At 47.1% G+C, this 284,509-nt stretch overlaps 10 protein-coding genes and 3 long non-coding RNA genes across 23 annotated transcripts; 7 read left to right on the top strand and 6 right to left on the bottom strand.

Moving 5' to 3' along the window:
- Positions 1-3,647: 3,647 nt before the first annotated feature.
- Positions 3,648-4,074, top strand: LOC107402285 (small nuclear ribonucleoprotein G). Its single transcript, XM_016003920.3, has one exon. The coding sequence runs from the start codon at positions 3,736-3,738 to the stop codon at positions 3,964-3,966; it is 231 nt and encodes a 76-aa protein (XP_015859406.1). The 5' UTR covers positions 3,648-3,735; the 3' UTR covers positions 3,967-4,074.
- A 16,579-nt stretch (positions 4,075-20,653) lies between these two features.
- On the top strand, positions 20,654-25,498 carry Defb129 (defensin beta 129). Its single transcript, XM_006985497.3, has 2 exons — positions 20,654-20,803; positions 24,922-25,498. Exons 1-2 carry the CDS (start codon positions 20,746-20,748, stop codon positions 25,359-25,361), a joined length of 498 nt encoding a protein of 165 aa, XP_006985559.1. The 5' UTR covers positions 20,654-20,745; the 3' UTR covers positions 25,362-25,498.
- Positions 25,499-39,822: 14,324 nt separating this feature from the next.
- On the bottom strand, positions 39,823-54,873 carry C4H20orf96 (chromosome 4 C20orf96 homolog). 2 transcript variants are annotated; one of them, XM_006985498.4, is made up of 11 exons: positions 54,198-54,873; positions 53,979-54,027; positions 53,356-53,443; positions 50,036-50,148; positions 46,175-46,333; positions 44,078-44,177; positions 42,887-43,044; positions 42,706-42,807; positions 42,495-42,581; positions 41,794-41,912; positions 39,823-40,066 (listed from the first exon to the last, which is right to left on the bottom strand). In XM_006985498.4, the coding sequence occupies exons 1-11, from the start codon at positions 54,206-54,208 to the stop codon at positions 40,006-40,008; spliced, it is 1,047 nt and encodes a 348-aa protein (XP_006985560.1). In that variant the 5' UTR covers positions 54,209-54,873; the 3' UTR covers positions 39,823-40,005. The 2 variants fall into 2 exon arrangements, with proteins under 2 accessions (XP_006985560.1, XP_076426970.1); XM_076570855.1 differs by lacking the exon at positions 53,979-54,027 and having other exon boundaries at positions 54,348-54,440.
- An 11,753-nt stretch (positions 54,874-66,626) lies between these two features.
- Zcchc3 (zinc finger CCHC-type containing 3) lies at positions 66,627-69,505 on the top strand. Its single transcript, XM_042276486.2, has one exon. The coding sequence runs from the start codon at positions 66,686-66,688 to the stop codon at positions 67,925-67,927; it is 1,242 nt and encodes a 413-aa protein (XP_042132420.2). The 5' UTR covers positions 66,627-66,685; the 3' UTR covers positions 67,928-69,505.
- Positions 69,506-71,891: 2,386 nt separating this feature from the next.
- On the bottom strand, positions 71,892-74,023 carry LOC107402290 (uncharacterized). Its single transcript, XR_001579369.3, has 3 exons — positions 73,521-74,023; positions 72,774-72,849; positions 71,892-72,486 (listed from the first exon to the last, which is right to left on the bottom strand). It is a non-coding gene; the product is annotated as an uncharacterized LOC107402290 (long non-coding RNA).
- Positions 74,024-86,081: 12,058 nt separating this feature from the next.
- Sox12 (SRY-box transcription factor 12) lies at positions 86,082-90,653 on the top strand. The gene has a single exon (XM_076570854.1). It carries the CDS (start codon positions 86,560-86,562, stop codon positions 87,505-87,507), a length of 948 nt encoding a protein of 315 aa, XP_076426969.1. The 5' UTR covers positions 86,082-86,559; the 3' UTR covers positions 87,508-90,653.
- A 13,690-nt stretch (positions 90,654-104,343) lies between these two features.
- Positions 104,344-112,121, top strand: Nrsn2 (neurensin 2). 2 transcript variants are annotated; one of them, XM_006985499.4, is made up of 3 exons: positions 104,344-104,586; positions 106,876-107,067; positions 110,957-112,121. In XM_006985499.4, the coding sequence occupies exons 2-3, from the start codon at positions 106,882-106,884 to the stop codon at positions 111,377-111,379; spliced, it is 609 nt and encodes a 202-aa protein (XP_006985561.2). In that variant the 5' UTR covers positions 104,344-104,586; positions 106,876-106,881; the 3' UTR covers positions 111,380-112,121. The 2 variants fall into 2 exon arrangements, with proteins under 2 accessions (XP_006985561.2, XP_076426968.1); XM_076570853.1 differs by lacking the exon at positions 104,344-104,586 and adding an exon at positions 105,130-105,153.
- LOC121828898 (uncharacterized) lies at positions 109,434-121,765 on the bottom strand. Of its 2 annotated transcripts, none has more exons than XR_013050867.1 (3): positions 121,546-121,765; positions 120,562-120,708; positions 109,434-109,962 (listed from the first exon to the last, which is right to left on the bottom strand). It is a non-coding gene; the product is annotated as an uncharacterized LOC121828898 (long non-coding RNA). The 2 variants fall into 2 exon arrangements; XR_013050866.1 differs by lacking the exon at positions 109,434-109,962 and adding an exon at positions 115,702-116,665.
- Positions 121,766-137,150: 15,385 nt separating this feature from the next.
- Positions 137,151-144,902, top strand: Trib3 (tribbles pseudokinase 3). Of its 3 annotated transcripts, none has more exons than XM_006985500.4 (4): positions 137,151-137,354; positions 138,175-138,468; positions 141,647-141,939; positions 143,639-144,902. In XM_006985500.4, the coding sequence occupies exons 2-4, from the start codon at positions 138,175-138,177 to the stop codon at positions 144,117-144,119; spliced, it is 1,068 nt and encodes a 355-aa protein (XP_006985562.1). In that variant the 5' UTR covers positions 137,151-137,354; the 3' UTR covers positions 144,120-144,902. The 3 variants fall into 3 exon arrangements, with proteins under 3 accessions (XP_006985562.1, XP_015859435.1, XP_076426967.1); XM_016003949.3 differs by lacking the exon at positions 137,151-137,354 and adding an exon at positions 137,532-137,729; XM_076570852.1 differs by lacking the exon at positions 137,151-137,354 and adding an exon at positions 137,749-137,975.
- A 10,370-nt stretch (positions 144,903-155,272) lies between these two features.
- On the top strand, positions 155,273-171,981 carry Rbck1 (RANBP2-type and C3HC4-type zinc finger containing 1). 4 transcript variants are annotated; one of them, XM_016003954.3, is made up of 13 exons: positions 155,273-155,408; positions 155,812-155,900; positions 156,852-156,996; positions 160,894-160,987; positions 161,821-162,019; positions 163,563-163,681; positions 163,756-163,929; positions 164,807-164,967; positions 165,918-166,029; positions 168,928-169,107; positions 169,423-169,521; positions 169,795-169,938; positions 171,401-171,981. In XM_016003954.3, the coding sequence occupies exons 2-13, from the start codon at positions 155,879-155,881 to the stop codon at positions 171,479-171,481; spliced, it is 1,530 nt and encodes a 509-aa protein (XP_015859440.1). In that variant the 5' UTR covers positions 155,273-155,408; positions 155,812-155,878; the 3' UTR covers positions 171,482-171,981. The 4 variants fall into 4 exon arrangements, with proteins under 4 accessions (XP_015859440.1, XP_076426966.1, XP_006985563.1 ...); XM_076570851.1 differs by lacking the exon at positions 164,807-164,967 and having other exon boundaries at positions 155,285-155,408; XM_006985501.4 differs by lacking the exon at positions 155,273-155,408 and having other exon boundaries at positions 155,541-155,900.
- Positions 171,982-174,075: 2,094 nt separating this feature from the next.
- Tbc1d20 (TBC1 domain family member 20) lies at positions 174,076-193,844 on the bottom strand. 3 transcript variants are annotated; one of them, XM_006985502.4, is made up of 8 exons: positions 193,614-193,844; positions 186,436-186,621; positions 183,461-183,541; positions 180,664-180,850; positions 180,426-180,527; positions 177,480-177,621; positions 176,557-176,744; positions 174,076-176,291 (listed from the first exon to the last, which is right to left on the bottom strand). In XM_006985502.4, the coding sequence occupies exons 1-8, from the start codon at positions 193,678-193,680 to the stop codon at positions 176,036-176,038; spliced, it is 1,209 nt and encodes a 402-aa protein (XP_006985564.1). In that variant the 5' UTR covers positions 193,681-193,844; the 3' UTR covers positions 174,076-176,035. The 3 variants fall into 3 exon arrangements, with proteins under 3 accessions (XP_006985564.1, XP_042132419.1, XP_042132418.1); XM_042276485.2 differs by having other exon boundaries at positions 177,550-177,621; positions 193,614-193,797; XM_042276484.2 differs by having other exon boundaries at positions 176,557-176,669; positions 193,614-193,796.
- A 12,352-nt stretch (positions 193,845-206,196) lies between these two features.
- Positions 206,197-207,856, bottom strand: LOC143273026 (uncharacterized). The gene is made up of 2 exons (XR_013050863.1): positions 207,718-207,856; positions 206,197-206,869 (listed from the first exon to the last, which is right to left on the bottom strand). It is a non-coding gene; the product is annotated as an uncharacterized LOC143273026 (long non-coding RNA).
- Positions 207,857-215,191: 7,335 nt separating this feature from the next.
- On the bottom strand, positions 215,192-257,139 carry Csnk2a1 (casein kinase 2 alpha 1). The gene is given in 14 exon segments (XM_006985503.4): positions 215,192-215,443; positions 215,445-215,515; positions 217,044-217,130; positions 218,064-218,212; positions 218,933-219,033; positions 221,256-221,357; positions 223,717-223,827; positions 226,742-226,825; positions 228,766-228,825; positions 230,175-230,225; positions 230,719-230,820; positions 233,101-233,212; positions 237,496-237,705; positions 257,001-257,139. Coding segments are annotated over 13 exon segments (1,203 nt in total). The 5' UTR covers positions 237,597-237,705; positions 257,001-257,139; the 3' UTR covers positions 215,192-215,371.
- Between the last annotated feature and the right edge of the window lie 27,370 nt (positions 257,140-284,509).

Genomic DNA, 284,509 nt, shown 5'->3' with positions numbered 1-284,509 from the left:
AAAATGTTGCATTATATGAAAGATTCAGTGCTGTGAATAGACCAGAAGATGCTAATTAGAAGATCATAAAGGGATTATCCTGCCTTATCCTGGAGGTCCAGTGTGGTACTAGGATCCTCTAAACATGGTAGGGAAGATTGGAGAGTCAGTGTCAGAGAGAGATCTGATGGTGCTACACAGTTGACTTTCACGATGAATGAAGGGACAATCAGCCAAAGAGTTCATTTCCCAGAAAACCAAGGAGTTCTCCATTAGAGCCTGCAGAAAGAACACAGCCTTCCTAACACCCTGTTTTTAGCCAAATGAGACCCGTTTTGGACTTGAGAGCTATGGATCTAAATCATCTACAGAACCTAACATGGTAAATTTGTGTTACTCTATGTCGTTAAACATATAGACATATGACAGTGACACAAAACCAGAGCAGTATTGATCATACACAAAAAGTGATCTAGAATGTGACCAGAGCATGCCATTTGAGTCAAGCTTCAAGTTTGCACTGAGACTTTATTCATAAAGCACACTTGATAAACTTTAAGCCTAGAAACTCAAACTCTGTGATAGTTTAGTTGTATACACACATGTATGCAGAGAGAGAGAGACAGAGACGGAGACAGAGAGACAGGGAGAGACAGAGCAACAGAGAGAGATAGAGACAGAGAAGATGAGTGTCAGAGGCTATTGCAGTGTCAACTTCTTGAGACAGGGTCTTTCACTGAATGTGGAGCTCACTGATTAGCGAGGCTGGCTGGCCAGAGAGCCCCAGGGAGCCTCCTGTCTCCACCCACCCAGAGCTAGGGTCACAGGCATGTGCTGCCAAGCCCAGCTTCTTACACGGTACTGGAGATCCACACTCGGGTCCTCATGCTTCCACAGCAGGCACTTTCCTGGCTGAACCATCTCCCCAGCCCCAAACTGCAGAGAATTTTCTCTGAGATATGTCCAAAAAATTAATTCTGAGCCCAATACATCTATTCCTTGGGTAGGCTGCCACAGAGAGATCAGAGGTATGTCTAAACCAATTTACAGCCAGTGTCCAAATGATGAAAACTTAGCTCTTTGATGAAGGACTCTGAGTGCCCTTTCAAACATTCAGAAAAATAAATATATTTTTTCTTCCAAAATATCCTCAGTTTTACTTGATAAGTTATTTTGAGAAGACATTTATGTGCTTAAGCAAAAACTCAGCAAAACACCTACCCATGCTAGGTGTGGTAGCACACACCTTCAATCCCAGCATCAGGAGGCATACAAAGGTGGACGTCTGTGAGTTTGAGGCTAGCCTGGTTACAAAGTGAATTCTTGAGTTCCAGGCCAGCCGGGGCTACATAATGAGACCCTGTCTGTGAGAGAGAGAGAGAGAGAGAGAGAGAGAGAGAGAGAGAGAGGGAGGGAGGGAGGGAGGGAGGGAGGGAGGGAGGGAGGGAGGGAGGGAGGGAGGGAGGGAGGGGAGGGAGGGGAGGGAGGGGAGGGAGGAAGGAAAAAGAAAGGAAAGGAAAAGGAAAAAGAAAGGAAAGAAAGAAAGAGAGAAAGGAAGGAAGGAAGGAAGGAAGGAAGGAAGGAAGGAAGGAAGGAAGGAAGGAAGGAAGGAAAAACTTCCCCCACTGAGGAGCACTCCTCATTGTTTTAGACATAAAATATTAGCTACAAATAACTGTTCAAATGTCTTAGAAGAGTGGTTCTCAACATGTGGGTCATGACCCCTTTGAGGGGTGAATGACCTTTTCCACAGGGTCACCCAAGACCATCAGAAAACACAGATATTTACATTATGATTTGTAACAGTAGCAAAACTACAGTTACAAAGTAGCAAAGAAAATAATTTTATGGTTGGTGTCACTACAACATGAAGAACTGTATTAAAGGGTCTCAGCATTAGGAAAGTTGAAAACCACTGTCTTAGAGGAATACATTTTCATAGTTCAGAAAGCATAGATTTAAAAATTAGCCAAAATTATATTCCTTTTCTATTATCAGACCAAGAAGTAGCAAACGATATTTTTCCCCGTTGAAACTCTCTCCCCAGTTATTCTTCAGTCCTCATAAGGCTCTCTTTCTGGAACGTGGAACCTTTGAAGGGCCAATCCAGCTTTCATTATCTTCCAATCAAATGTCAAAGTTTGGATCTCAAGTACCACCTAGTGGCCAATTCCTTTTCCTAGCTGCCCAAGCATCCAAGCTTTCAAGATTGTGGAACTCCACAGAAAGGATATAAATCAGTTGCTCTGCATGCTCAACAGCCTATCCTAGCCTCAACAGGAGAAGGCAGAGAAAGGATCCCAGGGCTCACTGACCAGGCAGTCTAGCTAATTAGTGAGTTCCATATTCGGTGACATGCTAGATGTGGTAGCTCATGACTTTAATCCCAACACTCAGGAGGCAGAGGCTGGTTCAAGGCCAGCATGGTCTACAGTAGTAGTTTGAATGTAATTGGCCCCATAAGCTCATAGGAAGGGGCGTTATTAGGAGGTGTGGCTTTGCTGGAATAGGAATGGCCTTGTTGGAGGAAATGTGTCACTGTGGAGGCAGGATTTGAGATCTCATATATGTTCAAGCCATGCCCAGCATCTCAGATCACTTCCTATTGCCTGCTGATTAAAATGTAGCTCCTTTCTCTGCCTCCGCCTGTTGAGGCTAGGATAGGCTGTTGAATTCCTGGAAACTAGAGTTACAGGTGGCTGTGAGCAAACTTATGTTTGCTGGGTCCTCTGTAAGAACAGTAAGTGCTCTTAACTGCGGAACCATTTTTCCAGCCCCCATTCGAACATTCTTTGAGGTTGAGGTCTCTAGATGTGTACAGAGCATGCAGAGCAACTGCATGTCTCCCCACCCCTGCTGGCCACATTAGGCTTTTTACATGAGTGCTGGGATTTGAACTCAGATCCTGATGCTTGCACGGCAAGCACCCTTACCCACTAAGTCTTCTTCCAGCTCCTGAACATCGTCTTGTCCCTTGAGAAATGTCTCCTTTCACTTATGGCTTGTTTTTCCCATTTGCTAACTGCCATAATTAATGTTCTTAATTTTTTATTAATACCTATTTTTTATTTTCTTAACTAAAATAAAATTACATTTCCTTCTTTTCTTTCCTCTCTCCCATCCATTTCATGTTTCTCTCAGAGAGAAAGACACAGAGAGAGCTGCATAGATATATAAATACAGCCTGCTGAGTCCATTTAGTGTTGCTTGTGTGTGTACATGATTTCAGGGATGACCACTTGGGATTGAACAGCCAGTTAAGAGGCTCCTCCCTAGTGATGACTCATCCTCCCTCTCCCAGCTTTCCTGGGTGACCAGTGTGGTTCTTTGTTTAGGAGTGAGGCCCATGAGACTTCCCCATTCCTCAAGAGCGGGACTCTCTGTGTTGTCCCGTTCAGGTCCTGTTTCGGCAGGTGTATTGTTAAGGTGTCGTGGGTGGAGCTAGATGTGAGCATAGAACCTGGAGAAACCACAGACACCAGGAAGGGAAAAGGACACTGTGGGGGGAGCGCTAGAGAAGGGAATGGCAGAATCCATGTGGGGATACACGAAGGAGGAGATGGAGAAATGGGAGGAGGCTTTAGGGAAGAGGGAGGGAGGTCAATACAGAAGGAGAGGGAGAGGGAAAATAACATTGAAGATGTTTGGAAAAGCCTTTATCTTAGTGACGTCAGACATCGGCGCCCGGCCTGCTGCACGTGCATTTGTGAGGCCGCCCGCTCTTTTCCATCGTCCCGAGCCCGCTGAAAAGTCGCCATGAGCAAGGCCCACCCTCCCGAGCTGAAGAAATTTATGGACAAGAAGTTATCATTGAAGTTAAATGGTGGCCGACATGTACAAGGAATACTACGGGGCTTTGATCCCTTTGTGAATCTTGTGATTAATGAGTGTGTGGAGATGGCAACTAGTGGGCAACAGAATAACATCGGCATGGTGGTCATACGAGGAAACAGCATCATCATGTTAGAAGCCTTGGAAAGAGTCTAAACAATGGCGGGTCAGCAGAGGAGTCCACATCCTTCCCCTAAGGACTGTTTGATTGGGGTGTAGAATTGGGTCATGTACATTTTCATATGAAACTTTTTGCTAAATAAACTCTGTAATACTCAAAAAAAAAAAAAAAAAAGCCTTTGTCTTTCCACCGAATTGACTTGGGCTCTCTATAGCAAAAGTCCCGCCAGTGAAGCGGCCAGTGCCTCACCAAAGTCAAAGCAGCCACGCACATTTGTAACCAGAGGTTGGGCTCCACACCACCAAGCAAGCGCCAGGCTTTGAAATATAACATTTTCATTTAATGATGTCTGTGATAATAGCCAGGTATGGTGGTACATGCCTTCAACCCCAGCACTAGGGAGGCAGAGAGGTGTGTGTGTGTGTGTGTGTGTGTGTGTGTGTGTGTGTGTGTGCACCTGTGTACATGTGCATGTGAAGATCTGAGGGTCAACCTCAGAGGCCATCCACCTGGTTTTTTTGAGACTGGTATATGGGGCATGGAAGTCTTTCACTCATGGACATGCTCAGAGTAACCTAGAATGTTAAGCACACAGGGGTGTTCCTTCAAGGGAAGGCATACAAGACCTGCTTTCTGCCCACCTGGCTGGAACAGATGTGTTTCTAGCCTGGTGACATTTGTGCAGTCTGTGTGGCTGAAGACTTTCCAGCACTGGCCCCTCCTCTAGACCCTTCTTGTAAACTTGCTTTTCTCAGTCTATAGAACTAATTTTGGTGTTGTTGTTGTTTGTTTTTTGTTTTTCAAGACAGGGTTTTTCGTGTAGCCCTGTATGTCCTGAAACTTGCTCTGTAGACCAGGCTGACCTCAAACTCAGAACTCAGAGATCTGCCTGCCCCTGCCTCCCAAGTGCTATGATTAAAGGCACCATATCTTTATGGAATATTAAAGGCATCTATCTTTATGGAAGGTGCCACATGTACCTAACAAAGAGTTTTGATGTATTCACATCGGATCTGTATTTAGCTTACTTTGTTCCTCGAAGAAATGTAGGTATGCTTTGTTGTGCATGTGGGATTGAATTAATCATCACAAGAAGAGTTTTCACCAGACTGTGCTGTGCTTAAGCCTAAAATAAACCACTAGGGGTCAGACTCTCCAAGTTTGAACCAACACTTGTAAGCCCCTCAAGGCCCACAGTGGCCAGGCCCCACCCAGAGGACCTCAACCCCCAGGTTCTACCCACAGAACACTCCGGCCACAACAGCAGCCTTACAGCCCTTCCAGACACAGGTGGCCAAGGTCCGCCCTATAGGGTAAAAAGCCCAGGATCAGGCCGCCAATCCCTGAGCTCACCCCCAAATTAGGCCACTAAATACCACCAATCTCAAGGCCACCCCAGAAAACTCCACCGCCAAGAAACCCTATATAAAGCCTGCCGCCCCTCAGTTCTCTGCTGTACCTCACCTGAACAGAGGCAAACACCCTCGTGTGTTTTCCCCAATAAATCTCTTGTGTGAGGTTTCTTGTGCCATGTGACTCTGTGGCATTCCTTGGGTCCCAACTGCCAGGATGCCTTTCCCCTTAGAGCTGTAAAGCTTACACCACTGGATACTCTGTTCTGTAGAGCTGAACTGCATTCTTGCCTCACGCTGCTCTTCACTCTGTTGCTGGTGCGGAGACACCCCACAACTGGTGCCCAGCTTGGGGCTCAGCCCTCCAAGAAGATAAGAAGTTCTTTTCTTTAAATAGAAGCAGAGGGTAGGAATTCAGTCCTTCACCCAAGGGGTCACAACTGTAAGTGAGAGAGTGAAATAACATGAATTCTGCTCAGTCCTTTGAGGCAAAACATCTTATACAACTATTGAGATGTCTGTTAAGATCCAGGAGAACAAAATATTCAGAGCAATAGCTGTGACTTTGTACAAGTGACCGTAAAATCCAATCCAACAAGGAACCGTTGATGTTGACAATTGGAAATGCATAGGAGCTAATATAAAAAGAGCCCATGAAAAGGGGGGGTAAAATCCCTGTCAATTATTTTCAGTTTGGACTGCAGTAATGAATTACTTGAACCCTCTTCGAGAAGACTGCAGTAAAGAGGAACCCTCTAAAAAGGATACCCCAAGGACATCTTAGCAGGGGACCACTGCCCCTATATTAGGGGAGACTGATTTAGACATTTACCTCCCCATTCGAGTGCACCAAATCTATACTCATGTACAATAAATATTCATTCTCGCCAATCAATCTATACTGCCTCACTTTCAGAGACTTCTCATAGAAGATGAGGGATGGGATTGGAGAGATGGCTCAGGCGTTAAGAGCACTGGCTGTTCTCCCAGAGGACCTGAGTTCAACCACATGGTGGCTCACAACCATCTAGAATGAGATCCAGTGCCCTCTTCTGGCCTGCAGACATACATACAGGCAGAACACTGTATACATAATAAATAAGTAAATAATAATAATAATAATAATAATAATAATAATAATGAAGAAGAAGAAGAAGAAGAAGAAGAAGAAGAAGAAGAAGAAGAAGAAGAAGAAGAAGAAGAAGAAGAAGAAGAAGAAGGACATAATCAACAATGATTGGACAGAATCCCTTTTCACGCCAGCTCTTATGATGCCTATGATTTTTAAATCCTCAAAACCCAAATGTGCATCAACATCACCCATTTACTTTTGAGTTCTTAAAGGATTTCAGAAAACCCATTGCTGCCAATGGCATGCATGCTCCATTTATTGATACAGTATGGGGCAATTTAAGCAGGGATATTATTATTCCTTGGGACCATAAGCAAGTATGTAAAGCTTCTTTTCGCCCCAGGACAATATTTTATGTGGACAGCAAAGCATATGACAAAAATGATGAATGGGCAGACAGAAACTGTGACAACAATGTCCCTGCTAATTCAGACATGCTTCGGGCAGTGTGAAAATAAAGTGACACTCTAGGACAGATGAATGGTTTGGCCCAGTGTTTTGACCAAGTGTGACTCTGTGCACTGCAAGCCTGGAGAACTACAAATCAGGGAGAAACTGGATTCTCTGGCCACTTTAAAACAGGTCAATGAGCCGTGGCCTGAGTTTCTTGCTCTCGTTAAGGGAGCAGTGCCACAGAAAGTAGTTCATGGGGAAGCTGCAGATATCCTGACCAGACAGCTCGAGTTTGGGGAGACCACCGGAGCGTGGAGCTACTGTGGTGTCCGTGAACCACGGTGATCTCTCTAACTGGGTAACCGCCACTCAACGTCTTGACGGTTCATCTCATGTTGCAGCAGCCACTGCAGCAGTTATTCAAAAAAAACTCCTCGAAAAGGACTTTGCTTTGAATGTGGGAATAAAGGACACTGGAAAAATTAGTGCAAAAAATCTAATAATCTGGCCCCTCGCCTTTGCCCGTGATGTAAAAATGGAAAATATTGGGCTAAGGAATATTGATCCACATTTGACAAGGAATAGTAAGTCTTTAAAACCCCTAGGGCCAACACCCAGCCACAACATAAAAAGGGAAATCGACCCAGACAACCAAAAAAAAAAAAAATGAACCAGGTTCAAACGCAGTATCCAGTCATTCAGGGGAAGCAAGAGCTGGTGCAATGGGATTAGATCTCCTAGCTTTGTGAACAAGACCCTTATCAGAGGATAGACATCCTATGTTGACCTTACACATTAAGAACTATCCTTTTAGAATCCATCTAGAAACTAGGGCAGATCATTCAGTTACTAGTCAAAGTGATACCCACCCCCCACCCCACCCCACCCCCCTCCGCCGCCACGGCCGCCGCCGCCGCCGCCGGCCTATGTCTGTCTGGAGGCCCACATTTACAAGGTGTTGCAGACCAACAGAGTTCTTTTGAAAGTGCTAATGTCTTAAAGCAGATTGACAAAGATTGTCCTTTTGGCACAGCCAAGCCTTATATTGTCTCAGGACTTTCATATAATCCGTGGGGAAGAGATATATTACAGCAGATACATGCAGTACCACTGCAAACAATGAATCATCTGATAATTATAAGAAAGTATAACCTCCCTTATTCGGGCCATTGATCAAAAGCCAGCCATACAGTTTTAAAAACTACAATAGGTCTCTGATGACCCAGTATGGATTGATCAGTGGCCCCTTCATGAGGAAAAATTAAAACAGGCCCAACTTCTAGTACAGGAATAATTGTAACTAGGATATACAGTAAGCCCTTGGAATTCCCCATTTTTGTAATTCATAAAAAGGCAAATAATAGATTTTGACTGCCACATGATATCGGGGCACAAATGCACACTGCTCCTGCTATGATTCCTCAAGAACATCACAATATTATATTTGACTTAAAATACTGCTTTTTTTTTTTTTTTTTTTTTTTGCAGAACCAGCCTTCTGCAGGTCAAGGAGACTGGGAACGAAATGCAGAGTCAGTGATTAAAAAAAAAAAAAAAAAACAGACTTCTTTTTATTATTCTCTGTTGTTTGTTCTATCTATTCTTTTTCTGTTCTGTTCTTCTACCCTGATGTTTCCCTTCTGTATCTTCTGATGACTTCCTTCTCACTACTTCCCAATGACTTCCTTCTCACTACCTCCCGATGACTTCCTTCTCACTACCTCCTGACATCTTTCTTATCTGTGACTTTATTTTTTTCCCTTATGGCTTATATACCCCAGCAAAATCTTTCAAGCAATGTAAAAATTACAATGTGATTGCATTCTATTTTTTAAGTGAATGATTACAATGAATACAAGTAAAAAGTGATGTGTTTCCCATTTCCATTACATGATTAAACATTTTACATATTACAGGTGAAAAACAAATTATCCCCAAGAACCCACATACAGTTAAACATTTGTCTTTTAGACTTTTCTTAGATCGGGAGCCTTTCAGCCATAACTATTTACATAAACAGTAGTTTTTATAATTACCAGAAAAATGGGTTACTAGTTTCACTTTTCATATTTTAGAATCCTATCCAATTATCTTAACTAACCATGCAAATTTTTATTTTTTTAGTTGCATGAAGTCATTATTGAAAGCTTTGTTTTAGCTATGATGCACACCAAAACCTATGAACACATTTCCCAATATCAAAAAGAACTTGAGCTAACTCCTGGGACTCCATTGTTTTTCTTAATCATTAGCCTAAGCCATAGTCTACAGGGCTCCTCAAGAGACACTATCCTATCTGTGTGACACTTCCTTCTTCCAATTTTCTACCCTCTGCAGCCCCTGCTTTATCAGGCATGGAGGCAGTACTATATGCTATCTTTACCTGTGTTGATTTTCCCATGAACTAACCTCTATCATAATTTCTTACTATATTTGTTAGAAACCCTTAATCATCAACATTCTAGTTAAACTAACACTATTATTGTATAAAATCATTCCTTCAATTAAACAGTTCAGCTTAAGAGGAAATCATCTTATAATAATCCACAGGTAAAAATGCTCAGTAGGACAGGATCTTTCCATGAGACAGTCACACCGTATTAAAGGCAGTAGGGATCCCCCTACACCCATTCACACCATGCCAGATACCAGAGAAAAATGGCAGCGGCAAACACGTAAAGGCACAGCAGGGCCTTGCCTATCTAAGATTCACCCATCATGCTTTGCTTCCTAGTGGGCCAAACTCCTGAATTCCAGGGCCACCTGCTGCTCCTTTGATGTGGCTACTGGCGCTTTTTCTCTATTCCTTTACATCCTGATGATAAGAATTGTTTTGCAATCTCTGTTCCTACTTTAAACAATCCACAGCAAATGACCCAATGTCAATGGAGACTTTTACCACAAGGGATGATAAATAGCCTCCACTACATGTCAATATTATGTACATAAAGCACTTGAGTCGGTGCTCATTAAATTTCCCAAGGTATTGGTCATTCATTATATGAGTGACATTCTTCTTGGCTACTTGTCTAATTGCAACAACAGCTAATTGATAGTTTAAAAAGTGCTTAACTTCTGTGGTAAATAAACTAAAATAGCAAAACTTAAACATACCTCTGGATGAAATACAAAGCAATCACCTTATAATTACTTATATTATTACACAACAACAAATTCGCCTTCATTCTCTCTGCTTAGACCTTCCCAAACAATGTACCTTCAATTATTTAAAAAAAAAAAAAGGGTTATATCAGTTGGGTACATCCTTATCGGCCTGTTACTACTAAAGATGCTCTTTAATTAACTTTCTGGAGACTCTCAAACTGTATAAAAAACATAACACCTGAAGCGGAGCAAGTTATTAGTTTCCCAAAGAATGCTGCTGCGAAAGCCGTAGCTCATAGAATCAATCCTATTTACTTCCTTATCAACTACTTATCCTTCCGTCCCCTAATCACCTACTGGAATTATATATCAACAAGATGATGGTATTTTAGAAACCTATGCGTGTCATAATTCTCCACAACCTGTAACTCCTTATCTACAAGCAATTACAGACTTGACCATGATAGGAAGGACACATCTTAAAGAACTTAATTAAATCATAGTAAGCTGTAGTAACTACAGAAATCATAGTACCATTAAAGAAAAAGCAGGTTGATGATTTGTTCCACACTGATAACTGGCAGTTAGTTATCATGTTATTTGGGTTCTATAGATAATTATTATCCTAAATATCCCCTCCTAAGATTATTTAAAGATACCATGTGGGTATTACTTTAAATTACATCTAAAAATCCTATAGAGGTTGCTTTTAATGTTTTCAAAGATGGCTCTTTAAGAGGACAAGGAGCTTAGGTCTTATACACAAATTCTACACCCTCCACAAAAAAGATTGTTCCCACCCCAGGTTGTACAGCTCAACAGTCTGGACTCGCCATAATCAATCAGCTCTTATTAGATGTTTCTTAGCCACTGAATATTTTAGCTGACTCTGCATACTGTGCTCAAACTGTTTCTTTTTTTTTTTTTAAGATTTATTTATTTATTATGCATACAATGTTCTGCCTGCATGTATGTCTGCAGGCCAGAAGAGGGCACCAGATCTCATTACAGATGGTTGTGAGCTACCATGCAGTTGCTGGGAATTGAACTCGGGACCTCCGGAAGAGCAGTCAGTGCTCTTAACCTCTGAGCCATCTCTCCAGCCCTCAAACTGTTTCTTTAAGAAACTGCAAGACTGGGGGGCTGGAGAGATGGCTCAGAGGTTAAGAGCACTGGCTGTTCTTCCAGAGGTCCTGAGTTCAATTCCCAGCAACCACATGGTGGCTCACAACCATCTGTAATGAGATCTGGCTCCCTCTTCTGGCCTGCAGGGATATATGCAAGCAGAACACTGTATACATAATAAATAAATAAATTTAAAAAAAAAAAAAAAAAAAAAAGAAACTGCAAGACTTAAATCCAAGCCCACTACTAGTATCATTTCACAATGATTTCTCTCCCTTCAGACATCTATATGACAACAAGCTCAACCTTTTCTCATAACTCATATTCATGATCATTCTATTTTGCCAGGTCTGTTAGCATCTGCAGTGCTCAAGCCAATGTGCTGGCCTCCTCTTCATTCCTAATACTTTTTTTTTCAGGCCACTCAAAAATCTCATGGACTTCTTCACCAAAATGAAATCTTACATCATGAACAGGTAGGACAAATCATTAGGCCCATCCTTGGTTTTTTTGTTTGTTTGTTTGTTTGTTTGTTTTACCCCACTGCCCTCTGCTGGCAGAAATAATAGAGGGTTAAAATAGAACACCATTTGGCAGACAGATATGTTGATGTAACCAACCATCTTATTAAATAAGAAACACAGAACCAATGTAAAAGAGAAAGCCAAGAGATCAGAGCTCAGAGCTAAAATCTCACCCTTCCTCCTGCGGTGTCCTAGCTTCCCGAAAGAGAGCTATTTCCTGTGTGTCTGTCTTTTCATAGCATTTTGTTCTGCCTTCTCATTGGTTGTAAACCCAAACACGTGACTGCCTCATCACTGTCTGTATGTACAGCCCTCTAGGTCTTAAAGGCGTATGTCTCCAATGCTGGCTGTATCCCTGAACACACAGAGATCTATGGGATTAAAGGCATGCGCCGCCGCCGCCGCCGCTGCCACCGCCACCGCTGCCTATAGCTCTGACCCCCCGGGCAACTTTATTTATTAACATACAATTAAAATCACATTTCAGTACAATTAGAATACCACCACTCAGATATTATTCATATCTCAGAACTTAGAAACTTAAAATACATTCATGAAGCAGTTGATACTTTTCCCAATATGATTATTGCTTCTTCCCACAAGGGCAAAACCACCTCAGATGCCATTAATCATTTACTATACATTTTCTCCATTCTAGGACTCCCATTACAACCAAAAACTCATAATAGTCCTGCTTATACTAGCAAACACTTTAAGGTGTTTTGCAATCTATGGAATATTAATCATGTTACTAGAATCCCTTACAATTCATAGTGTCAAACTATTGTGGAATGACGCCATCAAATACTTAAACAAAATTTTTTTATATAAAAGGTGGTATATACACCCACTTAAATCCCACATACTACATTTAGCCATGCTTACTTTAAATTTTTTCACTCTAAAGGATAATGCTTCTTCTGCTGTCCAAAAACACTTTTCCCTAAAGGTGACACAGCCTAAAGTGTATGTTAAATGGGAAGATCTAGAAATTAATTGGAAAGGGCCAAATGTTCTTCTAACATCAGGGAGAAGTTATGCGTGTCTTTCTAGAAAATAAATGAAGTCCCAGATGACTCTTACTCCAATGATTCCAACCAGTACAACATCCCTGATACTACCAGACAAACAAAGTGTCTGTAGCTATATAACCAACCCATCAAGAGATGTCCCAAGAGAAAGAATAAGCCAATGACTTAGGGAGACATCAAAACTTTAACTCGTCAAGCTGAGACCTGGAGGAGACAATAAGGACACAATACTACTGTCTTAGTCACTGGTCTATTGCTGTGAAGAGATACTATAACCCAGGCAACTATTATAAGAGTATGCATTTAACTGGGGGGCTTGCTTACAGTTTCAGAGGTTTACTCCATTACCATCACGGTGGGGAGCATGGCAGCAGGCAGGCAGGTGCTGAGCAGTAGTGGAGAGCTACGTCCTGATCCATAGGCAATGAGAGAGAGAATCTGGGGCTGCTGTGGGCTTTTGTAACCACAAAGCCCACTTCCCAGTGACACATTTCCTCCAACAAAGCCACACCTCTTTATCCTTCTAATCCTTTCAAATAGTGCCACTCCTTGGTACCTAAACATTCAAATATATGAGCATATGGGGGCCATTCTTATTCAAAGCACCACACAACTACTGACCCCAAAATGATGCTGTTATGTTTACTGACTATATTACATGTTAGTTCTCAGCTTGTTAATGAAGAATCCAAATGCTTTTTATCAGGGGTAATAAAAGGCATGACTGTAGTGCTATTTTGCCATGCTAAAGATTGGTTTTATCCTTTGGAACCAGTTGTTTGAACAAAAGATAGTAGACAAATATTTAGTCATATGAATGGAGAATATTTTTGTTAAACTAATCTAACTGATCCAAATACTATAATATAGAGTATATATTATAATATATTATATATTATATATAATAGTTATATAATATATTATAGATTTTGGCATAATTAAGTACTCTTAGAAAGCTCTGATGGTGGAAGATATAGCTGTATGAGGATGAAGAAAGGACTATCTAATGTACTGCTTACTAAAGTTGATAGTATTGTACCTAAACTAGCACTGTTTGTTGTCAATCATTTATAAAATAACCTCTGGCTTCATTTGGCACATGGCAGTCAGTAAGAACAACTTATTTGAATCAGAGGAGATCCATCTGTTCCTGGGCTCTTAAAAAGAAATTCATATGGTACAGGAGTTACTCATATAAATTTTATACAAATAACTGGACGAAGTAGGGTTCACTCACACCCATATTCATAGGGCTTACCCTGTCAATGGTACTTTTTTATGACATTGTTTATGCTTCAAATGTACTTCTCTCCCTCCATATTGTAATTCCATTTCTAATTATGTCCTTCCCTCTGGTAAACAACTGCCTCTGGATGGACTTTGTGTGTGTGAAAATGCTCCTTATACTGCCCTTCCTGCAGGTTATAAAGGCTTGTGTGCAATAGGAGGTATTACACCGATTTTTCTCAGTAAATCTTGGCAACTGATCATTACAATTAAGAGAGTTCTCCCTGAAAATTGTGATGATTCTGGGCATCTACTGGATCCTGTAATGGTTAGCACCACAATGGCTTTTTTATTACCTGCCCCAGGAGTGATTAACAGCATGTAAAAAGATTTCAAATATGGACTGTAAGATTGGCAAAATTGTTAATGTTGCAGCAAAAATATTAAAAGTTAATCAAGAGATGGATGAATTGAGAACCACAGTTTTACAAAATAAGGTAAATGATTGGATGCTCAAGCATAATCTTGGTTGTCACAGTTTTCTGGCTTGTGTTGCTTTAATGTGTCAGGGTTCTCCCATACAATGGATTGTCAAACTGATCATCTGCATAAAGAGAAAAACAAAATTTCTCTAGGTGACCTTGGAATAGACATCATGGCTAAAATGGCTTTCCCTTTTCATTGGTCCTCTTCTAGCTATTCTTACAATTCTCTTTTGCTTGCCTATATTAGTAGACTAGCCATGCAAACAACACGTTCAACTTTGACTTCTATTATAGCCACCATTTCCCTTTGTGCAACCGGTGTGATTGGGGATTTTCTGGCGCCAGACCCTCCTCCAGACCTGCCTCATAAACCTACTGTTCTATAAACCAGTCAACCTATAGAACCTATCTTGATGGAAGGTGCCACATGTACTATACAAAGAGTCACATCTAAAGAGATTTAGGTAAGCTTTGTTGTGCATGTGGTGTCTTAGTTAAGGTTTCTATTGCTGTGGAGAGACACCATGACCACAGCAACTCTTATAAAGGAAAAACATTTAATTGGGGTGGCTTACATTTTCAGAGGTTCCGTCCATTATCATCATGTTAGGGAGTATGGCAGCCTGCAGGCAAACAGCTGCAGCTGTAGCTAAGAATCCTGCATCTTGCAGACAACAACAGGAAGTGGTTTAAAACGCTGAGCGGTATCTGGAGCATAGATGAGACCTCAAAGCCCGCCTCCACAGGGACACACTTCCTCCATCAAGACCGCACCTACTCCAACAAGGTGACACTCCCTAATAGTGCCACTCCCTTTGGGGGCCATTTTCTTTCAAACCACTACTTGTGGGATTGAACCAGACTGTCCTGCGCTTAAGTAAGCCTAAAATAAACCAGTAGGGGTCAGACTCTCAAAGTCTGAACCAACACTAGCCACTGAGTCTTGCACTGGACCACATTCCTGCTGAAGTCCGGGCTTGCCAATTAGAGTAGGCTGACTGGCCAATGGGAGCCAGGATCTCCCCGCCCCCCCCCGCCCCCCCCCCCCCCGTGCTGGGATTACAAGCACATGTGACCCACGTTCAGCTCTCTCATGATGCTGGATAGCAAACTCAGGTCTCCACATTTGCACAGGAAGCACCTTGCTGACTGAGCGATCTCCCCAGCCCAAACTGCCCATATTTTATGAAACAGCCATTTCATTGAAAAATCACTGACTGGTTTTCCCAGACTTGTATACTTAGCAGAAATTTTCTCAAAAATTAGCAAAGCAGATTTGTCATTTCAGAAAGAAAAAAAAAGTAGTTGGGAGTATTTGTTACCAGTGCTTTTACACTACAGTGTGTAGTTGACATTACGCCCTGAAGAAATAGTATCGAGTGGCTGGAAAGATGGCACAGTGGTTAAGAGCACCGGCTGTTCTTCCAGAGGACCCGGGTTTAATTCCCAGCACCCACATAGCAGCTCACAATCCACAATAACTCCAGTTCCAGAGGGTCCGGTGCCGCCTTCTGTCCTCCATGGGCACTGCATGGATGTGGTGCACAGAGACACACGCAGGCAAAACACCCCCACCCAAAATAAATACAAAAAAGAATGGTATCGGGGCTGGGGGCTGGGTTAGTGGGTAAGAAAGAGCACTTGATGTGCAAGCTTGAGAACCTGAGTTCAGATCCCCAGAACCACATCAAAAAATAAAGTTCCAGGCTGGGCAGTGGTGGTGCATGCCTTTAATCCCAGCACTTGGGAGGCAGAGCCAGGTGGATCTCTGTGAGTTCGAGGCCAGTCTGGTCTACAGAGCGAGATCCAAGAAAGGCACAAAGCTACACAGAGAAATCCTGTCTCGAAAAACAAACAAACAAATAAAGTTCCAGAACAGCCAGAACTACATAGTGAGACCCTGTTTCAAAAAACAAAAATAAATCAACACAAAACAGATTTGTCCATGTGGTGGTGCACGCCTTGGATCCCAGCACTTAGGAGGCAGAGGCAGGTGGATCTCTGTGAGTTTGAGGCTAGCCTAATCTGCATAGTGAGTTCCTGAACAGCCAGGGCTATGTAAATTTGTGTCAAGGGGCTGAAAAGTTAGTTCAGTGGTTAAGAGCAGTAGCTGTTCTTCTAAAGGTCTCTGGTTCAATTCCCAGAACCTACATTGCAGCTCGAAACCATGTGTAACTCCAGTTCTGGGGGATCTGACACTCTCTTCTAGCCTCTGCAGGCACCAGGGATACATGTGGTACACAATATAGGTTCAGGCAAAACACCCATATACATAAAATAAAAAATAGAAAGAAGTGATACCAATACAATTTGAAAACAAAAGAGGATGTGAAGTTGGGAGGGAGATGAGGTGGGGGAACCAAGGGGAGCTAGAGGAGGTAGTGGTGGGTGGACACGATTAATATGCACTGTATAAATAAACTTTCAAAGAATAAAAATACTATTTTTAAAAATAACAAAGAAGATGGGGGAAAGTGATGTCGATGTTCCTTCTCCTTGAACCTTGATCTTTGTAACCACGGTGACCAATGCAGTAAAGAAACCTGAATGATTCTGTGGCAGTGGTTCTTCTGACTGGCCTCCTGTCTCTATCCACCATGTTAGGAGGACTCTTGAGTGTAAAAGTGGCTGATGGAGACGGAATGGCCTCTAGCTCATAGCCTGTATCACAGCTAGAATCGAAGTGAGTGGGTTTCCAGGAGACGCCAGGCTTCAGTGAGTCTTCCCTGCCTATGCCACAGACGTGATCACAGAGTCAACACCCCTGCTCAGTTCTGCCTATACTGCCAACAGGTAAAAATCATGAAGAAAATAAGAAATGATAAAAAGATAATAAATGATAATAATGGTTGCTTGAAGTCACTGTGTTGTGGAGACACGTCTCCTGTAGCATTGACACTGTGGTGGTGTTTTTCAAGGGTGTACATGTCTCCTCATCGTTTCTTTCCTAAGCACCCATCAGTGATGCCTGGTTCCCGGGCTCTGAGGCCCAGGAGGAATGTTGAAGCGCAGTGAAGCCACAGGATTGGTTTCAGCACATCCCATGAGTAACCCCTACCAGGTGCTCATTGACCATGCCACTCATAGGTCAATGGGGACAAGAAAGAGCTCTTTCGGGGATTAGAGAGATAGCTCAATTGATGTAATATTTACCTTGAGAGCATGAGGATCCGAATTTAATGCCCAGAGCCCACATTTTTAAAAAGCCAAGCAAAATGCTAGACTGCACTTTAATTTGGGGGAGGCAGAAATAGTGGATGTCTGGAGCTCTCTGGACAGCCAGCCTACTCGGTGAGTTCCAGGTCAGTGTGAAACCCCTACCCAGTACCTATAGCCTCCATCCACATGCACACACATCTGCACACACACACACACACACACACACACTTACTCACACACACTCACACACTCTCACACACACGAAGAATCACATACACAGAAAGAAAGGAAGGAAGGGAGGGAGGGAGGGAGGGAGGGAGGGAGGGAGGGAGGGAGGGAGGGAAGGAGGGAGGAAGGGAGGGAGAGGAGGGAGGAAGGAAGGGAGAGGAGGGAGGAAAGGAGGGAGGGAGGGAGGGAGGGAGGGAGGGAGGGAGGGAGGGAGGGAGGGAAGGGAGAAAAGGGGGGAGGAAGGGAGGGAGAGAGGGAAGAAGAGTTCCCATGCACAGCTGCTCTTGTGTTAAGAAGTCCATGAGACTTTGACCAACCCAACACAGAAGGCTAAGATCTCCAGTGCATCATGGGAAGGCTAAGATCTCCAGTGCAGAATAAAGTCCCAGGCTGAGGCTGGGGCTGTTCCAAGGAGAATCCAAGAGGTTGGGTATACATTGTGGACAGCCCAAGCAAGCCTGGGTGAGAGCCAACAGCTGTCCTAAAATCCTAACCTGCTTACCATCCTGATGGAGCTGTTGCCCCAAGATCAACAAGCCCTCCATCACTGTGTCCTTGTCCTTACCTCTGTTCCTGGCTATGACACAGTCCCTGTTTCACGGAATTGCATTTAGCTGTTTCCAGACAGGTACCCTCAGCCTGGGTTGTACTTTGACTGGGTTTTGTCTTTATTTTCATCTGTTCTTTTCTGTTTAGAGTCTTGCTATGCAGCTCAGACGTCCCTCCAATTCACTGCCCTACTGCTTTGGCCTACCAAGCTCTGGGATTTCAGATGTGCTTGCAAGCATGCATCAGTTCATGATGTCATGCTGTCTTCAGCCCCTGAACAATGCAGACAACTAAGGATCTGTTACAGGCACAGGTAGAGTCAGGAGCATCACCATGATAACTGAGAGAAAGGAGAACCTGGTCAGCTCATCACAGAGAACAAATATCAACCAAGGACACCGAGCACAGGTGTGACCCAGGGTGAGCGTGAGCTGGAGTTTATTCCTACAAGCGTCAGGCCTCAATGAAAACTATCTTTACCTCCATTTCCACATCTGTAACATGGAGACCATTGTAGCAGGCTTTCTAGCTACCTTCCTTTTTCTGGGTTTTATAAAAACTAGAAAAAAGCTGGGCAGTAGTGGCACATTATAGGTGGAAGTTTCTTTTCCACCAGTAGCTCCCAAATAAACACACTGAGGCTTATATTAATTATAAATGCTGGGTCAATAGCCCAAGCTTGTTACTGGCTAGCTCTTACATTTATGTTAACCCATATTTCTTATCTACACTCTGCCGTGAGGCTCATGGCTTGTTAACTCATTTTCTACACATTCTGCTTCCTCTGAGTCTGCTGGCATCTCTGCTGACTTCACTCTTCTTCCCATCATCTCAGTTTGGGTTTCCTGCCTGACTTTACCCTGTTCAGCTATTGGCCAGTCAGCTTCTTTATTAAACCAATCACAATGATAAATCTTCACAGTGTATAAAAGGATTATTCCTCATGCCTTTAATCCCAACACTCAGGAGGCAGAGGCAGGTGGATCTCTGTGAGTTCGAGGTCAATCTGGTCTACAAAGCAAGTTCTGAGACAGCCGGGGCTACACAGAGAAATTGTGTCTTGGAAAACAAACAAGCAAACAAAAATAAATACATAAATGCCAGAAAAAAATTAATCACATGATTGTTTTTAAGATTTATGTGTATGGTGTTTTGCCTCCATGTATATCTGTATGTCAGATATATGCCTGGTGCCCACAGAGGCCAGAAGAAGGTGTTAGATGCCCTGGAACTGGAGTTACAGACAGTCGTGAGTTGCCATGTGGATGCTGGGAATTGAACCTGGGTCCTCTGGAAGAGCAGCACTCATTTTTAACCTCTGAGCCATTTCTCTAACCCTAATCACATACTTTTTGTAGAAGAAACAAACTTTGTGGTAAATATTTTGAAGCAGAAGAAACTGAGTTATGAGATTGAGAATGGGGAAACTGAGTCTTGCCAAAAGCCATACAGGGCTCCTTTTAAACATGGAGGGTGCAGTCAAGTCTATAAAGTCAATAATTCACATTTATTACCATCTATACCATGCTCAGACAATGTATAATGCATAATATTAATCATACCGATCATCTAATAGTCAACTCCTAGGGAATGTGTGGCCTTCCCACAAAGAGGAGCTGTGTCCTTCTGCATTTGTGTGCAGGCCGCCTCGAGCCCCATGAGCAGTCCTGATGCTCATTTCAAGTCAAACAGTCTTTCACGTAGAAAGTCGAACAGTCTGCAGGCCTAGACTTGGGAACGCAGAGCTCGCTGCTGTACCTACTCCGTGGGTCCATCTCCTCTCTAGCCTGCTTCCTTTGGCTGGAGCTCCAGAGAAAGTTACACTCACTCTGCTCCAGTGTTAATAACAGGAAGTGTGGGGCTGGAGAGATGGCTCAGTGGTTAAGAGCTCATTCTATGTTTTAGAGAACCAGAGATCTGTTCCCAGCACCCAAGACTAACACTCACTTTAAACTCCAGCTCCAGAGGATCCAATATCCTCTTCTGGCCTTTGAGGGCAGTGTGCTCACACACACGTACCTGCACACAGACACATATATACATCTGCTTAAAACAAAAAACAAAATCTTGCCGGACGTGGTGGCGCACGCCTTTAATCCCAGCACTCGGGAGGCAGAGGCAGGCGGATCTTTGTGAGTTCGAAGCCAACCTGGGCTACCAAGTGAGCTCCAGGAAAGGCGCAAAGCTACACAGAGAAACCCTGTCTCGAAAAAACCAAAAAAAAAAAAAATCTTTTTAATAAAAGAACAAGAAGTATAAAGATCATCCTTTCTTTCTTGTCTTGGATAAATTGTGTTCCTCTCAAGACAAAGAGTAGCAACACATAGAAATGTACTGACAAACTTATCAAAAAGAATCAGAGAAAACTCAGCTCCCCTGAGCAACACACAGGCCTGTTTTAGCTGCACTTCAGTGCTCATGGCCCAAGGCCATGAAGAGGCCAATAAAGGCCAGAGCTCAAAAACACCTACCCAGACCCAAGGCTTCTGTTCTGTCCCTCGGCCATGAAGCTCCTCTTTCCTCTCGTCACCAGCCTCATGCTGCACTATCAGGTGAAATCAGGTAATGTGGGCTCCTGGGTTAAGGGGGGGGTTGATGTGAGGAAGCAAGACTGGGCTACCCATGGTGCCAGGACTCCTAGGAGATACTGAAAGATTCCCAACCAAAACGATGGCTGGAGAGCTGCCCCAACCCCTAGACTGTGTCTGATGGAGATGTGAAGGAGATACAAGGAGAGTTGGGTAGTGCCTGTGTATTCAAAAACTGACATAGTACATAGCCTTCCTGCTCTGTATATGTGTGTGTGTGTATGTGTGTGTGTGTGTGTGTGTGTGTGTGTGTGTGTGTGTGTGTGTGTCTGAGCTTGCAACTCAGCCCAGACCATGCTCATGTGAGCTCTATTTCTGACATAACCATCTTGCATATTTTTAAAATCTGAATGTATGAGAGAGAGAGAGAGAAAGAGAGAGAGAGAGAATACAGTGTGATGTGTGTGAGAGAGAACATATAGGCACATATATGTAGAGATCGGAGGAAACATCAGCTGTCAGTCCCTTCCTTCCATCTTGTTTGAGGCAGTATCTTTTGCTGTTTGTCATGTGTACACCAGGCTAGCTGGCCCATGGGCTTCTGGGAATTCTCCTGTCTCCACCTCCTGTTACACTGTAGGAACACTGGGATTACAGATGCCCGCACTACTGCATCTGGCTTGACATGGACTTGGGGGATCAGAGCTCGGGGCCTCATCTTACACAGCAAGTGCTCTCTCCCCAGACCCCATTACAATCATCTCTTAGTGCAAAGGTTCAATCAGCATGTACCCCTGGGAACCAAGGATGAAATCCTTGCCTCTGTGTTCAAAAAACCTTTTTGGGATTTAGTAAGCAGGTCTACATCTCCATGTCAGCTTTTCTAGGAGAGTCTTATAATTTCTCTTACTCTCTGTCTTCCTGGAAGCCCTCCAACTACCATAAAGGGGTCTTGGGACACATTATAGCACATGATAGGGCAGAGGACTAGGCACTGTCCTTGAAAAAGAAGGAAAAAGACTGAGTCTTGTTTCTGCAAACAAAACTACCCAGCTACTTGGAATAATCATAATGAATCAGACAAAGAAAATAAAGAGTTTGTAATGTTTCTATGTTGGAAACTTAGACAGGTAAGTCTGTGTCCCCCTAGGTAAAGTCACTTAAACATGTCAAGCTTCAAAACTGACACAGCGTAATGGATAAAGGTGACTGTTTCTAGTGCTTTTAGATTTTCGAGACAGGTTTTCTCTGTGTAGCTTTGGTGCCTGTCCTGAATCTCGCTCTGTAGCCCAGGCTGGCCTCCAACTCACTGGGATCCACCTGCCTCTGCCTCCTGAGTGCTGGGATTAAAGGCGTGTGCCGCCGCCGCCGCCGCCGCCGCCGCCGCCGCCGCCGCCGCCGCCACCGCCCGGCGACTATTTCTAGTTCTAAAATGTTTCTGTTTTATACTCCTTATGAGAACAATGTGAAGATGTATCAGAATAACAACATGGATACATATGTGAAAATATTCTTTGAAATTATTTACGTTTTATTAACATACATCAATTACATGTAATAATTGGATTCCATTATGGTATCTGCATATATACGGAATGTATCTTATCACAATAAGTCCTCACCTTCTCCTGCTCACTCCTCTCTGCTCTCTACTCCCTTTCTATCTTCATGTCTTTTTATTTTTTGGTGGCCCAGTGAGTTTTATTAGTTTTGTTTTCAGAAGCATGGGCAATGCTTGGGCTATCTACAGGAACATGGGCAACTTATCAGTAGCCACACCACTGAAGAAAATCTCTTTCCCCAGCCATCCTTAGCTACCTAAAGATTCTCAGGGAGGGGTGGGGCCTCTTGGACCTCTTTCTCTTCCACAGCAGGATGCTGACAGACCCAATCTGTCATGGGCACTGTAACCTTCAGAAATTGTCTGATGCTAAATAAATCACTTCTAATTTACATAAAATTGATAAGATGGGTAATAGAGAAAGAAAAGACTTCTTGAGGGAAAACAGTGAGACACTGAAATGGGACATTCAACAGATAAAGATAAATTACTAAGATCGGTGGGGCGGGCAATGGTGGCGCACGCCTTTAAATCCCAGCACTCAGGAGGCAGAGCCAGGCGGATCTTTGTGAGTTTGAGGACAGCCTGGTCTACTGAGCGAGACCCAGGAAAGGCGCAAAGCAACACTGAGAAACCCTGTCTCGGAAAAAACAAAACAAAAACGAAAAAAAGGCTGTGTCCTTTCATTTGCCGGGCGGTGGTGGCGCACGCCTTTAATCCCAGCACTTGGTAGGCAGAGGCAGGCAGATCTCTGTGAGTTCGAGGCCAGCCTGGGCTAAGCTAGAGATAATAAATAATCTGAACGCGATCCTGACAGAGACAAGTGGAAACTAGAGTAACAAATAAGATCTCTGATGGGCAGAGTGCCTGGGTGGTGGAAGTGACGGAGTGCCATGTCCCAGGAACTGTAGGTCTAGTGACTGACAGGGAGGTCAAAGGCCATGGACTTCAAAGAAGACAACACTTCTGAAAATCCTATTAATTCTGTTTTAAAATTCTTCCTTGGTTTATTTCACTTAATAAACTATTCCACTTTTTTCTTGCAAATTATCATTTTATTCTCTCACATAGAAAGGAGAGTACTCCATGTTGTCTCATATGGAAGTTAAAAGAAATAGTCAACCTGAATATGCCAGTGACTACCTGAGCTTAAACAAAGAAAGCCTTGCTTTGATCAACACACACTGAATGCATGTGCTGAGATCTCACAATGAATTCATTAATGTACACAGCTAGCTTATGTTAAAATAATAATCATGACTCTTTCTTGGATTCATTGTATGGCGGGTTTTGCTGACACTGGTGTTTTATAGGATTATAGAAGGGGAGGGGAGGCTCTGCTGGTATGGATGAGGCAAAACTGGAGGTCAAAAATGCTGGCTTAGGGCTGGAGATGAACTCAGAGGAGAGTGACTGCCCACAGCTCTGGGTTCAAAGCCCAGTACTACCAGACAGAAAGAAAGGAAGGGAGGGAGGGAAGAATGGAGGGAAGGAGGAGGAAAGGAGGGAAGGAGGAGGGAGAGAGGAAGGGAGGGAGGGAGGGAGGGAGGGAGGGGGGAGGGAGGGAGGGAGGGAGGGAGGGGGGAGGGAGAGAGGGAGGGGGGAGGGAGGAACATTCTGAAATCAAGGAACTGGGCTTTATATCTTTCCTTCCTCTTTATACCCTTGGTGTGTGTGTGTGTGTGTGTGTGTGTGTGTGTGTGTGTGTGTGTGTGTGTGTGTGTGTGTGTGTGCGTGAGACAACCTCAGGTGTCTTTCCTCAGGTACCATTCACCTTGTTTTTGTTGGTTTGTGTTGTTCCTGAGTCAGGATTTCTCTGTGTAGTCCTAGCTGGTCTGGAACTCTCTATGCAGACCAGGCTAGCCTCAAACTCACAGAGCTCCGCCTGCCTCTGCTTCCCAAACTCTAGAGTAAAGGCAAGCAGCACCACAGCCTGACTCATTCATCTTGTTTTTTGAGACAGGGTTTCTCACTGGCCTGAGGCTCACTAATCAGGTTAGGCCAGCTGGCCAGTGAACCCCAGAGACCTGTCTCTCAATGCGTTCCCACACACACCACCACCCCTGCCTTTGGTACAGAGTCCTGGCACTGAGCTCACCTCCTCACACTAGCAGGGCAAACACTTTACAGTGAGCTGTTCCCCCCAGCCCATTCTTGGATGTTTTTACATCTGAAGCAGGGTTTCACCATGGAGCCCTGGCTAATCTGGAACTCACTCTGTAGCCCAGGCTGGCCTCAAACTCACAGAGATCTGCCTGTCTCTGCTTCCCAAGTGCTGGGACTAACGGTGTGTGCCACCAAGCCCCTCTACTCTCTGATTTTTTAAAGCTACTCAAGGAAAGGAGACGACACAAGAGTTTTACTCTCGGCTCACAGTGTACAGTGACTTTCCAGGTCTGCCCCAGGGCACCACCATCATCAAATGCTGTCCCTGAAGGTTGACAGACCCCTCCCAGTCTAATGCTCTCCCACCAACAGTCTGAAGAGCTCAAATGATTAACTTTGACCCAGCTCTCTCTCTCTCTCTCTCTCTCTCTCTCTCTCTCTTTCTCTCTCTCTCTCTCTCTCTCTCTCCCCCCCCCTCCATGTAGAACTTTTGACTGTGAAAAAATGTTTAATGGGCTTTGGGAAATGCAGAGACAGCTGCCTCGTTGGGGAAACCGAGATACAGAAATGCAAATCCAAAAAATGCTGCGTTGGCCCCAACGTGATTGAACTGATTAAAAGCTACCTCCGACACGAAATACCCCACATATCTGACAACAACACAGTGGAGATGCTGAAGAGTGAAAAGAAACCCAGAGAAGAGATGCAAAGAAAACACACCGTGGCCCCACTCTCCCAAGTCCGAGATGCCAGCCCTTTGCTCAATATCAACTCTGCCGTTGTCCCAAATGCCTCCCTTCTGAAGTCTGTCACCTCCAGGACCGGGAGACATGGCTTGGGCGGTACTGTTCCTACCAAGGGGCACACAAAACAAATCAGGGATTCTGCCAAGGCTGCCCCTTGGCCCCAACCTGGACCACCATAGACATGGCCAGCACCCTCCATAACAGCAGGGAAGCGAGTCTTCCTCCTAGAGTGTCAAGCTCATCTCTACCCCCATAGGCATTAAAATAAGACATAACTGTTCTGCCAACAGACAGATAATAAACACTGTTAAGTGTTTCCAGTTTGTGTAATGTTATCATTCTCGCAGGAGTCCCCAAGAGGACAGTGCTAGAGAGGGATGGAGTTTTAAGTTTAGATGCCAGGAGAGAGCAAGCCTCAGCTCAGCAAGTGTTGAGCATCAGGCTTCCTTGAGGGACCCTCACTTGATGGACTTTTCCTGTGACAATGGGAAGGAAAAACTATGAGGTATTTTCTCTTGTCGTGGATCTTGTGGGGAGGACCCCTGTGCAGCCAGAACCCAGACAAAATAGAAGCTAGTGAAATTCATCTGAAGGACATTTTTCTTAGTGTAACAGCCTGAAACAATATCCTATCCATACATGACCAGTGCGAAAATTACTCTGACATTTTTCAGTTGTTTGGCCTAAAACAAATTATATATACATTACCATCAATTTATTCGTCAGTTAGTGGAGATGCCAACATTTCAGTACACACCAGAATTCAGCAATCCCAGACTACACCGCCTCTCTTTGTCCATGTGGTAATGGCATGCCCCTCGATCCCAGTCTTTGAAAAGCTATTTTGCAGTATCATTGATACAAAACACCCACATGAGTGTCACCTGTACTACTAGGTAAGTTGGGCACACACAAGCCCCAGCGAGGTTGTTATCAGAGGTGGAGGAGGCTACTCATTGCCTCCACCAAAAACTAAAAACAAAAAAACAAAATCAGAAGACAGAAATTAGCAGGAGTCCTTGTTCCGTTCTGTTGTTTTAATAAAGTACCTAACAAAAAGCCACTTAAAGGAGAAGGGGGCTTGAGGACTTCCAATTTCAGATACAGTCCGTATTCACGGGAAAGTCAAGGCAGGAACTTGAAGCAGGCCACCAGAAAGGATGGGTGCATGCACGCTATTGCACCCAATGCCTCTGCTCTTCCATCCTGCAGGTCCCAACCCCAGGGAATGCTGCTGCCCATGGTTAGGCTGGGTCTTCCCACATCGGCTGCCATAATCAAGACAGTCTCCCAGAGACAGGACCACAGGCCAACCTGCTCGAGACAATTTCTCATTGCGACAGTTTTCTGAGGTGATTTACATGCGTCAAGTGGGCCATTAAAACTGACCATCAAAGTGGAGGAGACAGGTTTATTCAAGACTGGGACTTGAGGAAGGGTAGTAGAGGCACCTCTCAGAGGTCCAGTGTCTGAAAGGGAAAGCCTGGGTGGGGGTTGTTGCTGTTGTTGTTGTTGTTGTTATTTATTTATTTATTCTTTGAGGATTTTGTACATTATATTTTTATCATATTCTTTCCCCAAGTCTTCCCAGCTTTCTCTCCTCTCCTCCCCTACCCTCAACTCTCTCTCTCTCTCTCTCTCTCTCTCACACACACACACACACACACACACACACACACACACACACACACACACATACACACACACACACACACACAATCTCTCTCTCTGTTTGTTTTTTTTGTTTGTTTGTTTGATTTTGGGGTTTTTGTTGTTATTGTTGTTGTTGTTGAGATGGAGTTTCTCTGTGTAGCCCTGGCTGTCCTGAAACTAGCTCTGTAGACCAGGCTAACCTTGAACTCACAGGGATGTGCCTGCCTCTGCCTCTGCCTCTGCCTCTGCCTCTGCCTCTGCCTCTGGTTAAAGGCATGCACCACCACTGTCTGGCTTTCTTTCTTAGAAACAAACAAAGATTTTCTGGAAAGATATGTAGGAAGTCCTCACTCATTCTGGTGCTGGGTGAGCTTCTTTCTCCTGGTGGTGGTGTTAGAGTAGAACATTTCTCTGGCTTTTTCATTGGAATTCAGGTTCCAGGGCTTCTCTGTTACCTATCAATACATACTAACTCTGTGAGTGAGCTACTAATCCACGGGAGTGGGAACTCTGTCTTTGATACCTGACTTCAAAATTTAGAACACAAGTGAAAAGGATGAATTGCCACAGACCGGGAGAGAGGTGGGCTCTGTTACACTGCACATGTAAGTCCGTCACAGAGGAGCTATGCCAGAGTCCTCCTGGTAAGGCACTATTTGGTCAGCTTCGGAAGCTGGAGATGCAGCTCAGTGGACAACACTTGCCTCACAAACATACAAGGCCCTGGGTTCGATCCCTGGTACAGAGGGGAACAAAAAAACAATATGCAATAGATGAAGGCTTTATTTCTCACATAGCCTCCATCAGAGAAACATCATCAGCTCAGATTTCCAACAGCTGTGCTACAGAAAAGATGATGAAGATAGATGGTAACACTATAGAGTTATACGTTCATCTGCTTTGTTACAGAGAGAGAAGGGGGGGGGGGGGTTGCATCTGAGGACCTGAGGCTAGAAAGAGGAAAAAGGTACTCCAAACTAACAGAAACAGAAAGCAAGAAAGTATAGAATTCTGATTCCTAACTCAATAGACTTCAACCCAAAATTCAGAAAGAAGGTCACTACATATTGATAAAAGGAATATTCTGTCCGTAAGGTATTATAGTTCTAGGGGCTAGAGAGACAGCTCAGTGGTTAAGAGCATGTATTGCTCTTACAGAGGGCCAGGGTTTGGTTCCCAGCACCCATGTCAGGTGGCTCACAACCTCCCTTCAATTCAGCTCTGGGGGATTTGCTGTCCTCTTCTGGCCTCCAAGGGCACCTGCATGAATGTGGTGTACATACTCAAACACAGATACACACATGCACACATGATTAAAAATAATATAACCTTATAAAAATATTACAGTTCTCAGCATACAGATATCAAAAATTGGTGTACTAAATTTCATAAAATAGACACTACCAGATAAAAGGGCATAAACTGATCTCAACACAATTACTGAGTGACTTTAACATTCAGACAGCTGGTGAGATAGGGAACTGTTTGGGGGCTGTCTTAGGGTTTTTATTGCTGTGAAGAGACACCATGATCAGGGCAACACTTATAAGGAAAACATTTAATTGGGGTGGATCACTTACAGTTTCAGAGGTTCAGTCCATTATCATCATGACAAGGAACATAGTGGCCTGTAGGCAGACATGGTGCTGGAGCAGCTAAAAATCCTACATCACGAAGGTAACAGGAAGTGAGCTGAGACACTGGGTGGTATCCTGAGCACAGGAAACCCCAAAGCCTGTCCCCACAGTGACACACATCCTCTAACAAGGCCACACCCACTCCAACAAAGCCACACCTTCTAATAGTGCCACTCCCTATGAGATTATGTGGGCCAATTACATTCAAACTACTACAGGGACATATTTTGAAAACCTATAGTCTAACAAATTAGAAAATCTAAAAGAAATGCATAATGTTCTGGACACATGTGACCTACCAAAATTAAACCAAGAAGATAGAGTGTGAATGGGATGATAACAAACAATGGAGTTGAACTGAAGTAGCAATAAAAAAACATCTCAAGCAAACAAATCCTGGGCCCTGAAGGATGTGCAGCTGAATCCTACCAGAGCTTTAAACAGCAATACCCTCACACTGCTCCACGAAACAGAAAGGGGAAGAACCCGCCAACTTCATTTTATGAAGCCAGTATTACACTCACACCCAAACTAAAGCAGCACACAGCAAAGAGAATGGCGCGCGCGCGCGCGCGCACACACACACACACACACACACACACACACACACACTCACGGTGAACGTGCACGGCAGTGTTCCCATCTCTCTCTGCTTCCTGGATCTCCCATGGCATGACCTGCCCAGCTCTGCTGTTCTTTCCCCGTGATGGAATTCTGCTTATGGAGTCCTCCAGAACCTCCTTTGTGTCTAGTATACAGCAAGCCCTGCTCCCTTTCCGTTTCCATTAGTAAGGAATATTCTTTGCATCCCTTCCCTTTCAATGTTTAAATACCGGTGAAGTGAGTCTCCAACAGGAAACACAGAGCTGAAACTAGGTCTTTTTTTTTTCTTTTTTCTTTTGCAATTCCATGCAGTCACTCTGTCTCTTTTTAAAATGTTGCTAATTATTATTGTGTGTACATGTGCATGGTGTGGTGGTGCTGGTGCATGTCCCAAGGCGCATGAACAGAGGTAAGAGGACAACTTTGTGGAGTCAGTTCTCCCCAGCTGTCACAGAGGTTCCACTCCTGAAACCCAGTCTCCAGTCTTTGCAGTGAGCGCCTGCACCCAACTGAGCCATCTCGCCTCTCCCTCTCTGTTGCTTTGTTTTATTTTTTCAAGACAGGATCTTTCTGTGTAGCCCTGGCTGGCTGTCCTAGAAGTCATTCTGTAGACGGGGCTGGCCTTGAACTCAGAGATCTGCCTTTCTCTGTCTCCCCCGCGCTGGGATTGAAGGTGTGTGCTGCCGCTGCCCAGCATTATTTAACTTAATATCACAATTTGCATCTTTTCCAAGACCCTTTCTCCAACAATGGGGATCTGGCAAGATGGCTCAGAGGGTAAGGCAATGGTCCCTCAAACCTCACAGCCCGAGTTCGGTCCCCTGAACCCACAGTAGAGAGAAGCAGCTCCCAAAAGTTGTCTTCTGACCTCACACACACTGTTATGCACACAGTCAGAAACACATATTAATAATAAATACATTGACCTTAAAGGGAAAATGTTTTAAAAGTAGGAGAGATGGAATTGGAAGCCAGGCATAGTGGTGCATGCCTGTAATCCCAAAACTAGGGAGACTGAGGCAGGAGGATTGCCACAAGTCCAAGGCCAGCTCAGACTGCACAGCAGGATGTGGACGAGAGCAGGAGTAGAGACAGAGACTGGAGAGAAGGTTCAGAGGATGCGTGCTCTCTGTTCTTCTAGAGGACCTGAGGTTTGTTCCCAGCATCCATGTCAGGCAGCTCAGAAGAAACAGTCCCTCTGGTTCCAGGGGATGAACGCCCTCTTCTGGCATCTGTGGGGCATTTGCACACAGCTGATACACACACACACACACACACACACACACACACACACACACACACACACACGTGGGTGTGTTATACATATATGTCTGTGTGTTATATATACATGAATAAGTGAATACATTTCATAGGTGACAGACTCAGTGCTGTCACCTGCTGAGTCTCTCACAGTAGGCAATGGGAAGGAGGGTCTGCAGCCCTGAAAAGAGTTCCCTCCGTTTTAGCGTGGCTCTTGAGTAGAGAAATGTCTGCTCACTTCAGATAGGGAAGGCGTTGTCAGACCAAAGGAAGGTTCCATCCCAGTCCAGCTTGGTGAAACAGTGAGCTTACTGGAGCCGTTTACAGGAGCATGGCCCACTCACGGGCAGCCACATCAAAGAGGAGTGCCACCCTAGACAACCATTTGCCTCTGACATAATGGCATGTGGGCCCTTGCTTAAGTCAGGGATTCACCTGGATATCCATGACAGAGCCGGGGTGCAGCTCAGAGGGAAAGCACCTGTCTAGCATGTGAAAACCTGAACTTAATCCCAGCTCTGCACAGATTTGCTTAAGGGCCAGGCTTCTAACTACTCTGTGAGTGCTCAGTCAGCGTGTGGCCATGGCTAACTATTCTGTCCAAATTGACTGGCCCTGATAAGAAAAGAAGCTCCTGCTTCATCCTGGTTAATCTCACTTGAAATTCAGGAAAGATGGGTGCTTTAGGCAGTAACTTGGTGGCTCTGTCCCCTCTGCCCCACTGCTTCTGCCCATTGGCATGTCCCCATCCCTCGGGCGTGATGTTCTTGCCTCTGGCTTTTGTTTCTCCCGTTCCTATCTCGGTGACCTTGAGTAACCCAGAATCTCCAGTTACTGAGAATAGAGTGACAGAGAGAAGCCGTGAGAGACACATGCTTCAAGGGGCCAGCCAAAGACAATTTTTTTGTTTTATGTTTGAACAGGTAAAATATATGTCACCTGTCTTGTAGTTTTTTAGGTTTATTCCTTTATGTCTATAGCCAGGATTTTCAGGGGGTCTCCTCTGACCAAACCTGATCCTCTTTAACTTTGAACAAATCCATAGCCTTTCGTTTTCTGTGGAAACAAAAGCATTAACCTCTTCCCCCAAAGGAATACGTTTTTGACTTCCATTTTAAAGTTAAGACATTTCTAAAGTATCTAGGCTGGTTTAATTCAGCAGTTTCCATAATCCAATGTCTCTCAGCAGCTATTGCTCGCTTATCAGCAATCAAAAATTTAAAGTCAACAAGACACCATATAGGATCCAGACTCTCTGTGTATTTTCCATCTTTATGTGGCTTATCTTTTTTATATTATTTTATTCTCTCTTTAAAGACTTTAACTTATTTATAAACTATTTTTTCTATGATTGTCTATACTCATTTTCTCTTCTGTTTTAAGCCTACACATATTTTTAAACATGCTGTACCTGTTTAAAGGTTTTTTGGGTTTTTTTTTCTATCTGGATCTGACTTTACTGAGCATCTGCAGCTTTCTCTGACTTCATGAGACAAATCTTAAACCACCATGTGGCTCAGCTTAGCACATGTGCTGGTGGCTGGCGCTGGCAGCTGGCTCCAGCCTGCAGGCAGCAGACGGTAGCTGTGCCTCTGTATGCCACTGAGCACCAGCCCGCCTGAGACTCTGCAGGATTGGGAAGCTACATGCGGCTCCTGTCCAGAAATTTTCTTAGCTTTCTCAGGCCCTATGTTTGGATATTTGAACCGCCATGTTGGATGCCATATGTAGACTGGTTTTTCTTTGGGCCACCAGCTCACACAAAAAAAAAAATATGTGGAGACTCATTATTAATTATGAAAGCTCAGCCTATAGCTTAGGCTTGTCCCACTAGCTACTATAACTTAAATTAACCCATTTCTTTTCATCTGCATTCTTTTATGTGGCTCAGTTACCTTTACTCTGTACTGCCCATCCTCTCCATCTGGCTAGCGACTCCACCTTTCTTCTTCCCAGAGCTCACTCTGTTCAGAAGTCCCTGCTATAACTCCTGCCTAGTGCGATCTCACATGTAAGGAAGTCAGGTGTCTTCCTCCATCAGCGTCACCTTGTTTTTGTGACAGGGTCTCTCATTGAACCTGGGCCTCACCAACTGGCTTGTCTATCTGAACAGCAGGTCCTGAGATCCTCCTATCTCCCAATCCCCGGCACTGAAATTAAAGGCATGTGCCTTTAAATTCACCTAGGTCTTTACCAATTGAGATGACCAGGTCACACAAGTCCATCACCAACTCAACCATCTCCCCAAATTCTCATCCCATCCTCTTTGATGAAGTGTTTTCTTTCGTGTGTTTGTTGTTGATACAGCATCTTTCTATGTAGACCAGGCTAGGCCTCAACTCTTTAAAACTCCCGCCTCAGTCTCCCAAGCTTACCCAACCCAGGGTGTTTCTTCTTGTTAGACTAAGTGATGCTCTGTCACACAGCAGTTTAATCACTTCTAAAGACACCGAAGATGTTTCCTGATGTGGCCCACTACACATGGAGCTGTTATGAGTATTGTAGACAGGCTTCTGTGAGAACATCAGCTTTTGTTCCTCTGGGACGTGAGCCCAGGTGTTTGGCAGCTGGGACATATGATATGAGTGTGTTCAACTCTGTAAGATACTACAAGGGGATTCACAGAACAGCAGGACCATTCAGTCCCACCAGCCACGTGTAAGAGCTGACTTTCTCCACATGGAAGAGTTTGGTAGAATGTATATTTTTGTTTGCTTGCTTTAGCCATTTATCAAGTGCACAACAGAATGTCGTTGTTTTAACTGTTGTTTCCTAAAGAGCAATGATGCCATTGGGTCTCTCTGCTCAGAGGCTCAGCCGTTGTCTGCATGGCTCCCTTGACCAGGTACTTGATGGGAGTTTGGTTTGGGTGAGTGTGTTTATCAGAATCAAGTGAAGTTACCCCTGGATTCCTGCATTTCATTCGTTCACATCAAAAGTTAAAAGACTGGGCTGGAGAGATGGCTCAGCAGTTAAGAGCACTGGTTGCTCTTCCAGAGGACCCAGGTTCAGTTCCCAGCACCCACATGGCAGCTCACAACTGTCTGTAACTCCAGTTCCAGTGGTTCCGACTCCCTCACAATGATATGCAGGTCAAACACCAATGCATATAGAAATTTTTTAAAAATTTAAATTAAATGTAAAAAAATGGTCTAATTAAGAAAAAAAAAGTTAGAGACTATAGGCCTCCAGATGGCTTCGTGGGGAAAGGCGCTTGCCACCAAGCCTGATGATGTGAGTTCAAGCCCCAGGACCAGATTCCCACAAGTTGTCGAATACCATGGCATGTGCATGTACCCACTCACAAAAATAAATTAAATAAGCAGTAATGTAAAGATAAAGACCATAAAAATACTAAATACCCAACAACTTGCTTAAGAATTTAGCAAAGGCGTGTGGATACTACAATTTAATGTGAAGTACACATTAAAACGAGAAATGGCTGGAGCTGGGTTCCATGCCACATGCCTGTGAGGAAGAGGAGGCTGCAGGATCAGGAGCTGAAGGTCAGTCTGGGCTGCAAAGCAAGAGTCTGTCTGGAAAAAAACAAAAGGGAAAGTTGGGAAGGAAGAGGATAACGGTGTGGACAGACGGAAAGGCATGTGTTTAAGACAACACACTCCTCCTGGACTGAAAGCAGAAGGCTAGTTGGGGGAAGGAAGGAGACCCTCAGGAGGAGAGGGGGCAAGGAATGAGGGAGGGTACTGGGCAGGAAGAGAAGCAAAAACAGTGTGGGGCTCCGGGTGTCACTCAATTGGTGAGTGAAAAGTTTTTGCACCCTGATAAGCCTCTCTGCCGAGGATGCAGCAGTCCAAATCATACCAAACCAGTCCGAATTACAAAAAGCTCCAATTTAAACGTTAAAGCGTTCCCGGGTGATCAAGAAAGGAGACAGGGACTAGAGACCAAAAAAAACCCATGTCTGTTTTCTGGGGTGCAGTTTAAATGCCCTTTGGGGGTGGTCTTAAACATTTTCTGAGGGAGGAGCTGTGTTTGGCCGGACTTTCTGAGGGCCAGGGTTTGAGCAGAGAGGTGGGTCTTCCACCAGAACTGTGAGTGCTTGCCTGGTGTATGGAAAGCCTGGAGTTCAGTTCCCTGGACTGCAAAAAATAAAACAGTTTGCAAATCTGGTAATGAAACCCATTGCCTGTATACTAATTTCTTATTTTAGCTTGAAGTCCTCAAGAACGGGGTTTGAAGCAGAGGACCAGCTAAGTCATAGACCGTGCTTGGATGGAGGGAAGAAGGCAAGTCCCAGAGATCAGAACCGAGGCTAGCTCACAAGCAGGGACCATGCAAGAGCAGTAACAGTCACTTCATACCCAAGTGGCATTTCCGTAGTGACACGCGCCATAAAGCCTCCTCCATTCAACTCCTCTGTAAACCCGGTCCTGATTGATTTTGATCGGACTTTATCGCCACCTGCCGGCGGAACCTGGTATCACCGCAGCATGGAGACGGGCTTAGTGGCTAAGGCTTTTGGAAATGGCTGCTAAGGCATTCAAAAAGTGCTCCCAGTTCCTCCGTGTCCCAGACACATGAGGTTCAGATGGAGGGCCACACTTTATTTCACAAGGTCCACAGAGACAAGCGTCGTAAGTAGGAGTTCTGGGTCGGGCAGTGGTGGCGCACGCCTTCAATCCCAACATTCGGGAGACAGAGGCAGACGGAGCCCACTACACGGAGCGAGTTCCAGGGCAGCCAGGACTGTTAACACGGAGAAAGACTGTCTCAGGGAAACACACACACACACACACACACACAGAGAGGAGGAGGGGGGAGGAGGAGGAGAAGAAGAAGAAGAGGAAAGAGGAAGAGGAAGAGGAAGAGGAAGAGGAAGAAGGGAAAGAAGGAAGAAGAGAAAGAAATTCTGTCCAGTTAGCCCGACTCACCGACTCACCGACCCCGGAGAGGCTTTTCAAATCTTCCTGCTAAAAGTAAATAATACCTGGTGTTCTCAATGGGGAAGGGGGAGGGGGGAGACTGGGTGAGAAGAGAAGAGGAGCTGTAGGGGGAGAAGGAGGGGAGGGAAAGAAGAGGAAGGAGAAGGAGAAAGCAGAGTCGGAGAGGCCCCACCAGGTGTGGTAACACGTCGGCAAGGCTGAGGCAGGAGAATCACTAGTTCCAAGGCAGCCTGGTCCTGGGAAAAAGAAACAAAGTCATATGGAAACCTACTGCTTTGTACAAATACTATAAACTAATTTGTTGTTTGGGGATAGGGTCTCTCTATGCAGCCCTTAGAGAGGGCTGTCTTAGAACTCCATGTATAGACCAGGAAGATCAAACGCATATCATCCACCTGGCTCTGCCTCCAGAGTGCTGGGATTAAAGGTGTGCGCTGCCATGCTTGGACCTACGCTAATTTCGTAATGGACTGTATAGAGACGCATGGCTATCGCTTCACCATAAAGGTGAATGAGATCACACATATGAAGAGAAACAGAGCGGGGAGGGTCCTTGTATGAAATGAAACGAGCCAGGTTCAGAAAGGCGGCAACTGAACGTGTCACCCTCGTAGCTGGAATCCTAAGCGGAGAAGTGACTTGGACATGCTAGAGGGAGGGCAGGGAGGGTAACAGACATGGATACGACGCGCATGTGTGAAGTGTCCCGGGGACACTTTGCTCTGGATAACGTGCGCTAATTCTAAAAAGAACAAAACCTTAATGCCTAGACATCCAGTGCGTAAGGTGTGCCTCGCCACAATCCTCCTCGTGCTCAACTCTGGGAGTGTGTGGTGTGCACACGTGTTCCAGTGTTGGTGCCGGAGAGGAGAGGCTGTCCAGTGTCCCCTCTATCACACTCTGCTTTATTCCTTGCAGGCAGAGTTTCTCCCTGAACCTGGAGCTCCAAACCCTTCCAGCTAGACTGGTAGCCAGTAAGCCCCGGTGACACTCCTGACTCCACTCCTAACAGCACTGGGGTGACAGATGTGCAAGACTATACCCAGCTTGTCACATGAACGCTGCTATCCAATCTCGGGTCCTCATGGTTAAACAGCGAACACTCTTTTTTGTATAATTATTTATTTTTATTTTATGTGCATTGGTACTTTACCTGCATGTCAAATCTTGGAGTTACAGAGACTTGTGAGCTGCCATGTTGGGTGCTGGGAATTGAACCTGGGTCCTGTGCAAGAGTAGTCACTGCTCTTAACTGCTGAGCCATCTCTCCACTCTCAACCACTGAACTAAGAGCCCCTCTGTGTCTTCTCAAATACCCTGGAGATACCAGGGTTGCCTGTTCCTGTCATTAAAGGCCAAACTGATTTTCTGGGTCCTACACACACGTTTTTCCTCACTCCAGGTGTACCCCAATAAAGAAAGGCAGATGGGCTGGGGACAGATAACAAGGTAGGGTCCCTTTACCCTAGTGGCCCTGTGATGGTTAATGCTAATTGCCAACTCAATAGGATATTAAAACACCCAAGAGACAAGCCCCTGGGCATGCTTGTATGGGATTATCTTGATTAGATTGAGGTAAGAAGACCCACCCTGTTGTTTTTATCTAAATTTATATTTGATGGTTTTACCAATAAAGATTCGGAAGTCAGAGGCTGGGGTGAAAATCTACTAGCTCAGGGAGGTTGAGGAACAACCAGCTGACCTTCCTCCTTAGCAGCGTCTCAAGTTTGAATGTAATTGGCCCCCATAATATCATAGGGAGTGGTACTATTAGGAGGTATGACCTTGTTGGAGGAAGTTGTCATCGTGGGGTCAGGCTTTGAGGTTTCCTTTGCTCAGGATACTGCCCAGGGTCTCAGTCAACTTCCTGTTGCCTGCAAAATGTAGGACTCTCAGCTACTACTCCAGCAACTTATCTTCCTGCATGCCGCCATGTTCCCCGTCATGATGATAACAGACTGAACCTCTGAACTGTAAGCAGGCCACTGCAATTACATGTTTTACTTTATAGGAGTTGCCATGGTCATGGTGCCTTTTTGCAGCAATAAAAATCCAAACTAAGAGAGCATCCTTCTGCTGTGCCAAACTAAAAGTGACCACCACACTAAAAATCCCTCCCTACTACTTCCTGTGCATTTCTCTGTCTTCCTGACTCCCTCTTTACCCTCTATGGCTACTTCCTGCCAACTAGCCACTGTCTCTGCCTCCTGGTCTCAGGTTTATTTTTAATTAACTCTATCTTAGGGTTCACAGTGTGATCAAATATCCTGTAACACCATCCTAAAAGTGGGCGGCACCATTCCCTAGGCTGAGATCTTGGACCGCAGAAAATAGAAAGTGAGCAGAGCACAAACGTGCACCATTCTATTTCCCAAATGCGGACTGATGTGGCCAGATGCCTCAGGCTCCTGCCACTGTGATCCCTGCCATGGTGACCTGTCCCCTGGAACTGTGAGCACAAATAAACACATCCTCCCTTAGGCAGTTTTTGATGGGGTGTTCCATCACAGCCGCTGGGAAAGTAACGAAGACGGGGCCGGGAAATGGTGACGGCTTGATGACTGGAACTGCCTGAACCTCAGGAGCCTTGCAGGAACTCCACAGGACTTCCACCACACAGCTGAGAACAAGGAACTTCCCCAAAAGGTGAAAGTGAATGTATCCAGCCCAGCAGTAAGATGGAGTCGGTGGTGAACAGGAGAAACATCCTCAAACACTACAGCCCCAGCCCCTCCCACAGAGGAGTAACAGCCCAGATTACACTCCTGAGCCAACGGTATCTTCCAGTCCCCTTGTCCCCTTCTCTGTACCCAACAGTAATGAACAAAGGAGGGATTCCACCACAGTGGCTAAGACCACGGCAATGTCATCGCGTGGCCTGTTTCCCATGACTGGCTTTATTAGCATGCTTGTAAGAACATGAGATACTCCCCATCCAAACCCCAAGGCTGTGGGGGTCATCTTCACCCTGGGTCAGCAAAGTGCAGAGCCAGCTCCATCACTGGGATCCTGCCACCCCACTAGTAAGTCTATACATCTCTCAGAAATCTTGAATACAGCACAGAAATTCCCCCAAAAGGGATGCTCACCCATATGCTCAACAAACATGTTTGTGTCCATGAGGCTCTCTCTCTATCCAAGATCTATGCCTCAAGACTATCCAGAAAGCCAATCCCTGTCCTGTACCCCACCGAACACTATTGACTCAGACTGAGGACCTGCAGCCTCACACCTGTGATGACGTCACCTACTTACTACCCGTTGGCCTTCACCAAAGATAACACTGCCCCTCTAAAGCTGCACGAGACAGCAGCTCTTGGGGCCCTCTAAGAAACCCTGACCTTCGGGCGGGCGCCTCCTGCAAGCCCTCCTCCCTCATAGGATCTTCGGCCTGGTGACTTTCTCCCCGGGAGCCACTCGGGGACAACAGCAGCTATCAGATTACTCAGCAGTGAGTATCAGATCGTCTGGGTTTGCCCCACTGCTTACAATGGCCAACAGGTACAGTCGGCCAAAAGGAGGAGCGTGTGGGTGGGACTGTCCTGCGGCCCCACCGCCTCACAGAAACAGAGACACGGGTGGGTTAGGCCACTGCCTATTTGTCCAAACTGTGGCTTCTGCACTTAGCTAGTGCCTAGGTGCCCAGCGTCCACCAAAGGTGCTTCCCTTCAGACCCCCCCCCCCATCTCGTGCAGCTGGAAAACAGTGTCCATACGAGAGTCTCATGGACACAAAGGAAACAAAGCGGCCACCCTGACTCCCCTTTGGAGGCCTTTACCTATTCGGGGCTGGGGTTGCAATGCGGTGATAGATGACTGGGTTAGCATGAGCTTGGTCCCCATCAACCAAAAAGAAAAAAAAAAAAAAAAGCTGTGGCTATAGCTCAGGATTGCACGCTTGTTTCATATGCGTGGCACCTGAGTCCCGGCCCGAGCGCTAGGCAAACCAAGGCAGCGCAGCCCTGTCTGCCTAAGAGGCAGGGGAGTGTCCAGGAGCATCCGGCAGATGAGCCCCACCTGACAAGACTGTCTGTCTCTACAGGCTTCATCTGGGACAAATTTCCCTCTCTGCTGTGTGTGGTGGTGGTGCAGGGATGCGGGGTTATGGGGAGCTGCGGGCTGCTGCAGATCCAGAGAAGGAAACGGAACAGCCCTTTGGAGTAGTTGCAAGCTGAGCCCAGAAGCGTGCAGCTTTGACATTTGTGTGGTCACTTGGAGCCGGAGGAGGCCTCCTGGGAGGGATTGGTTCTCAACAGCCGAGGGCCTGTGGTGTACTGCTGTGCAGCTCTGTACCAAGCCTGAGTCTGGGCTACAGTCCGATGGATTTTGGGGAGGAGCAGGGCTAGGCCAGAAGAGCGGTGGCCATCAACCCTGGGGACCCAGGAAGCTCCCAAGTGAATGAATTTCAAGGAGTCTCTCTTCTGCCTTGGCACTGGCCTCAACCGCTCCGGGCCCCAACTGTAACTGGACCAGGAGGGAACCATGGAGACAGAGGAGGCAGCACTCCAACACTCCTCCCAGATGCCAGCAGCACAGCAGCCTAACCCTGATCCCTAGGAGGGGCCCCACACAACAGCACCAAGCAAACACAAGCCCAGCTTTATTGGCAGCAAAGACTGGGAAGTCCTGCCTGGTCCGAGCAGCAGGGGAGCGGGGTGGAGGAGGGGCTGTGGCTCAGACTCACAATGGAGACAGCATCTTGCAAGTAAACCAGCCCAAACCCCTGGGATGGAAGAGAGCGGGGAGGAGAGGTGCCAGGCACGCCATCTAGAAGGGGAGCGGCTCCTGCACAGGAATGTTGAGCTCCACGGGCATGTCTGGGGTACACCTGGCAGGAAGCAGAAATGACTGTGAGAGGTCAACGGGGGCACCAGGATTAGGGGCAGAGGGGACGCACCTCCAGTTTCATTATAACCCCAGTGGCTACCGGGGAGACATCATCCCAAAACTCAATCTGCACAAAACTCAATCTGCAGCCACCTGCACACGCACCATGTGTGTGGGGAGGGGGAGGGCGCGCACGCACGCACGCACGCACGCACGCACGCACACACACACACACCCACACACAGGTCAAAAGTGGGAAGAAAAGTTGTCAAGGACTAATGTACCCCTAAAAAGGACCAAGATCAGAAGGGAGCCGGAACCCACGTCAATGTCACATCCTCAGGGAGTCCTTCCTTGAGTGCCCCAACTCACTGTCCTGGGACAAGCGCTCCCAGGCTCATGGAGCTAGCTCTCAGCAGCTCCATGCTCAGAGCTCAGTGTCTCCTAACGTCTTGTGCCCTTCTCGGCTCTGTGGTTCCTCAAGGGTCACTCTCATTCAAAGGCTCCCTGGCATTTCAGAAACAACAGAAACTCAAAAGAAAAAGAGGAGGGGAAGGAGGAGGAGGGGAGATGGAAAGCGGGGGACAGGGAAAGTCAACCAGCAAGGACAGCGAGCCATGGTGTGGGACGGAGGACTGTCCTCTGAGCCAAGGTCAACCAGCAAGGACAGCGAGCCATGGTGTGGGACGGAGGACTGTCCTCTGAGCCAAGGTGCTACCATCCTCATACATTTGGCTGTGCCCGATGGCAAGAACATCATCCCAGCTCTATCTGTTGACTGACGGCATTCCCTCACAGAAGAAGGCCCCCGGGAGGGTGGGAGGGTCGTGGAACCCTCAGCTGAGCATCTAACCACGCCTCCCAACCAGACATGTGGCCTCAGGGTCTCAGGGAGAGGCTAGAGTTTATAGACTGAGAAAGAAAAGTCTAAGAGGACTCCACTCACACAGCCAGGGGGAGCCATCACCCATTCTGGAAGCAGGCTTTCCAGGGAGCTGCTCTGAGCTCACACATACTCCTGTGACCCCGTGACCTAGGCTCTGGGAGGAAGCCGATAAACTCATTGGTTTCCCAGGAGGAATTCTGATAGAATCAAACTTTGGTTTGTTGTTGGAACCTTAGGGGGCAGATGTTGCTTAACACCCTCTCCCGGAAGAAAATTCTCTAAAAGCATGGTAACCCCAGCATTGGGAAGGCTTAAGCAGGAGAATCATATTTGCAGCCAGCCTAAGCTACAAAGCGAGACTCGGTCTCAAAATACAAAGTCTCAAAATAGGACACAAGGAAAGGCCTGGGAGGGAACAGGGAGACAAAGGGGGAAATTATATAATTTGCGAATGCTAGGCTCTGCCACCACACAAGGTCCTGTGGTGGCATCACGAAGAGGTCTGGCCTGTCCCACTCTACCATCTGGGCCTACAGTAGCATCGAACCCTGGGGAAAGCAGGCCAAAGGTTAATTTTGGAAGGGAAGACATTCTCCTCTTGGGGCACAGGAGCCTGCCAAGCAGAAAAGATGTCCCTCCACCTCTGTCCCGGTGTCTTTCCTGGAACTAACCATCGGGCTCAGCTACACCAGAGATGGGCAGGGAAAGCTGTGTCTAGGCTAGTGGCCGAGCGGAGGCACACCCAGGCTCCTCCCTCCGTGCCTAGGCTCTTACCACCTACCCAGATTGCCTTCCCTAGGAACCCGCCTGCTCAGCCCAGCACAGCAGCCGAGACTACATACTTGGGTCTATGAAGCAGAACATCCTTAAAAACGACCTCTCGGGGGTCCCAGACTCCTGCATACATTTGCTCCACCTCCGAAATTAATACAGGTATTTCTTCCTTCAGCTGCTCGATGAGCTGAGGGGAGAGACAGGGGAAGGAAGTGTGGAGTCCAAACCTGGGGACAAGGGACAATACCACGGAAGGAGGGCGCCTGGGGAGATGGTACGGACTGTCACTAAGATGTGCTGGATTCCAGAGAGGAACAGGCATGGGCCTTTCCAGTGAGGTGACAGAGCAGTGAAGAACAGAGGCGGGGGACAGAGGGGTGGGACGCACAGTGTGGGAAAGAGGGACTGGTGGAGGCAGGGCCCTGGAGTTGAAAGTGGATGATGGTGCCAAGATGCTGAAGACTCACTCCAGAGAGGGTGGGGTCTCGCTCCCCGACTCTGATCATGAGCCAAAGGGTGAAGGGAAGTGGTCAGTGTGGAGCAGGTGGCACGTGGCGAGACTGCCGGGTCATGGCCTACATGACGTGGTGGCCAGTGAGGCAAGGTCAAGGTCCGGGCAAGCATGAGTCCTCTTTGAGATGATGAGTCACAATGGTACAGTCAAGGAAGAAGGCGGGCACCAGAACCGGGCCCCTCCTGAGGCCCAGGTCTGTGTAAGCCAAGGCCCACCCCTCACAGAGGCCTCACAGGGCCTTCCTGGTGCCCTCACCTGTCTGAACCAGATCATGCACCTCTGCAGGCGCTGGCTGTCCAGGGTCTTCAACACAAGTACCTCCTCATAGGGTTTCTGGGTTTTCTGTGGACAAAGGAGAAGCCTGTCTCTGGATACCCTCGGCAAGAGCACACACAGGTGACCGACGGGGACACCAGAGGCAGAGGCACAGGGAAGCTAGGACCCACCACGGCACCTAGCTACTCACCACCATCAGAGACTTCAGGATTTTCTTCTTCTTCTTCTCAATCATGTTGGAAAAACACCCCAGGATCATTTCACGCATCTCTCTAAGGCTGTCCAGCTCATCCTGGGGGTTGGCAGAGAGGGTTTGCCCACCACTCCTGCGTTCCATGTAGTCCAGGTATGGGGGCCAGGGGCTCCTTTACCTGCTGGCTGTCCTTTGCCTGCTGCACCTGGCGTATATAATTGGCGATCTGGACCGACCTGACGGGATACTCGTGATCCATGTAGGTGCTCAGAAAATTCACCTCCTCGTGGATCTTCAGGATTTCAGCATTTAGCTGATCCACCTCCTGCTTCAAGCCTGGGGGTGCGGGGGGCGGGGGGGACAGCATGGGGAAGGGAGGGGCAGTTAAAGAAATGGGCAGATGTCTGGGTCTTCCCAGGAGACCCCGGGCACCCAGCTGTCCTTGGCCAGTGCACTGGGGTCTGGGCTGAGATGTGCCCACACCAGGTAGGAGGTGGTGGAAGCTGCTAAGGTCTCAGGCCCCAGAAAAGAGAAATGAAAAGGTGAAAGATCCCTAGACCAGTCCAGCACTGCTGACTGCCAAGCGGCCCTCCCGGAGGAGACTATCCCTAACTGGATATCAGCATCCTCAGATGCATGCCCCCAAGGAAGCACGGCCAGAGAGACAGGGTGACAATGGTGCCTAAGACGTGATCCTTGGCCGGATGAAGACAAAGTCTAGCAGTGATGACTCACACCTGTAACCCCAGCACCAGAGGGGCTAAGGTGGGACTGCTGAGAATCCAAGGCCAGCCTGGGCTACAAAGCGAGTTCCAAGCCAGCCTGAGCTACAGAGTGAGACCCTGCCTCAAAAAACAGAAATGAATGGAAGGTAGTGTCTATCCTGCCTTCCTCCATGGAGGGGATTCCCAGTGTCTCTCACTGCCTGACATACATCTCCTGGGCATCTAGCTTCTGAGGGGGTGGGGGGGAATCACAGATCCAGACCAGTGGTCCCAGTCACTGCCTCCCAGAGGGACCTTGACAGGAAGCTTAGCCAGGCTAGGCCTGGATCCCAACTCCTAGCCACATGGCCTGCAGCAGGCCCTTCCTGTCCCTCAGCTTCAGTCTCCTCCTCGGCAGGTAAAGGATGAGACAAGTCCCTGCATCCTAGGAGGTCACAGTGAGTGTGCAGCCGCAGCCTGGGCGCTCCTCCTCCTTTGTAAGCCATGGGCTCCAGATCTCAGCAGTGCGCTCTCCCTAGAAGGCAGCAGAGGAGCCGCCCTCCCCCAGGAGCTCCCGGATGAGGCGGGAGGGGGTGGGGCGCGCAGCGAGGGTGGGGGGGGCTGGGGGGTCTGCAGCGAGGGTGGGGGTGGGGGTCGCCCCTTACTGTTTGTTTTGCTTTCTTCCTTCTCCTTCCACTCCTGGAGCTCAGACCTCAGCTGCTCCACCCGCTTCTTGTTTGAGTACTCCAAGATGTCGATGACATTCTACACAAGGGGTGAGTGAGCTCAGCTGACCACGACAAGCCTCTGCTGGCTCTCCAGCTCACAGGGGGCCGCAGTCACAGGGCACTTCCACAACCCCACTCCCAGGCCCGGAAGACAGAGCTGTTACCTCCCACTCCACTTCTCGATGGGCTCCTTGCCATGGCTGAAAAGACCCTCCGTGATCTGGGCAAACTCGTCTTTCCCCGGACCCCTCACTCACACCTTGCTGTCCATAGCGCCTGTCGCTCCTCATGCTCCCCTTTGCAGCCTCTCACCCCATGTCTGTGGGCATCTGTTTCCTCTGCCTGCAACACTCCTCCATCCAGTCTCTACCAGTTCACACCTCAGGAAACTTCAGCTCAAGTACGGCTTTCCCCAGGAAGTCTTCCTGATGCTCCACTGTCTGAGTCAGAGGTCCCCTTGGGGCTCCCCAAGTGTCCTCACCTCCAGTACAGCACATACCCAGTGCTAACTGCAACTGCCTGGGGACCCCGGTAGAGGGAAGGCTTCGTGTGGGCAAGGTGTCTCGTGATGGCTGTTCCCAAGGGCCCGAAGGTGGGGACCCAGGATGGTCCAAGGGGCCAGAGGGATGGCCCAGTCGGCTTCGATCCCCAGTACCCACAGTGAAAAGCCAGGTGTGATGTTGTGGGTTTATAATCCTGGTACAGGGGTGCAGAGACAGGCAGATCCCTGAGGTATGCCAGCCAGCCTAGCCTAATATGAAACCTCAGGTTCCAGGGACAGACCCTGTCTCAATAAAGAAGATGGACAGCTCCTGAGGAACACGCCCCCCCCCCAATGGTCTTCACATGCAAGGTGTTGGGCGTGGGGCGGTGCAAGAAGTTTGCTTGGGCTGAAGAACTAACTGCGTGGCTTTGGTCTCTGTTGAAATGGGACTGTGTCCACCAAAGCCTCTTGGGTGTAACTGCTTTTGGAGACAGGACCCTCAGGGAAGTAAATAAGAGTGACTGCGGTCACAAGGACAGGCCCTCATCAGAGAGGACCGGTGTGTCCCCCACAAGACAGCCGCGCGCTCTCCACACAGAGAGAAAAGGCACATGAGGACATGGTAAGAAGATGGCCATCTGCAACAGAAGCCAGCCCTGCTGACCCCTTGACCTTGACCTTGCAGTCTCCACTACTCTAGAAGCACTGCACCCCAGCACCTTCCTACAGCAGCCTACGGGACTAGTTCACCCCCAGAGTCTGACCCTTGTTCTGCATCTCACAGACTCCAGGTCGGCTCTGGGCCAACCACAGTCACAGAGAAAGCACTCATCCACCCTCTGACTCTTCTCTAGCCCAGACTCTGGGTTTCTGGGACCTTCCTGGCCCTCTCACCCCAGCACCAGAAGGCTTTTCCAGCTCCCCACAAGTCGCTCTCCACCCACAGACCCCACATGCCACCACTGAGTTTCCTAACAGCAGGGTGGGCTCCAGACAGTACTGTAGTTACTTCCCCAGCAAGGTGTCAGTGGACTCAATCAACTGGACTCCCTAAAAACAATGATAGAGGGGGCAAGGAAGGCACAGATCCTGGGGTAAGACTGCCTGGGTTCAAATCCTGGCTCTGACTCTTGCTATCTGGATGACCTGGAGCAGGTCTAATCCCCTAGTCTTGTGTTTTCTGTTTCTTTATCTGTAAAATGAGGACAAGAATAACGCCCACCCTGTTGGGCTGTGGTGAGGTATGTATGAGTGCACAAAGAGCATTTGGTGTCTCACTGGGGACGCCCGGCCAGTCGGCAGTGGTGGTAGTGGCTGCACCACATACTTTTCTACTGCACAAATGCCAGGTGTGACAGCCACGACCTCCCTTTTGAGGTGGGTGTTATTGTGATCTACTCCACCAAGCTCCAAGACACAAGGTTAGCCTCCCAGCTGGTAAGTGGGGGTCGACGGGAGGCACTGCATTTTCTCAGATGGGGGTCAGGAGTAACCAGCAGAGGGCGCGCCTGCACGGGAAGGAAGCTAGCCGCGGGGAGGAGGCGGCTCACCCCGAGAATGCCCTGCTGCTGCAGCATTGTGCGCACGTTCACGGCCATGTTCTCCTCCATGTCCTGGATGGCCTGGATCAGCTCCTGGTTGAGCTTGCTGAGGAAGCCCTCGTGGTTGTAGAGCTCCTGGAGTGAGGTCCGCTGGTTTCGAAGCATCGACTGTGGATGTAGGGCAGGGGCGGGGAGCACTGTACACGTGGACTAACTTGCAAGCGGGACTGGGGAAGGGGGCGGGGAGGACCACGGGGGGGGGGGGGCGAGGGGGGGTGCTGAGGACCCTCCCGCCCCAAGGCCTCCTGTAGTAAATGCTGCCAGGTGGTGCCCCATCCCCTGCATCTCCTGGAAATGGAGACACTGTTACCCTTTCACCCACTAAGCGGGACACACACATACACCATTGTCACATCTCTGAAATTAGAATTCATCCTACAGTTGGTGGCTCATCATCATCTAATTAACAAACATCTGTCCATAAGGCTACACCCTATTACTAAAGACCTCTTCGGATCTATAAAAACTAGAAAGAATGGACACGATGGTGGCCCGGTCAGGTAAGAAGGCAGCAGAGATGACAGGCTAGGTTTGGACAGAAGCAGGGAAGGGTGGAGGAGAGGACACCCACGGTTTCTTATCACACAATGCCCCTGTAGAAAGTGGGTGTGAAGGGGCAAGTGATTTGCCCAAGGTTACATCCAGTGGTACAGAAGATCGATAATATTAGTAGTTAATAACAATATTAATAACAACAGCTGGCCTGCTGGACATTGGGCCAGCCAAGTGCTGTGACCTGCTTTACAGATGACACAAGAATCAGTTCATCCTCCAGCTCACAGGTGGAGGCTCGGACACTGTCACCTGGCCCGGGACTGACGGTGCCGAGACTGGGAAGCCAGACTCTGGCGTCTCACAGTCTGTCTGTCTTCCCACCATCCGGCCTCGAGAACCCAGTGCGATCTGTGCTGCAAGGAGCCCAGTGTATGTATGGTGGCACAGGCTGGTCACACCAGCACAGGCTGAAGCAGGACAACTTCCTGCTAATCAGGCCAGTGTGAGGAACGTAGAAACACCCTGTCTCAAAAAGAAAAGAAGGCCAGGGGGTGGTGGTACAAGCCTTTAATCCCAGCACTCCGGAGGCAGAGGCAGATGGATCTCCGTGAGTTCAAGGCCAGCCTGGGCTACAGAGTGAGATCCAGGACAGCCAGGACTACACAAAGAAACCCTTTCTTGAAAAAACAAAATAAATTTTAAAAAAAGGAAAGAAAGAAAGGAAAAGAAGTAGCTCGGAGAGGCTGGCCCACATGTGAGTTGGACTGGGACATCCCGGATCTGCCAGCTGCCATCTGGGGGAACTTGGACAAGTTAATTAACCTCAAATAACTCATTGGTAGTCATTCTAAGCAGCTAATAACTAATTGCTGCTTCAGAGAACTGCCATTTAGAAGTGAGATACAAATCTCCAACACAGCCACTAGGCAATTCGGGCAAGCTCCGTGTGTGCACAGCAAACAGCAGCGGGAACGGGTTTCTTCGGCTCCAGTGCCCCGCACTGCGTCTCCATCCCATCTGCGAACTCTCTTGTCTGTTCCTTACGGTCACCCTCATTTCCCCATCTGCCCTGGCCCTCGGCTCCTGCATTCGGGACCAGAGAACAGCACCATTGCCAGTGCATTGTGGCCGCTGTGTGCTGGCGCTGTGTGCTGCACTCACATTACCTCATAGCAAGCCTAGGAGACATGAACTAATACTGATTAGTCTCACTTTACAGAAGTCCAGATTCCATCGTACCCAAAGTCACACACAGCAGAGCTACTGTCAATGGCGGCTAGCCATTGCTAGCCACTGTTTGCTCCCACATCCCCAGACCCCAAAAGTCAGAAATGCCTTGTCGTGTGTGTGTGTGTGTGTGTGTGTGTGTGTGTGTGTGTGTGTGTGTGTGTGTGTGTGTGTGTGTGTGTGTTTTAAAAAAGTCACTTTCAAGTCCCCGGAACAGAACTCAAATTGCTGGTGAAAGGAAAAGCTGGGAACACACACTGATACACACACACACCGTGACTATGAGAAATGGGGTTTTATGACCTCTGCTCTAGAAATGTGTCTGTCTAACCACAGAGCTAATGTGGGATGGTGTTGTCTCCTGCATGACCTTGACCTCAATACGCAATCCTGCGATTCCAATGTGTGGCTGTGTCTCCATTCCCAGGCTTCTAGGACTCCCACCCCACCCCAGGGCCTTCCTTATCATCTTGCTGGGCTCCTTCCAGCAGCAGCAGGTCACACAGGAGGGCAGGCTGTGTCTGTGTACCCACAGTGCTATCACCAGTTCAAGGACAATGTCTGGAGCTCTGCAAGAGACACTGGAGCAATTACGAGGTGTCTCTTTTTTGGCGGGGTGGGGGTGGGGGTGTTTAAGTCATTATTCTGTTTCTCAAGTGAAGTTCAGGGCCTGCATTTGTACCCTGCACCCAGTGAATCTGCAATGCCTAAACCGTGCTCTCCGCCAGGCCCTCTCCAACAGGCTGTAAACATCCCTCCCCCAGATGGCTGCCACGGCTTCTTCACTCACTGACCCACCTGTCTAAGATGGCCTCAGACACACACTTTCTCCTGGGCCCCTTCAGCTCCAACCTCAGTCTTGTTTCCCTCGCACTGTATTATCGCTGCACTGGTTACTGCCGTTTTCTGTCTTTATCTTTTGAGACACGTTCTCATTCTGTAGTCCAGGCAGACCTCGAACTCACGAGGCAGCCTGGGCAGTCCTCCTGCCTCAGCTTCCCAAGTGCTGGGATTTACAGGCGTGAGCTACCATATTCTCTGGCTTATCACTTCACGTTTTATATGTGTGTTTATAATCAATCACTCGTCTCCGCAAGGCCAGAGCCTGGCCCTGGTGAATCTCCAAGCTCAGAACAGGGCCCAGTACACAGCAGGTGTTCAGGCAGGACCTGCTGACTGACTGAAGGGATAAACGCTTACAAAAGACAGCACCAAGAACTGCTGAGGGGCACATTTACTGCAACAGTGTCCGTGTCCACAGTGTGTACCAAACAAAGACACACAGCCTCCCCCATAGGCCGGACAGAGAGAACATCAGAAACAGACCTTCCTACAAATGATCGACCCACTGAAACCATCTGTCCAAATGAGGGCTGAAGGGAAAAACACATATTTTTACTTTTATTTTTAAGACGGCTCTCACAGTTTAACCCTTACTGGCCTGGAACTCACTATGTTCGAGGTCACCCTCTACTACATGGTGAGTGAAGGCAAGCTAGGCTACATGAGACCAGTCTTTAAAAAATAAAAAATAAAAAACTTTAAAAGGTGGTCCAAGTGATTACAGAAACCGTAAAACAATGTATAACAAGGGTGGACATGGGACATGGTAGAGCACACCTATATTCGAGCACTCTAGAGGCCGAGTGTGAGTTCAAGACCAGTCTGGGTTACCCAGAGAGACCTGACCTGGGGGGTGGGTACGGAATGAGTTAGCTACAGTGGTGTGAGCTGATGTGAAGGCTTTAGAAGAAGCCTTACAAGCACCACTCCCAAATGGGCAGAGCTCCGTGTACTGCCAGCCCTAAGACGGGCGGGCCACTGATTACATTTCTAATACGGAGAACTAGAAATTAGTCTAATGCTTTCCGTCTAAGCACAACAACCCAATCTTAACTGTGTTTGGCCCCCAGGACACTGTTTTCTGGATGTGTGACCTGGTACAAGCCATTTCTTTCCCCATCTGCAAAATAAGACTAGTTAAGTGTGCCCATGGGCTTGCTGTGTGTGTGTGGGGGGGGGGGGACTGGCCGGCGCTGCCTCGGTCTGTGAAGCCGCACATTGTCGCCTGCTCCCGGCCTCTCTTACCCGCATCAGCCGGACCTTGGCCTGCATCTTCCCATGGTGCATTCCTTCCCTTCTTCGAGGTCCTCGTGCATTCTTTGATAAGCTCACCACGTCTATAGAGGACTGGGACTTCACTGCCGAGGACAGAGGGGGAAGGGTAGAGAGAGGATGAGGGGCCCAGGTCCCAGAGAGTGCCATCATCCAGGCCCCAGGCCCCCTCATTTACAGATTTAGCGTGTGACACAAACAAAGGATGAAGCTCCTGGCCCTGCCCTGGGCCTTGTTATAGGGAGGGACAAGCCCAAGAGAATGCAGTGACATGGAGATGACAGAGGATGGCCAGCAAGAGCTGAGATGGCCAGGGTCGGGACCCTCCCCGACGGGACCCCTCCCCGACGGGACCCCTCCCCCACGGGACCCCTCCCCAGAGGTTATAAGCTTCAGCCTCCCTTCAAGGTTCAACCTATTCTCTGGAAGGTGAACTTCACGGAAACACTGAGGTAAACCAGGCCAACCCCACTGTCAACCAGAATGAAAGTCAAGACCACCACCATCATCCCCACCACAACCAGGCATGGTGGCGCATGCCTTTAACACTTGGGAGGCAAAGACAGGGGGGATCTCTTGTGAGTTAGAGGCCAGCCGGGACTACAGAGAGAGACCCTGTCTCAGAAAAACCAATAAAATAAAATAAGAACCTACCCCCTCTGTGTTCTTCCAGCCTGACTCAGAAAGGGGCAGCAAGTGGGGGACAGCATGTCCCACAAACCCAAACCCCGGCTCTCCCCACCTGGCTGGTAGAAAGTGGGGGCTTTCTAGCAGCTCCGTCACCTGGAAGACCACATGGTTGCCTGTCCCTCGGTCCTCCTATCAGATGGGAACAGCCGTGCCTGCCTCATAGGTGGGTCGTGAAGGTGGGAAGAGAGGTGGCTGTGCCCTAAGTTGTGTGACACAGTACCTGCCGCATCTACAGAGCTGGACTCTTGCTTCTCGTTACTCTTACGTCTAGTGACCAGAGCAGCCATGCTGAACTCCAACCAGCCCTCTCTGTAACCCTGTGAGCAGCGGCCGGATGGAGCAAAGGTTCTTAGAGGGCAGATGCTTAGGACCCCTGCTGGGGACAGAGCTCCGTTGGTGCAGTGCTGGCCCAGCGCACAAAGCCCTGAATGGAACCCTCCGTACTACACTGACTGAGCATGGCTGTTCCAGCCTCAGGAGGTGGAGGCAGGAGGATGACAGCTTGAGCTGCAGGGGAAGGGAAGGAGGGAGGAGGCATGGGGTAGGGGAAGAAACCCTGCTTTCTATCAGACACTTCTGTACCAACATGGAACCACCACTCGGCTGCTTGTCTCCAGCCACAGTCACCCTACTCCATGTGCAACTGGTCACTTGAGAACCATACTAAGTATTTACCAGATCAAGATCCTTCATTCTGGAAAATGTTAATACTGAATGCTAAGATGATAAGTTACTCTTATTACATATATACTAACTACAGATTTATTTATTTATTTATTTATTTATTTATTTATTTATTTATTTTTTTAGGTTTTTAAGACAGGGTCCCATGTAGCCCAGCCTGGTCCTGGACTAGATATATACCCATCGATAGCTTTCTCCTAATCCTCCTGCCTCTGCCTCTCAAGTGCTGGGATCACAGGCATGTGAGTAAAGTGTTTGCTGTGCCAGCGTGAGGACCTGAGTTCAGATCACCAGCCCTCGTGGGAAGATGGGCGTGGCCGCAGAGGTCTATAACCACTGAGCTACACCCCAAACCATCTCTTTGATTTTTTCAAAAATTATTTTAAATTATTTTTTTAAAAATTTATGTGCATTGGTGTTTTGCAAGTGATGTATAGAAACACATGCATGCAAAACAATAATACACATAAAATAAAAATAATTTCTAAGGGGGATGGAGAGATGGCTCATCAGTTAAGAGCACTGGCTATTCCTCCAGAGGACCTGGGTTCAATTCCCCGCACCCACATGGCAGATCACAACTATATGTAGCTCCAGTTCCAGGGTATCCAACGCCCTCACACAGATATACATAGCCCTACTGAAGCCAGCGTTTCCTGGGGTTACTTGAAGGAGTATGAGTTAAGGATGGCTTACCGGGGCACGGATGGCATAAATGGCTCACAGGCAGCTGCAGCCCCCAAAGTCCACCCAAGCATGGGTGAAAACTCATGAAAACTGCGTTCCTGGAGTTCCCTGCGTGTAAGCAGCTCTGCCATAGCTCTCTCTGGGTAGCTGGAACTATTCATAAATCCTAGAGGAGGGGCCTTGCAACTCTTGTTTAAGGAAGTTCCTGAGTCCTGTAACTTTCCTTTACTTCCTGAGCCCTGTAACTTTCCTTTACTTCCTGAGCCCTGTAACTTTCCTTTACTTCCTGAGCCCTGTAACTTTCCTTTACTTCCTGAGCCCTGTAACATTACTTCTCCCTCCATGGATGGGATGGAGGTGGGGGTGGGGGTATTTCTATTAGGAGGAAACAGCTACACAACACAAAGGCTGCTCTTTTTTAGCTTTGGCACCTGTCCTGGAATTCTCTCTGTAGCCCAGACTGGCCTTGAACTCTCAGAGATCCACCTGGCTCTGCCTCCCAAGTACTGGGATTAAAGGTGCGTGCTACCACCACCCTGCAAGGGCTGCTCTTGATAGTTCAGGCTACCCTTGAACTCATAATCTACTGCCTCAGCCTCCTGAATGCTGGAGGGATTATCTGTGTGCACCACTATGCCTAGCCCACACAATCCTTTTTCGTGGTTGAAATGACTAAGGCTCAGAAAGATGAAAGACTCTTCCAAGTGAGTAAATGGCATTGCCAAGATACAAACCCACATTTTCCTGTGCCAAGATCTCAGAATTTCCCTGGGAAGGTTAACAGTGGTGTAGTGGAGTCTATTAATTTCCCAAACTGTTTGTTCCCCTCCTGAACATACAGCCAGATTTTTCCCAGCTTCCCAAGCAGCCAGACATGGTCGTGTGATGAGAGTTACAGCTCATGGAAGGAGTACAAATGGTATGTGTCACTTCAGGTCTGGGTCCCCTTGTTCTTGCTCTCTCTTGCCTCTCTGGCAGCAGAGGTCCTCGAGGGCATGCCAAACATTAGATCTATGAGGCTACAGGAGGCTAGATTCCTGAATCACTGTATGGAACAGACCAGCTCCTCCCCACACATCTACAAATACATTCCTAAGAAATGAACTTCCATATCAATACCTAAAGGCTATTTGTCACATTAGCCTACGTAATATGAACAGTGTCAAGGGCCAATAGCAGCCACCCTAGCTTGTCCCCAACCCCCACACTAGCTCCCAAGCATCCCTGCCCACCTGGCGGAGTCTTCATCTTGCTTTTGCTGTGGCCTTTGGCTTGTTGGAGGGGAGGCAGAGTATTCGACTTCAGGTTCTTCTCTGACCACTGTTAGGGAACATAATGTACCACACATAACGCAGTCAGTTCCAGGGTCGGTGAGTTCAATTCCAGCTTGCCCTTTTCAGGTTACCTAAATCCTAGAGCAAGTGACCTGAGCTCTAAGCCTCGATTTTCCCATCTGTAAAGTGAACCTACTAACACAGCCTAAGTCCTTGAGTTGTGAGTTGTGAGAAGTGTTCAAACGCAGTGGTTCTGTGAGTATTAACCATTGCTTTTGTTGTAGCAGGTAGCCAGAACTCAACAAAGACATGAGGTGCTAAGAACCTGAGGAAACAGAAATCATAGAAAACACCCAAAGACCCACCCTCTGGCAACTGGAGCAGCCGATGAGATCAGTGAGTGAGCAGCTTGATTCACCCCTACGTTCTGATCAGGTGATGAGTGGCATTAAGTGAGGTCCAGAGGCTGCTGGGCTGGACGTTCAGGCCCAGAGTCTATCATGCTCGAGAGTTGAGGGCAGGTGGAACACAAGGTCAGAGACCTCCACCCACACCGTCCGCCCTACCCTTCCCGGACTCACCAGTACTTGCAACTTGTGCCCTGGGAAGTGAGTCCTAGAGTGGGTGCGTCTGGAAAGAGTCGGGGGTGGGTAGGAAAACTTCCATCATCCCCGGCCCAAGGAGGGATCCTGCAGCCCTGCTTTACCAAGCACACCAGCGACTGGGAGCCTGGGGGGCAAGGGCTGCGGGATGAAACCCACACATGCGTCCTCGGCCACCCCGCCATGCTCTCTGCTCACTTTAGTGCCATTGGGGAAAAGAGAAGAATCCTGATCCTCCAGGCACAGACCGTCTCCAGAAGCCCGTGAAGCTTGCCACCTCTTGTTAGCGCTTTCGCTAACGTCTGGTCTCCAAGGAAACGCAACTATGGTGAGCGGAGGGAGACTAACCTCGCCAGGAAAAACTGCCCCGGCCGGCCGCGCTTTCCAACCTGGTTTCAAACGTCTTTCCCTCCACCGTCATCAAACTTTCATGTTTCCTCGTCCTCATCCCTGACTTGGCTTTCCTAGTTCATCAAGAATAGCGTGGAGACTAGGAAATACGACGTGTTCGGGTCATTGACGCCCCTCCTCCCGACACACACACACACACACACACACACACACACACACACACACACACACGTCTTCTGCATCCATGGATTAATCGCCACCCGGGACCAGTTCCTACACTTCCGCTCCAAATCCCGTATGTCCCCATTTTCTCAGAGATATTGGACCAGCACGAAATCAAGCCCGTCCACTTTCCAGCGTGGATGGGGAGGAGCTCACGATTCCCCAGCCCCTAGCAGAGGAGTTATTGACAGTTGATGGCTGCTAGGGGAGTCAGAGTCTGTTTTCTTTAGGGGTACGGTCCCTGGTAGGCCACCCATGCTCCAGAAGATGGCCTCAACCCACGCGTATGCTGTCTGCACGCACTGAACAGTGGGTTGTAAAGGAAGAAAGAGGAGGAGGGGGACATGAAGTTGGGAGGGGGGGTGGGAGGGTGGACGTGGAGGAGTTGGAGGGGAGGCTTTTTTTTTTTTTTTTTGAAGGGGGAGGGTTTTCGTTTTTTCAAGATAGGGTTTTTCTGTGTAGCTTTGGCTGGTCTGGAACTAACAGAGATCCTCCTGCCTCTGCCTCCCAAGTATTGGATTAAAGGCAAGTGCCACAGTGCCCAGCTGACCTAGGCTCTCTCTGTACGTCTCAGTGCCCTCCTGGTTTTCGCCCATATTTCTCCCCTCTCCTTTGAAGCACTCTCACTAGCATAGCCCACAGATCTTCGTTTCTTCTGTGCAAAAAGTGACCACTTCCCCGCTGTCCACGCCCCCGGTTTGGTCCAAGAGGTCTGCCTGCAGTTCCCCCCCCCTGCTTGCCCCCACTTCAGGAAGGCTTTCACTCTACCTCACCCCTCAGACTGCTCTTATCAACCTCACCCCCGACCTCCCCTTTACTAAATCCCTCAGTCGCTTCTCAGCCCTCACCTTACGGGGCCTTTTTCCAGCACTGGACACAGCAAATCATCTCCCGCCTTGAAGCATTTACTTAAGTCAAAGTCCAGGGAGCTACTCTTTGAAAGAGCTGCCTGCTTCCTCTTCAGCCTTCCTTGTGGGCTCTTCCTCTTCTGCCTTCCATTATTAGTGTGTCCCAAGGTTCTGGTCAGCCCTCACCTTCTCCTGTCCACTCTCTCTCTCTAACTTGCCTTCCTGCAGCATTGTGGGGCAGCAGGTCCTGCAGCAGGACCGGAAGAGATGATGCCAATTCCTCCGCTGGCTTTTTCCTTTTTGTTCAGCCCAGGGCCCCCCCAGCCCATGGAACGGTGTCACCTACAGTTAGGGTTGTCTTCCCATTTCAATTAACCTAATGCAGGAAATCCCTCACAGAAGGCTGTTTCCATGGTAATTCTAAATCCCATCAAGCTTACAGTCAAGGTTAACCTTCAGTCTCATGGCCTTCTCTCCAGCCCAGCCCTCCCCACTGAATTCCAGCTGCATGCATCCAAGTGCAGAGCGGCAGCATCTGAATTACAAAGAATCGGCAGGTAGGCCTCATTGCTGCTGGCTGAACAGCAAGCGAGCCCAGAGCTTAAAGTTTTGCTGTCTGTTTGCTTAATTTTGGTTCAAATGTTTTTTATTTTTCCCTCAGAGTGGGAATAATTCAATATTTAGGATCCCTTCATGGGAAATGTTTTTCTGTTTTTCCCTTATGGTGGGAATAACTCGTTATTAGGTAGTCCCTTCATGGGAGTAGGAAGTTTAAACGTGAGTTTGTGTGTGCGGGCACGTGCCCAGTGGCAGTGGCAGACAAAGGTGTGCACAAGATAGCCCGAAGCAGCAGGCAGACAGGTACGCACCAGTGGGAGGCAGAGCTGTGATGGGGTGCAGCCCAGGTAGGCGCTGGCGATAGAGCCTGAGCCCTGGGCAGAGCCAGCGAGCTGAGGCCGGGAAGGGACTAGCACTAAAAGTTTAAACCGGGCCTAACTTCTGGTGAAAAATGGTTTCGGTCAGGACATTGAATGCTAAGTCAATGCTGTGTGAATAAAGGATGCTCTGTTCTTTTGGTTGTCTTGATAAATGTTTGGATTTTCATGGTAGATAAACTAAAGGAACAGGATTCATAATTTTGAACTATATATTAGCTATGCTCTTGTCTGTTGATCATTACTGAAAATTTGGCTCTGCAATTTAAGTTGCTTTCTAGAAATTCTTGGTTTAATTCTATAAAAATGTAACACCTGAAATGAATTGGGTTATTAGCTTATTAAATAATGTTGCTAAGATAAACCCATAAATGATAATCTCTTCCTGATAAAGAGGTTACAAAATTAACTTTCCAGTAAATAACATACAGGTAAATTGTTTGGTCCACATTGTTAATAATTGGCTATTTGTGTTAATGTGTTACTTGAAATCTATAAAACAGAATCCTCTTTTTAAGATTTTATAAAAATACTCAAGAGTATTACCTAAAGTTTACCTTTTCAAATCCTATAGAGATTGTATTTAATGCTTTTATAATTGGCATATGTAATAAGGACCATGGAAACAGAAGCTGGTGATAGAATTTCTCAATTATTATTGCTTTCATATTTTAAATTCAAAATGGCGCCGATATATAGAACTGGAGGCTTTGGAAATACAGGGAAAAAGGTGTTTTAACAAACAGTTATCAATGATAAACAGCCTAAATTAAAAATAAAATTATATGGGATTGAGATTGGAAGATTATTGGATTCTGGTGCTGGATATATCTATAATTTCACAAGAATCCTGAGATCCCAATTGGCCCCTTAAAAATTCTACCTCTAACCTACAAGGTATCGGCACAGCTCAGACGCCATTACAGAGCAAGCTACTTTTAAATTGGAAGGATGAGGAAGGTCATGCAGGAACTTTTCAACCCTTTGTGCTACCTGACATTCCAGTGAACTTGTGGGGACGGGATGTGTTAGATGGTATGGGAGCTGTACTTACTACACAGCCTGTACAACAGATGCTGAAGAGTCAGGGCTACTGCCCGGACAGAGGCTTAGGGAAAATGTTGCAAGGAGACCCGCTCCCTGCGGCACACAAAAGCTGTGTCACTAGGGGTCCTGGCGATACTAGAGGATTAGGGTCTTTTCCATAGGGGCACTGCACAGCAGCCTTCAATAATACAACCGATAAAAATCACTTGGAAAAGTGATGACCCTGTATGGGTGGAGCAGTGGCCCCTTACTAAGGAAGAATTGGAGGCTGTGTATGCATTGGTTAAGGAGCAGTTAGATGCTGGACATATCATTCCTTCCACTTCACCTTGGAACTCACCTATATTTGTTATTAAAAAAAAATCAGGAAAATGGAGGCTATTACAGGATCTTAGAGCTGTAAATAAAACCATGCTTCTCTTGGGAGCAACACAGCCTGGCTTGCCTGCCCCTGTGGCAATTCCTAAACATTGGCATTTAATTGTGGTTGACTTATATTTTATGGCTGCTAACGATAAAAAACTTGTTTTTGATGCCTTTTCTAATTTACAAGAGGTTCTTAGCCTGGCTAATTTACAGATAGCCCCAGAAAAGGTGCAGGTATCTTTTCCCTATCATTATTTAGGTCATGAATATTTTGTTTTTCTCTTTCACCTACTGGAGTGTTTTGGCAAACAGGTCCTATTTCTTGGGTACATTCCCCAGCTTCTCCAGCAAAAATCATCACTCCTTATCCACAGGCTGTTGCTCAGATTATATTTAAGGGAATCAAGATCAGTGTTCAAACTTTTGGTAAGGAGCCAGATATTGTGGTAACCCCATACACCCAGTCTCAACTAGCATGGTTGCAAACTAATGATAATGATTGGACCATATTGATATGCTCCATGCAGGGTCAGTTTGATACTCACTACCCCTCCAATGATGTGTGTCAATTTTTTAAATTGCATCCTGTTATATTTCCCAAGATAGTACAAATGACTCCTATTCCTCAGGCCCGCGTAGTATTTACTGATGGCACTTCACGTGGTTTTGCTGTGGTGGTTTCTGGTAACATAATAAAGAGAATAAAAGTCCAGGGCACTGCTGCCCAGGTGGCAGAGGTACAGGCGCTGTTGCTTGCTTTACAGATGTTTTCTGATGAGAGTGTAAATATTTATACCAATAGTCAATATGTGGCACATGCCATTATGTCTACATACCATCCATTTCTTCCATTCACGAATATTTATTGCAAGTGCAAGGACTTATATGGTCCTGCTCACATAACCTTTATGTGGGCCATATTAGAGCTCATACTCAATTGCCTGGACCTCTAAGTGAAGGTATTCAGAGGGCTGACACCATTACTCGTATGGCTGTCACATTAGTCTGTTCTGCCTTTGATAAGGCTACTCAGTTGCATCAACGTTATCATCTTAATGCTGGATCTCTCCGTTATCATACAGGCATAACCCAGGAACAAGCCATCCAGATAGTTAAATCATGCCCTATTTGTGTGGAATTTTTACCTGTTCCTCATTTGGGAGTTAATCCTCGAGGACTTTTACCTAATCATGTGTGGCAGATGGACGTCACACACGTGCCTTCCTTTGGAAAATTACAATATGTCCATGTGTCTATTGATACATATTCTTCTCTAATTTTTGCTTCTGTCCATTCAGGGGAAAAGGTTAAGGATGTAAAGAATCATTGTCTTCATGCTTTTGCTTACATGGGAGTGCCAAAATGCATAAAGACTGATAATGATCCCGCCTACAGTAGTACGGGATTTTCAAAATTCTGCCAAGATTTTTCTATTGTTAATAAGACTGGTATTCCTTATAATCCTCAAGGGCAGGCTATAGTAGAACACTGCCATCGTACCTTAAAAACTTATATTGCTAAAAAAAAAAAAAAAAAAAAAAAAAAACAACTTATATTGCTAAAGTAAAAAGGGGGGAGCTAGGGGCTCATCTCTCCTCTCTACATTCTATTCTTTCCCTTGTTTTATATATTTTAAATTTTTTATCGGTGGATTCTGCTGGAGTATCCGCTGCAGATAAGCACTGGAGGGCTCCTGTTGCAAATCATCCTCTGGTGTGATGAAAAGATCTTTCTACTGGCACTTGGAGGGGACCCGATCCGGTGTTGGTGTGGGCCCGGGGATCTGTTTGTATCTTTCTGCAGGACAATGAAATTCCTCTTTGGGTTCCTGAACACTGTGTGCGCCCTGTGGCTGCTGCTGAATCCAACATGGCAGAGACCTATTGGGCCTTCGTAAAACACTCTCCCCTTCTGATGCCAATGGGGATTGAGAGCCCAATACAGCCAGCCTTGGCAAACATTATTGTAAGCCTAGGAACTGTAGCCATGTGGCTGGATTCTTCAGAAGGTAATGTATGGTAATTTTTTCTTCAAAAATGTTGAGAATGTGCCACACCTTGAAGATTAAGGATAACTCTGAAGGTCAATGCACTTCATTTGCTAATAGTAGCATGCCAGCTAAGCCTTTTTCGCATTTTGCAACCCCCCTCAAGCTGGTGTAGTACCTACTTTTCAGGAATGGCTCTGTGCAACATTTATTGGCCTCCTGAAATTCATCTAGCCTTTTTGAAGATACCTTAAAATTTGTGAGCCTGAATGTAGCCATTATTGAGACCATTAGTTCTGCTCCTTGTTTGCTGTTTTTGTTCTTTGTTTTCTTTATGTTTCTCAGTTGTTCTCTTGCAGACCTGCCAGCCTAAGTAGTGCTGGGATCAAGAAAAATGGGCCTTGGTGGTTCGTGTTCCTGGAGCCGTGTCCATGCCAGTGGACCGTGGCAGCTAGACACAGATGATGCTCACATGCTCCAGAAGAGACTCTGACATCACTGTTGCCATTGTTGCTGTTATAGCGGTGGTGGCCACTGCTGCTATTGTTTCTGGGATTGCTATTTCATAATTGGTTACTACAGCTAGCACAATGGAGACCCTGGCAGCAAAAGTAGCTACCACAGTTAGTTAATCTTTCTTCTTATTGGGCATGATAAATTTAATTCCACTATTATACATTAAAATTGGCTTTCAAAGTTGTAAAAAAAATTTAAAACTCAAGTTCCATTTGCTTATGGGATACCACTTTACAAGGACTCCAATTTGCAATAAGGCTCATTTAAGAAGGGAATAGTTCAATTGCCTTTAGCCTCCTGGCTATGGGTGGGTTAGGACTTCTGTTGGTCTTTTCTGTGTCTCACAGATTGCAAGCCCAGCGCCACTTTGAGATCTTTGGCAGCAGTCACTCTACAGCTCACATGGTTGAGTCTGTATGATAATGAGTATTCAGAGACGGGTAATGCTTGGGGGGCGGCCATCAACCTAAGACAGAGCACTTGTGTGGCCTGGGCAGGTGTCTCTATGACGGGTAAGGTGGTCTGCTGATGTCCCACACAACCTAAATCAGAAGCTCATTATTTTAATAAAAAGGGGGGAACCTGTGGGCCCCGTGGGCCCTGGCCCCCGACTGTGAGTGGCTGCCGCCTTGCTTGCTGACCTTGACCAGATGTCCTCCCTATTCAGATTCCCTGCCGGTCTCCTTCTCACCTAAGGATCACCGGAAGGCTCACCGGAGATTCTTAGTTCGTGTATCCTGTATTTGGTGTAAACAACTTAGATGCAAGAATGTAGAACATCGGGTCTAGAATGTAGACCATTGGTATCGAACTTCTGCCCTCCGGGGATCCTCCATTTGTGTTGTAAGCTTGTATTTAAGGTTTCTTCCCTCTTTCAATAAACGGCATTTGGCATTTGGCATTCAGTCGTGGCGAATGACTCGCTGTCTCTTGTTTCTATTTTTAATCCACAGCCCTTCGCTCGGACATGGTGAACGGGTATCGGTAATGCGGGCGTTACCGCTACAGGTGGAGTTAGGGATTAGCTGATCAGAATCAACCATAGAGTTTTTGGTGGACCCAGATTAGGATAAAGAGACACAGGAAGGAATAGGGAGGGACTTAGAAAGATTCAAGGACCTTTTTGATCTGGGAAGCATGGAGAGGCAGGGTCGGCTGATCATTTCTCCATCACTCTGTGGATCTATCAGATTTTTACCCCAAAATCTGACTCCCAAGTTTTATTTAATAGTAGAACAGTAAAAGTAATCAACTTCACTTATCCCACAGCAGACCCACCAGCAAAACCCAGAATGGTGGCCCACATCTGTAATCTCAACACACAGGATGAAAAGGCAGGAGAATTCATGGTTCAAGGACATCTTTGCCTACATAGAATTTGAAGCCAGGCTGAAATTAACTACATGACACCCTGTATCAAAGACGGGGGAGGGGGAAGGGGGGGTTCAAGAAATCCTGTCTTTGGTACCTTCAAAAGACATCTAAAACTGGATCGTTTTAACACTCCAACCATACACTTACATCCGTACGCACTCACGACCCTAAACTACAGTACCATCTTCCACCTTCGCCCTACTTCAGTTCTCTCTACACACACTTAAGAGAACTGTATTAGGGTTCTCTAGAGTAGCAGAACTTATAGAATATATAATATGGGAACTTATTAGAATGATTGACAGGCTATGGTCCAACTAATCCAACAATGCAATAATGGCTGGCTATGAACGGAAAGTCTAAGAACCCAGAAGTTGCTGAGTGCATGGAGCTGGATGTCTCAGCTGGTCTTCAGTAGACACTGGAATCCCAACAAAGCAGGCTCTACTGTCAATGAAGGAATGGATTTGCTAGCAAGTTGATCGCAAGCAGGCAAAGAGCAAAAGCTTCCTTCTGGGGCTGGAGAGATGGCTCAGCGGTTAAGAGCACTGACTGCTCTTCCAGAAGTCCTGAGTTCAATTCCCAGCAACCACATGGTGGCTCACAACCATCTGTAATGAGATCTGGCGTCCTCTTCTGGCTTGCAGGCAAAGCATGCTGTATACATAATAAATAAATAAATCTTTAAAAAAAAAAAAAAAAAAGCTTCCTTCTTCCATGTCCTTATATAGGTTGTCAGTAGAACATGCAGCCCAGATTAGGGGCTGGGATCCTCCTACTTCAAATTAAGCAAAAAAAAAAAAAAAATCTCTCACTGGTGTGCCCTCCATTTTTGAATTTTAGTTAATTACAGATGTAGTCAAGTTGACAACCAAGAATGGCCATCATAAGAACATTACCATTTAAAAACAACTGAGAAAGCAAATGACTTTGAAAGCTCCCAAACTTCAATAGAAGGATATTACTGTAGAATAGCAGGTAGGGCAAAGCTCCTAACTCTTTCCACCCTCTAAAAATCATAGGTGCTAGCAGGGCATGGTGGCACTCACCTGTAACCCCAGCAGGAGGATCAAGGAATTTAAGATCATCATCTACAGAGCTAGGGTACATGACCACATAAGACTCTATCTCTAAAAAAGCAAACAAAAAAAATAACCAATAAAAAAGAAAAGAAAGCTGAGGCAGGGAACTAGAGAGATGGCTCCATGCCTCTTGGAGAGGACCTGGGTTTGAGTCCCATCATCCACATAGTGGCTAACAACCATCTGGAACCCCAGAGGACCCTCTTCTGACCTCTACAAGTACTAGGCATGCACATGGTACACATATACCTATATACATAAAAAATGAATCTTGAAAAAAGAAAGAAAGCTGAGGCAAGAGAATGGAGTTTCAGGCCAGCCTCAAAAACAAACAAACAAACAAACAAAACAAAACATCCAGGCAGTGGTGGCGCATGCCTTTAATCCCAGCACTCGGGAGGCAGAGGCAAGTGGATCTCTGTGAGTTCAAAGCCAGCCTGCTCTACAGATCACGTTCTAGGAGAGCCAAGACTACAGAGAGAAACCCTATCTTTGGGGGAGGGGGAACAAAATAAATAACCAGGCATGGTGAATATGCCCAAAGTCCCAGAACATGGAAAGCAGACGAAGTTAAAGATCACCCTTAACTCTATAGTGAATTTGAGGCCACCCTGGCTTACATGAATTCTGTAGCAGAAAAAGCCCAAATGCAATTAATACATTTTAAAAACCACAGGCCCAGGTTTCAACCTCTAGTATCACAGAAATGAAAAAACAAAGACTAGAGAACATTTCTTTCTTTCTTTTTTTTTTTTTTAAAGATTTATTTATTTATTATGTATACAGAAGAGGGCACCAGATCTCATTACAGATGGTTGTGAGCCACCATGTGGGTGCTGGGAATTGAACTCAGGACCTCTGGAAGAACAGCCAGTGTTCTTAACCTCTGAGCTATCTCTCCAGCCCCCAGAACATTTCTGTGTTGTGGGGAGCAGAGAAAGTCCCAAGTGAGTATATGTTGACATGAGCACAGCCATATCAAGGACACGCCTCAGACCCATGCTGACAAAGCCTTCCCTGGTAAGGCTTGGGGGAGGGGCAAGCCCTCTTGTTGGCCTCCGTCCTCCAGGATATTTACAGCCTGAGGCCACCCCCAACAGAGACCCCCTCTGAGACTAGCCTCCTCCTCCCCTTGCTCTGCGTAGTTAACACACTGAGTTTCCCCCTTGGCAGTAGGTACCTTCCATCTGAGCAAGTACCACCTGATCCCAGCTTTTCTTAAGTTTTAGTTTTTTTTTTTTTTTTGGGACAGGGCTTCTCTGTGTAGCTCTGACTATCCTTGAACTCAATCTGTAGACCAGGCTGGCCTCTAACTCACAGAGATCGGCCTGGCTCTGCCTCCTGAGTGCTGGGATCAATATCATGTGTCACCACACCACCTGGGGATCCCAGTTTTTCAATGGGTGTGTGGTTAATTTCAATTGTCCATTTAATGAGCTCTAGAATGACTGAGACTACCCTCTGGACATGTCTGTAGGGAATTATGTTGATTGGGTAAACTGAGGAAGGCCCACGAAATGTGAGTGGCACCATTCCCTGGCTGGGTCCTGAACTGTTATAAAGGAGAAAGTGAGCTGAGCATAAGCCTGAACCCTAACTTCTGTCTGAAGGTGGATGCAATGTGATCAGATGCTCCAAGGTCCTGCTACTTTGACTTCTCCACTATAATGGGCTGTGTCTTGACCTATAAAAACCCTCCCTGGAATACAGTCCTGGAGCTGGAGAGATACTCAGTGGTTAAGAGCACTGGTTGCTCTTGCAGAGAACTGGGTTCTATTCTCAGCACCACAGTGGCTCACAACCATCTGTAACTCCAGTTCCAGGGAATCCAATGCCCTCATCTGGCCTCTGTGACACCAGAAATGTGGTGCACATACATTCATGCCACCATAAGGCTTATACACATAAATAAAGATGATCTTTGTTTTGGGTTGGAGAGATGGCTCAGCGATTAAGAGCACTGGCTGCTCTTCCAAAGGTCCTGAGTGCAATTCTCAGCAACCACATGGTGGCTCACAACCATCTGTAATGAGATCTAGCCTGCAGGCATACATGCAGGCAGAACACTATATACATAATTAATAAATCTTTAAAAAAAAAAAAAAAAAAAAAAAACACTGGCTGCTCTTCCAGAGGACTTGGGTTTGAGTCCCAGCATCCATATGGTGGCTCACAACCATCTATACTATATAACTACAGTTCCAGGGGCATGACCTGCATACATGTAATGCACATACATACACTCAGGCACCTACACATAAAATAATTTTTAAAACTTTTAGCTGGGCAGTTGTGGTGCACGCCTTTAATCCCAGCACTCAGGAGACAACAGCAGGCGGATCTCTGAGTTTGAGGCCAGCCTGGTGTACAAAGTGAGTTCCAGGATGGCCAGGGCTACACAGAGAAGCCCTGTCTCAGAAAAACAGACAAACAAACATTAAAGAAAATAAACTACACCAGAGGCTGCCTGTTGACTGCCAAGCCTTTTGAACTCCTGTCTCTGTGTCTAGAAAGTTGGTACAGTTACAGTATTGGTTTTATAGAGTTTATGATTCTGTGTGATAAAGCCTGGAGTGTGCTTATTATACTATGGGGCACTTAAAAACGTTTAATATATGGTTATTGGCTGCATGAGCAGGGTTTGTGTTATGTTTTTTATTTTTTTATTATTGTGCATGTGTACGTGTGGACTCAAGAGACATACCAGGTCAAGAGACAATTTGTATTCTTTCTTTCCCTTCAAGTAGGTTCCAAGGATCCAGTTCGGATCGCCAGGCTTGTGCTGCAAGTGTCCCACTGACATGTCTTGTGTCCTTTCCGTTTTTAGTGTGTGTTTGTGTGTGCTTGTCATAAGACCCCTGTGGAAGTGAGGCAACTTCAGGAGAGTCAATGTTTTCCTTCCACCATCTAGGTCCCACGGATGGAACCCAGGGCAGGCATGGCAGCCAGGGCCTTTAGCCACCCGCCAAGGCATCTCATTCTCCTGCTTTGTGTCAAGGTCTTGCTGTGTTTCCCTAGCTGGTCTGGCCCAGCCCTCACTGGGTAGATCTAGCAGAACTTGCCTCTACCTCCTAATACAGGCATGCACCCTCGTGCCTAGCCCATGCAAGTTCTGAAAAATACAAGTGAAGTACAGTACTTGTAAATGGACCAGAATAAAATAAACACCAGCGAATGGATACTGGTGTTGTAGAAATTAAGTATGCTTACACACACACACACTTTTTTTAAGAGCAGGATAACGTAGCTCTGGGAGCCTGGAACTCACAGATTTGCCTGACTCTACCTTTTAAATGCTGGGATTAAAGGCGTGTGCTACAATACCAACATATTTTTATTTGTAATTACGTGTATATATGTGTGTGTTTGTGCGTGGATCCCGTAGAAGCTAGAGTCAGTTGTAAGCCTGAGTCCTCTCTCGCTCGGGTCTTTAAAAAAGAAATGCCAAAAAGTTAATGGTAAAGTCTTCCCTAAAATACTACCATTCCTCCGTGCATTTGAAAGTGTTCCTAACCTCAAACTGGTGGAAAAATTACTGTGGTGGGCTCCGGGGGCCGCCATTTCTTTGGCGTCTTGCACATCAAAGACGCCCCGAAGATGAGCGAGATGCTGGTGACCTAACGCTGCACGCTCTCCGGACGGGAAGCCCTGCTCCTGGAACGCCACCGAGGCCCGCTCGCCAAACGCCGAAACCTCGAGAGCGAGGCCGCGCGCGGGCCCAGCCTCCAGCGCAGGGAGGGCGCGGCCCTCGGAGGCTGCCGGGGGCCAGGGCCGGCCGTGGCCGGCACGAGCTCCGGGCGCGCACGGCTTCCAGGAGGGCGGAAGCCGGAGGCGTCGGATTTCAGAGCGGGGCGGGGAGACGCCCCGCGCGGCCCACGGCCCATCTCCCGGGCAGGCGCGCGCGCCATGGGCCTCCCGGGCCGCGGGAGCGAGTGGAGGATGCTGGGAAAGAGGTAACATGGCCTCCGGCGGCGGCAGCGATGGCGCCGAGGAGGGTCTACAGCGGGACCGGCCGCAGCTCCCGCTCCCCGCGCAGCCCACGGCCCGCGCCGAGGAAGCCGAGGGCGCCCGCGAGAAGATGGGCTGGGCGCAGGTGGTGAAGAACCTGGCGGAGAAGAAGGGCGACTTCCGCGAGCCGCGGCGGCGCGACGAATCGGGCAGCGGGGAGAGTGGCGGCCGCGGCAGCCCCGCGGGCCCGGCCGCGCCGAACCCCGACGACTTCCCGCCGGCCGCCCGCGGGGACCCCAAGGGCCGCCGTAGAGAGCCTGCGGGCGAGGCGGCCGACGCCGGCAGCAGGAAGGGAGCGGGAGACGCGAGTCGAAGGAAGAAGGCCGAGGTGGCGGCGGCGGAGGAGGAGAAGGAGGAGGAGGGGGAGGCAGCGGCCATGGCGACCCCCGCCAAGCCCGGCACGACCGAAGACGCAGCTGCAGAGAGACCACTCCAGGACGAGCCCCCGGCCGCCGGGCCGGGCAAGGGCCGCTTCCTCGTGCGCATCTGTTTCCAGGGAGACGAGAGCGCCTGCCCGACCCGGGATTTCGTGGTGGGCGCGCTCATCCTGCGCTCCATCGGCATGGACCCTGACGACATCTACGCGGTCATCCAGATCCCCGGCAGCCGTGAGTTCGACGTGAGCTTCCGATCCGCCGACAAGCTAGCCCTGTTTCTCCGCGTCTACGAGGAAAAGCGGGAGCTGGAGGACTGCTGGGAGAACTTCGTGGTGCTGGGGCGGAGCAGGTCCAGCTTGAAGACCCTCTTCATCCTCTTCCGGAACGAGACCGTGGATGTGGAGGACATCGTGACCTGGCTCAAGCGCCACTGCGACGTGCTGGCCGTGCCCGTGAAAGTGACCGACAGGTTTGGGATCTGGACCGGGGAGTACAAGTGCGAGATCGAGCTGCGCCAGGGGGAGGGCGGCGTGAGGCACCTGCCCGGGGCCTTCTTCTTGGGAGCCGAGAGGGGCTACAGTTGGTACAAGGGGCAGCCCAAGACGTGCTTCAAATGTGGGTCTCAGACCCACATGAGCGGCACCTGCACGCAGGACAGGTGTTTCAGGTGCGGGGAAGAGGGGCACCTGAGCCCTTATTGCCGGAAGGTCATCGTGTGCAACCTCTGTGGCAAGAGAGGACACGCCTTTGCCCAGTGTCCCAAAGCAGTTCACAATAACGTGGCTGCTCAGCTCAACGGCGTGGCGGGGCACTGAACGCGCGTCTGCCTGCCGGGGTGAACACACAGCCAGCCTACCCTTAAGTGCCAGGACTTTTTTTTTATTTCTAAAAGACCATGTTTATCTTTTTGGAAGGAGATATTTCTAAAACCTAACAGACATTCTCTCTGTGCCTTTTTAAAACCACGTGTGCCCCTTTTCAGCCTGTTTGAAAAGGACTATTCAGAACTGTAGCGTGCAGACATGTCGCCTGTCCGTCCGTGTCCCGTCCCCCCTTTTTTTCCCTCCCGTTTTGCATTTGTTTTGGTCCTTTCGTCGACACCCTGCCCCCCTCTGTACTTTTTACTACCTCTCTCCTCATCCATGTCTCATTGGAAGATTTTTGCCCTTCGGGCCGCCTTGCTCATTTTTATGCCTCAGTCCCGGGTACAGGGCCCAACACGGGACAGGCGTTGGACCAAGTGTTCATTGAATTGAAAATGTCGACTACCCTGTCAAGAGTGCCTGCCGACCTTGTGCAGCTCTCTGCCGGGCTCTTCTCGTTTGCTGCTTCTGTGTGATAGGAAACTTGGTGAAAACAGTGTTGCTGGAAGTGTGTAATCCGAATAAGCTCTGAAAGGTGGCCAGGGGCCTCTCGTGGCACAAAAACCTATCTCCTTTGTGAGAGCTCCTTGTGACTCAGAAGCCATATTTCTGTAGGAGCGTGGAGCCTAGACAGTTCTTCTGGGAAGACCCAAGAGGTGGTTTTTGTTGGATTTTCTTTGGGGGAGCTTGCTTTTTTTGTGTTTTGATTTGAGACAGGGTCTCACTGTGTAGCCCTGACTGGTTTGGTACTGGCAGTATTCCTGGATCAGGCTGGCCTCAAACTTACAGTGATCCTCTCACCTCTGCCTCCCTGAAGGGTGTTTTAAATTAACCCCTTGGTTTTCCAGCAGATGAAATGACCCGGAAGTTAAATGACTGGGCCAAAGTAAACAGCCCTGTGGTGCCTCGGACTGTCCACAGTAGAATCCGCTGCCCCCATGCCTGGTGCTCATCCACTACCTCTCACACTTCACAACAGCCTCCTCGACACTGGTGGGCCAAGGAAGTCTCTCTCCAGGGGGATGGTCCCCTGAGAGAGCAGAAAGAGCAGCCTGTCTTGCCACTTCATAGTAAGGGACCTAGGGGAAGGCCCGGTGAACACACTGCAGGCTGCATGCGTGCATCAGGCCTTGGAGTGAGTGCCACATCTTCAGTGTTCCGCTGCCACTGTCAGCAGTGAGAAATGGTTCCCCTCAGGAAAGAAACCTGCCAGACGTTTACATTTGCACCTCTGCCTCATCTACTAGGAACCCCAGAGAAGCCAGAGAGAAAGAGCTCATCCGAAACCTTCGACTCTGACCCTCAGGAGAAAGGTGCTTTTAACCCAGAATCATGAGTGAGCTGTGAACTCGAAAATGTTCTTGGGGAAACAGGCCAAGACAGAGGGTCAGCTGTTACCAAGCTAAAGTGAAGACAGTCAGCTGCTTTTCTCAGTGTGTGTCTTCTCTTTGCTGTTTTGCTATTTTCTTGTGGCTTAGAATGTAAAACCGGTTGTTCAGATTTGTTCTGAATAAATATTTATCTTTGGTATTACTGTGTCTTTTTTTCGGAAGTGTTAGCAGAAGGTGCATGCCCTCCCAACTGGCTGTCCCTGCAGGACATGGCAGCCTGGCCTTATGCAGTTACCTAAGCCCAGTGCACTGCTCAGCTCACTGCAGAAACTATTTTGTGTGGGCTTTTCCGGTTTGTAGAGTTTTGATTGTGGGTTTTTTCATTTTTTTGAGGCAGGGTTTCTCTGTGTGGCACTGGCTGGCCTTGAACTCAGATCTATCTGCCTCTGCCTCCTGAGTGCTGGGATTAAGGATGTAGTCCACCATGCCTGGCCAGTTTTATTTTCTAAGACAGCCTTACAGCCGGCCTGTAACTCTCAGTCCTGACTGGATCTCCGCAGCGCGCTGAGATTACAGGGGACAGATTGTGTGTATGGGGGGGGGGGGGGGGCGGCTTGCAAGATCCACTGGAAGTACATGAGGGTGAGGCCTGTGGGCTAAGTAGAGGCCAGTCTTTGGACCTGCATCCGGTACTCTGCTGCTGCTAACCCAGTGAAGGGCTTTCAGCTTTGAAGTATTCTGAAGATCTGATGGTAACAAAATAAAGTTCCCAGGGTACAGAGTCTCAGAGTTGATTTTGTGCAACTGATCTGGGGCTGGGACCTAAGAGGCTCTTGGGAATTCGCCTTAAGCAGCTCAGCCCCTCCAGAGTGGCTCCCTCCCCTTCCTCTTCCCCCATCTTCTCTCCCTTTGACAGGGCTTGTAGCCTCTTAGAGAAAGCGGGCTTTCAGCATGCTCCCCACCCCCTTCCTCCCAGCAGGCTGTGTGCCTAGGAGCCGGTGTTTGAAGGAGGCTTCGCTCGGCGCCCCTCCCCCACCCGCTGGAACCCCGGGGAAGAAACAGCTTCCCTGCCCATCCCCCTCAGGATGCGCGCCCGGGCCTTCTGCAGGCGGTGCAGGCCGCAGCTGCAGCACACAAACCTCCCCCAGCTTCCTCTCCCCGTCGGAATCGCAGCCCCCGAGCTGCAATTCCTCAGGGAGGCCGCCAGACCCAGTGCCTGTGTGTGCACGGCTTTTCAGAACCTGTCCCTGCTGCAGACAGGCCCAGCGTGGCACTCGGCAGAGCCACCACCCGCCGGCTCACAAGTCACATCCACCGTCTTCAGATACTTGCAAACAAAACAAAGGCATCTATGGAGAACTGTCTGAAGCAAATAAATGTCTTCCCTAGATGAAGCAAGCTCTTGCCTGAGACCCACACTGCGGAGGGAGACAGGCCAGGGGCCTTGGGAAGAGAAACCCAATAGCAGACTCCGCCTGAGCAGAAAGCACACGGGCTGGGAGACAGCTCAGGGGCAGTGTTTGCCTACCATGCATGCCTGAGGTACAGGCAGAATTCGGGCCAACTAAGGGTCGCAGATGTGGCCAGCGACAAGGCCTGGAGATGACAGGGTTAGAAGGTGGGATCTAAGAACAGTGTTTTTTGTTTCAGGGCTTCCGGTCAAGTCCATTCTGTCCACTTAAACGTTCATAAAGGCCTTTTGGGGAGTACCAGGAACTCAGCAGTGATCTAGTCATACAAGCAGGCAGATACACACAGGGTGAAGCCCCTGTTGAACACGAAAGCCGGATTAGACTGGGTCGGAGAGAACTCCCTACAGAAAATAGCTCAAGTGGGCCGTGTGTAGTGGCCCACGCCTTTAATCCCAGCACTTGGGGAAGGAGAGGCTAGCCTGGTCAACACATAGTTCCAGGACAGCCAGAGCTACATAGTGAGAGCCTATCTTCAAAACAAAAAGGCCTTAAGTGATATGGGGAGGGCAAGAAAGTGTAGGGAGGTGAAGAGGGAGGGCAGAGTGCTGACCTAGGCAAAAACAGCAATTAAAATAAGTACTGGGGAGATTCCAGAAACAGTGAAACCCAGTGCACCGTCCTAGCTGTGTGCACACACCATTGTAGGTATTAAAAATGACGGGCCTGAGCTGGGGGAGCAGTGGCGTCTAGATCCCCACAGAGCTGAGCTGTCAGGAGGGCTGCCAGTTCCCAGAAGACAGGAGGCACCACCTCAAGTTGGAGGCACACTGCTGAAGCTAGCACCCAAGGACAGGCTGCTGGAAGGGAGCACACACTGCTAACTCCACTGGTATGACAGCCAGAAGTCCCATCCCTGCCACGGGTGAGGGGCAGAGCCTGGGCCCTGGTGGCCAGAACCAGCCAATCATCCTGCATAGGACAGCGTAATAAACAGTAGTGTCCAAACTGTGGTGGCACACACCTTTGGTCTCAGCACTTGAGAGGCAGAGGCAGGCGGATCTCTGTGAGTTCGAGGCCAGCCTAGACTACCAAGTGAGTTCCAGGAAAGGCGCAAAGCTACACAGAGAAACCCTGTCTCGAAAAACCAAAAAGAAAAAAGAAAAAAGAAAGAAAGAAAAGCAGAGAAAAGAGATTTATTCAATGTAGCCACTTTGGGAAGAGGGACACAGAGGTCCAGGTCCATCTTGGGGGTCCTAAGGTAAGTTTCGGGTTAAATAGGGGTCAGCATAACTGAGCAGTCCTGGCCATGCTGTGGCGGTGCTCTGAGCGCCAGTGGATCTCACAAGATAGTCTGGCAAGTTGTCAGGACTGTGAGATCTCTGTCCTGAAGACAAGCTCCCATCTGGCTGTCACCACTGGTCAGTCGTTTTCTTTTCCCAGGATAAAACTCGTGAGGAAATGTTCTTGGATTTCACTTTGTTGATAACCTCAGAACCGAAGAAAGGTCGGGAGTATCTCTTTAGAGTATCTTCATTCCTGCCAGGTTGGTCCCAAGGTGATGCACACCTACAGTCCTAGCACTGACACTCGGGAGGCTGAGCCAGGAGGATCAAAACCAGAGACCAGCCTCAAAGTTTTATCTATAATGAGATCAAGACCAGCCTGACAACCTCAACACCAAGGTGGTTCACGCCTAACATTCCCACACTCCAGGGGCTGATGCAGGAGGATGGCAAGTTTGAAGCTGGCCTCTGCTACAAATCAAGATCTGAGAAAGAGAAAGAACCAATTTAAGACTAAAAATGATGAGACAGTGAAGAATTTTAAAGCAAGGAAGTAATATGGGGCACATTCTTGTTTGGGTTTGGGATGTTTTTATTATTTATTCATAGTAGTGAGGCTTGAACACACAGGTTAAGCAAGCCCTCTACCACTGAGCTACAACTTCAAGCCCAGGGATGAGTTAAGTATCCAGTGAAGAGAAAAAGAAAAAGAAAACAAAAATCAAGCCAAAACAAAAACCCTGAAAAGCACTAGAAGCTGAGGTCGGTTTACCTGGTGGGAAATAATGTCTGGAACCTGGAAGGTGGAGATGGACAGAAGAGCAGCAAGATTCAGAGAAACTCGGGGGCTGGGAAGAGAGTTCAGAGTCATTAACATGCTGTACAGACGTGAAGACCTGAATTCAATCAGCAAAGCCCATGTGAAAAAAAGACCAAAGCCAGGTGTGGTGCCAGCATTGGGGAGGTGGCTCAGAGGCAGCCAGCTCAATCACACAAACAAGACCCTCACAAACTGTTCGCACCTAGGAACAACACCCAATGTTATGTTCCGGCTTATGCACATGTACACCCACATCCACATTCAGGAGAGATTTAGGAACCTGGATAAGAGTGTCTCATGTTTGTAATCTCAACAGTTTGGAGTCTGAGGCATGACGACTACCAAAAGCTTGAGGCTCGTCTAGACTAAGAATGGGACTGTCTCAAATCCAAAGGAAGCCATCATAGGAATTCTTCCTCAGCTTCCTGGCCACTGCTGCATAGGCTGCTTTCTCTACCCTGCCCTCCCCACCATGATGGATGGAAACGGTGAGCTAAAATAAATCCGTTCCTTCCGTTCACGGCAGGAATGCTGTCACGGAATGGACAGACGTCTAAGGGGAGGTGTGAGGTGGGGCAGATGCCTTCAACCTCCCAGAAGAGTTCTGAGCCTGAGAAATACAACAGGAGCCACACAGCATTGGCTTTCAGACTTCCGCACACCCACAGAAGTCGCCCGTTCCTCATGGCTCCACCACACCTAAGCATGTGTATTGTCCAAGGCTGTCATGACCCTGGCTCTAGGACTCCACAAGGGCAGGAACCGGCCTCACTGTCTTGTCAATCCATCTTTTTTCTCAAATGGAGTACTGGGGGCTAGCCTGTGCCAGGCTCTGTGTTCAAAATGCTGCCAACCGAGAAGGTCAGGAGGAGGTGGAATTACGGGTAAGTTTTCTTTGAGAGTGGCTCGTCCAGGTTCCTTCCTGGTGGCGGTGCGTATCCCTTCATCCCCCTGCGCCGGGCCCGGGCCTGGGTGCTCTCCTCCAGCCCGCCCTGCCCCCTGCGCAAAGAGCTGGGGGCGGTGTCCATATGAGTTGCTTTTCGAAGCCTTGGTTGCCATGGGGACGGCGGCGCGGGCCTCTGTGGTCCGTAACTCACGCTCCAGGGACCCGACCAATGGACAACAAGCTCCATAACGCAGCTCACCAATCGGCAGGCTCTCTCGACGGAGCGCCCGGCCCTCTGCCCAGGGATGCCACCAATTTATGGCTTCTGTGAAACGGGACTTTTTTTTTTTTTTTTTTTTTTTTTTTAAGGAATTCTTCAAATTAGAAGGAACTGGAGCAAGGCCTCTCTGCCAGTTGCAGCCTGCGTGCTCTTCGGTTTCATTCTGTATTAGAAGATCAAACAATACATGCTGATCTCTACTAAGTAGTTTGAGGCAGTGAACATGTGGGCCACCGGCTTTACGTACCCTGGCTACGCCAGTTTCATAAATGATCGAGAAATCAGTCATCTTTCTTTATTCTTGTTTATTTATTTAGGCATGTCGAGACGGGATTTCACTGGTCATGAATTTAGAGCCATGCTCTTTAGCCTGGCCTCTCAAGAGCTGGGTTCCAGGTCGGATCACTTGGTCTGTCTTTCTTGCTATTTTAAATACAAATTGTAAGCTGGGCACGGTGGTGACAGACTAATGTGAGCTCTTGGGAGGCGAGGGCAGGAAGGCAGGAGATCAAGGGTCTCTCTCTAGGCTGGCCTTCACTAACATGTGACAAGGTGCTGTTCATCAGCCACCTCACCGACCCATGATTGGATTTTTTTCAGCAGTTTCATGAGATGTTGGCCTAATTAGTAGATGGCCTTTATTGAATCCAGCCTAACTCCTGGATCCCAAATATACTAAAACTGAAGAACAACTCTCTTAATCCATGGAAGAAACAAAAGTCTGCTTTGGTTTGCTTTTGAGACAGAATCTGTATAGCCCAGGGCAGCCTTACTCAGAGCAACCGTCCTGCCTCAGTCTCCCAGCACTGGAATTACAGGCATGATTCCTGGCACCTAACTCAGGAAATTTAGATTTTTTTTTCTTACTTTTAATTTCTTCTTTGCTTTTTCTTTCAGGTCTTGTTGCCTTTTGAGTCAGGGTCTCGCTTTAGCCGTGGCTGAGCCCAGACTGGCCTCAAAAGCTTACTACCATCCTGCAGCCTCAGCTTCCCAAGTGCTGGGGTGACAGGCAGGCGCCCCCCAGCCCAGCGAGTCATTCTCATTTTCAAATGAGCCACATAACTGTTTTGACACTCCAAGGCAGTGGTTCTCAGCCTTCCTAAGGCTGTGATTCTTTAATGCAGTTCCTCATGTTATATCGCTACTTCCTAACTGTAATTTTGCTACTGTTATGAACCGTAATGTAAATATCTGATATGCAGGATAGCTGATATTCAACCCCTATGGAGTCTTGACCCACAGGTTGAAAACCACTGCTCTAAAGTCTAAATGAACCTAATGTTTTTAAAAAATCTTTTGCTTATTTGGGGATGTCACTCTGCAAGTAGAAGGCCGACCTAGCATGCACCAAGCTGATTCAGTCCCCAGCACTAAAACAACCGGGTGTTTGCCACTGGGTACACCTCTAATCCCAGCATGCAGGTGGAAGAGGAAGATCAGGAACTCAAGGTCATCTTCAGTTACATATCCAGTTTGAAGATGACTTGAGATGTGTAAAATCTGTTCCCCAAAACAAACAAAACACCTTGTGTCATTTATTAAAAAATTTCTCTCTCTCTCTCTCTCTCTCTCTCTCTCTCTCTCTCTCTCTCTCTCTCTCTCTCTGTGTGTGTGTGTGTGTGTGTGTGTGTGTGTGTGTGTCCAAGTACATGCACATGGGGAAGTCAGAGGACAACTTGTGGGAGTCTGGTCTCTCCTTCCATCATGTGGGTCTCAGGAATTGAACACATCTTCAGGCTTGGTGGCGAGCACCTTGCCAGTCTCTTAAAAAATTTAGCTGGGTGTGGTGCTCTATGTCTTTAATCCCAGAACTCTGGAGGCAGAGGCAGATGGATTGCTGTGAGTTCGAGGCCAGCCTGGTCTACACAGAGAGACCTTGTCTCAAAAAGGAAAAAATAAGTAAAAAAAAAAAAAAAGGGTGAGCAGAGACAGATGCAGAGAACAGGAAGTCCCCAGACTGAATTCATATTGTAGACAAGAGCATGGCCATGCTGAAGATGCTAAGGCCTCAGAACCATGAGGAATCCGCAAAGCTGTTACCATATGGGCCAGGCTCAAGAGAACTAGCAACCTTGCTCGGAATTTGAGTGTTTGCGGATGACTGATCGGTCTCTACAATGACTATCAAGTGCAGCTCCCTCCTCCTGAATAGCTTACAGCTTCAGCTGCTCATCTCCACAACCCTCCTGCCCCTGTGTGTTACCTAATAACACTGGGGGTCCAGGTTCGGGTGCTTAGCAAGCACTCACCTGACCCTGGCTTTACTGTACAAGTGTCTGTGTGTCTTACTTCATTCCCTCACCACTCCAGTCAGGGTTCCAGAACCCAAACCACAAGCATCTCGGCAGGAGGCTCAGTAGTTAAGAATACCCGTGGCTCTGACAGAGGACCCTGGTGGGTCATGGCAGCTCATACACACTGTAACTCCAGTTCCAGCGATCTGGCACCCTCTTTTGCCTCTGCAAGCACCAGGCATGCACGTAGTGGGCATGCATCCATGCAGGCAAAACACTCACATACATAAAAATAAAATAAACCTTAAAAAAAAATTTTTGGAGGAGTTTTAGAGTAATAAGGAAATTGTGCATACAAAGTTTCCACCGTCATAGCATCATGTATGTTGGTTTCAGTCAGTTAGCCAATACTTACAGGAGGGAGCAGTCCTGGGTACTGAATCAGGACTGACACATACTGGGCAAGCAAGCCCTCTACAGCTGGGCTGCACTGCCAGCCCTTCTCCTCTTTAAGAGGCAGCTACCCTGGCTGGCTGTGAATTCTCTCTGTACCTTTGAACCTGTGATCTTCCTGCCTCAGCCTGAGGAACTGGCACATACCACCAAGCCTAGTCAAAACTGTTCTTTTCCTATTCCCTGAGCATGCCATGTTGCCTCAGGTTATCTCCTTAGGCTGCTCCTGGCCATGGCATTTTCTCAGACACTCATGTCAACGTTAACGCTCTGTTAATGCTGAATTGGATGGATCACCTCGTTGAAATGGTTCCTGCCAGGTTTCCCCAACATAAAATGACCCTTCCCCTACCTCCTTTCAGGCTGGGAAGACGGCTCAGAGGGGAAGAGCACTTACTGTGCAAGCAGGAGGATCCAAGTCCAGATCTCCAGAATTTACCTAATAGCCTCACACACAGCTCTTGTCCCGGGTGGTGTTGAGCCAATGATCACTGGGGTTTGCTGGCTGCTAGCATATACCAGACTATCTCTGGGGGCAGTGAGAAACTTTTAAAGGAAATAAGCAGGACACTGATATCCTTCTGTGGCCTCTGCTCATGTATGGACTCACACACACATCACACATATCACATGCACACACAAAATGAGACCCAATGTGTAGCTCCTTTTCATTGTGTACTCTGGCAGGAAGTTGTAGCTGGAGTTTTCCTGGTCCTGCCTGGCCCACGGTCAGGACAAATCTCTCTCACTCGCCAGTCCCCCAGTCGCTCAGACCCAAAGGATTAAACACACAGAGACTTATATTGCTTACAGACTGTATGGCCACAGCAGGCTTCTTGTTATCTAGTTCTTATATCCTCAATTAACCCATTTCTATTCATCTATAAGTTGCCACATGGCTCATGGCTTACCGGTATCTTAACATCTTCTCATGGCAACAGCTGGCACCTTTAATCCTGATCACATGACAGGCAGATCTCTGAGTGTTCAAGGATACAGCCAGCATGGAGACACACGTCCTCCATCTCAATACCAACCATAAAAGACCTGGAGGTCTGTAAAGACAGGCAGTGACAAGGAGGTCATGTGGTTGGGTTTACAACCAATGAGAAGGCAGAACAGAAAGTCAATAAAAAGACAGACACACAGGAAGTAGGTCTCTTCCTGAGGGGAATGACGGCATCGACAGTGAAGGGTAAGAAAGGGTTTTTAGTATCAGCTCTTAGCTTACTTACTCTGACCTCTTGGGCTTTTAACTCTGCATTTGGCTCTGTGTTTCTTATTTAATAAGACTTACATCTACATTAAGTCACTATTCTCAGCCTACAATGCACAACAGTGGGGAGCTGGGCTCCATCTCCACTGAGAGTGGACTCTACATCATTGGTTTTTGTTTGTTTGGTTTTGTTTTTCAAGAAAGGGTTTCTCTGTGTAGTTTTGGTTCCTGTCCTGGACCTCAAACCCACAGAGATCCACCTGGCTCTTCCTCCCAAGTGCTGGGATTAAAGGCGTGCGCCACCACTGCTCGGCTCTACATCATTAAGCTTTGTCTTTGCTCAAGATGAGTCTCTTTTTTCTCATAGTCACTTATCAAGTATAACTCACAGGTCCTTATTAACACCTCATGACACAGCCCAACACCAAGCTCTGTTTCCACCACACCCGACTTGATTTTTCAATCTTGCTAATAGCAAAATTATTAACTATTTTTCTTTAATTTTCAACACTTTTATTAATTCCTTGAGAATTTCATACAGTATATTTTGATCATTTTCACTCCCACTCCCCCTTGTGACCCCTTCTAGACCCACTCTGGCTCCCCGCCTCAAGACTCACTCTTTGTTATAAGGTTGAATTCTAATTAACGCAGAGCTGTGTAACCACAATTACAGCCTACGGAAGTTTCACTGCCCTAAAAGAAATTCCATCATCCATTTGTTCAAACCTCTTACCCCGACACATCTTTTTCACTTCCTGCCATGTTTGCATTTTTTTTTTTTTTCGTTTTGTTGCATTCTGATTTGGATTGGGTTTTTTGAGAAAGTGTCTTGTGTAACTAACTCAGGCTGGCTTTGAACTCCATGTGTAGTAGACTTGGCCTTGAATTCCTGATTGTCCCTCCACTACCCAAGTAAGTGCTGGTCTGCATCACTATGTCAATCTTGGTGCTTTTTGGTTTTGTTTTAAAGAAGTAAATAGATACGAAGAGTAGACATACAGTAGAGTATGTTTGTCATTGCTGCTGTGGTAGCTGGCACTTACTGAACCCTCGACAAATCCCGGGACTTGTTTTTTATGTGCCCTTCCTGTTCAGATGAGGGGACAGAATCAAACACACTGAGAAACTCCCTAGAGACTTATGACACTGAACAAAGTTCACCAAGTTCAACTTAAAGGCCTAGACACTTGGTTTTTTCTTTTTATGTGTGTGCACATCTGTATGTGAACCCAAGGTTGCTATCAAGAATCTTCCACCTTATTCTTTGAAGCAGGGCCTCTCAATCAAACCCAGAGCAAGCCAATATGCTGGTCTCTTTGGCCAGCTTGCTCCATGGATCCCTGGCTGCCTACAGGTCGCCATGGCACTCTGTATTTATGTGGGCTCTGGAGACCTAAAATATGGTCTTCTTGTTTGTACAGCAAGCGTCCCTTTAACCACCAAGCAATCTCTCCAGCCTCTGTCATTAAAAAAATGTATTTAGTGTCTATGTGTGCGAATAAGGACATGCGTCTACCACACTGCAGTGTTTGTCCAGAGGTCATAGGACAGCTTGGTGGAGTCACTTCCCACCTTCCCAAGGCTTCTGCGGATTGAACTCAGGTTGCCAAGTACCGGGCCCCATCACTTTAAACAGCATCTTACTCTGTAGCACAGGCTAGCCTCGTATCTGAGGCTATCCTCCTTCCTAAGTCTCCCAAGTGCTGAGATTATCATATCATGCCATTAGGGTTTTTAACACTTTCACATTTCACGAAGTTGTTTTTTGTTTGTTTGTTTTTAATTTATACACACACCCTAAAAGTCCCCACCTTTTAAAATCTGAGGACATCAGACGATATCAGCATTTTATTTTTCCAAATAAAGACAAGGAAAACCTCCATTCTCTGTGTCAGCACTGCCCACAGAAACACACAGCAGGCCACAGTGTGGTTTCCAAGTCTCCAGTGACCACATCAAAAGAGGTGAAGAAGAACCTGGCAGTTCCCTCCGTACTTACAATCCTAACACTGAGGAGGCAAAATGAGACGAGCTAAAGTGAGTGAGACCTTGTTTCAAAGAAGCAGGACCCACATGGCTGTTCACAACTGTCTGTAACTTCAGTTCTTTTAGCCTCTTTGGGTGCCAGGCACATACATTGTGTGCAGACAGACCGGCAGGCAAAACACTCATACACATAAAAATCAATCTAAAAAAAAAAAAAAAAAATGAACTGCAGTCTGCTTTTTATCAAGACTGCAATCTCAGCCCTTGAACCACGCCAGAGATGATCTCTCTCTTACAAGATCAAGCTGATGGTCAAGCTTGAGTTTTAACAGCGTGCTCCTAAGCTCTAAGTTGCTTATAGACTGTCATAGGTAACATTCTACAGGCCAATTAATTCAAAGCACTCCAGTCATCCTACTCTCCAGAAGCCAGAGGCAGCAGCCTGCATTAGTTCTGAGGAAAATTCCTCCCTGCACACATTCGATTCCTGTACAGGCATGTCTCCCTTTGTTATGATCTGAGTCTGCGCTTCCACAGCAGGTTCAGGAGAAACAACGATAACCCGTCGGCTCTGAGACGCAGGAATCTGGTCTTGAGATAGTTCCATCCCGTAATTCCATGTGGCCATTGGAGGCAGTGGTACTTCATTTTTAAAAACAGGTTTTTAATTACATTTATTTATTTTGGAGGAGGAAAGAAGGTATGTGCTGCTGAGCACTGGTAGCACTCCAGAGGCAGAGTCAGGCAGATCTCTGTGAGTTCGAGGCCAGCTTGGTCTACAGAGTGAGTTCCAGGACAGCCAGGGCTACACAGAGAAACCCTGTCTCCAAAAACAAAACAAAATAACAGGAAAAAAATTTAAACATCAAAGAAGCAAATGAAGTGCCAAGTGTAACTATACAACTTATAATTTAGTAAAATTCGGGCTGGAGAGATGGCTCGGTGGTTACGAGAACTGACGGCTCTTCCAGAGGACCTGGGTTCAATTCCCAGCAACCACGTGGTGGCTCCCAACCATCTAAACTCCACTTCCAGGGGAGCCAACACTTTCTGACTTGCATGGGCGTGTGGTACATATATAAACATGCAGGCAAAACATTCATACACATAAAATAAATCTGTTTTTAAAAATTAGCAAAATTCTATTTCTATCGTTTAGTAAAATGTCATTTTACCCAATTTGAATAATTAATACTGAAATTGGCTTTTGTATATTATTTGAATTTATTTGAGGTTTTGTTTATTTCGGCAGTGCTGGGGATGGAAGCCCGGGCTGAGACTTGCACATGCTGGACAAGCTCCTGAACGACAGAGCCACAGCCCCACATGGCTCTCAGTTCTCTTTTAAGATTTATTTAAATTCTATATTTTATGTATATGAGTGCTCTGTCTTCATGCACACCAGAAGAGGGAATCTGATCCTATTACAGTGGTGTGAGCCACCATGTAAGGTTGCTAGGAATTGAACTCAGGACCTCTGGAAGAGCAGTTAAGTGCTCTTAACCACTGAGCCATCTCTGCAGCCCTCTATTTTATTTTTTAAGACAGGGTCTCAATACCTAGCCCTGACTGGCCTGAAACTCAATATGGAGACAAGGCTGGCCTTGAACTCCACCTTTTTTTTTTTTCCTAATGTGTATGTGAATTTTGCCTGCATGTATGCGTGTGCACTACTGGTGTGCCCGGTGTCTGAAGAGGCCAGATGAGAGTGTTGGATTCCCTACATCTGCAGTTACAGATGTTATAAGCCACCATGTCGGTGCTGGGAATTGAACCTGGGTCCTTTAGAAGAGCATCAAGTGCTCTTAACCACTGAGCCATCCTCCAGCCCTTTGTTCCGCTTCTTGTGCTTGGATGTAGTGTTTGCCTTGACTGAGATAAGGATGGATACAAAGCACAAAGATACTGTCACTACCTGTATTTCTTTCTGGCCACCTTTGTTATTAGTATCACTCATTTTATTTTATGACTGCTACTTGAAAATACCATTTAAACACAGTAAGTATTTAAAAGCTGTCTGCCCCAGGTGTCAATGAGTTGAGGTCACTAAAGGTGGCTGGTGAGATGACCCAGCAGGTTAAGATCCTGTTGCCACACCTAATGCTCAGAGTTTAATCCCTGGGAACCACATTCTGGAAGGAGAGAGGCTGTCCTCTGACCTTTTGTATGCCATGGAATACATGCATGTATACACACATATACATAAATAAATAAAGTATAATAGTGAATGAATAAATAAAAGCAAGCCAGAACCCAAGGTCGTATGCTTATGGAACATATAACTGTATCTTCTGTTATTTTGGTTTGGGCCTGGGATTAAACCCAGAGCCTCATATATGTAAGCACATGCTCTACCACTGAGCTATACCTCCAGCCCTAAATGTGTGTTTATTTTTTAAATTACATATATGGGTATGTGCACAGGCCAAGGCCGAAGGTGCAGGATCCCCCTGAAGCTGGAGTTTAATGGGCAGTTGTAAGCCACACAATTTAGATTCTGGGACTCAAACTCAGGTCCTCTGGAAGAGCAGTGGAAGGTCTCAACCCCTGAGCCCTCCACCGGCATCTCTCCGGCACCAGTGTGTGTGTGTGTGTGTGTGTGTGTGTGTGTGTGTGTGTGTGTGTGTGTGTGTGTGTATGAGGGAGTTAGCTTTCAGTCACTGTAAATCACTGTAACAATTACCTGAGCCAATCAAGTTAAGAACAGGTTTGTTTCTACTGAGAGTTTGGGAGGTTTCCTTTCGGGATTGATTGATATTGGCTGTAGAAAATCAGAGAACACAGCATGGTAGGTGGGCATGGCAACAAAACAAACTGCTTACCTCAAAAGAAAAAGGAAATGCGGAAGGCCGGGCATTTAAATACCTCCTTCCAGGGCCTGCAGACCTCCCCCAGGCTGCACCCTTAAAGTGTCCACCAACTTCTAAGAGCACCACCATGACCAGGTTTTATGTAGTTCTAGGGATCTGAAAATCGGACCTCCAAGGGCTTCTTGCATTTCCTTGCACACACTCTACCACCTGAGCTACACTGTGGCCTCCGTAGGCCTCTCTCTGCACACACCTGTCATACAAGTGAATCTTTAAAAAAAAAAATTGTGAAAAAAATGCATACTCGTTTTGCTGTTGTGCTTCCAGTTACATAAGTTATCCCACCACAGTGAGACATGTGCTTAGTTACAACGGGAAAGCGTTAAATTCGTGTGTACCGGAGAAACCAGTGTACGCAAACTGTGGTACTGGCCACAGTTTCGAACAGCCATTGCGAGGGTCTTACAACCTATCCCCTTGGGTAGGGAGGGATTACTCTAGGCCCTCGGGAGGCTGTGGTGGAAGGGTTACTGGAGCTGAGAAGTTTGAGATGAGCCTGAGCGGCACTGTGAGCCTCTGAAACAAAACCAAACTCCACAAATCTCCCTTTTCTAAGGCACCTGTGTGAAAACCTGCAGCTCGAATCCTTTGTCCTAGGCACTCACTCTTCTAGCTTTCTGTCTCTGCTCTCTGGGCCTCCAACTGCTCCTTAAGAAGGGCTGGGCTGGTAGAGGTGAGGATCCCTGAGACCCACATGCTGGGACAAGAGAAATGATGCCATTGGTGGCAGTCTTGGATCTCCATATACCCTCCTGTGGCCAACCCCTCACCCCGAAGTAAATAAAGTAAAAAAAAAAAAAAAAAAAAAAAAAAAATGAGGGGCGGCGTCTATTTTAGTCACTCCTGTGCCTCAGTAGCCCTGGCTTCAAATTCAATGCCTGGCATGTTAAATGTCCTCTCATTTAGGGGGACCTTAGAGAGGCTCACAGAATGTCTCCGGAAATGCCTTTTGAGGAGGGGGAAAAATGGGTGATGACATTTCTCTCTGTCCTGGACACCTGTAACAGGGAAGGCAGAAATCCCCCCCCCCCCCCCCCCAGGGACCAGGCTCTGCCAGGTGATCTGTAACTAGGCATTATCCATCACAGGGCTTAACTATGGAGTGATATTAGTTATTAGCAATGCAGGATGAGCACATGTGTGGAGGAAAGGGGGGTTGGGAAAGGCAGTGGAATAACTGGTGTGTCTTTTTTTTTTTCTTCTGAGAACAATGAAGCAACTGGACCAAGTTATTCTGATCAAGAACATGGGTGGGAAAGACTAAGACACTAGCCTGATGGTAGGTGGTACGGCAGGGTTTAAAAAAACAATGCCTGCAGAGAGGCTCTAAGTAATGGAAGGGAGGCTCTGCCCGCAATCTTTATGACACTTAAAAATATTTACCTATTTTGTGTCTGTGTAGGGGGCAGTCACAGAGAGGCAGAGAATAAATGAGGATGATGTGTCACGGGACAACTTGTAGGGGTCAGTTTTCTACTTCCACCTTGTGGGATTTGGACATTAATTCAGGCTTGGTGGCAAGCCTTGGTGACATTAACTAAGCCATCTCGCCGGCTTCCTATGTCCCTTTAAATACTTTGACCAGTAAGTTGTAAAAATACTAATTTAAAAAAAAAAAAGGTTTCGATATTAGCCAAGACTAGTCTCAAACTGATAGTAATCCTTCTGCCTCAGCCTGACTGCTGCTGGGATTATAAGCATGAGAGATTGCGCTGGGAGCTGCCTACGAAATTTCAATGAACACACTCTGATCATGTTTTGACTCTTTCGGAGTGTTAAATTCATCCCAAGCCCGCCAAATGTTTTACTCATGAAATTGGTATCTGCACTGCTGGTGACCTGTGTTAACTACTAGGAAATCTAATTCCAGATAACTTGTACTTTTTACTAGGCATCAAGACCGTGTTTACATAGATCATCCCACTTAATCCATAAGGCCACTGAGCCAAGGAGAAACAGCATTATCTGCACTTGAAGATAAGCAAAAGGAGGGGCTGGGAAATGAACGCAGGAAGTCTGACTCCACCGAACAAAGAACCGCCCAGGCTGCAGTTGGGGAGATTAAAATGCAGTGATTTCTTAGCTTCCAATGAGAAGAGGGACCCTGGGCGGAAGCAGAGCGAAAGCCTTCCGAGCATCTGTGCCTTTTAGAGTTGCCCCCTCCCACTAGGGACGCTCCATCCACCTGCCCGCATCCCTGGGTACCACCTCGCACCCCTCACCTCCGCCAATGCTCACACAACCTCGCACTCAGCCCTCTCGGCGCCCAGAGTTGAGTGAGGTCTACTACTCGCTGACCACCCCCAACCAAGCCCATTCCATCGCAGGGAAGTCACTTTCCAGGCACTGACCCGACCCCGCCCAGCTCGAGCACCTCGGGGCGAGGCCTCCACGCCCCCTCCCATCGCCCGGGCACCGGCGCCATGAAGGTGACCTCCCCCTAGGGCTGCACGCGCCGGGTGGTGCTACAACTGGCTCACACGTGGTGAGCCCCGAGAGCGCGGCCCCTCCCCGCCACGCGCCGCCTGCAGCCCGCTCCGTCACGCCCCCAAGAAGGCTCCGCCCTGGGCAGGGCGAGGCGCACACCCGCCCCGTGTGGACTGGCAGCGCGAGCTGGGCGAGATCCAGGACGCGCCCGGGGGTGCAAGAAACCCACGAGGTCGCTCGGCTCCCGGCTCAGGGTGGCCCTGCCCCTCGGTGCGCTAGGGAGCGCGCTGGGACCGCCAGTGGCACCGCGCGTCCTGCGGCTTGTCTTTGGAAAGCGGGCATTCTAGTCCCTTGGGGATGGATACCTTTAGCGCCCCAAAGGATAAAAAAATAAAATTAAAAAAAAAAAACACATAATTTGGCCCAAAAGCATTTGTTAAGCCTGTTTGTGGCTGGACCGTGTGTGTAGTAGGGAGGGGTTCCATTCAAGACAAGGTGAATCTGTCCCCTAAAAACGCTTTTCTGAGTCTCGGTGCCCCCTATCAATGCTCCTCTGTGGCACTCCATCGGTGTCCCAGAAAGAGACCGGGAAGGAGTCCTACCTGGCGGCAGGTGTCATTGAGTAATCTAAACGTGCAAAAGCAAGGCGGAGAAAAGAAAAGCTTCGAGGGCCAGATGGGAAGCGCTCCACGTCCCCCACCTTCACTCCAACCCCCATCCTAAGAAAAGAAACCGACCTCATCCGTCTCCCCCCCCCCGCCCCCGCGCACCCCACCCCATCCCAGGAGCGAGACCGCCCCGCCCAGGCAGCCAGCGATTGGGAGATGCAAATGCCGAGTTCTCTGCCCAGCAACGGATGACGCGACACCTAGCGCGAGGCGTGGCCCGGCCGCTGCCCGAGCGGGCACCTCGGTGTTTACACGGGGCGGCCCCGCGCGCGCCGCAGCGGCCCGCAGACGGCGAGGGGGAGGGGAGCGCGCGCGCCTTCGGGGCCGCGCGGGGAGAAAGACACTGGAAGGCGGCGGCGGCGGCGGCGGCGGGCGGGCAAGCGCGCGCGGGGCCGCGGAGGAGCGCCAGGCCGCGACCGGAGCCCGCGGGGGCCTGCGAAGCTCGAGTCCTCGGCCCCGCCAAACAATGCGCGGCGCGCGGCGGAGCTCTCCTGGCCCGGGGCGGCGGGGACGCGCCGAGCCCGCCTGAGCCCGCGCCGCTGACCTCCCCCCCGCACAGACGGCCCGAGCGCCGGGCGCCGCGCTCCCAGCTCGCGGGGGCCGGGCCCAGCCGCGGGGCGGGGCCGCCCCTCCGTCGCCGCTGCCTCCTCCCCCACCGCCGCCGCGGAGGATGCGGACGGCCCCCGGCGGCGTCTAGCGGCCCGGGCCCGGCGCGATGGTGCAGCAGCGGGGCGCGCGGGCCAAGCGGGACGGCGGGCCGCCGCCCCCGGGGCCCGGGCCGGCCGCCGAGGGGGCGCGCGAGCCCGGCTGGTGCAAGACCCCGAGCGGCCACATCAAGCGGCCGATGAACGCGTTCATGGTGTGGTCGCAACACGAACGGCGAAAGATCATGGACCAGTGGCCCGACATGCACAACGCGGAGATCTCCAAGCGCCTGGGCCGCCGCTGGCAGCTGCTGCAGGACTCGGAGAAGATCCCGTTCGTACGGGAGGCGGAGCGGCTGCGCCTCAAGCACATGGCGGACTACCCGGACTACAAGTACCGGCCTCGCAAGAAGAGCAAGGGGGCGCCCGCCAAGGCGCGGCCCCGCCCCCCCGGAGGCGGCGGCGGTGGCGGCAGTCGGCTGAAACCCGGGCCGCAGCTGCCGGGCCGCGGGGGCCGCCGAGCGCCGGGAGGGCCTCTGGGGGGCGGCGCGGCGGCGCCGGAGGACGACGACGAGGACGAAGAGGAGGAGCTGCTGGAAGTGCGCCTGCTGGAGACCCCCGGGCGCGAGCTGTGGAGGATGGTCCCGGCAGGGCGCGCCGCCCGCGGACCCGCGGAGCGCGCGCAGGGGCCATCCGGCGAGGGGGCGGCCGCCAGCGCCGCCTCCCCGACCCTGTCGGAGGACGAGGAGCCCGAGGAAGAGGAGGAGGAGGCTGTTACAGCAGAGGAGGGCGAAGAGGAGACGGTGGCGTCGGGGGAGGAGCCGCTGGGCTTTCTGTCCAGGATGCCCCCGGGCCCCGCCGGCCTGGACTGCAGCGCCCTGGACCGCGACCCGGACCTGCTGCCCCCTTCGGGCACGTCACACTTCGAGTTCCCGGACTACTGCACCCCCGAGGTTACCGAGATGATCGCAGGGGACTGGCGCCCGTCTAGTATCGCCGACCTGGTTTTCACCTACTGAGCCCACCGTCAGCGGGGCGCGCACGCCCCCAAACCAGCTGTTTACATACAGGAATCAGGTATTGGGGCCCCTCGGAGGCCGAGGCTGGCACCCCATCTCCCGCGCAGCCTCCCCCCTCCTAGTCGTGCCCATCCCCCCCCACAGATCCAGACATACCCCTCCCCTGCAGACACACCCCAAGGCAGCCCAACCCCCACCTTCTCCCTGACATCTAAGCCCCTCCCCAGCCAGTCTTGTCCCGCGTAGCCACCAGCAGCCAGCCCCCCTCGGATACACCTCCCGTTCCTCCTACATACCTGAACCCCTCCCCCCATTTTGCACACGCCCCTCCTCGTGGCCGGGCGGCACGCCCCTTCGCTCCAGAATCCCTCCGCCCTCGCCCGGGCCTGCCTTGGTGGTTAAGGGGGCGCTGCGGTCTGTCGGTCCGGCGCTCCTCCCAGTCCCCTCCTCTCCTGGAGGGGTGGGGGGAAGAGCGTCCTCCCTTCCCCCCAGGATCTCATGGCCCCACCCCTCAGCTTGAACCGTCCTCTTCTTGCGCATGCTTAATGCTTCTTGGAGGGGGCTGGTCCCAGTTGAGCTGCAGGCCTCTGTCGCCAACTTCGAAAAGGAGGGGGCTCATAGAGAGCGATCCTAAGAAATCCTTTGATCCCGGAGCCCGTGGCTTCCTCTCGACCCAGCGGGGCGTTACTGCCTTAATGGGAGGCGCACTCAAAGGGAGAGATAGAAACTAGCTAGCCCTAAACTCTGCAAGTGTCAACCCCTTTTCTATGATGGGGTCACCCACGCCCACCACCACCCTCCACCGCGTGACTGCCTTTACAGCCCATCTTGGTCGCCGGAAACTTCCTTTCCCCAAGTGGGAATATGGGATTTGGTCTTTGTCTGGAAATCCACCAAGATGGGATTGTCCAAGAGAACTCAGAACCAAGACACCTACCAGTCTGGGGACAGAGTTCCTGCTGCCCCCTCAATCCCCCTCCTCGGGAAGCGCCCTATCAGCTCAGGGCATCCTCTCTGCCTGGGTTCCTCCCTAAGTCCATTGCCCCTTCCTATCACTCAGATCCAGTCTCAACCACCACAGCTGCAGTATTCATTGGGAGAAACTGAAGCACGTCGTTGCTAGGGTTTAGGACAGGCATCCCAGCAGACGGGGGCAGAAATGAGGCCCGCGTCTCAACCGTGGCTTGAGGAGAGACCGGGCCAGGGCAGCTGGGGACAGGGCTGAGCTAGTGGACGTGGGTGCTCTGCACCTCGGTCTTCCATTGTGAGAAAGAGGGGTGGCATTGCTGTAGTTAGGAAGCTGTGTTGAGATGAGGTTGCCCTCGGGAGCCCTGCCCGGGTGCCAAGTCTGCTCCACTGGTCTCCCGCTCGAGCCCCGCCCCTCCGGCCTCCCCATCCCCCTCTGCCTTCACTACCTGTATCTCACCGGCGTGTGTTCACCTTCTGGGTGGCGCACACACACTCATTCACACACACACAAATCTCAGGAACAAACGGTCCCAGAGTCCTCCTCGACCCCAGCCCTGGGTCTCTGCAGGTCTCTGCCCCACGCGTTCCCTTCGCTGACAAAGCCACCAGCTGCCTCCTTAAAGCTTGGTGCTCCGGCTCTGGGCCTTTCTTGCGCTCTTTCTCTCTCTCTGTTTTCTCTTTTCGTTTTTGTTTCTTTCTTTCTTTTTTTTTTTTCCTTTTTTAAGAAAACAACAAAAAAGACAATGAAAAAAAAAAACCGGAAAACGTCATGTGAGTGAAGAGATGTCACTGTCTGTGGTCTTTGGAGAACTAGTCTCGTAGCTGAGAGGAGGGGATCCCTCCTCTGGGGCGCTGGCACCCACAGCAGGACTCGCCAGTCTGATGCCAGGACTGAATAAAGTGTATTTGCCCCGACCTCGCCCTGTGGTTCTGCATGTGTGTGCTTCTCACCCCTGGTCAGCTTCAAGTGCCTAGAGTGGGCTGGTGCAGGGAAAGCTGGATGTCGCTCTAGGCCTCTGTTACCCTCTGTCTCAGGAATCCTTTGCCTTCATTAAAGATGGCAAACCCGTCTTTACAGTGGCCAGGCAGGCATAAGTGGGAGAGCCAAACTGGGGTGGGCACTGGTGTCAACCACAAAGCAAGGATGGTAGCCCACTGTAGCCAAAGAGCCACATGTTTCAAGAGTCGCAGGAAACTGGTCATTGGAGCTGCGAAATAAAAGCCCATGCAAATGTCTTTGAACTCTCTAGATCAGATGAGACAGGTGTGCAGGCTGGACTGACCCAGAGGGTCAATTTGATTGTTTAATGAGGATTAGGAAGCAAGATTGGGCGGCTTTGCTCAGAGCCCAGCTCCTAGAGCCTGTCTGTGTCTTGTGAGAATCACACTAAGTATTTGCAGAGTAAAATCATGCTTGAGGTGAGCAGCATTTAATGTGGAGTGCTCCATAAATTGTATGCTTCATTGATAGCGTAGGAAGCTGGAGGGTCCCACAAGCAGCCATGACTAGAAGTATACTGAGGTATCTATCCCTCAGAGGGGTCGCCTCACAGGAGCATCAGCCAAGGGCCTGGCACACACAGGCCTGCAGTGTATGCCTACCACTGACCAGAGGGCCACAGGCCGTGAGTCTTCTCATGAGATTCCAGGTCTGCTCCTCCTTGGCCTTCTGTACCTTTGCCCTTGATGCCCCTTAATCTGCAGGTCCAGTGAATGCCTAGGCTCAGACAAAGCCCATTTTCCTATAAGCCAGGACTGGGTGTGGGTCTTCAAAGGGCAACTTTTCTGCTTCTGGTTGGAAACAAAACAGGAAATTTATGTGAAGAGATAGCTTTGAGAAGATAGGGAGGGCAGGGTATGTGCCAGACAAGTTGGCTCAGGAAGGGCTTCCTAGGCCATGGGAAACAGGGTGAGTAGATGCCCTCCAGCAAGGTCAGTCCCTGGCAGATAGCAGCTTGCCCAAGGCCACACGCCTCCCCCTAGTTGGCCTGCCCAGTGTCTAGGCTAGGTTGTTTTAGTGTGGGGGGGGAGACTTGGGCGTTTCTCCTCCCAGGCCCCCGCTGTGGTCCCTGTGCCCGAACAGCCAGGGCTGTGTCAGGTCTGCAGTTTGAGCTCTTCATGCCCAATCCTGCTTCCTTCCACAGGTTTTCATCCTAATAAACATCTTACACCCCAAACTCAGTCTTGGTGTCTGCTTCTGAAAGAGCTTCCTACTGTGGTAGAAGGATTAAAGATTGACAAAGGGAATGTAGTCACTGACTTAACAGCGGCAGTTAGGGGACCTCAGATACCCCTTCCACTGCCTCCCCAAGGTGGCTTCCTTCACCAGACCCTCGACGCCAACCCTGAGGCTGGCCCCTTCCAGACCCTCACCAGGCTGCTGCAGCAGCTAATCATCAGTCGTGCCTGGGGCGAGGCACCAAAGAGGTGAGCTTGGTGAGTGCCCTTAACATGGTCTGGAGAGCTGCCGGGGCTGGGAGGTGTGGCCAGTCCTCCACTCTGCCGAGCTTACTGCCACACTGGAGGTGGTGGGACTGGGAGAGCGGCCTCTTCATTTCAGATGCTGGTCTGGAGAGGGGAACGGTCAGTCACAGGGACTCTGGGGACATCTAGTGAGTGAGGAGTAGAAAGCAGGTTAGGTAGGTGGAGGTCAGGTGAGACTAAGGAATTTGCCCCTAAGGAGTGTCGGTGGCATTTCTGGGGTCATGTCTCACAGGGATGGTTTGAGCCACCCCCACACTTATGCCTTTATTATTATTATTAAATGGTTTGTTTTGAGTCACGGTGTCTCTTACAGCACTGGCTGGCTTGAAGCTCACTGCACTGATCAGGCTGGCCTTGAACTCGAGATCTGCCTGCTCTCATTTCCAGAGTGCTCAGATTCAAGGCATGTGTCACCACCCTCTCTTCCCTTTTGCTTTTTGGGAACAGTGTCTCACTCTAGCCCAGGCTGGCCTCCTGAATGCTAGGACTATAGATATGGACCACCATGCTGGGTTTAGGTGGTGTTGAAGTTTGAACCCAAGTCTTGATTCATGATAGGCATGCACTCTAGCAACTGAACTCTACCCCTGGCTGAGAATGTGCATTAGCAGGCAAGTCTTAGTCCCTGGGTATCCAAAAATGACAATGACAGACATTCACCGTCTTCCCTGAGTGTGTGGATCTGAAGAGAAAGACATACACCCAGGCTTGAAAATATTTTGATGACAGTCAATGGATCAGAGTGTGCATCCAGGATAGGCACAGGTCACTTAGCCTTGTGACCTGAAATTGCAGTAGATGGTGGCTTTAGAGAATGACTACATATTCTGGCATTCTCCCTTGTGAACTACCCCCTCAATCCAGGCTGGCCTTTGCAAATCCCTCTGACCAGGATGGAGCAGGAAGGATACTGCAGGGTTTCCAGGGTAAGGGCACTTGAGTTACTGTGTCAAGATGCCAACACTGAGGCTGTCATGGGATGACACATGGAAGAAACCTCGTAGGGGTGATTTAGTTGATGGCTGAAGCCTGATCCTGGATGTATAATTGCAGAAACTTGGGGACAGTTCCAGCCTAGAGTCATTTGTGTCCCTGAAAGCTATTGGAGGAGCTGGAATCTCAGCCATCATGAGACTGGGGTGAGCCGCTCTGTGATGTCCTATCTGAGTGGAGCATCATGAACTAACTACTCACACTAAGTGGAAGTGGTAACTGGAGTGGTAAGGAGGCAGGCAGGCACAGAAGAGGCAATGTTGATATAACAAGGGGGCAGGCCAGCAGGAGTGGCTGACCCAGAGCTTGGCTGTAGGATGTAGTGTGGACAGTTGAGGTGGACTGGCCGGCAGGAAGGGTCTGGAGTTATTTGGATTGTATCCTTTGGAAAATGCAGACAGTGCTTAGTAATGAAAACCTTCCCAGGCTCCCGCACTGATCTCAGGGCTCAGTCCTCAAGTTCTTGGCTGTAGTTCAAGGCCTTTTTGCAGTTGGCTCCTTCACTCTTGTGGATGTGTCTTCAGTCACTAGCTCTACTTCCAGACTGCCTCAGCCACACCAGGCCACACTCCCTGATGGCAGTGCGCGGCCATGGTATTTGCCACCGCTCTTGTTGAAGGCATTGGGAGACTCGAGTATCCCCAGCTGTGCCCTTGGGTGGTTGGACCAGAATACTCCCAAGAGTATACCCAACCCGGCACTCTGTAAAAGGGAGGGAGGTGTTTGCTGGCAAAACTGCCTATCTAGCTTCTGTGTTGCCTAGCTGTGAATGCCAACCCTCTCCCCAATCCTTAGAGGTTTCTAAGCAACCAGCTTCTGGCCCTCAGTTGTTTCTGGCCTCCTTTTAACTAAATGTCAAGTTCTTTTCTTTCTGCTCCAGAAAACCTGAGCCCAAGGGTCCCTGTAGAGACAGGATACAAACTCGGAATGGAAAGAGGCCTGGGATGGAGGTCAGGGCAGAGTTTGCTGTGTGACTTGAAAAAGCCACCTGGCCTCTCCGGCTTTTTGGTCAAATCGCACTTACCTGTCACCCGCTCCTTTGGGCTTTCCCGCTTGTGGGTTTGAATAAACTGACAAACATTCATATTGCAACAGATTTTAGTTTTAATTTGACATGGTTAAGATACGTTTTGTTTTTATATGTCTGTGGGTGTGGCCGTGTGAGCTCGTGTATCCGCATGTGCAGGTTGTTGCCCGTGGAGGCCAGAAGAGGGCATCAGATTCCTCGGAGCTGGATAAAGGTGATAGAGAAACCCTTGTAATGGGGTTGCTGGGAACTCGGGTCCTCAGCAAGAAGAGTAGTGGTTCTTAACCACTGAGCCATCTCTCCAGCCCCCCCCCCCATTGCAGCAGACGTTGATGACGCCCACTGTGCGCCAGGCACTGTCTTAAAGATGGAGGATGCATCAGTGAAGAGGTCCTCGTCCCTGCCTCACGGAGCTTGCACTGAGTGGATAGAGGCACACGAATGGATAAGGGTGACAGTGTCGTGTGGTAGAGGGGCTACCATTTTAGATGAGATGATTATGTCCATCAAGGTAAGAGAAGAAAGCCAAACTAGGTGGAGCCCCAAGTCCCTAGCTGTTCTGTGTCTCATTCCGTCACCTGACACCTCAGGCTGAGATGAGCCGAGCTGCTGAGGAACGCCAACAAGGTCTGCAGAGCAGGAAACAAGTGAGACACCCCTGGAAGGCAGTGACCCGGGAGCAATCGTGGAGGACAAGACTTTCCCATGTACTTCCTGTCTACAGGTAATTGGGAACCCTGTGGTCGTTTTTTAAGCACCAATAACTTACACACTTGGTAACAATGCACGTAACAAAAATGACCATCATAACCATCTTTCAATACAACTTAGTGGCATTAAAAGCAGCCTTTCTGTTGCTCAGCTCCTTAAACTATCCGCCTTGAGGGTTGACCACTTGAGCTGGCCGCACCATATAGCTCACTTCCTTTCTGCTCCTGCCTCAGCTTCTTCGTGAATGCCAGGATTACATCATGCACACACCACTACAGACAGCCTCCAACAGCCATGCCGTTTTCCTTTTCTATGTGTGCAATGTATTGTGTGTGCATTTATTTTTGTGTTTGTATGATATGTGTGTGTTCTCAGGCCATGGTGTGCATGTGGAGGTCAGGACAGCCTGTGGAGTCTGCTCTCTCTTGCCACTGTTTCCTGAGTTCTAAGGATCTGAGTCAGGTCACTAGGCTTTCATAGAAAGTGAATTTATTTGCTGAGCCACCTCTCTGGCTCATATGCTGTCTTATTTAAAAAAAAAAAAAGGAGAGAGAAAGGAAGGAAGGAAGGAAGGAAGGAAGGAAGGAAGGAAGGAAGGAAGGAAGGAAGGAAGGAAGGAAGGAAGGAAGGAGAGAGGGGGAAGGAAGGAAAGAGAGGAAGGAAGGGAGAGAGAGAGAGAGAGAGAGAGAGAGAGAGAGAGAGAGAGAGAGAGAGAGAAGAAAAAGAACAGAAATCCAGAGTTGACTCCTGAAAGTTATCCTCTGACCTCCATGCATACCATGGCACTTGAGACACAAAATAAAAACATTAATGATAGATGATACCAATGCTTTAAAACAAAACCAGGGTGCCAATAATTAGCCCAGGCTGTCCTTGTGATCCTCATGCATTAGCCTCCAAAGTATCTGGGATTACAGACCTGTGCTAATAGGCCTGGCTCACGGTACTGTTTTCCCATAGTGTCAGTACCATTTTTCACTGTTACATACACTGGTTTTTTGGTGGTGTTTCTTTTTTCTTGTATGTTTCTTTTGTCTTTTTTTCTTTCTTTCATTTTTTTTTTAATGTATGAGTGCTCAGCTTGCCAGCAGAGGGCATCAGATCCTATTATAGATGGCTGTAAGCCACCCTGTGGTTGCAGGGAATTGAACTCAGGACCTCTGGAAGGACAGCCAATCCCCTTAACCACTGAGCCATCCCCTCCAGCCTCTTCTTTTGTCTTCTCTTGTAGTTTGTTCATTTCTGATAGTCTTATGTACCCCAGGCTAGCCTCAAACTTGATGTAGCTGAGAATGACCTTGTGCTTCTGACCCTCTACTTTTTCCTATGGAGTGCTGGAATCAAAGGCATGTGCTATGCCTCAGGTATGTGGTACTGAGGATGGACCCCAGGACATAATGTACCAGGCAGGCTCTCTACCAACTTAGCTACATCCTAAATGCTTCTGTTACAGCATTAGAGAGATGACTCCTGAGTTGTCCTCTGATCTCCACACACATGCCATGGCACATACATGCATACACAAATGCATACATTAAGTAAAATAAATAATTTTATAAAGGTTGCAGGCTGGTGAGATGTTCAGCTGATGAAGACACTCACCATCAACCAAAGACCCAAGTTTCTTCCCTGGGACCTTCAAGGTGGAAAAAGAGAACTGACTTTAGTGTTCACTAACCTCCATACATGTACAGGCACATGCTTGCCCACACATGTGCACACAAGCCACACACAAAATAATAAAATGTAATTTAAAAAATTTTTTGTTGTTTTTTGAGACAGAATCTCTCTATGTAGTACTGATTGTCATGGAACTCCCCAAGTAGGCCAGGCTGGCCTTGAACTCAGAGATCTGTAGCTCAAATTCTAATTAGTCTTAATAATAAAAACCTTGAGTCAGATATAGGGGTGAATGCTAAAGATCAGAGAAGTGAAGCAGCCAGCCACTAGAGAGACTTCTTACCCCTACCGAATCCTCAGGCCCGAAGGACTGAGCTCCTGTCTCCCACTTTATATACTGTCTCCATCTCCCTAGTGCTGGGATGAAAGATGTGAGCTTCAACCTCTTGCTGTTTCTCTTTTAGACTGGATCAGTTTTGGCCTTGAACTCCTGATCTTCCTGCTTCCTCCTCCCAAGTGGTGGGATTAAAGGTGTGCACCACCACTGCCTGGCCTCTATGGTTAACTAGGGGCTAGCTACACACTCTCAGCTCCAAGCAAGCTTTATTTGTCAGAACACAAACAAAATATCACCACAGAAGTCAGGCGTGGTGATGCATGCCTTTAGTCCCAACACTTGAGAGGCAGGCAGGTCTCTGAGTTCAAGGCCAGCCTGGTCTACAAAGCGAGTTCCAGGACAGCCAGGGCTACACAGAGAAACCCTGTCTCGAAGAAGCAAAAAGAAGGAAAAAAATATCACCACAGAGATCCACCTGTCTCTGCCTTCCAAGTGCTGGGATTAAAGGTGTGCGCCAACATACCTGGCCAATAAAAAAGAAAATTTAAATGGACTCAAAAGACAACTCGAGGACAATTTTATTAAATATTTTTGGGGAAAAACAGCAGTGCAAGCAAATGAGGAAAGAACACAGACACTGTGGCCACGTGACCCTTGACCCTTTTCAGGCCATTTACAGAACACCGTTTTTCTGAAGATTACTTTTCTCACATATGCTCTGTTCTTTTTTTTTTTTAAAGATTTATTTATTTATTTATTTATTTATTTATTTATTTATTTATTTATTTATTTATTTATTTATTATGTATACAGCATATGTGACTGCAGGCCAGAAGAGGGCACCAGATCTCATTACAGATGGTTGTGAGCCACCATGTGGTTGCTAGGAATTGAACTCAGGACCTCTGGAAGAGCAGTCAGTGCTCCTAACCTCTGAGCCATCTCTCCAGCCCATGTTCTTTAAAAAATAAAATAAAATAAAATAAAATAAAATAAAATAAAATAAAATAAAATAAAATAAAATAGGCCAGGTGGCAATGGTGCATGCCTTTAATACCAGCACTTGGGAGGCAGAGCCAGGCAGATCTCTGTGAGTTCGAGGCCAGCCTGGTCTACAGAGTGAGATCCAGTACAGGCACCAAAACTACACAGAGAAACACTGTCTCAAAAAAACAAAATAATAATAATGATAATAATAATAATAATAACTAATTAATTTTTTAAAGCCAGATAAGAAAGGACTCCTGGTCCTCTACAAACTAACTTCTTGGAATTTTTATTCCATGTTGTGATTACTTTGGTAAGTAAGTCTGCTTCCTTAGTTTTTTCTTTTTTTTCTTCCCTGTCCTCCCCAAGACAGGGTTTCTCTGTGTAGCCCTGGCTGTCCTAGAACTCATTCTGTAGACCAGGCTGGCCTCGAACTCACAGACATTTGCCTGCCTCTGCCTCCTGAGTGCTGGGATTAAAGATATGAGCCACCACCACCTAGCTAAAAAACTTAGTTTTCTCCCTTCCTTCCTTCCTTCCTTCCTTCCTTCCTTCCTTCCTTCCTTCCTTCCTTCACTATTAATCTTATTTATGTGCATGTGTGCATGCTGTGGCATATGTCTGGAGGTCAAGGACAGATTGAGGAAGGTGTAATGAGTCTTTTTTGTCCTGCCAGCCAGCTCCCAAATAACAACACAGAAATTTACTGTTAATTATGAAAGCTCAACCTTAGCTTAGATTTGTTCCTAACTAGTTAAATAATTTAAATTAACTCATTTCTATTAATGTACATTCTGTCATGTGCCACCCATGCTGCTTCTCCCCTGTCTCCTGTCGTCTCTCACATACACCTAGATTCCTCCTCCTACTTCCTCTCTCTGTCCTGTTCAGAAGTCCCTCCTACACCTCCTTCCTAGCTATTGGCAGATCAGCTTTTTATTACACCAATCACAGCAATATACCTTCACACTATGTATAAATATCCCACAACATTTCCCCCTTTTTGTCTAAATAAAACTCTAATACAGTAAAACTATATACAATAAAAACAATTATCAAGTAAGAATTACATTCATAATGTCCAGTCCATGGGAGACCTTTCAGGGGGTCTTGGCTGGTCAAACCATATTAGCCTGGAAGTAATCCACAGGTTCTCATCTTCTGTGAAAACAAAAGCAGAATCTTTTTTCCAAAGCATCGTATCCTTAGACATAAATTTTGAAATTGAGATACCTTTAAAATATACATATTGATTTAACTCAGCAACTTTTACAATCAAATGTCTCTCTGTAGTTAAAAATCCCAGAGACAATGAAATCCAGATTCTCTGAGTAATATCTATCTTTACGTGGCTTATTTTTTTATATTACTTTTATTTTTTCTTTAAAGACTTTATTTTTTTTAAGTATTTTTTATATAACGGTATATATTCATTTTCTTCTCTCTTCCAAGCCTACATACATTTTTACACACACTGTAAACCATTTAAAGTCTTATTCCATCTGAATCTGTCTTATTGTGAATCTGTTGCTTTAAACTGCAGTGGCTAGTGCTGAAGCAGCAGCCTTGGCTGCTGACTCCGCCCATCTCAGCTTCTCAACATGGTGGAGAGAATTCACTGCCAGCTCTGGGAGACATGCTCTGCACAGACTCTGGGAGGCAGTGAGTCTATGTGTCTATCAAAGCAGCATGTAGCCCAGTTTACTTCAAAAAAAGGATGATGGGCATTGAAGAACCTCCACATGGAGTTTTCTTTCAATGTGGCAAAGTTAGCCACTGGGCAAGAAACTGCTGTTGCCCTGGCTGCTAATAGTATGCTGTCCAAACTGGACACATAGGACACAAAAGAAGGTGACTGCCTAACTTTGCCAAGACAAGGTGGGGCAGTCCTTCAAAATTCCTGCTTCACAGAAAAGCCTAGTCTCATGTTGATGGGTACTGGCCCCAGAACCACATTTACCCACCCCAGCTCTGGGAATGTGTTGTGTCTGCCTGAAGCAGGAGTTTGTACCCAGTGCCAGCTGCTCAAGCACTCAGCTGTCCAGCAGGGCCTCTTAAAAGAACTGTACCTCTGTATACCAAGCCTACCTGACAGACCACTTTCTCAGGCTCTGTGTGTACATATGAGTCTCCACATTGGACACCATATGCATGAGTCTTTTTTAGTTCTGTCAGCCAGCTCCCAAATAACAACACGGAGACTTAGCATTAATTATGAAAGCTTGGTCTTAGCTTAGGTTTGTTCCTAACTAATTTTTATAACTTAATTTACCCATTTCTATTCATCTATGTTCTGTCATGTACCACCCATCCTGCTTCTTCCCTGTCCCCTGGTGTCTCTTGTGAGTGCCTGTACTCCTCCTACTTCCTCTCTCTGTCCAGAAGTCCCACCTACACCTCCTGATAGCTACTGGCCATTCAGCTCTTTATTACACCAACCACAGCAACACACCTTCACACAGTGTACAAATATCCCACAACAGGGAGTCTTTCCTCTCACCATGTGGGTTCAGTCCCTCACCAGGGACTAAACTCAGGCCATCGTGCTTGGCAGTAGTAACCTTTACTCACTGAGACATCTCACTTGCCCCAACCTCAGTTTCCTCTTTTGTTTTGTTTTGGTTTTTCAAGGCAGGGTTTCTCTGTGTAGCCCTGGCCATCCCTGAGTCTCCCTCTGTAGACAAGGCTGGTCTCGAACTCAGAGATTTGCTTCCCATGTGCTGTGATTAAAGGCGTGTGCCAGGGGTTGGGGATTTAGCTCAGTGGTAGAGCGCTTGCCTATCAAGCACAAGGCTCTGGGTTCGATCCTCAGCTCAAAAAAAAAAAAAAAATGTGTGTGCCACCTCTCAGCCCAACTTTGGTTTCTTATCATTGAATTCTAGTTGGTCTCATATACTAAAACCACAACCAAGGGAGTGGGGCAGGGGCTTGGCATTTACAAAGCCCTAGGTTCCATTCCCAGGATCAAAAATCAAAACATCCACAGATGTACCTGCAATACTTACTTCCTGGGTGTTGCTGTCTAGGTACCATCATCAGTACTTGGCTGGTCTGTAATCCCAGGCTCCAGCCAGCCCTCCACACCGCCTCCTTAGTAGCTGCAGACATACACTGTGCCTGCTTACACTTTTCAGTAGTCTTCAGGTGTTTGTTCTCTTACCCTAGACCCCAGTCTAACAGCAGCCGCCAGGAGGAGCAGGCAGGAGCAAAGCCATGTGTCCACTGGGGTCTCAGCCCTGTACCATTTGGTCCATTGCAGAAATTTTACAGGTGATTTTTTTTTTTTTTGCTCAAAGTCTTTAAAATCCCTTCTTTTACTTTGATTTAAACCCTAGAGTGCCTTAATACAGACAGAGGAAACCTTTTTTCCCCCCAGAGGAAACCTTTTAAGTGGGTTTGTACCCATTTATAGGTCAATATCCTTAATCTTTGTCCTGAAGTGTTTCTGATGAAGTGATAGGTTTTTACTATGCTTAGCATCTTGTTGAGTTTTTTTTTTTTTGTTTTGTTTTGTTTTTGTGGTATTAGGAATACAACCCAGGGCTTTGCCCTGCTAGGTAAACACTCTACTACTGCACTGAACTACACCCCAGTGTGTGTGTGTGTGTGTGTGTGTGTGTGTGTGTGTGTGTGTGTGTGTGTGTGTATGTGTGTGTGTGTGTCATACATCACCTGGTCAGAAGGTGTCAGATCATGTGGAACTGGAGTTACAGATGGTTGTGAGCCACTGGGTGTTGGGAACTAAAGCTGGGTCAGAGGAGAAAGTGTTTTTAACCACTGAGCCATCTCTCCAGCCCCTATTTTTATTTTATTTTTATTTTTTTGGTTTTTTGAGACAGGGTTTTTCTGTGTAGTTTTAGTGCCTGTCCTGGATCTCACTCTGTAGACCAGGCTGCCCTTGAACTCACAGAGATCCACCTGCCTCTGACTCCTGAGTGCTGGGATTAAAGGCGTGCACCACTGCCGCCTGCCCTATTTATTTTTTAATTAGTATATTGTCTCTGTGTGTTTGTATACATGTATGGGGGACCCAAGGAGGCCAGAAGAGGATCTAGGATCCCCTGGGGCTGGAATTTCAGGCAGTTGTCAGCCATCAGACATGGGCACTGGGAACCAAACTCAAGTCCACTTCAAGAGCAGTGGGCACACTGAATACCTGCAGGCAAATACTCACACATAAAATACTAAACAAACAAACTAAGGGGTAGCCAGGTGAGGTGGCATGTAGCAGGCTTTCTTTTGGGCCACCAACCAACTCCCAAATCAAGACACGGAGATTATTATTAGTTATGAATGCTTATAAGCCTTATGCTTATCCCACTAGCTCTTATAACTTATTTTAACCTGTTGCTCTTCATCTATGTTTTGCCTTGGGGCTTTTTACCTTTCTGTCTGTCTGTCTGTCTGTCTGTCTGTCTGTCTGTCTGTCTGTCTTACTCCATGTCCAGTTGGCTGGTGACTGCCTGGCTGGCCCCAGACATGTCTCTCTTTTTCCCTCATCCTCTCTTCCTCTCCTCTCAAGCCCCGATTCCTCCTCCTATTCATCCTCTCTGCCCACCAGCCCTGCCTATCCCTCTACTGCTTAGCAACTGACCATTCAGCTCTTTATTAGACCAATCAGGTGCCTTAGGCAGGCAAGGTGAAACAGCAACACATCTTTACACAATGAAACAAATACTGCATAAACAAATACAACATAAACAAATGTAACACATCTTTACATAGTGAAAATAATATTCACAACAGTAGCACATGCCTTTAATCCCAGCATTTGGGGGGTAGAGGCAAGCAGAGCTCTGCTGGAGACTGGCCTGGTCTAATTAGGAAGTCCAGGGCTATACAGTGAGACCCCCATCTCTAAGCATAAGCAAACAAAACAGCAACCAGGGCCAACAATGGTAACAGATTGACTGTACTCTTACTGTATCCCAAGAACCCCTTCCTGTTGGCACGTCTCATTTCATTCTTTCAAACTCTCCGAGAGGCAAACACCTCCATTTTATGGACAGAGATTGATATTCAGAGTGGTGCCGCCATATGAGCTGCACATGGCAGGACCGAGAGTCCGAGCTGGGTCTCCTCACCTGATTTCAGCTCACAGCCTCCCACCCCAGTGGCCACCTTCCTCCCATAGTGGGCAGAGGATACATACAATACAATGGAACACTCCTTTTGTATTAGTTACTTTACAGATTATGTGAAAAAATACCTGACCCCCCCCCCCCAAAAAAAAAAGCAACTCAAGGAGGAGTTTATTTCAGCTCAGGGTCCTACAATCTTAGAGCAAGTCTACCATCCCAGGAGGAGTTTATTTCAGCTCACAGTCCTACAATCTTAGAGCAAGTCTACCATCCCAGGAGGAGTTTATTTCAGCTCACAGTCCTACCATCTTAGAGCACAGTCCACCATCCCAGGAGGAGTTTATTTCAGCTCACAGTCCTACAATCTTAGAGCACAGTCTACCATCCCAGGAGGAGTTTATTTCAGCTCACGGTCCTACAATCTTAGAGCAAGTCTACCATCCCAGGGAAACCATGGTGGCAGATGACCTCGTGTCAACAATTGGGAAGCAGACAGTGGTGTTGAACTAGCCTCCTCCTTTTTATGGTCCAGGACCCCAGGCCATGGAATGCTGCTGCCCATACTGAATGTGAGCTTTCCCCTCTCAATTAACTTCATCTAGATACTCCCTCACAGACATGAGATTTGTCTAGATACAAAGTGATACAAGATCTTGTCAAGTTGACATTGAGTGTAAACCATCCTACATTTCCTGACTCAAGGTTGGTCCCACTTCCCAGGGCATTTGGTATCCTACCTTGTCATCACCTCCAGACATTCATCCATCCCACTATGATAACATCAGCCATTCTCAAATTCCCCCCTCCTGTTCCCAATAAGGGTGTCCCCCCAGCACATACACACACACACACACACACACACACACACACACACACACACACACACGTACTGTAGTGCATACAAAGCTCTTCACACGTAATAAGCAACATTTGTTTGGGGCTATCATTAGTCTGTGCTCAGTAAATACTGACACAGTAAAGCACTTATGGGGAGCTTGGGATGTGATACCGAAAAAGAAACATAGTACAATCACGTATAGCACACTTCGCTCTATGTCCCTAGCCTCCAGCACAAGGAACAACAAGACAGATGTTGTTCTAGCCACTATTCTGTTGTTGTGAAGAGACCTCATGACCATGGCAACTGGTAAAAAGAAAGCATTTCATTGGAGGCTTGCTTACCGTTCCAGAGGGCAGTCCATTATCATCATGGTGGAGAGCATTGCAGAACACTTGGTGCTGGAGCAGTAACTGAGAACTTTATCTCTTGATCGCCAGGAAGAGGGCAGAGAGATTGGGACTGGCATGGGCTTTTGAAACCTCAAAACCCACCCCCTGACATCACACTTCCTCCAACAAGGCCACACCTCCGAATCCTTTTCCAATAGTGCTACTCCATAATGACTAAACATTCAAATATATGAGTCTGTGAAGGCCATTCTTTTTTTTTTTTTTTTAAAGATTTGTTTATTTATTATGTACACAGAAGAGGGCACCAGATCTCATTACAGATGGTTGTGAGCCACCACGTGGTTGTCAGGAATTGAACTCAGGACCTCTGGAAGAGCAGCCAGTGCTCTTAACCTCTAAGCCATCTCTCCAGCCCTGAAGGTCATTCTTATTCAAACCACCACAGATGCTCAAGATGCAAAGGCATACTTGTGCAATGGTCTCTGATGAGGCTCAGAAAGGTACCATGATTCTCTCAGGACCACACAGTGAATGTGCGAGCATATGACAAGCCACGAAGCCGATGGCCTAGCAAAGGATGACTCCCTAAGGAGATGCCACTGGCAAACACTGCCCTCCACAGGATTGGAGCTAAACAGGGATGGAGCATAAGAGCGGCTGTGCCGTGGACCCCTTCCTCCTCATCCCAATCCCAATCCCATCCAAGGTCAGGGCAGCTAATCCTTAGTCTGGGGTGGAGACTCAAAGAAGAAAGGACACGGAGAAAGAGGGAGAGGGAGTGAGATTAGCGCAATCTTGTGGCAGTAGGAAGGACTTCCCAGGAAGTGTCAGTGAGAGGTGAAGCTGAGGCCAAGGCCTTGCGGAGATCGGAGGCCCTGCGAGGATCTCAGGATCGGTAGGTTTTCTTGTTTGGAGACAGGGTCTTGCTATGTAGCCCAGATTGGAGATTCTCCTGCTTTAGCCTTCCTTGTTGATAGGCACCTCTAAGATGTAGGGCTTCTTGTTGTTTTTTAAGATAGGGTCTCATGAAGCCCAGGCTGGCCTAGAACTAGGTATAAAGCTAAGGGTGCCCTTGTACTTTTGATCCTCTGCCTTCACCCCTGGAATGCTGGGATTACAGGCATGTGCTATCATGCTGGGTTTATAAGGTACCGGGGTAGAACCCACGGCTTGTGTGTGTTCCGTGGAAGTCTTCTAACACTGAAAGCTACACCCTCTGGCCAGATGTTGGTTTTCTGTATGGTTGGGTTAGGGGCATTTGGAGGGAGAGAGACCCAGAGGAGGGTCTGAAGATACAGTGAGACGACAGACGCTCATGGGAAGACCTGTTTCCTGTGAGAGGAGTCAGGCCTGAGGAATGATGGGAGTGTGGCTGAGGAGTCTGAGCAATCCCAAGATGCCCAAGGAGATTCACATGTAGAGCCTCTCAGAAGGGAGAAAAGGGAACTCAGGAAAGAACAAACGGTTGGGATCTGAGTAGGACTACAAGTCTGCAGAGCCAGCCTCTGGGGTCGGAGGGACCCCCACCTCCCCTCTCCCCAGTATCACCTCCTCCCATCCCACTCCACCCCCCCACCCCCACTCCCGCCCCGGGATTGCGGCGCAGGCGCGAAGGAAACTTGCTCTGCTCTGCTCCAGCTCTGACAGCTTCTGCTGGCTCCGGAGACCCAGACCCAGAGGTGAGCTCAGTCCCTGCTCCCTGCGGCTCGACCCCTGCCCGGCTGGCTCCCCTGCTCCTAGGAGAGCCGCCCCCCACTCCTCTAGCATCCTCGATATGATTGTGTCCGGCCAGAGGTGGGACGTCTGCTCGCTCCCTATGCTCTGGCTTGGGGGAGCAGAGATGATAGAGAGGCCCCTGGCGCTGTGGGCCTTGACACCCCAGGGTTCGTAGGCTGGGCAGAGACTTCAGAGGACGAGTTCACCCGCCCCTCTCTAACAACCCATTCCCATCCCGCCATGCCTCAGCTTCCCTCTTTGGAAAGTACGCAGTTTATTTCGCCCCAAAGGGTGGTCAGGCCAGGGAGTAGAGCTGGTGTTCCTGATTCCCCTAGCCACCTCCCCAGGAGGGCTTTCTTTCCAGCTGCGCAGGGGTGGGTGTGCCCGAGGACAGATTCAGTGCGTCGTGCCGCCCACAGGCTTGTCTCCTCCGAGACGGGTCTCCGCCGCCGATGCAGAGCTCCTTGCCCCGACCCACGCAGCCTCTTCCTCTCCCCCACTCGCCTCTCATCAAGTCTCTCCCTTTGCAGGTTAGGAACACACTCCTGGATGTTTCCATGGCAACCCCCGGGCTCTTCAGCATCCTGTCGCTTCCTGTCCTCTCCCCCCACCCCCCCACCCCCACCCTAAGATGGGAGGAGGAGGGGCCAGGCAGAGGGGAGGCTCAGTCAAGGTCACCTTCCTTCTCCAGCATCAGCAGCATGAACCAGTCCTTTGCATTTGGAGGCCGGGCGAGCGTGGATTATTATGGGGGAGGAACTGACTCTGGCCCTTTGTGCTGTGTCCCTCCCCTCCCCTTCCGGGCCTCTACTTCACGCTCTGGTTATGGAGTCTCCTACGGCTGTCAGCCCCATTCATTTTCCTCACCAGCGTCCCCATGCCTCCGCCCCCACCTCCTTGACTCCCTACAGTCGGGCTGTCCGGCCTTCATCTTTAGGTCACTGCTATGCCTCGGCTTCTACCATTTCTCATCTCTGGTTTTGTTTGTTTTTTATTCCTTCCTTTCCTTGAATGGTGGGGAGAGTGGAGAGCCGCGCGACCCAATCAGCATTCCTATGCACATGTGTGCCTCTTTGGAGTCTCCAGAAGCACCACCACTGTGTGTGTGTGTGTGTGTGTGTGTGTGTGTGTGTGTGTGTGTGTGTGTGTGTGAAGGGATCCTGGGGTCACGCTGATTGGGAGTGAAAAGGGTCCTGGATCACCTTCCTCTTCAGAACAAGTGCACTGCCTCATTTTGTTTGAAGCTGGGGGGGGGGGGGGGGTGTAGATGGGAGAAGAGGCGACAGGAAGTCCAGGCCTGCGTGGCACCTCGACAGACACAGGTCCCCTCTATCCCCAAGATCCCAGAGTTTCCTTTTGTGGGTTCCTAAATGGTCTTTCCTGGAAATCTGGCAGTCAAAATGACTGAGAGGCCTTAATCCTGAGGGCCCCTGAGTTTCACTTTCTGTGGACTCACTATCCTTGGGACTTTGCATGCTGTGAAGGGTTGTCAGCCCTAGGCCTTCAGGACCATGCAGCTTGAGGCCTTCCACCCAACTGGACAAGTACCATCTATGAAAATTGCCCCAGAAAGGGTCCTGAAAGAGACTTAAACTTTGAGAGGGAACATGAAGATCTCTCACTCTGTAAACGTGGGAGCCCCAAAAGCTGAGGAAGGAAATAATCACAGAAAACACAGTAATGGGGGCCGTCAGGAGGGCTCACGGGGTAGAGACACATGCTGCTGCCCAGCTGACGACCGGACTTCAAGCCCCAAGACTTACATGGTAAAAGGGGAACCGACTCCTGCAAGTCTTCCTCTGACCTCTACACGTGTTCACATGCGCGTACCTGTACATCACACACTCACACCAAATACATTTTCAGAAGAAAACACCAAAACCATCACAGCAGCCCCTTGGATGAAGCAGTTTTCGTTATTAACCCTGTTGTACGGTCGAGGAAGGCCTGAGAGGTCAGTGCACGTCTAAAGTCACATCCAGAAAGCGTGGGTCTGGGACTCAGTCCAACAGTGAGGTTCCAGAGCCACATTCCAGCTGCTGGATGGTCTGCGGAGAAGACAGGCAGATGGACAGACGGCTGCCAGCCATAAGGCTGAAAACCACTGGCACATGCACAAAGGACTTAGGGAAAGGCGGGATGGCTGAGAGGCTAGGTGGACTGTAAGGAGGTATCCAGTGATAGACAGGGTGAGAGGGTTACCGTGGCAACTCCTGCTGATCTCCCTCTGTCACTGTCCCTTGCGCCCACAGGGATCCATGATGAGCTGCAGTCGCTCCTGTATCTGTGGCCACAGCACCAACGTGGAGGAAAGTACGTGGTATGGGGTCGATCCCTACCCTAATCTCTTCTACAGTGAGTGCGTGGGTAGCAATCTCAGCGATAACCCAGAAGGACCCCTGGTCCAGTATACCTACCAACCGTGGCCCTCCCTGTGCTGGAAGGTAAGACCAAAGGAATGATTCCTGTGGCTCTGGGGAAAATGAGGCACTAGAAAGAGGAGCATGGATAGACGAGGGATGATGGGGTGGTCAGGAGTCACGTGTCCACACGACAGAAACTACAGTGTAAATCGGTTCCAACAACGAAGTTCATTTTCTAGAAGAGACCAGAGGTTGGATGCCTTCTGGCAAAGCTGGATCCAGCGAAGGACTGAGGAGTTTACCAGCTTTTTCTTAGTCCTCAAGCTCACACAGCCCATCAGCTCCACACTCTTCCGTGGTGCTCCTCAAATGCCGGCTACAGTGCTGACTCTTGGACTTTTTTTTTTTTTTTTTAAATTTAAAACATTGTTATCAGGGGCTGGAGAGATGGCTCAGCAGTTAAGAGCACTGGCTGTTCTTACAGAGGACCCACATGGTGGCTCACCACCATCTGTTAACTCCAGTTGCAGGGAATCCAGTGCCCTCTGACCTCCGCAGGCACCAGGCACATGTGTGGTACACAGACATATATTCAAGTACATACTCATACACATAAAATAAATACATCTAAAAATTTTTACAGAGCATTATCAAGTGAGTGTGTGTGGTATGGGTATGTGTGTGTGTGTGTGTGTGTGTGTGTATCTGTGTGTGTTTTCCTTTGTATGTAAATGCAGGTGTACATGTGGAAATAAGAGGACGACTTTCCAGAGTCAGCTTATTCCGCATTTTCTTGTGGGTTCCAGGCCTCAGTGGCTCGGATCATCAATGAAGCCCTAGGTTTGATCCCCAGTACTACATAAACTGGGTGTAGTGATGCACAACTGTGATCCTAGCCCTAGGAAGGTAGAAGCAGGGGGACTACAGTTTCAGGGCCATACTTGGCTATATAACAAATTTGAGGCAGCCTGAGCTACATCTGTCTAGAAAGAAGACCAACCTAAAATAGCCAGAGATCAACTGAAGGCCACCCTGGGATGCATAATAAACTGGCCCACACCTTGGGAGGCTGAGGGAGAAGGGTCATAAGTTCAAGGCCAGCCTGAGATAGAAATAGTGTGTTATAGGCCAGCCTGGGCAACCGAGTGAGACCCTGGCTTGAAATACATAGATTAATTAATAAGTTAATAAAGGAATGAATGAATGAGTGAATGAATGAAGAAGGAAGGAAAGCATTTTGTTCCTAGACGTTTGACTGTTTGGGCCCCTTGCCAGCTCTGCGCTCATTACTATGGCTTTGGAGAGGAAACCCAGTGGCAGGAAGTGGAGTTCATCACACCTACATGTCATCCCACTGTGGTTTCCCACTGTGGGGTACCATTGACAGGCAGCAGAGACATGTGCCAAGCAGACCACCGATGTCCAACAGCCCGAGGTGTCAGTCGGTACCTTCGATGGGTACAGTTCATCACTAAATACTGTAGAGAAACTGAATCAGAGGGTCCCTCCTTCTGCTCCCAAAGGGCTTCCCTCTAACGGGGAGGCGAGGTGCTAACCTGTGGACAGGGACCAGCCCCCGACCTCAGGTCAGGTGTGCAGAGATGCCAGGATGGGTAATGGCCTCGGTACCCGGGATGACCAGAGAAGACTCTTCCTGAACCAAGTGTTTCAGGAAGAACTTAAGTCAGCAGAGGCAGGAACGCATGTGTGTGAAGTTGTGTGTGTGTGTGTGTGTGATGAGGGATTGCACTTAAACATTTAAACATCCTGGACAAACTCCCAACATTCTACCACTGAGCTATTCCACGAGCCCTTGTTTTACTTTTTATTTTCAGGCAGGGTCCCACTAAGCTAGCCTTGAACTCACTCTGTAGCCCAGGCTGGCCTCATACTCACCATCCTCCTGCCTCAGTCTCCTGATAGCTGAGATTACAAGCCTCACCAGACCTCACTAACATCTTATTACTGGTTCTTGAAGACACAGAATTGAAGAACTCTTTCTTTTTAAATTTTTATTTATTTATTTCTTGTTGTATGTATGTGCAAGATGTGTGTGTGTGAATGATGTGCGTACATGAGCGTGTGTGCCAGGGTCAGAGGACAACTCTGTGGAGTCTGTTCTCCTCTTCGACCTTTACCTGGCTCCCTGGGATAGAACTCAGGTTGTCAGGCTCGCAAGGCTTGTACAGCAAGTGCCTTGACCTGCTGAGCATCTTGTTGGCCCTCCGTTTTTTAAATGTGTGCATGTTTGTGTGTGTGCATGTTGGTGTGTGTGCACGCATGTGGAGGTAAGTATTATGTCTTCTACTGTTCTTCCCACCTTGTCTTTTGAGTCAGAGTCTCTTGCTGAATTTGGCATTCAGCTAACTGGCTAGACCAGCTCTGGGGATCTTCCTGTCTCCACCCTTGCGGCAGCAGGGTTACAGGTATATGCCTTCAAGCCTGGCTTTTTTTTTTCCCCAAAGACAGGGTTTTATTGTGTATCCCTGGCTGGTCTAGGACTCACAGAGGTCGGCCAGCCTCTGGGATTACAGGCATGTTCTACCACACCCCGCCCCGAGCCTGGCTTTTTTATACGGGTTCTGAGAATCCAAACTCAGGCACTTGTGTTTAAATGGAAGGCACTGAACCAACCGAGCCGTCATCTCCCCACCTCCCAGTTTAAGAACTCTCGTGTGTGGTCCACTTAGTTGTTCAAGTAGCACTTAGTACTATGGTGAGTGTAAGACACCTAGCGAGCTAAGACACGCCCGACCTTTGCTCTCAGAAGGCGCAGCTCAGGAAAACAGGCAGACGTCGCTCATCTAAGAACTAAATCCCATGTCCAAATGTGTTCAGAAGTGGGTTCATGGAAGGACTAGTTGGCACTGGGCTGTAGAAAGAGAAAGACACCTACCCAAGCTGCAAGTGTCCTGGAAGGCATCTCAGAGGAGGAATAAGGTTTGAGATGAGACTTGAGGATACATGAGCATCAACCTGGAGGGTGGAAGGGATCATGGGGTGAGATCATGGGGTGCCCAAATAGGGAAAGCAAATAGAGCTGGGGATATAGCTCAGTCAGTACCGTGCTTGCCCTGCCAGCACTTGAGAACCCATCTGCCAATGCCAGGTGGAGTTGGGTATGGCAGTGCACGCCTTTAATCCCAGCACTTAAGAGGCAGGTGGAAGTTTGTGAGTTTGAGGCCAGCCTGGTCTGTAGAGCAAGGTCCAGGACAACCAGAGCTACATAGAGAGATCATGTCTCAAAAATAAATAAATATTTAAAAAATTATTCTAATCCTATTGCTGGAGAGAAAGAGACAGGAGGATCTCTGGGGTTTGCAGGTCAACAAGCCTAGCCTAATTAACCAGTTCCAGGTCCTGGTGAGAGACTCTATTTCAAAAAATCAGCAACTCCTAAGAAACAACGCCAGAGGGTGACTCCTTACCGTTACGTGTACTGTCACACACACACACACAATACACACACACACACACACACACACAGAGAGAGAGAGAGAGAGAGAGAGAGAGAAAGAGAGAGAGAGAGAGAGAGAGAGAGAGAGAGAGAGAGAGAGAGAGAGAGAGAGAGAGAGACTCAAATAATAATAATATATGGGACCCAGATAATGATGGCCAGAACTCAAGGCTGGTTTTGCCACCGAGGGAAAACATTGCCGGGGTGGGTATGGTGACACACACCTATAATTCCAGGACTTAGAAGGCTAGCTCAAGGCCATCTTGGACTATATAGACAGTTCGAGGCTATCCTGGGTAACTTAGCATGGCCTGGTCTCAACCTAAAATGCAAAAAGGGCTGAAGCTGTAGCTCAGTGGTGGAGTGCTTGCCCCTGCCATGTCCAAACCCGTCCTGGGTTCTGCCCCCGGCACTGTCGGTCAGGTCCCGCAGGGGTGTTCTGTGGTGCCCATTTCCTGATCCTGGGGTGCTGGACCCCAGCTGAGCCTGGTGCTTGCTGTCTGCTCTCTTCAGGTCACCGTGTCCGTGGCATCCCTGCTTCTCCTGCTGGGCGTGGCAGCCCTGACCACTGGCTACGCCGTACCCCCCAAGCTGGAGCTTGTCAACGACAGTAAGTTCTCATCGATGGATGATCCAGTAGCCGACTATAACCAAGCCCTGATCACCTGCCGCGTGGCGGGAGCGACGCTGTGTGCGGTAGCGGGGGTCTTGCTGGCTGTCTGTCTCTTCTTGGCCACCTCTGGCTGGCTGACCCAGGACATCAAGGCGGAGCCCTTGGTCACCGAAGCTGACAGCCCTGTGGAGGTCTTCAGGGATGAGCCCGAGCAGCTGTCCCCCGGCTTCCAGGATGCCAGCAGCCAGTCCTGGTTCTTGACTCCCACGAGTCCCTTTGGGCCGCGTTCTGTGCAGACCAGCCAGCCCCAGCGGGATTCCTAAGTCTGTAGGCTAGAGTTAGACGCTCTAGTTAGACACTCCCCCCCGGTACTCCCCGCTCTCATCGCGCTTCTTCCTCTCGGTAGTGCCAATTTCTCCAGAGCCCTCATAGCTCCCTAGAGCCCCCCAGTAAGCCTCATGCTCCAATCTCACCCCTGCTCAGTACAGGGGCAAACTCAATCGAGAACTGTCCTTCCAGGCTGGAGAAATGGCCACGTGAGTGAAGGGCCTTCCTGGCCAGACTGACAACCTGAGTTCCATCTCTGGGACCTAGAAGGTTTCAGAAGAGACCCAGCTCTCTCCAGTTGTTCTCTGGCACACACACACACACACACACACACACACACACACCACCACACACAACACTCACACGCACAAAGAAAGGTAGTGAAAAATAAAAAGTCTAGGGATTAGGAAAAGTGGGATGTCCCTCAAAGTCCACCTCCTAGACAGCAATGCCCTCTGGGCCTGATTCTGACCGTCTAGAGGCCCCAGCCCCTTCTTCCTATGGACTGCCCGGCCAGGAGGACTTCCTCTCGTAGGACACTAGAGGGCGCTCCAGGACAGCGGAGGATCCTGCGTCTGGCCGCCCCCTGCTGGCCTTTGGGGCTTCCTGGGTGGCGGGAAGAGGGTTCCAGCAAATCCCTACCACCTTTGTGCCCCGCAGGGTGTACTCTCCGCTTCTCGCCTCCTCCATCTTGCCTCGCCTTTCAATAAACAGTTGGGATGAACACCGTCTTTGCTTCCTTTCTCCTAGATCATTGGAGCATCGGGAACCGGAGAGAGAAATGGTTCCTAGCTGAGACCTACCATGTGCTTAAATCCTCTTTCTCATTTGCTCTCCAGGACAACCCTTTAAGAAAAAAGATGATTAAACCATGGTGGCTTGAGTCTTTAATCTCAGTACTCAGGAGGCAGAGGCAGGTCTAGCTCTGAGTTTGAGGTCAGCCTGGTCTACCCAGAGAGTTCCAGGACAGCCAGGGCTACACAGAGAGACTCTTATCTTAATTAAAAAAAAAAAAAAAAAAAAAAAGGAAGGGGAGAAGAAGGAAGAGGAGGAGGGGGAGGAGGAGAAGGGGGAGGAGGAGGGAAGAGAAGAGAAAAAGGTGATTGTACCCACAGGTAGATAACTAAGGTCAAAGATGGGCAGTCAGGAGTCTAAGGCTCCTGGTGTTTACTTCCTTTATTGGCTTATTACCCCAGAGTGGCTCTCCTTCTTGCCCTGGGGTGGGAAGAAGATCAATCGGCCCATCCCTGAGAGGAATGGGCGGGGGCAGAAACCAAAGGGGGCTCTTTTGCAGGACCCTCAGAACCAGGCACAGTAGCACATTCATGGAAACTAAACACTGGGGAAGTTGAGGCAGGAAGACTGTGCAAGTTCAAGGCCAATGTGGGCAATCTAGCAAGAAACACACACACAGTAGAGGGACCACTCTCCCTGATGGACACGAGCAAGGCCAGGCCTCGTTTTCCATGTTTTACAGACAAGCATTTAATATCCCTGACACAGCTAGTGTGACATGAAAAGCTGTCACTCTGAAAGCTGGCTCCCGACTCCCAGTCACGTGTTTTCAACTGCAGTAACCACGGGGTGAGTTTCATGCCAACCATCCTGGCTGTCCCATTCACTGCTCCTCGGACCCCACTGGGTGCCTCTGCTGCCTCCATGCTGGGAGCAGATTCAGATGCTCACACCTCAAACCCAGCATAACCCCACCTCGGACACAAATCCTGTCCCCAGCCATGTCCTGGGCCAAGCCAGCTCCTTGACCTGGGCCACCACCATGTCCCTCTCGCCTTGGTGACAGCACCAGCTTCTCCCTGGTGCCTGGCCCCCACCTTTGCAGACACCTCCCACTTCCCACGTCTAATTTCCACACTGCAGCCAGACAGGCTCTTAGGTCAAGTTCCACCAAGCTCAGAGTCCTCCCATGGTCCCTTACCTAGCCTGGTAAAACCAAGTTTCTCTGTGGCCTACAAGGCCTGGTGCCGCTAGCAGGCAGTGCCCCTGCCTTCCTTTGTGACCTTTGTCCTGCCACTTGCTCTGTCCTTAACCCGTCACACCATCCTCTGTGCCCCCAGCACTAGTCTGGGCTCCAGTGTCCCTGTCCTTCCTAGCTACCTCAGCTGCAGCAGCCTGTTCCTCCCCAGTTAGCCAGGCAGGGGCAGCTCTTCCCCGGCGTCCTGTAAGACTGCTCAAAAGGCCAGGGTGGGGCAATAGTGGGACCCTGTCTCAAAAAACAGAAAAGACTGTGCAGAAGTCACCCTCTCTGGGAGCAGCCTGTTGAAAAACGTGCATCCCTTCTCCCTTTTTCCTGTACGGTTTTTCTGTTGGCTTAGTGGCCACACCTCTATCTACGGATATTTTAGCTACCATCTGTGCCCTGGGGCCCCCAAGTCAGCACCCCCCACTCCCACCCCTCCCACCCCCTCCACCCTCCACCCCCCACCCCTGCTCAGACTGTGGCCTGGCTGGATTTCCACTCCCACCAGCACCAACTCCACTGCAGCTGCCAGATGTAGATCTTGACTAAGTCTCTGCAGTTCTATTTACCAGCAGAGACCGGGAAGTCAGATGTTGGGGTGAAAACCTGCCAGATTCGAAAAGCCGAGAAGCAACCAGCTGACCTTTCTTTTGGGCTGGAGACCCAGCAAGAGAAGATAAGTCTCTTCACTTGTCCCAAACCAAAAAAGGCCAGCAAATCTCTTAAGTCCTTCCCTACTTCTTCCTGTCCATCTCTCTATCTGCCCTCCTGGGTCCTGCATACTCTCTATGGCTAATTCCTGTCCACTAGTCACTGGCTCCGCCCCCTGACCCAAGGTTAATTTTATTAACACAATCTCACAGTTTCACAGTGTAATCAAACATCCTGCAGCAAGGTGCAACCTGGGTTTTAGTTTTAGGGTTGCTTTTCTGGTCATTTTCTTTCTTTCTTTCTTTCTTTCTTTCTTTCTTTCTTTCTTTCTTTCTTTCTTTCTTTCTTTCTTTCTTTCTTTCTCTCTCTCTCTCTCTCTCTCTCTCTCTCTCTCTCTCTCTCTTTCTTTCTTTCTTTCTTTCTAATATTTTGATATTAGGTCTAATTATGTATCTTTGGCTGTCCTGGAATGCACTATGTAGATCAGGCTGGCCTCAAACTCAGATCAGTTAGCCTCACCTTTCAATACACTGTAACTTATCTGTGTTCTTCTAGCATTGCTTATTAGCGGTCTACCTTGTAAACTCCATAGGCTCAAGGATCTGTATACAAATGCCTCCAACTGTGCCTGACCCACAGAAGCTCAGTAAGGGTGAGATGAATAAAGGAGTCTGTAGCCCGTGAGCGGCTGTCAGGCAGATTGTGAGTTTGAGACCAGGCTTGCCCCGCTCCCCCACCAAAACCTCATCAGTCTGAGTTTAACAGATGTGGTCACTAAAACTTAGAGACCTTCAAGCAATGTGCTCAAAGACACTCAGCTAGTGGGTGGCAGGTGTGGATTTCAGAGCCACGGGCCAGACCACGCTACAGTGCTTGAAGGCTCCGAGCCGGGAACACAACCTGAAGTTCCACCCAGTGTATCCAGTTGTTTGCTGCTAGGTGGGAAGGTGAGTAGGTATTAACAGATTTTCATTTTTCCAGAAAAGTGAGGAATTCAATTTATTTTCGGAATTCAAAATTTTGGTGGTTTTTTTTTTTTTGGTGACAGGGTTTCTTTGTGTAGCCCTAGGCAACCTGAACCAGGCTGGCCTCAAACTCAGAGATTCACCTGCCTCTGCCTCCTGAGTGCTGGGTCAAAGGTGTGAGACACAACTGTCGGACTGGAATTCAAATTTTTTTAAATAGTTTATATCTTTATTATTTTATGTGTGTTGGTGTTTTGCCTGCATGTATCTGTGTGAAGGTATCAGATCTTGAAGTTACAGACAGTTGTGAGCTGCCATGTGGGTGCTGGGATTTGAACCTAGGTCCTCTGGAAGAACAGTCAGTGCTCATTAACCACTGAGCCATCTCTCAACCCTGGAATTCAAATTTTTATTTAAAAAAAATCGTTAATTATAAATTGGAACCAGGTGGTGGTAGCACACGCCTTTATTCCCAGCACTTGGGAGGCTCTGAGTTTGAGGCCAGTCTGTCTACAGAGTGAATTCCAGGACTTCAAGGGCTACACAGAGAAACCCTGTCTCTAAAAACCAAAGCAAACAAATAAATAAATACAAATTGGTGTCTGAAGCTGAGCATGGTGGAACATACCTTCAGTCTCAGAGCTATGGAGATTATAGAGATTCATAGGCAGTAATAGATTTTCTGCCCCCCACCAACTCAGTAAGCCGGATCAAGCCGAATAGAAAAAGTATAAGAACAGTTTTATTTGAGCAAAGAAACTCCCAGGTGGGTTCTCCAGGCCCAGAGTTCGAGGCCAGAGAAGCCACTCACCCAAACTAAAGCAGGGAGGTTATATAGGTTGTAGTTGAGGGGTGATGATGTGTCTGCCACAAGGTGGGTTTGTGGCGGCTCACACCTTTAATCCCAGCACTCCGGAGGCAGGGATAGGTGGATCTGTGTGAGTTCGAGGCCAACCTGGTCTACAGAGTGAGTTCCAGGACAGGCTCTAAAGCTACACAGAGAAACCCTGTCTTAACAAAAACAAAACAGAAATGCTGGCTGCTTTAGGCAGGGTCTTGGGCTGCTGGCACCTTCAGGGACGGAGCTGCCACTGCTGCCCAGAACTCAGAACTGGGCTTGTGCCTTCCCGTGGTTGGAGATTCTCTGAGTGGGCGGGGTTTGGAGAGACAGGAATGGGGCTTCCTAGACCGTGCAGGAGCTGCTGCAGGAGCAGGCTGGAGGTTCCAACCGAAAAGGCAGGATCTCTGTGTGTTCGAGGCCAGCCTGATCTACACAGTGAGTTCCTGTTCAGCCAGGGCCACATATGAGATCTTGTCCCCAACGTGGGGGGAAAAGCTGGGGAGAAGATCAGTTGATAAACCGCAGGCCGGCCCCAGTGCAAGCCACAGAATCCACATGAAAAGCCAGGCTTGGTGATAGACTATTACCAATGTGGGGAAGAGGTTCCCCAGGAGGCGGGTTCCTGGGGCTCTCTCACTAGCCAACCTAACCAGGATCCCTAGTCCAGAACAGCGATGCCACCTCCATTTTCCTTCCTAGCTGCCACACAGCCCAGTCGCCGCCCACAACCCAGTAGATGCCAGGCTTCCACACAGCCCAGTCCCCGCCCACAACCCAATAGATATTACAGAGGAGCAGAATTCAGTTGCCAAACTTATTTCCTGAGCCATGTCTGTCACATGAGTCCCTAGAAAAAACAGAGGAAGGCTTATGTTCACAATCAAGCATTGTTAGCAGGGTTGTGACTAGGCAGAATGGTGTCTCCAAAAGTTTATATCACCCAGACCAGCCATACCTGATTTAATCAAGTAAAGTTGAACTCATGGGAGCTGGCAAGATGGCTCAGTGGTTAAGAGCCTGTACTGTGGTTCTTAGCATGCACATTAGGCCGTGCCCAATTGCCTGTGACAGGCTATCCTGGGTTGGAGGGTTATCTATTCTGATGACTAGTGTCCCTACTGGAAATGAGGATTTGGACACAGAGGTAGTTGGGAGTGATGGCATCTGCAGGCCTAGAGACAGCAAGGGTCACCTGTAGCTGCCAGAAATTAGAAGAAGTAAAGAAGGGTTCTCTGAGCTTGTAGAGGCTTTGGTGCCCTGCTAATGTCTTATTTATTTAATTTTTTTTAAAAATTGTTTATCTTATGTATCTGAGTGGTTTTTTTGCTATAGGCCGCAGGAATATATCATAAGAACTCAGCTGATTATGTCAAAGCCATTACCTGAAGGGATCAAGGAATTCCTTCAGAGGAAGCCAAATTCAAAGGAGCTTTTGGTGTTATTTGGCTTGTTATAATCAACTGTCTTCTGTTATGAAAATCATGTGTGCTTTCATAGTTTTCCCAATTGATTTTTCCCTAAGAATTGCTAACAGTGTGGACTGATCACTCTTTGGACATACACAATCAAGGTATTTGGAGAACAGCCTCAGGAAAGGCTTCCTTCCCCCCAGCCCATCCACTTCTCCCCTTTCAGCACTGGAATCAGTTATCTCCCTTAGCCACACTCTAGAACTAACAGAAATAACAGTCCAGACCACCACATGCTAGTCTCCTGATTTAAGGTAAATTCCACAAAGAGACACTGCCTAGATCAGGTGGACCTTAAGTAACAGCCTTACACAATTCAGCTCGGGCCCTCCTTTCTTACAGCCTTACTAACTTTATAGACCCCTAACTTCTTACCTAACCACTTCTCAGAATGTGGACTGAGCACACAGATCCCCCTTTTCATACACTAATGGTCATCAGCACTCAGTTGACCTCTTTCACCACTCCCGTTTTGGATTGTAAAAGAAAGCCTGGTGGTCACTGCCTGAGGAAAATTCTTACCTTTCTTTATGACCAGGTAGATCTCTGGTCTACAGAGTGAGATCCAGGACAGGTACCAAAACTACACAGAGAACCCCTGTCTAAACACTGGCCCCCACCAAAAAAAAAAAAAAATAGAACTTTCTCGGGCCTGAGGAGGTGGCTTAGTGGTTAAGAGCACTGGCTGCTCTTCTAGAGGAACCAGGTTCAATTCCCAGCACCCACATGGCAGCTCAGAACTGTCAGTAACTCTAGTCCCAGGGCTTCTGACACCTCCACACAGATATACATGCAGGCAAAACACCAATGAACATAAAAATAAATCTTGAAAAAAAAAAGAAAAAATAATTTCTAAAAAAAAAGAAAAAATATGAGGCTGGAGAGATGACTCAGCAGTTAAGAGCACTGGCTGCTCTTCCAGAGGACCTGAGTTCAATTCCCAGCACCCACATGGCAGCTCACAACTGTCTGTAACTCCAGTTTCAGGGTTTCTGACATCTTCACACCAAAGCACATAAAATAAATTTAAATTATATATGAACTTTCTCTCTTACAGGGCAGTGGTGGTACATGCTTTTAATCCCAGCACTCAGGAGGTAAAGGCAGGCACATCTCCATGAGTTCGAGGCCAATCTGGTCTACAGAGTAAGTTCCAGGACAGGGCTACACAGAGAAACCCTGTCTTCAAAAAAACAAAAACAAACAAACAAAAAACTCCCTCTCTCACTCTCTCTTTGGTTTTTCAAGACAGGGCTTCTCTGTGTAACAGCTCTGGCTGTCCTAGAACTCACTTTGAAGGCCAGTCTGTCCTCAAACTCACAGAGATCTGCCTCAGGAGAGAGCTGGGATTAAAGGCTTTTGCCACCACCACCCAGCAAGACCGCTCTCTTTTAAAGACTTGTTTTATTGTTTATTTATGTGTCTCTGTGTACTTAAAGGCCAGAAGAGGGTGTAGAATCCCCCTAGAGCTGGAGTTATCTGTTTATTTTTATTTCATGTGTTTGTGTTTTTTTCCCCTGAATGTACCACGTGCATGCAGTGTCTGTGAAGGTCACAAGAGTGCCCCCCCTCCACTCCACCCCACCCCCAGCCTGTAGCCCAGGCTGGTCTGGAACTCCATATGCAACCAAGAATGACCTTGAATTTCTGATCTTCCTACTCCTAACTCCCAGGTGCTAGAATTACAGTACTACACCACAACACACCCAGGTACCTTCCTCCCTCCCTCCCCACTCCCTCCCTCTCCCTCTCCCTCCCTCCCTGCCCCTCTCCCTCCCTCCCTTCCTTTTTTCCCTGGGCAGGGTTCCTCGTATACAGGCTGGCTTCTAAATTGAAATGGAATTCCTCATTCTCCTGCCTTAGCCTGTCGGGTGCTACTATGCTCAGCTTGTGAAATGTGGAAGATCTGACCTTGAACTTAACTGCTCTTGGTAGAGCATTGCTCACAACCGACGACACCAGGCTTTGGGCCAGGAGCTCCTGGAGAGGGGCCCCTAACCGACAGGGGGCAGCGCTGATGCAGGTCGCCCCCTGCTGTTCCTCTGATGCCATCGCAGCCGCTTTGAAGGATTTTGTGCCTGAGATGGAAGCTCTTTGTCCCACGGGCAGTCCCTCCCCGACTCCCTCCCCCTAGAAGTCACCAGAGTACGAGGTGGTTTTGTTTTGTTTTTTTCCTTTTCTTTTCACTTCCCGCCTCCCAGGTACTGGGAATTGAACCCGGGGCCTCAGGCATGCTAGGCAAATGCTCAGCTGCTGAATCACCCCCAGCCTTGCTATGCCTCTTTAAAGCAGGAGCCAGAGTTCTCAACCAGGACCGATCTGCAGGCTGCCCTCTTCCTGCAACCCTGTAAATCCAGCCGGACTAAAAGGGTCAGTTCTGTGGGCCTGACTGGCAGGGGTGGGGAAGGTGTCAGAGGGAGAGGAAGGAGAGACCGTGGGGCTTTCAACAGCGAGAGAGATGATTGTGAGCATCTAGAACTCTTCTCCCAAATCTAGTGCCTTGTTAGAGCGAGTGCTGTGTGAGCCCAGGGCATGTCTCAACCTCTCTGAACCTCAGTTTTTGCTTTTACTTTTTTTTCACTTATTAAAATTTTATTTTTATTTTTACTTATGTGTATGTGTGTGTGTGTGTGCTCGTGTGCATGTGTGTGCATGTGTGTGCACATGTGTGCACAAGGGAACACCACAGGTGTGTGTGTGTGCCCACAGAGGCCAGGAGAGAGTGTTGGGTCCCCTGGAGCTGGAGTTGTTAGATACCAGACACAAGTGCTGGGAACAGCACTTGGGTCCTCTGGAAGGTCAGCAGTCATCCCTAACCACTGAGCCATCTCTCCATCTCTCTATTATTTTCTGAGACAATGCCTTACTAGGTAGTTGAGGCTGGCTTGGGTTACCATCCTCCTGCCCCAGTCTCCTCGGTGCTGGGATTATAGGTGTGCATGGCACAGCTTTTCTGTTGTTGATTTTTAGTTTTGCCTCTAAAACCTGTAGGGCTTCGCCTAGTGCCTGGCACCTGGACCGATAAATGTGAGCTGCTGTGGGAAGAGAAAGCCAAGCCACACTGACCGAAACTAGAGATGACACACACAGATAGAGCCCTGCCCTCCAGGGACTCAGTCTAGAGGAATGGACTGTCCCACCACCGGATGAGACAACAGACCGGCAGGGTATAAACACTGTAATGGGATGACGCAGTGTCGGATCACAGGGACAAACAGGGAGACTCGGGGTGGCGCCTGGGCCAGCGAATGGAGCTAGTCGGTAGAATGCTTACCCAGCAAGCATGGAGTCCTGGGCTGGATCGCCAGCACTGCATAGACAAGGTGTGGCTCATGTCTGTAATCCCAGCACTCGAGAGGTAGAAGCAGGAGACTCAGAAGTTCAAGGTCATTCCTGGATGCATACTGAGTTCGAGACCAACCTGACATTTGGGAGAGAGAGAGAGGCAGGCAGATCTCTGTGAGTTTGGGGCCAGCCTGGTCTGTATAGTGAGTTGCAGGCTACATAGTGAGACCCTGGGACATATACAAACCTGACTGGGCCAGGTTCTGTCCTCAGTAGATTACAGAGATTTTTTTGTCCTTTTGTACATCTAAGGAGGGTTACCACTTTCTCCAGTTCACAGAAAATGGAACATAGTGTATGTGCACATAAGCATCCTGCCCAAGACTGAACAGCTAGCAGGCCTGGAACTTGAATGAAAACAATGTAAGTCCAGAATGCCCCATGCCTCTGGACCCACAGTACAGAAATTGACAAACCTTCTTCGCAGGGGGTGGGCGGGGGTGGGGGGTGGGTGTCATTCTCTCAAACATCACCCTTGCCCAGGACCACAGACAGAGGCAGCATACTTGTCTATTTAGATGAACATCATCTGACATACGCTCAAAGACCCTCTAAGTAGTACCATGGAATGGTGTGCAATGTTGGAGGTGAACAGGAGCTCCCTTTGAACTCCCAGACACACGTGTTCTGGAGTAAATCAAACATACATTCAATAAGCATGTATATCCCAGGATGCCCCTTGATGCACAGTCACATGCATGCCAAGTATTAGGATGAGGTCTGAGACACACTGACATACTCCCTATGCGTTTAGTCCTCCTCTGCTACCATGTTTTTTTCCAGAAGCTACATTTATTGAGCACTCACTGTATGTAGTGAAATGGCTTGGCCGATGCCACCCCAACAGCAAATGGTGGTGCCTGGAGCCCCTGGTCCTATCAGCAGTGGCGTCTCCCCGGCTTCACGGGTGTACCTGAGCGAACAGAGGTGCCACGGCTGGGTTCCCACACTGACATTCCCTGTGGCCTTGCATGTGTCACCTCCTCCTGTGGTCACAGGTGCGCTCCACGGTCATGCGTGGTGACAGAAACGGTAACTGCTTCCTTCCACGTATTGGGCGGAGTTGTTCTCAGCAAGCTTGGGAGCTTCCTGTCCCAGCCTCACCAAGCCCAAGCTCTGGGCACCAGGCCATCAGGGACCTGGTAGGGAAGAACTCAGAGGATTTCATAAGCATCCGATCTGGGACATGTGCTCGGGGCAGAGAGAAAAACAGGATGTCCTCTGGGGCGTACACCTGGTCAGGGGCCAGACCTGATCTGGTTTGGCAGGGAGGAGCTGCCAGACTTGGCATCTGGTTGTGTGCACACACTAAGCAGGTGTGTGAACGTGAGCAGAGGGAGGGCTTACAGGGAGGGAGGACTTCACTGGTCTCAGGAGGCCAGCTGCTGAGGGAGGCCAGTGGGAAGGGACGGAGAAAAGAAGGGAAGGTGAATTCATTTTTTTTCCAAATCTTTTGTTGTTGTTTTAAGAGATGAGGTAGCCTTGCTGCCCAGGCTGCCCCAGAGCTCCTGCCTCATCTTCTCAAATGCTGGGATTACAGGGGCAAGAGCAGCCACACCAGGTAGCGTTTTCAGAAATCCTAAGTGACCAAGTGTGATGGCTCACACCTTTAATCCCAGTACTCCAGAGGTGGAGGCAGGCAGATCTCTATGAGTTCAAAGCCCGTCTGATCTATATAGTGAGTTCCAGGCCAGGCAGGGCTACAGTAGTAAAACTCTGTCTCAGCACACACACACACACACACACACACACACACACACACACACACACGCACGCACGCACGCGCACACACACACAGAAATCTCCATTTTTTTTTAAGTTGGCTCAGAATGGGCACTATGGATGTTTGGTGACCACTTGATCTGACCTTGCCACAGTGTGGGCACGAAGAGGACGCCTGGAATGTGGAACGATCCAAGCCCTGTGAGCATGAGTGTGACTTATGTGGAGGAGCAGGCGGTGTGTATGTGTGTGCATGTGAGCCTGCGCAGACAGCTGTCTGTCACAGCACGTATCCCAAGAGCACAGGCTGGGTATCCACCTCTGGTCCTGTCCTGCACCCACTGGGCCCGCCCCATGTCAGATCTAGTACCCACGCAAAGCTTCTTCCAGCTACAGGACAAAGGAGTCATCGGCATAAACTCCAGGAGCCTCCTGTGGAAAAGACCTCCCAGCTCAGCATGGGTTTCTCCACCAGGAGACTCAGTCACAGGAGAAACACACACAGCCAGAGGCTACTGTTCCCACCCACGTACATGGGTTGCTCCCAGGTAAACCCCCCAAATTCTAAGCACTGACAAAACCTTCGGTGCTCAGATGTGCAAATGCAAATTGGTCAATCGATCCACCAGCATTGTGCCAAGTGCTTTCACTTGTTTACACAGACTCTAATGTAGCTCAGGCTGGCCCCACTGTGTAGCCAAGGATAACCTTAAACTCCTGACCCTCCTGCCTCTACTTCTCAAGTCCTGGGATTACAGACCTGTGACATGGCTCCTTGATGTGTGTTGACAGCTTTGGAAGCACAATGACCAACATGGTGGTCGGGGTCTGTCACTCTCTGAGCCCCAGTTTCTAATCTAAGATTTTTTTTTTTACTTTTATTTATGCATGTATGTGTGTCTGCTTATATGCATATGCATAAGCATGTGGGTACCCACAGAGACTAGAAGAGAACATTAGATCCCCCAGAGCTGGAGTTATAAGTAGGTGGGTTGCTTGATATGGGTGCTGGGATCCAAACTCTGGTCCTCTGGAAGAGCAACAAATGTTTATTATCACTAAGCCATCTCTCCTGTCCCCAACTCCCCCAAACTGGAGGCCTAACACCCACTTCTGGACCTAGGGTCCTGTCACGTGTTGGAAACTTAACCCCCTCCCAAGGCATATGTTAATGGTATTTGAAGGTGGGATCTTTGTGTTATGAGGATTCTGCCCTCCTGAATCAATTCCTCCTTTCATACGCTGGTGGGGGGATGGGCTCAAGGTTTACAGCAGAGTGACTTGTAAAAAGTGCCTCATGTTGCTGCAGATACCCTCTCCAAGTTATGTTGGAACAAAAAAAGTTATGTTCCTAGCCCAAAGCCACACAGCACAGTGCAGCGCCATGCCCTTGGATTTTGCAGGGCTCCAAGCCCAAACCACACGGTGATCTACCCCTTGTAAACAAATCAGTCTATATTGTTCGGTTCTAGCCACAGAAAACAGCCTGAGACTCTCTCCAGCTGTGGCGCCTGCCTGCAGCAGCCTGCTCCACTCACACCCTCGGCTTCTCCAACATTCCTATATGCCACACCACACCAGTACTTCTCCAGGAATTGCCAGGTGAGGTTGTTCCCTCCAGATGGATAACAGTGACGGCCACCAGAGCTGACCGAGTGACAAGCAACAATTCGGAGTTATAGGAGACTCGGGATCCACCAGGCACTGCATTCAGCTTTATCTTCTAAACCTTTAGGTCCTGGGTGAGGCATGAACAGGTCTTAGAGCTTAGTAGGGGCAGGATGGACAGGCAACACTCAACACCTAAAAAGAGCAGGTCAAACCATGAGAAGTCCCTCTGAGTGAGAGACAGAGGGGCGGGGAAGGTGGGGATGTGGGTCCTGGGAGGAGGAAGAGTCTAGAAAGATAGGACCACAGGGCAAAGGCTAAAGACAGGGAGAGCTTGGCAGGTTCAAGGGTGAGAACAAAGGATGTGAAGCCAGAGTCCAGCGAGTAGGGGAGGCGTGGACTGTGACTCAGCAAGGGTCTGCTCCTTTATCACGGACCCAACTTGGTAGGCAGGAGTCTCCACACTCTGAGGCTAAGGGGCTGGTGAAATGTCATGCAGATAATTTTAGAGCCTATTGTTGCTATCCATTCCTGCCAGGCACGCCAATGTCCACATATTGTCTCTGCTCACTGCCCCACAGAGGGTAGGACAGACTGCCTCAGAGTCTATTATCTTCTAACAGAAGGACCGGGTATCTCTCTAGCCCAGACTTCTGGAATCCCAGGGCAAAAGAAATGCCAGGAAGAGGGAGAGGCTTCCTATGGAGGAGCCTTGTGTGGGACCCTCTGGAGGTGTGCGAGCCCGCGGATGTGTGGAGGAAGAGGGAGCCTGTGCAGAGGAAGCAGCGGGGTCTCTCGGCTTCCACAGACCCCTCCTCTCTAGCAGTACCTCCTTCTAACAAGTGTACCCCGGCCGCCAACCTGGGTCCCTGCACGTCTGCCCTCAGGGTGGTAGAATACAGAAAGATTCACCCACCAGAACCAAAGAAGGCTCCAGAAAAGCTTCACAAAGACACCTACTTCCAGTTTTCCAAGTTGGCTAAGGTCAGAAGTTTGGAGAACTGTGGAAATTGTGGGGACACAGGCAGAGGTGGTTGGGGGCAAGCTCCATGGAAGGGCTCCTGCCAAAGTACAACAGACGTCTGACTTCTGTGTGTAAGTAATTGGCTCCAAGTGTTTTTGCACAGCACCTGCGCGAACACCAGCCTTGCTTACATGCACACAAGCTCGGACATCCCGAATGCCTGTCACAGAGGGGAGGGTAAATGTCTGCGTCCCTGCCCTGGGGTCTGTGACTTGCAAGGACTCACAGGAAGGTCACTGTGAACAGAGAGCCAGTCCCCCTCAAGACATCCGGTTAAACCAGAAGGACTCGGGTGTTGGGGAGCACACCTAGCGCTGAAAAGGCTGTTCAAGGATGGCCTTGGCTACATCCTGAGTTCAAGGCCAGCTTGGGCAACATGCAACACTGTCTCAAAAGCTCTAAAGGGGAGGCTGGAGAGATGGCGCACTGGTTAAGAGGACCCAGGTTCAGTTCTATCTATAACTCCAATGCCAGGGGATCTTTTGGCTTTCCTGGGCACCAGGCATGCAAGTGATCAGCAGAGAGACTCTGCTGCTTCCTCTGCACAGCCTTCCTCTTCCTGCACACACATCCACAGGCTCCCTCACCTCCACATTGTCACACCCCCATGCACGGTTGTTTGCATGGAAGCAAAGTAACACACACACACACACACACACACACACACACACACACACACACACCACTAAAAAGAGAAAGAAGGAAAGAGAGAAGTCATCTAAAGGACAGCATGTATGTGTCCATATGTATAAAGACATGAAACAAACAGAATTTATGCCAGGCATGGCGGCACACGCCCTTAATGCCAGCACTCAGGAGGCAGAAGCAGGTGGAGCTCTGTGAGTTTCAGGCCAGCCTGGTCTATATAGTGAGTCCCTGCCTCAAATAACCGAAACAAACAAAAATGTAACAGAACAGAATTTATGTCATGTTGGAAACAAAAGGATGGTTTGCTTCCAGAATGAGCTGGGGACAGGAGTGAGGGGGAGATCTCACAAGTCTTAACCTTAGACTTTTAACCAAACTACAAAATTAAAATGTTAATTAACAATATAATGTTAATATTACTATAATAAACTGTTTTGAAATCTGTACCCTTGAAAGTGTCATAGCCCCACGGGTTTCTCTGCTAAGCTCTGTTTCCATAGGCAGATCATCCTGGAACAGAAAAACTGAGGTTGGAATCCAGGTGTGGGCCTGAAACCATCACTGATCCACAATGATACCTCTCTCTTATGGTAGAGGACAGCCCTCCTCTGGATCTCTCAGCTCTACTAAGCAGAGAGTGGGCACCTGTCTTCTTGACACCCCCAATCTTAAATACATATGTATGTATATGAGTTTGAGGTGTGTGTGTGTGTGTGTTCATGAGTGTGTGAATGCAAGTGTGCTTGAACATACTTACACATGAATGTGGAGACCAGAGGACAACCTTGAAGCATTTATCTAAATTGTTCTATTATTAATAAAAACTTGGGAGTCCAGTATCAGAGTTAAAAGCCTGATAGATCAAGAAAGCAGCAGAGGAAAGGCCAGCTATCCAGGAAAGGATAGAGGAAGGGTCACTCCCTCTATCCCTACTCCCCAGACCAAAGAGTGCACATGAGTTCCAAGTCCCTCCCTTCTCCTTCCTGTCTGTCTTCCCTGTCCTTATTCCTGGCTTCTCTATGCTTAATCCCCGGTCAGCTAGTCACTGACTCCGCCCCCTGATTCAAGGTTCACTTTATCAACAGTCTCGGAGTGTCAAATATCCCACGACAGAACCTCAGATATCATACTCAGGAACACCAGCCACCTCCTTTGAAGCAGAGTCCCTCATTGGCCTGCAGCTCACTGATTAGGCTAGACTTGCTGGGGGGTCTCTTGTCCCCACTTCCCCAGTGCCGGGACTACAAGCACACTCCATCACCTCCATCATGAGGCAAGAAGTTTACCAACTAAGCCATCTCCCGGCTCTCTTCTTGGTCTTAAAAAAAAAAAAGTTTTATTTTTTAAATCGTGTGTGTGTGTGTGTGTGTGTGTGTGTGTGTGTGTGTGTGCTCGCGCGCGCGTGCACAGGGGGAGAGGGGCTGCTCATCTGAGTGTGGGTGCCTGTAGATGTCAGAGGCATCAGATCTGGAGCTGCCGCTATAGGCTGCCCGATGTGGGTTCTGGAAACTCCTCTCCAGGAGCAGAAACACTCTTGACTGCCGAGTCATCTCTCCAGCCCTCTTCTGGCCCTTCAGTTCGTTCACAGTAACTAGACTGAGCACCTGCTGTGTCCCAGACTTGGTTCCTCTACATCTTGCTCACACATCGACTTCTGCCTCTCAAATGCTGGGATTAGACCACTGGTTTAAAGACTATCATCTTAAAGATTATCCACCTACAGTTCAGCCACCACCCACTGTCCGCTTGTCCACCTACTGTTTACTGTGTATCTGTCCACCATCTTTTCTTCCTCTGTAAGCCACGAGGTCTGTCACACACTCCAAGGGCACTAACTCCTGTGCCAGGCACTGGAATAGGACATGGACAGCAAGATAGAAATTGGTACCAGAAGTGGGGCTGTTGCTGTGATGAATCTGACCATGCGGTTCTTGGGCCTTTGGAACTGGTTTGTGGAAGGACTGTCTAAGAGTTTGGAACTTCGTGACAAGCCTCAGGTGCCAGTCATGGAGCTGCAGGATTTGATGGTTTCCCTGCTGTATTTCGGTCTGATTATCCCTTGCTTATGCCTTGATCTTCATTTTAGGGTAAGAAAGTTTACTTTGTGGCATTGTATATTGGAAATGTCTAACTTGTTCTTTATTTTTTAGGAGCTCACAGGTGAGAAACTTTGGACTTTGAAAGTATTAAAATTTCTAAAGACTTTAGGAACTTTTAAAGTTGGACTGAATGCATTTTGCCCTATACTGTGGTTGTGAATCTCTACAGATAAAGGGAGGAAAATTGTGTCTTTAAAGGGATGCTTTTGGGTGTCAAGTTGACAAGGGGTGGACTTGTGAAAGTTAATCTGGGTTGTAACTTGGTTATATCTGAAATCAAGTAATATATAAGCCACTGGCACATCTGTGAAAGGATTTTCATGCTCAGGTTATTTGAAACGGGGAGACCTCTCCTAAATTTGAGCAGCAGTTTCTGGTGGGAGCCACATAAAAAGAGGCGCTAAGGAAAAAAAAAATCCTTTTTGCCTCATTGCCTTCAGGTCTTGCTGGTGAGTTTGTCTGCCCTGTGGCTGCTGTGGCTGCTGCTCCATTCCTTCACTAATGGCACAACCCAGCCTCGTCAGGCTTCCAATGTAGACCGAAGACCAATGACTCTCCAGGTATTCAGCTGCAGGTTGGGATCACTGAAGCATCCACACTCATGGACTGAGCTGCTCCCAGGGTCTCTGTAGCTAGAGTTTTCCTGCCTTGCCCACAGTCAGGACAAAGCTTTGTCACCCGCCAGTCCCACAGCCGCTCAGACCCGACCAAGTAAACACAGAGACTTATATTGCTTACAAACTGTATGGCCGTGGCAGGCTTCTTGCTAACTGTTCTTTTAGCTTAAATTAACCCATTTCTATAAACCTATACCTTGCCATGTGGCTGCTGGCTTACCGGCGTCTTTACATGCTGCTTGTCCTGGCGGTGGCTGCAGTGTCTCCCCCCTTCTTCCTGTTTCCCCAATTCTCCTCTCTCTTTGTCCCGCCTATACTTCCTGCCTGGTCACTGGCCATCAGTGTTTTATTTATATAGAGTGATATCCACAGCAGGTCTCGGCCTCTCCAGTGTGAAAACAGCCATTCTTGGACTACCCAGATTTGTATTTGTTTGTTTGTTTGTTTTTTGGGACAGGGTTTCCCTGTGTAGCTTTGGTGCCTGTCCTGGAACTCACTCTGTAGACCAGGCTGGCCTCAAACTCACAGAGATCCACCTGCCTCTGCCTCCCTAGTGCTGGGATCAAAGGCGTGCGCCACCCAGATTTGAAAGCCAATTTAATCTATCCGCCTGTAAATATATATTCATTCTGTCAGTGTTCTGCTTCTAGCGCCCTGCTTTTGACAGTTACCACCTCCCTGTTCCTTTCTCTCTTCTGGTGGCCATGCTCTCCACACTCTGCTTTCCTCCTTCCCAGCTCACGTTGCTTCTCTTCAGTCCGTCCAGGGGAGGCATCTGGTCCCACAGCTCAACTCTCAACAGGTCTCACAGCTGCGACTTTCATGTCTGACCTTCAGCAAAGACGTCCTGATCTCAGGCGTTCACCCAACCAAACAGGCCCCAGCTTCCCCAAAACAGCTCGCCCCAGATTACCAAAGGCAAAGCTCTTGACTTGCCTTTGTTCAGGCCAAAAACTGGGAGGTGTCCTTGGCACCCCCTTTTCTCCCTCACCCCACATTTAGAACGCTAGCAGGACCTGTAGTCCCATTGCTCAGAGGCTCCATGGTAGAGCACAAACTTACCATACGTAAGACCCTGCAGTCAATCTCCAAGCACCATAAACAAACAAACAAACAAACAAAGAAAATGAAAATAAAGCTACCACCCCCTCTCGGTTCCAGCTTTAAAACACAGCTGAGCTTCATACCCAGCACTTGGGAACCAGAGATGGAAAGCTCTCTGTGAATTCCAGATCAGGCTAGTCTACATAGTAAGCTCTACAAACAAACCCTGTCTCAAACAAACAAAAAAAAATATGACCCCTAACTTACTGTAATTTGATTTGTACAGTGGACAAGAAAGGGACACATATTGAAAGGGACATGAATTCAGTGGAAACTGTACTCAGAATTTGGAATTTTTTGTTTTCCTAAAATAGTAAAAAAAAAAAAAAAAAAAAAATCCAGCTCCCATGATAGTAAACCAGCAACACAACTCACGGTGCATGGTGTGTGTGTGTGTGTGTGTGTGTGTGTGTGTGTGTGTGTGTGTGTGTGCGCGTGTGCTTGTGCGCACGTGCCTATGGAGGTACATGTGCCGTGGTACATGTGGAGGTCAGAGGACAGCTTCATGGAATCAATTCTCTCACCTTTATATGAGTTCCAGGGATTAAACTTAGGTCATCAGGCTTGCGTTGCTGGACGACAAGAATTTTTATCCTCTGAGAAATAACCCCATCTAAACGGAGGTGCCCCTGGGTTCCCAGAGTCCAGTCTTCCCTCAGCACACACAGTTTATCAGACTGCTTCCTCTGCGGCTGTCCTTACTTCCTGTGGTCCGTTCCAAGCACAGCTCCCTCCAGGGGACCACTTTAGTTAGCTCGTTTAAACTATTTTTATTTAAACATGTGTTCATTTTATTCTATGTGTAGGGGTGGTTTTTGCATACATCTGTGGGTGTGCACCACGCGAGACTGGTCCACTCAGAGGCCAGAAGAGGGCGTCAGATGCCCTGGACCTGGAGTTACCGATGGTTGTGATCAAACAGGGGTCCTCTGCAAGAGCAACACGCGCTCTTGGGCCTTCTCTCTAGCCTCCAGGAGCCCACTTTAAAAGTCAGACCACTTTCTTCCTTTGCGTCAACCCTTCCAAAACTCCCTCCCATTCCTCAGAGTCCTTCCGAGGCCTCTGAAGCTCCAGATGGTCTGGACCCTCCTCAGACCTCATTCACCACCGCCACCCTCTTGCCCTGTGCAACAGCCCTAGGAGTCTCTACAGCAGCTGTCCCAGCCTGCGTGGCTGCCTTCCAGGAGGTCTCCTGGTGTCCTTGCACTGGCCATCCCCCACATCCCAGCCCCCATCCTCTCCTTACGAAGTGGTCCATTTCCTTTCTCTCGGGCACCTGCCATGACATGGAAGCACATGTCTTTGTTATTCTCTTTGCAGCCTCCCCAGCCTTTAGAAAAGAGCCTGGCAAGCGGCAGTGTTCAACAAATATTTGTTTAACAGATGAATAAATGTATACATGGTATCATTGCTGTTGGAAAGATGGGTGGATGGGTGGACAGACAGACAGATGCATACTGAGTGGAGCTTATAGGTTAGAGGGGAAGAGCAACACTAGACAATCGACCAAAACATACACAATCCTGTTTATAAAAAGTGTCGTCATCAGCCGGGCGGTGGTGGCGCACGCCTTTAATCCCAGCACTCGGGAGGCAGAGCCAGGCGGATCTCTGTGAGTTCGAGGCCAGCCTGGTCTCCAAAGCGAGTTCCAGGAAAGGCGCAAAGCTACACAGAGAAACCCTGTCTCGAAAAACAAAAAAAAAAAAAAAAGTGTCGTCATGGGTCTGGAGAGATGGCTCAGAGGTGAAGAGCACCTGCCGCTCTTCCAGAGGACCCAGGTTCAATTCCACACAGCAGCTCACAGATGTCTGTAATTCCAACTCCAGGGGATCCGACACCCTCACACAGACATACATGCAGGCAAAACACCAATGCACATAAAATAAAATTTAAATTTAAAACGTGTCATTATGGAAAAGAACAGGGGTCTCTGGGGCTCTAGGAGAGAACAATGTGGATAAATAATAGGAAATGGCCATAAACGGGCAGGTACAGAGGTGAGCAGATCTGCAAGGGGAGGGGAATGCTTTACTTTTTTTTTTTTTTTTTTTTTTTTTTTTTGGTTTTTCGAGACAGGGTTTCTCTGTGTAGCTTTGCGCCTTTCCTGGAACTCACTTTGGAGACCAGGCTGGCCTCGAACTCACAGAGATCCGCCTGGCTCTGCCTCCCGAGTGCTGGGATTAAAGGCGTGCGCCACCACCGCCCGGCTTGCTTTTTAAAGTTCAGGATAAATAGCTGGGCATAGTGGTGCATCTCTAATCCCAGAACTCGGGAGACAGAGGCAGGAGGATCTCTGTTAGTTCAAGGACAGCCTGGTCTACATAGTTGAGATCCTGACTCAAAACAAACAAACAGCAATGACCACAAACCCACAGAGAAGCCCTTCCCGATGGCTGTGAACTTCTGGATCAGGACTCACCACTCTCCCCTAGCCCAGAGCTCCAGATGGTGTTTCCGGTACTGACTCAGCACCTGTCCAGCCGTCCCAGGGACCCTGCCTGATTCCACTCCTGCCTCACCCTGCCACTTAGGCTTTGTTTGGACAGGAGCAAGCAGTATGTCTGATGCAGGAGCAGGCCTGCACTGTGGGGAGAGGTCCAGCATATAGCAGGGCAGAGAGCAGGTGCCAAGCTCTTGGTGCCCATTCCTATGCCTTCTTGTCTATGAGGAGGGTGGCTAGGGCTAGAGCTGGGTTTGTTTGCGGCTCAGTCTGTGAACAGAGTCAAGGATTAGGGCTCAATCAATGTCTAAGACACGAGCCCAGTCCCCTTTCTCTGGAAAAAGGGTGGAATGGGCTCTGGCTTTCCTGAGTGTGTCTTGCAATCACCAGGGAGCCCAAGTCCTCTTAGCACCTGCTCCAAACCCAGCCACCCATCACTTCTGAAGGGCTAGACCTCCCTTGGTCACTCTCTGAAGGTCAACTTGCCTTGGGGGTCTACCAAGGGGGTTTACAGTTCTCCCTGGGGTCCAAGGGCAACAGGGTGGGGTGGAGGCTGGGGACCTAACTGTGTCTATCCAAGAGAGTGTCTTGTGCAAGGCTTTCTGATGCAACCAGCTGAACCTCCCTCCCCCAGCCTTTCTCAGAAAGGGAAGGGCTGGGCAGAGGCCAGGACCCAACACACAGAGTCTCGTTGCTGCTCTGGCCTCCCATGGCCTCCAGACAGGAAGGCAGGCCGAACAGGGGTCACATGACTCAGCAGTGCGTTCAGTCCTAGGAGAGGCAGGGGGTGGATGTGGAAGAAGGTAAGGGGATCAGGATTCTTGGAAATTTGGAGATCCCAGCATGAGCATCACACACACACACACACACACACACACACACACTAAAATAAAATAAAATAGTATGCATTTAAAAATAGCCAGTTGATAATGGTGCACACCTTTAATTCCAGCCCTTGGGAGGCAGAGGCAGGTAGTCTCTGTGAGTTCCAGGACAGCCTCATCTACAGATTGAGTTCCAGGACAGCCAAGGCTATGCAGAGAAACCTAATAAAATAATAACAAATAGATAAAGTGTCCATTTTAAGCTTGACTTGGTGCACACGTCTATAATCTTATTTACTTGGGAGGCTGAGGCAGAAGAATAGCACATTCAAGGTTGACTTTGTCTATGCGGTTGAGTTAGAGGCCAGCATAGACAATTCAGTGAGATGGTGTCTCAAAATTTTTTAAAATTTTAGGAAAAGGCGAGGACTAAGCCTGAAGCTCAGTGGCAGGATTGTGCCTAGATGCAGTGTCCTGTGGTTGGGGACGAGCTCCCTGGTGGGTTCAGTGACTGAACACTTGTTTAACATACATAAGGCCCCGGCTTGGCCTCCAGCACTACAGAAAAAACAACAAAACCAAACCCAAAAAAACTGACGTAGAAAAAGGGCACCATAAACTTAAATACCAGAAGAGCAAAACAAGATTATGCAATACCAGCTCAATTCAGTTCTGACTGAAGCCTCTGATCTGAGCCTTGCTCCCTAGTTCTTAAGAGAGAGGTGTGAGCCGGGCGTTGGTGGCGCACGCCTTTAATCCCAGCACTCGGGAGGCAGAGGCAGGCGGATCTCTGTGAGTTCGAGGCCAGCCTGGGCTACCAAGTGAGCTCCAGGAAAGGCGCAAAGCTACACAGAGAAACCCTGTCTCGAAAAACCAAAAAAAAAAAAAAAAAAAAAGAGATTGATTCAAATTCATTCTTAAAAAAAAAAAAAAAAAAAAAAAGAGAGAGGTGTGAAACACAGAGAAACTCTGGAGTCAGAATTCTTCCCCAAGGGTTGACAGTGGCGGAACAGGAGTCTCATGGGGAGGAGACTCCATGCCTCTGCTGTGAGTCACTTTTCCCACTCAGCGATGCTATCCTAGCCCTCAGAGGACACTTCTGAGTACACTGACCTATTCCAACCTTCTCTTCCAATTTTTATTTTTTAGTAAAATTATTAATCTGCGTGTATGGTACACATTTATAGATTTCTTCTCTGTGCATATGTGTGTGGGAATTTGTGTACCACAGTTTGCTGAGGAAGTCGGATGACAGTTTTCTTCTTTCCTCACGTGGGTTTGGAGGTTCCAACTCACTTTGTCAGCCTTGGTGACAGGCACCTTTTACACGGTAAGCTATCTTGCCAGCCCACATTTGTTTTGTGTGTTGAGATAAGGACCTCACTCTATAGCCTAGGCTGAATTTATGTCAACCGTCCTGTCTCAGTCTCTTAAAGGCTGGGATTCCAGGCATGGGCCACCATACCCAGCTGAACCATGAATAGCTTAGTTCCCATGAACCTTCAGATTCAAAAGAAGTGTAAAACACACACTGGGAAGCTGGGTACCATATGTACGCCTGTAATTTTAGCACTCAGGAGAGATAGACACCAGCCTAGGTTACATAAGGAGGCCTTTGAATCAGGCCAAGTGTAGTGGCACAGGTCTGTAATCCCAGCAGGTAAGCAGGAGGATCAAGAGTTCCAGGCCAGCCTTGGCAGCATTGTGAATTTGAAGCCAGCATAGGTTACGGAAGATCCTATCTCAAGAGCCAGGAGATGGTGGCGCACACCTTCAATCTCAGCACTCGGGAGGCAGAGACAGGTGGATCTCTGTGAGTTCGAGGCCAACCTGGTCTACAGAGTACTTCCAGGATAGCCAGGTCTGTTACACAGAGAAAGCCTGCCTTGGAAAAGGAAAAAAATATCCTATCTCAAAAAACGGGGAAAAAGAAAGTTGAGGCTGGGAATGCAGCTCAGTTGGCGGAGGGCTCACTTAGCATGCGCAGGCCCTGGCAGCCCGATAAACTGACATATGGCACACACTGGCCCTCAGAGCATTTGAGGTAGAGGCAGGAGGATCAGCTTCAAGACCAGCTTCCACTCTAAAACTCTGTCTCAATAAAACAACAACAAACCCAAACCATACAAAACATAAAAAAAACTAAAGCAAAAAACCAGATTCTGAGAATATTAGTATTAGTGTAATAATTAGTAATATTAGTATAATGCTACTGGCAGTTTTGTTAACTGTCTGTTGAGATAACATGTCCAGGCTGTACTAAATATGATAGGTGAATAAAGGGAATTTCTTTTCATTTTTCTTCAACCACAACAAGGGTCTATGTTGCTCAGGCTGGCCTCAAACTTGCAATGGAGCAGAGGATAACTTTGATTAAAAGTATACACCACCACTCCTGGCAATTATCCCATCTTAAAAAGTTTGTTGTTGTTTTTGTTTGCTTGGTTTTTTGTTTGTTTGTTGGTTTGTTTGTTTTGAGACAAGGTTTCACTGTGTAGCCTTAGCTGTCCTGAAACTCACTCTGTAGACCAGGCTGACCTCAAATTTAGAGACCCACCTGCCTCTGCCTCCTGAGTGCTGCTGGGACTAGAGGCATGTGCCGCCATCACCCAGCACTATGATCTACTTTAAATGACTGTGGTTACTATTTGTTTTTTTATTTATAAGATCTGGGAGCCTAGGGCAGTCAGTGTAGTTATCTTGAGTCCACAGCTTTTGAACAGGCCTGGCATCCATCGCAAACAAGCAGGGAGCGTGCGGTGGCAGGCACACCTCGCTCAGGCCTGGTGCTAGATGGGTACACAGAAGACAGCCGTCCCAACCTCTGTCTCTCACAGCTCTGGCCTCTTCCACCTCGCTTGGGGTCTAAAAATGAGATCATTTATCCCTCCCCAGCTGCCGGGTGGGCAGAATCAAATTAGATCCCAGAATCCTCCGCTGTATGTGTGTTTGGGAGAGAGAAATACAAGAGTTGATTCCCTGGCTTCCAGAACTAGAGAAACAACGGTGTCCTGGCCCTGCCTCCCTCTAGCTCTTCCTGAAGGAATTTTTCCCCCTTTTTTCTTTTGTTTTGATATGAATGAGCTCAAGTGTCAGGATGTAAGTTAGAGTGTCCGAAGCACTGGGCCTTTGGGGCTTTGCCAGGGCGGCCGAGTGGGGTAGGTGTCACCACCATGTCTAGCTTCAACTGTGCCTGGAATCCTGTTATATCCGTCCACCTCCTGTGTCCAGTGGCTCCATCCTGTTTTCTGAGTGCCTGCGTGGGCCACGCACCACTCTGCATTTTGGGGTTGTTTTTTGTTGTTATTGTTGTTTATTTTGTTATTTTATTTTTCTTTTGTGTTCATTGGTGTTTTGCCTGTGTGTATGTCTATATGAGGGTGTCGGATCCCCTGGAACTGGAGTAACAGACTGGTGTGAGCAGCCATGTGGGTGCTGAGAATTGAACCTGGAAGAGTAGCCAATGCTCTTAATCACTAAGCCATCTCTGCAGCCCCAATTTTTGTTTTGTTTTGTTTTTTTTTTTTTTGAGGCAGGGTTTCTCTGTCTGTAGCCCTGGCTGTCCTAGAACGCGCTCTGTAGACCAGGCTGGCTGTAGACCAGGCAGAGCTCTGCCTGCCTCTGCCTCCTGTCTGCTGGGATTTAAGGTGTGCTAACGGCTCTACATTTCGTTTGTTGTTACTGGGAATTGAACTCACTGCCTAGTGCATGCTAGGCAAATGTTCTGTGGTTGAGCTACAGCCCTCCTCCCTTCCCCCACTTCTGCCCTTAAATTTCTTTTATCTTGGGCCGGGCGGTGGTGGCGCACGCCTTTAATCCCAGCACTCGGGAGGCAGAGGCAGGCGGATCTCTGTGAGTTCGAGGCCAGCCTGGGCTACCAAGTGAGTTCCAGGAAAGGCGCAAAGCTACACAAGAGAAACCCTGTCTCGAAAAACCAAAAAAAAAAATTTCTTTTATCTTTTTAAAAAAAAATTTAAATTTATTTTTTTTAATTTTTATTATTTTTTTAAATTTCTTTTATCTTGATAAGAAGGTCTCTAGTCCTAGTACTGGGGGCAGAGGCAGGTGCATCTCTGTGAGTTCGCGATCAGCCTGGTCTACAGAGTGAGTTCCAGGCAAGCTAGAGCGAAACCATCAAACAGGCCATCCTCCTGCCTCAGGCTTCTGAGTAACTGAGGTTCTAGGTGTGCATTACACCCAGCTGATCTAAGAGTTTTGCGTACACGAACTTACTAACTCCCACAGAACTCTAGGAAGTGAGCGCCGTTCCAAATCCACTTTTATGGAGAATGGAACTGAAGCTGTGTTTTCTTGGCTTGTTTTTGGCTTTGTTACAGAGCAGGGCCTTTCATGCGTGGTAGGAAAGTGCGCTCACAGAGCCACACCCCCAGCCAGCCGGGGCGTTAAGTGGCTTTTCCGAGCTGCACCACCAGCCAGAGCCGGGCTGCGCGCACACTTAAAAGGGTTGCTCGGAGGGAAGGTTCCCAGGATTCAGAGCGTGGGGCTTCTTGCCCAGGTCAAGCTAGGGGCTTAATAGGGTGGGACGCGATTTTGTAAACAGCCTCTGTTTGTTCTTCTTTTCCATTAGGATCTCATTCCCATTTCATATATGCGGAACTAGGCGTAAAGTCCTAAGGTAAGGGGAGTTGGTGGCCCCGGGTACTACTTCAGGGGGCTAAGCGGGGATGGGGGAGGGTAAGGGGGAGGGCGAGTGGCCCCGAAGGCGCGGGCGGAGCGCGCTCGGCTACAGGGGCGGGTCGTGGATGGTGCAATCCAGGGCCGCAGGGCGTCAGCCGCAGATTAGCTCAGGTTTACATCAGCCGGGCGGGGATGGGAGCCCAAGTCCCGTGCCGCCGCACTTGAGCAGCGGAAGCCGCTACTGCGGAATCTGCGGAGGCTGAGGTCTGGCACCAAGGTGCCGGGGACCCCGAGATCAGCTAGGTGAAGCCGGCCGCGGGGCACGTGTACGCGCGCGGGCGGTTCTGAGACCCGCGAGGAACCCTAGGACAAGGTACCGGTTGGGGAGGTGCAAAGGGGGGGTTTCCCTGAGTCTGGCAAGAGGGATATTAGGAGCCCCGACGTATTTATGAATACTCATTCATATTCTCTCTTTCTCTCTTTGTCTTTCGTTCTCTCTGTCTCTCACTCTCACTTTCTCGTTCTCTAACTCCGACGCCTGGGAGCGCCCTAGGCCTGAGCGGTTGCAGTCGGCTCATTATGCAGCCTCTGCCTCCCCGATGCTGCTGGCAGTGCGTGGGTGTGTCCCTGTGCCCGGCTTTCCTTATTGCATTGCTATTAAGCCTTTCCTTGGGGTTCCTTCCTTCTCCAGCTGTCCCTGCATTTGAGAGCACCCTGCCTAGTGAGCTTCGGAAAACCCAGGGTAATGTTTCTCTGTCCAGAGGGTCCTAGCGGAGAAGACAGGGGCTACCAAACAGTCTTTCTTCCCTTCTCTCTAGATGCGAGCCACCCCTCTGGCTGCTGCTGCTGCTGGTGTCCCCTGCAGGAAGAAACCGTTGGAGTTCGATGACAACATTGACTCCGAATGCCCAGTCCTAAAACGAGCGAGAGGTGGTCCTGAGCCCGGGCCGCGCCCCTGCCTGCTGCCCCCCAGCCCGCCTCCTGCCTCAGACTTGTCACCTGCCGTGACCCCGGCCACCCGGCTGGGGCCCTATGTCCTTTTGGAACAAGAGCAAGGCAGCCGCACTTACGGGGCGCTGCACTGCCCCACAGGCACAAAGTACACCTGCAAGGTATGGTCCGTGAGCCCTCCCCTCCGACACCCCAGGACCCTGCAAAAGGACTGGGACCCAGAGGATTGCGGGGTTCAGGGGTTCCTCAACTAACAAAACTTCATAGAGCATCATCAACGCAATGCACCCGCTATGGCCAAAAAACAGGCCCAAGTAGGGTGTGGTGGCACAGGCCTGTAATCCCAGCACCGGAGTGGCTGAGACAGGAGGATTGCCTCAAATTTCAGGCAAGCCTGGGCTACATACCGAGAACCTGTTTCAAAACCAAAACAAACCTAGATGCAAGTGCTCCTGCTATCAAAAGGACATTCTAGGGAGAGGCATGGAGAGATTAAAAAAAAAAAAAAAAAGCATGTGGGGCTAGGGGGAGAGGGCTCAGTTGGTGAGCCCCAGAGTCCGTGTTGGGAGAGAAAGGGGTGGGGGTGGGGTGGGGGAGAGGTGTTGCACACTTGTAATCCTGCACTGAGACGGTGGAGACCGGCGGACCTCCAGAGCTCACTGGTCAGCCAGCCTGTTTAGTGAGAGACTCTACCTCAGGTAGAGAGAGGGAGAGAGGATGAATAAAAGGGCTAGAGACATGGTGCCCTGGCTAAGAGTCTCTTGCAGAGACCGAGGTCTGTTCCTAGCATCCCTTGAGGCAGGTCACCACTGCCTATACAGCTCCAGCTCCAGGGAAATGCAGGGCTTCTGGCTCCTGTGCACATATGCATACACAGACAGACAGACAGACAGACAGGATTAATAAAAATCAGTCTTAAGGAAAAGATTGGCTGGCACCAATGGAGGTTTTTCTCCGGCCTCCACAGGTGCACACCAGAGGAGAACAGGCCGTGATGAGCATCATGGACAGAAGGCTGGTGCCAGTGGGGAGGGAGGAGGAGAGAGAGGAGGGGAAGGGATGCAGGGGAACACAAGGAAGTCCGGGAGGGCCTCGCCAATGCCAGAGGACAGTGCATGTCAGAAGCTGAAGGAGGCATTGGGAGGAGGGTCCAAAGGCAGAGAGTGTCCTGGCTGCAGGTCCAGGAGGCACATAGGGCCAAGTGTGGTGACACACACCTATAATCACAGCACTTGAGAGGCAGAGGCAAGTGTGTCTCTGTGAGTTCAAGGCCAGCCTGGTCTACATAGTGAGTTCTAGGGCAGCCAGGGAGACATGAGAGATGTCTTACCCCCTCCCTGAAAAAATAAAGAGGTGCAAAGGTACTAGGCAGGACCAGGCTTTGGAGGAGAAAGTAGTAGTCTGTGTATTCTCCTGCTACCCTAGCTTTTCTTTTTAGTTATTTTTAATTATTATTAATTATTTTAATTATTATTTTTTTTTTTTTTTGGTTTTCCGAGACAGGGTTTCTCTGTGTAGCTTTGCGCCTTTCCTGGGACTCACTTGGTAGCCCAGGCTGGCCTCGAACTCACAGAGATCCGCCTGGCTCTGCCTCCCGAGTGCTGGGATTAAAGGCGTGCGCCACCACCGCCCGGCTATTTTAATTATTTTTTATTATTTTATGTGTATGGGTGTTTTGCTTGTGTGTATGTCTGGATCCCCTGGAACTGGGGTTAAGAGACAGTTGTGAGTTTCCATGTGGGTGCCGGGAATTGAACCTGGGTCCTCTAGAAGAGCAGTCAGTGTAGCTGAGTGGTCGTGGCACGGGTGTGTGGATTCACGCGGTTCCGTGGAATGAAGATTCAGAGGCATCTTAAGAATGAATCTAGCCTTTCATGGCTGCAGGGGGGTCCAGCCTCGAAGGACTGAAGCGCTATCCCTTCGCCTAGGGCAGTTTTATTTCTCTCCAATACAGTTTAGCCAGTTAATTTCCATATGCTCAAAACAACCTGGAAGGGGCTCCCAACAATGCAATGCCAAGTGCAAATTCCTCAATTTCTCAGGTACCACGGTTTTCCAGGGTTCCTGAACCAAGTTTGCATAGGCCTTTGTATCCTTGGGAAACTCCGGACAGGATTCACACAGAGGGCAACAAGGGAAACAAAAGGTGTCTGCTAAACAAAAGATGGATTGGGGCTGGGTGCTGCTCTCCGGAGCCAGGCCAGGTGCAGCTCAGCAGGAGCCGCCACAAGCCAGTGCTCTCTCCAGCCCCCCACCCGCCACGTTTCTTTAAAGATCACATGCTTTACGTTTTTCATAGATTAAATATATTAGTCAGCATGCATGAGTTCAAAGTCAAAAGCAATGAAGCGTTGTATCAGCGCTGCAATAACCAACTTCCAACAGGGTCAAGTGTGGTGTCTTCACACAAGTCATTACTTCCCTTTTCTGAACTTCAATTTCATTCTCCAGAATAGTGGACCCACCTTCCAGGTGTGTGCGTAATGTCCACGAACGCAGCGCATTTCCCAAATGCCCCCAACTTGGGAAGTTTTTTCCCAAGGGTATTTTTGGGTCATTTAGGTCACTTCTGAGTCCTGTAGGTCCACCTTTTTTTTTTTTTTTTTTTTTTTTTTTGGCAGAATTTCACTGTGTAGCTCTGGCTAGCCCAGAACTTACTTTGTAGATCAGGCTGGCCTCAGACACAGAGTTCCACCTGCCTCTGCCTCCAGAGTGTGCTTCCACGGCAGACCCAGACTTTCTAAAAATAAGTGCTCCCTTCCAAAATACTAGTTCACACTTGCCTAGCAAAGACTGGCCCTGGATTTGATCTCTGAGATTGAAAAAAACAAAATATTCTGGGTTCTGGCCTCTTTCTGAGTTCCTTGGGAAGCTCTGGTCTGTGGGCTCCCTGGTGCTGCGCTGTGGACAGGAAGTGAACAGGCAAGGCTGTGAGTCCAGTCAGCTGGGCAGGGGCTGCAGGCAGGCTCTTGAGCTGGCTGTTCTTGGGCCGGCAGGGAGGGGGGCTTTGGTGGTGGTCTGCCCCCGGGAGTGTTTCTCTATTTGGTTTATACCCTAGTTTCAATCCTCTGAGGCCTAAGGGCACACAGGGTGGCAGTTTAGAGCGCTGAGGTGGGTGCACAGGTTCTAGTCCCACGTGTGCTACTTGCTGGCCTTGTGGCCCCAGACCTCCTGACCTGTGGCCTGCGGAGAGTCGGCGGATGTCAGGCTATGAGTGACTTGCTAAGCAAGGCCCCCTGTGTACGTAGCTCACGTGTCTAGTGGTTGGCTCTCCCGCTTTGCTAGGCCAGCCTGGCTTCCCAGGTCGCTAGCTGTGCTTACTCCTGGCTCTGTCCCCAGGTGTATCCGACCTGTGAGGCCCAGGCGGTGCTGGCACCCTATGCAAGGCTGCCTACCCATCGGCACGTGGCCCGTCCTGTGGACATCCTGCTGGGCTCTCAGTTTCTCTACGCCTTCTTCGAGAAGACCCACGGGGACTTGCACAGCCTGGTGCGCAGCCGCCGTGGCATCCCTGAGCCCGAGGCCACGGCGCTTTTCCGGCAGATGGCTGCTGCCGTGGCACACTGCCACCAACACGGGCTTGTCTTGCGCGACCTCAAGCTGTGTCGCTTTGTCTTCAGCAACTGTGAGAGGTAAGTGTGACCCCAGAGGCACATTTGAGAAGTGTGGGCCATGGTAGGGAAACAGGTCCACGAGGGCACAGTAACTTAGGCAGGCATAGCACAGTGGCAGAGGATGTGCTCAGCATGTGCAAGGCTAAGATTCCATCCTAGGCAGCAAAAGAGACGGGAAAAAAATCCCCAGCACTGAGTGGCAGTGGCCTGTGGTGTGGAGTCTGTAACCCTAACACTGGGCATGGGGGTGAGGAGCAGAGACAGGCAGACCCCCAGAGATCTCTGGCCAGCTAGTCTTTCCAATTGGTGAGCTCCTGGTTTAGTGACAGACTATCTCAAGTTAAATAAGAAATAATGGAAGAGCTGGGGATGCTAGCACACACTTTTAAATCCTGGGAGAGGCAGAGACAGGTGGATCTTGTGTGCTGGAGGCCAGCCTAGCATACATAGTGAGTTCCACAGGGCTATATCGTGAGATCCTGTCACACACACACACACACACACACACACACACACACACACACACACACACACACACACGGTGTGTGTTGGGGGAAGGGAGGGTTGGAGAGATGATTCAGTGGTTAAAGTGCTTTTGCTCTAACAGAGGACCCAGGTTCAGTACCCAGCACCCACATGGTGGCTCACAACCATCTGTAACTCCAAGTCCAGGGGATCTGACACCCTCTTCTGGCCACTGCATGCTCATAGTGTCCAAACACACACAGGCAAAACACCCATTCGAATTAAAAAAAAAAAAAAAAAAAAAAAAACTAATAAATAAATCTTTTTTTAAAAAAGAAAGAGGCTGGGCAGTGGTGGCACACGCCTTTAATCCCAGCACTCGGGAGGCAGAGGCAGGCGGATCTCTGTGAGTTTGAGGCCAGCCTGGTCCAGGACAGCTAGGACTGTTACACAGAGAAACCCTGTCTCGAAAAACCAAAAAAGAAAGAAAAGTGGGAGAAAGATCAAGGAATACACTTAAAGTTGACCTCTGGTCTCGGAATGGGTACGCCCCTGCCTCCCCCATACACTACACACAAAAGCACACAATTTGAAAATTACAACAATAAAATAAAAACTGAAAAGAAATGGGGAGGGCATGGGACCTAACTTAGCACGCACAGACCAGTTCTCCAGTTTCTTTGACAAATTTGACTCAGTGTTATGGAAGTCCCTTGGGTGTGGAGGGCAGGCAGATCTCTGTGAGTTCGAGGCCAGCCTGGTCTACATAGTGAGTTCCAGGACAGCCAGGGCTACATTGAGAGACCATGACCCACCAAAGCCAAAACCAAGCCAACCCGCCCCCCAATATTAAGACATTGAGGCTCAACATGATGGCCCACTTCTGTAACCCCAGCACTCAGGAGGTTGACACAGTAAGTTAGACACTAGCCAGGACAATGTGTGAAATCTTTTGGTTTTTCGAGACAGGGTTTCTCTGTGTAGCTTTGGATTCTGTCCTGGATCTCACTCTGTAGACCAGGCTGGCCTCGAACTCACAGAGATCTGCCTGCCTCTGCCTCCCGAATGCTGGGATTAAAGGCGTGTGCCACCACCACCCAGTTGTAGTGAAGTCTTATCTCCAAAAAATAGCCCCCCCCCCCCAAAAAAAAAAGACCCAGTTAAAAAACAAAGACAGGGGCTGGAGAGATGCCTCAGTGGCTGCTATTCCAGAGGACCTGAGTAAGACCTGAGCTTTCTGTCTGTGACCCAGGACGAAGCTGGTGCTGGAGAACCTGGACGATGCCTGTGTGATGACTGGACCAGATGACTCGCTGTGGGACAAGCATGCATGCCCTGCCTACGTGGGACCAGAGATACTCAGCTCCCAGCCGTCCTACTCCGGCAGAGCAGCTGATGTCTGGAGCCTGGGCGTGGCGCTCTTCACTATGCTTGCTGGCCACTACCCTTTCCAGGACTCTGAGCCGGCCCTGCTCTTTGGCAAGATCCGCAGGGGGACCTTCGCCCTACCTGAGGGTCTATCAGCCCCAGCCCGCTGCCTGATCCGCTGCCTCCTTCGCAAGGAGCCTTCAGAGAGACTAGTGGCCCCCAGCATCCTCCTGCATCCCTGGCTGAGGGAGGACCACAGCCTTGTCTCCCCTCCACAGTCTGGCCGCTGGGACACTGACCAGGTGGTCCCCGATGGGCCAGGGCTGGAGGAGGCTGAGGAAGAGGAGGTGGGACTGTATGGCTAAGGCCACCCTGCTGGCCCCTCAGCCACAAGCCGTGAATTGAGTACCGGACTTCCATGCTTTCTCCTGTCTCTTTGGGCCAAGCTAAACCTTAAGTGCCTTTCAGAAGGAAGAAACAGCCACTGTGCCTCATGCATTCCATGCTCTCCCACAGGCATTGTGGGGTGATGCTCCCCGGGGTGCCGAGCCCTGTTCTAGGTGCTGTGAACAGCAAAAAGCTAGGGAGAGCAAAATAAGTCGCTGGCTGAGTTACCACAGTGCCACGTGCTCCCGTGCCGTCTGCCCTGGGCACGTTTCATACCAGGTTGCCTTCTCCGGGCTAGTGTTCACAGGACAGCCCTCTTCATCTGCGCCCCAGGGGCCTTGTATCTTGCACCTTTAAACAAAGGGAGCATCTCTGTGCCAAAGATCAAAGGCCTCACCCTAGGCCTCAGGACCACAAGTCAGGCCAGGCTGGGATTGAGCTGCCTGAATCCGGCCCCCAGGCAGGGAAACTTGAAGGCTTGGCCCAAGAGTCAAGCCAAAAGGATGAAACTCCAACAGCGAAGCATCCGCCTCAGGGAATGAGGGTCCGGGTCCCTTCACCCTGGTGGCCTCTAACTGGAGCATTACTGTTGGAGAGGAAAGGACGAGATAGGCACTGTCCTACGACCACACAGAAAGTCTCAGGCCCTGTTCTGGGGACTCTTCGTACCCAGGCCCACAGTCAGTATGCTGACTTATGTTTGGTTGAATATGGATTTTCACTCGGTGCCTAATAAAAGAGAACTGTGAATTAGTTCCATATGTCAGAGAATTAGAGAATTCTACCTTCTAACATCCTTGGGGATTTTCCCTGCCTTCAACGCTGGCCCCAGCATGGAACCCAGATCCATCTCAACCCCAACCAAGGGGTTTGTGATAAGATTCCCCCACCAATCCTCCTGGAGACCTCGGGTCTCACATGGGGGGCTTTCCAAGCTGAGGGTGGGTGTAGCTCAGGTGTAAGCACGCATCTAACACGCTCAGGGTTCTGGGTTCCGTCCTCAGTCCAAGGCGCGGGCGTGGCAGTGGGGTCTGGCTTAAACAGGAGGTAATACACTTGGCCTAAAGATGGGTCAGTGAACAGGGTGGCTTTAGGGCAGGTCAGTCTGGCTCTCCTGACACTGGTCATCCTGACGCTGGCAGGATGCCTGCTTTCTTCATGCCTTCAGTCCCTGGCTGCTTGCCATGGAGGTGGCTGGCACATGTGTCATATTTCACAAAGAAAAGTGGCATTGTAGTACTTAAGAACTCAGTACTCGAGTCCCCAAATCCAGAACACACTAGCTGTTGGGCCCTCAACAAATTTCCTAACCATTCTATACCTCAGCCTCTTCATCTGGGAAGGCAAAGAATTGTGTGTGTGTGTGTGTGTGTGTGTGTGTGTGTGTGTGTGTGTGTGTGTGTGTGTGTGATGTGCATAGGTGTGCCCATGCATGCAGAGGCTGGAGGTAGATATCACGAATCATACCTTTTTTTTTTTTTTTTGGCTTTTTAAGACAAGGTTTCTCTGTGTAGTCCTGGAAATTGCTCTGTAGACCAGGCTGCCCTCGAACTCACAGAGATCTGCCTGTCTCTGCCTCCTGAGTGCTGGGATTAAAGGCATGTGCCACTACCACAGCCTGGCTTAAATCATCTTAATCACTCTTCCACTTTATTCCTTGAGGAGGGTCTCTTTCTCATTTCTTTTTGTTTTGTTTGGTTTTGGGTTTTTGTTTTTGTTGTTTAAAGATTTATTTATTTAATGTCTATGCATGTCATGTACAACCTTAGGCCAGAGAGGGCATCAGATCCCACTATAGGTAGCTGTGAGCCACCATGTGGGTGCTGGGAATTGAACTCAGGTCCTCTGGAAGAACAGCCAGTGCTCTTAACCACTGAGCCATCTCTCCAGCCGGGTTTTGAATTTTTGAAGACAGTTCCTCTGTGTAACTCTGACTGTCCTGGAGCTCACTCTGCAGACCAGGCTGGCCTTGAATTCAGAGATCCACCTGCTTCTGCCTCTCAGGTGTTGCTGGGATTAAAGGTGTGCACCACCACGGCCTAGCTGAGGAGGGTCTCAAGCAAAGCCTGATCTTCCTGATATGGCTAGTCTTGTCAGCCAGCTTGCTCTGAGATCCCGTCTCTATCTTCCAAGGCATTTATGTGGGTTCTGAGGATCTGGATTAGATTCCTCACATGAGTACAAACACTTTAAGCCCTGAGCCATCTTCCCAGCACCAATAACACATTCAGAACAAGCAGGACCTTGCAGGCAGCATTAGCTGCTGTTTCCACAGCTCTTTCTTAAGCTTCTAGAAAGTGTGCCTAATTGTTCCCCACACTCCTAGAACGGTCCTATGACTTCTCCCTGGCAATAGCTTGAAGGAAGTATGTGAGCACTGAATGATTCTGCAGCCAACATCTCCCCTTCCCCCCAGACAGGGTTTCTCTGTGTAGTTTTGGTGCCTGTCCTGGATCTCACTCTGTAAGACCAGGCTGGCCTCCAACTCACAGAGATCTGCCTGGCTTTGCCTCCTGAGTCCTGTGAATAAAGGCATGTGCCACTACCGCCTGGCTGCAGCCAACATCTTATACAGGTTCTGTGTAGTTACTGATCAATCCTGCGGCATCCTTCATAGGCTCGGCCATCATGCCATGTGGTGGTCTATGGTTTCAAAACACAAGAAAGTGTAAGTCTGACACAAACACTGTGCATATCACACAGCCTACTTTGGAAGGCAGAAAAACAGATTTGTTATTGATGAGAGGAGCAGAAAATGTGTGGCTAACAATAAAAATATATGCATATAAAACACATGCATATATATGTATATTAGAGCCACATGTGATATTATATGACTGTAATTCCAACAGAGAGAGGCAGGAGGATTGCTATGAGTTTGAGGTTAACTGAACTACATAGTGTGTTCCTGGCCAGGTAAGGCTGCATAGTAAAATCTGGTCTTTCCCACATGAGAAGGTGAGAAGGGGAGGAAGCAGAGAGCTAGGGAGGCCCACGAAGATCCACAAAGATACCCCCTCAAAAGACTGCTGGCAATGGTCGCGAGACGGCAGGAACTGACCTACTCTGGTGATGGGATGGCCAGACACCCAAATAGTGGTGCCATAAACCCCATCCAAGGACTGAGGAATCTGAAGGCAGACATCCACGGCTGGTCCCCTGGTGGAGCACTGGGAGTCTAATTAGTGAGTAAGAAGAGGATTTATATGAGCGAGAATTGTTGAAGCCAAGGTTGGATAAAGCACCGGGACAAATAACCAAATGAATGGAAGCACAGGATCTATGAACCAAAGGCTGAGGGGCCCCCAACTGGATCAGGCCACCTGAACGGGTGAGACAGTCAGTTGGCTTGATCTGTTTGGGAGGCAGCTGTGCATTGGTGCCAGGTCCTGGGCTCGTTGCATGAGTTGGCTGTTTGAATCCTGGGACTTATGCAGGGACACTTGGCTCGGTCTGGGAGGGGGGAATGGACCTGCCTGGACCGAGTCTACCAGGTCAACCCCGGTCCTCGGGGGAGACCTTGATCTGGAGGAGGTGGGAATGGGGGGTGGGCTGGGGGGAGGGGTGGGCGAGAGGGGGAGAACAGGGGTTTCTGTGGCTATTATGTTGAACTGAATGGTGTTATAAAATAATAAAAATGAAAAAAAAAAAAAAAAAAATCTGGTCTTTCTTTCTTTTAAGATTTGCTATTTATTTATTTATTTATTTATTTATTTATTTATTTATTTATTTATTTATTTATGTGTGTGTATACAGGTGTGTGTGTGTACAGGTGTACAGGTGCCCACGGAGGCCAGAGAGGAAGTAGGATCCCTTGAAATTGGAATCACAAACAGTTGTTGAGTTGCCTAATGTGGGTGCTGAGAACAGAATTCTTTTTCTATCAGCCCTCTTAACTACTGAGCCATCATCCTAGTCCAGACTCTGTCTTTAAAAAAAAAAAAAAAAAAAGCACAATGTGGGGACTAATAGGAGGAAAGAAGAAAGGAGGGATGGAAGGAGAGGGATATATATAGGGCTGGGATATAGCTTCGCAATAAGTGCTTGCCTACCCAGCATTCATGACGTTCTGGGTTTGCTTCTGCCTCCCTCTCCAGGGGCACCTACACTGGGGACAGCCAGCTGCCATTTGATGAAGGCGTGTAATCAGCCCTGTGGGGAGAGCTGTGTGCACCCAGGCTCATAAGAAAGGGGGCTTTCCTGCAAGTCAGCCTGTAGCTCCAATCAAATCTCAGACCAAGATCAAGCAAGACCTACTAAGAGGCCATTCTCTGTTCCTGACCCGCAGAAATGTCTATTGTTAGGGTGTTTCAGATAGAGTCAAAGTCAGTAGTTCAAACTGGCTTCGAGTCTGTGATCTTCTTGCTTCTGCCTCCAGAGTCCTGAGATCACAATGTGTGCCACCGCGTCCTGTCTACTGTTTTAAGCTAACTTTGAGGTAATATAATGTGATACATAAGAGTAACTGGTAATTTATATAGATCCTTACAACAGCTGGTGAGAAGGGAGCTGCCACGACTATCAATGTGCAGAGGAAGAAACTGAGATCCAGAGACAGGGAGTCTCTTGTTTAGGCTCACACAGACATGGAACTGTCGCCCTGATTGGGAACTTGGGTTTTCATGAATGTTAGAGTCTACCCACTGAGGTCAAAGGCGCCCAAAGTGAATGCCAGTTTGCCCCTTAAAAGGAGAAGGCTAAGGCCAGAAAAAATGAAGACTATATCTGTATAGGCAGATTTTTCTTTTTGGGCCACCAGCTCACAAAAAATGACACAAAGACTAATTAATTATGAAAGCTTGGCCTATAGCTTAGGCTAGTTCCTAACTCATTCTTATGACTTAAATGAACCCATTTCTATTCGTCTAAGTGGTACAGTGTGGCTTGTGGTTGTGACCTCTCCTCCTGCATGTCTTGCTTGTTCTCTGTCTCCTGGTGTCCTCCTCCTTCCTCCCCGTGTCCTTTCTGTCCAGAAATCCTGCCTCGTTACTGGCCGTTCAGCTTTTTATTAAACCAGTCAGAGTAACACATCCCCACAGTGTACAAAAAGGTCATTCCACAACACATCTACCCTCCCCCGCAGCTAATTTTTACAGATGATATCAGGGCTGATGGGACACCACTATACACATCTACATAGTTCACAGCAGAAAATAAGGCAACAGGAATATGGACTCTCAAACACAGACCACCAGAGCTTACCTGTCATCTGGCACAGAAAAAAGGTGTTATTGTATGTAAATGGATAAACTCATGCTGGGAACTATTGTAAAAACAAGAGGAAATTTCACTAAGTGGTAATGACAGTAATAGTAATGAAAATAATCTACCAGGCATTTCAGAATAAAAACATACAATTATTATCAAATGTCACACACTTGTAATCCCAGCACTTGGAGGCAGAGGCAGGGTGTTACTCCAAGTTTGAGGCCTGCCTAGTCTATATGCTAAGTTTCAGACCAACCAAAGTTGTGTTCCCAAATTAAAACAAATAGGGGCTGGAGAGATGGCTCAGCAGTTAAGAGCACCGGCTGTTCTTCCAGAGGTCCTGAGTTCAATTCCCAGCAACCACATGGTGGCTTACAACCATCTGTAATGATATCTAGTGCCCTCTTCTGTCCTGAAGGGACACATGCAGGCAGAACACTGTATATGTAATAAATAAATAAATCTTTTAAAAAATAAAACAAACAAACAAAAAAACAAATTCCAAATGATGTTGTAACCAGCAGGTTAGACATGACCAAAGAGGGAATTAGGGAGGAACCAAATACCACAAATTCAAGAATATTTACAAAATTTTACAGACTCATCAGAGTCAAAATGTAAAAAAAAAAAAAAGAAGAAGTTTAAAAGGTTCTTAAAAGCACTCAGGCTTCTTCTTCTTCTCCACGCACGTGTCTCTCCCACAGGCCTGCGCACTCTCTATCCCTTTATCTCTAATAAACTCTTATAAGCGGATTCTGTCTTACAGGGTAAAAACACAACGTAGCTAAATAACTAACATTTTGGTGCCGTGACTCGGATTTTGGTGCCGAAACCGAGCGGGCACTTCTGGGCGCCCTGCGCCTGGAAGCCCGCGAACCGGGGAATCTGCTCCGTACGCAACAGACCGCTCTCCATTCGCCTGAACCGCATCCAAATTGCATCCAACACCGCTTTCTTCGATTGGTGAGATCCCCCATTTTTCGGCCAGATTAAACGGTTTCCTGAATCTGTGAGAACGACCGTTGATCGTCCGGCGCCTCATACGTATTCTTGAGACCGGGAGAACCCCTGACCATGGTCTTCATTGGCTACGGTCGGCCCCTATCGCAGGCCTAACTTTTCTAGCCGTCTCCCATGTCTGCAGCCTGAGATATTTCTCGCGTTGGAACCACCGTCATGGTGCGTCCTGGGAGCCACGTAGGGTCGACAGGATCATCCCCTCGACGGAGGGGCAAAGGCCGTCCGGATTCTCGGAGAATCCTTTCCCTCACCGTGGAGGGGGACACTGCTTCTGGCTGACGAGTGGAGAAGCAGGCTGTGCCCGGTATCCGCCCTTGACCTTGGGGACGCCTGAGGTCTTGGCTCTGGATCACGTTTATTTTTTATTTTTTATTATTATTTTTCTGCCTCTCTGCTGCAGACATGGGAAACCAGGCTTCCAACCCTGTTAGTCCTTCCTCTCCGTTAGGCTGTCTTGTTGAAGCTTTAAAACCTCTCAGTTTAATGCCTTACATAAAGATTTCTAAGCTAACTCGTCTATGTTCAAAAAACTGGCCAAAGTATGCTTTAAAAAATAACAAAAAAGGGCCCCCGAGCAACTCCTTGGATCCCGATATTTTGCGGGAGCTATCCAATTACTGTCAGCGTTCAGGCAAATGGAAAGAGTTGCTTTCTTCTTTCTCAACGCTAAACTGTCTCTTCTCATTTCCTTCTCTCCTGCTCATATGCTCCTAGCTGTACGTAAACCAGAGGATTCTCTGACTCCGGAATCTCTGACTCTAGATCTTGCTAAGGAACCAATAATTAAAATTCATGTTCCATCCTCTCTCTCTAACAGAACTCTCTCAGATAGAAAGTAAGCTGGGTTCTTATACGTCTAATTCTGCTTCCTTTATTAAACAGTTTCAATATATAACTCAATCTTATAGTCTCACCTTTCATGACTTCCTGAGGAGCTCAGGTGTGTATGGGAGCAGGCTAAGACTCATGCAGACGAAATTCATCAAACTAACCTTTCACACCCCCCAGGAGCTGAGGCGGTTCCTGACTGGGAGCCACACTGGGACTACAACACCCAGAGTGGCTGTCTAGCCAGAGATAGATTTATTACCTGTCTCCTGACAGGCCTCCGTAAGGCTGCCCTAAAACCAGTAAATAGTTCAGGATAAATACAAAAATCTGTCTCTTGTTCCCCAGACCTCCCCGACTAAAACTTAAGCATCTGGAGAGCAAGGCTCCTGACCCCATGGGCAAAAGAGTCATCTGTGGCATTTAAGGTGTGCCAGGAAAAAGATAAAAGCCCGAAAACAAAATTGCCAAGTACTGGCACTCGCTGACTTCCAAAAGCTGTTGGGTCCCTGTTTTAAGTGAGGAAAAGGCCACGGGCTAGCGAATGCCCTGTCAGGCCATCAACAGCCTTGTTAAAAGTGCCGCCTAGAAAGACAGTCAGCTGACTGCCCCCAGGCACCAAGATGCATGGGTACATCAAGCTAAGACCTCCAACAGACCTAGGCTTGGCTATAGACATGGCAGGGAACCCAGAACGCAGCAGGGAAACGATCTGTTTCTTTCCTTCTGGACACCAGAGCCATTGACTCAGTCCTGGGAGTTTTGGGATGCCACCTCCTTTATTGTCGGGTACAGAGGACAGCCTTATCTACCTCAGCAGACACCGCCACTTAATTGTATTTTCAGAGGCATCCCTCTCACACACACATTCTTAGTGGTGCCAAACTGCCCTGTACCTTTAATGGGGAGGGATCTCCTAGCTAAGGTAGGAGCATCCATTTCTTTTGCTCCACACATTTGCCTTCTCCCAGACATGTCAGCAGCTCTCCGACTTCTCCTCCTAGCCACTAACTCTACAGACTCCAAATATGCTTGTCACATCCTCCTGTCCCACGCTGCTATTTGGAGGGAGAGTGGACTTCTCACAGCAAAAGGAGGATCCGTGTCTAACTCAGGCCATATAATGGCCATGCTGGAGGCTTCCCACCTCCCCAGGGCTACAGCTCGATTTTACCCATATGCCCACCATCAGGAAAAGTTAAATATCTCCTCAAACCAGTTCTAACACCAGGTCTTTTTTCCAAGCCTCCAACTGTTCCAGATAGCCTGTTAACTCCTCTTTTATGTCACCTAAGGTCTATTCGATGGAGCTATGCAGACTGTTCACTGCCTCAGCCGTGTGACAATCCTTGCCCATCTCCAGTACACATTGGGGATCAGGTTCTTCTCTTTCCTCCAGGCCAGCGCCCTTTACCCCTTTCCCCTAAGTGGCAGGGACCCTTCAAGGTAATTCTTGTAACCCCCATGGCTGCTAAACTCGAGGGCTTTCCTCACTGGGTCCACCTGTCTCACCTAAAACCTTTTATCTCACCTCCATCCCAGAAAAATCTCTCTTCATATACAGTGAAACAAACAGGGCCTCTCACTCTCAAGCTCCAGAGGACATCAGGGTCCACTGCTTTGTGGCCAATTCCAGAGGAATAAGGTATCACCCCTTCCTTTCCCAACCAGGGCCACACAGAGCCGGAGGTAAAAAGGACCATCAAAAATATCCAGGCGGTAAGGAATAATGTAATACAACAATTTATCATTGTTCAATACTCAGCAACTGATCACCTGTGTTTCCTAAGTGTTAACCTAATAAGGGAAACAGGTGCCTTAAATAAACTACCTCTAATAAGATAGAAGTTAAGCAGAGTACTAAGGCCAGATCTACCTCAGGTAAATGTCACATGCCTCTATCTGAACAGGCCAGATCTACCTCAGACAAATGCCAACTCTAAAATAAAATAATAATGATTCTTTCCTCTAAGCTCTTTCTATGTCAACAGTATCTTGTCAAACAGAAAGTCCCCAGCAGCAGCCCGGATGGACAGCTGCAGAACGAGGAGACGGCAGAACGTCATTCCAGGACCTCCACCATCATCCCAGGACTTCACAAGATACCCCTCATCCCCCCAAGAGCCAACCAATGTCCACTATTCAGCTGGAAGCAGTCTTTGAGAGAAATGTCGCCCCCATACCCAGTCAACCACAATTTTTTCTTTTTTAAAAAGGAAAGTGTCGGGAATGAAGGGTTCACAACACGCCCCCACGGTCGCATATACCAGGCGGACACTTCCGCCTAGCCAATTCCAGTCAGGATAGGCATTTCCGGGTCAGGGCGTCTCTCGTAACCAGGATACCTGGCAGACCTGGACACCTCTGCCTAGCCAGTTCCAGGTCAAGATAGCCATTTCCGGGTCAAGGCGTCTCGAGTAACCAGGATCCGTGACATTACATGGCCACGTAAGTGGGCAATGTGACCATGTGATCTACGCACACTCGTGGAGTAGTGACGTGACCTGGCCACGCCCCCAGCCGGTTTTAAAGCAGAGCGCCATGTTCCCGGTCTCCTCCTCTTCTTCTTCTTCTCCTCCTCCTCCTCCTCCTCCTCCTCCTCCTCCTCCTCCTCCTCCTCCTCCTCCTCCTCCTCCTCCTTCTTCTTCTTCTCCACGCACGTGTCTCTCCCACAGGCCTGCGCACTCTCTATCCCTTTATCTCTAATAAACTCTTATAAGAGGAAAAAAAAAAGCACTCAGAGGAAGAGAAGCAGAGGTTATTTAAAAAAACAAAACAAAAGAGCTGTGGTGGGCTCCTAGAGTCCCAGCATGTGGGATTATACAAGTTTGAGGCCACCTTGGTCTACAAAGCCTATTCCAGACTGTCCAGGTCTACACAGTGAGACCCTATCTCAAAACCAAAACGATCTGAGTGTGATATTTGTGACTATAATCTTAGAATTTGGAAGGTATAAACCAAGATTTTCTGTCAAAACCCAAGAATATTTGTTACCAGAAGATCCCAAGTAGAAATTCATTCATTCATTCATTCTTTTTTTCCTTCCCTCTCCTCTCCCCCTCCCCTCTCTCTCCAGAGCCTCCACCTCCCAAATGCTAGGATTTACAGACATTCTCAGTTGTGGGTGGAAAATTCTAAAACAGAAGCTCCTAAACTTGGCCAACTAATTTATTCCAGGATTAAAGAGCTGGTGCTTCAGTGTGGAGAGAGTCAAGGGGCGGGGAGAGGGGGGGAGATAGTGGGCAATGCAGGTAAAGGTGGGGGCAGGTGGGAAAGTGTTCATGCATGTTTTCCGTGTGTGTGTGTGTGTGTGTGTGTGTGTGTGTGTGTGTGTGTGTGTACGCGCGCTCATGTTCCTGAGGGCACTATCCATCTTGTTGAGACAGGGTCTCCACTGGTTAGGCTATCTTGGCTGGCCAGGGAACCCCAAGGCTCCTCCTGTCTGCTTCCTCAGAGGTGGGATTACAAGCTCCCACCACCATGCCCAGCTTTTTATGGGGCACTGAGTATTGAACTCAGGTCCTAAGGCTTGCACAGCAAGCATTTAATCCACTGAGCTGTCTCTCCTAACCCTGTACCTATATTTTAACAGGATCCTTCAGGACAGCTGAGGGGAAACAGACAGGCGAGGGGCTGGCAGGATGAGATCTGGCCAAGAGAGAGGATGGAGTTTCTGTTATCCATTCTGCAGGCGGGGCCCACTGTATCTGCTAATCTGTGGGATGAAAAGTGAGTGGAGGCTGAAAAGAATCCCCAGCCTTTGCTAGGCGAATACCAGAGACAAGTCTCGAGAGTGTCACGTTTGGATTCAAACCCCAACAAGTGTGGCTTTGGGCAAGTCATAAACATTCAAGCCCTCTGTTTCATCAGCTGAAAACGGGGCCCAAAACAGGGGCTACCCATTGGTATGTTGTCGACTCCGCGAGCCTGCAGGCTATGCCCAAGTGCAAGGCGCTAGCAAGGATAGAGCCTAAGTGCGAGTAGGGAACGGCTGGCGCCGAGGAACTCATCCGCTGAGCCTCCAGACCCCGCCCCAGGCCACGCCCCCACACCACGCCCCCAGGCCACGCCACGCCCCCCCGTTAGGCGCTGGCTGGAGTCCGCTGTCAGCCGAGGGGCGATCATGGACACCTAGACCTAGTGTCCCTGGTCTGCGAGACCATGTGGTGGGGCGTAAGTGCCAGGAACAATCTAGACGCCTGCTCCAGCCGGTGAGCCTGCGCAGAGTCTCGGAGGAGAGGAGAGTTTTCCGCTCGGTCGGCTGCACTTCCGGGGCTGCCACTTTCACTTTCTCTTCCGGGGATGCAGCCCTCTCTGTCTTCCGGGTAGCGCGAGCCGCGCGCGGGACTCTGGTTCCGGACGCTGGGGCGCCCGCGCCGGCTGGCCTCCCTCTGTCCGTCACTTTTGGGTCGTGGTTACCCATCGCCCACTGCGGACTTGGCCCCGGGCCTCCTTCGCTTCCTGTGTCCCTCGCGGGGCCCCACTAGTTCCCAATGCCGGGCCCTCGGCCCCGGGCCGTGTGATGCTGCCCGAGTGCGGCCCGGGACACCGCTTGGGACACGCGCGCGAGGCCGGCTCCGGCTGAATCGCTGCTGTCCTCCCGCCCAACCCCAGGTGACCCCAAGGTACCATTTCCCGGGAGCAGCAGCCCTTTCTGAGGGGATGGGCGCAGCCAGGCCAGATGGACGAGAAGACCAAGAAAGGTGGGCACCGACTGGAGCTGGTGGAAGTGGGGCCCTGGGCTGGGTCCGTGCTGGGGTCGTAGACTGAGTGAACACAGAACATCGAACCGGGAGAACTTCTGGTTGTTAGGGAAACAGACTTTAGTTGACCAGAGTAAGGCGGGGAGGGAACACTGTATGCCTCTATCCCTTGCCCTTCCACCCAGATTTGGAGGAACACCTTTAGTGTTATGTCCTGTTTGCTGGAAATCCTGCCCTCCTAATAAGACCAAGTTCAGAGCTCTGGGCCACCTTTAGTGACCTCTCCCATTTTCTTGCATTCACTCCTACCAGCCTCTTCTGTCCCCTACTGGGGATTGAACCTGGGGCTTCATGCATGCTAGGCAAGTGCTCTGTGACTGAGATATGCCTCCAGTCCTTGGCTTTTTTGTTCTGATCCAACCACATCTTGCCCAAGGCCTTGGCTCATTTTCTAGCTTCTTGAAACAGTCATCCTTATTGGATACTGGAATGCCCAGCAACCCCTCATTCAGGCCTCAGTTTCCCTTACCTCCGAGAGGTTTCTCCTGACCTCCTTACTCAATTATTGCTAGAATGGATCACAGCCCGATTATCTTGTCAAACCTTAAAATAGAGGTTTGTGAGGAGAAGGATGCTTTTCATCTTAACCACTGTTAGAGTCCTTTTTCTGGACTAGTGGCTGGCATACAGCGGAGTTCAAGAAATGCTTGTTAGGTAAATGAATGGGAGTATGGGGGACTCAGCATGAGGGGAAAGGGGCACCCCGTGAGTCCAGGGTGCAGGGGAGGATTGAAAAAGCACCCTCTCCCCCCTAAAAAAAAAAGGACTTAAAATAGCCAGGTGTGGAAGATAACCGGATAGGGAAATAGCACAAAGCATTTACCAAGGGTCACCTCTCCAGCCTCCCCAAGTAAACTGGTGCTAACCTGCTTGCTGTGTGCTGCTCTTCAGCAGAGGAGATGGCCCTGAGCCTCGCCCGGGCAGTGGCCGGCGGAGATGAACAGGCTGCTATGAAGTATGCCACCTGGTTGGCAGAGCAGAGGGTGCCCCTCAGAGTGCAAGTAAAACCCGAGGTCTCCCCAACACAGGACATCAGGTGAGTGTGATAAATTAAAGGGGATGGAGGCTCCTGAACCTCTGTGGACAGGTTATCATTTTCTCCCCCTACAGTGCTGGGGATCAAACAGTGCAGGGCCTCCCTGGCAGCTTCTCATGTAGGAGATTGAACTTTAAGCCCTAGTTACTAATAGTCTGTGAGCTATGGGGTAGGCGGCTTCCTGTGCTGGGGTTCATTTTTTCTCTTTTTAAGGGGACCCTGGACAGTGGGTGTCATCCTTGCCCAGGGGGTCATGCTGGTCTTCCCTGCGTCATTCCAGTTGTAGTGTCTGTGCTGCCAGAGCAAGCACGGGGTTCCTTCTCTTAGATGGCAGAAGCCGGAGAACCGTCGGGAGATGGTTCTCTCCCTCCCATGGTGGAGCTGGAGATGAACTCAGGTCAGCAGGCTTGCACAGCAAGGGCTTTTACCCACCGAGTCATCTCCCCAACCTCTGTTTTTATTTTTTAATTTGCTTTTTGTTTTTACAGACCAAGACTTACTATGTAGTTCAAGTTAGCCTATAAATCACTGTTTAGCCCAGGCTAGCCTTCAACTCAAGACAGTTTTGTCTCCAGAGTATTAGAATTACACGTGTATACTACCAGACTAGGTAAGATAGTAACTTTTAGATTTTGTTTTGTTACTGTAAGGCTTCCGTAATTTATACCTCTTTGGTTCTGAACATGTCTAGCCTCTGTGGCAGTGGTTCTCAACCTTCCTAATGCTACAAGTGCCCTTTAATACACTTCCCCATGTTGTGGTAACACCCAACCATAAAACTATTTACGTTGCGACTTCATAACTGTAATTTTGCTACTGTTATGAATCATAATGTAAATCTCTGTGTTTTCTGATGGTCTTAGGTGGCCCACCCCCAAAGGGGTCATGACCCACAGATTGAGAACAGCTGCTCTGTGGGATTCATAGTATTGTAGTTATGGGATTGTTCACTGTGGAATGAGTGTTGCCGTTTTAAAGCATGTGTACCTGTATGTTTCCAAACTCCTAAGATGATTTGAAGGCTAAGAATCTGGTCTGAGCTGGGTGTGGTGATTGATGCATGCCTGTGATCCCAGAGGCAGGAGGATGAGAAGTTTCAGAGCCAACCTGAATCCATGAAACTGTACCTCACAAGAATACTGAAACAAACAACAAAAAAACTTTTCCTATGAAAATGTGAACAGAGCTGGGCGGTGGTGGCACACGCCTTTAATCCCAGCACTCGGGAGGCAGAGACAGGCGGATCTCTGTGAGTTCAAGGCCAGCCTGGGCTACAGAGTGAGTTTCAGGAAAGGCGTAAAGCTACACAGAGAAACCCTGTCTCGAAAAACCAAAAAAAAAAAAAAAGACAGAAAGAAAGAAAACATGAACAGAAAACTTTGAGTCTTTGTATGTCGATTTCTGGGGATTTTTTTTTTTTTTTAAAATCTGTTTTGTTTTTCAAGACAGGGTTTCTCTGTGTAGCCATACCTATCCTGGAACCCATTCTGTAGAATAGGCTGGCTCAAACTCACAGAGATCCGCCTGCCTCTGCCTCCTGAGTGCTGAGATTGAAGACATGTGCCACTACTGGTTTATTTCTGTTTTTTTAACTGATAGTTGAGTATCAAAATGATTACATGCCTGTAATCCTAGCATTTAAGAGGCAGAGATAGGTGAATCTCTGAGTCTCTGAGTTAGAGGTCAGCCTATTCTACATAGTTCATTCCAATCCAGCCAGTGCTAAATAATGAGACCCTGAGTCATTCAAAACAAAACAGCAACAACAACAACAACAACAACAAAAACAGGGCTGGAGAGATGGCTCAGCAGTTAAGAGCACTGGCTGCTCTTCTAGAGGACCTGAGTTCAATCCCAGCAACCATGTGGTGACTCACAAACCATCTATAATAGGATCTGGTTCTTTCTTCTGGCATGCAGGCATACATGCAGACAGAGCACTCATACATTAAATAAATAAATCATTTTCTGGAAGAGTTTCTTGGGTACTTCCTGGCGTATTTTCAGAATAGGGGCTGCTGAGACAGCATTTGGTTATGGAGCCTAGGCTGGCCCGGAACTTGGGGTTATCCTGCAGAACTCAGTGGTGTGCACTGCCTTGCCTGGCCTCCTTTGCTCCGATGATGCAGTGTTCCCCATGGCTCTCCAAGGTCGTAGAAGGCTGGACTCTGGTCCTGTGCTGTAGCTTATCTGTTTTCCTTTGAGGTCAGCTCAGTTTCTCATGTTCATTCTCATTTTTCTTGCTTTTTGGTCTTACACCATGTTTCAGAAGCCAGGCATGGTGGCACACATCTACAGTGCTAGCTGGCTTTTGGAAGACTGAGGCAGGAGGATGATGAGTGCCAGGCTAGTCTGGGCTGCATAGTGAGATCCTGTCTTAAACAAGGACAAAATAAAATAAGCTTACAGATCCTTGAGAAAACTGATGTTTAAAATACTAGAGTAATGCTGGATGGTGGTGCACGCCTTTAACCCTGGCACTCAAGAGGCAGAAGCAGGCGGATCTCCGAGTTTGAGGCTAACCTGGTTTACAGAACAGCCAGTCCAGGACAGCCAGGGCTACACAAAGAATCGCTCCATGGTGCAGCGATTCCCTGGGGTGTGTAAGGCTCTCAGTTCTATCTCCAGCATGGAAAACAAAGTCACATCATTTGGAATGATACAGTTTGGACTTAAGTTGCCATGACGTAATCATGGTTATTGATTGCTACTGCAGCGTGGCTGCCGCGGTCCGTTACTGTCTGGATGTGACAGGGCCTGCCTCGGGCTGATGGGAAGGATTAAGTGGGTTAAATGATTAGGTGCCACTAGGATTCAGGTGTCTGCTCAACGCAGATGCTGCTCATTTGGCAGAAGAGAGGAACAGATGGAGCCAGGGCAGACCGTAATCCTAACACTTGGGTGAGAGAAGAAGGAGGACCAGGAGTTCAAGGGCATCCAGCTTCATCGGCAGTTCAAGGCCAGCCTGATCTACATGGGACCCTGTTCCAAACAAAACCAAACCAGAGGAATCTTCCCTTTCCCCTCAAAAAAGCTTGTCAGGCTTGGTGAGAGCTTCTTGGGCGGCTGAAACAGATAGATGATAAATTCAAGGCCTGTCTTGCAATTTACTGACCCTGTCTCAAAATAAAAATAAAGGGCTAGGACACGTATGGAAGGTGGGGATCCAGAGAGACTGTCCCAGGTGGGCTGTCCCTGAGGGTTGTTCTGGTTAGCTTTCTGTGGCTGTAATAAACACTATGACCAAAAGCAGCTTGGGGGAGCAAAAGGGGATTTTGGCTTATACACCCCAGGTTATATTCCATCACTGAGGGAAGTCAGATCAGGAACCGAAGCAGGAGGCTGGAGGCAGGACCCGAAGCGGAGACCCTGGAGGAGTGCTGCCTACTGGCTTGCTCCCATTGCTCTGATTGCTTTTTAATACAACCCAGGACCACCTGCCCACAGCTGGGCTGGAGCGCTGGCCCAGCAGTTAAGAGTGCTTGCTGCTCTCGTGGAAGACCTAGGTTCAGTTCTTAGCACCCACACGGTGACTCAATACTCTCTGTAACTCTGGTTCCAGGGGATCTGGCACCCTCTTCTGACTTTACAGGTCCCAGGCATGCAAGCGGTACGCACAGGTACAGGCAGACCCTCATATGCCCATGCAGGCAACACTCGTACACATGACAACAGATAAATCCTTTAAAACATTGATTTTTAAAAAGGAAAGAAAAACAAACGCCCACAGGCTTGTCTATAGACCAGTTTGCAGGAGGCATTTTTCCACTTGATATTTTCTCTTCTAACTTGGTACATTGACAAAAAAACTAACCAGCACACAGCACCTGCACACACGTAGACGCGAACATTCCCACGCTGGTAGCTCAAATCCATGCCTACCCTTCTTTCCAACAGGCTGTGTGTGAGCGTGGAGGATGCCTACATGCACACCGTCACCATTTGGCTCACAGTGCGCCCTGATATGACAGTGGCCTCCCTCAAGGACATGGTGAGTGAGGGGCTGGAGGCAGGCGGCCTCCTCTCTGGCTTGTATCTCCTCTCTGCTCTCCCCATCCTGTGTCCCTCCCACCTCATGTTTTCTGTTGCTGTGGTCAAACACCTGCTAGAAACAACTTGAGGAGAGGCTCATTTGGGCTCACAGTTCAGAGCACACAGTGCATCATGGGAAGGGGTGGTACTTAAGAGACTCCATTAAGGGAACAGGAACTTACAGCTACATCTTTTTTTTCTTCTGACCTTCCTTTAATTTTTTTTTTAAAGCTATTTATTTTACTTAATGTGTATGAATGTTGGCCTGCATGTGTGTATTGTTTCATGTGTGTGCCCATTGGATCCCCTGGAACTGGGGTTATGGATGATTGTGAGCCACCATATGTGTGCTGGGAATTGAACCGGGTCCTCTGTAAGAGCAGCCAGTGCTCTTAACCACTAGCCATCTCTCCAGCCCTCCTCACTCTCCTTTTGTGAATATAAGGTTTCCCTATGTAACCCTGGGTGGTCTGGAACTCACTCTGTAGACCAGGCTGGCCTTGAATTTACGGAAGTCCGTGTGCCTCTGCCTCCTGAGTGCTGGGATCAAAGGTGTGCACCACCACTTCTTTGTGCCTGGCCTCACTTGTGGCTTTTCAGATGGCCCGGGAGCAGAGAACTGGGGTAGTCTCTTACCCTGAAAGCCAGCCTTCAGTGGCGCACCTGTGCCAGCCAGGACTCCCCGGCGAAGGTTCCAGTTTGATAAAAATGGTCCCCATCTTGGATCAGGTGTTCAGATGGGAGTGCGGCAGTAGATATTTTACTTTCAGGCTGTAACTGTGTCTCCCCCAGGTATTTCTGGACTATGGCTTTCCACCCAGCCTGCAGCAGTGGGTGGTTGGACAGAGGCTGGCGCGGGACCAGGAGACCCTGCATTCGCATGGCGTCCGACGGAACGGAGACAGCGCCTACCTCTACCTGCTGTCGGCCTGCAACACCTCCCTCAACCCTCAGGAGCTGCAGCGGCAGCGGCAGCTTCGCATGCTGGAAGGTGAAGCGCTCTGTCGGGGATGGGCTGGAGGGCCCTGTCCGTGGAGGAGGATATCGGATGAGGGAGGGAGCTTCTTGTAGACGTCCTGAGCAGGGCTGCAGGAGGAGAGGGGCTCTTTAGTCCTGGCCCGGCATTTGCCAGCCGTGGGACCCTGAGCAAGCTCATGCTGTCTCTGCCCCTCGGTTTTCCATGTTTCTGTCGGTGTACGTCGGTGATGTTAGTAGGGTTGCTTTTACTGCAGGATTTCAGACCTGTAGAAAAGTTTCACAGCTGTTCAGAGAAACATTTTCCTTCTTTAGCTTTACCCCTGGGTGCAGAATCTTAGGAAATGAGATCTTCCTCTCCTGAATACTTGTGTCATTTTTTCAAGAGAAAAGCCATTTTCCTGAACAACTCTAATGCAGGAAGTTAACATCCATGTAGTACAGTGTGGTGGTGTTGTTTTGATTTTTTTTTTTTTTTTTTTTTTTTGAGACAGGGGTTCTTTGTTTAGTCCTGGCTGTCCTGAAGCTCACTCTAACCCTCCCAAGTGCTGGGACTAAAGGCATGGGCCGCCACTGCCTGGCTTTTCTTGATTTTTAAATTACATTTATTGGGCCGGGCATAGTGGAGCACGCCTTTAATCTCAGCACTTGAGAGGCAGAGGCAGGTAGATCTCTTGAGTTCGAGACCAGCCCGGTCTACAGAGTGAGTTCCAGGAGAGCCAGGAGTATATGAGAAACCCTGTCCTAAAAAATAAAATGCAGCTGGAGAGATGGCCCAGTGGTTAAGAGCACTGTCTGCTCTTCCAAAGGACCCAGGTTCAATTCCCAGCACCCACATGGCAGCTCACAGCTCTCTGTAACTCTAGTTCCAGGGGATCCGACACCCTCATACCGACATACAGGCAGGCAAAACACCAATGCACACAAAATAAAAGTGAATAAATCATGAAAAAAAATAAAACAACACCCCAGAAAGTCAGTAAATAATTTAAAAATTATGTGTGTAGCAGTACACATGCCGTGCACATACTCACATGTGGGGAGAGAGGAGATCAACTTGCCGGAGTCCGTTCTCTTCCCCTCTGTGGTCCGGGGCTCACAGTCGGGTCACCAGGCTTGGTGGCAGCACCTGTCCACTGAACCCTGTGACACTGACACAGTGCGGCCTCTCGTGTGGGTTTTGCCAGTGGTTCAACCAGTGGCCTTGGTGGCCAAAGACATAGCATTCAGCTGCCACATCTCAGCCCCTCCCAGCCCTGATCCCCTCGGGTCCCTGGTTACCCTGCAGACTGGAGATGTTCAGGTCTCTTTCTTCTTGGCGGGCATTTCAGCATGGTGGAGTCGGGGTCAGGCTCCTCCTCCTCCCAAAAGGGATGGTGGTTATGAAAGTGCAGTCATGGGTGCGGTAAAGCCTTAGCCTTGGGGTGTCCTGGATGCCCACCTTCAGGAGGAGGCTGGAAACACTGCAGAGTTGGGAGATGACTCAAGGTGGGGTGTGCCTTGCTGGTTCAGCACGTGGGTACCTGGGCAGCCCGGATCCACATACATTCCTCCTGCAGATTTGGGCTTCAAGGACCTTACCCTGCAGCCACGGGGCCCCTTGGAGCCTGTCCTTGCCAAGCCCAGGGCCCAGCAGGAGCCCGGGCAGCCAGACGCAGCCTCAGAGTCGCCGCCACCGGTAAGTGTCTCGCTTCCTGTGCGCCTGGTCTTCGCTGCCCAGCCCGGCTGAGCTCACACCCGCTCTGCATCCAGGTGGGCTGGCAGTGCCCCGGCTGCACTTTCATCAACAAACCCACACGGCCCGGGTGTGAGATGTGCTGTCGTGCAAGACCTGAAACCTACCAGATACCTGCCTCGTACCAGCCTGATGAGGAAGAGCGGGCGCGCCTGGCTGGTGAGGAGGAGGCGCTGCGCCAGTACCAGCAGGTGGGCACACAGGGCCGGGGACAGACACCTGCGGGCTGCTTAAGGAAGGCCTAAGCCGGAAAGGGAGCCACCTGCCTAATGCTGTGCCCCTGGCCGCTGCCATTCCTCTCGTGAGCGCACTGCTAAGCCAAAGCCTTGCCCTTGACTGAGAGCTGCCTCTCTCTGAGGCCAGTTCTGCGGCCCAGACTCTCTCTCGTGGTGTGATGCACGGCCAGGCTCTTCACTCGTTCTGATCCTCACTCTCACACCCCCACCTCCCGTGTATCTAAGCGTCCCTGACTGTGCTCTACTAACTGTCCGATACCTCACACCATGGCCTGGAACCTCTGCTTGGCTCCTGCTCTGCCCCACCTCGTCTCCCTTCTCTCTCATGGACTGACTGCCTTCCCACGCTCCTTGGGGGGGCTCTGACCTCTCAGCTCCCTAGAGTAGTCAGTTCCCCCCACAAATACTGACTCACAGACACCCAGTTCTGGTGCTCCCTGCTCCAAGAGCGTGCTCCTAGCCCACCTGCACTCCCTGGGGATTCCGTGCAGCCTGACCACCTTGACCGTGACCCCAGCCTAGCCAAGCCTTATCTGCAGCTGGCTCTGCCTTCAGCTTTGACCCTCCTTCTGGCCCTGCTCCGGCCCCACCTTGCTTACCCAGAGTTTGACCCCTGTGGACCCTCCACTCCCTCTTGTACCCAGAACCTTTTCTTTCTCTGCTCCCCTTGCCCCCTCACCTTGCTTCTTCCTCTGCGGTAGCCCCACCCTGGTGGTCCTGGCTTGCCCATATTCCCAGCCCACTACTGCCCCGCTGCCCCCAGTGCTAGCCCAGGCTTGCCCCACGTCCCGTCTGACCCCCCCCGGTGGCCCCGCCCTGCCCGTGTGCCCAGCGGAAACAGCAGCAGCAGGAGGGGAACTACCTGCAGCACGTGCAGCTGGAGCAGAGGAGCCTGGTGCTGAACACGGAGCCCGCTGAGTGCCCCGTGTGCTACTCGGCGCTGGCGCCCGGCGAGGCCGTGGTGCTGCGCGAGTGTCTGCACACCTTCTGCAGGTGCGGCCCAACCCCCACTAGCCACAGTGCTTACCAGAGCCACGGTGACAGTGTGCTGTTCTTTATCACGCTGGATGCCCACAAAACGCCATTAATGCAAGAGGTGTTGTGGCTCCTGCCTGGAATACCAGTACTCAGGAGGTGGAGGCAAGAGGATCAGAAGTTCAAGAATAGCTTTGGCTGAATAGTGAGTTCAAGGCCAGCCAGGGCTACATGAGACCTTGTCTCAAAAATCCAAAGAAAAAGGAACGGGAGAGAGAATCCAAGTATCCATGTGGTCAAGGCTCCACAGCTTGGAAGCAGCTCAGAAATGAGACAAGCGTTCTGACTGCAGGGGCGCTGTCCTTGTCCTTCCTCACTGCCATTGCTCTCCTGGCATATGTAAAAACAGCAGGGCCGAGCTCGGACAACCACAGCATTCGGTCCTGTGGCGTTTGCGTCCTTCCCCTCGGGTCTCCTGCACAGCCCTTCTACCCTTGAGCTGGGGAAAGTGTGCTCGTTCCCCGTAACGGGCCCTGGTGGAGTGCCCCCTCTAGGTTACGTGCCAGTGGGGAGTCTGTTCATGTACGATGCCACATGCAAGTAACTAGGTTGTGAGCCTTGTTCAGGTTGTGGGGGGTGGGCTGGGCAGGGCTGGCAGGCCCTAAGGAAGTCTTGCCGGAGCAGAGGTTGGAAAGCTGTCTGTCTGAAAAGATCAGGGAGCTGAGGGATGGTGGGAGTGATGGGACAGGGTAGCTGTGCCCACGCAGGTGACGAAAGCTCTGAGCAGCTCCCAAGGAGGTTCCTGCCGTCACCTGGGCAGGGATGCCAGCGCCCTAGACCCGATGGCAGGGGTGGTGGGGTGGAGAGAGGGATGGGAAGGAAGGGCCCTGGGATCAGGCCCTGCCATCTGAGGGCTGGAGTCCCTGTGGAGTCTGAAATGAGCCCAACTGCCACCCTCTGCTCCCCAGGGAGTGCCTGCAGGGCACCATCCGAAACAGCCAGGAGGCGGAGGTATCCTGCCCCTTCATTGACAGCACCTACTCGTGCCCTGGCAAGCTGCTGGAGAGGGAGATCCGGGCGGTAAGGCATGGGGTGGGAGGAATTCTGAGTCTTGGGAGCTGGCCCTGATTGGGCAGCAGGCACAGCTCAGGAGCATCGACCAGCCGACATTTCCCAGGAGCGTTCATTTGGCCCAAGCAGGGCAGTGTTGGAAGGAGTAGGTGTAACCTCAGCTGCTTCCACTTCACCAGTGCAGGGAGCGGGGGCTGTGGCTGCAGACACTCAGCCTCTGCTCTGTCCTCAGCCGGCACCAAAGGTGGCGTCTGCTAGCGTGCTAGGCTTGTGCAGCTGCTGTATCAGCTGCTTTTGCCTTGTAACCAGTCACTCCAGGCCTGGTGCCTTAAAGCACTCTGGTCTGTGAATTGCAAGGTGGTGCTTTCACGTGGGTGGAGCTGGGGTTTCTGTGCTTCAGGGTTGGCTCCTGGCCTGTCTGCTCAGTGGTAAGGATGAGATAATTCATGATGGCCTTGCCTGGGATCCACTTCTGCTTGGGTCCCCTCTGTAAGTGGGCTGTCCAGGCCTCGTCCGTGGCAGTAGTTAGCTTTTGGTGTTCAAAGCACAACTCTTAAGTGTATAGAAACTGCTTATGCTGTAATCCTGTTAACCAGTGCAAATTACATGTTCAGGCCCATATTCTTTGTGGGGACCAAGACGAACCGTGGTCTGAACATCTTGTAATATGGCCATTCAAGGGTAAAAATGGGAGCGGAACTGGCATGGCGGCACACTCTGTCACCCCAGCACTGCTGAGGTATCAGGATGAAACGCTTCAGGCCAGCCTGAGCTCTGTAGCAAGGCAAGCTTACAGAGTTAAGGGCTGGTGGGTAGAGCCCTTGGCTAGCAATCGCTGTGCCTGGGTTTGATCATAGACAGAAAAGCAGCATCACAGTGGCCAGGGTCCAGATGGGAGACTCAGGCATGCACAGACCCCCTTTCCTCCCGCCTCCTCTGACCATGTTTCTCCTCAAGTCCCCCAAAACTTTACCAGATGTTTCTCCTGCCCAAGGGGCTCCACTGAGGTGGGAAGGGGATCTGAGAGATTAGAACTTGGAGCGTTTCAGTTTTATATTCAAAGCCGCTTTTACCTTGTCCATGGGGCTTCTGAGTGGGCCAGCTCCTGGGCCTTGCTGAAGTATCCTTATTGTGCGCTAGAGAGACCAGGACACTGGCCCTCGTAGTCACTGACTCAGAGGTTCCCTGAGAAGGCCACCCTGCCAAAGGTCATATTCTCCTACGGGGGTGCATACAGAACACCCTTGAAGTATCCAGGTCCTCACTCAAGCTTCAGGTGAGGCAGTGAGAAGAGGCAGGTGTCAGCAGAGCGGCATGGCATGTTTTTAAGTGGCAGAGAATAGCCTGGTGGTGGTGGTACACACCTTTAATCCCAGCTCTCGGGAGTCAGAGGCAGGTGGATCTGAGTTCAAGGCCAGCCAGACCTACAGAGTGAGTTCCAACACAGCCAGGACTACACAGAGAAACCCTGTCTTGAAAAACCAAACCAAAAGTGGCAGAGACTAGGGGGAATGAAAAAGGAGCCCAACTCTGGCCCTAGTCGTCCTCCAGGAGCATCTGTCCTGTCTCCCTCTTTGTCCGCAGATAACATTTTGTTGGTTGTTTGTTTTGTTTGTGACAGGATCTCACTATGTAGTCGTGGCTGGCTTGACTCACAGAGATCCACCTGACACTGCCTCCTGAGTGCTGGAGTAGAGGTGTGCACTACTGTTCCCAGCTACACACACACACACACACACACACACACACACACACACACACACACGCACGCACGCACGCACACACACAATTTTTTTTAGTTACATTTGTGTGTGAATCAGTATGAGTGTGCAACACACAGCATGTGTGTGGAGTTCAGAGGACAGCTGGTCAAAATCAATTCTGCCTTTTCAACCATGTCGATCTCAGAGATCAAATTCAGCTTGGCAGGTTTGATTTCAAACACCCTGGCCTGTTGTGCCTTTCTTTGGTCCCAGGCAGTGTTTCTGAGATAGACATCATTCACTGTAATTAACACATGACAGAAGGGACCCCTTAGAGGAGTGCAGTATGTGGGTTCTGACCCACGTAACTTAAGCATCACCCAGCTAAGATGCAGAACAAAGGCCTGACTCGCCGTCACTGACTCGCGTCTTTAAGGAGCGTTGCAGCTCCTTGGCATCCCGTGTCGGTCTGTCTCCCCTTCGTAGAACTGCTTGGGAACTCTTCCATGTGAGACAGACTTCTGGGGCACGGAGGCCACCAGAAGACGGTCAAGTCCGGGCCGTTTCCACATTGTTTGCAGGGTGCAGTGTACCCGGATCTGGATTTGTCTGTGAGACCGGGTCTTGCTACTTAGTACAGGATGGCCTTGAACTCTCAGTGATCCTTCTGCCTCAGCCTTCAAAGTACTGGGACTTAATGGCTTATGCCACTGTTGGTTCCAGGATAGGAATTCACCCTCTTTGTCCCCTATCACTTGTGTCTGTTTTCCTCATAAAATTTGCCCTGTTGGCTGTTTGTCCTCAAAGCTCTTAGGTATGCAGTTCTGAGGCATTCATCTCTCTCTCAGCTCTGTAGCCATCATGACCATCCATTGTTAGAGCTTTGCCAGCTTCCTGCCACAGCCTCCCCGGTGCTGGGATGGTGGGTTGTCATGACTGTCTAAGTGGAGGTGTTAAGTGCTGGAGGGCTCTGAAGAAGAGAGCTTGATCCCTATGTGGTAGCTCATCTGTTATCCAGCCCTTGGGAAGTAGAGAGACACCAGGAATTTAGGCTAGCCTACCTTACATGAAACCCTATCTCAAAAACAAACAAACAAACAAGGCTTGGGACTGGGTTGAGGTGCTGGGTTTCCTGGGAGCATTTGATAGGAGGAGAGCGTCACTGGGCGTTCTGAACTCTGACACCAAAGCCGTGTGTGTGCAGCTCCTGTCCCCTGAGGACTACCAGCGCTTCCTGGACCTGGGTGTGTCCATCGCAGAGAACCGCAGCACCTTGAGCTACCACTGCAAGACGCCCGACTGCAGGGGCTGGTGCTTCTTTGAGGATGATGTCAACGAGTTCACCTGTCCCGTGTGCTCCCATGTCAACTGTCTGCTCTGCAAGGTGGGACAGGGCCCATGTGGCCTCACTGCCTTCATCGGGCTGGGGCTTGCTGTGACTGGCTGCAGTCCGGGCCCAAGGGAGAGCTGTTGTAGGGTTACAGTGGCCATCAGCACCATCAGCAAATAGGATTTATATTAGGCTCCTACTGATGGCCCTGGCTCCACGTCCCTGGACCCTGTGTCTTCTGTAAAATGTGTTCTATAAAATGGGTGTCGGTTTCCTAAGTGATGGCTTTCACTGAAGATACTCAGAGGCACTCAGTGCTGGTGGTGGGGCCTCTTCTGCCCCTCACAGCTTAAGCCCCTTGCCCTGCAGGCCATCCATGAGCGCATGAATTGCAGGGAGTATCAGGACGACTTGGCCCTTCGGGCTCAGAATGATGTGGCTGCCCGGCAGACAACGGAGATGCTGAGGGTAAGGCGGGGTCTTAGCAAGGGCCCAGGGACTTATGTTCTAGATGCTTCTTGGGAAGGACTAAGTTCACATAGTCTTGGAGGCCTACCCAGTCTTTCTTGTGGTTGAACCTGCGTTTCAAGGTGTGTCTTCCAGTGAGGGTGTCAGGTGTGGAGCTGCAGGAAGAGTCTGGCTGGGGGAGCCCTCAGGGACGGAGGAGCAGCTAGCCGGCCAGGCTCTGAGGAGAGTACACCGCGGAGGGCAAGGCCAGGGCCTTAGTAGCTACCCTTCCAGGTGATGCTGCAGCAGGGTGAGGCGATGCACTGCCCGCAGTGCCGGATTGTGGTACAGAAGAAGGACGGCTGTGACTGGATCCGCTGCACTGTCTGCCACACCGAGATCTGCTGGGTCACCAAGGGTCCACGCTGGGGCCCTGGGGTGAGTCTTCAGGGCACCAGAGAGCTGAAGGCGGGTGTCGTTACTCCGGACTCAACACTTGAGCCATCAGCCAAGTCTAACCTGCCATGTACAGCTTATGGGGAAGGACTGTTATTTTACTTTAGTGTTTAATTTCGAGGCAGGGTCTCATTGTGTAGCCCTGGCTGACCGGGAACTCACTTGTAGACCAGATTGCCCTCCAACTCAGAGATCTACCTATCTCTGCTTCCCAAGTGCTGGGATTAAAGGTGTGTGCCACCAAGCCTGGCTTAATTTTATGTTTTATTACCTGTGTGTGTATGAATGAGAGAGAAAAGAGAGGGAGGGAGGAGAAGGTGCCATGGCGTTCATGTGGAGGTCAGAAGACAGCGGGTGGAGTTAATCTGTCCTTCCTTCCGTCTTGGTGTGTCAGCAGTTTTGTGTGGCAAGACCTTTAATCTGCTGAGCCACCTCACCAGCTCAGGGGAAGAGTTCCTTTTTTCTTTCTTTCTTTTTTTTTTTTTTTGTTTGTTGTTTTTCAAGACAGGGTTTCTCTGTGTAACAGCCCTGCTGTCCTGGAACTCACAGATCGTCTGTCTCTGCCTCCTGAGTGCTGGGATTAAAGGTGTACACCACCACTGCCTTTATTTCCAGCTGATTTTCTTTTTCTCCTCTCAGTCTTTCTCACTCTGTAGTCTGGGCTGACTTGGCAATCCTCCTGCCTCAGCCTCCTGAGTGCTGGAGATTATAGCATGTGTCACCTTGCTGGGCTTGAGGGTTAAGAAATTTTACATCTCCAAAGTGTCTTTTAAGTTATCAAAAGGCCACAGTAAATAGTGCTGGAGCCCACCCATCCCAGGCTTTTGCCTCTTGTCTGCAGCCGTGCTCATGTGGAGGGCTCAAGGCTGGCTAGGCCTCGGACCTGGCCTGTGCAGCAAGGCTTGCTTGCTGTTCTGTTCGAGGGGGGAGCAAGTCAGGGTCTTGCTGGGTTGGGAGGGGGACTGCAAGTCCCCTGGCACTTATTTGCCACCTCTCAGTTTTCGATTCTTCCTCCACACAATGCAGAGTGTCAGAGCCTGTCTCAAATATGAGAGAAGTACTCAGTGGGTGCCTGTCACAGGTTGAGGGCCCTGTAGGTGGTGGCAGTGTGAGAGGTGGGTTGCACAGGTCAGAGCTGGTATCACCGCTGGCAGAGTTAGAGACAGGTGGTGCAGAGAGAACGGTACTATTTCCCTCCACCCAGGCACAGATCCACCTGCGGGTGCAACCCTTCCCTCTCTGGCCATGGAGTTGAGGGAGCTGGAGGGCTGGGATGGGGTTGAACAGCCTCCACAGCTGCCGCCCTCAGGCTGGTGTGGCTATTCTTTGCAGGAGGGCTTTTGGCAGCCAGTTTGTACCTTCAGGTGGGCTCTGCTTTGGGCTGACGGAGTGACTTGGGGATAGCCTGATGTTACCACCTGATACCCTTTTCTCTGTCCTCTAGGGCCCAGGGGACACCAGTGGGGGCTGCCGCTGCCGGGTCAACGGGATTCCTTGCCATCCTAGCTGTCAGAACTGCCACTGAGTCGAAGATGGCAGCCCTCAGTATTGATCCAGACCCACATGTGTAGCAGCTAATGGAGGACCAGGCCAGGGAGAAGGCCCTGAGCTGTGCTGCCAGCCTGCTTGCTGTTACAGGAGCCCAGCTGAGCTGGGATCACGTCGGTCCCCTGCCTGCGTTGCTCCGCAGGTTACTGACCAGACCTTATGGCCCTGAGCTAGATACCCTACCCTTACTAGCCACCAGCCTTAATTAAACACAGCCTTGGCCTAAGGCCTGGCTGGCTAGTGCTCTGAGCCTCCGAGTGACTGTTCTCCCTCAGCATGCTCCCTGAGGACCCAACAGCCTCATCCTTTGCCTTGCTGGCTTTCTGAGCACTTTTGCTGCTGTTGCTGCTGAAGGCCTGGCACCTCTTAGGGCCGCTGTGAACCCAAGCAGGTAGAACGGTAGGTCAGAAAACACAGCCCATGGGGTCCAGCTCTGTATCTCCTTTGAATAAGTGAATTAAAATTGTTTTCCAGAAAGGGAGGTGTGTTGTGCTTGAGGGAGCCAATGTCCTAGGTTGAATGCCATACAGGCAGGATGGGGAGCTTGGAACAGCACCTGGAGGTGATCTGTGGGCCCTGGAGGTTGGGGAAATCAGGCTGGCTCAGCCCTGGCACCACCATGCCTAACCCCAGGACAAGCACTGCTAGGGCCAATATCAGCCCAGACGGATGGAATTTACAAAGAAGAGCTTGAAGGCTGGAGGGATGCCGGGGAGGGAGACCACGGCAGCAGCTACCGACTGCGAGGAAAGGCTTGGCTGTTCTTTCTCTCTGCCATCTATGGTGAGGAGTAGCGCAGCTTAGGAACTGCTACAGCTGAGCAGGGAGGTGGTCCACTCTCAGCCAGGCAAGAGGGAAGTCCTTGCTGTTGACATCTGTCCTGGTGCTTCCCTCCACTGTGACCCATCCAGTCCCTTCTGAGATTGAGTGTTGCTGTCACCCCACAATGATCTTAACAGTAAGCATAGTACATGTGGTGGTCAAAGCCTCACCCTAGATGCTAGGCTATGTAGCTTTTCCGGGGTGAATGTTTTCCAGCCCCTGGAATGTGGAGCCCTGGATGGACCTATGGCCTTGAGTGGGATCACAACAGGAACCCAGAGAATGAGGATTTTTTTAGAGAGAAAGTCTGTGTAGCGCAGATTGTCCTTGAATTCATGGCAGTCTTTTTCCTGCCTTGGCCTCCAGGGTGTTGGTATTACAGAATGCACCAGGCTTGGCCTGACCAATACATGTGCCCTTATATGTATGCCCTTCCTTCATTACCTAGTTACCAAAATCCTACTCATCCTTTGTATTTGCTCCTTAAGTCCAAGGCTGACTTAAATCATCTGAACTCAGACTGCTCTTTAGCCTTCTACTATAAGCTACCAGAGTTTAGACTTGTCCCTGTTAACCCTTTGAGGCTCATGGCTGCCGTATCAGAGGGCATCACAGGCTGGTGGCCTATTGCAGTAGAGCAAGGATCAATGAAGAATGTCTACGTCCAGCATTGATTCCATGCTCCTGACTGGCTCCTCTGCAGGCGGAGGTAGAAAAGTAGGGACCCGGCTGCTGTGTGCTCTACTGCTGGGAGTGGGGCTGCTGAGAGACTGGACCAGTGGTTCTCAGCCTTCCTGATGCCGCCTCGGCCCTTTAATGGAATTCCTTATGTTGTGATGACCCCCAAATATGAAATTATTTTTGTTGCTACTTTAAAACTGTAGTTTTACTATTGTTAGGAATCCTAATGTAAATATTTTGGAGATAGAGGTTTGCTGAAGGGGTCATGATCCACAGGTTGAGAACAGCTAGGCTAGAAGCCGAGTGGGGCAACTCTCATGTTCCTCAGCAGACAGAAACCAGACATGATGGGCGGGAGTGCTCTTTCCACAACAGGCTGTTGGGTTCTGAACCCAAGTGCTGGCCTTCTGAGTTGGAGGCCTGCAGAGCACAAAAGCCCGGAGCACACCCTGTACCTGTCACTGGCTGTGACGGAGCCCACAGCAGCTGCAGGGCGAAGGCCACGCTTCTGTGTGACTGGCACTTAGGAAACACGGAAAGAGCATGCCCCCAAGTTCAGTTTCCAGCACCTGGGTCAGAAAGCTTACAGTCACCTGTAACTCCAGCTGATACCACCTTCTGACTTCTAGGACACCTGCAATCACACATACACATAATTGAAAACAAAATCTTAGAAAAAAAAAAAAGAAATTGGAATACTTTTGCTAAAGGTCCTTACTTGTGCCCACAAAGAGATTATGGATGGCAGGATGGAAGCCTGGATGTCAGTACCCAAAAGATGACTTGAGGTCACTGGACCTTTGTTCCATGTGCTGATTAAACTGCTTCTCTCGTCTCTAAGTTGGGTATCAAGTTAGGGAAACGCTAGCATAGCCCTTTCTGGCTGCTGGAGCCAGGCCTTTTGCCCTAAACTCACCACACCTGTATGTGGAACAGAACTGGAAAGGCTGTGTGCTGACAGCCAAGGTTGACTAGTCTACAGACCTCAGGCCCAGATCCCAGCGGGACCCAGGGTAGAAACTGGTGGGTCCATTTCCAGGCAAGCAGCAGAGCTACAAGGACAGGTGATTAGGAACCATGTAAGGGTGTTTATTTCATACAGGGCTCTGTACAAACCATCTACACATATCTTTACAGAATAAGTAAATACCTGAAGGTAAACTGACAGCGCTTTCTCCTCAGTAGCGGGGAGTCCTGGTGTGGGCACACACCACTCTTCAGCTCAGCACATGCCAGTGCCACCTGCTTGTTTGGATGCAGAATTGTGGCTTGGACCCTGGGCCCATGCCCCTCCCCTCAACCAACACACTCCCTATAGCTCAAGTATGCTAGAGGCACAGATGACAAGCTCCCGTGGTAGATTGACAATATCTGTCACTTTATCACTCTGGATCCTGGAAAATTCTCCTTTGTTCTGAATTAATCCCTGTGAATCACTCACCCCAGCTTGGTTTGGTTAAAGTGCTTTGTGTAACTCAGCCTGGACACCTCCTATGTGCTCTGGCTTGTGGCTGCCTGGCTTGCAGAGCGTCCCACTGCATACAGTGGGCACATAGGTCTGGACATGGTAGGACTGGAGAAGAGTGCCCAGGAAAGATCAGGAAAATAGAAGCATGTAAATGCTTCCCACTACACACTCTTTAAAGCAGCAAAAGGCACTTTTGTTTTCAAGCCAGAGTTTATATAAAACAAACCTGGCTTCACTTTTAACAAAGCCATCCTAGGAAGACAGAAAGATCCCATGGATCCCATGCACCCCTCCTGGAGGAGCCCAGGGGTAAGTGGGGCTGGTAGTGTGGGGTTCCTGCCAAAACCTGTCTGCATGCAAGTTTCCAAGGACATTCCCATTCTGAGACCAGCAGCTGAGGAGGCCAATACACGGGCAGGCCAAGGTGGGTGATTAGTGGAAAATAATAAAGTGAGACAGAAGTGGCACTGTGGGGCATGGGGCTGTTCACAAAGCAACTTTGGCTAAACTGAGCAGGGAACGCATCTCAGGTGCAATCCTGTCATCCCAGATAATCAGGAGCTGAGGCAGGAGGATCAAAAGTTCAAGGCCAGCCTGGGTAACTCAGGTAGACCCTGTCTCAAAAATAAAAACTACTAAAGTCTGGTGCTATTTATTCAGTGGTAGAACACTTGCCTCACAAGTACAAGGCTCTGGATTCCATTCCCCTCCAAAAAAGGAAAAAATAAATGTTAGCCCAGTACAAGCTCATCGCTGATAGCTTCTCTCATGAAGGAACTATGAGAGGGGAGGCTGGAGACAGCTCCACAGTTAAGTTACTGCTTCAGCTTTACTAGAGGACCGGCCTTCAGATCTCAGCACCCACACCAGACTCCAGGAAATCTGAAGCCCACTTCTGGCCTCTGTGGGCACCCACCCACACACACACACACACACCCACACACACACACAAGTAATTTTTTTTTTTAAAGTGAGAATAGTTGCTATGTTAGGTGTAGTATACAGTCATAAAAATAGTATTAAAAATGTCTTTACAGGTAATGTCACGTGGTTTGTAGAGAAAGAACAGGGAGACCCAGGCAACATCATCCAGGGGAATTAACACTCCTCTGCTAGGATCTCTAGGCTGGGATCATGAAATTTAACTCGAACCCAGCTCATGTCTGTCTCTGACTCTGACCAGCTGGCTCCCAGGCTATCGATCCCTCCCCTTGCTCTCATCCCAAGGCTGGACTGTGTCGGCAGCCCTTGCCTCTTTGTCTAGGATACACAGGACATGGGGTGCTGGGAGGAACTGGGCCCAACTTTCTTCTAGGCAGTGAGCTGGGTAGCCAGGTGCTGCAGAGCCGCCTCCAACAGTCAGAGAGCACTCAGGTCCACTGAGCCGTGTCGGGCAGCTCTGCCACCAGCCACCAAAACCACAAGACAAGCTGCCAAGGGTGGCAGAACAGAACACCCCTGACAGAAACCCTTTAATCACAGCATTTCCACCCTCTGTGCCTTTCTGGAAATGGGGAGAGCTTGGTGCCCTGGGTGAGGAAGTGGCTCCTTGGGCTGAGTTTAGGGGAACAGCTGCAGCTGGAACTTGGGGGCCCACTCCAGGGCACTCTTCACCACTGCCAGTGCCGCCGCTCCAAGTGCCACTGTGAGCCCCATCACTGCCAGTTTCACAAAGCGGTTGGTCCTTGGTTTGGTCAGGACATCTTTCGTACGAGCCTCAGGCCGCAGAAGTCCCCGAAACCGCTGCCGCAGCACCATGTCTGGCCTCTGCTGCGCCGAGGCCAGCTCAAAGTCTTTGAAAGTAGAGGCTGCCGTTCTGTGGATGGGAGCAGAAGGCGGTAGAGAAAGGCAGGAGACACTGAGCAAGCTGCTGCAGAGCAGGCCACTGCTCAGCAAGCTCTTCATGACACAGGCCTCTATGGCCTGTAGTGCAGAATCTGCTCCAGTGCAGATCTCTGCAAACATCTGAACCGCAGACCCTCCAGACAGGTCGGCCCTCCCTCCCGCCCTCCCTCCCTCCCTCCCTCCCTCCCTCTGCTGGCTTCCACTGCCCTGCTGCAGCAGCGCCTCCCTCACCTCACCTTTCAGCCTCCTGCTGCGCAGCCGCCTCCCTTGCAAGTTCCGAAGGGGGAAACTGAACAAAGAGGTCTCCGGCTCTGCTGATGAGTGTCTCATAGGGCAGGTCCTGAGGGATCTGGGACAACAGGTGGTGGACAGAGGCCATGTCACAGTCACAGTCCAGGACTTCCTGCTCCCGGTACAGCACAATCTGGCAAAGGCAGGCTTTGAATCAGACACAGAGGCACAGGACCTGGGTACTTGCTTTTCTTTACACACAGACCTAAGTCTTTGTAACAGACAGTGCTCAGCCCAAAGGTTTGGCAAATGCTATATCCCACTCCACCTATAATGTGAAAGACTGACCAATTCTAGCAAGTCCTCCCAGAATACCTGTCTGTTCAAGCGTGCCCCAAGCTCTCCCCATTTCCAGACGTCACAAGCTGACACTCTTAGGAAAAAGAAAAGTGCTACAGGAGACTCTGAGGAGCTCTAGAACAGCCTGACAGCCATCTTGTTTCCTTTAGACATCTCCCTGACAGGAGTGCTCACGTTCATAGCTGCTGAAGGCCACTCTCCATTCCACTCAGCACTTGGGAAGGAGCCCCACACTCTTCCATAAGCCACCCCTCTTTCAAGCCTAATCCCAGACCTCTCTCCCTTCCTGAAGCCTTGCACTGGCGGCAGACTGAACTGTCACCCGTGATGTCCACCAGCCAAACTGTTCCAGGTGCCACAGGGTCTCTAACAGTTGCACGACACTCTGGTGCTTTGAAGGGTCAGAAGTCTCAAAGTGAGAATAGCTGCTTAACCAACATTTCCTAAAACTTCTTAGACTGGGAAGTCGGTCACCAGCTGGGGAACTGCTATCTGTCCCCTTCAAGAACACTGATCAAGCTGGATGGGTAACAGTGGACCCAGTTGCGGCCTTCCAGTGTGTACCTACCACAGCTGCAAAGTAAATGGGCATGAGTGGGTGGCAGGCCAGGAAAAAGTCGTATAACCGCACAACGTGCCTGAAGTCCGACAGGACGTGCCCAAACCAGGTGATGAGCCAGCTGAGGGCAAAGATGGTCCCCACCTCAGCACTAGGAGCAAAGAAAATCCAGATGTTAGGTGCCCCGCCAGCTCATCCCATCCCTTTCTCTGTCTTTGTTCTCAAGAGCTAATGAGGAAGAAGTATACAGAAAATATACTTCTTGAAAAATTATGCTATTTAGGAACTCAGCATCCTCTCTCTATATATAAATATATATTTTTAAAATTTTATTTATTTTTGGTTTTTTGAGACAGGATTTCTCTGTGTAGTCCTGGCTATCCTGGAACTAGCTCTGTAGACCAGGATAGACCAAGCTGGCCTTGAACTCGAGATCTGCCCTTGTGTCCTCTGTCCGTCTGTCCGTGCCCCCCCCCCCCACCCCACTGGGATTAAAGGTGTGTGCCACCACACTAGCTTTTTCTTAAAAAATACATCTTGGGGCTGGAGAGATGGCCCAGTGGTTAAGATCACTGGCTGCTCTTCCAGAGGACTTGGTTTAATTCCCAGCACCCATATGGCAGCTTAAAACTGTCTATAACTCCAGTTCCAAGGATCTAATACCCTCACACAGATATGAATGCAGACAAAACACCAATGCACATAAAATCTAAACAACAACAACAACAACAAAAAAAAAAAAAACCCCACAAAATCTTAATTGTACAACAAGGTGGCACATGCCTTTAATTTCAGCACTGAGGGTCGTAGGGCAGAGGCAGGCAGATCTCTGGGTTTGAAGCCAGCCTTGCCTACAGAGCAAGTTCCAGGACAGCCAGGGCTTTACAGAGAAACCCTGTCTCTAAAAACAAAACAAAGACTACAACGATGGCTGGGGAAGGAGCTCATTGGCAGAGTGCTGGCCTAGCATGTAAAAGGTCCTGGGTTCGATCCTTAGCATCAGAAAAACAAACAACACGTGACAGCAATACTCAAGTGTCCCAGCTCCCTCACCTCCCTGGCTGTTCTAATGTGCAACAAGGTCTCCTCCACCTCACAAGGGGCAGCTCTCTCAGAGATCTGCACTGTGGTTTCCTGCTGACATAGGCATATGTTCTCAGGCTTAGAAAACCCGTCAGTCGGACATGGTGGTACACAGAACGCAGAGGCAGGCAGGAGGATCTCTCCTGTTGAGTTCAAGGCCAGTCTTATCTACACAGTGAGTTCTAGGATCGTCACAGCTAAACAGTGAGACCAGGTCTCAAAAAAAAAAAAAAAACAAAACCCCCAAAAAACTCAGCTGTGGGGCTAGAGAGATGCTCAGCAGTTAGGAGCACTCGATGCTGTTGCTGAGGACCCGGGTTCAGTTGCCGGCATACACACTGAGCAACTCCTAACTGTCCACTCAGAACCATCTGTGATCCCAGTTCCAGCAGATCCAGTGCTCTCTTTCTGGCCTCCTCGAGCACCAGGCATAGAGGCAATGCACTTATATATGTACAGGCAAAGCACACGTACACATTAAAGTAAATCTTAAAAAGGATTTATTTATTATCTTTATACATGTGTGTGAGGCTGTGTGTGTTTATGAATCCCACACAGGTACCTGCAGAGGCCAGAGCATGTTGGGCCTCCTGGAAGTGCAGTTAAAAGCAGCTGTGAAGCACCTGATCCGGTGCCAAGAACTGAACCTGGGTCCTATAAAAGAGCAGTAAGCATGCTAGCCAGTTTCCCAGGCCCTTCTGTTTTGTTTTTTGTTCTACTTTTTAATGTTTTTTCCTTTTTTTTGAGACAGGGTATCACTATGTAGCCTTGACTGGCTTGGAACTCACTATGTAGACCAGGTTGGCCTCAAACTCAGAGATCTGCCTGCCTCTCTTACTGGTGTACACCATACCACCCAGCTTGTTTTTTTGTTTTTTGTTTCAAATATAGGTTTTTGTGTATCTCAGATTGGTTTCAAACTCATTATATAGCCAAGGCTGGCCTAGAATTCTTTGTATTATTTTATAGAAATTTATTTTTACCACTGGGTATGGTGGCACATGTCTTTAATCTCTGCGCTTAGGAAGCAGAGGATCATCATATGAGTTCCAGGCTGGTCCAGACTACATAGTAAGACTCTGTCTCAAGAAATAAAAATAAAGCTGGGTGGTGGTGGTGCATGCCTTCAATCCCAGTACTCAGAGGCAGAGGCAGGTGGATCTCCATGAGTTTGAGGCCAGCCTGGTCTACAGAGCTAGTTCTAAGAACAGCCAAACTACGCAAAGAAACCCTGTCTCAAAATAAATAAATAAAATAAACAAACAAATAAATAAATAAATGAATAAATACTTACTAAAAATAAAATTTTACTTTTATATTTGTATGTGTCTATGTGTTACTACATACATGTGTAGGTGCCTATAGAAGCCAGAAGGTGTTGGATTCCCCGGAGCTGGAGAAACAGGCAGTTATGAGCGATCTAATGTAGGTGCTGGGAACTGAAATTCTGGTCCTCTTCACGACCACCAAGGGCTCTTAACCACTGAACCGTCTCTCTAGCCCCTGACCTCGAACTCTCTGATCCTCCTGTCTTTAGCTTGCTAGTGCTTCACCACAGGCATGTGGCACCACATGTAGCTTTTGCCTTACTCTGCTAAGAATTTATGACATACCCACCAGATTCAAGCTCCTCACGCCATGAGCTATCATCCCTACATGCCCTCAAAAGCACAGTATCCAGTAAGTTCTCCAAGACCGTGGACAGGCCTGAACTGGTCAGACCTCTAATGGACAGAAAGAAGCCTGAAGAATTTAACACTAACCATTAATATGATGATGCAAACAAGCTAGATTTGTGAAGAAACAAAAAGCCAAAAGAGCATGGCACTGGGCTGCCATGTGTGTCTCGTATATACACAAATACAGACTCACCTCTGCATGAAGTCATGGAGTTCTGGGTTCACTTGGTCAATGATGGGCATCAGATAATTTAGGATGTGCTTGGTGTTGTCCATTGTGGGATCCATGAAATCCCTAAGGGAAGATAATCCAGTCAATGTACTTGGTCAGGTCCAACATTCAGGTTAGGGCTGGTGAATGGAGTGGGCTCTAACTATTCAGACATCTGGCTATTCTGAGGAGGCTGGCACAAAATCAGATGCACAGGTACCTGAGGTGGTGAGTAGATAATTTTTCTACCAGAGATGTTGCCAGCCTCTCGCCCACCACCAGCAGAAAAGTGACCACTATATCATGGTAGCCCTGGTAGTAGTGGAGCTGAGGGTTTCGATCCAAGATGAGGAGGATGATGTCGATCAGTTCTTCCTGAAGCCCTTCTCTCTGCTCATCTGGCATGCCTGGGGAGAGGAGATGCATCTGAATTGGCGAGGAGCCTAGTGACAGCAGATTAGGCCAGCAATGATTTTCAGAGAAAAGCGTCCACTAACAGACAATGAATTACAAAAAAGTTGGCAATCCTTGAAAAATATTGCTGCTGGCACCTGACACAGGCAAAGCCACATAGAAGGGGCCCCTGGCAAACACCTAACTAAAACCTTACAGTCAGCACGGCCAATCATGGGGAAAGACTGCACATGCCTCCAAGGTGCCACACTGCCACGAGCTGGGCACTTCAGTGGCTCTCCTGTCACCAGTATCACAGACATGACCCTGAACCTCCTGAGGAAACACCAAAGCAAAATAAGCAGAAAGGGACAGAGTGACAGGCTTGCCGCGCACACACAGAAACTGTCGACAGTAAAGGAGGCTCAAAAGGACTCGAGCAGCAAATCCATGAACCTGTACTTCTTTCTGTGATACAAATAAATGGTGAAAGGTGAACTATTCTGTGGAATAGACATTTTGGACAAAAGGGCTGCAATGGCTGTTTCAATAGTTCAGAAACAAAATTACCTGTTATGTATCAAAAGAAAGGAACAGGCAATTGATGTGGTGATGTGTGACTCTACAGGAGATCAGCAGAAAAGTATCTAGAGATTTCTTTGCCCTACTTCTTAGAATGAAATTGTGTAAGGAATTATATGAAAATTGAATCTGTTGTATTCTTCCCTAAGCCAAAGCCAATGTTCTAAGATGGTCTCAGCTGGAAGCAGAGGCACCCGATCAAGAAACCTCTAGAGTATAGGGTCAGTAAGCCACGACAGTGTGGTTCTTTGGTGCATTTGTTTTGATAAAGAATTATAAACCTGTTCTTCCTATAGTCAGAGCTCAAAGGGGATAAGGCCATGCTCAGCCCGTGTACCTTGGTCACCCAAAGTCAAGAAGGCTGGAGAGTTCAAACTCTGTATTTACAAGGTACCCCTGGATCTGAAAGTGATCTTGAACCCCAAGGCTCTGTTAAGGGAATTAAAAACCAAATCTGTTCCAATTCCTCTACTAAAAATCGATCCAGAAACTCCAATTCTTGCAATTGTATCAACTGGAGAAAATGGTCACTGGCAATCTTGGCTGCTCAGCAGAGTTCTGCCTTAGCCCGTTTGAAAAATGAACAAACGCACTGGGAGATGCACACTGACTGAGGTGCACACGTGGCCTTGTGGAAAGCTGACAGGAGATGGTGGTGGCCTGCCACAAAGGTTTCCACAAGGATGGTGCACAGCAGCAGGTCAGTGTGAACTGGAAGGCCGAACTGCTTGGTATCTCTGAGACCCCATGCGCAATGATGTTAATTTTGAGTTCCAAGAATGAGTTGTAAATAAAAATAACTGAGGTAATCACTTAGGGGAAGTGAAGAATATCAAGCCTTGATCTCATGACATATTTTAGAAGAATATCACTAAGCACAGATTTCTTATGCTCTTAGCTTAGCTTTCAGTTAAAAGCAGAATTTATGAGAGAAAACAGCAAGATAAAGGCCCACATTAAACTAAACAATAAAGGTTCAAGGTAAGAGCAAAGGTCACTCCTTGTCCATATTAATTCCACCTTCTCAAAAGAGGTACACTGTAAAGATAAACAAGGAAAATAAAGAAAACCAAGAATTAAGTGAAACCATGAAAGCAGCGAGAGCAAGAGCTACAGCCTGATTGAGTTTCTGGTTTAAGATTGGTCAGGCTAGTCCAGAGGACATGAATGCAAAGGGTTTAAAATGCCAAGGAGGAGCCACCGTGCAGGAAGTCACAAGCCAGTGGCATAAATGCAATGAGTAAAGGACACAGGAAAACAGGGAGGTACCGGCCCTATGTCACCTCAACCGGACCAGCAGGGCAGGACAAGGGGACTGGGCCATGGGATATGCTGTATCATAACCACACTGACTGGCTACCAGCCTGTGGGAGCCTCATGAGCCTCCCTCCCAGGAAGAAAAGATCCAAGTAGGGCAGAAGGCCTGTGATACACGTGTCCCAACCAGAGCTTGCTTCAGCTAAGTGTGACAAAAGGGTTAGAGGCGCCCCTATCTCTTCAGAAGTCAGGTAGAGTTACATGAGAAGAAAGCTAGATTATACAGATGAGGTTTGCTACTCAATTCCTTCCATTATGAAAACAGAAAGTATAGTCATTTTCTTGTCCTGGAAAGCAAGAAGCAATTTCAGAAACATACTCTACAAACATGCAGGGAAAGGAACCCTCCATCCATCACAAGGGACCCAGGAACCACAGATGTGAGGTAACACTTACAAATGAAAATATTAATAGTTCCCATTAGGGCACAATTCCAAACCAACCTGCTCTCCAAAGCCAGACCCCTTGCTCTGCCAATCCCTACAAAGCTCCTCCAGGGCACAAGGGCAGCCAAGGATGCAAGGGCTGTTTCTCTTACTCTCCACTCTGCGCCACAAGGACTTCACAGTGAGGGTGCCCACTGGAGCGCGTGAGAGCAGGGTCTACATGTGTGTTTGCTTGCTAGGAAGGAAACAACCCAACCTTGGCAATCATCAACACAATAAGGTGATGCAAAGGGATGGAAAGCCTCACTCCAGATGTGGTAAGTCAGGAAATCTGCTCACCAGGAGGGAAGCGCCGAAGAGACCGCCTGACATCTAGCAGCACTTGCTGGTAATCCTTGCTCATGTGTCGAAGATCCTTCCCTGTCAGAGAGAGAGGAACATGGTATTATTACAAAGAGGTCTGGGAAACCAGAGCAGGAGTCAATTCTTCTGGGGCTTCCAGTATAGTTCAGTGGCAGAGAGTTAACCTAGCAAGCTTGATGCCAGAGTTTAGCCCCAAGACCACAGAGCAAGCAAACAGTAACAGAAACTGCTTTCTGTGTCATAGTTGAGACCTAAAGGACACACAGAGCAGCCTTTTCCTCAAGAGGACATCACCTACAATGTAACACCTGGATCTGAGCACCAGGTAGGGGCAGAAGCCCAGCTCCTCAGTCAGGTGCAGTGCTGGCTTACACTTGTAATCCCTGTCCTTGGGAGACTGCGGCAGAGGACTGCCTCAGGTTGAAGCCAACCCAGGCTACTCCGCAAGACCCCATCCAAAATAAAAATTTAAAAAGAGAGTGAAAAACCAAAAAAGGATGGGGAATACTAAAAGGAGGGAGGCTAGGGACACAGTTTAACAGTAGAGTGCTTGCCTAGCACATGCAAGGCCCTGAATTTGATGCCCACTGCCACTAAAAACAAAATAACCAGTAAGATACTAGGTAAGCTCTAGTTTGTTCTAAACACAACTGTTACATGCAAGTCTGATGAGCACAGGGTGGGAAGAGACTGTCCTGAGCAACGTAAGGAAGGATGGGAGGGGACAAAGAGGTCAAGAGGTCCTGGCTACTGTGCACTGCCACTGTCCTCACAAGAAACTGCCCCACCTGTAAAGTGAGGTTGTTCTTGTCCATATGCACCTCTCAGGTTACCATGAGAACTGACTGGAATTATGAACATGGCACAGTTTGTGCTCAGCACACAAGCACTGTAACTCTACATGCAGGGCTTTGAGCATCTGAAGATATGGGCATGGAAGTGGTTCTGGAGTGAAACTACACTGAATGCTAACAAACAACTGCACATTAAAACACCACACTGCACCTGAAAAGTGTGTGTGTGTGTCTGTGTGTGTACATCACACTGCACCTGAAAAGTATGTATATGTGTGTGTGTGTGTGTATACTGCACAAAGTGTGTGTGTGTGTATATATATGTATATATATATATTATATATATCACTGTACCTACAAAGTGTGTGTATGTATATATATACAATATACTGCACCTACAAAGTGTGTGCATATATATATATATACACACACACCACACCACACCTACAAAGTGTGTGTGTGTGTGTGTGTGTGTGTGTGTGTGTGTGTATTTTAAGGATTTAATTTTAGCCCGGTAATGGTGGCATATCCTTTTAATCCCAGAACTTGGGAGGCAGAAGCAGGTGAATCTCTGAGTTCGAGACCAGCCTGGTCTACAGAGTGAGTTCCCAGGACAGCCAGTGCTACAGAGTGAAACCCTGTCTCATAAAACAAAAAAGCATTTATTTTTATTTCAAATGTATGGATGGGTGTTTTGCCTGTACATATGTCTATACACTGCATATATGCAATGCCCAAGAAGGCCAGAAGGGGGGGTCAGATCCCCTGGAATTTGAGTTAAAGACAATTGTTAGCTGACATGTTAGCGCCGAGAATGGAACCTGAATCATACAGAAGAGCAGCCAGTGATCCTAACCACTGAGACATGTCTCCAGCCCAGATCTTGAACTCTTTTTTTTTTTTTTTTTGGTTTTTCAAGACAGGGTTTCCCTATGTAGCCCCTGGCTGTCCTGTAGACTAGGCTGTCCTCAAACTCACGGAGATCTACCAATCTGTCTCCTGGGTGCTGGGATTAAAGGTGTGACCTTAAACCCTTGATCCTCCTGATGCTACCACCCAGTACTAGGATTATAGGCATGTGCCACACAACTAGTTTTATACAGTGCTAGAATTGAACTTTGTACGTGCTAGGCAAATGCTCTTATTGACTGAGCTGGAGAGATGGTTTACAGATATAAACATGTATTTCCTTCACCTCAAGCCAAGTGCTGTGTAAGTGTTGATTTTCCTTACAATCTACACAGAAAGCTATCAGAGGAGCCTGTGCAAGACTTATATGCTCATACCACACACACACACACCCCCGCTTCATCTTAACATCAGACAGGGGCAGTGTGGAATGACAATCCAGGACACGGCACAGGACTGCCCTTCTAACCCAAAGCCCACTGCTCCCAGGCAGCCAGTTTCAAACATCTGTAACATTGGTAACAAGTGGCAACCCAGCATCCACTTGGCACCACATCATCAAACTATTTAGCACATGAGTCATTTTAATCACATCCAGTAAGTATGTGGCACATCCCAGGGGCACCAAGATTTGCCAAATGAACAGGAGAAGCCCCGGCGCACCCAGCACACAGAGGTGGCAGGGTGGGCACTGGCTCTAACACTTGTTCTCAGTTGCTCTCAGAACTCCCTTAACTGCATGGCTTACAGATTAGTTAAGGAAGAGCTTCTAGCAGAATTAAAGAATTCTGGAACTCCAAGGAATCTTAGCATTTCTGTAGTGCCCTCAGAGGCCAGAGGGGACACCAAATCTCCTAAAACTGGAGGCACAGACGGTTGTTAGCTGTCATATGTGTGTTGGGAACTGAACCCAGGTTCTCTGCAAAAGCAATAGTGAGGCCAGCAGCCACAGTGGTGGCGCAAGCCTTTAATCCCAGCACTCGGGTGGATCTCTGTGAGTTTGAGGCCAGCCTGGTCTACAGAGTGAGCTCCAGGACAGGCACCAAAACTACACAGAGAAACCCTGTCTTGAAAAAACAAACAAACAAACAAACAAAAAAAAAAAAAAAAAAAAAAAGCAACAAGTGTTCTTAACTGCTGAGCCGTTTTTCTAGCCCCCTAAAATAGGCGTTTTCAATAAACTCCTCTAGCTAGACAATATTTTAATCCCTAGTTAAAACACTCCACCCCAGGCTTTTACTCTCTTACTTGACTCAGGCGCTGGCTCATTGGAGTTGACATTGAGGAGCTTGGGCCATACTTGGCACCTGATCTCATCAGTCAGGAGGCCTCCTTCACTGATAGCCATTCGTCGGAGGGCGGCCACGTCGGTGGGATCACTGTTCAGGGCCTGGTGTATTTCCGCCACCTTCTTTTTCCTTTTGGCATTAAAGTCTAAGAAACAAACAGATAAACAGTGTGTGTGCAGAGGATGAAACACACACTTAGCACGTGCAGTCTTCTGCTTCAGGTCCCTGTCTTCTAATTTGGTTTGATGTAACTCAGGTGCCTCCTCTCAGACAACGTGGATCCTCATGCTTGCTTCTTCTACAACCTACACATATTTGTTGCAAAATGTGGACTCCAAATAAGTAGCAAGGAATTATAGTTTTAAGAAGTATTCATTAAGTAGAAGCTATTGTCAATGTTTTCCTGTTCAAACTTCAGAACACAGGTGTCTCAACGTAAGTGTTCTTCTTGAGTTGGGTAGTACAGTGGTAGAGGACCTGCCTAGCATATTAGAAGTACCGGGTTCAACCCCTAACACTGAAAAAAAAAAAAATGTTTAACTCTACATTTTAACAAAACCATATGCAAGTCTCCAGCCGCAAGCTAACAGAACTAGTAAAACACCAGAATTGCAGGGAGACGTTTTCAAAAGCCAGATGTCAAAGGAGTGTAGGTTCCTATCGTGTCTGGTGGTTCAAGAGGCTGTGACATTGTGTGAAAGCGAACAGATTGCCAAAAGCCACATTCTGGGCTGGAGAGATGGCTTGGCAGTTAAAAGTGGATAATGCATTCCAGAGGGCCCAGCTCAGTTCCTAGCACCCACATCAGGCAGCTCGCAACTACCTGCAACTAGTTCCAGGGGATCCAACACCCTCTTCTGGCCTCTGCAGGCACCAGATACACATATATGAAGGTAAGCACTCATACACATAAAATAAAAATTAAAAAAAAAAATTGAAGCCACATTCATCTTTGGCAATCAGAAAGTGTTTTTGTTTTGTTTTGTTTTTCTGTATATTTGTGTTTTGTCTGCATGTCTGTGTGAGCACCTCATCAAAGCCTGGGGCCAGTGGAGTCAGAACAAGTTTCGGATCCCCTGAACTGGAGTTAAGGATAGTTGTGAGCAGCCACGTGTGTGCTGGGAACTGAATCCAGGCCCTCTGCAAGAAGTGCTCTTAACTCCTGTGCAGTCTTTCTAGCCGCTGTCTTTTGCTCTCCATGAAGCCAACAATAACCATGACCTAACTTCTGATCCTCCTGCCTCTGCCTCCTGAATGCTGCAAGAGAGGCCTGTGCTGTCATACCTGACTTTATGCAGTGCAGTGGACTGAAGCCAGGGCTTCCTAGCACCCTACCAACTGACCTACATCCCAGCCACAGAGTAGCTCACATTCATATGTAAGAAGAGTATGTTATTTACAGCCAGTTTATAATGCTGAAATATTCTTTTAGAAGCTAGGTACAATGGAGTGTACCTTTATTCCCAGCACTTGGGAGGCAGACTCAGGAGTAAGTATCCCAAGTTCAAAGCCAACCTCTTTCTTCTACATAGCATGTTCAAGGCCAGCCTGGGCTATAAGATCCTATTTTAAAAAACAAAACAAAACAAAAATGGCTTTTTATGAGGAGGGGGAGAATTCAAGACAGGGTTTCTCTGTGAAGCCCTAGCTATCCTGGAACTCACTTTATAGACCAGGCTGGCCTTGAACTCAGAGATCTGCCTGCTTGCCTCCCAAGTGCTGGGATTAAAGACATGCACCACCATGCCCGGCTCAACTCTTTTTTTAAGACAGGATCTCAGTGATTGCAGGTTGGCGAGGAACTTACTATATAGACTAGGCTGGTCTCAAACTCGCAGAGATTTGCCTGCCTCTGCCTTGAAAATTAGTTTTTAAAAAGTAAGGATGAGCATCTGAGACTGCTGTCTGTCTTAGTTTTCCCATTTCAATAGTACAAAGCCTCTTGGTTCTCAAGTGGAACGTCTACTTTTATAAACAGCAGACGACACTTCTTAGATTTTATGGTTACCTGCACCACTGAGAAAATAAAAACTGTAAGAATTTTAACACAAAAGCACCAAATGTTACAAGGCAGTACACTATAATTGTCAAGAAAACTTGCATGTAGACAGTAAAGCCAAGAGTTCAAAGAGAAGACTACAGTAGGTCAGGCCAACCTACATAGGCATACACACACCTAGAGAACAGATACTAGGGTTCATGTAAGGCGGACACCCCCAGAAGGGAGGTTGACTTAAGTGACAGAATCACACAGTATCTTAGATTCTGGAAGAGTTACTGAACAGATCACCTCAATAATGTCCTATTCTGAGACAATAGTCTACAACGGTGTTCATAACAAAGGTGGCATTATTAACACCAACTGGAGTTGTTAAGAGTCCTGGTGACCTACCTGTGTGAGCTATGACACGTGAGCCACACAACAGAGCTTTGGAGTCACGTGCTATTGGAGGTGAGACAGGAAGATGACACAGTGATCTCTGGCCTAGGTAACCCTGTTCTCTTGCAAGACTGTTGGCTATTGTCCCCAGTAACACGAGAGGAGGACCAGTGTCTGAGATTTTCCTGGTGTAAGTCTAGCCTCTGAGCATAACTTCTCAGAGTAAATTCAAAATCTTCTCTTCACTCTCAAGACTGGCCCAGGTAGGATGTTACATTAAATGGCTCCTTTACCTAGAAATAAAAAACCCAGGCTCTTCTCTCAGTAAAGGACCTCAGCCAAATGTTTCTGAGGTATGTCAAGCTCTTGCCTCAGCTGTACCTCCCTCCATGGCTCCCATTCACTTAGGAAGTCCATCATTTAATGGGTCTGTACGAACACCGAGGTGAAGGATGAACCATGGTTCCCTTATAGCTCCTGAGCAGCTCACAGCAGGAAGGGACACAGTTATTACATAGGGTATTTGAAAACCCTGAAGGATGACAGAGGATAGACTATTTCTAAGGTAATGAGGAAAGGCTTTGCCATGAATTGATTCTGAAAACTATCACACTGAAGAGTATGTCAAAGGCAAAACACTCCTGGCAGAGGAAAGAGTGTGAGCAAAGACATGTCATGTAAACAAAAGATCATGGCCAAGAAACAGGCACAGGGAGAGAGCAGAGGAAGTTACAACTGGAGCTGGGGAGTGGAACCTTTGGGCTGGGTTCTTTCTGCAGGCAGCCTGGGCTTCACCTGCAGGGCTACATCCTTCAAAAACAAGTCTGCATGCTTTCCATGAGGATCAAGAAGAATAAGCAACTTTTTTAAAGAAATTTTTTCTTGCAGTGCTGGGGATGAACTTGGGGCCTATGCATATTTCACAAGTATCCCTACCTACCACAAGAGCTCCGCATGCTGTGTGACCTCAGCAGCACAGGCTGATAAGGAAACTCAGCAGGAGCTGAAATAGTTTCCAACAGTAAGCACAATATAAGCGCCATGTAAAACTTTGGCAGCAGGTACCCTTGCACACTCCACACACCACAGGGAAGAAGAGCACTGAGGTCACAGTCCCAAAGTCACTTCCAAGTTCTGTTGACCCTTTGCCAAGAGTATGGAAAAGCCATGTTTCTGCCCATTCCCAGTGAGTATTCAGTGATGTTGGGAAAGAACATAGTTTGCAATCTCCTGAATTCCCAAGGGGTCTAGGCAAAGACACAGCCATGAGTTAACTAATTCTAAACCAAAGCATGGTTCCAATACTTACTTCTCCCTGATGTTTTCAGCTTTTTGCTATTTTTTGTTTTTTAAGACAGGGTCTCTCTTTGTAGTTCTGGCTGTTATGGAACTTGTTCTGTAGACCAGGCTGGCCTTGAACCCTGCTTCCTGAGTCCTGAGATCAAAGGCACGAGACACCATGTCTGGCTGTTGTTTTTGAGACAGGGTCTCACTACTCCTGGCTGTCCTGGAACTCAGTTCTGCCTCTGACTCCTGAGTGCTGGGATTAAAGGTATGCCCACTGAACCTGGCTAACCCTCAATTTTGACTATGTGGAACTCAAAAACTACATGTGTAGTCGAATAAATCATTTATCTCAGTTTCTGCTCGTCTGGAGAAAACTGCCCCATAGTAAGTGGCATTACTTTTCCCACACCATGGTGTGGCTCACTGCAGAGTGCCACACAACTCTGTAGATTTTCTGGCTTTCCTGAGAAGAGTACGCAAATGTGGATTTGGAGAACTGTCTGGCCACTTGGATACTGCCTTCCTAAACCTTAACCTCCCAGTAAGTAAGGTTGGCAGGGCCAGTGAGATAGCACAATGGGTAAAGGTACTTGCATACAAGCCAGATGACCCAAGTTCTATTCCAAGATCTCACAAGGTGGCAGAAGAAGTGACTCATGGGAGCTGTCCTCTGACCTCCATATATACTCAGTAGTCACAAGCTTAAAGCTTGGTGGCGGATGAGGAAGTCATTTTTTTACATACGCCACCCCTACACATTCTGTCCTGAGCCCAATGTATGGCATATCATTGTAATAAGAAAGAAAAAACAACTCAGAGGACTCAAGTGAGCTAGTGGTGTATAAACCGCACAGTGAGGCCAACAGCCAGCCTACACAATAGAGCATCAGGGTCACACTGGACAACTGATTCACAAACGTCCTATTTATCCTACAAAGAGAAAAGTCAGCTACCCTTTCTTTAATGGGAGAAAGACTGAAATGCATGCCTACTGTCTGTTTTATTTTAAGGTAAATTCAATTAACAATTTCTTTATGCTTCACTCAGAGGAGAGGTGTATCATATGCTCCTAAGCTGATAGCTACCAAATTCCTTTATGGAAGAGGACTTGGCTATCATCACCATGATGAAATGAAATGATTGTCCGAGGTCTTTTACAAAATATTACAACTACTATAAATAAACCCCAGATGCCTGAAAAGTAATTGATTCAACCAAAGAGAGAGATGATAACGGCACTACTTTGGCCTGCTCTCCAGTGATTTTTCTTTTTTTCATGGCACTGGGGCTGGAGCCTAGGGCCTTGTACATGGCAGATAAATGTGTGCTAGTACTGAGCTAAGCCCCTACCCCTAACATGCTTATTTTAAAAGGGCCACTGAAGCAGAAGATCTTTTTCTTCTCCCTTCCTGTTACTGGAGAATGAACCACAGGCTTCACATACTGTAGGCAAGCAACTGCCTACTAAGCTATAACCCTACCCCCTACCTACTCTGTTTTTGAGACAGGGTCTCACTGTGTAGCTATGGCTGACCAAGAAGAACTCTCTCTGTAGACCAGGCTGGCCTCAAACTCACAGAGATCTGCCTGTCTCTGCCTCCTGAGTGCTGGGATAAAAGATGTGGACTACTATGCCTAGGTAGTGCTAACATTTTATAGGAATATTATTCTGGTTTGGGTTTTGTGGTTCTGGTGAAATGTTAACATTTTAAAATCCAATCTAACTTCTGCTTAAAAGACGGTAAAGCTTTCTTGAGACCAATCTGGTGTACAAAAGAGTTCCAGGCCAGTTAAGGCTACATATTGAGACCCTGTTTCCCAAATCCAACCAAACAAAAAATGTAGTACTGTGCTTGGTTCCACAGCACATATACTGGAAAAACACAGACAAGGAAAATAACAGTATTAATAGGTGTGGCAGTGCATGCCTGTACCTAATACCATGGAGGTAGAGGCAGAAGATACAGACAATGCTATTCTCTGCTACAAAGTAAGTTCAAGGCCAGCCTGGAATCTATGAGTCCCTGTAAGAGGCAGGTGGGTCTCTGAGTTGGAGGCCAGCCTGGTCTACAGAGTGAGTTCCAGGACAGCCAGGGTTACACAGCGAGACGATGCCTTGAAAAAAACACACCCTGCCAACAACAACAACAAATTAAAAAAAAAGGGAAAAGAAAAAATACATTTGAGCACCATGTCTGTATAAACCATGGACAGTGGACCATGAAAATCTTATTTTCATGGTAAAATTCTTGTTAAAAGAAAATCAGCCCAAGTTCCCTTTTTCTTTGACAGTACTAATTCATTTCTACAAAACATAACTAAACTATTAGGAATTCATTAAGTACTAACATAAAGATAGATTGAAGCAGGAAGACAGTAAGTTCCAGGGTAAATCATCAAGATCCTTTGCAAAAGAAACTGTAAAAAGGCCCTGGCCGTGTAGCTGGGGGGGGCCCTTGGTCCAGCTTCTAGCACTTCCTGCCCTCTTCAAAGAAAGAATACTTAACTGAATGGAGAAAAACAGAGCACACCAATCTGGCCATGAGCTCTACAAAAGATAACTTTTAGCATTAGTAATTTGGTCACCAATATATTCGAAACCAATCTAAACTAAGAAAGATCCTCTGAATTCCCTTTCCAGCCAGACAAGCTGGAGGGCCTGAAGTTTTGCAACCAAGACACAGCTGCACTGCAACAGGTCACGCGACCCATGTCACAGGCACACTGGCGCTCACTGGCTATTATGCCGTAAAGACAGATGCCACACAGCCACAAGCCAAGGTTGTTACAAACACCAAAGAGCCCAGGAAAGTGGCTCCCAGACTGAGCCTCAATGGCGGCCAGTTATCAGATGAGAAAAGAGAAGTAACAGAAATTGAGTCTGGAGAAACAAGCCGTGGGATCTAGGAGCATCATCCAAACATATGGGGGGGGGGGAGAGATAACAGAGTCGGTTCTCACATGCGCACCACCTGTCAGAGGACGCAAGTGGAACAGCGCCTTCGGATCAGCTCACCTGGTACGGGAATTCTTACCAACAAGCAGCCACCATATGGGAACTGCATTCCAGAACACACGCACAACAGAACCAAGACTTCACAGAAACGATTTAGACGGCAGAGTACAGAAAACAGCACTGCGTTGTACACAACAGAACACTGGCATAGGTGGCCGAGGGGAGGGCCGGAGAGTAGCTGAGCAGGAGGGAGTGTGGGGTGAAGTCTCACCGGCGGGAGTTTCTGGAATCGGACAGTGGCGACTTTGCCCGAGTTTGTGTGTGTGCGCGTGCAGAGGAGAATTTTAGGGTCACGAGTGCAGCGTGGAGGCCGGAGCTCCGGCGGCCGCCTACCAAAGGCAGCCGGCTCTGCGGACGTGGCGGGCGGCGGCTGGGGCGAGGCCCGGTTCCTCATCCGCCGCCGCCCCCCTCAGGCCCGGGCCGCTGCGCGGCCCTTGCCCGTCGCCCTCCGTACCTGCCTTCCCGGTGCCGCGGTTCCAGCTGCCCGCGGAGCCGTCGCCCTTTGAGGACCGGAGGGCCATCCCCGGGGGCCCGGGCCCCAGCCCGAGCCCCGGCTGGCGGCGGAGCCTGAGGCGCGGCTCCCACCGCGGTGTAATCCCAGTTCGGCCGGGGCAGGCTGGTCTCCGTCGGCCTGCGACGCGCAGGCGCGCAGACAGCCACGCCCCCACGTGACCCACGTCTTGGTATGGGCGGGGCTGGGGCGCGCGCATGCGGCTTGACAGTGGAAAACAGGTGCGGAGGATGGAGTCTTAGAACTTTGTTGTGCGTGCATGCTGGGCCACATCTTGTCACTGCTTTTGCTTTTATTATCTGTGAAATAGTTGTGAAAAGAAAATACTGAACTCGCGAGGCTGGACACTGCCAAGCTCCAAGGTTATACGCAGTCTTTCGCTTACCAAGGACTTATCCTCCGGTCATACCCTGGCTCCCCGAGCTTAGCAGGGTCGCCTTATGCAGCTCCGCTGGCTATGCCTGCACGACGCTGGGGTAGGGACACAGTTCATGGAGATGGTTATGAACTACCTCGCTGAATTGTGCAAAGCAGTGATCTTTTGGTCAAAATGCTACTGGACGAATTGGGTCTTTGGGCTCCTCCTCACCTACAGGTTTCTAACTGGACACACACTCAAACCCAAGCTCAGTGACATCTGAGGGTCATGCACAGACACTGCCTCATCTCCCAGATCCCTAGTGAGGATGCTCCCATGAGTCTAGTTGTTTGATGAGCTTCTTCTCCAACCTCACTGCTACTATTTTCACCACCTCGGTTAGGGCATCCCCAGAGACTGCCTCACCTCCCAGATCTCCAGGGAAGATGCTCCCATGCGTTTGTTTGATGAGCTCCTCTAGTCTCACTGTTATTAATTTTTTCTTCTATAAGTATTGGCCCCTCTTGGTTCCATATCCTTCTCTCTAGCCCAGATTCCAAGGTTCACACTTCAATCTCTCTCTCTCTCTCTCTCTCTCTCTCTCTCTCTCTCTCTCTCTCTCTCTCTCTCTCTCTCATTCTGTGTCTCTGTCACTGTCTCTCTGTCTCTCTGTGTGTGTGTGTGTGCGTGTGTGTCTGTCTCTTCCTGGTCTTTAAAGACAGGATCTCACTGTGTAGCCCTGGCTGTCCTGGAACTCACCCTGTAAACCAGGTTGGCCTCGATCTCAGAGATCCACCTGCCTCTGCCTCCTGAGTGCTATGACACCACCACCACCACCTGCTCTTCAAGACCTTTTTAAAGGGTCTTCCCAGAGGATTCCTAGCCAGCCAGTCTAAGTGAGCTCCAAGCCAAAAGAGGTGGATGGGTATTCCCGAGGTTGTCCTCTGGCTTCATGAAAACACACACACACACACACACACACACACACACACAAACACACACACACACACACACAAAATGTCTGGTAACGTTTTAAGTAAATGTATGGTTTTGCATTGGGCTTCATTCATAGCTGGCTTGGGGTTGAATACTCCTGGACTCTCTAAAGGATAAGTTACTAATCTTCTGTGAACCACTTTGCATTCACTTAAGACCAATCTTTTTTTATTTTTTAAGATTTATTTATTTATTTTATGGATGAGGGCTCTATATGCATGTACACATTTATGACAGATGAGGGTATAGATCCCACTATAGATGGTTGTGAGCCACCATGTAGTTGCTGGGAATTGAACTCAAGGCCTCTGAAAGAACAGCCAGTGCTCTTAACAGTTGAGCCATCTCTCCCACCCCTGAGACCAATCTTAAAGAAAAATGCAGTATTTGTGTCAAAAGGTCAACCTACTCCTGGTTATATGAAGCAAAATTTTTGTTGATCATTTTATGGAAAGAACATACATACTGACAACACGATGAAATAAAAATACTGGACATGGCTTCTCTTCCCTCCCCCCAAAACACACACACACACACACACACACACAATTTAAAGGAGTATTTCCTTGGGAATTTTCATGAGTAAAAGATTTAAAGGAGCATCTCCTGGGAAATGTGCATGAGTAAAAGAGATTACTTTGTGTAAACAGATGTTTTCTGTCCCAAATGCCCAGTCCCAAATAACCAATTCAGAGGCTTAATATTAATTATAAATGCTTGGCCAATAGCTCAGCCTTGTTATTAGCTAACTCTTAAATTTAAATGAATCCATATTTCTATTTATGCCTTGCCACGTGGCAGTACCTTTATTAGCATGACACGTTTATCTCCTGCTTCCTCTGCGTGTGGCTGGCAACTCCTGACTCCACCCTTCTCCTTCCTAGCATCCTTAGTTTGGTCACCCCACCCATATTTCCTACCCAGCTACTGGCCAATCAAACCAACTAATTAATTTAATTTAAACCAATTAAACCAACTCAAGTGATAAATCTTTACAGTGTATAAGAGGATTATTCCACAGCAACTCTGAAGTTATTTTGACTTTTAAAATTAATATTTAATAAACATAGAAATTCCCAATTTTAATTCTTCCTTAATTTCAACTGACTGAAATTAAAAATTTTTTAAATGTTATTCCTAATCTCACAAGTTATAATAATCATTAATAAACTCAATTAATTAAAATTATGTGAACATTTAAAACTTCATTTATAAATTTAATAATTCCTTTTTGTAGGCTGTGGCTCAGTGGCAGAGCACTTATCTAGCATGTGAAACCCAGATTGAGTTTAATAGTGTTCTGCCAATGAAAAAACTTTTGTTAAGTATCCCAATTTTCTAACAAATTCTTTCCAATGCATTTCCCCCCCTTTGTTGCTTGTTTATGTTTTGTGGTCTTTAAATTGTATTTTTACATACAAGGTCTCCAGTGGCCAAGGCTAATTTCAAATTGCTATGTTGCTAAGGATGTGTTATGCCCAGATTGTGACCCCCCCAAAGAGACCACCGAAGACCTTGGATGTCCAGAATGCAACAGCAAGGTTTATTCTGCAGATACAAGTCTAGACAGGGACTCATTCCTACACCCAATACAGTGAGGCAGGGAGGAGTCCCTCTTTCTTGGGGAAGTTAGTTTTTATAGGCAAAACCCATAAAATTTCTTAGAGGGGAGGGGGTTAGTACGGGTCCATCCTTGATTGGTCCAGTTTTTCCTGGGCCTGGACTTTATCTTATTTTATCTTATCTGTTTGCCCTGTCAGGAGTTTTACAACTCATCTCTGGGGTCTGGTCATGTTATCTCTGGAGAGGGGCATCTCGCGGTTAATTGGTTACCATCAGACATCCTGACTCTGTTCTTTTGTTCCTGGGGCTGGCGCCATCATTTCTGGGGACTTGAAACTTGCCTGGGTCTATCTATATTGAGATATCTTTGTCTAAGGCCCCCTTTTTGAGACAATAGAGTGAGGATCTTGTTGTGCCTAGATCACAGTCCCCAAAGCCCCCACTGGAGCCTTTAGGTACAGAATGCAAAAGTAAGGTGTTTTCTAAGTTTACAAGCCTCCAGGGAGGCTCTTCCAAATCTCTCACTCACAGCAGGGAGGTTGGAAGGAGCACTCCCCTTTCTTTGTGAGGCTAGTTCTTAAAGGCACAGACCATATAATTTATTTTAACCCGCCTCCCTTTTTAGTCTTTTGCTCGAATATCCTGACTGTTTTCCAAAGTCCCTGTAGCAGATACAGCCACCTGGGGAAAAGGGGTCTAAGTTCTTATCTACACTTAGGAATCCTGGTTTAAGCTTCTCTTTGTCTGTAGGGGATAGAGTGGGGGGTTTTACTGAGGTATCACAGATGACCTTGAACTTTTGACTCTCTTGCAGTCACTTCTTTTGTGCTGAGAATCCAGCCTAGGGTTTTGTTCATGTTAATGAAGCACTCTACAAGCTCTATTCCTCGACCTGTAATTACTGAAGTATATAAAGCACTTATACTGAGTCATGAAGCTTTTCTTCTAACCAACAGACTATCTTTGTTTCAGACTTTAAACCATACCTCATATCTTTTCAGCCAGAGAAAAAAAATGAAGTGGGACACTGGCGACCAAACATGTTGGCAAGAATTTCCACCCTAAACTTGAGAAAGCTTTAAAAAAGGGTTCTAAAACGGAGCCAAGGGCAGCTTCCTAGTTTGTATCTCCTGGGGGTGAGGCACAGAGAAGCTGTGGCATTTGAGCTTAAGCACAGCAGGGCAGATTCCCGCCGCCTTACACAGAGGTGTCTCCAAGCAGCACAGCATACTGGGTGGCAGATGTAGCCTTTTCTAGCACAAAAAAAAAAAGGAGGGGGGGGGCCTTGATGGAGGCACAGACCCACTGCTTCCCGGAGTTGGTGGTGAGTGAGCAGGGCTCCGAGAGCTGGCAGTAGCATACCTCCGCCTTGTTAAAAAGCGGAGAGGGGCAGAGTCAGCAGCCAAGGCTGCCGCTTTCGTCCTAGCCACCCAGTTTAGCAGTTTAAAATCTCTCCTGGTCAGAAAAAGATAGATTCACAATAAGACAGATTCAGATGGAATAAAACTCTAAACGGTTTACAGTGTGTATGAAAATGAATGTAGGCTTGGAAGGGAGAAGACAAAGAATATAGAGAGTTATATAAAGAAATAAATAGTTTTAAAAAATAAAGTCTTTAAAGAGAGAGTAAAAGTAATATAAAAAATACAGTAATACATGTAAAAATGGGAAACACACAGAGTCTGGATACTGCAATTTTTGTGTGTTGTCTTTGGGATTTTTTTTAATATATATATATATATATATATATATATATATATATATATATATATATTTTATTTTACAATACCATTCAGTTCTACATATCAGCCATGGGTTCCCCTATTCTCCCCCCCGTCTTTGGGATTTTTAACTGTAGAAAGACATTTGATTATAAAAGCTGCTGGATTAAACTAACCTACATATTTTAAAAAATATCTTGACTCCAAAATTTATGCCAAAAAGTATGCTACTTTGGGGGAGAGGTTGTTTTTGTTTTTACAGGATATGAGAGGCTATGGACTCATTCGGAATTAAAGATGATCAGATTTGATTAAGGAAGATGCCAGCCCACTGCCTAAGGAGCAACAAGATGCCAGCAGACCAGTAATGCCACAGCCTCATGGCAACATATAGATTAATAGAAAAGGGTTAAGATGAAAAAGCTAGCTAGCAAGAACTCTGAGTCATAGGCCATACAGTTTGTATTTAATACAAGCCTGTATAGCTGGGCAGTGGTGGCACATGCCTTTAATCCCAGCATTTGGGAGGCAGAGCCAAGCTGATCTCTGTGAGTTTGTGGCCAGCCTGGTCTACAGGGTGAGATCCAGGACAGGCACCAAAATTACACAGAGAAACCCTGTCTCAAAAAACAAAACAACAACAACAATATATATGCAAGCCTCTGTGTGTTTACTTGAGACCAAGCAGCTGCAGGACTGGGCAGGACACAGAAAAACTTCTGACTACATTTGGTGCCCAATAAGAAAAGGAATATAGACAGTTATATAAAGAAATAAATAGTTTTAAAAAATAAAATATTTAAAGAGAGTAAAAGTAGGCCGGGCGGCAGTGGCACAGGCCTTTAATCCCAGCACTCGGGAGGCAGAGGCAGGCGGATCTCTGTGAGTTCGAGGCCAGCCTGGGCTACCAAGTGAGTTCCAGGAAAGGCAAAAAAGCTACACAGAGAAACCCTGTCTCGAAAAACAAAAAAAAAAAAGTGATATAAGAAAATGCAATAATCCATGTAAACATGGAAATTACACCGAGTCTGGATACTGTATTTTTGAGTGTTGTCTTTAGAATTTTTTAAATCATTTATTTATTATTATTATTATTGTTTTGGTTTTTTGAGACAGGGTTTCTTTTTATTTTATTTTATTTTATTTTACAATACTATTCAGTTCTACATAACAGCCACAGATTCCCTTGTTCTCCCCCTTTCTGCCCGCCTCCGAGAAAGGGTTTCTCTGTGTAGTTTTGGTGCCTATCCTGGATCTCACTCTGTAGAACACGCTGGCCTCGAACTCACAGAGATCTGCCTGGCTCTGCCTCCTGAGTGCTAGGATTAAAGGGATGTGCCACCACTGCCTGGCTGTCTTTAGGATTTTTAACTGCAGAAAGACATTTGATTGTAGGAGCTACTAAATTAAACCAACATGTATGCTTTATTTTAAAGCTATCTTGACTTCAAAATTTGAGCCTAAGGATATATTGCTTTGGAAAAGAGGTTCTGCTTTTGTTTCCACAGAAGATGAGAAGCTGTGGATTCCTTTCAGGTTAATATGGTATGATCAAGGAATACCCCCAAGAAGTCTCCAGATGATCCAACATATCCAGAACAGCTTCAAGGCAACTGACTGAGATGATTCAGCCTCACAGACTACTCCAGTCAGGACTTGACTATAATCCTAAATTTTCACAGGGTCCCCATAAGATTAACAGTGCCCCCAATCTGCAAGAAGTAGCCTAGAACACTATACCCATATTCCCCCAAAATGGATTATGGATGTTTGTCTTTGTTTAGGGGGTTGGTTACAAATTGTTATTGGTCACAGTCAATCTCTTTCTAAAAGAAGAAAGGGGTATATGATATAGAAATGATAGGATAAAAGGGTAGATTATTGAATCTACTTTAATCAAAAAAACTACTAATCTTACATATTTTACAAATATGTATTTTGCTTTATTGATACAAATTTAAAGTTAATTTTGTTATACTATATATATTTCTACTCTTGTTTAAGGTATTATGTTTATTAAACTCATTTAAAATTATAATATATAATTAAAAATACGGAATAATTAGTCATCTATGATAATAAAACTTATAGTCATGTCAATTGTCTAGATGTACATAGATATATTTCAATTAGGTAGATAATTTTCAAACACTTCAAAGACCTACAGAATGTGGCATTTAAAATGTTTGAAAAACTTATATTTTTCTGGACAGTAATACACTTCTGCTCCTGACAACACCAATTACTTCAAAGAGGATGATGGGCATCAAAGAAACTCATTATGGAGTTTGCTTTCTTTGTGGCAAAAGTTAGCCACCAGGCAAAAATGTGCCCTTGTCTCAACTGTCTGACAGGATGCTATATAAACTGGATATGCAGGACCCATAGGAAGGTGACAACTGAACTTTGCAAGATGAGATGGTCCTTCAGGTTCCTGCTTCACAGAGGAGACAGCCAGACATTCTGCAGGACATAGGGAGAAGCAACTGATGAACTTTGCCAATAGGCGAGACAATCCTTCAAATTTCTTGCTTCACAAAAAAGTCTGCCAGAGACTTTAGGCCTGTAGGCTGAAGATGGATGCCCCAATGTTGCAGAAGAATTTTGGGTGACTGTCCAGGCAGCCAGATGTCTCTGTCATTTCTAGAATTCTGGAAATAGCTTACAATGCACTTCCTGTTTACTTAGGTAATATTATATCCTTCTGAACTCTTTGATGGAGTTGAAGACTAGATAGTTGTAATTATAGTTTTCCTTGGTTACGATAAAAGGTAAATTAGATATAAAACTTTAGACTCACAAAAATAGAACAGATAGAATATTTTCTTTAATTTTGGCAAATACAAATAGACTATATATTATAACTGTAATTCTTGCTTGATAACTATTTTGTTACATATAATTTCACGATGTTAAAGTTAAAAACATTCCTTTTTGATTAAACAAAAAAAGAGAAGTGCTGTGGGATATCTTTCTGCATACTGTGAATACATGTGTTGCTCCCATTGGCTAAAGCAGCTTTGGCCTACAGCAAGGCAGCTTGGAGGCAGGCAGGAAATCCAAGCAGAGATATAGAGAGAAGGGTGGAGTGGGGGGATGGAGAGCCATCAGCCCGCTGTCCAAGGAGCAACATGTAATGGGACACAGGTAAAGCCACAGAACATGTGGCGATACATAGATTAATAGAAATGGGTTAAGTTATAAGAGCTAGCTAGCAAGAAACTTGAGCCATAGGCCATACAGTTTGTAATTAATATTAAGCCTCTGAGTGATTATTTTATAAGTGGCTGTGGAACCATGGGGCAGGGCAGAACTAGAAAAACTTTCAGCTACAGGACACATTAGTTTTGAAGGTTGCTTTGGGGGCTGGTGAGACAGCTAAACATTTAAGAGCTTCTACTGCTCTTGCAGAGAACCCAAGTTTGGTTCTCGGCACCCACAAGGAGGGACTCCCAACCCAACCCTCCTCTGTGTAACTGCCCTGGCTGTCCTGGAACTCACTCTATAGACCAGGCTGGCCTCAAAATTATGGAGATCCACCTGCCTCTTGATTCCCACGTGCTGGGATTAAAGGCATGCACCACCACCACCAGACTACACAATTTAAGCAAATAAATATTAAAAATACACACAAGAAATGTTTCTTTTGGAGCCAAGACAACATATACTTCTATGCAGTTACAAGAACATTTTTAGGGTCTAGAGACCTTTTAGTTTTCTACACTTATTAAAGCCATGAATTAATTTTCAGGGGTTATGTTCCAGCAGCTCAGGTTTCTTGTGGTTCCACAAAATGGGTTTCTTGGGTGGATCAGGTTGGTGATGCAGCTGAACAGGTTCCTTTCTTTCTGGCGTCCTTTGTCTAATCATTTCCTTTGCTCACTTTAGACCCCTAGAATGCTTAATGCACTCAAGAGACACACATTCTCTCAGCAAATATTTGTTGTTGTTTGCAACAATGCCAACAGGTAACACTGCAGACTCCCAGTTTTCCCACAGTGACATTTTAGGGCCATTCTTTTTTGAACAGGACCCATTCCAATGTTTTCTAAGGGTCCTAGAGACCATTTATCAGGTGTCCTTTTGTGTTTGTTAATTTGTTGAATTGCTAGAGATAGGTTCTGGCCAAAAGGGAATGAAGTTGGTTGGTTATTTATTTACTTCTTTTATGTGTAGAGGAAGAATTCAGGGCCTTGCCCAAGCTAGGCAAGTGTTCTACCACTGAGCTCTGCTCAGGGCCCTCATGAAGTCTTTTACATGTGTTATAAGTTTAAGATTAAAACTTAAAAATCACAAGTCCAAATTATTTAAATTCACATTCATCACCAAAACGTAAGTATAATCTGCTAATGCCCAGGCATGGTGGCACAAGCCTTTAACCCCAACACTCTCGAAGTAGAAGCAAGTAGATCTCTGAGTTCTAGGTCAACCAGGGCCACTTGGTTTAACTGTCAAATAAATAATTTTTTGGGGGGAGGGGGAGTAGAGAAGTGGCTCAGTAGTACTTACTTGTTGCTTTTGCAGGATTCAGTTCCCAGCATCTACACATGGCTCATAACTGTCTAACTCCAGTTCCAAAGTATCTGATGCTCTTTTGGATTCCAGGTTTGCATGTGGTATACATACATAATGCAAGCAAAATATTCACACTCAAAATACTTTTATTACATATATTTACTTAGTGTGCAGTGGCCAGAGGACAACTTTTGGGTCGGTTCTCTTCTTCTATCACATGTGTCCTGGGAATGAAATCCAACTCAGGCTATTAGACTTGCTGGTAAGCACTTTTACCCACTGAGCCATATTCCTCCACCTGTTTTTCTTAAATTTGGAGACATCCTGGCCTTGAACTAGCTGCTAACTGAAGTTAACTTTAAACTTCTGATCCTCCTGAGTGCTGGAATCACAAGCATTGCTACCATGCCCAGTTTAAGGGGTGCTAGGACTTAAAACTCAGGACTTCATGCATGCTAGACAAGCACTGTACCAACTGAACTACATCTCTAGCCCTAAAATTATATAAAACTTCCTAAGAATCTAAAGTATTACACTTATATAGGTTCCATAATGCAATGACATTAACACCCAGGGGCTGAAGATGTAGCTCAGTGCTACATACCAAGGCCCTAGATTTGATTATCTCTATTGCAAATAAATACTAACATTGGAAGTTCAGTCTGACTCATCTTATCTAAATCATCACCGAGGATAATAGATGCTTTGTACTCACAGAGAATTAAGTCATCCCAGTGGGAAATTTGGAGAATGAGGTCATCCCACTTGGGACTAACCTGCTTAAGCAATTTGGGTCATAGCATTTATGACTGTGCTGGTCAGTGAGCCAGCCAATTCTGGATTCCTGCCTTCAGTGGCGATCTGTGAGTGATTCCTCTCCCCTAGCACCATAACAGGAGGGCCAAACTTTGTGGTCATTCTGAGGTTAAAGCCAACTCTCTACCACTGTAAAACAAGGCAATGTCTGGCTCTCATGACAAAGGGAAAGGTGGTAAAGTGCAAGTAAAGGGGTAGCTGCTTAGTGACTGACTTTTCCATAGCTGTTTCCTCCAAAGTAGAACATTCCCTCCATTCTTAAAATTCAGGGAGGGCTGAGGACGGTTCGGTGGGTAAAAGCACTTGCCATCATTTACTAAACTAGGAAAGAAATGTATTTCAGGAGCCGGGCGGTGGTGGCGCACGCCTTTAATCCCAGCACTCGGGAGGCAGGGCCAGGCGGATCTCTGTGAGTTCGAGGCCAGCCTGGGCTACCAAGTGAGTTCCAAGAAAGGCGCAAAGCTACACAGAGAAACCCTGTCTCGAAAAACCAAAAAAAAAAAAAAAAAAAAAAAAAAAAAGAAATGTATTTCAGCAACTTAAATGTGATCTGCCTAGCGGTATCTATGCACAAACTTATTCTCTAATGTCTCAATCTTTTAGTATTTTTGTATTTATCCCTTTATGTGTATTTGCCTGCATATTTATGTGCACCACATGTGTACAGGAGCCCTAAGCTAGAAGAGGGTTCTGAAGCCATGGAACTGGAGGTTGTGAATTGTCACGTGGGTGCTGGAAACCAACCTGCTCCTCTGCAGGAGCAATGAGTGCTCTTAATCACTGAGCCATCTTTTCAACTCCTAGTATATATTTATTGAGACAAGGTCTCATTCTGTAGCCCTGTTTTGCCTGCCTCTGCCTCCCAAGTTGTGGAATTAAAGGGTTTTGCCACCAAAGCTGGCTTGTTATTGTGTGTAGGCTGTGTGGGCAATGCATATAGAGATCAGATGATAGTATGTGAAGCTGGCTCTCTCCTCCCTTCATGTGGATCCAGGGGATCAAACTCTGGCTGTTAGCCCTGCACAAAATGTACTTTACAGGGTGGACTATCTCAGTGCCCTGATTCTCTTTCTTTTTTAAACTCAGAATCTGGTAATTCTATTTCTTTGTGGGTATGCATGTCAGACAGTGGGTGGAGCTAGTTCTTTCCACCTTGAGTCCTGGGGATAGGATTCAATTTTGTCAATAGGTGTGCCTTAACCTGCTGAGTCACATTACCTGTCTCCAGGAAAACCTCAAGTGTCCTGGTAGGTATGAACTTGGGGGCGGGGTTAGGGGGGTGTGGAGTTTACAACCACTGAGTTACACTCCCACCCTGTCTCTACACCTTTGCATGTTGATTTTTTCAATTGCTCTATCACCCTTTAGTTCATTATTTATTAGCTCCAGCATGGGACATCAATCTAATTGTGCAAGATTGCTTCTTGGAAGTGCACCACCTATCTATTTGTTGAAAGTGTTAGTAGAAGTTGGGTATCTCACGCAGGACAGCAGAAATTCAAAGGTAAGGGTTTTCAGGCATGGAATTAAGCATGCCTTTCCTTCTGCTAGGCCTTTACTGCAGCAGCTGAGTTGGGCCAGGTCAGTTTATTGTTGCTGAGGTTAAACTACATGCACAAGCTCCAAATTCTTCTGCCATTGTTGACTTGGCATGCAGAGTGACTTTTCTCTTATTGTGCTTTTGTCTTCTGTTGGCATCTTCCTCAGAGGCTTTCTATGCCCTCGTCCTTCTCAGTATTGCTATTAGTCCATATCATTCAATGCTCATTCGCTTAGCAAAGATGCGGTCTAGAGCACTAAGGCCACCTGTCTTCTTCAGGCACCGTGTCCCTGGGTGACTTGAGGTGTGGCTTCCTTAGTGCTCCTGCTCCGCTGTGGCTGAAGTTCTAGACCCGGTACACGTTTGTCCCTACTGAGGGGTGGTTTTTGTTTGCTTCCAGTTGAGTGAGTACTTGGTACCCTACCTTCCAATTTTGGGCTTTTGTGTGGTAGGAGACAAAGGAGAGTGACTTTTTCTCTCATAGTAGTTGTTGTTTCCTTCTAACAGATGTTTAAAGAGACATTCTGGTTTCGGTGTGGTTGTGATGAAAACATCAACAGAGTCTGGGAAAGCCTTGCAGTGCCAGGGCCGTCTTTCACCTGTATTCACTTTAGCTGTCAATCACTGGCTATCTCTGTTTCTACATCATGCTTGTCTCTCTTTACCTTTGACCATTGCTCTTCATATGACTTCTCATGTGCCTGTCTCTCAGACATATTACCCAAGTCCCAGAAGAGAAGGCTGGTCATCTCTCCCACCCTTCAAGTGGGGCACTGTCTACAAGAAGGGGGAATATATTGGGAGATAGCAGAAACTGTGTGCAATTGGGAAACTTTGATAAGCTTTGAAGCAAAAATCAAGACTTGTTTCTCAATGAGTTCTCTGACTAGAAAGTTTAGGACCAATCTGGAATCAAGAGAAATAGGATGGCATAAGAGTGTTAGTTGTGATAAATGAGGCACCAGGAGGGTGGCCTGCACAAGGAATTTGGCAGTTGGAATGGTAGAAAAGAATGTATTCAAAATAAATATCCATTTATTAAAATTTAGTTTATGTTTTAACCAGAGCAATACAGTGTAACAAGTACAAGTTTTATTATGTTAACAATAAAAAATATCAAAACATGCATAAAGAACTTTTTTCAATTTTAGCTATTTACTTCTCATAAAAAGTATTGAGTGCTTCTAAACTGCTTACCTTGTTACAGACACTACTACACCCACACTTCCCATCACAAATTCTTTATTGTGACATTCTAATTTTGGTCAGACCAATCTTCACTATCTCCATGACGGCTGCAAATTCTCCTCACAGCTGACCAGGTGATGGATTTATGTTAACTTCCACCCATTCTCCTAGAGTTGGTTCATTTTTGGATTTCTTTTGGGTTTTCCATTTTATTTTTAAAATCGTTAAACATTTGAACCCCTTACAATTTTGCCAATCATAATGTACTGTTTAACTAAATTTCAAAGTGAAAACACTTGTAACCACTTCCCCCAAAACACAACACTCCTAGACTGCAGAAGCTCTCTGTGCAGCAGGACTTCATGTTGTTCTGGACAGGAAGCCTCAAACTTGGAACTGATTTCAATTGTTGGAAAACAAGAATTATGTCAGGTGTGGAGGCTCACACTTGTAATCCTTGCACTCAGGAGGCTGATGCAGGATTGCTGCAAGGGCTAAAACCCTGTCAAAAAAGAAACACACAAACAAAAGGCTAGAGATGGTTCAATCGTCAAAGAGCTCTCACACTGCTCTTCTAGAGGACCTGAGTTCAATTGCTAGGACCCATGTTGGGTGGCTCACAACCCCCTGCAGCACCAGCTCAAGAGGACCCAATGGCTCTGTAGGCACCCACATTCATGTGCACATACTCAACACATGTAATTAAAAACAAACCATTTTTAAACAAACTAAAAGCACAAGGATTTCTCTGATAAAGACATATATAATGGTCCTCTGTAACTGTGAGTTCTATACCCACTTAACAGGAGAATTAAAAATCTCCTAAAATAAAAATATTAGTTCTGGATTGAATAAGGACTTCTGTCATCTTCCCCTAAATAAGAGTACAATAACTATCCACATAACATTTACATTGTATTTAGACATTATACAGATGTGACATACAAGTATGTGGGAAATGTATGAGATTAACTGCAAGGCCATTCTACAGAAGGAACTCAAGGCTAGGTAGGTAGATTCTGGTGGTGGTGGTGGTGGTATGCATTCTAGAATCAATCCTTCATGGATACAAAGGAATGACTATAGATGGAACTTATGTATGACTTAGGATACTTCAATGAGTAAAACAGCTCACTCCTCAGTGAGTGATCAGCGGTTAGACAGCCTTCAGTTTCTGCTGAGATAGCATGATTGATTGTGTTACTGGTCTCAGTTCTTCACTGTCTTATAAGACTATATAGCGTGTCCTTTGCCATATTACTTCCAACAGTTCTCTCAACATGAGGTGTATACGTCCTTGTCTCACCGATGATGGGTTTGATGACTTGCGGCCAACAGGGTGGCACATACCTGTGTGACTTCATCTGGCCTCTGTGCTTCGGCAGTCCACCATGTCCCGGGCAGCTAGTTTCAGCATGTGACTCAGAAGGAACCACCTGGAACAAACGTGAATCTGATCCAAATGGAGATGCCCAATCCAGCAGAGGCTAAACCTGAAGCACAGCTGCTTGGCTGAACCTAGTCTAGACCAACTGCCCTACAAGTCTATGTGGATGCCAGACTATAAAGCGGGAGCAAAAACAAAAGAGAGTTCGATGACAAAGCAGGGCTCAGGGACTCCTTAAAAGCACAGCTGTACACATCACTCAGGAAACAAGCCATGAATAGTTCTGATCCTTATAGTTCAGGGTTTTTTCCTGGTAGGGTTTCCTGTGCTATTGTAAACCCATTTTCCAGAGGCAATTATGGTTAATAGTTTGTTTTCTTCCAGATGTTTCCAGAGGTGCCTCTACAAGCATCAAGGGACTGTTTCAGTTTCTACCTGGAAAGGCACTCTGAGGCTCATTTGTATCTAGTTTTCAGTATGTACTTATTCTTCAGTATAGATTCTAACTTCCCTTGAAAAGTGGGAATGTCCCTTTCTTTAATCTGGCCTTCCATTTTAAAGTAAATTGTGGTGTCTGTATGCATTTGTAATAAAAAGTGAGTACCTACACAAATTAGTTCCTTCTATGATGTTGACTGGAAATCTTTAATTTTCATACATAATTAATCAACTGATTATTTTATTTCAGTGCTAGAGAGAGAATCCAGAGCCTTACACATGCTAGGCTTCAATACTGAGCTACAATCCCCAAGTTTTTCTAAGAAATTAAAAAACAGACGGGTTGGAATTATTCCACATATATGACCTTGATTCTCACTTTCCTATTTGATATTTCTACACAGCTTGTATCTAAGTTCTTGCTCCAAACTGTTTAGCATAGGCCCACACTCATGAACACCAACATATTTGTTGAATGATATCTTATATAGAAATAAAGTCAGGCTAGATATATACCTGTAAACTCAGCACTGGAAAGTTGAGAAATGATTATAGGCAAGCTCAAGGTCTGTCTGAGCTACATATTAAGTTCCAGGCCAACCTGGGCTACAGTGTGAGGCCTTACCTCAAAAACTAAAGCAAAAATAAGTGTTTAAAAATACATAAACTTTGGGAAGACAGTCAAAGCAGGAGAGAAAGATGAACCCTTGCTGGGGAGCAGGGAAAGGAATGGATTATGAATATGCAGAAAGGGATGTGAAGAGGAAGGGGAGGGGATTAACACCAGCACTGTGTGAATATATGTCATTGTGATTGGTTTAATAAAGAAACTGACTGGCCAATAGCTGGACAGGATAAGGTTAGGAGGGAGAACCAGACTAAGGACACTGGGAAGAAGGGCAGAGTCATGAATTGCCAGCCAGACATGCAGAGAAACAGGAGGTTCAAGATGATAAATGAGTTAATTTAAAATGTTAAGAGTTAGCTAGTAATAAGCCTGAGCTATTGTCTGAGCATTTATATTTAACATTAAGTCTCTGTGTCTGTTATTTGGAAACTGGTGTACAGGAAAGAAAAGTCTGCCTACAAGCACCTGGGAGGTAGAAACAGGAAGATCATGAGTTCAAGGTTACTTCAGCTACATAATGAGTTCCAGGCCAGCCTGGATTGACTACATGAGACACTATGAGGGGTTTAGGCCTTTGGAAGTTCAACAACCACTTTCCAGGTTTCTGCTACAAGTATTTTATGGCTGAGAATCAGAGTGGTTTAGGAAGCTGTTGTTCCCTTTTCCCCTTCTTTTCCTTAGAGCCAAGATAGTTCTGGTCAAAGCAAGAGAAGCAAAAATGCTGACTGTGAAATCCTTAATTCCTGCAGCCACTCCTGTAAGAAATGGACTAGCCGTCCTGGAAGAGCCTATATGGAGGGCACAGAGGAGGGCTAGTTCATGGTGGTCAAGAAGAACCCACTGACTATGGCCAGAGTGACAGACAATCAAAGAGAGGCGTGGAATAGCAAAGGGTGGTGCTAGGTTTTAGGGAAAAATCAGAAAGCTGGCTTAATATGGTGGAAGCCTGCCTCGCTTAAATAATACCTTTTCTTTTCTAGCAAAGATGTTGTTTCCACCTTCTGAAAACTAAGTTTTCATATGCATAGACCTTCCAATAGATGCCTTATTATACATAACTGTACAGCTACATAGTAAAGTAAGAAGCTATCATCTGCTCCAAGTCTACTACAGTCTAAAACTTCGGTGAGCACTTATACTTAGCATCTAATCTGAACATGAGTTATGCAGCAGGTATTTTTACTTCTGTCTTAATAGATGAAGAAAATACTGGGAATTCTGGGACAAAGTGGTTATGACAAGGGCCCCATCCCCATGCAATGAAGACTCAATTTGGGTGGCTGCCTTTCAATTGATCTTTAGTTTTCTTTACATCTTGGTACATATTGGTAATGTCTTACAATAATAATTTAAATTACTTGTGAAGATTCAGAGAGGTTAAATAACTAACCCCTAACTCACAGAGCCAGACAGAACTCGGTTTAAAAGCAGATCATCTGCAGTTCTGCTAGGTTGCTTCTTGGAAGTGGTTAACTTTCTCACAGTGTTAAAGAAAGATACAAATTCTATCAATTATTTGCCTACATTAAGATGGGTTTCCAGAACCAGAATACCCTGTGATACTCTCTATGTATCCATCTTATTTGGAGAACAGTTTGCATTTTATATTATTATATACAGGAATTAAAAAATGATTTCTGAGCTGGGCGGTGGTGGCACACGCCTTTAATCCCAGGACTCGGGAGGCAGAGGCAGATGGTCAGCCTGGTCTATAGAGCAAGTTCCAGGACAGCCAGAGCTACACAGAGCACAGAGAAACCATGTTTCGAAAAACAGAAACGAACCAAAAGGTTTCTGAGCCTGTTGTGGCAGTGCTCGACTTTAATCCTAGCACACAGGCAGAAGGTAGCTCTGCTAGTTCAAGGCCAGCCTGGTCGACATAACAGTTCCAGACAACCAGAACTAGAGACTCAGGTCCCCGCACCCCCCCCCCCCCCGTCCTCCCCCCACCTCCAACAAAACAAAATCAAAACCAAAACCAAATTTCTGTATTTAAATCTTCTAAATTGGTCAGGATGATTGCTTAGTCTCATCCATTTATTTACTAGGGCTTATTAAACATTTTCTTGTTCTACTGATACAGTCTGGTCTATGGCTTATAATTACGGCTACAAAGCAAGGACAAGGTTCTGAGATGCACCTTGTCATGATACTTCCATTTCTTGCATGTGTGGAGAGGAGAGAAGGATGGTAGGGGAATGAGGAACCAGTCATTTAGTAAACACCATGTTATTCCATTCAGCCCTCTTCAATCCTACATTTTAGTAAGACAAACAAGGTCACCAGGGAGCTGACTTGCACATGGGACAGACAATTAAATCAATAAAATAATACAAGGAAGGTTCATGTGGCAAGAGGAAGAAAGGAAACAGTAGAAACAAGTAAAGGAAATGCCACAGAGGATCCAAGTTTTCAGACCTGGTTTCTGAGGACGGAAGTGAGTGTCACCCCAAAGACTTCTGGTTAATTTAACTTCTTCCTCAACCATGAAATGGATCTAGGCTGGGTACTGTGGCGCATGCCTTTAATCCCGGCACTAAGAAGGCAGAGGTAGGCAGATCTCTGAGTTCAAGGCCTGCCTGGTCTATAAAGTGAGTTCCAGGACAACCAGGACTGTTACACAGAGAAACCGTCTTGAAAAAACAAGGAGAGAAATGGTCCTAGAAGTCAGCCAGCCTCTTTAGCCCAGATCGCCCACAACCAGGGACTAAAACTACAACAGAAAGGAGAAAACGCCAGCATGAAGGCAGGCAAGGACCTATGACTATGAGAACCCCTCAAACCTGCTGGGGGAAATTTGTAGTGACAACAAAACTACATTTTTTTAAGGATCGGCTCAAATGAACAATTTAAATTATATTACATGATAGTTTCTTGTATCTAAACCTAGCTTCTCAATCCCCAATAATCTCAACTCCAACAAGTTGGAGCTGTAAAATCCTATGCAGTGAACATTTAAGTTAGAGGAGAAATTCAGGATACCAGCATTCTCCAGTTCTTACACCTATGATTAAGTGAGAAGCATATGGGTTCTGCTGTTTGTGAGAACTTTACTGGTACTGAGAAGTCAGTTACCTGTTCCACACTTTGTCAGCCCTTTATGGCAGCTTGTATTTAAGCTGCCTAGTATGTTCCCACAAATTCACCTGCACACCCACACAAAGTCCAGGTCTCTAAGACTGCAAAACAGCCTCCATAGCTGGACTATCTTCAAGCTTGACTGTCCACAGGGATTATACACAGTTCATCAACATTTACCCCCTTGAAACAAACTGTTTCCACAGGCCTTTTTAATCAAGTACCACTCAGAAGTTCTAAAAAATCAGTGTTAGAAGTGAGCAAGACCTTATTAAGACAATTCATTTAATTTCTCCCTCCTTAAGACATATCGAGGGCCCGAAGAGGGCAGGGCCTCTTCCAACCTGTACTGTGAACTGCTGACAAAGGGAACAGCAAGCACTAACCAGAGGGACTGGGTAAGTGCCAGACCCCTGACACAAATACATTGTCACTGCATCCCCGAGAACAGTGGCCCCATCGAATAGATGAGACTAACTCACAAGTTATGAGAATGTGCCTAGTAACTACGTGTGTGACAGGGACATAAATGAAATAGAACCGTCATGCTCCCTTCCACTGTACTTCAATGCCCAAAATCTCAGACTTCAAAGTTCTCACCAATATCCATTTCTCCCACCTAATTTCTCCACCAACCCAGTATTAAGTTCAAATCACAAAAAACTAAGCCATCCCTTATCACACACGGTGTCGGTTGGAGAAGCATATTGCTCAGGCTGCAGGGACATTTCATTTATTTAAATGTTTTTTATTAAAAAAAAAAAAAATTAAAGACCTTCATGGCACAACTTCTTCCCAGCACAGTTATGTCTTAGTCATACCAATTACAATACAATTACAACCAAGAAATCAAAGAGAGGAATTCTGACTTTAAACTTAAAGGGCATACTTCAAAACAAAGTTAAAATATACTTTCAGAATAACTGCCAACACAGCTGTTTTATATTGGCATCTATTTCCCGCCATCTAAGCAATGCAGACACAGGAAGTGCTGAGAAATAGTGTCCCAATACAAGGTGTACAGATGAGGTAATTTACAACACAGAAGTTGTTACTCTGTAAACCCTGACCCACCCGACCCCCCGCCCATCCAGGTCTTTTAAAACTCTGCACATTTCTGCAGTGACTCCCTGTCTCTTTTACATTTCTATTTATTTTAAAAGGCTCTCAGGTGCACTTCAGAGTCCTCTGCATTCACCGTCAGCTCTTGTACTAGGTGTGATGAGTGTGAGGAGGCCTAGGCATCTGCAGTTAGCCACACCAGCCTCCAACACACCTAGACTTTTGAGCTGTGAGTAGGGTGTGAAGTCCTGATCTACAACCTTCCTCTCCACCTCACAAGAAAGAATTCAGTCTAAATGTCTTGTTCAAATCACGATCCAGTGCAAACATAATCACAAGCCGCATCTCTAGCACACCTGGTGCTTTCGGCTCTGCACAAATCCAACATGGTAACCCTCACAGCACGCTAGGGCAAACAAGAATCAAGTACAATAAATAGTCACTGCAAGTGGCCAAAAAGAAGAAAAATCACTCTGCAGTCAGAACGTTTTCTTTTAGCTCTTCCTAAGGTTGAGAAAGGTTAAGAAAGGCATTAGCGTCCTCTACTTTATCATTACATTCGCTAAAGCCACCACCTTGATACAGTCACTAAAGCCAAGATGGGTTACAAAGTTAGGTAAGTTAATTAAATTCAACTCCCCAAACAATTATGTTTTATCTATGATGCCAGGTGAGAAAGGCTTGAGTCTATAAAGGTAGGAGAATGGGGAACTAAGATTTTAGGCCTTAAAACATGTTGGAAGATTTTTTTTTCCTAGTCCCCATAGGCAGCTACTGTAATGAAACAGGAGAAAATACAGAGCTGATGTTTTGCTATTGTGCTTAAAAAACTAGGCTTCCTCAGTGAAGCACCTGATAAAACTTAGGTGGCTGGATTACAGTGGAAAGTCCACTTTATACACACACACAAACACACAAACTGGCGACTTGTCCTATCCCCAATCCCTGCAATGCTGAGACACAGAATGAGTTTTATGGCAAAGGATCCTTAATCCCCAGAGACGCTTTGGCTTGTGGTGCTTTTTTTTTTAAGGCCTCTCTGCCCTGCCCAGTACCATGGGTCGAATGAGGGGTGTATAAAAATGAGGGCCTTGGGAAGCCTCCATGGTATGGGCTGTAGTCCCTTCAGGTTTGAATGTGAGACACCCACCCAGCGAGACCTTTACACAGGGAACTTAAATCTAACCTTGATAAATAAAACCAAACGTTTATTTACACCAAAGAATTCCAACACTGGATCTTTCACATATGAAGGACAAAGTATTATATATATACACACAGCGAGGGATGGCAGCAGGGCCATAACAAGAGAACTGATAGTTTCCCACATCACAGGTCTACCATTTCCGGCTCACTGAAGATGGCGGCTCTGCTCCTGCCTCAGGTACAATTACAACTCTGAGAGCAGTCTCCTCACTAGATGGCATGTGAAGAAAGGGGAGGGCAGGAGAAAAAAGTACAACGCTTAAAATGAACCCAGTGTGGCCACATCACCCATTAGCTCTTCAGAGTGCTAGCATGAAACTTATATGGACAGTATTTCTTTTTTAAAAAGCAATAAATTACGCCCAGTAACTAACTGACTTCAAAATGGCCAAGTCAAAGAAAACTGAAAAAGATTCTGCCTTCCCTTTCCTACCAGCTATAAAGCACAGTATGTCAGGAGATGAAAAAGGAAAGACCAAAACAGGAGCCCGGGAGGGAAAGTATGACAGATTCAAACTAAACTAAAATTAAAATGATTTAGGGTTAGGTCAGAAAGACATGATTCATTCGGAAAAGAAGCTTCAGGATCTGTCTGCAAGTCGGGTGACTTAACATCTTGATGTAACTAAGACAGATCCACCTTCGCCAGTGCTGGAGTAACCCATGGAGGAGTCCTGGAGAAAGGTGATGGAGTGACCAGCAGAGCAGTGTTCAGGACGGACTGGGTCCTCCCTGCCTCTTTCCTTCCCACCTCCCTTGATAAGCTACATTTTATAATCTCTGGGGAAGAGCATGAGATCCAGTCCCCAAGAGTGTAGTAATGTGGGGAGAGCAATGTGGGAAGGGGAAGAAATCTCCACCCAAACGCAGCAGCTGGGACTGAGGCCAGTTTATCTTTGTTCTTTAGTGGTGATGAACTGAATTTGGAAGGGGAGAAAAAATTTTGTCCATGAAATATTCCACCTGCAGGTAATTTTTCAGGGAATCCCCTGAGTTATGAAAAGTCCAAGTTTTTTTTTAAAAAAAAAAAAAAAAAGAAAAAAGAAAAAAGAAAAAAAAGAAAATCAGCCTATTATAATTTTTTTTTATGACTCAACTACTAAATCCACAAGCAACGGTTCAGACACGGTGCTTCTGAAGAGTTCTCACCCCTCCCAACCAGGCGCAAGCTGCATCAAGGAGAGGGTGGACTTCCCCACCTCTGCTCAGGCATCAGGAGATAGATGGGGGTCATTACTGCTGAGCGCCAGCGGCAGCTGGAACAGGCATCCCAAGGGAGTTGGCAGCAGCAATCACTGGTGAGCCTGCCAGAGGTCCAAGGGGTGAAGGGGTTGGCACTGAAGAGATCCCTGAAAGAACAGCCAACAGTGAGCCAGAGACACCAAGCGCTCCAATTGTAGCCAACAAACGTTCCATTCAACTTTCCCAAAAGTTAACACAAAATTCTTCATGACTTCTCTTGGCCACATATTTTGGCATACTTCAAAGTTTAATCTGTACAAATCCAAGTTAAAACGACATGTCCTAATCAATGAATTTAGCAGGCAGCTAACTGACAATTACACACAGATACCACCAGCAGCCTGTCTAGAAGCTCTCTGCTCTGCATCCCATCTTCTCACAGGATGACCTCTGCCTAGACGTGTGGTGAGCAGGCATTTGAAATGTGGCTACAAGAACTGGGGACTCAATACTACTTTTACTCAGTTTTCATTAAATAGCTGTGTGGGCAGTTTCTACCATACTGAACAGGACAGGACTTCAGCCAACTGTCAATCTACAACGGTCACTTAGTGGAGAAAGGTGAATTCTTGACTCTAAATTATGACTGTGATTTGGAATCTATTTCCATTTGATTTCTTCTCCATTTCTATTACAATTACATGTCAGCTTGCCCTCAATTAGCCAGTTCTGTCTCTCCCCTCCAAAAACAAGACTGCCCCCTATCTGTGGAGGATGTGTTCCAAGGCCCCAGGATGCCTGGAGAGTACCCAACATCACACACACACACACACACACACACACACACACACACACACACACACACACAGTTTTTTCTATATACATATATGTACAATAAAGATTAGTTTATAAACTAGGCAGTCATAAAATAATTTAACAAAAACTCTAACAAAAGTTCTATGAGTATGTTTTCTCTTGATAGATTCCAGACAAATTGTATTTTTAAATCATGAGTAAATAAAACTATGAATATGGGAGATTTTTGTACATGGTTCAAAATATAAAAGGCTTAAAGGAATATATAGTAAAAAATATCTTTGATATTCTTCAAATATCTTTGAAACTCTGTTTCAAAAAAGCAATTATAACAAACAAACATATACATTTCTTTGTTCTTCATGATTTGTTGGGAATTCAAGTCTCTGTAAGAAATTCTCTGTAGGGATACTGGAGTTTTGAAGGGAGACAATGTTGCTATCCTACTTACTACAAGTATTTCCAGAGTGTCTAGCAGCACAGATTATATACACCCAGTGACCAATTTTTGATCCCCAGGGGCATGTAGGATGCACCATTGCAAATCTAGGGTTGGGGAGGTGGGGAAGATAGATCCTTGGGGCTGTCTGGCCAGCTAATTGGTGGGTCCCAGGGAGACAGCCTGTGCTGTGGTACACATGCATACACTCAGGTAAACACACTCTTAACGACAAACAAAGTGGATTGCTCCCTAACAACCATTGCTGAGTGTGACCTCTGGCTTCCACACAATGCATGTCAATGTTCTTAGACCTACCAATGTAGACCATTTATAGAGAAGAAAAGGTATACAAGAAAAGCACAAAGAAGGAACTGAAACTAACTAAAAACAGTAACTTTCTTTTAAATGTTCTAAAGAGAATTTACCAATCAACCAACCTGACATCATATTGGCGCTGCTGACAGGTGTACTGCCCCCTGGCATGCTAGATGAACTCATTCGAGCCTGGTCCTTCACAACAGTGTCTAGAAAACAGGCAATAAGGTTAGGTTCTGTTCTGCTTGATGTACTAAACTAGTTGGGGAGAAATAAGAGTGACTACCTTCAATTGCTACCTTTAATTTATACTCTTTATCACTCCTAGAACATAAAGTGACAACTACTTTCACCATAAATCCAATAAATAGTGCATAATAAACAATTGGGCTGTAGACCTGTGGTTAAAAACCAAGTCTGAATACAATGGTAGGATGGTAAGTTAAATATCTATTATGGAGCTAAATTCAAAATGAAGATAGTTAAATGAATTTTTAATAGATATAATACAATCTAACCTGGCCAAGATAGCAATTCATAATCAGTCAATTGGTCCACCAGATGAGGAGAATGAGTAGGCCAAAGCTATTTGCTGTGTATAGCTTAGTGTTCTAAGCATAGACTTTACTCTTCATACCAGTCCCCATACAGGTTTTAGTTATAGGGGACTTGGCAACAGGGTACCAGACTAATTGGAAAACCAATGCACTATTCTTTAGGGAACAATCCAATGTTGAAACAAATAGCACGGTGAATCTAGTGGATGTTAGTATCATTTCACTCACAGAAGCATATTTGGCTATATACCTATAAACCTTAATGATTTATACAATAGTTAAGACTTGTAAACCTCACTGGCTCTCTCCAACAAATGAAACAGGTCAACACCTATTATATTCAACCAGGTCCAACCAGCCAATGGGAAATAGTAGAAAAATAAATGTCTATAGACAAGAATCTTTGCAACAATTTCTTTTTGTTTTGTTTTGTTTTTGGATAGATTCTTACTTTATAACCCAGCCTGGATTGAAATTTACTATGTAGTCCAATCTGACTTGGAACTTGTGGTGAACCTCTTACATAAATTCTCCTCTGCCTCATTTAGTCTGCTGGGCAGTGAAAGGCTACACAAGTGGACTCACAGAAGTAAGGATGCTCCATGGCCTCTCTTGCAGTGAGCCGTGACTGGTGGTCATATCGTAGGAGCTTGTCCAGAAAATCCAAGGCCTCAGGGCTAACAAGGTGCTGGTTTTCACTGTGGACAAAGCGTTCCCATCGCTTACGAGAGTGTCTGTAAGGCAAAATTAGAAATGAGAAATGGGACATGGAGTACAGAACCTAACAAAAGCAAAGAGGGATAAAATCCAAAGAACAGTCTTGTATCACTACGACACCACAGGGACAACTGTGGGATAACACCCACAGACAGACAGAAGCTAACTAACTGGTAACTGGAAATGAGTGTTGCACCAAGGAGAAACCCGGGGCTTCCCCCTTTGAAGAACCATTTTTAGGTTGTTAAATGATAAATTTATAATTTATACAAATAAACTGATGCAGCAGTCAGGTGGCTGAGCTAGTCAGTACTCCACTGCCCTGGAACTGTCAGCAAATCAGTCTATGTCTTTGTTTACAAAGTCCTGCCATTTAAGATGCAAATACCATCAGGAGAGACTCCGACGTTTGATTCAACTTGTTCTTCTCCTTAGTTCCCACATTTACTGAAACCCCTTCACAGGAACCTGCAACTAAAACCTTCACACTCAAGACTTTTCTATGTGAATTTATTTGGACAGATGGCCATTCAATCTGATGTTATCATTTGAGCTCAATCAGCATCCTCAGCACCAGATCAGACACCTTACACTTCTGGTAAAGAGAACAAGGCAATTTCCATGATCCAAAACGCCAAACCACAGACAGATTGTGTGTGTGTGTGTGTGTGTGTGAGAGAGAGAGAGAGAGAGAGAGAGAGAGAGAGAGAGAGAGAGACAGAGACAGAGAGACTTACCTGCCCAAGATATCGTTGAAACGTGGATCTAATTCAATGTTGTACTTGTCAATATAGTCATATAAATCTTCTGTTCCCAGAACCTTGGCTATCCTCACCAACTAATATTAAAGAAAAACAAAACCCACACAATAAGCATATTACATCACCAAATAAGAACTAATAATAAATGAATTAAATAAAAGGTACTAATATGCCCTATAAATAAATGTTACCTCTTAATGATTAATTCAAATTTTGGTGCGTAGCAGTTATTTCCTATAAAATCCCTAAGTCCACTCAATGTAAAAATGTCAGAAAAGAGGCCGGGCGGTGGTGGCGCACGCCTTTAATCCCAGCACTCGGGAGGCAGAGCCAGGCGGATCTTTGTGAGTTTGAGGCCAGCCTGGGCTACCAAGTGAGTTCCAGGAAAGGCGCAAAGCTACACAGAGAAACCCTGTCTCGAAAAACCAAAAAAAAAAAAAAAAAAAAAAAAAAAAAAATGTCAGAAAAGGCCAACTACTTCGCCTGTATTTTTCTTCCCTTGAAAGCCCCTGATAGTCTTTATGCCTTATCACAACTAAAATGATGATGGCTCTTCTTTTGGAGCTTGTCACACTTTTGTATTTACATTATTATAGTCAATTGCTTTTACTGCTGGATTTGCCTATAGACAGACAATGAGCTATTTGAAGGTATTCCTCTTCACCTCTATATCCCTTCAGTTCTGTATGGCACTTGACACAAAGCTGTAACTTCCCAGGGGGTTGTGTTTAGTTAAAGGTATCTTTTTTTTTTTTTTTTTTTTTTGGTTTTTCGAGACAGGGTTTCTCTGTGTAGCTTTGCGCCTTTCCTGGGACTCACTTGGTAGTCCAGGCTGGCCTCGAACTCACAGAGATCCCCCTGGCTCTGCCTCCCGAGTGCTGGGATTAAAGGCATGCGCCACTGCCGCCCGGCAGTTAAAGGTATCTTAAAGCAAAAAAACAAACAAAAAACTGCCCATTATGCTGAATGGCATGATGTGGCAACACACACCTTTAATCCCAGCACTGGGGGTGGGGGTGGGTGCAGAGGCAGGCATATTTGAGTTACAAGCCAGCCAGGGCAACATAGAGATACCCTGTCTCAAAAAACAAAATAAAATGTTTGCCGGGCGGTGGTGGCACAAGCCTTTAATCCCAGCACTCGGGAGGCAGAGCCAGGTGGATCTCTGTGAGTTTGAGGCCAGCTTGGGCTACCAAGTGTGTTGCTAGAGTTTTCCGCCTTGCCCACAGTCAGGACAAATCTTTGTCACCCGCCAGTCCCACAGCCGCTCAGACCCAACCAAGTAAACACAGAGACTTATATTGCTTACAAACTGTATGGCCGTGGCAGGCTTCTTGCTAACTGTGCTTATAGCTTAAATTAGTCCATTTCCATAAACCTTGCCACGTGGCTCATGGCTTACCAGCATCTTTACATGCTGCTTGTCCTGGCGGTGGCTGGCAGTGGCTCCTTCTGCCTTCCTGTTCTTTCTTTTCTCCTCTCTGTTAGTCCCTCCTATACTTCCTGCCTAGCCACTGGCCAATCAGTGTTTTATTTATTGACCAATCAGAGCAGTTTGACATACAGACCATCCCCCAGCACAGCCAAGTGCAGACCATCTCAGACACCTGCACTCAGGCCCATGGTCCTAATCATCCTCTATGCGGACCTGCTGGGTAACGCCACAAAGAACCCAAGAAGGGCTCCCACAGGACATACAGAACATCCCACAGCACAAGTGAGTCCCAGGAAAGGCGCAAAACTACACAGAGAAACCCTGTCTCGAAAAAGAAAAAAAAAGAAAAGAAAAGAAAAAGAAAAAAAAAATGTTTACTGTGCCCAAAGGGAACTAGGCATTGATTATCCTATTATCATTAGTTCTCTTGGTTCCTTGAATTTTAAGGGGCAAGTATAATTAGTTCAAAGTACCATCTACATTTCTATTGATATACAAATATATACATCTAAACTCAATTTATATGGAGAAAATGACCAGAGTACTATTAAATATAAGCCAACACATGGAAGAAAATATTTCTAAAAGAGATCTATTTTTATTTTATGTGTATGAGTGTTTTGTCTACATGTATGTAGGACACGGACTCAGAGACCCACATACCCACATACCCTTTGCCTCCCAGGTGCTAGGACTAAAGGAATGCAAAACCCAGGTGGGTTTTTAATTTTTAAACATTGTAACCCAGGCTGGTTTGAAGTTCACCTTGTAACCCAGATCCACTGAAGTTTCTTATAAGTTTGCAGATCTAGCCATCTTTATACTAGGTCAGTAAATTTCTTAATGGGAGTAACAAGTTATTACCTGATCATAATTGTCATGTCCATGGAAAAATGGCTCCTTCCGGAAGATCATACTTGCCAGCATACAACCCAAACTCCACATATCCAAACTATAATCATACATCTGCATTAAAGAAAGCATTGTTATCATATCAATTCCCAGGCTTGTCACTTCCAGATACAAAACAGACATTTAAAAAAGTATTTTAAAAATTACTTCACTCATAGTGAAACACCAATAACACATTCATGTACCCCTTTTCAGTCTTTTTATGGTTTCTTTCACCCAGTTATTGGCTTGGTTTGTTTGTTTGTTTTTTTCAGTACTGGGGATCAAACCAATGTATTAGGCTACATTGTCAACCCTTCTTTCAACCCAGTTTTATGTTTCCCCAAAGACTTATTTTTAATTATGTGTATTTGTGTACAGGGTACAGGGTGAGTGGAGTATGCGCACGAGTGAAATTACCCACCTCTCAATCAAGGGCACTGGATTTCCTAGAGCTGGAGCTATAGGTGGCTATGAGAACCTAACTTGGGTCTCCTACAAGAACAACATGTACTCTTAACTTCTGAGTCATCTCGCTTCCTCAACTCAGTTTTAAAACAAATTGTAATACTACTCTGAACTGCTTTCTTCACTTGCATAAGAAAACCTGCAATTTTTACTATGTGAAGAAATCCAAGGATCCCCTTAAGAGAGAAGGCCTACCCAACCTCGTTACCTCTTTGAAATGGCACCACTGCACAGCCCTGGCTGTCCCAGAACTCACTATGCCTTTCTTACTGTACTTGAACTCAAAGGGAGCTGCCTGCCTCTGCCTCTTGAGTTCTGGGATTAAAAAGCACATACCATTACACGCTACCATGACTGGCAAGGTTACATTCTTTAGAATTCTAGAGATGGAACTTTTAGGGTACAGCCTGAAACTTTAAGGCATCTGACAACAGCTCAGAACCTCAGAAAGGATAGGTATGGAAAGTGTCTCCTAAGGAATTCTAAAATACTGGGTAAATCTTTTTTTCCCATTTGAAAAAAAAAAAAACCAAAAACAAAACAAAAACTTATTTTGGGGCTGGAGAAACAGCTCAGTGGTTAAGAGCACTGACTACTCTTCCAGGGGGCCAAGTTAGAGCCCAAGTACCCCCATAGCTGCTCACAAAAAGACCTCTAAAACTAGTTTCAGGGAATCCAATGCCCCCTTCTGACCTCCACAGGTACCAGGCACAAATGTGATATTCAAGATTTACAATCGAGCAAAGCACTCATAAACATAAAATTAAATAAATTTAATATATATCTATACATACACACACATATATTTAAAAAAAAAAGATTTTTGTTTTGTTTTAAAGATTTATTTATTTATCTATTTATCTATCTATCTATTTATTTATTATGTATACAGTGTTCTGCTTACATGCATGCTTGCGGGCCAGAAGAGGGCACCAGATCCCATTATAGATGGTTGTGAGCCACCATGTGGCTGCCGGGAATTGAACTCAGGACCTCTGGAAGAGCAGCTGGTGCTCTTGCCATCTCTCCAGCCCCTTTGTTTTGTTTTTTTGAGACAGGGTTTCACTGTGTAACAACCTTGGCTATCCTGGAACTAATTTGCTTTGTAGACCAGGCTGGCCTTGAACTCACAGAGATCCGCCTGCCTCTGCCTCCCGAGTGCTGGGATTAAAGGTGTGCGCCACCACCTCGAGGCTTTAAAAGCCTGTAATTGTAATTATGCATGTTTTGCCTGTGTGTATGTATTGTCATGTTGTAATTGTATGTTTATGCATGTTTTGCCTGTATATGTGTGTGTGTGTGTACTGCCTATGTACCAGTGTTTGCAGAGGACAGACTAACCAATTGTTGGGAGCCACATGTGAGTGCTAGGAATTGCACCCAGGTCCTCTGCAAGAGTAGTGCTCTTAACTTCTGAGCCATCTCTCCCATCTGCCTTTTTTCCATTTTGGGAACAAGGTCTTATATTGTAACTCAAGGCAGACATCAATCTTGTGGCAATTCTCTTGCCTCAGCCTTCCAAGTGCAAGGATATCAGTGTGAACCACCAAGTCTGGAAGATGTGTGCGTGCGTGCGTGTACACTCTTTACATTTGAGACTCAAGTTAGGAGATCTACAGACTTTTTTCTCATCCTTCTGTTTAAAAGAGTGTCTCATGTAGTCCAGGCTGGCCTTGAACTCATCCTTCTGCCTCTATCTCCTAAAAGCTGGATTACAAGTTATGCACAAAATACCTTCCGGCTCAAGAGGATCTCTTATTGGGTATCTTCTGGTTTTGCTTTGGTAAATTTAGGACCATAATTTAACATTACCACACACAAACAAAACAAGTTACAGAAGACTTTACCTAAAAAAGGACAGCTACGGATATAATAAATGGCTTGCTCAAAGCACAAACTGACATTTCTGCAAATTCTGCACAAAATAAGCACAGGAACAGCACCGTACTTTCCATTCTCTTCTTACCTGATAATCTACAAGTAGCTCTGGACCTTTGAAGTATCGGGAAGCAACTCGGACATTATATTCTTGGCCAGGATGATAAAATTCAGCTAAGCCCCAGTCTATTAGCCTTAGCTGAAAGAAAAAACAAAACAAAACAAACTCCAACGTGTCACATATAATTACAGCATCTTCAAAGTATTCACTCTGACACTTGTCAGAACTTTGCAAAATCGCTGCTTTTTCATTTTAGCTATTCTGCTATAACATGTCAGCACTCTGCCCAGACCCTGTTCGCCATCTTCAGAGAAGAGGTCTGCGAACACCACAGGATGTGAAGATTCTCTTCCCCGACTTCATTTCCTTCTCTTTCTATCTCAGCTCTACACATGCTGCTGTCCTAGCATGCCACATTGTGATGTTACGATCTGAATGCACACACATTGTTTTTCATCCATGGTTTCTGTCTAATTTCCACAATACCTGTATTTTCTAAGTTTCTAAAATGATAAACATACTTTTTGGTACAGTTTTGCCATTTTTTTTTGTGTGCTGGTCTTTGATCCTAGAGCTTCCTAGGTACTAAGCTCCATTCCTAGCCTGAGTTCTGGCACAGTGTAGGCCTCAGAGAGCAAATTCTCCCTTGTGTATTCATTTTGCCCATTCCTTTCTCCTGAAGGTAAGCAATAGAAACTAAGTTTCTCTTTCCTACCCTGGATCACAGAAACTTGTATGAAAACGTGTTTTGGCAGATCATATATGAAGATACCCTTTCCAAATGGGTCTTGTATCACGTCTGGGAAGAATGTGAAAAGACCAGTCTTGCTTGTTTCCCACCGAGCCCACTACATTCTACTTAGCTGTTCACACTTCATCACACTTATTACAATAAAAAACCACAGGGTAGAGCTCTAGGAGTTTCTGGACAGTTATGTGGCAGTTCCTGGAAGGCAGTGTGCTGGGAGACGGCATGGAAGCTCTGCACAACTCCCCACAAACCTTGCCCTCAGCGTCTCTTCATCTGTTGTCATTTGTAATATCATTTGAACAAATCAGTAAATCTACTCACGTAATTCTGAAATGTTCTAGCAAATTGAACCAGAGAAGGATTTGTGTAAAAAAGTAATAACCAACTGTTCCAAAGTGCAGATAAAACAACCTGGGGCTTGTAGCCAGCATTTGAAAGGGAAGAAGGGGAAGCCTTAGGAATCTGATATGATATCTAGGTAGTCAATGCTACAACTGAATCAAATTAGAGGATATTATGCTGGTGTCTGTTCTAGAATATAGCTTACTCAGGGAGAGAAATTCTTTTTCTTCTTGAAATATACTTATTTCTTACATTGTATTGCTGTGTCTACTCCAGTACTCTCAAAGCTGTCACTTTTCCAATGGAACCATATAGTACATTCTTCTACACTGTGCTGGCTTGTTTCAGTTTAACTTGACACAAGCTAGAGTATTTTGGGAAGAAGAAACCTCAATTGAGAAAATGCCCCAACCAGACTGGCAGGCAGGCAAGCCTGTGTTGCACTATCTTAATGGTAGGTAGCAGGCTGAGCAAGCCATGACCGAGCAAGGCCAATAAGCACCATTCCTCCACGGCCTCTACCTCAGCTCCTGTCCTCCAGGTTCCCTTAGTGATGGACTGTGCTGTGGAACTAACCCTAAATAAACACTTGTTTTTGGTCATGGTTTTTAATCACAGCAACAGAAACTCTAACTAATTACAACATATCCCTTATCTAAAACTAAAGTATCTTCTATAATCTGTCATTGCATACTCCCTGATCCCTCCATCCTTCTTTCCCTTTCCAAAACCTCTCTGAAACAGGGTCTCACTATATAGACCTAAGCTGGCCTTGAACTCAAAACAATCTCCTGGTCCAGACTCCAAAGTATTGAGACTGCTTGCGTGATGGCTTTAGCTACCACACTTGACTGAAATACATTTATCTATTAGAGATAAGCATTTTTGTCTGCTTTGTTCATTCATATACCTCCAGCGTCAAAGAACCTATTACAAGGAATGTGTTGGGAAATGTATTAACTAGGCACCTAAATTCCCTAAGACTACAACAGTCATCACTGTGTAAGAGGTGGATTTGGGCAATTTAAAATCTTAATGTCAGGAATGAGAAGATAGCTCAGTCAAAGTGCTTGCCATAAAAGGATATAAACCTGAGTTTTAACCTCAGCACACATACACAAAAACAACACCAGGCAAGGCAGCACAAATGTGTAATCACAGCATTGGGGAAGTAATGGCAGGTGGAACGACCTATGCAGCTCACTGACCAGCTACCAAATTAGCGAGCCCTAGGTGCCAATAAGAAATCCTGTCTCTAGTCGGGCGGTGGTGGTGGTGGTGGTGGTGGTGGTGCACTCCTTTAATCTCAGCACTCGGGAGGCAGAGGCAGGCGGATCTTTGTGAGTTCGAGGCCAGCCTGGTCTACAGAGCGAGATCCAGGAAAGGCGCAAAGCTACACAGAGAAACCCTGTCTCGAAAAACCAAAAAATAAATAAATAAAAAAATAAAAAATCCAGCCGGGCGGTGGTGGCGCACGCCTTTAATCCCAGCACTCGGGAGGCAGAGCCAGGCGGATCGCTGTGAGTTCGAGGCCAGCCTGGGCTACCAAGTGAGCTCCAGGAAAGGCGCAAAGCTACACAGAGAAACCCTGTCTCGAAAAACCAAAAAAAAAAAAAAAAATAAAAAAATAAAAAATCCTGTCTCAAAAAAAAAAAAAAAAAAAACCCAAAACAAACAAACAAGCAAACAAATGCCAAAGATGACTCCAAAGGAAGAAAATCCAAGGTTGAAACACATATTTGAACATACACACATTTGGTAGACTGCTTGTGTAGCATGCAGTTCAACACCCAGTATCACATAAACTGGGCATGGAGGCTTACTTATTTCAATCAACTGCCAAGTATTTATCAAGTATCTAACAGGTACTAAAGCCTAAGATAGACAATAGAGATAAAGTGTTCAAAATGGACTGCTAACTCCATCCTATTTATAAAAGAAGTTTGACTATGACTTTACCTTTCTGTGCTCATGATCAATCATGACATTATGGGGTTTCACATCTCTGTGCATAATCCCCATGCTGTGACAATAATCCAGGGCCTGCAAGAAAGAAAAATTTCTTACATGAGTCATTGTTTTAAGTTGTTTTTCTTCTAGCCTCACAACAATCTAGAGGATCAGGATTAGGACAGTCACTCTCAGCTATTCTTCAAGTCCTGGTTCTCATAGTCAAATACACTCAGAGATCTAATAGTCAAGCTACAAAATCATCTCATCTCTCTCTTTGAAAGGCAGGGTCTTGCTAATGTTGTAGCCCAGGCTACTCTTAAACATCTGTCAACATGCCTGCCTCAGCCTCCTGAGTGCTGGGATGATAGGTATATGCTGTTCTTCATTTCAGCATCCTTTCTCTTCAGAAAGAATCAAAGCGTACAGCAACTGCACAACTTCGTACCCAAAACCTAAATTATTTCTATGAACACATTCCCCTCAGAAGAAAATTAGCCTACCAACACTATTTAAAGAACAGTAATTTCTTCAGGAGCTGAGAGGCGGGAGTGTGAATCACCAACTGCCTGTTTGTATGAGTGTTTTATCTGCACACAACTATGCCTATGTGTGTACGTATCATCCATGGCTATTCTCTTGCAATAACAGCAGAGTTGAACAGCAGGACAAAGACTTCAGCTCTATAAAGAAATTTGTCAACTCCTGACCTAGGTCATCTAGTATATGAATCTGAATATAGTTCGTAAGTTTAAGTTAAAGTGAATGGAGCAACACACCTTTGAGTTTGTCAATCCTGGCCTTTAGTCAACCAATGCCATTAGCTAAGTTCTTGTTTTTCCTGAAGGACAACCTGGGATTCTAGTTTGCAGGACTGGGCAAATATATCTACAGCTTTAAGTCCTGCTTTCCACTTGAGCCAATGGAAGATCAGATGTCTCTGCAGGTATAATCTTTTGATGCTATTTTTTTGGGGGGGAGGGAGAGGAGAAACAGTGTTTCACTATGTAACTCTGGCTGGCCTAAAACTCACTCTATAGACCAGACTGGCCTCAAAACCATAGAGTTCTGCTTGCCTCTGCCTCCCAAGTGCTGGGATCAACAGCATGTACAAACATGCCTACCTTTCTTTTGATACTTTTAAATCTAAAACAGCTGGCATGATATTAACCTATGATTAATAAGAAACTTTAGCCAACTCTAAGCAGGTCTTTCCTTATAAAGCTGACTTTGTAACTACTGAGTGGCAAGATAATTTGTGATCTCACTTTAGAAATCAAAGTCCACTAGTAGTCAGCAATCTACAAGAAGAAATTAACAGTCTTTAGAACAATAACCCTCTGAGGCAGAGTTCAATAATCTTTTTTTTAATCTTGTTTGTTTCTTGATAGTCTCACTCTGTAGCCCAGGCTGGCCTCGAACATGGGGCAGTCCTCATACTGGGATTACAGGAAGGCCTGCACCTCCAGGCCAGCATCATTTGTTGAATCCTAAGTAAAATAAAGTATATCAGCAGCCAGTGCATTTAAAAAAAAAAAAAAAAAAAAAAAAAAGAGTTGTTTTCACACTGTCATTTTCACTCCCAGTTTTCTTTAAGGCATTCTAGGGCTGGGGATACAGCTAATTGGTAAAGTACCTGTTTGGCATGCATCACAGAATAAAAACTGAAAAAAAAAAAAAAAAAAGGCATTCCAAAGTTGGGCGCAGTGGGTCCTAACTGTGAGTCCCAGAATGTGGGAGGCTAGAGCAGGAAGATCGTCAAGAGAGACCACCCTGGACTGGACTGTCTTGTAAGTTGTAGGCCAGCCTTGCTTAAGAGTCCCTGTTGCATAAAACCCACATGTTCTAATTATAAGTTCTATTGCACCCCATTTCATTACCAAGACTTTACCCAAGGGTCTAATACTAAACACAGTTTACAACTACTGCTGAAGCTCCCTGATTTGAGTACACATTACAAAGATAATCCCCTGGTTCTTCTACCATCAAATAAAACTTTTTGACAAAGCAAAGACCAATTTACAGTTACTTACTTTTAGAATTTCATACATGTAAAATCGAATGTCATAGTCTGTTAATGTCTGGTACAATTGCTGTTAAAGAAAAATGAAATTATTTAAGCTATAAAGCAATGCTAAGATGACAATTTTCTCATCCTAATTAAGAGTAATTTCAACTAAGAACTGGCTCATTAAGATTTGTTTTTCAAATGTTCTCTACCTCTCCACCAAAAATTCACTTTCAAGTGACTCTTGGAGTCTTCACCTCTACATGAAAAGGTAAAGAATAACCTAACACATATTGAAGCTATAATGGAATGTTGGAACCTACTTATACATGATTGACACGACATGCACTGATACACTTTTACAACCTAGGGTTTTCTTTTTTGTTTGCCTTCTCACTCTCTTCAAAGGCATTTTGGTAGACAACCTCCATAGTAGTGAAATGCCCCTTCTTGTGCCTGCACACTTGGTACTATCATCACCAGTGGGTATAAAAATGTGAAAAAAGATTTGCTAAGCCAATTGAACAGAACCATTCCAGTCTCTGGTAACCATACACTCTGCAAACATCTGCAATATAACTTTTCCAGTTTCTCAAAAGGCTGCAAATTATTACATCTAATTACTTTTAAATGGTGAGTGGCAATCTCTGACAGTTTGAGTTTATCATTCTGATTCTAAAATAGTTTTTCTTTTCTTTTTTCAAGCAAATTAAACCATCTGTTTAGTGATAGTAACATTCCTGATACTGGACTTACACAAAGGCAAGTCAAACACTATTAAATGTGCACTTGAGGAAAGCACTACATTCTTCAGTTATATCAGAATAGAGAACTGTTTGAATAAGTAGGCCACTCGAGAATCTGTATTCAGAGATATGTATTGTACATGTTTGTGTTATAGTAAAATCTTACATGACCTTTTCTCATTATCTTTTATGATCCATACCCCAGGGGAGTACAGCTCAATGATAGATGAATTACCAGGCACTTTAAACTCTCAAGACCTGGGTTCAATATCCAACAGAATGAGAATAAGGAAACAGAGTAATAGCCTAAAGTTCCTAAGATCTGAAGGAATTTGCATGTAGTCCCTACTAATATAGAAACAATTTATTCTTTCTTGACCTTTGCTGCCTAAAGTCAACATGTACTGTCACCATAACTAGTCTGGACACCAGTAGAAACTGTTCAATCAATGATAAATGTGGTAAAATGTAAATGCACTCACTAGTTGTTCAAAGAGCACTAAACAAACACAAACGTAACTATCCAGACATGGAAAACAAGAGTACTATTTGTAGCACTGATCAATCTAGGGGCAACACACTCTTTTTAAAACAAGCAAAAAGCAGGCTCTTTTTATACTGTCATGCCCAAAAGACTATGTATAATACAAAAATCTAGTAGTTTGAAATGGTTTCTTATGGATGATACCTTGAAGTCTGTGTTGTTTACATGTTCAAAAACCAAGGCGGGCGTTCGTGACTAAGGGAAGAAAAAGAAAAGATATTAGTACTGTCCCTGGCAGCTTTAGTTTTCAGCTTGTGGCCTTTGTGTGGGAAATGTGGCAGTCTTTGCTGCAGTAGTAAGAAAACGTGTCCACTCTGATCATTAGCACACTTAGGTTATTTTTGGAAGGATTTTGAAGAAATCTCCCAAGGCTCTAGGGGACCCAACAATATTTCTATTACCCACCGGCTCTGGGCCTAGGTTTGCAGATTGGATTTATACATTTGGTTTTTAGTGTTATCAATCTCCTAGGCTAGAATAACAGACTTTGTGTGTGTGTGTGTAAAATGTATTCGTATGTTTTAAGTTTCTTCTTTCATAGCAGGACCTAAGCTGGTTAAACATCTAACCTATTTAGAACATTTAAAGCAATCTTTAATGGTGGGGTAGTGAAAACAGAACAACTAAGTTGTACTGGGGGTCCAACACCCTGAGCCCTGCTCGCCTTGCTAACAGCTACTATACTCACCACAGGGTCTTTTACAATGTCTGCAAGTGTGATAATGTTGGGGCCGCCTCTCAAATTCTCCAAAATCTTTATTTCACGCTTAATTTTCTTCTTTTTTACTGGCTGAAATGGTAAAAGTATATTAGCACACACACGTATTTCTGAGTACATCTCACAGCTACTGTAACACAAACGGCTTCTATATGAGCTTCCTGAAGAAAGGAAATGTACAAGACTTCTCAGAACTCCCAGCACTATCAGGTACTCTGCAGATACTTAAAAGTATCTACTCCAAAGACCAGATATCCACAGAATTATTATTTAGTTTCAATTTAATTGCAGTATGTCACACTTTAAAACCTTGTAAGCCACCAGTTAAAATGGCAACACAGTAGATCTTTTTAAACAAAAAATCTTTTAATGGGGCCACCCAGCCTTTAACGGCACTTGCCACTACCACTGCTGTGCTGATCCTCTGAGAGTCATCCTAAGTCCATATGACGGAAAGCAAAAATCAACTCTTCCAAGTTGTCTTCTGACCCCCAAAGATCCACAAAATAAGTAAATAATGTTAAAATAAAGCTTTTAATGCATTATAATAAGGGGGGAAATCTTTCTCATTCCTTCCTGCAGTCTCCCTATAGCCCAGGTGGCTTCAAATTCATAGGTGGCTTTGCATCTTGAATATACTTTAAAGGAATGCAATTTCTTTTAAAACAGCTAATAGCTAGAACTAACAGTTTTTGTGTTTTTAGGTGTGTGTGTGCTTTTGTTTTGCCTGTGGACTCCAGTTAAAAAAATTGTGAGATGCCGGGCGGTCGTGGCACATGCCTTTAATCCCAGCACTCAGGAGGAAGAGGCAGTTGGATCTCTGTGAGTTCGAGGCCAGCCTGGTCTACCAAAATTTGTGAGACAAGAAAAATGCTACAAATGAAAAGTGTTTGGGAATTTCTGCTTCTCAGTAGCAACAGACACTTCTGTGGCAAGGAACGATGAGCTGAGTCCCCAGTGTAATATAACACAGCAGGCAGTGCATTAATCAATAGAAGTTGCATATTGACAACCCACTGGCTAAATCTGACTTATGTAATATTTCAAAAACCTTAAGCAAAAGTTTATTTATTTTTAAAATGTTATGTGTATGGGTGTTTTGATTGCATGTACGTCTGTGTACCACGTGTATTCCTGATCTCCTCAGAGGTGATAAGAGGGTATCAGATTCTCTGGAGAGCAGTCAGTGCCCTCAACCACTGAGTCATCTCTCCAGTCTTCTAGAGTTAACATTTAAAGTATCAGATTATGTAAATATTGTTTCCTAAATTCTCTTTGCAAAAGAAAGCATAAGAGACACTAGACTTGCACTGCTACATGGCACTAGTCAGCTGTAGCTAAGAAACAACCACCTCCTTTTCTTTTGTTGGGGAGGGTGTGCGTGGGTGCATGTGCATGGATACATGTGTGTCAATACTGGGCATCTCTTCAATTGCTTCTCCACTACATTTGTTACAAATGTTATATAACCTTGATTTACTTTTAATTAAGTTCAAAGCACAACACAGGGAGAGTTGAACCATGTGGGTTCTAGAGACTAAACAGGTTGTCAATTTTGGCAGCATGCACCTTTACCTATTGGACCATCTTGCTAGTGTTCTACCTTATACTTTGAGACAGGGTCTTTTTATCTCTCTCATTAAATCTGAAGCTTACTGAGTGATTAGCCTGCCTGGCCAGAAAGTCCCAGACATACTCAAGCCTCTCAATTTCCAGTACTGGAATTACAGGCACACACAGCCATCTCTGGCTTTTTAGGTGGTTACTAGGGATCTGAACCCAGGTCCTCAGACTTGCACAGCCAACACTTTACTGAGTAATGTTCCCAGCTGTTATTGTTTCTTTCTCCATTTCTTGTAGCACTAGGAATCAAACCCAAGGCCTGATCCACTTTAAGCAAGCATTCTACCACTGAGTCACATGCCTAGACCATTCCTTTTTCTGATGAAGCATGTGCTTCCAGGCTTGTCTTACTCCTTACCATTCACATAGCTGAATGGAGATGGTGATACCACATTAGGTGCACCTGCTTCCTTCCTTATTCTTACAAAGCAAAGGTAATGATTCGCTTATTTAAAAAAAAAAAAAAAGCATAAAACGAACTGAAATGGATATTAGGTAAGACTTGGGGGAAGAGGAGCCTCTTCGGCCACATTCTAACCATCTCTTCTCTTGCTTTAGGTCTGATCTGGTAAGCTAGTATTGGGTGTTCTGTTGACTTCAGAGAATGTAATAGGCAGACTAAATTACTGGGGGGAAAAAATCTTTCAAGTGACATGTATAAAAAGGCATCTGTATGGATAGATGCCACATTCCAAATAAGTTTGACATTATTTCTCCTCTTGTACTCACCTTGAGAATTTTAACAACAACTTTTTCATTATTTGTGATGTTGATGGCTTCAAACACTTCACTGTATTTGCCCCTGCCTAATTTTCGAACAAGCTGGTAGTCATCTTGATTTCTGTGGGTAAAAACAAAGTGACAATGATTTCAAAATATCAAATTCAACTTGTAAAGCTCTATTTTTGCCAGGCATGGTGGAACATGCTTATAAGTCCAGCACTTGGCAGGTGAACACAGGAAGATCTGCATTCAAAGTCATCCTGGGCAATTTACAGAAAGCTTATTGAAGAAAGGAAGAGAAGCAAAACACACACACACACACACACACACACACACACGAAAAGAGAAATAAAGAGACAGACAACTCTTATTACCAGCAGAAGTATTACAAGTAAGAGATATTTCAAATGTTACATAAACAACAAATCTGGGCCAATTAAAACTATGTGTGTAGCAAATAGGATTTGGGGATATGACTCAACTGATAGAGTGCTGACCTAGCATACACGTGGCCCTGGGTTCAAACCCCAGAACCATGTAAACAGACATGGTACACACCTATATTCTTAGCATTCAGGAGGTAAAGTGGATTGAAGTTCAAGGTCATCCTCAATTACATAGTTCAAAGCTAGCATGGGTTGCATAAGATTCTGTCTCAATAAGCATTAAAAAGAAACAGAATTATTATTATTATTTTTTTGTTTTTTTTCAAGACAGAGTTTCTCTGTGTAGCTTTGGAGCCTGTCCTGGAACTCACTCTGTAGACCAGGCTGGCTCCACAGAGATCCTCCTGCCTCTGCCTACTGAGTGCTGGGATTAAAGGCGTGTGGCGCTGCCGCCGACACCACCACCCAGCTGAAAAAGAATTATTATTATTAAGCTTTTTTCAAGTATTATTTCAAATCTCCCACTATTCCTATTCCTGATCTAATGGCACAGTACACATGGCTAGTTTGTATTGAGATTTAAATATGTTTGTTTCCAAAAGCACACTACTTTCCCTTCAGTAACTGACTTGTATATATTCTTGCTTCATACTAGCTGGTCCAATATTGGCACTGAACTCAACAAATGATCTACAACTATTACAGTTCAACTATACCTGGTAGCAGCCCTTTCTTATCAAGCCTCTTTGTCTACAAGTGGATTCCAAATATGTATGTTTGATCTCTCAACTGTCCTTCAGGACAAGACCTGACATTTAATAAAGCTTGCAACCACATCAGAAATAGTGAACCTGCTGAGGAAGAATCCTTTTGTACATTGTAAAGACTTGTCACTTCAATTTGTTTAATAAAACACTGATTGGCCGACAGCCAGATGAAAAGTACAGGTGGGGCAATCAAACTGAGGATGCTGGGAGGAAGAAGGGCAGAGTCAGAGAATCATCAGCAGACTCAGGAGAAGCAAGATGGGCATGTCGTGCTAAGAGAAGGTACCAAGCCACGTAGCAAAGTGTAGATAAGAAATGTGGGTTAATTTAAATGTAAGAGTTAGCTAGTAACAAGCCTGATCTCTTGGCCAAGCATTTATAATTAATATATAAGTCTCTGTGTCAGTTATTTGGGAGTAAGCAGTTGGGACAGGAAAACTGTGCCTACAGAACCAGAGGTTCCATGTTTACCCACACTCTGCTAACTAATAAGGACATTAGAGGTCATAGGCAGAGTAAAGAATAAGGCAGATGTTAATACTTTTCCTCATCCCCTGCTGCCTACGTGAGGCCCTTGCTCTAACCAACAATAAACACGGTTCCTTCAGGAGGCCTGGCCGGTTACAGGGGTCTACAAATGTAATCCCAGGACTTAGGAGGCTCAGGAAGGGGACTGGCAAGCCTGGTCTATAAAGTGAAAGCTCGCCACAAAAATAAGCAAGCAAGCAACAACAAACCAGTAAGGCCTAATTCCACCAGGTATGGTAATGTATGCCTATACCTAGCTATTTGGGAACCTCCTGAGGCAGGAGGTTCACAAATTTTGGGCCTGCTTGGGTCACAGAGTGAATTCAAAGCTAGCCTGTTTAACTTATAGAAACTATCTCAAAAGAAAAAAAAAAAATGAAGTGGAGCTGGTGGCACATGCCTGTAATATCAAATCCCAACACCTGGGAGGTAAAGGCAGGAGGATCAGGAGTTCAAGGTCATCCTTAGTGAATGAGAATCTATCCCCAAAATACCAAAAAATAAAAAAATTAAAAAGAAGCTAGAGAGATGAATTAGTGGTTAAGAGCACTTCTTACAGAGGACCCAGCTTCAGTTCCCAGCACCCACATGGTGGCTCACGACCATTTGTAACTCTAGTTTCAGGGGATTTGATCTCCTCTCCTGATCTCTGAGGGTACCATGCAAAACATTTATACATATCAAATAAGTAAATCTTAAATAAATATGGGCTGGCAAGATAGCTTAGAAGGCAAAGGTCCTTGCTAGTAGGCCTGAGTTCAAACTCTGGTCCCATACTGTGCATGGAAAGAATGAACTCCCAAATTTTTCTTTGACACATGTGGTATATGCAGCCTCCCCATCAAATAAATAAACTGCAATAATTTTTAAACCCCCCCCCAAAATAAAACAAAAAGATCAGTTAACACTCTACCATGCATGAATCCCTGATGCATAACCCAAAGTGTGCTGCTACACACCTGAATCCCAGCTCCAGAGAGCTGGAGGCAGGGGGATTAGAAGTTCAATGTCACCGGGCGGTGGTGGCACACGCCTTTAATCCCAGCACTCCGGAGGCAGAGGCAGGCGGATCTCTGTGAGTTCGAGGCCAGCCTGGGCTACAGAGAGAGTTCCAGGAAAGGCACAAAGCTACACAGAGAAACCCTGTCTCGAAAAAACAAAACAAAACAAAAACAAAAAAAAAAAAACTAAGTTCAATGTCATCCTGGGCTAAACAGCGAATTTGAGGATAATCTGAACTACACGAAGCCCTATGTCACGAAAGAAAAAAAAAGAGAAAAAAAGCCTGGGGCTATACCTCAGCAGTTGAGTACCTATCTACAATCTACAAGGTCCTAGGTTTAATGCTAAGTAATAGGGGGAAGAGGGCTAAATTCCACTTATTCTTATAATACAGTATGTACCATTATCAGCCATTCGTTTTCTCAAGCAGTTGAAAGGAGAAAGAAAAGACATAATGAACTAAGAATAATGGACAATATTAATACTATCAGATCTTTTTCTGTTCATTGAGTTCTCTTATACAAAGGCATATAAAATAATACAAGCAAGCAAATAGCACCATGTAAACATTCAAAGCAGCTCTGTAGTATCATTTCAGCAGAGCTATGACAGCATTTGGTTTTTTAAGATAAGACTCTAAGATTTCTGCAGTAAACACAGATAGTACCTAGAGTTCAAAGTCTATGATAATACAGAATTATTAAGATTATCAGTAGTGATAACATTTATAGGTTTGTACTACAGTTCTTAATGGTATTTCTAAGCCAAGAGTGTCTCCTTATATGCAGAAAAATTGCTTGCTGTTAAATATTATAGCATACCAGAATGGAACCATACCCTATGACAGTTCAGGGAGACAGTTTTAACCACTTACAGACTACAGAAAGTCATATGGAATTAGATATAAAATGCCATATATGGGAGTTAATTTTTTTTTTGAAAGATTTTATACTACATAGCCCAGGTTTGACCTCCAATTCAAGGTCATCTGGCCTTTTCAAATTGCTTTATTTTGTACTTAACTATCAAAATGCTTTTATCACAAAAAGTGACAAAACTCTCCAATTAAATGCCATGTTCAGACAGGAAATGCAAATGTTCAAAGCCTCTCATGGGTAACTATGAGGGTAAACATGGTTGTTGAAGGAAGCCACAGCTCTTGAGGATAGAACTGGGCTGCATTCCATGAAGCATATAACTAGGGTCATGGAGAGGATAAAGGGTAAATCCTGCTTCTCATCCAAAAGAAGTTTCTGTTTCTAGAGAACTATTTCTTCCTTTACTATCACCACGGGACATAACTCTGACCCCCAAAATACCTTAAGTAATTAAATTTGGTGATTTCAAAGTCTCTCAAGTACTTCAAAATCTCTCACCTATTTTCAGTGCTAGCTTTTAACTCAGAAGCCCAGGCAAGCCCTAACCTTAAGCTTAAAGCTTGAAAGCAAGCTGACAGCTAAGTCTTTCTCAGTACCCTCATGCACAAAATATATAAGCCAGAGAAGGAATCACAATGACTTTGAGACTGCAAACCCAAAAACTGAGCTTGCCAAACCACCAACCTGCAAAGTAATAAACTTGTAGCCCCAAGAAAACAAGCTCGGCTTTGTCCTTGAGCTTTGGAGGGGTCAGGGAACGCTTGCTAACATGAACTACTCAACAGATCTACAAGATACAGCACTGTGGGTGAGTACAGTGAAGTAAATGGAAATAATTACCCCCATTCCACCACATGTGACTCATAATCCCAATATTCTCGGGGTCTGTGCGTGTTAACATCTGTGTAAACTCTGGCCCTGCTTGGCACGGGTCCCGACATGTCAGACAGGTTGGCGGACAAAGCTGAACTTGATGTTTGAAGATCTGGCAGTCACTGTGTTCAGAGACAGATTTGGTTAAGACCTTGTTTCAGACCTATTTTCTTCAAACTGCAGAAGAAAAAAAAATGGAGAAAGACAAATTACTTTTCTCAAAGCATTTTGGAGGAAAACCATTTTACTAATAATAATGATTTCAAATGCTAAAATATCCCAGTTGTGCTAAAACTGATACTTATTCTGCAAAGTAGCCTGTAATCCAAAGGCAATGTTTGGATATTCTTTTTAAGATAAAAATAGCACTGAGGGTAGATACAACAGCACTGTCACTGTTTACAAAGGCATGCTAAAACAATCTAGAATGGGGAGAAGGTCACCAATTATCAATTGATTCTAACATCTTTGTTATCTTATGTTGACCCTAATCATCTGGGAGATCTTATAGACTAATTAGCAGACATATAACATTAAGATATACTTCATTTTCGATGGGCAGTGGTGGTGCAGGCCTTTAAACCCAACATTCAGGAGGCAGAGGCAGTCTGATCTTTGTGAGTTTAAGGCCAACCTGGTCTACAGAATTAGTTCCAGGACAGCCAGGGCTACACAGAGAAACCCTGTCTTGAAAACAAAACAAAACAAAAACAAAAAAGCCAAAGAAACACAAAAGTTTGAGTAATGTAGTCAGACTACTGATTCCTCATGCAGGGCTACGGTTGAAGGAAAAGCCACCTTGTGAGGAAGTACCTAAGCACTGCTGCAGAGAAGCAGTAACATCTGTGGAAAACTCAGGGAAAGGACATTTGTACTTGCTCGCCTCATTGTAAATTCAAAGATCAAAATTCAGTCAAATAAGGGCCAGGATTACAGCTCAGTAAAGAGCTTGCACAGCACCCACAAGACCTTAAATTCAGTTCCTGGTACCACAAAACCAGAAAAAGAAAACAAGCCCGATCTTAGTCAAACAAACTTGCCTTTTCTTCCAGTGGCACTAGGCCAGCATGGTGGTACATCAGGCAGATTGCTGAGGAGTCCAAGGTTACCCTGGTCTATAGAACTAGTTCCAAGACAGCCAGAGAGACAAAGAGAAACCCTGTCTTGAAAAGCAACCTCTCCCCTTTTAAAAAAAACAAAGTGGCACTAGGGGTGGCCCTAGCAGTTAAACCCAGGGCTTTGAATATGCTGGGCACATTCTACTCCTTGTTTTTTTCTCTGAATCTTCTCAATTATACTCAAAAGTGGAAAGAAAATAGGACCCAGGGAAATAAGCAAGCAAGAAGTCTGAAAGACCTTTGTTAGTCCCTGAAGATTAAAATTTTGTTCTGATGTAAGCCAAAGCCAAGAGTCCCATCTTGTAAGGTAGGTAGTCTTGTAGGTGAACCCCTCTGTAAGAACCCGGGACTCTGAAGACACTGAGGCTGCGAGTGAACTCGGAGACGACCAAGTGAAGAAATAAAGCTGTACTGGAGGTTTTTTTTTTTTTTAAATCACATCTCAACTTATTTTAAGGCAGCCTCTGGAAACCTGACAAGCAAGGTCAAGAGAGAGGAGAGAGGGAGGAAAGGAATGGAGGGAGAGTAAAGGGGGGATGTCTTGCTGTGTCTCAATGGCTCCTATACAGGAAGGGAGATCTGAAACTCAGTTGGTAGAATGCTTGTTTAGAAGGCACAAAGCAACACATAAAGCCAGGTTTACTGGCTCCCACCTATACTTATAACCCCAGTCAGTATCTGGGAAGAGGAAGCAGGAAAATTGGAAGCTCAAGGTCAGGGGCTGGAGAGATGATGGATAGCTTGGTGGTTGATAAGCCCCAAGTTCCATTCCCAGCACTCACATGGCAACTCACAACCATTTGTAGCTCGTTTCAGTGGACTGAGGGGCATTGTTCGCATGTGGTACAGAGAAGAGACATACATCAGTCAAAACACCCAAAGCAATTAAAACAAAACAAAACATTCTTAAAGAGGACCCAGGTTTGGTTCCTAGCACCCATCTGTAACCATTTGTAACTCCAGTTCTGGGGAGATCTGAACACCCTCTTCTGGCCTCCACAGGCACTACATGCACATGGTGCACATACATACACTCAGAGAAAACACAAGCATAAAACAAAAATAATTTTATTTTTACTTTCTTTTTGAGACAGTTATTTCCTGGCAATCCTAGAACTCACTGTATAGATAAGGCTGGCTGTCCTCAAACTCAGAGATTCACCTACCTCTGCTTCCCGCCCCAAGTACTGGGAATAAAGACGTGGGTCACCAAACCTGGCTAGAAATAAAACTTAAACAAACAAACCACCATTGGCTACATAGTGAATTTGAGGTCAATATGGGTTCCACGAGACACTGCCTCAAATTTTAAAAGTTAATTTGATTTTCTAAATTATTTTATGCGTATGAGTGTTTTGCCTGCATGTGTGTGCCTAGCACCTTCAGAGGTCAGAAGAGGACATAGGAGTCCCTGGAGTTATAGACGGCTGTGAGGCACCATGTGGGTACTGGGAATCAAACCAGGTCTTCTGAAAGAACAGTATTCTTTGCTGAGCCAACTCCCTAGTCCCTTTATTTCTTATTTGGTTTTTTGAGACAAGGTCTCTCTATATAGTTCTGGGGCTTGCTGTGTAGACCAGGATGGCTTTGAACTCAGGGATCTTCCTGTTTCTGCCTCCTTGTGCTGGAATTAAACGTATGCACTACCATACCTGGTCCCTCTATTACTTTTTAAGACAAGCTTTCTCTGTGTAACAGCCCTGGCTTTTCTGGAATTCATTTTGTAAACCAGGATGGCCTCGAATTCAGAGATCTGTCTGCCTCCCAAGTGCTGGGATTAAAGGTGTGAGCCACTACTACCCAGCCCTTTATTACTTTCTTAAAGATTTCTTTTTATTCTGTGTGTATGAATGTTCCCCTACATGCATGTGTGCCATATGCATAACTGGTGCTGGAGGAAGCCAGGTGTCAGATCCCTTGGAATTGGAGTTACTGTCACAAGCTGCCACAACATGCTGGGAATCAAACCTGCATCCTCTGAAGAGCAGTAAGTGCTCAACTGTTGAGCCTGAATTCCAGCCCAATTTGAGAATTTTAGCCCATCTTATCTCATTCATTCCAAAAGAGAGGAAGACAATGTAGAATAGGCATTAATTACATTCCAACAGGATACCCAATTGGACGGATGATTTACAAAATGTGAGCTTCAGAGAAGATACAGTAGCATTCAGAACTAGCCAGGCATCAACAATAGTTTAGTAGAAGCTAACTATATTTTTTCCTCATCTTAAAAGAACTTCAGTTTTTAAAGAAAGAACAAGTATCCAGCTTTAAGTCATTTCTTACTGTTACTTTTAAACTATATCTTTTGAAGCACACACAGCAAGAGATTTATTTGAACTTCTGGGGTTCTTTAAAATGGTCTTTTTTAAACATGAAAGCAAAAATTATCCTAAGACTAGCTGGTCCCTTGAATCTTTCCTGTTAAGAGACTCAATTACTGAAATTTTAAACACTCTAGACACAGAGAAAACACTACTCTGTGGCACAATGGGACAAATGAGCAAGACTGCTCTAGCTTACATACACTGCACCTTACACAGCCTTAGGCCTAAGGCTGATGTCAGAAGTCGTCCTCCAAGGTTCTTCACCTTACTCTTGGAGGCCAGGTCTCTTAAACCCAAAACTTATTGATATACCTAGTTGAAACTAGCCAGCTTGCTCAGGGGAATTCCCTGGCTCTGCCTTCCAGTGCTAGAATTACAGATGGGCAGTCACTCCTGCCTGGCATTTACCTGGTTCTGGGCATCAGAACTTAAGTCCCATTACTTGACACATCTCCATGACCCCTTTATTTTATTTATTTATTTTGAACGGGCTCTTGCTCTGTAGCCTATGCTTGTCTGATACTCCTTATGTAGCCTTGGGCTGTCCTAGTCCTTCAAGTCCTCCTGCTTTAGACTTCTTAAGTGCTGTAATTACAAACACATTAGGCCACCATGCCTGGTTTAAGCCAGAATTTTCTTTTTTTATTTTTTGTTGTTTTTTTTTCTTTTTTTTGGGGGGGGGGAGGTGGGGGGAAGGTTTTCTCTGTGTAGCCCTGGTTGTCCTGGAACTCACTCTGTAGACCAGACTGGCCTCTAACTCACAGAGATCTGCCTGGCTCTGCCTCCTGAGTGCTGGTATTAAAGGTGTGCGCCACCATGGCCCAAAGCCAGAATTCTTACCTATAGTGCTACATCTGATAGGCGCTGCTGAGGTGCTAATACTGTAAGACCCTCCAGCCTAAACACTCACACGCACCTGCACAGTGTGCCCAGACAGTGCAAGCACAGATACAGGAAAAGATAAACAGAGCTCGAGATGGCTTTGAGGATAAACGTGTTTAGCACCAAGCCTTGACAACCTGAGTTTGACTGCCAGAATCAACATGGTAGAAAGAGGTGCCCCCTCCTCACAATAGATAAATGTAATTTTTAAAACTGTGTTGGGAAATTAAATTGAGGAAAAAATAGAGATTAATAAAACTGCTGGGTAGTGGAGCATGCCTTTAATCCCAGCACTTCAGAAGCAGAGGCAAGTGGATCTCAGAGTTTGAGGTCATCCTGGTATACAGTGAGTTCCAGGACAGCCAGCACTACACAGAGAAACCCTGACTCAACAAAACAGAACAAAACAAACAAAAAACCACCACCAACAAAAAAGATTAATAAAATCAACAACTAGAATTTTGGCAGTTCCCAGGCTTTCTTTGACCTTTAAATTCCAAAGTTGCAACTGCACACTAAGAAAACTAAGAAAACTTCCTGTTGAAAACAATAAAATTTCTCTGGTCCTATTAAGGGCCCGATTTTTGAATATAATATTTATAATAGCTATGGATGTAGCTCAGTGATAGAATACTTGTATATGGACCTAGTTCGATACCCAGCATATCTCTGCAAAAAATTCACTTTAAAGCTGGGCATGATGGCATATGCCTGTAATGTTACCACTCAAGAGGAAGATCACAAGTTCCAAGACAGTCAGTCAGACTACAAAGTAAAATCTAATTCCATTAGGCCGGGTGGTGGTGGCGCACGCCTTTAATCCCAGCACTCGGGAGGCAGAGCCAGGCGGATCTCTGTGAGTTCGAGGCCAGCCTGGGCTACCAAGTGAGTCCCAGGAAAGACGCAAAGCTACGCAGAGAAACCCTGTCTCGAAAAACCAAAAAAAAAAAAAAAAAAAAAAAAAAAGATCTAATTCCATAAAGGGTCACAATAATACAACTTACTGAAGGAGGAAGCCATAGGACATTTCTTTAGATTACAATGTTAGCACACAAATGGGCCTTCTGCTTTTATTCCTAACTACAAATTATACAGCATCATTGCTTCAAAAGGCAATGCAAAGTATTTCCAACCTAAAACAAACTTATAAAAAATGGTAAAACAAAAAAATCAGCATTTGAATCCTCTGTGTAAACCAGTATCAATGTTAAATAAATGACACAACAGTGGGGTGTCTTCCAACAAAGTTGATCATTTATTTCAATTTTTAAAAAAGGAAGAAAAAAAAAACAAGTTATTTTGTTAACATAATTCTACCCTAAAAACTTAACTAATGGGCGGCAGAAAAGTCATCACCTGTCTATTTTATTTTATCTTTTGATCAGACAACTGAGGCAAAATGAATCTTAGTGTGAAACTTAATCCCACTGGCCACCATTCTCTGGAACCTAAGGACTGAAAACTTTGAGACCTAAAGTAATCTAAAGCAGAACTCAGCATTTACATCTGTAATAATCATGCTACCATTTGAATGTCTCTTAAAGTAGTGTGGCATGAGATGAATACTTTCAGGTTCAGGGGTTAAATAACCTGTCTACCCCTCCCCCCATTACAGAAGGACTAAATAGAAAAGAATAGGTTTGAATCCAAATCTATTTAGGATTCAGGACCTAAACAGGCTCTTTTACTAAATCCAATACCAGGCCCTTAAACTCTACAAACGGACCTTTAAAAACAAACAAACAAACAAACAAACAAACAAAAAGACAGGGTCTTACCATGTTTCACCTGTTTCTGCCTCCTGAGTACTATGTGCAAATTGATTTTTTAACAGCTATCCAAAACACTGCCATGTTGGGTATGGTAGTGCATGCATGGTAATCGCAGCACTCTGGAGGCAGAGGCAGGCAGATTTCTGGGAATACAAGGCCAGCCTAGTCTATACAGTAAGTTCTAGGCCAACCACGGATACATAGTGAGATTGTCTCAAAAAAGAAAAAACAAAACCCAAACTACTGTCTTGAGTTATATAAGATGTAAGGTAAGAAATAGATGTTTGAGAGGCACCTTAAAACAGAACCTTCATTTTAAAGATGAAGGTCACCTTAGCACAAGTTTTCTAGAAACTGTCATACTATGATGGCTGTTAAAAAAAAAAATGACTCTGAGATACCACCATACACCTGTCAGAATGGCTATGATCAAAAGCACTAATGACAGTCTATGTTGGAAAGGATGCGGAGCAAGGGAACACTCCTCCACTGTTGGTGGGAGTGCAAACTTGTACAGCCACTGTGGAAATCAGTATGTCCGCTTCTCAGAAAATTGGGAATCGATCTACCTCAAGACCCAGCCATATCTCTCTTGGGCATATACCCAAGGAATGCTCAATCATACCACAAAGATACATGCTCAACTATGTTCATAGCAGCATTATTCATAATAGCCAGAACCTGGAAACAACCTAGATGCCTGTCAACTGAAGAATGGATTAAGAAAATGTGGTACATATACACAATGGAGTACTACTCAGCAGAGAAAAACAATGACAGCATGAAATTTGGAGGCAAATGGATGGAACTAGAAAATATCATCCTGAGTGAGGTAACCCAAACCTAGAAGGACGAACATGGTATATACTCACTCATAAGTGGATACTAGATATAAAGCAAAGAACAATCAGATTGCAACCCACAGATCCAGGGAGGCTACATAGCAGGGGGGACCCTAGGATAACTGTGGCTTATAATAAGTTTTGGTTTTACCCAATCACTTGGCACGCTTCAGTGAAACATTTCACTATTAGGATAAGAATTTGTACTGTATAAAGCTGATAATAGAAAAATAAAATAAAATAATAATTTAAAATTTTAAAAACAGGGCTGGAGAGGTGGCTCAGAGGTTAAGAGCACTGCTTGCTCTTGCAAAGGTCCTGAGTTCAATTCCCAGCAACCACATGGTGGCTCACAACCATCTGTAATGAGATCTGGTGCCCTCTTCTTGCCTGCAGGGATACGTGCAGACAGAACACTGTATACATAATAAATAAATAAATCTTAAAAAAAAAATTAAAAACAACAAACAAAAAACCAAAAACCAGAAACACAACTACACGTTAACTACAGAGGAACACAGGTATCTGCCAGTGGATATTTAAGGAATGTTACCTGAAAATTCTTTAGTACATCAAAAGTGTGGAATGTAATATTTTGGGAGGAAAACTGGTCAGATAGACAGATGAATAAAAGTAAATAAAATATCTCCAACTGAAGTACATAGGAAAAAAAAAAACAACCCTCAACATGTTAGAAAATTCACCGTTTTGATTACCAAGCTTTTTTTTTCTCCCCAAAGCTGAGGACCGAACCCAGGGTCTTCAAGGGCGCTCTATCACTGAGCTAATCCCCAAGCCCTCCAAGCTTTGGTTTTTGAAGGATGAGTGCTGGGAAGAGTGCTTATCTAGTATGTGCAGAACCACAGGTCCAACCTTCAGTCCCACGGAGACAAAAACCGAAAGAAAAAGAGACAAAAGAGTCTGGAGACCGGGGCTACAGTTCAACTATGAGCACTTACCTCGTAAGGCCTTAGGTTCAACCCACAGCAACACACGCCCAAAAAACATGCTGTTCACTGTGCATTATGTTTACCCTGTAATCTCAGCATGCTGGAGAATCAGACAGAAGGATTACCTTAAAGACCAACCTTGGCTATACAAGCCAAGAACTTGTCTCAAAAACCCCAACCCAAAAAGGAGAGAAAACAAAAATAAATGAGAGTTTATAACTTATGCCAGGCATGGTGGTATGTGCCTGTAAGCCTTATACTTAAGCAACAGAGGTAGGATGGTTCAAGTTCAAGGCCAACCTGGTTATAACACAAGTTCCAGGATAGTCAGAGATATAGTGAGACCACATCTTAAAAACAAACAAAAGCATTTGTAAACAAAGAGTCTTATCGGGCCAGCCAAATGGCTGTTGAGTTCAATCTCAAGGATCCCCATGATACAGAGGCCATGATGTCTTACATATGAACAAACCTAGAACTCTTCCTGAGTCTGAAACAAGATTAATTCAATCTAGAAACAAGAGAATCATAGATATGGAGAATCAATCAAGCAATAAACAAACAAGCAAATAAATAAATAAATAAATGAAGAAGAATCTTAGATCTGTCTGTCCCTGAGTAAGGGAGGCATCCTATACTGGGTGTGACTGACTTACTGATCCACACCTAAACAGCAATTCAGTATCTCACTCACCTGGCAGGCCATACCAGAAACAAGATGTACAAGTCAAGAATCTCTCTAAAAAATAACTCTTGGCATCAGAAAGTGAAAATCACGAATAAAGAGTAGCAACATGATAACAACTGGTGATTTCATTAATAATCTTCACAAGAATCCTCGGAGGTGTAAGGTACTATCCCCATTTTACAGATGAAGAAGCTGAAGAATAGTAAGTCATCTCATATAGCTATTACTCCAGCTGTAGAGGTAACAAAAATCAAAGCTTGAGAGGCTGTGGAGCTTTGATCCTCAACTCGCAAGAGTAGAGTTCTTCCTCCTAGCCTTCCTGACCCCTAGCAGCTTCAGCTAATTCTAAATCCAGTTCTCTCCCATCCAGTTCCTACAGCTATATTAGAAATTATACCCAGGGCAAAGGAAGGTCCTCATGTCACCACCAAAAGCTACTAAGCTGAAAACACAGTATATTTATTATGACAAAATGCCAGCCAATTGTGAAGTTGAGGGCAAGGACATCTAGAGGTCCTTAATACAATACCTGCCAGAAGTATAGCAAGCATTCAGGAGCTGCTGAATGAATATCTTTGGACTAGTCCAAATGTCTACTTTATACTTTCTGATACAAAAGTGACACAATTTTCTAATAAATTACCCCTCCCCTTTTTAGAGGGAGTATCTTTTCTTGAGACAGGACATACTATATAACTGTAGATATACACTATATATTATACACACACAAACATATACACATACATACACACTATGTTGCTGTGGGATGTTCTGTATGTCTTGTGGGAGCCCGTTCTCGGGTTCCTCGTGGCTTTACCCAGCAGGTCCGCATAGGGGATGATTAGGACCACGAGCCTAAGTGCAGGTGTCTGAGATGGTCTGCACTTGGCTGTGCTGGGGGATGGTCTGTATGTCAAACTGCTCTGATTGGTCAATAAATAAAACACTGATTGGCCAGTGGCTAGGCAGGAAGTATAGGAGGGACTAACAGAGAGGAGAAAAGAAAGAACAGGAAGGCAGAAGGAGCCACTGCCAGCCACCGCCAGGACAAGCAGCATGTAAAGATGCTGGTAAGCCATGAGCCACGTGGCAAGGTACAGATTTATAGAAATGGGTTAATTTAAGATATTAGAACAGTTAGCAAGAAGCCTGCCCCAGCCATACAGATTGTAAGCAATATAAGTCTCTGTGTTTACTTGGTTGAGTCTGAGAGGTTGTGGGACTGGCGGGTGACAAAGATTTGTCCTGACTGTGGGCAAGGCAGGAAAACTCTAGCTACACTATGTAGATTGGCTTCTATCTCACAGGCACATATTACCAGAACTTATCTTCTGTTCATAGAGGCCATAAGAAGGCATCAGATGCCTTGGAACTGGAGTTACAGATGGTTGTGAGCCACTATGTGAGTGCTAGGAGTTGAACTCAGGCCCTCTTAGAAGAGTAGCTAGTGTTCTTAACTGCTGAGCCATCTCTCCAGTCCCACCCATTCATTTTTTTTTTTTTTTTTGGTTTTTCGAGACAGGGTTTCTCTGTGCAGTTTTGTGCCTTTCCTGGAACTCACTTGGTAGACCAGGCTGGCCTCGAACTCACAAGAGATCCGCCTGCCTCTGCCTCCCGAGTGCTGGGACTAAAGGCGTGCGCCACCACCGCCCAGCCCACCCATTCATTTTTAATAGGATGATTTTCTTAAAATTCATAGAACATCAGATATCTAAACTGAGAAATGTTCATTAGAGCATTAGTCATAACTAGAAAAATTCCAAGTGCTCACTTTTCTAAGACTAAAATGTTTCAGCTAATAAAAACCACTCAAAAAAAAATCCTCACAAGACTTAGTGTTAAAAGAACAGATGAAAAAGGTATAAAATCTGATACATACAAATTATAAAATTCCTCTAACCATTACACTTATTTCTAAAATTTTTAAGTAACAATGTACTTTTTCATGTAAGAAAACATTACAATGTAAAAAGAGCTCACCCACCATAGCAACTGTTGTTAAGTAGGGTTTTTTTTTTTTTTTTTTGGGGCGGGGGGGACCCGACAGGGTTTCTCTGTGTAGCTTTGTGCCTTTCCTGGATCTCACTCTGTAGACCAGGCTGGCCTCGAACTCACAGACATCCACCTGCCTCTGCCTCTGAGTGCTGGGATTAAAGGTGTGCACCACCCCCTGGTTTGTTTATTATCTAACGCTAAAAGACACATAATTTGCAGAAACCAATAACACCCCCACTCCTAGCTTTATCTTATGATGTGATTATCTATTACCTCAAACTTTTTAAAAGATTCAACCCTTGATTTCTATAACATGTTTGGTCAACAACTGCTGGATTCTGATCTGTAACAAAATATTTAAATATTGGCTATAAATTATCAATTGTTTCTTTTCTGTGGGGAAAAAAATCCAACTGTTCACTTTTCCAACCACACTAAAATGTTTCAGCTAATAATAATAATAATAATAATAAAAACCTCAGAAAAACTCCTAAGATCACAGTGTTAAAAGAACAAATGAAGTGGGGGCATTTGAGATGTGACACATATAAATTATAAGATTTAGGCCTATAATCCCAGCACTTGGGAAGTTGAGGGACGAAGAGCAGAAGCTCAAGTTCATCCTCAGATACTTAGTGAATTTGAGACTAGCCTGGACTACAAGAGATATGCTCAAAAAATTTTAAAAAATTTTAAAAAAAGTTGAAAGGAGTGCTAAGCATGCACGCTGGCACAAGTCTTTCAATGCCAGCACTCAGGAGATCTCTTGAGTTCAAGACCAACCTGATCTACATAGTGAGTTCCAGGCCAATCAGTTACATAGTTAAAACTTGTGTCTCAAAAACACAAACACATTCTATCTATAACCTAAACAGCTGCCACTTTTCCTTAATAATTCTAGAGGAATTTCTTCATTCAAATAGCTAGCTAGGAGTTGAGGAATGAAGCTCAGATTACACTAGAGTGCTTGCCTAGCATGCATAAATCCCTAGGTTTGATTCCCAGTGGAACATAAACCAGCCATAGTGGTGAGTACCTGTAATTACAGCACATTCAAGGCCAGTCTAGGTTATATGAGACCCTACCTTAAAATAAATAAATAAATAAATGAATGAATAAATAAGAGAACAACAAAGAAAAACACAAAAAAGAAAAATTAAACAAGTTAACAGGGTCAGGTATGGTGGTTTGTACCCAAATTCCTGTACTCATAGGCCAGCAGCAGGACTGCCATGAGTTTGAGGTCAGCTTGGTCTACATGAGACTCAAACAAACCAACCAACCCAAAGGAAACAAAAAATAAAGCTAGTTGGCCTACACTTCTCTCTAGTCCTGCTCACCCTGCCCTGTGTGTGTGTGCCTGTGTGTGCCTGTGCGCGCGCATGTCCGTGTGTGTGTGTGTGTGTGTGTGTGTGTGTGTGTGTGTGTGTGTGCGCGTGCGTGCATCCATTAGGCAACAACTAAATATGCCACTTTGAAATCATCCATCTTATGAGTCCAAAGAAATTTAGGCTTAAGCAGCTATTATTCTTGTGCAAGAAACTTGACCCTGGTGACTCAGTGAATTGTGACTGAGACAGGTTCTCTCTACACAGCCCTGGCTATTCTAAAACTTACTATGTAGACCAAGCTAGCCTTGAATTCACAGAGATCCACCAGCCTCTATTTCCCAAGTAGTGGGATTAAGGCTGTCTGCCACCATGTCTTTCTTATGATTTTAAATCAGTTATTACAAGCATTATTAATTAAAGTCTAACAATGCTAAGTCCTTGGCAAATTAAATGGCAAATCACATTAGATGTACGTTTCTGCAATTATATTATCTACAGTCAAGTTGTCAAGTTACCATTAATGTTATAAACAGTTAATATGTTGGAGACATCTTCTGTGCTAGGTATCATGCTAAATGTGTTTATATAGTCTCTCAACTAATCCTTCCAATGACTCAATGAGGAAGTAGGCAGAAAGAACTAATTACAGTCCAAGTATTTTAGGGTAATCAGAGAATACAGGTCCAAAGCCATGACTACTGCTTTGACCAGGATCCTTTGGACAGCTCTAGAACCTTCTTGGTTGCCCTTTCCTTACTGTAAAGTCTAAAAACCAAACTCAAGCATATAATCTCAAAAATCCTTCATACCCTGAAATGTTATCTTGTCAACTGTATTTCAATGAAAGAAATGGTCTTACTCTCTACTCTAATGTTTAGTTAGTCCAAATCTTATGATTCCAACTTGAGAACACCATTAAAGAAGAAAGCCAAGGAGCACAGTGGATCCCACATGTAATACCAGCACTTGGAAGGCCAAGGCAGGGAATCACAGTGAGTTCCAGGAAAGTCTGGGCTACAGAATGAGATCCTTTCTCAAAAACAAATAAACAAACTACATTTTGTAGATATGATTGCTCAATCTAACAATGGCAGGGAAAGTAACTTTGAGTGAGCTGAACTGTAAGAGGGCAGACAGACACTACCAACTTAGTGACGCTGCCAAAGTGACTCAGCACTAGAACCAGCATTTCAGCAGGTTATCTAGTCCTTTCTTACTGCATCTAAGGACAGAACAGAATACTTAAACATCAAGGGCTTGAGAGATGGTTCAGCTGTTAAGAGCACTTGGGTTAAGAGAACTCTAGTTCAATTCTCAGCCCCTACACGGAGGCATACAATCATCTAGAACTGGTTGGTTAGAGAATCACCACCCTAACATTCTGAAATAAAGCTAGCAAATGCCAGTGTAAAGTTTTCTATTGTTGCTGTAAGAAATTACTCCAAACAAAACACAAATTATAGCAGTTTCTGTAAGTCAGAAAAGCAGAATGGTCTTAACTGGGTCTTGTTGAGTGTCCAACTAGGCCAAACTCAAAGTATCAACGAACTATTTTTCTGGCTGGAAGCTCTGGGAGGAATCTACTCCCAGCTCATTCAGGTTGTTGGCTTAATTTCCTATGGCTGTAGGACTGGAGATCTGGCGCCGTTGATGACTGTCAGCTAGGGTTCTCATTGCTGCACAAGGCTGCTGCATTCATAATTTCCCTGTTGCCAGCTCCCAGAATGGCAGGATGAAATATCTGACTCCACCCAAAGTTCTTGGCTTTAAAAAAAAAAAAAAAAAAAAAAGTCTCACTATATAGTCCTGGCTGGCCTCAAACACAAAGACTCACTTGTCTCTGCTTTTGGAACGCTGGGATTAAGGGCATGGACTTCCAATCCAGCAGGTTCCTTGCTTTTTAAGGACCCATGGCTTAGACTAAAGCTCCAGGGGAGAAAAAAAAACAAGACAGAATAATCCTTTGAGTCCCTTAAAAGTCCCTCCATCAGCAGTTCTTAACCTGTGGTCAAGTCCCCTCTGGGAACTGAACAACCCTTTCAGAGGGGGTGCATATTAAGATTCATAACAGTAGCAAAATTAGTTATGAAGTAGCAATAGAAATAATTTTATGGTTGGGGGTCATCACAACACAAGGAACTGTATTAGACTGAGAACCACTCACTGCCCTAAATAGTTTTCCTTCTGCCACATAACAATATTCTAGGGATTAGGGTACCAACATTTTAGAGGGGTCATTATCTACTATAGTCTATCTTCCAGCCTCCAAAGATTTATATTCTCCTACCCACAAAATACATTCATCCTATACCAAGTTAAGTTCCCAAAGGTCTCAAACCACTATAGCATCAACCCAAAGTCCAAAAGTCTCATCTAATGCTTCCAGGTTTAAAAGAAAAATCTAAATCTAAGCCAGGAGTGGTGGCTTACAATTGTAATGCCAGCATTTGTGAGGTTACTCAACAAGCTCCTTCCAAGCCAGCCCGGAGTAATGAGTTTTAGGCTAGCAAGGAATACATGGCAAAATCCTACCTCAAAACAAAAACCAGCAACAAAACCTCATCATTTAATTTAGGTATAAGATATTCTGGGTTACAATATATAACTAAAACATTTGGGACACAAATATAAGAAATATACCAAAAGTGGGGGCTGGAGAGATGGCTCAGTGGTTAAGAGCACTGACTGCCCTTCCAGAGGTCCTGAGTTCAATTCCCAGCAACCACATGGTGGCTCACAACCATCTGTAATGAGATCTGGCGCCCTCTTCTGGCCTGCAGACATACATGCTGTATACATAATAAATAAATCTTTAAAAAAAAAAAAAAGAAAGAAATATATCAAAAGTAAATCCCAAATCCACTCCATGTCCTGCACAAAGAAAATCCTCTGTTGTTTTGTGTTCCAATCCCCTAGGCTCTTGGTTCCACTTGAGGTAAGGGGGGGGGGGGGCGCGGGCGCACACCTCTATATGAAAAGCAACACTATTTCAACAATCCTCTTTAATTTTTCCTACTTCTTTCAGTGGACACTAACAATGTTCCTATAGGCATAAAATTATCAAGAATGTAACGGGGCTTTCATTAATTTCACAGAGGTCATCCACTCCCTTACAAAGACATTCAAAATTAAAGCAAGCTTTCACTTTCATCATTTTGCTAGAATATTTAAGTGTTAAAAAAAATCTAAGTTTATTTGCAAATCAACTTACAAACTCTGCCTCCCACAAAAACACAAGATATAACTTCTGCTCAATTTGCTGGCCAGTCATCTCTCCTCGGTTTGCGGTAACATGTAACTCACTCCTATCTCAGTCTTCACTAGTGAAGTCATTAACATCCACATTCCTACTAACAATCTGTTCTAGGTCTTTTCTATCATACTCCTCAAAATTCTTCCAGCCTCCACCCACTGCCACTTCTAAGTTTAGGTAACAGTACACCCTGCTCCTGGTACCAAAATCTAATCTAGTGTTCTGCTACCATATTACCATCAATGTGGTGACTTATATCATTACAAATTTATTCTCTTGTGTTTTATATATATATAAATTGGGTAAGCCTGTCTAGGTTAGGGTCTCAAGACCAAAATTAAGTTATATGAAAGCCGTTTTGCTCTCTGAGCTCTCTGGAGAGATCCACTTCTAACTTCATTTGGATGCTGGCCTTCAGCTCCTTGTGGTTGTAGGACTGAGGTCTCCATTGCCTTGCTGTCGTAACACCCGAGGCTACCCACACTCCTTCTCAGAGTCTCTTTGCAGCCTTATCTAAATGCACCGAATGGAGTCATCTCATGCTTTAAGTTCGTCTGATTTCCCCATACACCAATCTAATACAGCTGGGAAAAGTACCGATTTTAAGTGCTCATGTAATCAGTCTGTGACTAAGCCAGGATCCAGGTTAATTTCCTATTTTAAGATTTTGGGGCTGGAGTGATGGCTCAGTAGGTAATGCTCTTTCCATAGGACCTGAATTTCATTCCTAGCAACCCCCACCAGGCAGTTTACAACTGTCTGTTACTCTAACTGCAGGGGACTCAACACTTCTTTCTGGCCTCCATAAGTACCCACATACATATAATTTAAAACAAAATCTTTCAGAGAGTCTTAACATTAACTACACCTGCAAAGTCCTTTTCTACTATATAATAGTATATTTACAGATTGTGTAGATCAAAATATGGTGACACACACACAGATGGGGTATCATCTGCCCCAAGTTAAGGCTTTAAATCCAATTTCTTTTCTTTCTTTCCTTTTTCTTCAAGACAGGATTTCTCTATGTAGCACTGGCTGTCCTGGAACTCACTCTGTAGCCCAGGCTGGCTTCAAATTCAGAGATCCGCCTGCCTCTGCCACCCAAGTACTGGGATTAAAGGCAAGCACCACCACCACCTGGCTTAAATCCAATTTCTAATAAAGTCTTCCTTGTCTTTAAATGACTGTAAGATGTAAAAATGTTTTGGTCAGGCCTGAGGAGGTGCTAAATTCGTAAAGTGCTTGCTATAAAAGCATAAAGCCGCCGGGCGGTGGCGGTACATACCTTTAATCCCAGCACTCGGGAGGAAGAGGCAGCGGATCTTTGTGAGTTCAAGGCCAGCCTGGTCTACAGAGCGAGATCCAGGAAAGGCACCAAAGCTACATAGAGAAACCCTGTCTCAAAAAACCAAAAAGCACAAAGCCCTAAATTCAATCCTCAGCATCAACATAAAAAGTCAGGTGTAGAAATCCCAGCATAGGTGGGAAGGAGAAACAAGAGGATCCCTGGGGCTGGCTGGATAGCCAGTCCAGCTAGATCATGGAATTCCAGATTTAGTGAGATACTGTCTCAGGAAAATAAAATAAAATGCTGGGTGGTAGTGGCAGTGGTGGTGCACACTTTTAATGCCAGCACTCATAGGCAGAGGCAGGCGAATCTCCAAGTTCATGGCCAGCCTGGTCTACAGAGCAAGTCCCAGGACAGCCAGAGCTACACACAGAAACCCTGTTTCAAGATAAAATAAGGTAGAGGGGCTGAGAGATAGCAAACCAGCTAAGAATGAGTATTGCTCTTGTAGAGGTCTGATCGTTCAGTTCTCACTAAACATACTGGGCAGCTCACAACTGCCTATAATTCCAGCTCCAAAGTTCCCAACCCTCCTCTGGACACCAGCATTCATGTACACACACATATCCCCACAAGATACAAATTTTTTGTTTTTGTTTTTCAAGACAGGATTTCTCTGTGTAGCCCTGGTTGTCCTGGAACTCGATCTGTAAACCAGGCTGGCCTCGAACTCTGAGATCCGCCTGCCTCTGCCTCCTAAGTACTGGGATTAAAGGTATGCATCACCATCACCCAACAATCCACAGACATAGATCTTTTAAAAAAAGAAAATTAATTAAGGGGCTGGAGAGATGGCTTAGTGGTTCCGAGCACTGGTTGTTTCTTCCAGAGGACCATGGTTCAATTCCCAGCACTCACATGGTGCTCACAACCATTTGTAGCTCCAGTCCCAGGAGATCCATCAAATATTCTCCTCTGACCTCTATGGACATACATACACAAACAAGTAAATAAGCAAATATTTTTTTAAAAAAAACTTTAATAAATAAAAAAGGCAGAGAACAACTGAGGAAGAAGACACATGACATCCACTTCTGGCCTCCACATTCACCTACAGACAAAAAGGTATACACTCATGAATATATACACACATACAAAATGTTATGTTCAGAGATAAATCCAGTACCAAGAAGTTGGATGTAGTAATCACACCTATAATTCCAGTACTTTTGAAGGCTGAGTCGAGCAGACTCAAGACACACTGTTTCAAAACACAAAAGCAAGCAAACAGCAACACTGGGCACAAGAACCAAAAGCATACCATGGAAATGTTACCTAGTTCATCCAAATTCCAACTTCCAGGTAACCCAGAAACTGGTTCATGATCCCCCTTGAGTACTTGACTTTCTGTTCTTGTTTTCCACAAAAGCCAAAAAATAAAGCAGGTATGGTGTGCTTAGTTTGTTTCAAAGAAAAGTTGCCAAAGAGTAACCTAAGTTTGCAACTATTCATAAAACCAATCTAAGTAAATATCCAACCCTTTGCTTCTTTCTTCAAGTTACATATCCTCCTCCAATAACAAACGAAATATTTCAAAGTCAAGGAAGGACAAACTTGCCCTGGTAGGACTGCAGCAGGTGAACTTTTCAAGACGACATACAGGGAAGTTAGTGTCTGTCCTGGACTTTCAGCCTCAGGTGTACTAAGCAATTATAACCAACTGATCTGTAATAACTACAGAGATGAATGCTGAAGTGATCCCTAACAATTAACTGCAGTAGATGGGAGAAATTCTGAACATATCAACTAGCCCCTTTAGTAACAAGTCAGATCTACTGAGCTCTTCCAGTCTGCTACATAGTCTAGTAAACGCTTGATACAAACTATCTTAGACACTCCTTAGCATCAACTTGCAAGCTAGGAAATACCACTATTTTACAAGTAGGAGAACAAAGCCTACAACAGAGTTTAGGTAACACGGCTAAGTCAGTGCCTCTGATATCTGAGAACCTAGGGAAGTTTAGTTCATTGCCACTGGCCTATACAGCCAGTTATTGGACGAAGTGAGGTCTTCAACTCTCGGAGAGGGGGATCTTCCCTTCCTACTTTGGTTTTCATTTTTTTTCTCCCCTAGGCCCTTTCCAAAAGATCTTAACAGTTACAAGAAAATCAGCTCTTCCCAAATAACCTGTCACCTTTTCAGAACACTTTCTTCCCCCACAAAAGCAAAGACAAGGCAGCAATTCTCCCCAACTCTGACTTTTGCTTCCCCAAAACAAACTCCAGAAGTTTCACCCATCACCGGCCTAATCGAGATCCGTCCCAACACTGCAAAAATCAAAGAAACAAATTCGAAAGTACTCTTCTTTCAAAAGGTCATTAATATGTATACTCCTAGCCAACCTTTCTCCTCCTCCACCCAGGCCCCCAGGGAGCCCTCAAGCCCAAATCCACCTGGTCGGCCGGCCCCGAGTCGCGCTCCCCTCGCCCTCCCTCACCAACAACCCCGCCCCGGGGCCCCCTCCACCTTGCACCGGGTCTGCAGGTAGGAAGTTCAGCCCCGCCCAGAGGAACCATAGAAGGCCCCTCTCCGCTGCTGCCCCGCGCGGCGCAAGGACCCACGCCACTCTGCCCTGCAGGCCCCAATCCCTCGGTGCGCTTCCCCGGCACCCGCGCGCGCGCGCCCCCCAGCTCCCTTCCCCCTTCCGCCACCCCACCTCCAAGTTGTCCCTGAGTCTCCGCCCAGTCCAGCCTCCCTCCCGCAAGAACCCGGAGTCTTGACAGCCAGCTCCCCACCCTCACCCCGGCCGAGCCCTCTGCCTCGCTCTGCGCCCTCCGGCGCGGCCGCGAGCGTCCGGGATGGGGTGCAGGGGCCTCGGCTGCTGTGTGCGGCGAGGGGGGCAGGGGAAGGCGACAGGCCGCCCGGGAGGCGGCCGAGAGCGTGCGGGGCGACCTCGCCCTGCGGCCTGGGCCGGGGCTCCCCCGCGCGCCCCGATGACCTCAGCCCACGGCTCCCTCGGTACCTGCGCTGGAAGCGGCAGCGGCAGCAGCCGCGCTCCCCTCTCCTCACACAGACAATATGGCGGCGGCGGAGGAGGAGACACACGGCTCGGCCGCCAGCCGCAGGGACCAGAGCGAGGCTACAGCCTCCGATGCCGGAAGCGGAAGCCCCCTCCCAACCAGAGGCGGGCGGAGCCGGAAAGGGTGGAGCCGGCCCGCCCTCGGAGGCGCTGGCTGAGTGCCGCCATGCTGGCTTCTTCTATGTCATCGGGCAGCGTTCGGGCGGGTGGGAGACCAGGGAGCTGAACTGGAGTTCTCATCGTAAAGCTTAGTAGTGAGAGTTCTAACAGGGGAGCGCATTTTCGTCAAGAACCTGTAATAGGTGACGAGACAAAAACATGAGCGCCCCATCAAGCATACAAGCGGTTGGTTTGACCCAGCCGAAGATGGCGTTGTGCTAGCTTTCCCGCACTACGCCTAGCGAGAGAGGCTAGCCGGCTGGTCCCTTCCTTTCCTCAAAGAAGCATGCGCCGCCTTCCCTGCTGTAGAGCGAAGCATCCTGGGAACTGGAGTCTCTTCTGCCCGGACCCCTGGTCTAGGTTTAGATTTCCAGCAGCGCTTCGCCACCTCAAACTTGGAGTTTAGACTAGCAGAAGTTGGGTACCGTAGGGGGCGTGACTCCAGATTCTACGGTCTAGAATCTAGGGAAAGCTGGTAATAACCCTCTAGAGAACAAGGCCCTGTCCCTTCCTACGCAGAGCTACCTATCCAGAATACCATAGGGTTTTCTGCCTTTCAATCTACCCTCATCCTCACTCTATTTGCACACGTTTTCTCCTCCAAACAGACACAGAACTCTTTCTGCTATGCATACTGGAGTAGATTCTCCTTTTGATCAAAATTCTCCTGTGGAGTCTCAAAATTCTCTCTTGTGTAGCAAACACTTGGCTTTATAGTCAATACCGCCCCCCCCCCCAAAAAAAAACCCCAAACCCCTTTTTAGTTCTTGCCTTCTCTAAAATTCCTGATGTTTCCACTCACTAAGACTGGCAGTGTTGCCTCCCTCTCTGAACTTGTGGACTAAATAACTTGCATGCATTTGTCGAGTTTATTCAGGGGGTTGCTTTTCTTCTGAGGACCTACTCTCTTTGAGCTCCCGAACCCAGGTACTTAGTACTTAGCAGCCTGAGGTTCCCTAGCTGACCTCCTCCATCAGACTGCGAGGCCCCTAGGAGACAGAGGCTGGTGTGTACATGAGTGCTGCTCATCGCTATTGATTGTTAGCCTCACCTCTGGTAGGACAGAGGTGTGAGGGCTGAAACAAGGGTGAGGAGGCTGGGTTATTTCTGTACCAGCCATTATCCCCAGCTGCCTCAGAATAACTGTTTCAGGGATAGGCTTTCCACCCTCTCCAGCCCTCCTTTCACAGTTTGTCAGCTGACTGGCACCTCTGCTCCCAAAGAGACACTCCTGCCCCCACCATGAAATGGGAACAGTGGTGTCTTGCAGATATGTAGTGATGGCGTTAGAGAGGTGGCCTTTTATGAGCCTCTCCCAGACAGGTCTGTGAAGTTTGATCCCAATTGCCTAAGTATCGACAATTATCTGGGTGTCTGCAATCTAAACCCACCCACCCCCCTCAGTTTTCCCATCTGTGAACTGAAGTGGTTAAACAAGATGATCTCAAGTTTCCCCAGCTAGGCTTGGTGATGCATGCCTGTAGTGGCAGTACTTGAGAGGTAGAGGCAAGAAGATCAGGAATTTGAGGCCAGCCTGGGGTTCATGAGACCAGTCACAAACAAACCAGAGGTCTGTCTCTGAGGCAGTAGCACAGTTGGTACAGTGTCTGCCTAGCCTGCACTAAGCCCTCAGTTCAGTTCCCACAGTCTGCATAAACTGAACCTGGTGACCCTCAACTATGATCCCAGCACTTGGGATTAGTGAGTCTGAGACAAGCCTGAGATACATCAGATCCTGTCTCAAAATAGATGGATGGATAGATGGATGGATGGATGGATGGATGGATGGATGGATGGATGGATGGATGGATAGGTAGATGATAGATGGATGGATGGATGCATGGATAGATAGGTGCTATGAAGGAAAAGAAAGTAGATGTGAAAAAGACTTGAAGCTTTAGATAGCCTAAGTGCTATGAAGGAAAATGATAAGTGGTTCTGAAGAACTGAGTGGCGCGGAAGCTCGCTGTAGGAAGGGAAAAGTAGGTACAGAGGACAACGGGAGAAAGGAGTCAAGAATATGGGAGAAGAGTGGACAGGACACTGGGCCATTTCCAGGGAGCCAGGCTTTTGTCCAAGTGACGCAGAGGTCTTCCTGGGATTAGCACACCTGCCTCTCTGATGATCGTGTTGACGTGAGCAGTGCCTAGGTGGCCTGAGTTTTTATTTGTGTATCTATTGTGTTGTGTGTGCATGTCCACCATGTTTATGTTTGTGCAGGTGACTGCAAAGGCCAGAGAGGACAGGCACCAGATCCCCCAGAGCTGGAGTTATAGCCAGTCTAGAGTCACCAAACCTGAGTCCTCTGAAAAAGTAGCAAGTGCTCTAGACTGCTGAGTCATCTCTCCAGCCTCGCACCCCCACCCCCACCCTTTTTTTTTCCAAAGAAAAGATTTTACCATACCTTTAGCCCAGGCTGGATCAAACCCTTGACAATTCTTTTTTTTTTTTTTGGGGGGGGGGGGGCGATGGGAGGTTTCAGACAGAGTTTCTCTGTGAAACAGCCCTGGCTCTCCTAGAACTCGCTCTGTAGACCAGGCTGGCCTTGAACTCATAGAGATCCGCCTGCCTGTGCCTCCCGAGTGCTGGGATTAAAGGCGTGTGCCACCACCGGCGGGCTCTTGACAATTCTTATGCCTTAACCTCCCAAGTGCTTAGATGTGAACCTCACTACAACCAGGATTGCTGTTTTTCTTTTCTCTTTCTTTCCTTTTTTTAAAAAATTTATTTAGCAGGTGATAGTGGCATATACCTTTTATCATAGCACTTGGGAGGCAGTGACAGGCTGTGAATTCTAGGCCAGCCTGGTCTACAGAGCTAGTTCTAGGACAGCTAAGGTTACACAAAGAAACCCTGTCTTGAAAAACCAAACAAGCATTTTATAATTTTATATGTGTGTGCGGGTGGGTGGGGTGGGGGTGGGGAGATGGGGATCAGGGAACAACTTAGGAGAATCTGCTTTTTCCCTCCACTGTATGGGGCCTGGAGATGGAACTCAGGTTGTCAGGCAGGCTGGGCAGCAAGTGTCTTGACTGGCTGAGCCATTCCACCAGACCCCCTGCCAGGATTTCTACTTGCTGGATCCTGTTTACCTCTGAGGACAAGGATGCCAGAAACAAGAAGCTCCTCCTCAAGTAGCCTGGTTGAAATGACTGGATCTCAGAGGGCTGCCTGGGTTGCTGTCAGACCACCTCCAACTTCGTTACGATCTCATCTGCATACTAAATGGAACACTCTCCAGTGCCTTGACAGTTGGCAATTGTCATAGCAACGACTGGAAAGAACCATGAAAGGAGGGAAAAGAGGGTTGGAGACCTAGCATAGTGGGGAAAGTACATGCCTCCCAAATATGAGGACCTGAGTTTGATCCAATGAACCTAGAGGGGGAAAAATCCAAAAGATGTGGTAGCACAGAATTGTAATGCCAGCACCGAGCAGGCAAAGGCAGATGGAACCCTGGGGCTTAAAGACCAGCCAGCCTAGCCTATTTGGTGAGTACCAGACCAAGTAAAAGACTGTCTCAAAACCCAAGGTGGTATTTGACAAACCACAGCTGAGGTTGACCTATCCTCCAAACAAGCATAAGCACACAGACATAAGCATCCACATGCAACACGAAGTCAGGGCAGTAAATGCAAAGTGTGGCAGTTCAGTCCTATACTCTCAGCACTGGGAAGGTAGATTAGAAGTTCAAGGTCACCCTCAGTTGTACAGGGCATTTCCAGTCTAGCCTGAGCTACATGAAACCAGACTCTCCCAAAATAAAAAGAAAAAAATTGAGGGGCTGGAGAGATGACTTAGTGGTTAAAAGTACTTGTACTTTCAGAGAGTTCAATTCCCAGCAGCCACATGGTGTCTCACAACCATCTGTTATCCAATTCCAGGAGACCCTATGCCCTCTGTGGTACATGAACATACGTGGGAGTAAAACACTCATACATATTTTAAAAAAGAAATTGCTTGCCTCATGCTGTATACAGAATGTTCATTTTCACATTTACTCCTCATATAATAAGAAAAGGTAGAAATCAAAACAATCCCATTGCACTGATGTGGAAACTGAGGGCCAGAATGATCATAGTGAAACTTGCCTTCTAGCCTCAGCCATTAGATTTCATTACTGTACTGGGAACCTAGTATCAGTTTTCTGTTGGTTGCTTAGCAAGCTAACCCAGAGCATGGTGACTTAAAATGACAACCATTCATTTGTTTGTTGCCTCTGTAGTTTACACATTTACCTTGGGACTGCTCTTTTCTGTGTTGCATGGTTTTGTCTGGGCTCACTCTGTGTCTGTAGTCAGCAAGCTGACAGTTGCCGTTGCCAGCAGTCTACTCCACACATCTGAAAAATGGCTGCTGCTGTGGTCTGAATACTTGGTTCTCCTCCATCTGGCTTCTCCAGTAAATAAGCTCTGGTTTCCTTAAGTTATGACCTTCAAAAGGAAGAGAATAAAAGCAATAAGACTTCCTCAGGTTGAGGCAGGGGAATGCTATAGCATTATCTCTACTTTTTTTTAAAGATGTATTTATTTATTATGTATACAGTGTTCTGCCTGCATGTGTGCTTGCACTCCAGAAGAGGGCACCAGATCTCATTATAGATGGTTGTGAGCCACCATGTGGTTGCTGGGAATTGAACTCGACCTCTTGAAGAACAGCCAGTGCTCTTAACCTCTGAGCCATCTCTCCAGCCCTCTACTTTGTTCTATTGATAAAAGCCAGTCATGTGACTCTAGCCATCTCAGATTCAAGAAGACTGGACATAGACACCTTCTCCCTCACCTACTATTTCCATATGTAAATATTTTTTAACTTCTTTTTAAATTTTATTTCATGTGTAAGACTATTTTCTCAGGCCTGGAAAGATGGCTCAGCAGTTAAAAGAGCACTGACTGCTCTTCCAGAGGACCTGAGTTCAATTCCCAGCTCCCATGTGATAGGTTCCAGGGAGTCTGATAGTCTCTTCTGGCCTGTGTAGGCACCAAACATAGACATACATGCAGGTTAAGCACTCATTTTATTTTCAAATAAAATACAATTTTTAAAAAAGCCAGGCATGATGGCATAAGCCTTTAGCAGGCAGATCTCTGTGAGTTCGAGGACAGTCTGGCCTACAGAGAGAGTTCCACGACAGCCAGAGCAGTTACACAGAGAAACCCTGTCTCAAAAAACCAAAACCAAAACAAAGCAAAGAATGTTTTGTCTGCAAGTATATATATGCACAGCATACATGGTTTTTAGCCACCATGTGGATACTGGGAATTGAACCAGGGTCCTATGTAAGAACAGCAAGTGCTCTTAACCTTTGAGTCATGAGTCATCTCTCCAACCCCTATTCTTCTTCTTCTTCTTCTTCTTCTTCTTCTTCTTCTTCTTCTTCTTCTTCTCCTCCTCCTCCTCCTCCTCCTCCTCCTCCTCCTCCTCCTCCTCCTCCTCCTCTTCTTCTCCTTCTTCTTCTTTTAACTCTGAGACAATTCACTAACTTACTCGGGTTGACCTTGAACTTGGCTGAGTAGTCCAGGAGTCCTTGAACTCCTTTCTATCCTCCTGCTTCAGCCTCCCAAGTGTGGACCAGCCTTAGACTTCATCTCTGATAAAAGACACTGAAATTATATTGTACAGTCTGGCTCAGGGAAGGATGGAACTGTGGCCATATTTGAAACATTACATCACATTAAGTAACCATATTATGAAACTGCTTAAAGAAATTATGCTATAGCCAAACTAGATATTTTTTCTTTTAAGTGTGTGTGTGTGTGTGTGTATGTGTGTGTGTGTGTGCCTGTGTGTGTCTGTGTCTGGTCAAGAAAAGCATTTGTGGAGACCAGTAGACAATGTTGGTGTTATTCCTCAGATGCCTTTTTTTTTTTTTTTTTTTTTTTTTTTTGAGACAGAGTCTCTAACTAGCTTGAAACTCACCTGCTGACTGAGCAGCAAGCCCCAGGGACCCATCTATCTCTATCTCCTCATCTATTGTGGAATATTATTTTAAGATGTGTTACAATTGTTTATGCTGTGGAACATTTGCTTTAATGATGCAAGGATGTGTTGCATTCTTTTATGTTGCATTTGTTTAACTCTGTGAAGTTGTGATTCTTTGCCTGTCTAAAACACCTGATGATCTAATAAAGAACTGAATGGCCAATGTTGAGGCAGGAGAAAGGATAGGTAGGGCTATCTGGGAGGAGAGAGAGGAGCAAGAGGATCTAGCCACCAGAGAAGGAGAGAGACTCAAGGGGCCAGCCACCCAGCTACACAACCAGCAATGGAGGAAAAAAGAAAGAAAGGTATATACAATAGAGGAAGACAAAAGCCCAGAAGCAAGAGGTAGACAGGATGATTTAAGTTAAGGAAAGCCGGCTAGCAACAAGCCAAAATAAAGCCGGGCATTTATAAGTAATAATAAGACTCCATGTGGATTTATTTGGGAGCTGGGTGGTGGGCCCCCAAAAGCGTAAAACAACCAACAACACTCATCACTGGAATGAAATGCATGCAGCACCACACTTGGCTTTTTAAAAAAGATTTATTTATTTTATTGTATGTGTATTTATTTTACGTGCCTGATGTGTACCTTGGGTGTGCCTGGTGCCTGAGGAGTCTAGAAGGTGGTGTCTGATTCCTGGAACTGAAGTTCCAGACAGTTGAGTCAGCATGCTGGTGCTGGGAACCCAACCCGGGTCCTTGGCAAGAGCAGCAGCAAGTGCTCTTAACCACTAAAGCCATTTCTCCAGTTCCTCATACCTGGCTTTTTAAAAAATACATTGTCTCTGAGGATGGAACTCAGCTTCTCATGCTTAGGAGGCCTGTTCTTTAATGGCTGAACTAGTTCTCCAGCCTGAGGACTCATATTTTTGAGCACTTACTATATATCTAGACAAAATACACGATGCTTTTCATATTTTGACTCATGTAGTCATAACAGGAGTCCTGTGACTCTCTCTTAGACATTGTACACACCAAGGCCAAGAGAATTTAAACAATTTGTTGCAGGTAACATCAGCAAATCACAGTCATAAGTAAAATGCAGATACTATTATGTCTTGGCATGGAGAGCTGACTCTGATGTACTGATGGATGATAAAAAGCAAAAATCAAAATAATAGTTTGTTGACCACATTGGAAAATGGTGCTGGAGATACAACTCAGATGTAGAACACTTGCCTGCCATGTACAAGGCCTAGGTTCAGCTCCCAGTACTTGGGGGAAAAGGAGGAGGAGAGAGGAGGAGAATGCTTTGTCTGGGCATGATGGTGTACCACATGCTATAATCCCAGCACCTGGGAGGTTGAGGCAGGAGGATTGTTTACATTCAAGGCAATCCTGGACTACGAAGTGAGTAGTGCTGTAGACGGTCTGGGAGGGTTTTCCACCAGTGATTAATGGAGCCTATCTGAAGTGGAAAGAAGAGAAAACTCTCACTTTCGACATCCCTGTCTATATTGTTTGATTTTTAAAATTTATTTATTTATTTGGAGACAGTGTCTTACTGCAGATCCCTGGCCGTCCTTGAACTTGCTATATTGACCAGGCTGGCCTCAAACTCACAGAAATCGATTTGCCTCTGCCTCCCAAGTGCTGGATTAAAGGTATATACCACCATGCCTGGCTTTTATTTTAATTTTTGAAATTCTCATTATTCCATTTATTTACTTCGTCTATGTGTGCACTCGTGCTCCAGAGTGTCATAGCACATGCGCAGAATTCCGAGGACAACTTCTGGGGTCTGGCTCTCTCCTTCCATCTTGGGCTTCCCAGGGACTGAACTCAGGTCATTAGGCACCAACCAAACTGTCTCATTGGTCCTGTTTTAAGTTTTTTTTTTCCAATCAAATATGAATTTTACTTTTACCTCCTCATAAAACAGAAAGTGTTTAATATTGCTGATGTTTGCTTGTTTATTTTTGCAGTACTCGGGATTGAACCCATGGCTTTGTGTATTCTAGACAGGTACTCTACCACTTAGCTACATCCATAACCCTTTAATCCCAGCACTCGGGAGGCAGAGCCAGGCGGATCTCTGTGAGTTCGAGGTCAGCCTGGGCTACCAAGTGAGTCCTAGGAAAGGCGCAAAGCTACTTGGGAGGCAGAGGCAGGTAAACCTCTCAGTTTAAGGCCAGCCTGGTCTACAGAGTGAATTCCAGGACAGCATGGCTACACACAGAGAGAAACCCTGTCTTTTTCTGTTTGGCGTTGTCTTTGACTGGTTTTCCCTTTTTTGGCACCACACCCCTAACTCCTTATCAACTCCGGCCTGAAGTTTCCTCCTTCTGTCCCTCACCCTTGCACACGGCTGGAGGATACTTTCTAAGTGCCATGCTCTGTTCTTGCTTAAGAGTTTTCAGTAATAGCTGAGCATCGCATCACATGCCAGTCATCCTAGCATTTGGAAGGTGGAGACAGGATTAGGAATTCAAGTGTTGCTGTGAATAGAACACCCACACCCTTTGGCCGGGTACACAGTTTGTAACTGTGACTGCAGTTTGGCTGGATTCCAGCTCTGTTACCTAATAATGGTATAAACTTGGACAAGTTATTTGACCTCTCCGAGCCTCTGCTCCCACAAACCTTAAAAAGCATAACAGAAAGAAAAGACATGTCTTATGGCCAGTTAGATTGCCTAGTGACTATTGGTTCTCTCTCAACTGGCAGCAGCTGGCATTTCCTGTCCACAGATGTTAGGCTGACCCAAATGACTTCATTACATACAAAATGACCAGGCGAACATTGCACCTTGGGTCTTAGGAGTTCTCTCATGCAAGGCAGGGTAGAACATACTTAGAATCCCAGTCCTCAGAGGGCCGAGGTAGGATGGATCACCAGTCCCAGGACAGCCTGAGCTACAAACAGCCAGACCTTCTAGCCAGACCTTCTTTAAAAAAAACAAAACAAAAAACAAAACAAACAAACAAACAAACAATGGAAGGGAATTCTATTTTGCTCTGGGCAGTGGCAGTGCACACCTTTAATCCCAGCACTGAAGAGGCAGAAGCATGCGGATTTCTTTTAATGGCCTTTAATGGCTGAGCCATCTCTCCAGCCCAGCAGATGGATCTTTGAGTTCAAGACCAGCCTGGTTAACAGAGTGAGTTCCAGGACAGGATAACCAAGGCTGTTACACAGAGAAACCCAGTCTTGAAAAACAAACAAACAAACAGACAGACAGACAGAAAAACAAACAAAAGAATTGTACTTTAATGTTTGATTTGATTAAATTCAGTAATTTGGCCTCAAACTTGTTATGTAGCTGAGGCTGGCCTTGAATTTCTGATCCTCCTGCCTCCATCTCTCAATACCTGAGGTACAGGCATACACTACTCCTGGTTTAGTACTTGTTTTTGAGACAGTGCCTCATGTAGTGCAAGCTGGCTTCCAAATCGGTTTATGCCAAAGATAGTGACCGTGAACTTCTGACTCTTCTACTTCTGACTACTGGAAATACAAGTCTACACCAACATGCTCCTATGCTCCTTCCTTCCTTCCTTCCTTCCTTCCTTCCTTCCTTCCTTCCTTCCTTCCTTCCTTCCTTCCTTCCTTCCTTCCTTCCTTCCTCCCTCCCTTTCTCTCTCTCTCTCTCTCTCTCTCTCTCTCTCTCTCTCTCTCTCTCTCTCTCTCTCTTTCTTTTGGCACCAAAAACTGAATCCAGGCCTTTGTGCATGCTATGTAAGCATTCTCCTAACTGAGCTATGCCCAGCCCAATAATTTCTAAAAATTTTCTGTTGTGTTTTGTACTGGCTGGTTTTGTGTGTCAACTTGACACAAGCTACAGTCATCAGAGAGGAAGGAGCCTCAGTTGAAATTCATCCATGAGATCCAGCTGTAAGGCATTTTCTCAATTAGTGATCAGTGGGGGAGGGTCCAGCCCATGGCGAGTGGTGCCATCCCTGGGCTGGTGGTCCTGGGTTCTATAAGAAAGCAGGCTGAACAAGCCATGGGAAGCAAGCCAGTAATCAGCACTCCCCTATGGCTTCTGCATCAGCTCCTGCCTCCAGGTTGGCCAGCAAACCCCGGAGATACTCTGTTTCTGCCTCCCCAGCAACAGGAGGTTATACATGACTATCCTCTGAGCCATATCTTCATGAGATAGCTGTACCAGCTTGCAAAAGATCATCCCAGTTGGTCTTGTTGACTGTTGGGATTCCCTTATAGGAAGAGGGTCAGGGAAGGCTGTGTGGGACCCTTACCCAGGTATTCATCCATTCCTCCTGACCAGTTGCATATAGCTCTGCCCTAATTGCATGCGGTCTCTCTGGGAGTGGCTTGAGTATATAGGCGGGAGAGGACTAGGGGAGGGGGCTCCATCTATGCAGCAATGGGAGAATTATCTTCCCATTAGGGATACCTCAATGTCACCCATGCTTCTGTTCATAACCCCTTGACTGTTGTCTGCAAGGAAGCCTCATGAACTCATTGGTTCCTCGAGGCGAACTTTGGTGGAATCGTGCCTCTCTGTGTTGTTTGGGACATCAGGATGAGGACATAGATGTTGCTTGTCTCTCCCGGGGAAGGAATTTTAACTGCCTGGGATACAAGCTTGCATATAAGCTGCCGTGCCCAGATTCTTATGTAGGTCATGCTCCTCATACTTACGCAGCAAGCACTTTAATGACTGACCATCCCCTCAGGCCCTGAGGCCGGACACTTTTTGGGTGATGAGTTGTTATGAAGTATTATTACAGCCATAGCTAACTGGTATAGATTTTTGACCTCATTAGATTCAGTGGGTACAGTAAAGCCCTTTACATGTACTGGTCCATGGCAAGTGTGGGTTTTTACCATCTGGGAGTACCAAAGCAAGGCCTATTTCTGTGCCTTTCTCATTCCATGGCTCTTACAGTCCACAGATCTCAGGTTCTGTGTGTGGAGAGCTTTATGGCCTATCAGGTACTAGTGACTGTTATATGGAGGAAAACAAAACATAGAGGTAAGTGTCTTAGTTACTTCTCTACTGCTGTGACAAAGCACCAGGACCAGTACAACTTCTAGAAGAAGGAATTTACAGGGCCTTACAATTTCAGAGGGTGACTCCATGACTATCATGACAGGGAGTATGGCAGCAGGCAGGCATTGCGCTGGAGCAGTAGCTGAGAGCTTACACCCTTGTCTGTAAAAAGGAGGTGGGCTGGGGAGGGGCAGAAAGACCTCATTGGGAGTGGAAAGGCCTTTTGAAACCTCAAAACTTGCCCCCCAGTGACACACCTCCTCCATCAAGGCCACACCTCTTTGTCCTTCCCAAACAGTTCCACCAACTGGGGACCAAATATATATTCATATTCAAACGAACCCATGGAGGCCATTCTCATTCAAACCACCACTAGAGGGGAGTAAGCAATGCTACCCAGGTACATTTCAAACCAAGTCATCACCAAAGCCTCGCTGGGAGGAAGAACCTGAGCCAAGGCCTAGGAGAGGTGGTGTAGGCAGCCATGAGGGTGCTGGAGAGAAGACTGCTTCAAACAGAGGGGGCAAGGTGAGTGAGGACCCCAAGAAGGTTCCTGCCTGCTGGGGACACAGAACAGTCAGTGGACAGGGTGGCTGAGCTAAGGCTGGCAGGAGGACACAAAGGCCTAGATGGTGTGTGGCCTTAGGCCACGGTAAACATTCTGCCTTCTGCTTTGAGAAAGGTGGGAAGATATGGAGGGCTTTAATCAAAGGAAGGACGGGACTCATTTTTCAGTGTTTCATGCTCTACCCATTTACTTATGTATACTGGATGAGGAATAAATGGACTGGGAATGGAGATGGGTCCTGGGAGACCAGGAAAGAGGCCACTGCTACCCTTCGGATGAGAGGCGGTGATGGTTTTAAACGATGTTAAAGCTGAGGATACTTTAAAGGTAAACACTTCAGGATTTGCTGAGAGGATGGGTGTGCGGCGCCGAGAGAAGAAGACAGCATTGTGCCGCCGGAGTGCTTGCCTTGCATGTGCAAGGCCTGGGCTCATTCCCCTGCACCACACACGCAGTGGGGCTCAGTGGGTAAAGGGCTTGTTGCACAAGCATGAAGAGCTGAGTTCGGATCCCCAGCACCCGCATCAAAAGCCAGGCACATCAGTGTGCACCTGTAATCCCAGCACGGAGTGCGCAGAGACCGGAGAATCCCTGAGAGAAGCTCGCTAGCCATTCTAGGTGAATCAGTGAGCTCCAGGTTTACTGAGAAGTTCTGTCTAAAAGAAAGAGCAACTGAGGGCCTGGGCATGGCATCATATGCCTTTAGACCCAGAACTCGGGAGGCAAAGGCAGATCTCTGTGGTACATGTAATCTCATGCAGACATGCAGACAGATCTCTGTTGAGTTCAGGGCCAGTCTGGTCTACATAGTGAGTTCCAGGGCAGCCAAGGCTGCATAGTGAGACCTTCTCTCTATAAAAAAAGAAAGAAAGATAGAAAGCAATTGTAGAAAATATCTGGTATGGACTTCTGGCCTCCCGCACATTCACTTGCACCTCCATACACGCGCATGTGCACATACAAGAACATAGAGACCAACACAGTAAAAGGAAAAGGGCTGGAGAATGGCTCCTCAGCTAAAAGTGCTCACTGCTCTTGTAGACCTCCCATAGACCTCCCATAGACCTCCCGTAGACCTCCCGTAGACCTCCCATAGACCTCCATAGACCTCCCATAGACCTCCCGTAGACCTTCCATAGACCTCCCATAGACCTCCCATAGACGACCTCCCATAGACCTCCCATAGACCTCCATAGACCTCCCATAGACCTCCATAGACCTCCATAGACCTCCCATAGACCTCCATAGACCTCCCATAGACCTCCCATAGACCTCCCATAGACCTCCATAGACCTCCCATAGACCTCCCATAGAAGTCCATAGAAATCCTGGGTTCAGTTCATACATCAGGTGCCTCACAATGGCCTGTAACTCCCACTGCAGGGGTCCAGTGCCTCTGGCCTCCATAAGCACATGTGGTACACGTAATCTCATGCATACACACACACACACACACACACACACACACACGTACGTACATATGTACGTACGTAAAAATTAATTTAAAAAAAACGAGAAATGAGAATAACCCTAAAATTTTTGGCCTAGGGAATGGAAAGAAGCAATTTGCCAGTAACAGATGAAGAGTTACAAAAGAAAACATTTCTGGATGACAGGAAGAGTGCAATTAGAAGCTCCGTCTGAGATCTGTTACATTTGTGTAACTCCCAGATGTCCAAGTGCAGCGCTTAGAAAGGAGGTAGATCCACGCATCTGAACCTAGCAGAGAAGTCCAGGTCAAAGAGGTCATGTTAGAAGCTGTTGTAAACTGACTGTCTTACTACTTCCTGCACTGAAGCTCCGCCCCTCAATGTGATTGTATTTGGAGATGAAGTTGTAACAAGGTGTAAGGGTAATGTCCCGCCAAATGCCCAGCCTGTGCTCTGCAAACACTGTATTCACTAAAGACGGACTGAAGAAAAGATCTGGATTAAGGAAACTAAGCAAATAGCAACTACATACAATACAAGACCTAAGGCCAGGAAAAACTTGCTGACCCTTGCTATAAAAGATAACAGTGTATGCCAGGCATGTGCTTCATATCTTTAATCCCAGCACTTGGGAAACAGAGGCAGGTGGATCTATGTGAATTTGAGGCCAATTGAGTTACATTGTAAGTTCTGGGCCAGCCTGGATTATGTACTGAAACTCTGTCTCAAAAATAAAAAATAAAAAAGATAACAGTGGCACTGGGTATGACAGCCAATGCCTGTAGTGTTAACACTTGGGAGGTAGAGGCAGGAGGATCAGGAGTTCACTATGTCCTCACTATGGCCACAGAAGGGTGGGCAGCATATTGGGCAGGAAGCCTATGGAAAAGCCTTCTCAAGATACCGTTTCTCCCGAGAGACAGGAAGCCAGAAGCTCAGATGAGTTGGGGAGGAGGTGTTAGAGGTTTGAGGAAATGGGAAGCATCCCTTGGGAAATGATGGACACAGGGAATCCGTGTGTAACTGTTAGTTCTTACCAAAGCCACCACCAAAGGAGCTGTCCCATGCACAGGGTGAGAGCCGTCTAAGGAGCTATGCACAGGGTGAGACCTATCTGTTCATGAAGTTTTTTGTTTGTTTGTTTGTTTGTTTTCAACCACACTATACTGCTGAAGGGCAAGCATGGAGTCATCAACCAGGAGAGGTTTGGCTGGAGCCTGGAAGGGAGTTTGAGGAGTGTACTGGCTGGTTTGTGTGTCAACTTGACACAAGTTAGTCATCAGAAAGGAAGGAGCCTCAGTTGAGGAAACGCCTCCATGAGTACCAGCTGTAAGGCATTTTTTCAATTAGTGATCAGTGGGGAGGGCCCAGGTGATAATGGGTGGTACCATCCCTGGGTAGGTGGTGCTGGGTTCTATAAGAAAGCAGGCTGAGCAAGCCAGGGGAAGCAAGCCAGTAAGCAGCACCCCTCCATGGCCTCTGCATCAGCTCCTGCCTCCAGATTCCAGCCCTGCTTGAGTTCCTGTCCTGACTTCTGAGTCTATTATCATCATGGCAGAGAACGCGGAACTATAGCTGTAGCAGAGAGCTACATCCTGATCTACAAGCAGAAAGTGAGAGAGAGACTCTGGCCTTGGCACAGGCTTTTGAAACCTCAAAGCCCATTTCCAGTGACACACTTCCTTCAACAAGGCCACACCTCCTAATCCTTCTAATCCTTTCAAACAGGACCACTCCTTGGTGACTAAGCATTCAAATATGTGAGCCTGTGGGGGTCATTCTTATTCAAACCACCACAAAAGCAAGCAATAAAAGACAGAAGATGGAGCTCAATGGTAGACTACATATGCTTGGCTAACATGCATGGCATCATAGCATGCATGATATAAAACAACAGAATAAAGTAAAGGACAAGTTAGTTAGAATAAAATCATATGGAAATATTCTGGCACAACATAGGGCAGATGTGGTGAAGTAGCTGGGAAGACACAGCTCTCTGAAACCACCATGAAGCTGCAGGCAGAATGCCATGTTGGCAACATGGCAGCACAGCTGTGTGGCTTTGGTAGTCCTTCTGTGGCAAGTTTGGAACCAAACATAGCCCAGCCTGCCCCAGTTGTCATAGGTTGAATATTTGTGCCCCCAAATGCATGCCAAGACTGAGCCTCCAGTGTAATGAATGGTATTGGGAGGCAGGGCCTTTGGGGAGTGGCTGGGCATATGGGTGGGGTCCTCAGGATGGGATCAATGCCCTTATACAAGAGGCCCAAATAATAGCTTGCTATTAGTTGGATCCATTTTTAAACTGGAAGAGCTGGCAAACACCAGTTCATCTAGTTCCTGGACTTGATTTGCAGCCTCCAGACCTGTGAAAAATACATATCTGTTGTTAAGTCAGGCAGGGTAGCTCAAGCTTGGGATCCTAGCTAGCCAGGGCTATATAATAAGACCTTGTCTAAAAAGAAAGAAAGGAAGGAAGGTAGGAAGGAAGGAAGAAGCGAAGGAAGGGAGGGAGGGAGGGAGGGAAAGAGCCTAATAGAATTTAAAAAAACAAAACAACAACAAAAACATATTGTTTTACATGGGAAATAACATTTGGCTCTAGGCCCAAATCCTTAAAAATGGAGTTTCAGTGAAAACTTTCTAGGGGCCTAGAGGGCCCTAGCAAATGTCTGTGCCCATGCTGAACTCCTGCCATATGCCCAGGGCAACCCCCTCCCTGGGCACCTCCTGACACTCTCTCTGGAACTGCTCTTTGTCCTTTTAAACACTAGGACCACGTTTAAAAGCCATAGTGGCTGACCTGTTGGTGTCCAATGTTAGAGACATGGCGGCCTCTTTGGAAAGTCTTCAGAGCGCTCTAGATACAGCACATTTTTGCTGCCAGAAGTCCTGAGAAGGGACTGGGGGTGTGGCTCAGTGCCAGAGTGCTTGCCAAGCACGCACAGGGTCCTGGGGTCAATCCCTAGCACGCACATGGACACAAAATCAGCAATCCTGTTTTAATTTTAGATCCCAGCCACTGACCTGCTGTGTGGACTTGTGTGCGTCACTTCGAAAGAGCCTCAGTTTCCCCTCCAGAGGAAGAAAAGGGGACAATATCTGTCTTGTAGAAGAAAGTCACTCATTCAGAAGTGTTTATTGAGTGTCTCTTGTCTACACTAGTGGCACTGGTGAGCTGGTAAACACCTCAGCCTTACTATATAGCTCATGGTTTCAAGAGAATGCCAGAAACCAAGCAGGTGTGTGGGATAGAAGAAAAGAGTGTAGTCAGGGAAGTTCTTGGGGGTGGCGTTCGAGCAGAGCACTGAATGAAGCAAAGGACTGAGCCATGAGAGCACTGGAGACAGAGAAGTCGAGGCAGAACACAGACACTAGCAAATTGCTACAATCAGAGGTGGGAGCATGCTCGGTGTGCTTGAGAGAAGGCGCAGAGGCTGTGGAAGCTGACAGGAGAGAGTGATGGAGAGGAAATGAGAGCAAGGGACAGAACAGGCCACACTGTGCCATGTCCAGTGAGCCCCCCTGTGCTGGGTGTGCTTGCCAGTGAGAAGAGGGGTCAGGTGTACCCTAAAGCTACTTTCCTGTCCATGACCCAGGTCTGGAGCCGGCAGGCGCCAGCCATGCTGCACTTCTGGTGGAGGACCACCAGGTGGAGACTCTGGGTCATGTTTCTGCCTTCCATGTGGTTGACTGGGGCTTTGTTAACACAGACAGTTGCGGGGCTGGCCCCTAGCGTTTGAAAAAAAAAAAAAGATCTGCATGTCTAAGACTAGTTCAGGGAATCTTTGAGAATCTTGGGTTGGAGCCCGGAGGCAGAAACCAGAGGCCCTTTCATGTCATCATATTGGAGGTGTCTGGCTCAAATACGGCCTTGCTGTTTTCTCTGTCTCTTTTCGTTTTGTTTTGTTTTTATGTGTACGGATGCTTTGCCTGCTTGCATGTCTGTACCACTTGCATGCCTGGTGCCTGTGGAAGTCAGAAGAGGGAGTCTGATCCCTTGGGACTGGAGTCACTTATAGCAAGAGCAAGAGCAGCCAGTGCTCTTAACTGCTAAACCATCTCTCCAACCCTTTTTTTTTTCTTTCTTTTTTTGAGACAGGGCTAGCCTGGAATTTGCTATGTACAGCAGGCTGGCCTGGCACTCACAGAGATCCGCCTGCCTCTACCTCCTGGGTGCTGGGATCAAAGCTGTGCACTACCTACTCAGCTATCTGCCCATTTACATGCGGAGTAAAATGCAGATGGGTCTCTTGCTGCCAAACTTGGTGGCCTGGCTTTGACTCTCGGGAAGGAGATGAGAACCGACTTCTGCAGGTTGTCCTCTGACCTCCACACACTTGCTGTGACACACACCACTGAAGTGAGCAAGTGCAAACGAAAAGAAAAAAGATGCCAACGAGAGCCTTTTCTCCACGCTGGTTAGCAGTTGGAAGTATCTGGTGACAAATCTAAGTCCCACCCCTTACCATAGTGACACTGCCCCTTTTTTATAATAGCTGTCCCCAGGCTAGCTGGGATCAGAAGGTCCTCACAGGACAGGCAGATGCAGGAGGCACACAGGGAGGGGTTGCCAAGCAGTGCTAGCAGGGGCAGGTGGGAACGGGCAAAGGGGGAACGGGCAAAGGGGGGGGGGGCAGGACAGAATCTCCAGGCTGCCACTCAAGGGCTCTGTGATCAATGCCTACCCAGCACTAGGATTACAGTTGTGTGCAAGCACACCCAGCCTTTAAACGCTCACTTTTCAATGGAAAAAATAAAATAAATAAAATTGACGGTACAGAGATGTCGAGTAACAAGAGGAAGACTTCTCAGTCAGCCCGTGGCAGAACTGGGGCTGGAACACAAATGGGCTGCACCAAGATGGCCTCTTGGCCAGGTAGGTCACACAGAAGGTCAGAGCTGGAGAAAGCCCTGGAGGGACCTGCATCTCTATAGCAACCCTGCCTGACTTCTGATGTCACCTGGCATGGGCTGGAGGTGAGGAGGAGGCTAGAGTGGGATGCTGAGCCTGACAGAAGCTCAGCCCACCCCAGAGGGACTGGTAAGGAGGGCATGGACGGAAGAGCCCTTCCCCTCGCAGCTGAGGTAAGTGATAAAGGACACAGAAGACTGGCACCAAACTGAAGCGGAGGAGAGAGGCTGGGTGGATGAGACATCAGCGTGGGAGGAAGCCGAGTTCTGGTCTCAGGGGAAAGGTTAGGGATGGGGTTAGCCAGGCAAGGTCCTTGCCTTGGGTTTCATGTCCCATATCACAGCTTGTCCAGCTTCGATGACTAGCAGGGCTCAGAACTGTGCAAAGGGGTTCATTTGATCGATGCGGGCTCCACTGGTATAAACCTGGGTCCAGGATAATGGTAGGGCACGCATTTATCATTCAACTGTTGTCTGTGGATGGTGAGTAGCTGCCAGGCTGGACTCCCAGAAGGAAACATTCTCTGTGACAGAGCCTGACTTCTTCAAGCAGTCCCCTTTAGCATGGACAAAATGACGAAAAAGAGCCTGGAAATGTAACTGGTTACTAGACTATGCCTAGTATGCACAAAGCCCCGAGTTCAATCCCCAGCATCACTTAAACTGAGAGTGGTGGCAAATGACTAATCCTAACACTTGGGAAGTGGAGGCAGGTGTATCAGAAGTTCAAGGTTATCGTTGGCTACGTAGAGAGTTCAAGACCAGTCTGGGCTACCTGAGAGAGAGAGAGAGAGAGAGAGAGAGAGAGACAGAGAGACAGAGAGACAGAGAGACAGAGAGACAGAGAGAGATCAGCATTTCTATCACTTTGATGTGGAGAGGACTTCTCTTAGCAGAAGCCATTGGATCAGAGAGCAGAAGAAGGGGGTGCAGCAGCAACTATGTGCATGTGGGTGAAGAGTGTTGGGGCAAAGGCAGCAGCCAGTGCAAAGACCCCGAGGCAAGAGAGGTTCTAGCAAAGAGGAAGACGGGCAAGGCACTGATGCCCTGTGGGTGGAAGGGGAGCCATGGAGGATGCGAGGAGCTCAGGGAAGGCGGATTGTGGAATATTCCTTTACACTGTGTGAATATGTGTCACTGTGATTGGGTTAATAAAGAAGCTGACTGGCCAATAACTGGACAGGTAGAAGTTAGGCAGGACTTGCAGAAAAAAAAGAGAGCATGAGGAAGAAGAGGAGGAAGGTCTCAGAATTAGCAAGAGACACGCAGAGAAGATGAACTTGTCATACTGAGAAAAGGTATTGAACCGTGTGGCAGAGCATAGATAAGAAATATGGGTTAATTTAAAATGTAAGAGCTCGCTAGTAATAAGTCTGAGCTATTGGCCAAACATTTATTATTAATAGTAAGCCTCTGAATGATTATTTTAAAAGTGGCAAGAGTTAGCTAGTAACAAGTCTGAGCTATACACCAAGCATTTATAATTGATATTAAGCCCTTTGTGGCTATTGGCGAGTGTGGTGATATTTGTAATCTTAGAAATAAAGCTTGCCTGAAGATCAGAGGACAGAACCAGCCACAGAGTTAAACATAGAGGTCAGGCAGTAGTGGCACGCACCTTTAACCCTAGCACTCGGGAGGCAGAGATCCCTCTGGATCTCTGTGAGTTCAAGGCCACTTTGGGTTACATGAGATTGAAACAGTCTAGAAGAGAAATAGAGCCAGGCAGTGGTGGCACACACTTTTAACCCCAGTATTTGGGAAGCACACACGCCATTAATCCCAGCACTAGGAAGGTTGAGATAGAATGTGAAATAGATGGGCAGAGAAAGGCAGATAAGGCATGAAGAGACAGGAACTAGAGAGCCTTTCAACTGAGGACTCAGAGGCGTTCAGTCAGAGAATCTGAGGAGTTGGTGAGGTGAGAAGTGGCTGTGACTTGTTCCTTTGTCTCTCTGATCTTTCAGCATTTACCCCAATGTCTGGCTCCAGGTTTTTATTGTAAGACCATTTAGGATTCATGTTACGGGGAGTGGACTGATAGGACAGAAAAGCCTGCCTACAGTGGATCATGCAGGGCCTTAAAAGCCACGGTAGGAGGCTGGCCATGCTAACACACATGCCTTTGATCCCAGCACTTGGGAGGCAGAGGCATGTGGGGCTTTGTGAGTTCAAGGCCAGTCTGGTCTACAGCATGAGTTCCAGGCCAGCCAGAGGTACTTAGTGAGACCTGTCTCAAAAAAATGATATTAAAAACCAAAAAAACAAACCAAAAAAGGTTGCTGTAGGGATGTTAGTTACTTGCCCATCATTATTTGTGTGGCAGGGAATGTATACATAGCACATGTGTAGGATGAGAACACAAATTTCGGCAGGGAGTCAGTTGATTCTCGACTTCCACCATGTGGCTCCTAGGGATTAAATTCTTGTTGTCAGGGTTGGTGACAATTACCCTTGCCCAAGAAGCCACCTTTCTGGGCCCCCTATTCGTCTATTTAAAGGGGGCTGGAGAGATGAGCACTGGTTGTTCTTTCAGAGGACCCTGGTTCAATTCCCAGAACCCACGAGGCTGCTCACAACTGTGTGACTATAGTTCCAGGGGATCTGATGTCCTCTTCTGGATCCTGCAGGCACTGCATGCACATGCCGCACAGACACACGTGCAGGTAACACACCCATACACATAAAATAAAATTAATTAATTAAAAAATGTTTTTTGAAACAGTATCTCACTAAGTTGCCTTGAACTCACTTTAGTCCAGGCTGGACCTGAACTTTTGATCATATAGACCATCAAGGCTTAGTCATGAGATGGGAAGAGTTTGAACAGTGAGGTGGACTGACTTAGGTTTTTTGTTTTTTGGGTTTTTTTTTTTTTTTTTTTTTTTTGAGACAAGGTTTCTCTGTGTAGCTCTGGCTGTCCTGGAACTCACTTTGTAGACCATGCTGGCCTTGAACTCACAGAGTGCTGGGATTAAAGGCATGTGCCACCACTGCCTGGTTAAGATTTATTTTTTTACTGATGTATTTAAATTTGTTCATGAGGGGGTGGGGCAGGGGACAACCTGCAGAGTTGGTTCTCTCCTTCCACTACATGGGTTCTGGGGACTGAACTCAGGTTGTCAGACTTGGTATCAAGTGCTGCTCTGGGGCCATTGACCCCCACAGTCACCTCTCTGTCTCCCTCCACTGTTTGAGTTTTTTTTAAGTGAGGTGAAATTCATATACTATAAATCCACCAAATATACAAACCAATGTTGTGCAGCTATCTCTTAAGGCTGGGTAACCACATCTCTGTTTAGTTCCAAGACGCTGTTCTCACCCCTGGAGAAAGCACCGTGCGGTTAGGTAGATAGCGTTTTAATCTTCATTTCGCAGAGAAATAAACAGAGGCACCGACAAGTAGTGAAGAGCCCCCTAGTGTTGGGCTAGGAGCTGAAGCAAGCTGGTCACAGGGCTGACTGCAGCGGAAGGGTGACTTGCCTAGGTCAGCCTTGAACTCGTCCCAGGTACTCTGAGATGGCGGGCCCACGGTGCTTCTGGGAAGGGACAATCTGAGGAACACTTGAGGGAGGAAGGGAGAACAGGTAACAGGTCTGGGGATGCGGTTCAGTAGGTGGTGTTAGCTAGCGTGAACAACGCAAACCAAAGGCAGAAAAAAGAGTCAGCTGGCTGAGCTGAGACTCTGCTCCCCTGCTAGGGCGACACAGCCCGAGAACGCGCTCTGGCGCCACCCTCCTCTGCCCGCTGGCTGTGCAACCTTGGGCAAGACCCTTTCTCAATTTTTTTGCCCTTGTTTATTCATTTTACAATTGTAGTGTATTTTATTTTGTGCATGTACAGATACATGCCACAGTGCTCAGGTGGCAGCCCCAGGACAGCCTGCAGGAGTCAGTTCTCTCCTTCCACAACGTGGGTCCTGGGGATGGAACTCAGATCTTCGGGCTTCACAGCAAGTACCTTTACCTGCTAAGCCATATCATTGGCCCCTCTTTTTAAAATTATTTTTTAGATTTATTTATTTTACATGTGTAAGGTTTTTCCTGCATCTACGTCTGTGCACCATGTTTGTGCAGTGCTCAGGGAGGTCAGGAAACGGCATCAGATTCCCTGGAACGGGAGTTACAGATGGTGGTGAACCACCGTGTGCGAGCTAGGAACTGAACCTGCCAAGTACGCTTATCCACCAAGCCATCTCTCTGGCTCCCTTTTGACTTTAAAAAATTATTTTATTTAATTATTTGTTCATTTATTATTCATTCATTCATTCATTTATTTATGTGTGTGTGTGTGTGTGTGTGTGTACCCATGGAGGCTGGAAGAAGGAAGCAAATCTTTTGGAACTGGAGTTACAGGAAGCTGTGAGATGCCTGGTATGGGTGCTAGAAACCAAACTCCACTCCTCTGCAAGAGAATCAAGCATTCTTAACTACTGAGCTGTCTCTCCAGGCCCTTCCCTTTTACCTTTTGAAGTGTGTGTGTGTGTGTGTGTGTGTGTGTGTGTGTGTGTGTAGCACGGCATGTGTGCAGAAGTCAGGGGGCTTTTACATCACCAAGGCAGAGTCTCTCTTGTTTCTGCTGCTGTGCTGTATATCCCTTGCTAGCTGGCCGACGAGCTTCTAGATGATTCTCCTGTCTCTGCGTCCCGTCTCACTAATGGAGCATTGGGGTCACAGACACGTGCTACCACATCTGGCTCTTACACTTTTTTTAAATGTGCATTCTGGGGCTGTAACTCTGCATGCCATGCTTATGCAGCTAGCAGTTTTTATACAGTTTCTGAGCACCCCCACCCCACCCCTCACCCCCATGCCTTTGGTGTCCTTGAGACAGGGTCTCACTGCTTAGCTCAGCTTGCTTGAAACTCTTAATCCTCCTGCCTCAGCCTTTGAAGTGTGGGGATCACTTATCTGAGCGACCTGGCCCCAGAGGCCTCTTAGATGTAGGTTTAAAATGTATTGTAGGCTTTTCCACTGAACTCTGGACATGGTGCCCAGCTGCTGGCTGATGAACCCAACCTGCTCCTTTGGCAGCTGTGTGGGGCTCAGAGAGGGATAACCCTTCACACAGCTGCTCAGGCTCTGCATCTGGAGCTCCTGCTTCGTCCCCCAGCTGGTCCTGTGTGGCCCCCTCTACCTGGATTCCCACTCCATACTCCCATTCCTACCGCTCCCTTCATCTTCTGGCTAGGTCTCTGTGGCGGGGAACCGATCTGTCTCTGGCACAGAGTGTTTCAGACACGAAAGTCAAGACTAGCACGGGCTTATGTGACACAGCCAGGAGCCCCAGGTCCGGGTGGAATTTGCCTAGCCTGCCTCCAATCTTCCACGAGCCACATCCCAGGCTCTGAATCTGTTCTCTCCTCCCTAAACGGGAGATGAATGAAGCTCCCTGAAGTCAAGCAAGTTCAGAGGAATCGCTTTTCCCTGGACAGGGGTGGGGGGCAGGGTGGGGGGATGGGGGGTGTCTCCCTCACTGACTTCATGTACTAAGCACACAGTTTGGGGGCAGGGGTGTGAGTGCAGACCAGCATGTCACTTGGCTTGCTTTCTGTGTTTCGGAAGTGGGAGAATGGAGCAGAGGACACCCAAGCAGGAGTTGCTGCCCAGGGCAGGACGGAGGTCAGACAGGGAGAAGAACTGGAGGGTTGTGTCTGTGTGGCTGGCAGGGCAGGAGCAGGAGGCCTTGAAGAGGTCTTCCACCTCTTGGCTGTGGGAGAACACAGAAACCTCACACACCAGCTGCTATGCTGGGCCCTGCCTGGCCACATTTAGACCCCCATTGGAAGATGGGCAGAGAAGGCCACAAGAACCACCTTCTGACCTGGGTTCCAGAAGACCTTCTTCTGGCAGCTTGACCTTGCAGGCACCCTTCCCCAGAGGACCAACCCCTTGGCCGACTGTCACTGGGCCCCCGGAGACAGTTAGAGACAGACTAAACGTGTGCGTGCCTGTGGAGCATGAGTGATTGCCCTGGGCCAGGCAGCTGGACTAATGGTCCATTTCCCCTGATCCGAGACCTCTTCTGGGCCCCCAGCTGCCCTGATGGGCCAGGTCACCCCCCTCCCGAAGGTGCCCCTTGTCACTCCCCATTCGGCTTTCCTTGTATTGTGTGCACGGCCTGGTTCCTCGAGGAAATGGGGCGGCTGGTGGTGCGGGGGCGGCCGCCAGCAACCCCACCCCCTTCCCCCCATTGTCATTCCTGGCTTCTCCCCTAGCCCTGCTGCACCCTCTAAAAATAGACCCGCATAAGGAGCAGGCCCCACCCTTGAGCCTCTGCTGAGGCTGAGGTTGCCAGGGGCAGAAGTGCCCTGGGGACTGAAGTGGCCTTCCGAGTGACCAGGGTCAAAACAAGTAATGACTGTGTAAGTTTAGGACACGGTTTCCCTCTCTCTGAGCCTCGGTGTCCTCCTCTGTAAATAAGGACAAAGATATCTACCTGGGGGCTATCAAGGCTAGCTGGGTCAACCCAGGGCAGCTGGGTCAGGAGGTCCCTGTGCTTGCTTGTCCTGTCCACGGGTTGGTGCCTGTGTCCTGAAGAGCCTGAGGAAGAAGGGTCTGCAGGTGTATCCCCCGCATAGCCTCGGTGGCTGTCAAGGACTTCTAGCCCCCTGGAAAGCCTTGGCAGCTCTTGGCTCTCTGGCCCCTGACATTGGTCAGCTCCTATGAGACCATGCAGCCTGGCAGGGACTCGAACCAGCCTCTGAGGACTGTTTTTTCCGCTTTAAGGATCTGCCTCGTCCGTCTGGTGACACTGAGGACTTCCTGGCTGGGATAACCCTGCCTTCAGTCCATAAACACATGATTCACCCGAAGGAAGAGGTGTTCGGTTAAGGTCTGGGCTGGGGGCTGGGTGGCTGTCCTCGAGTGTTTGCCTCTGTGCAGCGGTCCTCGGGGCCAGCATGGCTGCTGCCCTTGGTCCTGTGCAAGGTAGCGGCGATGTCCTTCGGTCTTCTTCTCTTCCTTTGTCCTTTTGCTTTTCAACTATGAAAACTCACAGACACGGATTTTTGTATTGATTGTGAGTGTTCGTGTGTGCAGATTTATGTGTGCCTTGGTTCAAGGGTGGAGGTCAGAAGACAATTGCAAGAGTCAGTTCTCTCCTTCTAGCACGGGGATTCTGGGATTCTAACTCAAGTTATCACGTTTGATGGCAAGCGCTTTGGACTGCTGAGTCATCTTGCTGGCAAAATGGATTTTTTTTTTTTTAGAGCAAAGTTGGAGTTTATTAAGACTTTCAATCCAGATTCACATATGAGCATTAAAGGGCGATGTCCACTGAAGGCGTGAGTGCAAGCTTCTCAATAGAGCAGCACGCAAACAAGGATATATATATATATATAATATTTATTTATTGTGGGGCGAAGTCTCACCATATAGACCAGACTAACTTCATACTTGTAGTAATCAGTCCCCTTGCCTTAGACTCCTGAGTGAACCACCACCTGGCTCAGGTTTTTATTGATGTGTTTGGGTGTTTTGTTTGTTTGTTTGTTTGTTTTTAAGACAGGATTTCAAATGGCCCAGGTTGGCCTCAAATTTGCTGTGCAGCTGAGTCTGGCTTTGAACTCTTGATCCTCCTGTTTCCATCTCTTAAGGATTACAGGCCTGCACCACCTGTACCTACTATTTATATGATTTTTTTTTTTTTTGAGTAAGAAATAAATGTAGCTCAAGCTGGCTAAGAATGTCACTATGTTTCTGGGGTGGCCCAAATTTGTGGCCTCAGCCTCCAAGGTGCTCAGGTTACAGGGGTGAGCCAGTACAAGGAAGGGGAAAGAAGAAATAAAGGGAGAAGATGACCGCTCCTAAGGGTTGAGGTTTTTATCACAGAGAGGAGGGAGAACACAGGTGGAAACAGGCATCTGAGAGAGCCCAGAGCGGACATGATGGGCAGGCAGACTGGACCAGGCCTTGTGAGGAGAGGGGGAGGGGAGAGGAGAAAGCCAGGAACCAAGAGCATTGGGCAAGAGGCAGAGACCGAAATGGCTAGGTTACACAGGAATCAGAAGAGTTGAGGGGAGGGAATGCCCAGCCCAGTCCCTGAGCTGGAGTTTACAGCAGGGTGACTCTGTAACAGGTACCCGAGATGCTGGGAGCACCTGGCAGCCAGCCTCCACTTTGACATGTTAAAGGCACCTCAGCTGCTTGTCCCAGGTTTGAGACCTGACACACGCCTGGTGCAGCATGGCTTCTTTCATATCCGAACCGCCAACTTGCAGACCTACTCTGCTCAAGGTGAAAACTTTACAAGTGTTTGTGTGTATCTCTGTCTATCACTTTAACTGTGGGTTCCAGAGAAGGAATTGGGATTTTTATCAGTAATTAAGTGTCCCCCGAAACATATACCAACAGACATTAGTATTGTTCCCCACAGCATCCTTCATGAACCCCAGGACACTCAGGTTTGTCTGCAGTGCTTGTATTTTGGGGGTTTGTAGGGGACACCTTGTCACCTCGTTGGTTCTTTTCATTTTTTTTTTCAGTTTGATTTTCTTTCTTAAAAAATGTATTAGTTCTTAATGATGTGTGTCTGTGAGAGAGAGAGAGAGAGGGAGGGAGGGAGGGAGGGAGGGAGAGAGAGAGAGAGAGAGAGAGAGAGAGAAAGAGAGAGAGAGAGAGAGAGAGAGAGAGAGAGAGAGAGAGAGAGAGAGAGAGAGAGAGAAAACAGGAGCCACAGCATGAGTGTGGAGGACAGACGGTAACTTTCAGGAGTTGATTCTCTCTTTTCACTGTGGGTTCCAGAAATCAAATTCCCATCCTCAGGCTTTGCCCAGTGAGCGCTTTCACTCCCCAAGCCACTTGCACAGCCCTTTTATTATTTCCCTTCCCTCCCCTCCCCTCCCCTCCCCTCCCCTCCCCTCCCCTTCCCTTCCCTTCCCTTCCCTTCCTTTCCTTTCCTTTCTAGTTTTTTTTTCAAGACAGGGTTTCTCTGGGTAACAGTCCTGGGTGTCCTGGATCTCGCTCTGTAGACCAGGCTGTCCTCGAACTCACAGAGATCCACCTGCCTCAGCCTCCTGAGTGCTGGGATTAAAGGCGTGCACCACCACAGCTGGGCACCTGCCTCATTTTCTAGATGCTGGGATTTCAGACAGGTCCCCCCCCCCCCCCCCCCCCCCCCCCCGTCCCCAGGCTGGGCTCTAAACAATCTGACAGCTGGGTCCTTCCTTCCAGACAATGGGGAGTGGGTTGAGAATGCTGGGTAAGTGCTCTACCACTGAGCTACATCCTCAGCCTCACTTTGGCTGTTTTTATGTGGAAATTTGGAAGGATACAAAAGTCATTCTCCAGGCATGTTGACTCCTTTTGAATACACAGGCAGATAAAAAATGGTCTCCCATGTGTCCAGTGATGGGTCTCTCACAGAGCCTGGAGGTGATCCTTTGTGTTGTTTGATTGTATTATATGTACGTCAAACAGTCCGGTTCTCATACAAAGGC

The sequence above is a fragment of the Peromyscus maniculatus genome, chromosome 4, assembly GCF_049852395.1.
Source record: "Peromyscus maniculatus bairdii isolate BWxNUB_F1_BW_parent chromosome 4, HU_Pman_BW_mat_3.1, whole genome shotgun sequence".
NCBI lineage: Eukaryota > Metazoa > Chordata > Mammalia > Rodentia > Cricetidae > Peromyscus > Peromyscus maniculatus.
The sequence above is the reverse complement of the archived record's forward strand: the minus strand, read 5'-3'. Positions and strand labels throughout refer to the sequence as shown.

Bases quoted from the DNA above. Each gene is read 5' to 3' on its own strand.
- LOC107402285 (XM_016003920.3), top strand. From the start codon at position 3,736: ATGAGCAAGGCCCACCCTCCCGAGCTGAAGAAATTTATGGACAAGAAG.
- Defb129 (XM_006985497.3), top strand. From the start codon at position 20,746: ATGAAGCTCCTCTTTCCTCTCGTCACCAGCCTCATGCTGCACTATCAG. The intron at 20,804-24,921 runs GTAATGTGGGCT...CCCTCCATGTAG, and splicing joins GCACTATCAGGTGAAATCAG to AACTTTTGACTGTGAAAAAA.
- C4H20orf96 (XM_006985498.4), bottom strand. The intron at 46,334-50,035 runs GTAAGAGAGGCC...CTACATCCACAG, and splicing joins CCAAGGTCCGGCTGATGCGG to TCGATGCTTCGAAACCAGCG. The intron at 42,808-42,886 runs GTAAAGGAGCCC...GCCAACCCCCAG, and splicing joins AGGCAAAGGACAGCCAGCAG to GATGAGCTGGACAGCCTTAG.
- Zcchc3 (XM_042276486.2), top strand. From the start codon at position 66,686: ATGGCCTCCGGCGGCGGCAGCGATGGCGCCGAGGAGGGTCTACAGCGG.
- Sox12 (XM_076570854.1), top strand. From the start codon at position 86,560: ATGGTGCAGCAGCGGGGCGCGCGGGCCAAGCGGGACGGCGGGCCGCCG.
- Nrsn2 (XM_006985499.4), top strand. From the start codon at position 106,882: ATGATGAGCTGCAGTCGCTCCTGTATCTGTGGCCACAGCACCAACGTG. The intron at 107,068-110,956 runs GTAAGACCAAAG...TGCTCTCTTCAG, and splicing joins GGCCCTCCCTGTGCTGGAAG to GTCACCGTGTCCGTGGCATC.
- Trib3 (XM_006985500.4), top strand. From the start codon at position 138,175: ATGCGAGCCACCCCTCTGGCTGCTGCTGCTGCTGGTGTCCCCTGCAGG. The intron at 138,469-141,646 runs GTATGGTCCGTG...CTCTGTCCCCAG, and splicing joins GCACAAAGTACACCTGCAAG to GTGTATCCGACCTGTGAGGC. The intron at 141,940-143,638 runs GTAAGTGTGACC...TCTGTGACCCAG, and splicing joins GTCTTCAGCAACTGTGAGAG to GACGAAGCTGGTGCTGGAGA.
- Rbck1 (XM_016003954.3), top strand. From the start codon at position 155,879: ATGGACGAGAAGACCAAGAAAG. The intron at 160,988-161,820 runs GTGAGTGAGGGG...TGTCTCCCCCAG, and splicing joins TGGCCTCCCTCAAGGACATG to GTATTTCTGGACTATGGCTT. The intron at 163,682-163,755 runs GTAAGTGTCTCG...CTCTGCATCCAG, and splicing joins CCTCAGAGTCGCCGCCACCG to GTGGGCTGGCAGTGCCCCGG.
- Tbc1d20 (XM_006985502.4), bottom strand. From the start codon at position 193,680: ATGGCCCTCCGGTCCTCAAAGGGCGACGGCTCCGCGGGCAGCTGGAAC. The intron at 183,542-186,435 runs GTAAGAGAGTAA...TCTCTCTGACAG, and splicing joins TGAGCCAGCGCCTGAGTCAA to GGAAGGATCTTCGACACATG. The intron at 176,292-176,556 runs GTGAGGTGAGGG...TCCCATCCACAG, and splicing joins GCGCAGCAGGAGGCTGAAAG to AACGGCAGCCTCTACTTTCA.